This window comes from Corapipo altera, unplaced genomic scaffold (assembly GCF_003945725.1).
Source record: "Corapipo altera isolate COAL_440 unplaced genomic scaffold, ASM394572v1 112, whole genome shotgun sequence".
NCBI lineage: Eukaryota > Metazoa > Chordata > Aves > Passeriformes > Pipridae > Corapipo > Corapipo altera.
In genome coordinates, this window is record NW_020884899.1 from 2,773,040 (window position 1) to 3,016,392 (window position 243,353).

The 243,353-nt window shown below is 39.0% G+C and overlaps 1 protein-coding gene and 1 long non-coding RNA gene across 3 annotated transcripts; one reads left to right on the plus strand and one right to left on the minus strand.

Annotated features, from left to right (window-relative positions):
- Positions 1-10,690: 10,690 nt before the first annotated feature.
- Positions 10,691-224,342, minus strand: ST6GALNAC3 (ST6 N-acetylgalactosaminide alpha-2,6-sialyltransferase 3). 2 transcript variants are annotated; one of them, XM_027649218.1, is made up of 5 exons: positions 224,043-224,342; positions 126,749-126,943; positions 83,162-83,571; positions 16,575-16,682; positions 10,691-14,400 (listed from the first exon to the last, which is right to left on the minus strand). In XM_027649218.1, the coding sequence occupies exons 1-5, from the start codon at positions 224,058-224,060 to the stop codon at positions 14,214-14,216; spliced, it is 918 nt and encodes a 305-aa protein (XP_027505019.1). In that variant the 5' UTR covers positions 224,061-224,342; the 3' UTR covers positions 10,691-14,213. The 2 variants fall into 2 exon arrangements, with proteins under 2 accessions (XP_027505019.1, XP_027505020.1); XM_027649219.1 differs by lacking the exon at positions 224,043-224,342 and adding an exon at positions 128,633-128,643.
- Positions 223,348-226,871, plus strand: LOC113949990. The gene is made up of 3 exons (XR_003528632.1): positions 223,348-223,455; positions 225,921-226,086; positions 226,734-226,871. It is a non-coding gene; the product is annotated as an uncharacterized LOC113949990 (long non-coding RNA).
- Positions 226,872-243,353: the final 16,482 nt, after the last annotated feature.

A 243,353-nucleotide genomic window follows, 5' to 3' on the forward strand; every position in this document is an offset into this window, starting at 1 on the left:
GGGGGATTCCGTTGTGTTGCTGTTCCAACACAGAAATACACAAGATCATCAAATTCTGGGAATTTCTTTTTTAACTTCTGATTTTTTTTCATTTTTTTTTCATTTGTACTATCTCAGAAATCTTTAAAGTATCTCTAGGCCCAAGGAAATATTTGAGTCGATTAAATGCTTAAAAGGCAAAGCAGACACCCAAGTGCAAAGGTTTCATAGTTTGCCCTATTAAAATAAACAGGGGAAAAAAACCCTGTGAAATTTAAATGGGACAGTTTCCATATCAGGACTGCTGGCAAGGTCCCTGAGACAGGCCAAGGAGAGGCATCCCTCTTCTCCAGTGGCAGCCCAGCTGCTTCTGCCTCAGCCCTGTGGCAGGAATACACCTCACTGCTTCCAGCTTCCCTTCACGGAGTGGGATGAGGGAACTGAGATGGGCAAACTTCCCCCAAACAAGCCAAATGGAGCTGTTTTGATCAAAAACCTGTGGGAACAAACTGTGGGAACAATCTCATGGAAATCATGTAGCCTCTCTCCTACCTTATCATTCCAATTACATTCTCCTAATCTACAAAATTGAAAGGTAATGAGCAGTTTTTCCTTAAACCACATTAAATAACACTGTCAAAATGCAAATTTATTCATTAAGTATAAATGAGTGTGTTAAATATTCATGAATTGTTGCTTGCAGTATATAATTAATCCCATGGTCTGTGTGTCCAAAAGCATTTAGGAGATAGATTCGAGAAGATGGTGCTGTAGAATGATAACATTTAAAGCATGTTTTTAAAAGCAAAGGTCACCAGCCTTTTGGTACCTAAACTATTACCAGTGCTTATAATTCATTGTAATACCTCTTCAGCATGTACACATGCTTTCATGATTCAAGGTTTGTATCCCCAACCCTTGCTGTCTAATAATCTATTCAAGAAAAGAAATACTTGAGAGCAGAAGGTGCTGTTAAATTATCCCATTCAATGCCGATGCACTCAAATTAATACAGTGCTTTCCACATTTTAGAACTCCCAAGGATTGCAAAGCTGCCCTTGAAAAACGATGCAGTTTGACTCCCTGGCACTCCTTTTTCTGAAAAAAAAAAAAAAAAAAAAAAAAAAGAAAAAGTGCATTCTGACACTTGAACCATCACTAAAGCTGGCTGCCATTTCAAATATCATGAAAGATAAAACAAAGGCTTCACACCAGAAAAAGAACAGTCTCTTTTTCCCTGTGCTTTACAGTCACTTGTAGATATGAAGGAAAACCCCCAAATCCTGTACTAACCTTCAAGTGCTCCCGTTGATACCAGTAAGAAGTATAGCACATAAAGTGCTGGGATCTTATGTCTCAATGTCCTTAGCTTAAATATTCACTCTTTTCTCTGCCTTTCTTAAATTTTCACTGCTTCTTTTCATGTAATTGAAATCACTTTCAGAAACTCTTTGTTAGTCTGCTTCATGTTTTTTGGGGGAAGAATCTTTGAGGTACTGATGAAAATGACTGGTTTTTTTTCAAGATAGTATGAAGAAACAAGAAAAAATAAAATCATTATAGTGTTCATTGTAATTTCCTTCACAATCACTTGATCTCAAGGTGCTTGTTGTATACAGCCTTCAGCCAGCTGTGCAAGTATAAACCCCACCATCTCCCCTTCCTTCCTCAACACCTTCAGAAATAAAGTACATAACAGCGACTTGATCTGTGATGTTTTAGTGTGTGAGATTTTTACCGTGTCATTTTGTGTGTGAGTGAATGAATCAACACAACACCAAAAGTGATTCACAATTCCAAGTAACTCCACCTGCTGTTCACAGCACAGGCCATAGGAACCAGGAGCTGTGAGGCTGCGCTCTGACAAATTTTTTGCATATTTTTCCTTGCAAAAATGTAAAAAATGGTTTGCCATTTGTATGCAGACATGTTTCCTTCATTCAGAGCCAGCAAGCACATCTCTGCGTGGCATGGGGCTTGTACTGCACTGTGTGGATAAATCCTGGAAAATTAGGTGCTGAAGGATCCTCAGTTTCTATACAGTAGCTTCTGTCTTACGACAAAGAAAGGGCAATGTGAGACCAAATGGGTTTGATTAGCCTTATTTTAAGGCCTGTGCAGTGGGGCTTGATGAACTATAAGGCATTATAAGAACAGGCTGAAGGTGAAGTTGGTCATAGAATGCAGGATGATGTTTCATCATATCTATTAAACAGGTAAAGTCATCAAACCCCAGGGCCAGGCAGCTGCAATTCAAGCACTGTTGACACTCAGTTTACAAGACATTTGTGATAAGTGCTTTTGTTGTAATTAAAAAGCTGTGCAAGTCTACCCAGTTGTGTCGTAACCAGTATCTTATCTCCTGCACCAAAATGAGGACAGACCTCACCTGTCAAAGACAATTAATTTAGATAGCTCTCCTCTGGACAGGAGAGGAGTTAATCAGAAATTCTCTGGCAGAATGTTTTGCTTTTGCCAGTGAAGAGTGCTAGTGGATTGTAACTTAAAACTCCTACAGAAAGACGCAGATTTTGATCAATTTTATGACAAAACAAGCCAATTCTTAACATTTCATTTTTTGACAGTTCCTCTGCTCACTTTACATACTGTCTCAGAACCCAGATTCTGTAGTTCCCAAATTCTGCCAATCCTGAGCAGAGATGGGAGCTGCCATGGGACTGGGCAGCTCACAGAGGTCTGGTTATTTTGGGCAACAATAAACAGAGGGGCCCAAGCAGATGTGTTAAAAAAGCCTACCTTTTCATTTGCAAACAGACAGCTCTCCCCCATCTCCAATTCACTGCCACCCAAATTTCAGAATCCTGCAGAGGCAGAAGTGTTTTTCAAAAACAGACAGTCAGGGATCATGTGATCAGCCCAACCAATCTGGGGGAAAGGCTGGAGATAGAAAGACAATTGGAAAGACTGCATGCATCAGTGACTCTGCTTCACAGGGATTGCCTCACTGACCTCAGACAAGTTCAGGGAAGCCTGAACATTGCTTAAGAAGAAGAATGTCTGTGTGATCCTCCAGGATATTATCCTTGGTTGGTGAATGAAGGAAGACTGGAAAAAAAAACCATTCTGGATGTGGAGCATGTGTCTTTTGATGCAGGTGAAAGGATGGCACCGTTTAGGTAGTCTCCTGTTCTGTAAGAAAGGCAAACAGCTTGCTAGGGAAGGGGCTGAAAAAAAGTGCTAAGAGGGGAATCGATGGAAAAAACTCAAATACAACCAAAAAAACCCCAATCATTCAGCATGAAACCAAGATGGCAAAACCAAAATTAATGAAGGATGTAAAAGCAGCAGATTTTCTGTAAAAACAATACCAAATAGTTCGGGTAAAAAAATGAAAGGAATAGGAAATACATATTTATAAATTCAGTGTAGCTGGTATTACTGACAATAGATGGGAAGAACTGAATAACTGGAACATTAAAGTCAATGGTTATAACCTATTTTGGAAAGATCAAGCAGAGAGAAGAAGAAGAAGAGCGGCACTTCGGTAAAAGAGCCATAGTCTGTTTTCAGGGCACTGGCAGCTCAGAAGCAAATGATGTGAATGCAATGGATCAATACTCTATCAGATAAAACACTAGATGGGATAGCAGCTGCTGCCTGTAAATCACCAAATCATAGAAAAGACAATAGGATGACTGGATGCCTTTGCACCTTCTGTAATGTGCAGGAGCAAAAAAGCTTCACTATCATCTGAGACTTCAGTCTGCCTGACATATGCTGTTTTATGATGCTGGTACCTCTGCTGAATTTTTAACATTATATATGAGCATTTCTTAAACCAAAATGGAGAATTCTCCAAGAATGAGAACTTCATGTGAGATAGCATCTCAGAAAAAATGAAAAGAGATTTGAAATAGTTGGTAAGAGAAGTAAATTAATATTAGTGGCTATGATCATAGCTTGATTGCTCTTTAAGGTAAAATCAGAATGAAGCCCAAACAGTAATATGGATGGTATAGTCTTTTTACCAAACTGAAAATTATTGAAAAGGAGAATCAGCTACGAGAGAAAAGTGATCAATAACTGGAAAATACAAACATTTAAAAGCTGAAAAATCAGGAAAGAAAGTTGTATGTGTTTGGAAAATATTTAGCTCAAAGGGTTAATGAAAGCCTCTAGGTAATTGTAAATCAATGAAACGAAGAAAGAAAGTTGATAGCACTGGATATAGAGTAGAAGTAAGGCATCACATATATAATTCCTCCAATAAGTGTAGTCAAGTTGTAAGGAGAAATTTATGGCCAGAGAATTAAGGACAATATTTTTCAAATACATTAGGAACCCTGACAGGGGTACCGGTTCTTTATCAGATTGAAGCGGAAGATTTGTTAAGAGTAATGAAGACAAGAAAGAAGTGTTCAATAAGTCTTTGTGTTCAGTATTTAAGGAAAAGACAGACAACTGATGCTCTATGAGGATGATGAACTACCAGGAAACAACAACAACAAAAAACCCAAACCCTCAAAAAATTAAATAGAAGCTACTGAAGTAAGAAATATTTGTGTAGGAAACTTCAGATAACTTGTGTCAAGAGTTGTTCAAGAGCTGACTGAGGAATCTCTATTGTTATTACTGCTTTTTGCTAAGTCTGGGAACAATTGGGAAGGTTCCAGAAAGCTGGAAGAAAACGTATGTTGTGTTAATATTTAAGAAGGATAAACTTAACGACCTAGATAATTACAGTCCTGTCAGTCTAAAATTGATCTGGAGCAAAGTAATGGAATGGCTGACAGGGGACTCAATTACTAACTAATTAAAGAGGAGAAATATGCTAAATGCCAATCCAAGTGCAATATGGAAAACAGATACTGTCAAACACGTTTGCTGGCTTTTTTTTTCAATTGTGACTACAACTGAAAGACAACACTGCAGATACACTTTGATTCTATATGACATTTGATGTGGTATTCATGGCATTTGAGTTAAGAGAACATGATAATACAAAATTGACATCTCACATTAAATGAACGGAAAACTAGTTAACTGACATTTCAAAATGGGAATTTAAATGGGGAATGATCACAGAATGGGTATTCTGCTGGGACAGCTTCCTGGGCATACTCTAGTTAACAATTTTATCAACAATTTGGAAGAAAACCCAAAGGTTTGCAGAAGACTCAGTCATTAAGGAAGCAGTCAGTAATAAGAAAATATCACTGAGATTAGTTGGCAAGGATTACTTGGTGATTTGGTGCAAAGAAGTAAAAAAAGATACAAATGTAAAGCCACAGGAGCAAAAACTTCAGAGGAATCAATTCACTATCCTATGAGGGTTTTAAAAGCTCTAAGGGGGATAATTCTATAACTAAAATAATTTTTTTACCTGATTAGCTGGTTCTACCACAAATAAATAAATTCACATTCCATGTCACTACTACTAAGTATGGATTTACTTCAAGAGTAATATGTCCAACCATCCTGCATGGAAAAAGGATGAAATGAATCCTTGTTACATCATGCTACTAATATGCATCCAGAGCTCATTTTGTAATGGTTCTGAAGTGAACATTATGGTATATTCAGAGAGCATGCCTGAAAAAATAAACCACAAATTCTTAACAAGCCCCTTGGCTGTATATCAAATTTGAAGGACCCTCAAAACTGAGCACGTGAAAGGCATTTCTTCCCTTTATTTAGTCTGATCCCTACCACAGAAATTCTCCTTTCACTTCCCTCATTGTGGTGGCTGACAAAATAGCCTGGTTCTAAGTGCTATGTACCAGAATCTGGCCCAAAATTAGTCGGCAACAGTTGCTGCATTATATATAATATATGCCAGCGCTGACAAATACACCCAGAACCTCCAGTCCTTTCACAAACCCAGCTAGTCTGTATGTGGTTACTCCAGGACATACAGACCAAGTTAAAATTTACAGATGAAAGCCTGTTCTTGTTAATCACGTTCTTAGCTGGGCAATAAAACAGGAAAGTTAGAGACTAGTTAGAGGCCGAATGAATTCCAGCTCCTTTCCTCCCTCAGCACCACGGGGTCCACTGCACCGGGGAAGAAAAGTGACACGGGTCCTTCTCACACTCTTGTCAACGTTGGAGCTGCAAGCAGAGATTCACACCTTTGCATGAAACGTGATCTCTCTCACAGCCCTTCAGCCTTGCAGGGCTCTCTCAAGCATGTGCTGAATGTCCACTCCCAGGGCTTTCAGTGACCTGACCTTTGACACTGCTACGTTCTGAGACACTGCCTGAAGGATGTACCCTTTATGGATAGGATCCAGTGGACCTTTTCCACATATTTCCACTCCTGTGTTCATTTTGTGCATGCAAAGTGTTTGAACGCACAAACAAAATCATGAGTTATTCTAAGTGTAGGTTTTGTGGCTGAGTTTACATTACTGAATATGTTTAGGACAGATGCCTTAAAACGTCTTTAAAGTGTGTGCAGCTGATTTATAATATTTTTGAGAACAGAGATATTTGTTTCCTTGAGTTCAGTGAACTGTCAGGTATTATTACAGAAGCACATACATAAACAAGAATAAAAGTGTTTTGCACAAAATCATGCATAAATTATGTCAGACAATTGGAAAACCATATACATTTATTCATGTTTTAAAATTACCCAGGCACAATTTTGCAAATACATGGAAGCACATTCTCCAAATGAGAGCAAAAACTAAGTAACATATAGCAAGAAAAAACACATGGCAGAACATCTAAAATAAGTACAAATAGTATGAAAGTTTTCTAGGTCTACAGTGATATCTGCTATCAATACACTTGTCAGCATTACGAAAAGGCAACCAAAGAATACATGTAATAAATAGTGTAACATGAACTGCCTAAATAAGTTTATGTTAACAGCATATAGTAGGAACTGTCTAAGAACAGAAGAATGCTTGTGCACTGTATATATATGCACATATGCATGTATACACAGATACAACTGCAAGGCCGCAAGAAAAAAAATACCCTGGGAAAATGATGAAGGGAATTTTTATGTGTCCTGCACTACATAAAAACAATGCATGCATTAGCAAGCACCCAGCATGTTCAGGATAAAATTACATCCACAAGCAGAATCACATTAACTCTTCATCAAACAAAGCACTTTCCAAGCCGTACCAATGCTGGATCACTTTGTCGTATATCACACTCCTGACTTATGGAGCACATTTGGATGGTAATTTGAGGAAGAGTCAGGAGGCCTTGATTCCCATGACCTGACAGGAGGAATCAGATCTCAGATTTGAAAGAAAAGTACCCATGGAAAAAAACCAAAACAGGCAAAGCTTGAGCCCAAAAGGTAGTCTAGTGGGAATTTCACTTTCACATGGGAGAGTCCAGTACAGTGGCCTCAATAAAAGAGCTTTAGTTTGTGTGATGGAGTGTTCCTGAGGATGTGAAATAGATTCTTTTTGGATGGATCCAAAAGATGTGCTCCAATCACTAGTGGCATTCAGCCCATGGGACCAAACTAGGGACTGAGCACAGTGTGGACATCAGGTCCTTGGCACCAACAGTTTCAGGCTACAGATCCAATCCAGCTGAGCTAATTCTTTGCTAACACAGACACAGGGTTTGGAAATACACAGAATAAACATGAATCAACAAGCATTATAACCTGTATTTACCATGTAAATTGATCTTAGTTGTTCTTTCTTGCCACTACCTGGAAAAAAAGGACCTTCCCATATAGACACACACAGTGTTTGCACATGTGTGTGCGTGTGCCTGAGTATGAGGAGGGGACAGATGCTCAGCCAAAAGGGCAAGCAGCACACAATTTCTTTTTCCAGTGACCATCCCCAGAAATACTATTTTCAGCAGCAACAATGTGAAAAAATCTGCAGGCATCTTAGCCAATCTTCTACATGTTCAATTCCCGTTAAAAAGATACTGCCACAAATGTAAAAACTTTGGGATCATTGCCCCGCCAACATCCTGGCATTATCTGTGTCAATAAAGTCGTTCCTGGTGCTACACTCTGATGGGAGATTTCTTTAGAACAGAACATAAAATCGTGACTGTGAGTACCGGAGTAGGGTCACAAAAGCAAGTTGAACTATTTCTGATAATCCAGTGAAAAATGTCAAATTTAGTAAATATTTCCCGACTGGTTTCAACAATGTATTTGCTGGCAGCTGCTAATGGCACTTACAAGGCTCCAGCAAAGTGCTCTGGGCAACACATGATATGAGAGAAAGAAAAAGCACTACTTCCCCTGCCTGAACAAAGTTTACATAAAACTTACATTATTTATTATATTGGAGAATAAAATGTGTAACATGCTATCATGCATAATACATGACAAGAACATGCATTAATTCAAGTTTACAATCTTTTTATGGCCAGTAAATCAGAACAGCAGAGGCAGATGCTGATAGCTGCATATCTTGAGGAATTCCCAGAAATAGCAGCAAGCAATCAAAAAAAGATGTGAAATCAGCTGTTTAAGACACCCATAAAATAGTGACTCTTTGTGAGTTAATCACACAAACAATAACAAAACTCAGTGATATCTTTTCTGCTCCATTCAAAGGAAGTGAGTTCAGCACGTGAGGTGAGATTGTGCCCCAAGCAAACCATGCTGCTGACTGGAAAGAACATCCCTGCTCTGACACCCAGCACTCCTCATTCACCACATTCCCCACTCCTCTGGCCCCACAGAAAGGGAGGACAGGGAGGACTTTGTGCAGCTCACAGGCTGCATCAGTCAGCTGGAAAATGCACTTCTCCAATGGGGCTGGAAAGGGCCCAAATCTTCAGCTGGGTGGGGACCCACGAAAGCTGAGGGAGGAGGCCCAGCTGTGCCTCACACATTATTAGGGCTTCCACAGAAACCCTGTCTTTCAATGGAGAGAGATCTTTTCTTCCTCCTTCAGGCCCTTTTAGAGAGTTTGCCCATGAGACTCTAATCCAGAACAGACATGAGACTTCTGTAGCTTATGCTATACAAGGCTTCTCTGTCTTTAGCTATACATCACAGAAATAGCCAGAAAAACATATATGAATCTGGTGGCTGGCTATTTAACATACCCTTCTTCACTCCCCTACAGTTAAGACCCATTCTGTGCACCCTCTCAGGAAAGAAGGAACAGAATGAGACACATCTACTGAAAATGAAACACTTCCTCCTCAGGAAGGAAACACAGGAAACACAGGCCTTTTTTCAGTAAATACATGACTGCTGTACACAGGACATTGTAACACCCACAGACAGCTCCTGTGTGATCCTTTGGCACTAACACAGTTTCACTCCTGTGGTTACCCTAAGGTTCATCAGCAACAAGCCCGAGGCTTGCTTGAGTACAACTAACAACACACTATTTCTGAATACATGCAGAAAAGAATGCCAGCAAATTATAAGCATCAATATGTAAAGTGCTTCTGATTTTCTACTTACTAAGGGTACCATCCAGTTATAATTCATGAGAGATTACTTATTTCATTCTTACTTACCTGGACATGTCTTCTGGTTGGGCACCTGTGCTCTGCTGCCAGCTATCTGTGTTTGGGGTCCTATTTCTGTCCAGCCCACAAGCAGGTGAATAAAGAAAGGCCATCAGCATCGGCCCTCCAAGTGTTGGATGGGCTTCTCTTTAGTAACTCTGCTATGCATTATGTGCACGTGGTACTTCTCAGACAAAACACTGCTTACCTCAGTACCCAGGAGTGCAGAGATTTTAATGGGATAGGTGCTTTATTCATGAACTCGCCAAAGTGATTTCCATTAGTTATGAAATGAGTCCTCAGAGATTCCTAAATCAGTGAAAGTTCAGATAATTTGTGTCAGGCTGACACCTTCATCCCTGGTGTTGTTTATATAGAAATATTTAACAACACTGAATTTGCCTCTATTTCTTCCTTTAAAGGGTGTGCTTCCCCATTGCTGATAAATCCTACTAGAGAGAGTAGGACAATTATTCTACAGAGGAGCTGAAGGCATTTGAAGAAACCCAATACTTTAGTAAAGTATTTCCAGGAAAGATCAATGGGTACTCCTCGCCTGAAGTACTTTAGGGGCACTTTTTAGTAGTTGGAACACCATCTGCTCCTAAGTAGAACTCTTCATCAGTCCTTCCCACTTACTGATGTAACTGATAGGAGCAGTCTGCAGATGGAGCCTCCCAGCCCAGATGGAAAGGGAATTTGGCTGGATACATAGACTAATTTTTTGCTTTCTGAGAAGAGGCCTTGCTATAAGCAGAAGAATGTGATCTGGACATCTAATGGGGATGAAAAGATTGTTGTGGCAGTTTGGAAAGAAAAGTTTTTTATGTTCACAAAATCCCAGAATATGCTGAGTTGTAAGGGACCCACAAGGATCACTGAGTCCAACCCTTAGCCCTGCACAGGCCCATCCCCAAGAGTCACACCACAGGCCTGAGAGTATCATCCAAATGCTTCTTGAGCTTCACAGCTTGGTTCTGTGACCACTGCCCTAGGGAGCCTGTTCCAGTGCCTAAACCTCCCTGGACACAACTTCAGGCCATTCCCTTGGGTCCTGTCACTAATTACCCTTGAATTAGTAATTAGCCAGTCAAAAAGATAATTTTTTTCTTATGCAAGTTTCTGCTCCTATTTAAAAGTTTTTACTTTGAAAAAAAATCAATCAGAAGATAATGCCACATAAAACATAAAATATATTAAAATTTAAATGTTCAAACCAAATGTTAAAACCAAACCTACAGCACACCAAAGAATAAATGCTTTTCTTTTTTTTTTTTTTCAGAACTGTACTAAATTCCCCCAAATTGTAAAAGAAAACATTTGTTGACTACTTAGCTGACTGATGGCCAAAAAAGCCCAAATTATTTGTAAGTATTCCCCTATTAGCAGCAACGTGAAGATGCATTTTGAAAACCTCAGGTAAACTCCCTGCTTGTTTTATACACATGAGTAGTTGATTAAAATAGGGCTGCTTGAATGAATAAGCAATTAGGATCTGATTACATTCAGGTAAACTGTAGTAGGTTTTATCTTAAAGAATTAATAAATGATTCTCAGCTGATGTCTTAACTGCTCTCAGAAGGTGAATCATCAAGGTCCCTCACTACGCAGCCAAGTATCGAGATTCTTTCTTCAATACCACAGATTTTTAACAGATTTTGACCAAGCAATTTCTTTGCAGAATCATCTTTAACAGAGTGGTCACAGTTCCTTACTCATATAATAAAACTAATGTAAACATGCATTTCGTTTATGCTAAAGACAGCTTCATTTAAATAAGGGAAGTGATGTTCATTTACTCTCATGTGAATGAAGGCTGCTGCTACGTTTCTAAAGTGGATCTGCTCTTAGTGCAAATCCAGGCAGAGAGCAACATTTTACTTTGCTCTGTGACAACTGCACTCTAATGGTGTTCTCCATTATGTGTACATTTAGCTGCTCTTAGAGCTGTATTTTTCTTAGCTGGCCTTTGTGATATTGTTTCATGCAGCATGCAAGCACTCTTCAAGGAGCTTTGGGACGAAGCACATATTTTACAACAGTTTTACAGTTAATTGGTAAGTGTTAATTATCTGAAAACATTCTCAGGCTTAAAAAAACACCTGAACACATGAACACAAAGGAGGCAGAATCCTGATGCTCATTCAGGAGAAACAGTTCATGAAGAAACTTCCATGTAAGTCTGTCCAGCCCAACCACACATCCATGGGCAGCACTTTCATAGCAGTTTTCTATTAACCCAAGGACCTTCTAAATACAAGTTCAATTTGACTGATGTTCTCCCTTTCAGCTCCTCTTCCCTGAAGGGAGCTATAGGATTTCCCAGGCTGCCCTGTACAATATGTGTGGAACATTCTCCCTAGTTCTGCACATCCTGCATTCTTCAAATCCTGCATTACAATTATTTTATTAGCTTTCCACATATCCAGCCATCCATCTGAACTGAAAAGATGCATATGCAGATGGTGAGAGATTTAGACCACTGACTTTTGCTACTACAACTCTTCAACCATCCCTAGCCCTTTCCCCTTTTGATTTCATCCCATGCTATATTAGCTTACAACTGATATTTAACTCCAGAGACAATGAACAGCCACTTCAAATTATTTGCCTATTATACCACTGCCTGTAGTTTTCAGACATTTTGGGTACGTCTCTTGCAAGGCATTATACAAATAAAGTGAAAATAGGAATATTCATCTCAACGGCTTACAAGAAAGTCACACAAGAAAGGGAGTAGGAAAATACTATGGTTCTCCTTTTCCAAACAGGAAGGTGAGACATCAAATCATGCAAGAAGTCTGGGACAAAGCCTGTATTTAAATACAGATGTTTATCCAGGATCATAAGCGTGGCCCCAGCCTTTGTCTGACAGCCACCATGAATACTTAGAGTACACTAAAGTAAACAGTGAAAGCTGAGCTATATTAAAAAATAAAACCAGAAAGCTGCATTTAGAGTAGAAAACAGAAGGGGCAACAGAGATGATATCCTGGCATCACGTACCAACAGGAACAAGAAACCAACAGTCAGGAGGAGGAACAGTGGTGAAGAGATTTCCTCCCCATTCTAAGAGTTGCAGCTGTTGATGACAGAATATATATGCGATGAACATATAAAATATAGATTTATATATACAAATATACAATAGGAAATAGTCAGTATACAAATACTTACATGTAAAAATAGCTTTTTACTTTCCCCTTTTCATGATTTACAAAAGCGTACAAAGTTTCCTGTTGGTTAATGTTTAAGTAGTGTGAGTAAACCCTGTGTGAATTGTTCCACACGTAATTCCTTCAAGTGTTCACAGTATTGGCTATTACAGTGTTGAATCTGACATTCCAGATGTTCAAATATTCATAGGACACATTCTAAACTTAAAGCATTAGTTTAAATACAGTTTAAATAAAACTCACATGTGTAGCTGAATTATGGTCATATTACAATTGAGTTCGCTGCAGTTGAAAACTTTCCATGACAGTAAGCTTGGGAATACATATTTAAACTAGAGATGAGTATATTTTAAAATTCTTGAACTGCCTCTTGATGTGCAGCTAATGCTGTGAGGTGGGGAGTTCTTTCAACTTCATCTGAAGCAATGCAAGCTGAGACAACCCAGTATTACAAATTATCCTCAGTAGGAAAGCGGATGCACAGAACAATTCGCCATCAGATCCAGACATGCTGTCACTTTCTTCAAATACCCAACAGACAAGAATAAATGACAGGTACCATTGTTTTTGTGTTAAGAATAAATGATCTGTAGCATTCTTCATCAGGAAAGTGCTTTAAATTAAATTAAATTAGTCCTCACAACTCCCTTGTGAGGTAGATAGACACTATCCCTGTTTTTAAAGCTGGAGAAACTGGAGACCTAAAATAAATTATGATGGCTGCATGGGAAATACTGTCAAAATACTGTTATTTGGATGTTGGAGCAACTCAAAGGCATAACTAGAGTAAATGTCATGAGACACCTTTTCACTCATGGGTTTGGTACAGCAGACTTGGTACAACAGCCAAAGGTTCACCATGGGCTGCAAAACACAGTCTTTTCTGAGTGCCATGCTGCTGGAGCTAAACAGTGGGACAATGGCTTCAAAAAGTACAAACTGCGTTGCCCCAGGTGGTGCAGCTTGACCAAGGCAGAAGGAAGCTGCATTTCAGAACTTACGAATTAATCAGGAGCCTGGAGCAAGCAGCATCTTCTCATGCAAAAGTTGTGAACAGTTCAAGAACCATGTTTAGCTCATCTCTAATTTTACCATATATTCAAGTGCTCACATGTATCAACGTATTCAGCTGGTTTTGGTTGTTTGTTTTTTTTTTAATTTACTCACTTATGGACCTTGGAGGTCTATATTTTTCCTCATATTTCTCTTGTTGAAAATTTCTGCTAATACTAGAAAGGAAACTAGTGCTGCAGTACTGCCAATGAGCTATAAATACTAATTTTAAATATCTGAGATGATGGACAAGTTTCAAAGGATGACCACGTTCTCTGTGTGCACCTGTATATACAGGAAATCTCCTCTGTATTTAACTGATCCTGCCTTGAAGTAAAATCCAGTTAAAGTATAAAGTGCATAGTGTGGAGTAAAACCCTAAGAAATAACAAACAATGTGTCTACCTTCCACAGATGATTAATTTTGCTTAGCAGCTGAACCATCACCCTCTTTGCCTTCTGGTTTTTAGTTTAGTGTTACCCAGGCTGAGAAAGGCCAGCCAGATGTAAGCAAAACTACTGTAAACTGAGACATTTTTGTAATATCCTGTTAAGGGAGAGTTAAGAAAACCAGTATCAAGACACTGTCCAGTTGGGATGTGTAAATATTATTGTTTGCTTCTTGGCCCATTTAGCAAATACTTTCTTCTCCGTAATAAACCTATGGCCTCCATATGGAGCGTTTTCGTGGAGAAAGTATTCCTCACACTCATCTCTTCCTGGCTCGTAATAGTGGTAGGGAACTTTACGAAAGCCTTCTGACCTAGGGGAAAAAAAAAAAAGATATACTTAAGTATTATTTTCAAGAAATACATAAATATACACTGCACCTGAATAGAGGATACAAACATCCTGGATTGTATCAGCAGTAGGGTGGCCAACAGGACTAGGGAAGTGATGGTCTCCCTGCACTCAGGACTGGTGAGGCCACACCTCGAATCCTGTGTTCAGTTCTGGGCCCCTCACTACAAGAAAGACACTGAGGTGCTGGAGCTTGGCCAGGGAAGAGCAATGGAGCTGGGGCAGAGTCTGGAGCATGAGTCCAAAGAGGAGAGGCTGAGGGAGCTGGGGGTCCTCAGCCTGGAGAAAAGGAGGCTCAGGAGTGACTTTATCACTGCCTACAACTACCTGACAGGAGACTGTAGCAAGGTGGAGGTCAGGCTCTTCTCCCAAGTAACAAGACGAGAGGAAACGGCCTCATGTTTAGACTGGATATTTGGAAAAATTTCTTCACCAAAAAGGTTGTCAAGTGCTGGAAGAGCCTTCCCAGGGAAGTTTTTGGCTCCCCATACCTGGAGGTACTTAAAAGACACGTAGATATGGCACTTGGGACATGGTGTAGCACTGGACGTGGCAGTGCAGGGTTAACAACTGGACTCCATGATCTTAAAGGTCTCTTCCAGCCAAATGATTCTGTGATTCTATGACTTACCTGAAATCCTTTCCATACATCAGCACTTGAGTTCCTTTGCTAAACTGTGTATGGGCTTTCACGATTTCTATGAATTTTCCTATGGAAAATGTAGCTCAGTGTGTCTCTCAGCATGCACTGATCTCAACTGTCAGTAAGAAGCTGATGGGCTGGCTCTCATGGGTACTGCATATTTTGTTTAACCTGGGAGAACTGAGTCCACAAGTCTCCATCTCTAAGCAAAGTCTTCTCACTGGATAGTCCCAGCTGTTGAAACTGGTTCTCCAAATGGCTGCATAATCCATTATAAGTAGGTAATGCAGTCAGAATTTCAGCTTTAAGGAAAGCCATCCTTCCCTGCTGCCAACAGACTTAAGTGCTATCATGCTGTTGACTGGTTTTACATCAGGGCTATGCAATGCCAGCCTGGCTTGGCTCTGAGGACAACCCCAGTCCTGTCACCCCTCATCTCGGGGCGCCTACTGCGTTTTCATAAACAAAGAACAACATATGTTCACTCCATCTGGATGACTCCATCAGTGAGATCTGCGAGTTCTAAAAAGCCAGTCTCTAATGTTAAGATATCCTAATTAAACAGCTGTGACTCAAATTCCATTGTTTGTTTGTTTGTTTGTTTTAGGGTCTGCCAGGAATGAGCCTCCCACTGCAGTAACACGGAGCATGGAGTGAGGATCTGCACAAAGACTCGACTCGAGGAGCTGAGGACCCACTGGACTGGTTACATGCCATACTTGAACCAGCTTGGATACAGAAGAAGAGATGTGTATATACTAGTATCACCCATTATTCCTGCTTTACTGAACAAATGAGGAATAGTTTCATTTTATATTTTTCTACCATACACTGTAGATGAAAGCATTTAATGTGGACTTTTGAAAATTGCGTTTAGAGTTAGACTTCTGACGATGTGATTAATCCATTGTCACTGTAAGGTCACTAACGGGAGCTGGCTGGAATTTATGTCACTTTATGGTGATAAAGCTCACAGGACTTGTTTTATTATCTAATTAGAAACCTCTACTACTCAAAACAAGCCATATATAACCTAGAAAGTTCAAGTAAGTTGCTCCATGGTGGTGAAATGTAATTTCAGGTAAATATCCTGGGCTAATCGGGTTTTTTTCACTTCCAGGTGTATTTGGTATTCAGAAAATAATATATTAGTTTTGCCTCTATAGGTTTGTTTTAGCAGGGGAAGTAAGTACATTTTTCTCAGAAGAGTATGAGCATACTTTGTTTCCAGCTAATTCAGAAACTGCGAAAGATCTTTGATTAAAAATAGTTCCTCGTGACATCTGATGTTAGATTTTGTAAATGTTTTTATTTTATTAACAGTAAATGCCATATCAGGAGTGAATATGCTGACAATACTGTCACATCAATGCAAAACACTGGGAAATGACTGCCTGATCCATTTTTTGGATTTATGATATTAAAATCAATTGTGAAATTTTGACAAGACATCAGAATTGTAGATGCATGAAAATAATTTCCTGTGATCTTACTTGCAGTAGGTGTCATTTATCATCCCATAGACGTGAATTCCATAGCAGGCATCCATAGCCAAAATTAAGGTAAACCAACCCGTACTGAGATATGAACCTGACTGGACTCTGTAAAAATACAAATACACAAAACAAATTGCAATGAGAAATTATCAACACTTTATCAAAGCAATATAATCTATTGCCTGGGACAAAAGGCATTAAGCAATTTGACAATCTGTCAAAACCATACAATTACTTTGAATTATTTATAGATATGCTCTCATTCTTCCCAGCCTGGGGCCTCAAGCTACTGTCCACAGAAAAAATACCATGTTAAATATCCGGAGTCAAACGATGCATCTCCCCTAAGACAAAAAAAAAAAAATTATTTTCACATCTGAAAGACAGCAATTAGTAGGGTTTGTAAAATGACACAAAGTTCACCAAAATGCAAACTTACTGTCAGAATTTGTGCTGTGTGGATGTGGGTATGCACCATCCTCTTCTGCAAGCAAAATCTTAATTTGCAGTGGGCTATCCTCAACTTGACAATTCACACAGTAATGAAACTTTCATGGATATTTTGACAGAAAACCATCTAATACCAGGTTTTGAAAACCAAAATTCTGTGCACACCCCTTTACATAATTTTGCGTTGTCATTCTTTGAGATAACATAGCAGAGAGCAAAACACAAGAGGATAGTGCCCAGATTGATAGTCTTGGCTCAAATAACTCTTCATGTTAAATCAGTCCAAAAGTATTACCTGCATGAGTGAGAAAAATTACATGCGTAAGGTTTTGGCTCACAGATTGGCTATGTGAGCACTGTTAATCACAAACCAAATCCTGTTTGCTCTACTCAAGCAAATGATACCAATTACTGGGAGTCAGAGAGTCACCCATACAACCTGGGCATGCGAGACTCACTGCTTTAAAACCTCATGAACAGTAAGAACACAGTTAGCTCTCACTGCTTGCAACTTGGTTAAAGTCCAGCTTTGTGTATATATTGCTTTCAGTTTGACTCAAATCAATGGACATAATTATCTTAAAATTATAAAAAACTTGCCCGATTTCCAAAGAAAGATATAATGAAAACCATCTTAATAGAGTACCATCTTAATGGAGCTGGGTGTGAGTGAGAGGAGGGGATGTATCAGCTTTCTGCCACAACTGTAAGCCCTCAGCCTTTGGGCATGGTAGGGAGCAATCTGTTCTGCATCGTAAGTTAAAGTAGCCTAAGGTTTGCACACCATTAAGTTTTGCTGCCAAAGAACTCCCAAGTAGACCTGTGTGCTAATCAGTTATTCCCACCAACAAAATCTTCTGAAAACATTTCCATCTTGGGGTAGGAATAAAACTTTGATACAGGGGGAAAAAGAAAATCCTGTAGCAACTTATCCAGCCTATAAACCCCAACGTTCCTGTGAGAAAGATGAACAAACCTCAGGTGCTTCTTCCTGGTTCAGAGTAAGAACATGCTATGGTCTCCTGCCTCCCAGGTAAATATGCCAGTCAATGGCTTTTGGCTCAGATTCTGTGTTACTTCCTTGCTCAAGTTGAACTAAAGACTAATTAAGACGATGGGTGAAAAAGTAGTTGTACAACCTTTATGATGACATTTACCTGGCACATACAGGTCTGAGATTCAAATCCCATCTCTGATGAATACCTGTTATTATTGATAGTAGAAAAACTCCTAGAGCTTTACATTCCTAAAGAATCTCCAGTACGCTTCAGTTTAAATAAACCTCAGTTTTTTAAGTGAAAAACCATTACCTCAACTCCCAGCGCTGAGTACCCTGAAAGGAGTTAAAATATTCTTTTCCTTGCTCTTATCTGTTATCCTACATCAGTGAGCTGGTGTGAACTTCTATCCCTACCTTTCCCAAAACGTCCTTTTGCTCTGGGAACTACTTAAGTATGTTTAGCTGCTTTTGTAAAGGACCATAGTGGAAGCAATAAATAAAGGGTTAACTTAAACTGAAGAGTGACAAGGGGGAACCAAAGGCAGGGTGTCAAATCCCCATGTTTCCTTAAGTGGATACCAACTATAATTGTGCTTCTTTACTTGACACCTTTATAGCCATGAAACTGTACATCTGTTTATCTGCCCCACTAGGATCTTCATGTCTTTAACCAGAATGTTCTGCTACTGTCCAGCAAAGAGAATTCCCAACCCAATCCATGTTATATCAGAGTAACGTTCTGCCATGATAAAAGGCTGCACTGCTTCTAACTTGCTTTCTGCTCTTGCCCCAGGAAAGCACTAGTCTTGAGCTTTTAAAGCCTTTTAGAATCATAATAACCATTTATAAGAACACGATGAAGATCAGGACCCTTCCAATAATGGAGGTTTATTGGAGAGCACTGTATTGACAGTAGCATCTGAAATTTGCTATACTCAGGAGGAAAAAGGAATTTTAAAAAAGAATTAATCAATATTTCATGTCCTGTTTTAACACTATTGGACCTTAGTCCTCTCATCTATATACTGCACTGGCAGGATAAATAAAAACAGCAGAGTGAGTTCCCAGGTACCTTTCCTGGGAGATGAAGTACATGACAGAATACAGATTATATACTTTAAAACAAAGCACTTACATTCATCCCATTTTTTCCTCTGAAGACACACAGGGATACAAGGGAATATACTTGAGCAGTGGGGATTCTGGATGATTTGGTAACACCTTAGAATTCAATCTGATACCATAAACATACTTTCAAAAGCCTAATGAAAGCAGTATTAGAAATGTGAAAACAATTTTAGCTGTCCCTAAAAAGCCATAAATCTCTGAATACCTTTTAAAATATCATCCCATAAAACTGTAGTGCAAAGCAATGTCTCAGCCCTTGCTATTATGCTAACACTGCACTCAATTTCTCTCTCTACAGGAGAGTTTTACATGCTTTTTGGCCAGGGATTTTTGAGACTCATTAGAAAAGACTTCCTCTTGTTACTGTAATTGCATTCAAATTTCAAATTTTACACACTGAAAAGAAAAAAAATTCCTTTATTTATGTGTAGCATAAGGCTGTGTCACTGTACAAATCTGAGGGAAGGACAACATTAATCCCAAGACAGGGAAAACAGGATTTGGTTAAACATCATCTCTAGAACTACAACAGGCAGATCTATTGTGATATATGTGTGTGCAACAAATCCAAAATTGTTTCCTATTGCTCACTGTGACTTTTTTTTTTTAATAGTGTAAAATTAATGGGGCACCAAATCCAGGCAGGAAATTGTCTCAACCGCTCAGGAGAAAATAATGCACTATTTTTCAAGAAATGCATTTTAAAAGATGGCTTTGCTTTCAAGACATGATTTACAGCTGGGTGCAGCAATAAAAAGGCAATGCTCACAAAAAGTTACTTTGTTTATCTTAAAAATGAAAGCTTATTTTGCATACTTCCTACTTTATTAAGATTCTTAAAGAAATGTCAATTATTGGTTGTAATTCACTCTGCTATATACCATCTAGCATTTCAGAAAAGTACATAGGCATATGCTTAACATTAAACACATGAAAAGACCAGTGGAATCAACTCAGTGAAGATGCTTGAAACGAAGTATATGCTTGCTTATCTTGCTCTTAGTGAAGGTTTAAATGATTAAAATGTCATTATTTAATCCCAGAATATAAAAGTAAGCTCCAAGATTAACTTGAAACTGTTTCAAGTCTCAAAACACAGAATTTGCATTTTTAGTAATGCCTTCCATAAACTACAGCAGAAAGAACTCACTGCAGTTTCTCACAACATGTTAAAAAAAGAGAGTTGCCTTCTATATTTTAGAAGAAAAGGGTAAAAGGTGCTTTTAGGATGGCCACAGTCATAATGTGTGGCACATAAAGCTTTAATTAAAGATTAATTTTAAATAGAAGCAGTTAGACAGGGCTCTTCAGCTTTAAATTTCCAATACTCCACAAAAAGCAGAAGAAATTGATATAAAGGAGATGGAACAGAGAATGCCCCATAAAAACATTGGCAACCAAAATTCATCACCTTTGACATCTATAACCATGCTTTGATTTAGGCTAAATGAAGGAAAAACTGGTTCCTTCTGTCACCAGGGGCAAATGGAGGAACATAAAGTATTGTCTCAGTGATCAAGGCCAGGTGAGTTCAAATCAGGTAAAAATTTTGTTGTCACTCGTGTTTGGATTTCACCAGGAACTTCTATTCTTTGTTCAATTGTTCCAGGATTTTTTATGTGCACAATCAATTTTAGCTCTACGGTTCAATGGACTGTAATTTCCAGTGGGGACTTCAGTGGTAAAAGAATAAAAATGGAAAAAAAAAAAAAAGTTTGTGAAGGCAGAGAAGATCTGAAGACAAATAAATGCGTGTCAATCTGTTTGCAGAAAAGAATTTAGAAGTCTATTTTTTAATTCTTTCGGGAGAAACTACAGATCACAGAAGGTCAATTAAGACTGTTAATTAAGATAAAACCCGAGAAATTTAGTACTTCAAAAAGCTATTAATTAACAGAGAGCTCACCAAAAGCATTAGACAGACACTTTTCCTTTTTCACTTAATTTCAAAATATTGCAGTAAAGTAAAATTCAACAACGACAGATTGAAATGACAAAATTCTCCAGGCCAATTAATTGACAAAAAAATTTATCTTTTCATAAAGGCTGTTTATAGACTCTAATCCTCAGATGACTCTCCTACCAAACTACTGAATCAGCAGCAGCTTTATTTGCAGCAGCTTGTCAGGCCTCTTGATTAATAAATAAGTATAAATAAGAGTATTGGTCTAAACAAACTAAGATACCTGAGGAAGCATCTCTGAGTACAGCTGCTGAACAACTCTTCTGCTTTGCCAAATTAAACATCCACATTTCCCAAGTCTCAGTTTTGGTCTATGCCTTCCTCTTCAAATCAGAAGCAGATTTGTAGATGACGGATTAGAATGAGCTGACAGACAAATGCACCACCATGAAGAGAAGAGCAAGGCTCTCACCTCTCCTTTGAGGAGCACATACACTTGTCTCCAAGTGTAAAAATCCAGAAAGCTGGTTTTTGAGAGGAGAAAATGAAGTACATTTGGTAGAGAGGAAGGGTAAGACTCTAAATGCTGAAGAATATTGGCACTAGCCTAGATTTATTTCTGTTTTCTCTAAGACTCAGTGCTTTGTTGCTAATTATTTCATTACATACTTTCCGCAGGAAAAAACAGCACAAGAACAGCAATGAAAATGCAAGCACAGAGAATTGATTTCACCTGGTAAAAATGGTTGCTATTTCTGCCTTATAAAGATACCTGTTAGGCAGCTGTTTATCATCATTATTTTCCCTCCTTTGTACGTGTGTGTGTGTGTGTGTGTGTGTGTACACACATGTGCTTGCTTTGCATTCCACAATGATGCAGGACATCTAATAATGAACAGCCGTGCCCCTCTAGCACTGAGCAGCCTGTCTCACACATTCAAAAGCCCCCATCGTGCTTCAGGTCATTTCTGAAGAGTGAAACATTTATAAATGGGCAGATGTTTTATTATCCATCCTCTCCAGTTTTTTATGCAAAGCTTAAAACAAGTGGAAGGCATTACGAACAGCACAGACCACATTCCAGATTCAGAGACTGTGCCAGCAAGATGTACCTGGGCATGGAGCAGTGATGTACTCCTGCCAGCCCAGACTCATGGTACATCAACCCTACTATGAATCCTGAAAATAAACTGCAGTTGGGTGGCATGCTGTCCAATTAATCTCCAGAAATATTGGCTTTCTGTTTATATTAATGCTGCACCAATGGCACACAGGGTACAAGAGTTCATTTCAGTCCACTGAATTTGCTACAAACCCGTAGTAAAGGCCACAGACTAGCCCGTGACAACCTCCCTTCACAATCAGATTTAAAAACAGATGTAACAAGTAATAAATGGCACTGAAAACAAGACAGGAAGGACACTTCTGAATGATCACAAAAGGGAGCAGAGAAATGATGGCTTTGTATTTAACTGCATCTAATTAAAAAACCACCAAAATTATTTTACTTACTACTAACAATTTTTGGTAAGACAGACAGGCAAAAGCAACATTAGAAATAAGGAATAACCTGCTACTACAAGTACTGAAAGATCTGTGGCATCTGCTTGGGTGTTTAATTTATGCACATAGTTCCAATCTTTGTGTTGTGTACATTTTTTCTTTTATTATTTTTTTCCTCCCTTTTCAAAATAAGCATGGAAACCTGAAACAAGGGGGGGGGGGGGCATAGGAAGGCAGCAGCTTAAAAAAAATTACTTCTTCTGCCCAGGCTTCTGTAGCTTCCTTATTTCTGATTCCTCGACCTGACTTTGATGCATCTCAGCTCCTTTGTAAACTCAGGCAACCAGAGAAGGAAGTTATTTCACCCTGGCAGAGAGAGCTCCTTCAGATGCCTGTGCGCTGAGCACAGAGAAGAAAAGGGGAATTCCTGTTTATCAAGGGGGATCATGGAGATCCAGCTTGCTGCAAAGCCCACAGAAGAGAAACAAGAAGAAAGAATTATAATTGTAAACTCTGCCCTCCAGCCTGTATATTGCACTTACTTGTATTATTTTGAGGTGATTCTCATGCAGGAAAACCTGTGCTAATCTTTCCAAGATGAATGGCATTCCCAGTAGAGAACATGAGTTGGCAGCTAAATTTCTTACAGCTTCTACAGGTCACACTGACTCTTCAGACACAAATTGTGGTCCTGGTGCAAACTGTTTACAGAGCAGTAAATCCCAATTCCAATCTTTTTTTCTTCCCCACTCTCTTCCCTATTTTTACTCTTTCCAGAAATACACATTCTCTTGATTTCCCTTCAATCAAGAGTTCCTTATTTCCCTTTCTTAGGTACAAACTGTGGTCTGATATTGTGTGCACTCAAGTTATTAGAAAAAGATGCCTTTTGTGAGTGCCCAGGTTGCATTTGCTCCCTGGGATCTGAGGTCAAGCAGTTTATGCAGAATTACAAACAACCTCGACACACAGAGAAGTGTGTGGCTCCACACATTTACATTTGCACTGCATTTTGTTGATGGGCAAATGGGTGATTAAATCAGAAGAGGATCCACGGGAGTGTCGACCACTACAACCATGCAGTTATGTTTGGAGCGAAGGAAAACTAAATTCCCATCAGCAGATTTGAGGGCTAAGCTGTTGGCATCTTTTCACAGCCATTTTCTCTTCAAAAATCACCTCAGTAAAATTCACTCCACGCTTAGGAAGACTCCAATTATCACTAAATGCAACTCTTCTGGTCTGCATCCTGCACAGCACTCACTCCACAATGCAATTCTTTCTGCCTCCGGTGGTTGAAGCAAATGGAAGGTAATGCCAAAATTTCCCTGGGCACCACTCGAGCCTGCAAGTTAGTTATGGCATCGTGGTGTGCCTCTATCCCACTGTTCCCCACTTCCAATTGAACTAGGCTAGGCCAAAGATTTTCTGCAATCCCTGGTGGCTGTGACAAAGGGAGTGACACCTGAAATCTTGCCACAGGTTTCAGGGCTGGTGCCACGGTCTCCTGCAGGGCAGCTTTATGTGCTCTGCTCTTCCCCAGTAGCTGCATCCAGTTTGCTGAGTGCTGGTTCAATATTTTCACACAACAGGAAAGGGAGTAGCAAAGGATTTAGATTTTCATCCTTTGTAGCCAAAAGTGAATCAAAACTAAAAACTGAGCCAAGTGGAAGAAAAAAACCCAAAAAACGACAGTGCCTTTTTCCTGCATCGACATTTAAAACAATATTTGCTGTCTTGGGTCTGCAAATTTTCTGCAGGGAGGACATAAACTAAACAGAGCTGCAGTTAATCCAGGATCCCCAAAGAGATTTAATTAAGGAGGCTTTCCCACCCTTTTCTTCTGGTATTAAAGGGCACTCACTACTCCTGGCTGCATATTTTAGCGAAATGTATTGTAGGTGAATACAGAAGAAATTTCTTTATTAGCTCTTACCTTCTCAATACAAGATGCTGAAGGCAGTTCCTCTAACCTTGTCTGAAAGCAGCTTCAATTTTTCATAAAAACATTTTCTATTAGGTTGGGTCTTTTTTATGTTTAAATCAAAAAATATGACACAACTTTGTAAAGGTGCACATTGTATGTCTGTGACACTGCAGTGTGAGCAGAGGCTTTTATAGGGATATTTTGGTTTATTGCTACAGCAAAAATGAAAGAACACCTAGCACAAGATTGTACCCTAAGTCTGTTTATTGAAGTGGGAAGAACACTGGACCAGATACTCAGCTGACAGAAATCACACTGATGCACAGCAGCTGATACCCTTTTAAATTTTCCACATTCTGCAGTCCTTGTGGTAGCTCAAGCAACACCTCTTTGATGTCACCATGGAAGGGAGGGCGATGTTACATTGTTCTCCCTACATTTCCCATTTATCTGAGAACTTTGCTTTTCACCAGGATGAATGCCCATCCAAAAGAAAAAAAAAAAAGTTATGGAGGGCCAGAATATTAATGGGAAGTATCATTTCTGAACAGAAAATATTCACTAGAAAAAGAGAACTCAAGCTCTACAGATACAGCCTTCATCAGTGCATACTCCTCTATCAACAACTTGTCTCACCCCAACTATGGTATTCACCAAAGTGTTGACAGGTATCCTAAAACTAACTCCTAATTTGTTGCTAAATTACTGGTTTTTTACATTACAGCAGCACTGTGAATCCTCAGTCTGCAAGCACTACACACCCACACGTGACAGCCCCTGACCCAAAGAGCTTAACTGTCAAAGAACCAACAGAAACAGATTCCTTGGAGAATGTACAAATCCTTATCCCTAACACCACATCACATTATACAGCCACATTCTCTGAAATTGCATCTGGAGCCACTTGTCTCCACTGACTATTTGCACTAACTAAAAGTTCATTTTAGAGTACAGAACATCAATATTTTTAGCAAAAATGAAATCTTAAATCCAGACAAATTATTCTGATATGGAAAAAGGAGGTAAAAATAGAACTTGTGTGGGTCTGAATTTTAATCCAATTGCAAGAGGCCATAATGTAACCCATCAGTCAAGCTTTGAAGATGAACTGCTAATTAACACAGATGTTGCATTCCCTTTTACTACTGTAGCTTTCTCCAGATAAACTTTTCCTTAAAGTATAAAAGGAACAAAATATTTCTTTTTGTTTTCTTTTTTTTTAACATACATTTTAATGAAACACACACACATATAGGTATCATATTTCTGTTTAGTATCAATATTGCTTACTCTCTATATTCCATCCAAGTGGATCTAAACTTTCACTGCTTTCTTAATTAGCTAACCTCTGTCCAACTACTAAGGAAGAAGCAAATAATCCCAGCCTCTGAACAGTTCCTTCAACACTGGAAAATTTCAGAATATTTTATTCCAGTATTATATGGAATATATGGAATATTGCAGGAGGGTAATAGTACAAGTGGAAGCTTTGAGAAAAATCACCATATTTATTAGAATGGCAGTGAAATGCTCTAAAAGAGAATTTTTATGGCTCCTCTGCTATCAACTGAAGTAGCAAATAAGTTAATTTTCTGAGTCTTTCACAATCCAGCTCTTTGAGAATAGTAAATAGTAAACTCAAGAATTATCTGACTAATCATCTAGCCAGCTCACCATCAGTGTAAGCTACTGCCTGGTTATCAAAAGTGGTGAAGAACTCAGTTAGCATCAGGGATATGGTATTTCCAGTCAACCCAAATTACCAGAACACATTCATGAAGCAGGGGAGTGGTCCTTGGCTTCACAATTAAATGCCCTGATTTCTTTTCCATATATTATATTGCTCTTAGTGACATCATCTTTTTGGTGATCCCCCGTATCAGCTAGTTAAGACTTGGCTTTGTAGCCACTGAAATCTGCAGGCAAGTTGCTCTTTAGGAGGCCACACACCAGGCAGTGTCCATCAGAGGAGGCTGTTGCTGCTCCCCTGGCACCAAAGTTCAGGATTTCACAGTTAACTGAATTTTTCTCTACAAGATTTGCATAAGAAACATTAAACCAAGGTAATGGATTAAAACTAGAAATTACAGCCCATTTGCTACAACGTAGGTGGCTCAAGACTCCTGTAAAATTTAGAACTGACAAAAATTTGTTCCATAGTTGCATTACAGAGAACCCCAGGTTACGCTAGTACCTACACAGCTGGGAGGAATACCAGATTAAAAATTAAGAGTTAAATCACACACAATAGCAGAGATAGCGTCACAATTGGGTTTAAAAAACAACATCATTCTTTACAAAGCTTTTTCTTTGCCTCTTCATGCTATTTGCCTGATAAGCCCTTGCCAACAAAGACATTTTACTAATTACAATTAGTTATACAAAGTGTGGGACAACTGAAATGATTTATCGAATTTTTTTCTCACAAAATAAATGGTATTTTGAATTCCAAATATACAGTGAGAAAAATAAAATAGAAGGCACAGATGGCATGTTTAATCCAGACATGTATGAATGCGAATATTCTTATAGGGACACTCAATCCATTTAAAACTTTAATCTTACAGTAGTTGTCTAGAAAAATCAGCACAGAGTAGGTTTTATGCAATTAAATTAATTTTCCCCTGAGCAGAGACATTTAAGGTACAAAGCCAAGAACTGAGCTGTTCTCAAAAAAATTTAGAAATAAGAGGATCTTCCAACAATTTTTTTTTTAATGTCTCCAGGCCTACAAATAAAAGTATGCACATTTGTCATGTAATATTAATATGGCACTATGTTTGCATTTGATATAATCTATTATCTACATGCAATCTGAACACATAAAATACAAAGCTCTGTCAAATATCTTTCTGTGTTAACTATCAATCTGTGGTAAACACCACTTCATACCCAGGCTTGGAAATAACAAAGGAATCTTTTCGCTTCAGTTCTTTGGAAACTCTTCCTAAGATTTTCTATGAGACCCTCCTTTGTCCTCCACCTTGCAACATCATGAATGCTCCTCTAGTCATACTGAGAATGTGCTTATCCTGTGAATATTCTCAGTGTTCAAGTGTATTCCCATGAAGGATGTGCAGCACTGAGAGTCTGAGCAGAGCACAGCACGTGATCCCTCATGGGGACTCTCTCCTTGAATTCCTTTGAAGTTCCAAAAAAATAACTAGACTGGTTGAAAAACGAAGAGCTGATCCAGTTTGATGTTCTCCCAGTCCTTTTTACATGCCCCATCACTCAAGCACTTAGATATAAACCTTCTGTAATACAGACAATGAATATGTACAAGTAAACAGGCTGACATGCAACAGCCACCCTCATGAAGCAGCAGGTTTGCTCCCTGCTCTCTGCAGCACCTTTTGTCATTACACTAGCCATTTTGTCCTCAGTTTTGTCAAGGGAAGGCATAGCACTTAGGCAAAATACATTTCTTCTCTTTTTTTCTGGTCTGCGAGTCAGCATTATCAGATTAGGTCTGCTTCCCACAGCTTGTTCAGCCTCGCTTATCAGACACACTGGAAAATATTTCCAATAATAAGCCACCAGAAATCTGCCTTCATATCTGGTGTCAGGCTACATATAACAGAAATCTTTTCATTTTAGTTTTAAAGTATTGCTTCATTCAACAAGCCGACTGCTGGCTGACATACAATCTAACCTAAAGGCTATGGATCAGCAGGTAAATGCAGAAATTCTATTAGTTTTCAGACCTGAGGTTTACGCCTTTCATTTCAAATGAAATCAAAATCCTACACATGAATAGGTAAAGCACAGAGTAAAGATCCTTTCTTAAAACCATCCATTACATACTACATGAGTGCAAGGAAGAAAGCAGTTTCTGCATCTTGTAGATACTGCATTTCTTGTGCTCAATGACTCTGGCAAGGATGGTAAATAAAAGAGATCCATTTTGAGGAAAAATTAAAACCATGACGAACATTATATTAGGCAATGTGAAATCCTGCAAAGGTACAAAGACAGGCATATTCAGATATGCTTGGTATTAACAAAACCTCTCCAAGCTTGTATAAATTGGACTTCCTTACCTACATCCAATTTTAAAAGTCATAAGCAAACTCGTCTATGGCTTTAAAGGTTTTGGAAATCCTCATTTAGGACCAGAGGAAGGAAATAGTCCAAAAGTGTGTATTACAAAGTATCCAGAATGTTTATGGGAATATTTCTTCTTCCAAACTGAAAGAAACACCACCAACGAAGAAAGATTTCATTCCTTTGCTCTTTCTATAAGTGTACGTACATTTTATATGTAATCAGAGTTCCTACCCAGATTTATATACAAATACAAGAGATTTATGAATGATTGACACCTGATTTTGTTTTACTGTTTGCTCTAAAGAGATGTGTTCACTGGAAGTTCTCAGAGCACAGGCATCAGCATTTTGATGCAGTATACAGACTGAATCCGCAGACTAATAGCAGTGAGTATAATTCACTTCTGACATGGTTTTCCTTCACAACAGTGGATGACAACTGTCTTAGAACAGGAAAATTAATTGTGATTACCTAATTGCAATTATGATCACACTAATAATGTTTTGGGGTTTTTTTGCTGTATGCCTCATTCTGTGCAATCAGTTCAGAAAATTGTTCCATGGCTTTGCTATTTATTCAGGAAAAAATACAGAATAAAAATGTGACTTCTTGTTCTTTGAAAACTTAGCTGTAATATTTGTCTTTGGACTATGGCATTAAACAGTAAAGAAGCTTGCTGGGCTCCCCCTTTCTCATTATATAAACCTACTCACATCTTTCATTTGCACTTTGTGTTTATTTGTATGTAATCCACATTTTCCTCTGGCAATAGGTTTGATAGCCTTTTGTTTCATTCTGTGCTAATGCTATCTTATAGGTTGATGAGCACAAGTGAGTCAGTATTCTCTGTCACAGCTCTCAGCTATTATAATATACAGCTAATATAATATATCTCATGTATAGATATTCCATACATTTTCTCCAAGAGAGGTAGAATTGTAGGTGTTACACAAATATAAAGAAATGTTATATCAACTGGCTTAGAGTGAAAGTGAACAGAAACCTCAAGATGCAATGTCCAGTTTTCAGTTAAGTTCAATAAGCCATTTAAATCACAGCTTATAAAGGAATTTTTTTAAAAAAAAAGCTATGATAAATTCTGTTTTATCTCACAGATGGTAACGGAAATTCTGCTTTATCTTGTCCTTTTGACAGGCATATGCCAGCACTTCTCCTGATTCTGCACAAGTATTTTTGACAAGGAAACAGTGCCCTGTACACTTCAATCAAAGGCTGACCTAAATGGTGCTTCAAAATTAAAGTTCCGTTGGGATTTACTAAATCAGGGCTGTAGAAGGCTAATATAAAACATGAAATATAATATCTGAGCTGGCCCCATTGCTTACGTAGTACCTTTCATCACCAAAGGTTCTTGGTAGATTACATACACCCTGACAAATGGAGCCACTTGTACCTGGCATTGATAAAGGACAATTTAGGATGAGGATGAAGAACCATGTATCAACTGAACTCCCCAATAATAGGGGAGATCCCTGCTCGGTGCTGGCAAGAGAGGAATACTGATACAGAGCAGTCTCCTAATGCATTCTGGAATTACCTTGGAAATTTCTCACCTAGGTATTGACCGGATCTGAGTACATTTAACTTGTTTGATCTGATGAGATCAGGTTGTGTGGCTGCACACTTGTGATAAGAAGCCAGCATTGGAAATAAATCGTCGATCTCATAAAAGCAAAGCAAGAAAACCCACAACCCTAAATCATTCATATGGAAATTATTCAATATAAACAGGTAGTTCCTTCTTGAACTGCTCATATAATATTCTATATCCATCTATCATTCTGAAAACCACATGCATACACAGATTATTACCATATGAAACAACGAAGACATCTTACATCTCCTCACAGGTTTACCAGCATTGCTCAGGGCTTTGTTATTTGAGACTAATGCCATTATCCTTTATCTTCATGCTGTGTAGTATCACCCTCCATTGTGCAGTATTCATTATTACACACTTTGTCATGCACTGCCTCTGCAGATGTATACAATACACATGTATAACTGATTTACAGGTACCACAGGCATACACACTGCACTCAGATCTACCACGGGTATTCCTCACACTTACCAGGAAAAGCAGCAGAGTTACTTTTTATACCCTGGAGGATCATTCTTTGTAAATGTCGAATGATTTTAGTGGTGACACTATGACTTTGTTTTCCTTCAATTTGTTCGTAAGAGGATGTAAGAAATAAAAATTTACTGGTAGGGGGTAGGAATATAAATTAAACTATTTTATAGATCACAGCAATTGTTCAAGAGCTTGAGAACAACAATACAGGTGAAAGAAGAAGAAAGAATATCTTCAATTGAGATCATTCAAGTTTGCCATTTACTTGAACAAGCATAACCACAGAGCTGTTCTTCAAACAGGGAGCTGTCACTTCTCTGGTCTTGAGTGAAGCTTTGCTCTTTTTTACCTTTTTATTTTTATTTGGTTTCTCTGAGTGCAGGCAAAGGATTAGTTTGAAATGATGCTTTTTTATCCACACTGTGGAATGAGTTGCCCACCCCTAATTTGCATAATACAATGTAGACTAGGCAGACTCCGTAACATTTAAACAGAGTTTACAGAGGCTGTAAGAAGCAACTGGAGTGGAAGTATTTTGTACAAAGCAGTGTTTGAAAAGATGCTTGATATTATCTTCTTCAGTCCTCAAATACCACAGTAAATGAAGACATAAGTCAAACCTCATTTCTCCCAGCAACATTTTAAAAACTGTCTTTCCTGCAGATTTCTGGAGTTTCCCTTTAAGAAGAGAGTCTGGGATGAGGGCATTACAAATATAAAATTATCTCCTCTTGATAACTTATTTCACTAGTGCATAAATCATATGAAATGCGATTCTGTATGGCATGAATGCATGAAAATTAACCTTGGGGAAAACACACTGCAATCCAGAGCTAAAATATACATTGGCAACATGTTCCTTTTTAAGCAGTTTAATACTGCAAGTAAATGAGCCCTCACAGAGTTAGTAATTCAAGGTGTGTAGGGAAGGGACAAACATTATCAACAAGCAGAAAAGCTAAACCTGGGGTGGACAAATCCAGGTCTAGGCAGCTCAGCTCAATCTCCACTGAGCTCAGGTACCACCCTCACTCGTGCCCAGCAACCTGACCTGAATGGAGCTGTGTGGCACAGGATGTTACTGCTCCAGTTCTTTGCCACCACCACACAACTGGAGGTGGCTGATCCCCCGGCTCTGGCAGCACATGGAGCAGGTCTCCAACCTGCTGAGAGCAAAATAACCAGACTAGACTAAGTCATGGACATTGGAAGTACAACAGGCAGGCATTGCACTGCAGTTAGCAAGTGGCTGTGTCTCCAAGTGGTGCAGCCAGGAATGTGTATTTTGACCTTCTAGAAATGTGCATTCATGAGCCCTGGAAAAATCAGAATTTTTTCTGTTAACAGGAAATTGGGAAAAATAAATGTACCTGAGGAGAGCAAAATATCTGATCTTTACATTAAGGACAAGTAAATAGCTTCAAAAAGGCCCTGTGCCTGTAAAGACAACTATTGGAACCATGTCTTCTCCAAGCTTGAAGAATGGTTAATAGTCATGTAAAAAAATCATTGTTGTAATGGTAATTTCTGTGACGCTCCAGGAGCCTGAGTAGCAGACTCAGCTATGATTAAATATCATTCACTTCACCTCTTTGTATCTTTTACCTGGCACCACGAAGTTATTTACCTGAATAGTGGTTATGAACCCCCACAATTCAAACTGGCAACAGAATATTGCCAATTTGAGACAAGAGCACTAGTAAAGCACTTCTCCCTAAGCAAATAACGCTGGGAGCTTTTCAGTACATTGCCTTAGGTGCTTAATTTTGTTCAAAAATAATCATGAGAAGAGGTAGAAAAGATATTTGACAAAGTGGTTAGGTGGAGGCTTACATTAAGATGAATTTTCATTCAGTAGCAGCAGCAGGCACCTTCTAGAAAATCATATATTTTTTCTTTCCTCCTCTTTGGAAAAAAAAAAAGGTTGGTTTTTTTTTTTTTTTTAAATTGTTGGACCAATTAATTTGGTCCAAATTAATTTTTACCAAAATTCCATAAAATTGAAGGTTCAAAGTTTTATGTTCTTTGTGATCTCTTTTGGTTTTTGGTCTGACATTCCACTCTACTGTGCTTATATCCAGATGACTTTGTGGATAGAGACCCTCGACTGCCCAAGAAATAAGAATCTGAATTTGCATAAAGTCATACTGGATTATGAAGTTCCTTCACATTTTGGAGTGCTCCAAAATAAACAGCGATCTTTTGGGTTTTGTTCAAAGTACTCCCTCAAAACACAACTAATTTGACAAAGATAAATCTAATTCTCAGTCCATTGCACCGACAATGCACTGTAGACCACAGGACAATGGGAAGACAATGTGCTTGGCAAATGCAACCTACACACAAAAACTGGGGCACATTCTACACAGCACACACAGGCACTGGTAACACAAATACCTATAGAATTTGTCCTTGCAGTTCTTCCATGTCTCCCTTACAGGTGGGACCGTACCAGTAATATGCAAGTGTGATGGAAAAGCAAATCAAGGTCCATCTAAAAAGTGAAAATTACTGTCTGCTTCTGCTCCTGAATCTCAAGCAGATTTGATAAGCCTGATGTCTCCCTGTTAGGAAAAACATACCTCAAAAATTATCATAAACAATTAAGTGGGGTGTATGCTTAGTTTTTGTACGCAAAGAAAAACCTTCATCCTAGCCTGAACGGATGGAGAACTTTTCAAAGCACAGAATTTCAGACAAGATTAAATCCCAGTAAATCCTCTTTTGCTTTGCAGGTTGTCCTCTCCCTGAACACAGGTTTGAAATATGGGGAAAGCTGATTTCCCAGAGTGCCACCCTTCACTGGCTCAAATTCTCACAGAGGTCTGTTTTCTCAGCCAACTCTGCATATTCCTCCCACTAACAAGTACAACTGTACTACAAAACAGACAACTAAAGGACTGCCTGACATGGAATCCAGGCTCCTACAAACAGGGAATAGAAAAGAGATATTCTTCAACCACACGTCCTCAAATGGTGCAAAATTCCTATCAATAAATTGACCTGATGTTCCCGAGGGTTTTGCTTTTCTTGTTCTCCATCTTTTACAAAATGTTCTTTTCAATAAAGTTTGAATAGATTTTCAAACATGTAAATGAACAGCTCTGCAAGGGACAAGCAATCAACTTCGAAGGCAAAAGAAAATAACCATTTTTCATTACAGAATTTATATATAATTCAGAAACAATATCCTAATTTTAACATATATGGCACCCTCAGATGAGCTTGAGCCTCACCTGAAGTAGCAATATCTTGCTGAAAGAAAAAGAGTACTGATAGCCTTTTCCTAAATTCTAACAATAGAAGATAATTATTTAGAAGAAAAACAATGCAAGAATTGTAAATATTGCAAATATTTCTTTGGTATGAAGCAGAAATTATTTTATAGCTTTCCTGTGAGGAACTCTGAACCCCATTTTATTTTCCTGCAAAGAGAAGTAAAAGTATTCTGAAAACCTACAACTATGATGCTCTAAAATATGTATTAGGCACAGAGATAAACTCTCCTAAGAAAAAAACCTATTTGTGAAACTGCACATCATTGCCCTTCTGGTTTCTTCTGGAACAGAAATTAGTATTACAGCAATTAAAAGGATGAAACCCAGCAATTAATTAATTCATTTGTAAGGGTAGAGGAATAAAATCCCAGATGTATTCCCAAGGGGTTTTCTGAGCCATTTTACACCTTCTGAGTCATCTGCCAAGAAAAGGTCACTTGAACTAATCCATGCCTACACCTTGGCATCTCCATTGAAACATGTCATCTCTCCACTGTGGAGGTATTACTTGTTGCCTATGACACTAAGTCTCAGAAACAGGCTGGACTTGATCCTGAATGGAGGTGTGACTGATGTGTCTTTCATAAGCCAAAAAAATCTATACACTGGGTGTCTCGAGAGACTAATAGTCCAACTTCCTTTGGAGTATTTTCCTCTTCTGTCTGACTCTCAAAGCACTTCTTTTCCTGACACCATAACTACAGGGTGGGAGAAGAATCATCAATAAAAATTCAACATCAAACACCTAACTTTGTGGGACAAAACTCAAAGGATAATCATTTTCCTGAAAACCAGGGCCTAAACATTCACTACTAGTTGTGAATTCATCTTCTCTAACTGTGAAACCACAGTTTCCCTGGTTGGTCTCCAAGGCTTTTCCCACACAAAGCCATCTCTTCATAAATTGGGAATCTCAAAATCTCACAGTGAGCGCCTGGCAGCAAACAAACAAATGAAACAACACATCACAGAATAAAAGCAGCCATAAAAAAACCCTCATGTATAAAAATTAGCTGTCAGATAGCTGACAACTCCATTCTGTCTTCCTGGAGCTTGTAATACCCAGGAAACAACCCCTTCACATTTATCACTATTTACCAATACTACTCTCTCAGGTCTCAGAGCTTGGACCAGCTACAATTGCCACCCACTCCATATTCATGGAATTCATCTCCTTCTCACGCCATCTGTTCTTTGTCCTGGACTAATCATGATGTATAGGGCAAAATGACTGCTCCCTGCTCTGAGCACTGCTCCCAACATCTCACCACGGGTTTCAGCAGAATCACAACTGGGAGGCTGTGTGTGTCTCCTCCAAATGCTTGGTGTAAAACCACTGGAGCAGAGAGGTGAGATTCAGGTCTAGTATTACTTCAGATGCTTTATCACTCCCTGTTCAACGTTAGAGGATAGATTCTCCCTGATTTCTTACCACTGCTATGCTTCGAAGCCACATTTGGTGCAAACACATCTAGTTGGTAATGGCCTCTGATGGACAACACAAGATCACGTTTTGAATCTGGACTTTGAAAGGATTCTAAGATCTACCTCTGAAAATTAGGCTTTGATTGGTCTATCTGGGAGTCAATAAGTGTTATCAGTGATAACACACCTATTTAGACTCTTAAAGAAATCTGACAGGTGCCAGACATGGAAATTGTAATTTTCCTCTGTGAGTCTGGCTCCATTACACACATGCTCAGATCCCATTTTTTTTAAACCAAAGCCCTGCTTAAAAAATAATTTTACATGTTTTAAGACACCTGTAGTCATTTATTCGGAATTTTTCCTTTTTATTTCAGTCAGATATTGATAGAACAGCAAAGAAAAATCTTCCTGTGGTTTAAAAAACACATTTTTCTCTATATCTGTCTTTGCTTACATGTAAGGGGGGAAAAGGCTCTGATAATCTACAGTACAAGCAAGAAATGTGACAAGGGAAAACTTATCTTAAAATGCTTTCCCATTTTACTTCAGGTGAAGCAGGCAGTTAATATGCTAGAGACTGCTTTCTGGAACAGCAAAGAGAAGCAGCATGTTAAATATCACATACAGAGCCTGCCTCATAACACAGCAGCTTAGTAACTATTGGAAAATCTATGACAGCTTGAGAGGGATAGACAGAAGTAAAAGTTTAACCACTTTTAAAGTCAAAATTAAATACCAGTGAGACTATTTCTTACTATCTGCCCAATATTAAGAACATCAAATCACTTGAAAAACTACAGTGAGGGTAATATATGCAGCAAACCACACAAGACTTTACCTTGCAAACAAAGTTCGCGAGCACTTTTCCTCACAGGAAAAGCACCGAAGTTCGAATTTGTATGATAAGTAAATATTCCCACTTTTCTGCTGGTTTGGAAGAGAGGTTAACAGAGGTGAAACGTTCAACCAACAGCTCTAACACACACATTTTTCTGTGCAGGAAATCGTTATTATTCCTGCCTCATGATTTTATCAACCCGGATGTAAGATCTGCAAAAATGGAGAAAAGTTTACAAATGAAAAAGTTACTTTTAAAGCAAAACAGAATTATATATTTGTGTTTCTGGTCAGGAAGTAACCTAGGGCAGTAATTTCAATGAATAAGCAGAGAACAAGTCATCACCTCTCTCTTTGCTGTGGTCAAAGCTGGGATTTGCAGATCTCATCCACTGAGACTTGGATCTTCAGACCTATCAAGGGTGGTAAGATTCAATCCAAGCACTAGGAACACTTAAGTGGACTCTATTTCTGTTCAGCTTGAATTAACAGTCTGAAAGATTCATTACTTACATTGTTGGTACACAAATACAATCTGAACTTTACCAGTGACTCAGGTGGGTTTGATATGCACAAGACAAAAACCTCTATGGTACTTGAGGATGTTAGCACCTGATTTCCTTAATTCACTTTAATACCAAATGTATGGAACATTGTAGTTCAAAAAAAACCTTTGATGTTAATAGCACCAGTGATAAAATATGGGTCTAATCAAAATGACTCAGTATTGCACATTAAACCCTGCAGTACCCAATTACTCATTGCTGTTTCTGGTGAAAAATGCGATATTCAAGGGTATAACCTAACCTGCAGCCATAAATAACACATATATTAAAAAGAACAGGTTGATGGCAGGGCTTCTAAATGCTGTTCTTTTACTGTGTGATCTTAACTTTGAATCCTTTGGTAGCAGGAGCAGTACAGGAGTTACATGGTACAGTTGTATTCAAAGGCAATTAGGTCCACGGACTTAGCAAAATCATAAGGTGGGTTATGCTTTTCAGAACACAACATTAATAAGATTGGGCTTGTTATGGGGATGTTCTTCCTTTAAATTAAAAAAGCTAACATGTTTTGAACTTGTCATTTTGATTTGTCAGGGAGCCCCTTCTTGATTTTCCTTGTAAAACCTTACAAGGGACAGCAAGAAACTGGTTTGGGATGTTTTGTACAGGGGAAAAGGCTTTGTCTCACTTGTTATCCAGTTGCTAAATGAACAACCTGTAATGCTTGTATTCAATCAGGCCAAAGCTGAAATTCAGGCATTTTTTGTCTTGAAGCTATTGAGCTTGTTGTATGCAAACACAAAGCTGTCATAGAAAGGGAAAACAACTTAAAAAGAAAAAAAGAAAGAAGACAAAAAAACCGCCTGTCACATTCTTTGGGTTACTTTTTTCCCCTTTCAGTTCAAACAAGTGTCTGTTTTGTGCTGCTGAGATTGGTACAACACCCTCATCCATTTCAAATGAGAGACTGTTTTATGAACTCATGGAAAACTGTTATTTTATACAGCAACTTGCAGATATGATCCTCTGACAAGCAGCGCTCATTAAAAGAGCATCAGCTGGCTCAAGCAGTAGTCTTGGTCATTATTGAAGTAAGTCAGAACCTTGGGGATTTTAACACCATTTGTTCAACAAACACTCTCATTCTGCCCAGCTGTAAAAAAAAATTTCCAATTTAAAAATAAATCTTTTGTAATGGGCTCAAGGAAATGTATGGTATGGGAGGATTGAGAAGTTATCTATTATACAGGCATTCTGCTCACATCCAGGATGATTCTGCCTTGATAAACGAACAGTGACACTATTGGCAAACCTGGGATTTGAAGTAATGGTTCATTAATGCAACTGCACACTAAGTAATGTACTTGGGTGTCAGCATTCTGCTGGGTTTTCTTCCTCATTGTAATGCTCTTTTTCCTTCTGGATATGCTTAAAAAATATCCTGGCACTCCTGTCAATATATTAGTTTGAAAAATGTCACCATGGGCCTGGAACTGTGGTGTGTATATGTAACTGTGCATTGACACATATGTTGGCTTGATGCATTCTGGTGATGCGAGTTCAGTCTCCTGTAGAGATCCAAATTATGATACAATTGCACTGAGCTTACAGACTTCTCTCATGCTGGGATGGAGATGGTGTGAGGAACTAAATTCACAAAACAGAGCGACGTGCTTGTACTGCAGGGTTTGAACAGCTCTTCCAGCTGCACACAGGGCATATCTTGCTTTCATTGGAGGAGTGCAGAGACGAGACATGGCTGAGCTGGGGATGCGAGGTATTCAGTTCTTCCCCCTCACTAAGATAATCCTTCTCCTTCTGATCGGAGCTTCCACCATTCCTTCCTTCCTTCTTCTTTCCTTCAACACATGTTCAACAGTTCCCACGTCTGCCCGTCACAGAGCAAAGTTCTCATGTAATGGTTTGTATGGTCCATGCTCTGCTCCAACAGGGTGAGTGCTCAAAGGCCCTGGCAAGAATATTTTGATGTATCATTTAGGATTTAGGATCTATTTGAATAAAACAATTGGAATTGGTACTGTTAGTATGGCAAGGTTTTAGAGTGCACATAGATTAGCGAAGGCTTCAATATCAAGGGGAATGACATCCAAAAGAGACAAACTTAATTCCTTCCATCTGTCACCCATAGACAACAGAAAGTTGATTAAGCCATCTTTGTGTGATCAGAGGGGAAAAACACATTTTCAGCACAATTATGTAGCATCAAGTTTAACTATTATCATATTTGTCAGCCAGAATTGATAGCCTTTGAACGGTTTACATAAATTCATTGTGTGAAGAACTCAGAAAAGGTGTGTGTAATTGTTTCAAAGATGTTTCATTAGTTTTTAATTTGTAGGCTGATGGGACTGGTGTGCAATAAAGGGACCTCATGCTTCCTGCCCCAGGAAATTCTTGGAAATTAGATATTTCAACTCAGTGGGATTCACATTGCAATGTATTTTAAATTACAAGAACCGAGTCTTTTGCTTGCTTCTGTCCATCTGTGTTAGAATCTTTGATTTACTCCTATACACAGAATGTATAGATTGCTTCTTATCTACATAGCTTTACTGCAGCTTACACAGAAAAATCAGGAAGGAAATCTCAAAGGCAATTATGTTGGAATTAAACAGCTGCAAGGAATCGTCAAACGCATTCTGGCCAGACCCAGCGGGAGCGTCTGAAATACTTTGGGTTTATGCGAAAACTCACCTCACATGGACTTTCTGAAGGAAGACACAAGTCTCTGTTCAGGACTCTGTGAAATTTTACAGAATTGCTTAGTTTTCCCCAGTCCTATGAAGACATTACTGACAGTCAGCAGAGCTCTCCTTTGCTAGTGCCTACTGATTGTAACCCCCTTCCCCTGCTCCCACAGATAGGGAATGTGAACAAATATCCACTGTAGTTAATGGGATCATCTTAAATCCTTCAGAAGTGACTATCCCACTCCATTAACACACTGGGGACTTGCTGTAGCAGAGGCTGGAGTGTGTTTAGTTGCAAACCTATCTCAGCTCCTGCACTATTTCTTAGGGCACCATGGACCAATGCATCTGTGTACAGACGAGCCTGGATGCACTGAAACAACCAAGATGACCCACTGTTCAAGCTGTTAAGCACCCCAAGGAGCATTCCTAACTAATTCCATCACCAGGCTAGGATCATGCTGTATATTTGACACCTCTTTCCAGTCCTTCCAGTTTGCCCAGGGGAATCTCCATTCTCATCATTTTGGCTTTTGACCTGCAGCACCTTCAGAACAGAAATACTTAGCAAGTTGCAAACATTAAGGGTGCACTTGAAAACTTCTTGTTCCAAGCCCACATATCTGATACTGAAGGTGCCCGTTGGCACATTCCAAGCAGGAGCAATTTTAAAAACTAAACTAAACATACTATTATTGATCTGATTCTGTCTGCTGTGCAAGGTGCAGCCCTTCCCCCTGAGGTACCTTTGCAGTTCCACAGCTGAGGGCCACTGAACGAGAGCACAAGTTGATTGATTTCCTATTTGTGTCCAACAGCACTTTAGTGGCAATAGATATTATTTAATGGCACTGATTACATTACAATGAAACTACAAAAAAAATCTGAACCAAAAACAACAACAACCACCTCTCCCCTAACCAGTAGCACTGTTCTAGCTCTGAAGTAAGCACACTGTCTGGTTGTATTGCAGGGTCACATCTTGATTAAGCAGAGTGTCAAGAGTATTGATAGCATCTTTTCAGTATTCTGGGGAGCAGCCATCAACAAAACCCTAACAGAGTACAATGACTTCTACTCTCTTTTTATTAATCATGAAAATATATTTACCGTTGGAGCAGAAATGCATTGTACGGAAGCATCAGTCCTCTTTGCTCACATCCACACTGCAACCCCCTTTCATTTCACAGGAACTGATGTCTAAAATGGAAGTCAGTTCACATGAATCTTCCTGTTGCAAACAATTACTGTTAGCAGAAATCTTCAAGGAAAATCAAAACAAAGCTCACAGGCAAATAAAAATGACAAGTTCAAACCAAAAGCTCATTAAAGCTTAAAGATTAAAAAAAAAAAAAGACTTATTTATTTTACCAACTCCAACTTAATAAAAAAGAAGATTCTGACAAGCACAGTCCTGTTATATATAGAGATGCCCAAGTCCATACCCTGATTGTTTTATATGAGATGGTGTCAGGAAACTACCCCTTCAATAGTATTAAATGGGAAACGTATCAAGTGTATTTACTTTAAAATCAAATGCAGGTGAGCAGGACACTAATTTCTGTTTCTATGGTAAAATACCTCTCTCCTTTCTGGGCTGCAGCTGTCCATTCGTTTGCAGATTGTTTGACTTGTCCAGAGGATGCAGAACGTGGACAGAATCTCAAATTGCCAGGGCAGAGCAGAGAGGAGAGATTTTCTGCAGATCAGCAATATGTGGTGTGGGTCAGACAGGCAAGTTCACCTGTTCACAAAAACCATGCAAATAAAAATAGTTCCCCTCATAATACAGAGAAAAATCTTTCTGGAAAGAATTTACTGCAACCACTCACTGTCTGATCTCTGAGTTACTTGTTTTACCAATCCCAAGAGGTGTAAATCATCTCCTGGGATACTTCAAACCGCTCATGACTTGCTCGAGCATGTAGCTCCCCACGGGAGGTAGTCAGCATCTCATGTGATTTGGCCCTTTAACATACAGAGGCAAAAGAAGAAGAAGAAAACTAAAATACTTGCATGGTTCATGTCCATGAAAGCAGGAACACTGCAAGAGGGTGAGCACTGAGGTGAGGCTCTTACCTAGAAAGGGAAAAATGTTCTATTTCCTGTGTCAATCCCATGGCAAATATTTGCAAGGACTAAGCAAGCACGCTTAATTGGCTACTCTTTTTGTAAGCAGAAGCCACAGAAGATGTTTATCTTCAAATCTGATTTCATACCTTAGCTGTCACAGAGGAAATTAAACATTGAGCAAGTCACTTTCTCTGTCAAATGTGGAGGCAGTTGGCAAACGAGGCCATAAAGCCAGAGATTAATTACCAGTTGTATGAATTGTTGCTGTTTTCCTCTGTCAATTACGTCACTGTTAATCATGAGCAAAACTCCTGAGAGTTTTGCATCACCCCTCCCTGCCTTTTTCACAAATAAAAAGTAAACAAATGTAACCAGAGGTCAGCCTAAATCGTCTCCATTCACTGGCAGGAAAAAGTTCTGAGAGTTGCAGAACATCTTTCCATCAAGATTAATTTAAAAGTTTTAACTTCACAAGGTGATTTAAAACTAGCAGATCAAGACGTCATGATTTATGAATTCGAACAATATTTACGCACATATTTACATCTGGTAAAAGATTTTCTGGTTACTATTTTTAGGCATTTCTTGCCCTTTGGGGCTCAGAGTTGCTTACATCAGTCTACTTAAGATTTGTTATAAATGGTCTGGAGCAAAGAATGAAGTAAAAGAGAAGAATGGAAGGAATTTATATAAGGTAGGTCAGTCTCCTTAGTCATAATTACTGAGCTAAGCATTTCTCCATGTGAGGCCACCCTGGACTGCGTTTTCAGCAGAAGGACTATCTATACTAGATAGAAGCTAAATTTCATAAAAAGGTATAAATATTATTTACTATTAAAAAAAGGCAATATATCTCCCTACTTTGGGCAGCCTGCAGCATATCAGTACTCCCCTAACACTTTAGAAAAGACAAGCATCCCAGTTTCCTCCACAGTTTTTTTTTAGAAAATGAGTTATTACAGTTGAATTCATTAAATAAGCCTAGATATCAACATTAGCCCATATTCACAGTTACAATTTCCCAGAGGAGACTAGATGAAAAGAATATTGTAAAGATGTCATTAAGGTGGATTGGTGGATAGGTGAGGGAATGAAAACTACCCAAATATTAATGTAGGACACTATAGAGGTACAGTTGAGTAAGTTGCCTCAGAGTGCAAGGACAGTCAAATCCAATTCCCATATGAGTTAAGGAGTCTTATTCCATCAACTCTGATGCAGGACTAAAAACACCACAAGAAGATAGAGAAGGACACTATTCACACCTGCATCAGTTCATTCCTCCCTACAGATAGTTATGGCCACACTGTAATTAGCACAATGTCTATGAATAGTCATAAAAGGACTCTGCAAGAGAAGAGTTATTCTCACTTCTTCCTCACAGGACCATAAATACCTTTGCAGATGTATTTTCTTCCTTTAATTTGACACTAAGAAATACTAAGTTAACAAACCTGCTCTGGATCAAATGAGAACTCTTGCTGGCAGAACAAAAGAAAGACCTCAACAATTTTGATTTCAAACACGGGACAGTTCTATGTACTACACTTCACTTTAAAAATCATTAAGACTGAGCATTACCTAAGGAAAAAACATATGAACAACTGTATTTAATTACTTGACAAAATTATCTTTAAATGGGGAAGTTGGTTATGGTTTGCACTTGGCACTGCTCAGAGATACAGCATGGGTAGAAGAGAGTACTCTTCACACAGTTCTGTGTCAGAACAAGCCATTTGTATAATTTGAATAATTTCAATTGTCTAAGATAACAGTCTCAGTCTTAAGTCTTATACTGGAAAGACTGGCAATGTGTGAGATAAACAAGACATGCTGAGATAAAGAATAAAAACTAGCAATTATTGAGGGGGTATCATTAGAGTTTGCGAGACATAAAACTGATTAAGGGCAGCACCATCCATCTTTTCTGCATCGTAGGGCCTGCCTGGAGTAAGATGTCTCTTGTTTCTTGCCTACTGATCCAGGAATATTTTATTTCCAAACAGTTCATAAAATCATAGAAACACAAAATACGCTGAGTTGGAAGGGAGCCATCGGGATCATTTAATCCAACTCCTGGCCCTATGAAGGACACCCCAAGAGTCACACCGTGAGCCTGAGAGAGTTCTCCAAATGCTTCCTGAACTCAGACAAACTTGGTGCTGTGACCACTCCCCTGGGGAGCCCGTTCCAGTGCCCACCCACCCTCTGGGTGAAAAATTTATAGATATATACATCTTTAATTCTTCACTAGCATTACTAATAACTAAAAAAAAATTAATGGCTAATAGTGTGTTTGGAATAAAGAGGCTGTACTCCAGGCTGAGAGGGATATCCTGACATCTGGTCACTCCTGTGAAGTGCATTTCTCCAGGTTGGTGTGGCAGAAGGTGTGTGTCATTCAGGCTACAACCAAATGAAGAGTGGAGTATTCCTGTGCATGCTGTTATGACTGTAAAAATAATTAATTGCTCATTAACCTACAAAGGATTATCTTGAACCAATACAATTCTGCTAGTTGGACTTGAGCCATTTGATTACTTACTACTTCTGTTTACAGGGAATTGGGGACTACTGCTACTCACTCTATCAGTCATTATGAGAAAATTACTTTTTCCAATCAAGCTATTATGGTTACATGGTTTTAACTTTTCTACTTAGTGATTGTATGAATTACTACAACATTAACATAAAGAGAATACATTTTCTTGGTCTTATTATAACAACTGGTCAGCTTTCAGGTTTGGCCATGGGGCTCTTAAAATTAACTGCAATATAAAAATAGATGCCAAGGCATTTCATGAAAAGACCAAAGGAAAACCAAGTAATATTAAGTAATAAAGCTGAATTATTGCAGTGGTAAATTAATATAATGTACAATCTGAAAGCAATACCTCTCTGGTTACATTCCTGACAGGCTTATGCAGGGCAAATCTTTGGTCCATGGTGGAGAGAGGTACACTGATTGTTTCCACTTCATGTCAAATTCTCAACTAGATCCATGCAAATATTTGAAAACTGTGTCTGCAATAAGCTGATTGGTTCAGCATCTAATTTTTTTCTTAAAAAAAGGGGTGAAAAAAGAGAAAAAAAGCAAACAACATAGAAGTGAGAATTTTATGGGATTGCAAGCTTACTCAGCCATCACCAGGATGCCTGAAAGGCCAAGCTTTCCTTGGAACAGATTAATTAAATAGCTGTGACTCCTAGATCTCTATTTTTAAATAATGACTTGCATAAATCTCTGAAGACAAGAATTTAACACTGCTACATTACACACAACCACGAATGCAAGATACTACTATCACTGGAAATTCAAGTTTGCAGGAAACTGAGGTAATGTTTTTTGCATGAAGAGTAAGAAAATTAACCTTGACACTTACATAATTCCACTTGGGCTCACCTCGATTTCTGATAAAACACTACAGCAAATTGCACCCTCATATTTCTTACACAACCATGGAGTTAGTAATATGAGGAGATCTGGCAAGGTGCCTGTGTTTTAGCTGGAATTAATACTTGTGAAAAGGGAAACGTTTGGGAAGTGCTGCAGCAAGCAATGGCTGCTGCATTTGTTCCAAGGCTACGTTACAAACATTCACACATGGATACTTATACCTTCAATGAAGGTAAGCAGAACTATTTTGCCATTTTTCAGATTGTTTTTGTTTGCTTGTGCTTATTACCATGGGGCTCACAACTCTCTCTCATTCTTAGCAGATGCACTGGAGTGGGTTTAACTACCTGCAGGTTTCAGATAAGAGTTGTTCCTTTTTCCAAATCAGGTTTGAATTCCCTCAATTCATGTAAAATTTCTGTCTGCAGTCATGGTAAAGACAAAGTGCAAAATGAAAGGAGTAGCTGCCTGCAGAGTAATCCTCCATAACTGCATACCACAGGATATTGTCATCAGCTGGAACTGCATTCGGCATTCAGGTGTCACTCATAAACATGATTTTTAACAGAATGACAGTCAATAGAATTGCCATAACATGGCAGTGGGGAGAGGGAGGAGACGTAAAACACTCCAGAGCTGATCTATGCTGCAATATTAAGTGAATTACCAACACTTTCCTGTAGGTTTGTCTCAAGGAATACAAAAATAACTCAGCTTTGAAACATCCCAGTAGTTATTTAATAGGCGCAAAAGATCAACAGATAATGACAGTGTATTTTGGTAATTACAGTGGGCATGATTTATGGTGTATTTTAATTACCTCAGAGAGCCTAGCGTGAAGGATGAACACTTAAAAGTCAAGATAAATATATGAATACATCGCCTATAAAAATAAATTTATTAAGTAACACGTACTTCAATGATATTTGCAAGGAACTGCAAAGCTACATGAGAACAGCCCTTTTTCATTTTTTTATGTAAAGGGCCACTGAGGTACAAGACCATCTCTCATTATTTGCCAGCTTCAGTAAGACAAGTTATGTTCCCCATCATGAGCATATACCTTTAAGAAGTCCAAAGGAAACAAAACACCTAGTGCTTCAGTTTAAAGAGGTGACATCAAATGCTATTTTCTTAGCATTATTTCAGCCTTATGCTAATGAATTCCAACACTGCTGTAGGTGAGCCTCCCCTCAATTATGCAAACTTTGGTCTTCAGTATAGAGGTCATTATGTGACACACAAAATTCATACAGTAATGAGGTTATTCACATTCTATTACAGTGCACAAGAATCGAAAAACAAAAGTGAAATTAACTTGCTTTCTTGTCTTTTTTTGTCTTCCTAGATTTGGGCTAATAACGCAGTGGTGTGCTACGGCTGGGATACGAACATTTCAGAGCACAGCGTCGTACCAATATCACATGGTGGGGAGCACTGCATTAACGCCCCGCTCCCAAGCCCTAGGAAATGAATTTCATATGTCATGCAGCGTGATGTTTACCAGCTCATTACAATGACCTGGCCTGCTGCCTCCCTGGGAAACTGTGACAATGGAAATGTCACACCTATCTGCATTCCGGAGCTTCCCGAGTGTTCCTCACGCTGTCTAAACACAAGTCTGTGCTCTGCTGTCAGTTCGATGGCTCAGCTCCAACTCCACCTGAACTGCCCGTGGGGGGCATCAGGGGACCCTACCTGCTGGTAGCTCAAGGCATGAAAGACATGTGGCCCTTTGTTCCCTAAAGAAAGAGGAAAAACTACACTCAGCAAGACCCAGATCCCACAGGAGCTTCTGGAAGTTTTTGAAATATGAGCAAGGAGATGTGATAGAGGATGGCTGGTGTGGGAAGCTGGAACTACCTTGTGCATTAGAAAGGGATTTGAATTGGTGAGAAGAGGATTTCAAATGGGGAAGCTGCTTTAGTTCAAGGTGGTGCAGAATGCATCTTCAAGGATAAATTTGATATATGCATGGATAAGGACATCCACATGCAGGTATCTCAGCTTAAACTGCCTCTGTTTCTGCTCACTATGGTTTTGGATCTTTTATACTAAAAAATAACCTCATAAAATGTGTGTATAGCATACAGTCCCAGTGCCTTTAAAACACATTTTACGCTAGCTACCAGAGTAGCTGGATTAAGATTAAAAAAAAGTTTGCTTTTTTCCCTCCCCCAAATGTTCTTTAGGAATCTGATGAAATCTAAAAAGCCAAGCAGAGATAATAACTCTGTTTCAGAGTGACATTCCAGCCTGGACAAGGCAAACTGGCCAGCACTCTAATTTTGTGGAATATCAACAGTGATGTAGAACACTCAGTTCCCAGCAGAAAGAGAAGAGCTCTGGTCAGGCCAGTTTATATCACATGAGGTGACTTTCTGGGAGTGATGAGGATGTGCAGGAACAAAAAGGCAGGGCTAGAATGTGATTTCCATTTCATGGGAATTATTGACAGTCCAAAATTCAATTTCACTGCAAACTAATAAATATAATTTCCAAAGCTGAACTCTACAAGCTGTGTCATTGGCCATTTCTTAATCCTTAAATTTCAACTTAAAAATGAGGTTTTTATTTATTATTTTTCCAGCAGTAATCTCTGTTATGCACTATTTTGAGTGTACTGCAAACATGACCTATAAGAATCATGCTATATTCAGAAAACTGACATGGCTGATTAATGCTCAGTGTTCTTCTGCTTTTCTGAATTAGGGATACACCTGTGTAGCACAAAGCAGTGCAATGCAAAATATAGATATTTAACTTTAGCTAGAGGAGCGAAGGGCAAACAAGCTGCATGTCTCCTGTCTGCATAGTAATAAAACAATGCAAGAAATGTCTATCCAAATGGCCTGACCTTCTAAAGTAATGACTACCCAGCAGCTACCAGTGAAGTTGTTGTACCTCAGAACTAATTTAAACTAAAGCTATTTATTAAATGGGAAGATTTTCACAAGGAAAACATGCAGTTGTGGGAACAGAAATCCCAAGTCCATCTTGGGAAATCTCATCACTGTCAAACTTGGGAGTGAACAGCTAACTTTTGGTACCTAAGTATGTAAATCTTAGTTTTATTTTCAATGTGTTTTAAACACAATGGCCAACAACTGAAAAGTAATTATGATTTTGTGGTGACACTTAGTAACTCTTTTGGGCAATGCTAAAGTCAGAACTCCTAACCTCGCATTTATTCTCTCCCCACTTCTCCCTCTTTTACTCTTGTGGTCTTGCCAGTATGTACAGAAACCATCACGACATAATCGAGTTACATAAAGTGTTCTTTAAAAATTAGTTCTTCCAAAACAGTATCTTTTGTGACTTTCTGGGAGTCAGATGGGAAAGGATCCCATCATGTTTTAATGTACCTTGCAGAGTTTCTCAGCTTTTGGGAGATAATAGCTGTTCTCTGACTCCTTTGTGTGAAACGCCTACATATTTATGTTGAGATCCAGGGTCTGAGGTTGAAGCATTATTACAAAAGCAGCAAAGTAGCAACAAGTTCTAAATGCAATTTTCTGCCAGACAGAAGTACATTCTGTCCCACGTTTACATTCAGTGATCTTTACATGCTGAATGCAATACCATTATCACATCTATTTGAAATCTTTTTCTGCTATGGCACAAAAGAAATCATTCTTAATCACGCAGCCAACTTAGTCTTGCAAGTCATTAGGAGATCAAAGTTTCCCCAGGAGCTGAAAGGGCTGCATCAGGAGAGACGGGGATGTGAAGAAGATGTATTGTTTGGCTGCAGGACAAATCCTGTACTGCACACACTGCAGACTGGCAGAGTGTCCAGCTCTGCTCATGGGATCAGTTCAACCTGGAGGAATTACTCTGGATCCAGGAAAAGGAACTTCTTCTTAAGACTGTGCCTGTTGTTTAGCATCTTGCCAATGGTGGTGAATGTGCCACCAGTGAGTACTTGAAGCCTGCAGCAACAGTGTATGGATGAGGATACAAAATTTAGTTGTCTCACTTGACTACGTTCTTTACCTTTACTTGGCCCAGGCAGGGAATAGGAGGATTCTGCCTGTTGTATTTGCAAGAAAGCTTCAGATTCCATCAGGAAATAATGTCTGAGATTGGCAAGCCTGTTTAACCAAGCATGGGTGCAGCTGAAATTTGGAAATGAGAGAATGTTCTGTAATTACACCCAGCACTGAGGGTGGGTCTTCCAGGGAAGCCTCTGCCTGTGCTCCTTTTCCTAGGGTGGGAAGCAGCACTGAGATTCTCATCGCTCTCATCCCTGAGGACTCTCAGAAGGGACAGGATCTCTGTCCAGCACAGAGAAGCAAACACAGCTTCGCTGGGACAAGATTCTGGTACAAACATCCTCTGCTATAAAAAGTAACTTGGATCAGTGTGGCCTTTTGTATTGTCAGATACCAGCAATACTGCATTGCACCATTTTCTCTGGGTGATCCAACACAGGCCAGATACTATTCAGTACTACCAGTGGTAAAACTAAAGCTAAAGGGCCATACTGGTATTGTGGAGGGAGGTGAAATAGTGGGCACAGGGAGGTCCCATAATGAATGTCTTCACAGCTGCTGGATCTAAATGATCCTTTCCCTGAATCCATGAGACTGGGAGGTGCAAAACTCGTCCATTCAGAAATTAGGGTACCTTCCTCATCACAGAACTGACTTATTTATTTTCTGTTCGGTGACTTCTTGGCTGCCCTCCATCTAAGATACTTCCCATTCCCATCCTGTACCTAGAGCTAAATCTTCAGCCTTTATATCTTTTAATTACAGATTTGAGGTTAATAGCTCCTGAGCCTGAAAAATTCTTAGTTCAACTATGCCCCAAATTTTCCTAACCATTCACTTTCCCATTCAAATATATATATAAACATATATATGTAATTGAAAGCATTTCTTCTGTAAATGACTGTGATGTCATTTCCAGGATCTTCATCACAATTAAAAAAGCTTTAATTTGTTCCATCATATAGAAGGGAAAGACTCTGGACTCCAAACATGCATCTTCCTTTTTCCAGATCATGTTTGTGGGACAGTTTCAGTATGTGATTATTAAGAGTGAAATCTTGAGACCTCTGAGATGAACTCTTTCCCATCAATTCTGAATTCTACTCCACTAGTGGCATTAACATGCAAAAAATCTGCTGGAACATGCAATTTTTATCACAACTATTAATGAAATGCAACATCATAAACAATAAAGCTTAATTAGTAACTAAAGTGTCTATGGCAATTAAACAAGAAGGAAGCGTTCTGGAACACAGCAGGATGGATTATACTTTGAGTCATTTACATTGCAAATGGATTTTAAAGTTGTTATTGATGGAAGTTTGGGGGAAATTAAGATTTTTAGAAAATAAGACACTGACTCTATGACACTCAAATGTGTAACTTGGCTTAAAAGAACTTGGTAACTGCAGGTGGAATTAATGGGGGCAACCAGTAATGTGAAGTGCACTGAAGAAACATTAAAAAAAAGCTTAAGAGAACTTAGTGCAATGACATGACTCATTAGTGTCAGGCCAAAATAGCACTTAAAATGAAAGAATACCTGTTCAGTTATACAGTAAGGAAAAACTGTTTGTGCTTGATTATTTAAAACTGAACACACAGCTGCTTACTATATTATACAGTCATAACTTGAGCTGGAACACTGTAATCACTTAAGATACAGAGCAAAGGTCCTATTTCAAGGCAGTTTGTGAATAATTTAAGTGGACAAGTGGTGGAACACTGTCCACTTGTTTCAACTCACAGTTCATTCCCCCTGAATTATTCAACCTACAACAGCAAAGCTGGACAGTCATCAGGAGAAGGCTGGGGAAGAACAGAAATAAAGAAGAAAAGAGCCAGGCATTTGAGATTTGAGGCCAAGATTTCTCCTCTGCCACAGGAAGGTAAAGCATTAGTGTTTGCTCTTTATCAGAAAAAGTCAGCGAAGGCTATGCTACACGGGGAAAGAATCATCACTGGCTCATTCAGTGGGAAAGGGAGGTTTCAGTTTAGCACAGGCTGCTCTGAAAGCAAGGGGATCCTCCTGGGTTTGCAAAAGGACAGGTCACCTCCAGACCAGGCTTGTCCTCAAGCACTATGTCACCCAGTCTGCACCAAGGCTCACTGTGATGCCCTGGGTGTGCTGAAACATTGCTGGGCTTGGGACAGAGACTGTGACTGTGCAAACTGCACCAGAGAGCCTCACAGAGATGTCCACGAGGATATATTCAGGAAGAGGCAATTTGGGGTTCTTTACCTGCAGGGTACAGGAATTTGAATTGTTCCCACTGACAGTAGCTATAATATGCCCAGTTGAAGACTCATTTTTATGACAGAAAGAATGGAAGAACAATAGCATTTGATTCCTTCATTTCACAGGCTTCCGCGAACTTGAAGTGTTTTACTTTTCAGGCCAATCTAAAAATGAAAACACTGTCTGCCATCTCTAATTGGCCTTCAGGGCCCCTTCAGGGTTTGTTCTCTTGGTTTTTTTTTTCATGTCTCCCTCTCTATCCCATGCTCAGCATATCAATCTTAGTGATATTAAAAAAAAAACCAAAAAAACAACAAAAAACAAAATTCTGGGCTTTGGTATTGTATTAGAATTTCAGCTGTTTTCATAAAAATCCTTGGCATTATACACTTCTCCTTAAGGGAAGAGGTGAGTAAACAGAGCAAAAGGCATTTGTCAATAGCTTCATAAATAAAATCCCTTGACACGCCTGCTCCTCTCTCATCCCTCTTTGTTTGCGTATTTACAAACATCCCAGCATCAAAAGAAAGGATTTTCAAAAGCACTCAGGAGATTGTTTACTTTGCTGCTAGTGCAACAGGAGGTAAAAATGTCCCTTTACCTAGTGGGAGTCCTGTAAGTCTTTGCTGATAGTAAACCCCATCTCCAGGGTTTTTCTTCCTGGAATGTTTGTGGAATAAGCACCATAAGGAGCTGGTATCTCAGCCATGGGGTTGTCTGTTCTACAGGATAGTTTCTCCCTGGAATGTCTGCTGCTCTCCAGTGAGCCACAAAGGGGTTGTTACCACCACACAGCCTTGACAGGTGACAAACTTCTCTCTCTTTTGCTCCTCAGTACTATAAGGAGACACTGCCAGTACCTTTCTTCTGTTCTGAGGTACAGTGGGCAAAGGGAACAGCCACACGTACTTCTAAGAGTGCTTTGCACTCCAACGCTCACGTCTGCACAACATGAAAGCCGTGTAAAAGCACAAAAACAGTGAAGGCAAAAAAACCCGAATGTGTTATTTAAGGGCTTGAAGTTTCTGCTTTATGCTCTTCTAATAGCTCCGAAATGAAATGCCACTGTCTCCTTTTAACTGCGTGCAGAAAACCTGACCTTGCAAGAGCTGGCTGCTCCCATCCTGCTGCTGAGTGCTTCTCCCACTGCTTTAGAACTCTGGCACTCAAATGCATGTTCTTTATACCTGTGGGACCAATCTCATAGTTTATATTTTTACTATTGCAAGGTGAAAGAAAAAAAGACGCCCTCAGAGTTTGTATTGTTGAAGTGTGGAGTAGCCACTTTTTGGGGCAAAACTTAGAAACTGGAGGGATGTACAAATGTCTGCATACCAAGAGGCTGGGAGGTTGTTTTTCTGGACCTCAAACTTTAGTCAAATGACATGACATGACATATGGAAATGGCTACTTCAGGACTGGCTTATTAGTACTCTCAAGACCTCTGATTCACCTGCCATTTTAAATGCAAAAACTTCCACAAGTTTTGTAAATGTTAAACAAAATAATGCCATGCACACAACTGTATGGGCAGGTTTTCAGACAGCTTGGGAAGAAAAGCACTATGGGTTTGTTGCCACAAAAAAGCACCTTTTTTACCTCTGTGAATGTCAACTTTCATGGGTGGTGATGAATTCTGTCACTCAGAGACCAGTGTGTGCTTATTCAGCCCTACAGTGATGAGGAAAGACAGTAACATATGAGACCTAACCCAAGAAATGTTCACATTTTCCAAAGGGTCTTGGACCTTTAAAATGAGCCAAATCTAAACCCTAACTCTGAAAAATATTTACCTTTGAGACATTTGTTAAGGGATAGGCTTAGATTATGGATCTAGAGTTTGAATTTTTTGTTCCCTGATACCTGTGTTTCTTCCCTTGCACATTAGTGCAACAAACAGGGAATAAAGGCTGCCTTCTAATTATAGCACAAGACAGCATGGGGAGAGAGGATATTCACACAGCTTGAGACACTTTTCCCTTTCTAAGGCCACCAAAGAGAGACAGCTTCACAAGGCAACTCAGAGCCCCTAAGTTGGCCTCTGTGGTTAATCCTCTCCTTCTTGGATGACTCTCAGAAGGACTCCAACAGCTGGGGAAAGAGGCTTTCTCCCCAATGAATACAGAGAAAGCAAGAAAGCCAAGTGTCCTAATGCAAGTTTCTGACTAAGATTTTGAATCTCTTCCATTCTGTTTTTGCTTATTCCACAAGACTGTCTGTCTGACAAAATAAATAAACAAACAAATAGATAGCTAAATAAATAAACAAACAACCAAAAAAATTAAATAATTAAATAAATAAATAAATGAATGAATAATCAGGTGCCTCATCAGTTTCCTCATCTGCAAAATGGGAGAGCTGGTTCCCCTTTCACCAGCTCCAGGGTGTGAGCCTAATGTTGAAGCCTGTAAAGCACTGTGGCTGTGCAATGGGAGTACAAAAGGCAGAAGAGACAAGATGTGATGCTTTACATCCCAGCACACCAGATTCTGTCTTTAACAGCAGATCTCCACAGACAACATAACTAGAAGTAAGGCAGCACTACCAGTCATTAATTGCTGAGTACAAAAACTGGAATATGAAGAGAGATGCTGATACAAACGCTGTGCATTGTATCGAGAGGCAGTTTTCCCAACAGTACTGCTTATCCTGCATGTAGTGTACCTATTTCAAAATGTTTTATGATTTTAAAGCATCATAAAGGTCAAAGTTTAATAACTGTGCTGTATAATTCCCTCTGCCTTTTGCTCTACTTCTGGTGTTATTAACTTATCCACAGTCTAGACATTATATGCAGTGCAGCAGCTGGAGCAATGCTCTGCCAAACTGACAGGATCAGCTTCTCAAGGGATGTAAAGGGTAATTCACCCTCCAACTACACTGAATCCTCTTTGGACCAAAACCTGCTAGTTGAACAGAAGTTGCCACAGCACATGAGATGTGAAATGTGGCAAACATTTGTAACTGAAAACACACATTTGAGTGCAAGAGGAAGATGTATTTCAGAAAATGAACGAGATGGTTCCACGTGTATAAACAGCAGTTCTAACTAATGTTACACAGCTCATAAGAATAAAAGGCTTGCTTTTGCTTCCACTGGAAGCACATTCAGGCTCTAAATTGATTAGGGTGGCCACTTTCCTTGTATTACTGTGAGAGCAAAACACAGCACAAGTAACCATGTCACTATGGAGGAATCCACATTCTCACAGCATCAAAACAATCAGTCCCCCAAATTCAATTAAAATAACAATTTATGCAATTAGCTTAGTCTTTTTTCCTAGCTCTGTATTTTCTCAGCTGCATCCACGAGGAGACTGATCTAAAACACACTCAAGACAACAAATAACTATTGCTGGCTTCAATGGTTTTAGATCAGCATCTGTTTAAACCAACCTGGACAGTCTTTTGCTCTATGAATTGATCACAAATATTTAGTAATAAAAAGCCCAGCATTTTTAAGTCATTATGTAACAAAACCCCCATAATTTTTCACATAGGACAGAGAAACTTCTGTCTGGCCCACAACTGGGAGAGCAATAATAGGAATTTTTGCACATTCCAAATGAAAACTCTGCTCCTTCAAAAACTCATACATGAAATATGGAAATTTACTTTCTGCAAACATTTATACCAGATGTGATTACTTGACTGTTTGCAGAGTTAATGTGAGAGTGGGAAGTAAATTAATTTAAAAATTAAAATGAATATTTATAGACATTTTTAGTTCACATTATTCATCCAGCTTTTTTTAATCCAGAGGTCAAGGAACCAACGTGCATGGAGACAAGAACATGATACCAGTTTCTTTTGCCCCAGTCTTTTTACTTTCTGGGGATAGTCTGTTACCCCCCAGTTCTGGCAACCAGAACATCTCTGTCAAAAAAAAAGAAAAAAAAAAAAATCTTCATTTTGCTCATCCCAGGACACAAATGTGGAAAAAAAGTGGTATTTCTTAGCTGTAGAAACACTGCACTTAGGATAACCTCCCTCCCTGTGCTTGAGCCTATCTTCAGAATTAGTATTAATGCCGTGACACCATGCAACAGACATATGGAAGTGTTATTTGTTTCTCATTTACCAAACAGATAAGAATATGGAAATAGTTTCAGTCCATTTGTTTGATGAGCTTCCTAAGCCAGTAATAAACAAATCAATACAATTAGTTTTGGCTCATCATCATTAGAAACCTTCACTACTGGGATACAATTTAATTATACCTCTTGTTCCAGAGCAAAGAAAAGCCTTTGAAAATGGAGTACTTTGCCAACGATCGAACCAGGAGGGAGGAGCAAAAGGATACATCAGTGATGGAGGAGTTATTATCTAAGCAGGGTGTACAACATATAAAGCATATTGTGCAATACAATTTCCCTGATTGCAAGTCTAAAATATTCCTGCCATTAAGTGCTTATGAGCAATCCAATGTGAAATCCAGCTGTAAAATGACTGTGTATATGACATGCTCCATGTGAATGTTGCAATTAATATGGCATGCATCAATCACTCTTGGACTTGATTACAAACTGCACTAATCCTAATTGATTAATTAAGCTGCAAAGTTACATACAGTAATGTAGGTTAAAAAATCCTCACCATATGTGTGCTAATGTCCCAAAATACATTTTCATTGTGAAGATTAATGCTGCTACTTTGCTCTCAGCTGTGCATCTAGGGTCTAACAAGTAGGGCTGCACTAAACATGGATATTGCCCAAACTAGAGATTATTCAGCATAGGAAAGCAGCAAACTATAACAGCAGAAAGGGAAAGAAACCTTCACAGTCAGAAACCTTCACTCTCCAGAACACTTTTTTAAGGAAAGGGTTGAAATCTAGGCTTGACTTTGCTGTTGAACTCCTGAACCACAATTCTGCTGTGGCAAGGCCTGCTACAGAAGAGTCCTCCTCTCGGGAGGGATAAGCTCAAGTTTTAGGTGCACTGAATGCACACTGAGAGTGGCAACTCTCCAACATCTCCAGTCAATACCCCAAGGCTTTAAATGGTATTTGGACTCCATGTCTTTGCACCACGTTGTAGTCGCTCTTCTCTAAACCAGGTCTGACAGGCTTGAAAGTGAAGATCACCCCAGAGAGGAGGCACTTGGGTCAGAACTGTGCCAACAAACGTGGGGAGAGGGGCCCAGACAACCTGGAGATGAAAGAACTACATAAGAATAAATCCTCCAGCGACCTCCCCACTGTGTCACCTTATCAAAGGCCAGGTTTACCGAGCTTTTATTTGCCATGGTTTCAATCCTCCAGGGAAAATATCTTTGTGAAATCTAAGGTGACTTGATGCATAAATAATGCAATTGGGATCACTCAAAAAACATTACATTCACCACACATCCAGAGTAAAGCTCACTATTGTATTTATAACAATACATCTTTGGATGACACATTTTAGATTGACTTGTAGGAACTTTCTACACAATCAATAAATGTTATCTCCAAATTAATTGCTTGGATATTTAAGAGTGTATTTCTGCTCAGTACCCAGCACCAGGCACTGGCAATCAATGCACTCTCCTGTATAATTATTATCCTAATTTTCATCTTATTTTTGAGTGACAATAAAAGGAAAAAAATACCATGTTTTTAAAATACAGGAACTGCTGCATGTGTACTTTGAAAAACTGGGGTATATTTTAGGTTTCTACATGAAGACTTAAGGTGTCAACTTCAGACAGCCTTTTTGAGGTATCTTGCTGTTAACAGACACATAAAAATTACAGTAACTTGCCTTAGCTGAAATTCAAGTAAGCTTCATAAATGACAACAGGAGCCACTGAGATGTAGTCTTTAAAGTATGTGACATTGGTTTTCAATTTCAACTGGTCTCCAGTGTTATCAGAAAGGACCAATTCATCCTGGAAGGTAGGTATGAAAGGAAAATTACCCCAAGGTTCCCCAGTAATGCCAGAGTGGCAATGCCAATTCAGTATCTCAGCAGTACAGTCCCAGAGTAAGCATCTGAAGATTTCCAGAAAATAATAGGATTTTTTTTTAAAGCCTCTTATACAGACCTCTATGTTTTGCTTGGCAAAGTCTGTGAAAAATAATATGGTGTATTTCATGTTTGGTTATGGTTACTTTTGTCTTCAGGATGTGATGCAGTAATGTATTTTTGACTGCATACATGTATGCATTTGCCCTTCCTAAGGTTTAACACTTTAGTTTCTCTTTCATCAGGTGCCTGGATCATAATCCAAGAGGTAATGGTTTAGTATCACTTAAACTGTCATCTGAGAACACAACTTTTAAACGCAGCCGAGCTGATAAAAAGGAAAGCAGCCACTGCTGGTGAAATGTATTGATGGCTCAGTGCTGCAACAAATTTATCAGTCCCTTCTATAATGTATTATCACTAGTAACTGGTGTGGCAAAGTGGAGGGAGCACTGTCTTGAGGAGCTATTTAAAGTCCATTTTTTTCCAAGGGAGTTTTCCCCGTTTGGATTGAAATGTTCTGCTTTGCTGTAGTGTCTTTGTAACACCTTCCTCAGCCTTTACAGGACACGACACTGGCTGCAAACCAATAAAGCAAATCCTACAAGAGGCTGCAGTTGAGATGAAAGGGATGTGAGCTTGGGGGAGGAAATGCAAATTTATTTGCATAGTCATGCCTGAAGAGCAAGGAGAGCTGAACCTTTGCATCTGAGCTGAACCTTCAAGGATCTCTCAACAGGCCTGTGCCTGCCTCACTCATTGTCTCTGCCAGGAGTCCAGGGGAAAAGCCAGCAGTAACCTTGACTGAAATGACTCTACAGTGAAAAAAGGAAAGTTAATCAAATCTGGGCTGTTACATTAAAAGCTTAGTAAAACCATTTTCCAGGATGTCTTATCCTCTACAGCACTTCACACAAACACAGGAAAACTTCATCCAAACGCATCTTTTGTTCTAATGGCAAGACCCTAGGGCTATGAGGTTACAAAGTTTTATTGTAAATTCTCCAATATCTACCATTTTTTGTGGGATCAGTTGACTAGATGGGAGGTGCCACTTTTGCTGTAATGAAAAAAGTTTCCTAGCCATCACGATTTCAGAGAACAGTTGGAAAACAAACTCTGAAAGCCGAAGAAGAAGACAAATTAACAGAATTCCATTTTTATCCTTCTTAAATTTCACCATCTTGGAAAGCTCAGCTGCAGCCTGGGACACCTGGGCATGATGGCATTAAGACACCTCAAACAAGCTTCTTTTCCTGGCCAAGAATCTACACAAGGACTCAGAGGAGAAGGTCCCCAGCATGTGTCAGTGCAGATGTGATCACGAACTCTTGTGCAACTTCCCAAGAGACATCTTCTTGAAGCATCTGGTGGGTTTTTTTCCCCCCAACAGAACTGACTGCACCAAATAGCCAAAGTTCAAAAAGCAAGAAAACCAACACACTGTGAGACTTCAAGGTAAGACAGCTGACTGAAGCTGTGACCTCGTGGGCCAGTGAAAAAATGTCAGGCTTGTTACTACATGTCTAAAAACACCTTCTGAAAGGAAAACACAAGTGCATTTATATCAGTGGACATCCATTCAAAGGACTGCACATATTTTGTACTTTTATCTCAACATTTGATTATGTACATGCAAAAAAAAAAAAAAATTGATTCTGTCATCAAGAGGGCAGTTTTGTTGTTTTATTGTTTCCTTTAAAACAGATGCTAGCTGCAAACAGTGCAAAATCAGGCTAAAAGCTTTCAATGTACAAAAGCTTGCCCATGGTTTTTTTATGGTGTGACTGACAGCTCTTCACTGATGAGCCATTCAGATCCGTGGCTACAATGCCCGTAGGATCTTGTGGTGAATTCTACTACCTGATTGTTCTGACATTCCTAAGAGGATAAAGCCACGGTGGCCACATTCTCTATTTCTAGAATGCAGCTACAATAATAGGCCCAGAACTCCAGCAACCATTTAGCAATATTCAAGTGCTGTAAAACACCATAGCTGTGAAATCTAACTGTCATAACTTTGAGACCCCTCAAAATTGCTCTGCTTTCCAAGATTTAGTTAAGCCTATCTGGGAAATTTATGCCAAGGGGACTCATACACATTCATCTGCAGATGCTTGTTCAAAGGACATGTCTTGTGATTTCTTCCATTTTAATTGAACCCAGGATGTTGAAAGCATACTGTAAAACTCCTTTTCCAGTATCATAATTTCCTCCAGAACTGAGGTTTGAGTGCTGATTGTTATGGAAATGAGTGAAAAATGTCAAGAGATTCTGAATTTCAAGTGTTTTGCTTCTCATATCAGATCAGACTGTATTGTAATATGTAATTAATGGTGTATCTCTCTGGTCTACTCAATTACATTGCTTTTATAAACTGAAATAAATATTTCTTGTATGTATACACCCAGATGGCTAACTTGCATTAGATGTATGACCCATAGTTTTGAATATCTTTATATGCAGTTAAAATCTTAAGCATACTGTTCCATCACCATAGTTTCTTGAATTTAATATGATATTAATTCAGCAAGTCATTTAAAAAGCATTTGAGATGAGATAAAACAAATAGTAAGAATATCACCTAATCTAAAAAATCCAGTAACAAGGGAAAGCTGTGGTTTTATAATCTTGCCTCAGAAGAGTCTTTCACATAATCACTCAAAATTTTAATTTCTCTGCACAGAATGAAATTCCAAATGGTTTTTGACAGTCATAACTCTTATGCAAACCTATTTCATTTTAGTAGCTGAACATCAATTCATACTATAATGAAAAGCAAATCTTCAAAGTTCTCTCTCTCTCTCTTCCCTAGCATTTAATACAAATAGATGACACAACGTGACCACTATCACAAAATCTCTCCTTGCAGATTATTTTCTTAGTTAGCTTCATGCATTTAATTAATGATACTATGATACTAAAATCACTTTGCTGCCTTTTTTCAATTTATCAAGACTCTCCCTCCGACTTTCAGTCAGCCTGTAAGTTAGATATTACTGTTTGAACGCGGATTGATTTGAGGGCAGTAGTAACACATAAAAAAGCATATATTGTATTTAAATTTAGTGATCTAATTTAGGCAGAAGAACTGTTGAGTACGTGTATCACAGATGGTGCAGCAGTTTATGTTTCAACAGGTCTCCTGTAATAATCTGTAAACTTCACTCAAGAAGCCCAGTAAAACATTTTGTATATATAGACTGACTCCTAATTGTGTGCTGACGTTTGTAATAGTGCAGCAATGCCATGGATCTTTCTGTTTTGTTTGGCAAAGTGCTCTTTGCCGTATCATTCACCCTCTTTCCCTCTGGAGATAGATAAAGGTTTAACTGGAGCTCCAGGATACTCTGCACATGGTCAGAGAACTCATCAACAGCCAGCCAGTCTCTTTGTTATCCCTTCATTCTCTGGGCTTAGGGTGGTTAATTCAGTAAGCAGCACTCTCACCTCTGTCCCAGTGCTGCTGGTCCTGATTCCTCCTGCACTGTTCTAAGTCTGCAATAACTCCAGTGACATCATCAGTAAAACTGGTCTTTGTGGTAGGAAAATGAAGCTCTTTATCTTTCTGAGAGTAAGTGTTCTATTTTACTGTAAAGTAAGTGCTTTTTCTGCATTGAAGCTATTAAAAATGTCAGAGTGCATTTTGCAAGGCCAGAGTCATTTTACTTTTATGATCAAATTCCAGTTTGAATAATTACAAGAGCCAGTTAAAATATGTTTTCAACTAAAAGGGGCAACATTTTCATGAAACTGTTTTCCTTCCATGCTGCATTTTCCCCACTGTGTTAAATGCACATTTGTTCTTTCCTTTCACTCTTAAATATCTATATGCTCTTTAGCAGCCATTGCATTTCATCCTGGAGGTGACTGCATTTCACAGTGGATAAAAGAGACTCTTTTATAAATAGTAAAGTTAATTATTTCATCTTATTTCTTCATTTCCACCAAGATTAGCTGTTATAAATAAATACATTTACAGTCATCAAATACTACTGCCTAATTTCCCACTAGATTCATTCTCTCCATTTCTTTTTCATAAAATCAGACTCAGCTTTTTTATACAAAGAGGGCACATGATTTTTAATTCCACTAGGATTATGTCTTTGGGTCAAAGCATAATTGCCTTCAATAAATAGAAGCATAAAAGAGTGACTTGGAAATGGAGAGACAATATGCTGGACCCGTGTAAAAGACATCTGGTGCCCCAATTCACTGATAGCAATGCTGAAGGGCATTTGTTTTCCCCTGCTATGTGAAAATTCAATTTCCTTTGAACTAGGGGAAAATCATATTTCTATCGATTAAAGGGAAAGAAAAAAAGCAGACAGATACCAAATTTTGTGGGCATCACACAGAGCATCTCTGGCCTTGCATATGGTATACTACTGCTTTAACTAAAATACTGTTGGTCTTAATTTCTTTAGACAGTGGTCAGATCCAGGGAGCCAAGCGTGCATCTGTGGGAGGACCAGCAGAGAAACAATTCCAAACCTTTACATTTAGTTAGCCTCAGGCTCCAAATATTATTCAGTAGAGCAGCTTGGCAGGAAAGGTATATAATGTTTTGTAAGGTAAGAAAGGGTCTCCATTCCCCACCCTGGCACCAGATGGAACTAATGAACTACAATTAAAGTAACATTTGCTTCGTTCACAGATGAACTGACAGACTGAAAACTACAGGGGATGGATGTTCAGTATTGCTCTGGAAAGGAGGGGCAAAGAGAGCTTTTAAAATCCAAATAGTTGTGTGCTAAGTAACCTCTGCATCCTTTTTCACCAGCCCTAAATTCTCCTGAGCTGCTGCAGCCACCTGCCAGTTCCTAAAACATGACCAAGAAACTCTTCTCAGTGTCAGCCTCCTTTGCAGTGGCTCCCAGACACACATCTGGCACTGACTGTAGGTGCTTTGCACAATTGACTTTCTGATCCCTCAAGGTTATTCACATGAGAGCAGTAAATGCCCTTTCAATCAGCTGCAGAGCAGCTGTGAACAGCTGGAACAATGAAAGACAGCCTGTCAGAGCTGGATCCCCTCCATTCAACTGTCCTACCACTGTGGCAACACCTGAAGCTCCTTAAAGCATGGGAAGGTGATGGAGATTCAAGTATTCCCAAGCACTGTGGAGCAGCTGCCACTTGCTTGGCTCCTACAACCCAGCAATGTCTGTGTGTCCTGAGGGTTATGAGGATGAGGGGCCCAAGGCAGCAATGCCACAAGGAATTACTGCTTTTCCTGAGGCCCCAGCCTGGCCAGTGGGCACACTCTTGTTAACAGCAGCAGGAAACATTTGGAATAGTAACATCCAGAACTAAAATCTGCTCACGACTGATGGGAAAGTTAATTCGCTCCCGGCCGGCAGATGCCACAAAAGGTTAGTCCCAGAGACACAGGTCTGAACAGGCACTGTAAATACAATCGAGCATCAACTTAAGGTGTCTTACTCCTTTGCAAAAGGAGTTTATTTTCTATCACTCCCTCCAGTGGGTTCACTGCTCTGCCCTTTATCCCACATCCCACAGGGAAAACAGGTAACGACATTGTGTTAGGCAGAGTCACACAAGAGTCTATAGGCAAGTCTTACCCAGCTACAGCTCTGTAAGTCCCAGAGGGTAAGATTACAAGGTCAGGAGAGAACATGGTATACAGAAAGCAAGCTCTGTCTTCACTGGTGTTGCCAAATTACCAACCTATTGGTGTTCCAGAGGCTTAGAATGTGAGTTCCTGAACAAACACGCACCTCTCAGTGAAGATACTTCAGTCTACCTGTTAGTAAGAAAAGGCATTCCTCCAAACACAATTAGCTTTTCCCCCTTCTCTTAAAGAAGAAAATGCAAATTTTGGAAAAAGTAGTCTGTGTCCAAACAATGCCCTAAGAACTGAGAAGACCAAAATGTTAATGTGCCAATGGAAGGAATGAATTTCATAAGACAGGTAGCCAACTAAAACTGCCAACCATACTCACATACTTAAGTCAACAGTGCTGCTGTCTTGACTGTCCCATCTGAGTTTAGTCACTACAGAACTAGAACAAAGCAATTTCAGCCATTTCTATACCTAATTTTTGCACTGGAAGTATTCCAGATAACTTTGGACAGTAATCTCACTGCAGTGAGAGATGTCAAGACTTTTCTGTATCCAAGTGAACTCTAATACACCTAGGATGGTTGTAGGACTTCTGTAAAACAATTAAAAGCTTTGCAATATTGTTCACTATAACCACACCCATGGAAAAATACTTCACAGTTATTACTCCTACACTTGCTATCTGGCCAATCTTCTACCTTTTGTTTGGTACCTGTGTCACTCACTTTTCCATGTCACTTTTTTTTCCTCTGACCCAGAATGGAATCAAGTTTCAGACCCATTTTTTTGCTGCCAGAAACAAGTAATTCTTAATAACCAGGATGGCAACTAGACTGAAAAGAATACAATAAATAGAGCAGTTGAACTTTCTCCTGTGCTAAGAACAAACCACCTCTGTCACGCCTTTACCAAAACCTTGAACTAAGTACAACACCATGCTAAATAACTGCACATACCTGTTGGAAGATATAACACACAACCACTATTTACCTCACCTTCCTTTGCTAATCAAGGGCTAAGGTGTCTAGGTCAGTCATCTAGACTGTCTTTAGCCAACAAAAAAGGGGTAGAAAATTTGCTTCACCTATCTTTGGATAACTCTTTCAGAAAAATACTTTTCAAAGACACTTACTGACAACTGCCTGAAGGGAGGTGAGTGAAGTCTCTAAACCAAATGAGGTATGCTCCACACTGCCAAAGTCTACCTGCATTAGGGATTTTGCATCTCAGCCTTATGTCATTTCAATGAACTGCATATTTATATTTAATATGTTAAGAATACAAATTCAGTTAACTATGTTTAATGCAAGCCCCTGGTTTTCACCGGGTTGAAAGCTCTTGCCTGCAGTAGCTATCACCTTTTACATTAACATTCTGTGTCAAGAAGCTGCACCCTATGACATTAAGGGTCTAAAAGTTTTATGACAGTATTCTGTAGCGTTAAAATCAAAGAACCCAAATCAATGCTACAGATCACAGAATGCATCACTGGGAGTTCCTCACCATTAAAAAAACATGTCTTATGATCTATGTTGTAAATACATACCCAATCAATTTTTAAAACATATTTTACTCCGAGTGCATAGTGATGGTAATGGCAATGGCAAGAATGTCACTGAGATATTCCTGCCCAAATGTCTCCCCTGAGTGGAAGATGTTTTATTGAACTGATGTGTGATACTATCAAGGCAGTTGTTACAAATACAGACACACACAGTTTGTTAGTTACAGCCAGACTCTTTTGTAGCACTGATGACTAAATTTATCGCCACTAATAATGTTAAAAACTGATTCTGTAAGGCCAGTACTTCTATAATCTATAACAGTACAGATCACATGATGAGATTCAACTTATCTTCATATAAGCTTCTTCACAGTGGCTGATACATACATTTTCCTCTGATAGATAAGGTAATGCTTCAGCAGAATTCTAACTTTTTCCTGAAAATTTATTCAAACAATAATGAAAATCAGGCTGTTATATTAGCCCTGATATTACATGGGTGATTACAGGTGATTTTTTTAGAATCAGACAAGAACACAGAAAAGAAAACCCAGCCCATAAGCCAGTCTGAATGAAAGCAAACCATAGCATTTTGAATTTTCCTGCTCTGTTCCCATGCACAGGAATGCAAGAAATGAAAACATTTGTGAAGTAGGGTGGGAAAGGCTGCTGATCCAACTGCTTAGTATTCAAAGGGCATGAAACAAAGAAGTGAAAAGGGTCTAAACTTTCAGCTTGCATCTGTAGCCCACTTGGTACTGCTCAGTGCTAGGCTGATACAACTTCTTAAACTACAACATTTCAAGGTAATGTGGAGTTCAATTGTATTTTAAGTGGAGAGGACTCCTCCAGGAATTAGAAGAATCAATTACTGCAGATCAAGCACATCAGACATAACTTTTGTGTGAACCTTTAATTTGAAACCAATAGGTTTTGTCCTCAGTAGAAAAGCATTCACTTTGTAACTTTGACTTTAAACAGTATTTTCTCAGAAAGTTTTTCACTGAGATTCTCTATCCCATTGCCATCCTACCCTCTCTTTTCAATTCACTGCTTCTGCACATCAGAGTCTGAGTCATCCCTTGGAGTCTTTCACTTTTGAAGCAATGACTGAACTGTAGATATTGCTATTGCAGATTTCTTAAAAATGTTTAAGGATATTATTAAACAATAAACCTCTACATTGGTTAATTATTCCAGTTTTTCATCCCAGAGACATCCCACGGCAAATGTAGATTAGACAACCTCATAGTTTCACCAGTCCATGGCAGGGTTTCATGTGCACAGTAAAAATCCAATTTACATGAGTTGGACCAGCAGTCTTTGCTCAGGAGAGAGGCCAAGGCCTGGGACAGCAGTGTTACAGCAAACTCACAGAACTGGAGATGTTTTACCAGGTTCTGATGTATGACATTAGTCCATCACTTCTATGGGCACTCAAATTATTTAAGCTATTTACACATAAGCTAAAATTTTCAGAGGAGGAAGGACAGAAGTTGCCGAAGTACATTGGGAATCTAATCTCCATTTACAAGGACAGAAAGCCACTATTATTAGATGGCCAACTGCATGCAAGATGAATTGCTGTCTGTAGTTGCAGACAGCAGGAAATGTTCGTATCATAAATTTATCACACCTCCCAAAGTTCACTCTGAGATAGCCTGGAAAAGAATGAATGGGTGGAGAGACCAAGTTATTAGAAACAATGTTCTCTGCTTAAACTACATTATCTAGATATTTAAATGAATAGTTCTGTTGTGATATTGGAGTACATTACTTTTAGACATGGACAGGATACACTGCAAAACCTCAGTCTTCAGTACAAGCCCAGTACATTCTGTTCTGTTGCAGAACTTCATAATCATGTTCAGGAAAAAAAGTGGAAGAGATTTAGATGAATGTTACCAGAAACATTCTGCTTCTTCAACTCATGCAAACATCCTACAGTCGTGTTCTCAATTCTGCTTCCCAGGTAATTCATAGGAATTCCAGATACTTCAGTAGAAAAAAGAAAATTCAAGAGGCCTAAATTACTCAGGGAACTCTTCAATTTTCAGATGTAATTCAGGCTATTTGTTCAAGGAGCTGCTTTAGAAAATGTTTTTCCCTATATTTGTGCCATGTCCACTGATTATAAATAGTAGTTACTGACGATCAAGAAACATGAACAGGAATAAAACACTGGCAAAACTTAGCTGCCAGCTCTCAAATTTCCTAGAATTAATTGAAACATCTTCCTCTCTTAGAAGAGAGCTCCTGATGCAGCAACCCCATGTAGCAATCCCATCTGTGAACAAATGTGCAACACAATGTCTGACCTCTTGACTTTGGTGGGGGACGAGCACATTGAAAACCAGATTAACGATCTGCTGTTCAGACCAGGCTTGGATTTACAGGGATTTGATGGCTGTGAGAAGAGGGGAAGAAGATGGTAATGGCTGGCTGAGAAAGCTGCAACACTGTTCAATTCACAGTGCAGGTGAAGGGAAAGCTGCAGCACACAGCAAGAATGGCTTTTTCCACCTTTCCTGAAATGAAAGTTTGCATCAGGTTCTAGTAATGCCACCTGTAAGGCTCCTGAGCTTACAGTTTACTGTGCTGAGCAAGAAGAGTAGCAGCATGCTGTGGACTATTTGCATCTGGTTTTCTTCAGCGAATTTCCTTCCACTCATGCTATAAGATCACTCATAGTAGCTCAGAAATGTCTAATGAAAAGAGAAGTACTGCATCTGATTCCAGTCATGCTGTTCTAAGGGAACTAATCGGAGTCGTCATTACCTTAAACACTTCCATTCAGAGTGGGTTTTATGAAGAGCTCAAGAAAAGTAAATGCTGTTTCAAATAGGTAACTCTATATATTAAATCAAATAAATGAATGATAAAGTGCTGGCACTTTTTGGCTGTAATCCTGTTATTGCTTAGAGCCATTTCTAATGCAAATGAAGAATGATGTAGCAGAGCTATTTAGCAATTTTCTTTGATGGGCAATGATGACTGCTGGGAAGTGGCAGGAAAGCAACTGCTTGAATATGGAGTGCTCCAACATGTCTTGTAATATTCCTTCCCAAATCTAATGATCACCCCTCCCTCCTTCAAAGTGCTATATTTAAACAAGGCTTTGCTGAGTAATACAAGCCTATCTTTGCACAGAGGCCAAGACACAAGAGCTGGGTGGAGTCATACAGGATTTTAGGAAACATGCAATTTCTAGTGAATTCTTTTAAGAAATTCCACTTCTGTCTCCCTATAAAAATCCCAGGTGAGCATGAACTTGCACAAGTAAGAATACACACTTATGCCTTCTGAATGTCAGGGTAACACGTCAGGGACAATTCGGGAACCCTGACTGAAGGATATCTTCATAGCTCTGCCTCAGCCTTGCAGGATGATACCTGTGTACAACTTGACAAATGACTCCATGCATGAGTTTTACAATCAGGAAAACTGGGAAATTAAAGCTGGTTTAAAGTCCTGCAGTGCTTTAATATCTGTGGATTATATGCGTTATGAAATGCTAAATAATATGAATGAAATCTAACCAGTGAAAGAACACTGATTTCAATCTTGGAAGGACGAGCTTGAGAACTGTCCCTCTATTTAATAAAACATTACATAGGGTCAGTAGGAGGTTGTCATCAAGTAAGAGCATACATACAAAATGTGGTAAATTGTATGTCTACTGTAAATTCAACCACGGAAAACTTTTTCAGAGAATGCAAACTACCTCGACAATGTGAAATTGTGCATAAACATCAGCTTAAAAATGTAACAGTATGTTCACTCTTCAGGATATATATGGGGAATGAATAAGCCACATCTACCCCCAATTTCTTGGGCTTCTTTGATGTCTGTGCCTCACAAATGTGAGACATGGCACTGACTGGAAACCCCAAGCCACCAAGATGCAACACTGCTGGCTGCAGCCCAGATTCCAGATGTTCAGACCCAGTAATACAACATGAGAAGGGGCAAAGTGCTACAGACAGGTAGCAAGAAAGAAAGACCAGGCTCCCCCCATCTGCACAAGCCACCTCCAACACGGAGAAGAGCCAGCAGTGTCCCAGAGTAGGTGTATTCCTTCACAGAGAGTCCACCTGGGGACACTCAGAGAGACCCAAATGTAACTTCCCCAGCCCTTAGCACACGTTGCTACACACTTAAGGGGAGGAAAGCTATTTGTACTGCTGTGTCCTAGGTAAAAGTGAGACATTCTGAAGGGAAAAGAAACATCAATAAACTCACTTCCATGAGGATAACAGGTCTGGAAAACTTGGCAGATCTTACTGAAGAAAATGGCCAGAAAAAAAAAAATTGAAACAACAACTCAGAAAGAAGTTTTCCATTCAGACTGACCAGGTTTGAAGGATGCTAACCAGCATTTTTACAAGAGTATTACACTAGGTTTTTGCTCAGACTTTTCCATCTGAAGAATGACTTCGGAAATGGAGAAGCAGGGCTTGCTGAGATCCATATGTTGCGCTGAGAAGAGATGTAACTCTGAGCATTTTCCACAAGACTGGGCAGGGCAATCTGTCCTCAAAGGACATATTTACAGGAAATCATCAAAGATAAATTTGTGGTTTCCATGTTCCTGATTGGGGCAGATGATTGCTACTCCAGGTCCTCAGGTTTCCTGCTGTTTTCAATACTTTGCACTTTAAACTGTCTTACAAATGACTTTGGTCTTTTTTTATTTATTTATTAAAAAACACTTCCGTCCATTTAACTAGTTGATGCTTTCACAGTCCTTTGAAGTTGTAAAGTACTGCAAATTTAGAAACTGTTCTTAATAATCGTTTGGACAAATGGATCCAGAAAATTGCGTATTGATGGAAGGAGTTTATGTTCTTTGCAGTCAAATATTTCCTCACTCGTTTCATGCAAAATTGCTTGGCCAAACAGATTTTCCCAAGGCTCTCTCAATAATGAATGTAACTTTCTTTTGTTTCTGGCTCTTCTCCGAACCCATCAGGAAAGGGTAAAGCATAATGACATAGGTCTGTTGCCTCCTGTAACCCTCTGGGACTGTTTTCTCTAATGCGATTGTTTGAAAATCAGCAGTTTTCTGCCAGGAAATAAAATAAGCCATTTTCCTTCCAAGCAACACTGAAAAAATCTGAATGCCACGGAGCCTGCTCACTCATGCAACATTAATTTTTAAAAGAATCAATTTCGTAATCTTTCAATTATGTTTTATTATAATGATAATAATCACTGTGAAATAAGGGTTTTTTTCCACTGCCAGTGCTGGTGGCTGTCATCAAACCACTTTCAGCAATGCTGAAAACACCTGGACTAATAAACCAGGCATTATTTATTTATGCTTTAGTTTTACTTATTTAGAAATGTATTAAACATCAATTCCCCTAGCAGTTGGTGATGTTACAAAAACTAAAAGCAAACATATTATATCTGTAGCACATAAAGACCTAAAAATCACTGCCAGGCTGGTTATCTTGTACTGTTATAATTGAAAAGTGCTTACAAAAAACCCAGAAAAAAAACACATGGACCTCACACACACCTCACATATCCAGAGCTACATACCTGTGTGACAGGGAACACGCATTGTTCATACAGCAGGTCATGCCAGGGCTTAGCATTTAACAGCAGGAGCACAACGGGTTTATATTATGCTCACATTTTACAATAAAAAGTGTACAGAAAAATCACTTGGTTTCTGATCAAAATCTGAGCTCCCTGCTGTTTTAATTCCTGTAACCAACAATCATCAATAAATAATCATGCACAGCTTCTACGTCCCACTGTGATATTTTGTTTTTGTTTTAAGAACTGGATGTACTGAGCTGAGATCTGCAATTCCAGACCAGACTTTCAGGTGTTCTGCTCCAGGATTCAAGTGAATGAGGAAGCACAAGGGCAAGGGCAAGGGCACAGAGAGGAGAGCTGTTCTTCATCAGATAACTTGCAGGTTTGTGAGCTGTTTTAAAAGACGCTGTGCTGAAAACAGGATGTGTGTTGGAGGCAATATGTTTCATAATAAAAGGATAAAAGGCTGAAAGAAGAAAGTTACATAGATGACATAGTCACAATGAGGCAGGAAATAAAGGAGGAAAAAAATGTCCAAAATATGAGTAAAAAATGTCAGAGAAGGAAAAAAATATTTGAAGGAAAGCAAGAAACATGTAAAATGCAAACAAGTATCCCATCGGAAAGAGTGTGGCCAACAGGTCGAGAGAGGGGATCCTCCCCCTCTGCTTGGCCCTAGCAAGGCCACATCCAGAGCACAGTGAGTGTCCAGTTCTGGGCTCCTCAGTACAAGAAAGGCAAGGAACTACTGGAGAGGGTCCACAAAGATGGTGAGGGGTCTGGAGGACTTTTCTCATGAGGAGAGACTGTGGGAGCTGGGCCAGTTTAGTCTGGAGAAGAGAAGACTGAGAGGGGATCTCATTAATGCATATAAATATCTCAAAGGTGGATGTCAAGGGGATGGTACCAGACTCTTTTCAGTGGTGCCCAGTGACAGGACAAGGAGCAATGGCCATAAACTAAAACACAAGAAGTTTCACCTCAGCATGAGTGGAAGAACTCTTTACATCAAGGGTGGCAGAGCACAGGAACAGCTGCCCAAGGCAGGTATGGAGTCTCCCTCTCTGGAGACCTTCAAAACCCACCCAGACGAGTTCCTGTGTCACCTGCTCCAGGTGCCCCTGCCTTGGCAGGGGGGTTGGACTGGATGATCTCCAGTAGTCCCTAACAATTCTGTGACTGTGATTAAAGAAGAGCACAAATGAGGAAGAGTTTGTGACCAAAGCGCAGTGACAACATTACAGCCTGTGATTTGAGTTAGCTAATCCAAATGGGAGAGTCTGAGATAGGTGTAAGAGAAGGTAAAAAAGTTGAAATGCTTCCAGAATTGCTTGGGGCCAGGCTTCAAGACTCACAGACAGTGTATGCCTTTGTACTGAGCTTTCCTGGCACTCGAAGAGAGACTCAGATGGTAACCAGGCTCTGAACAACCTAAAACCATGTACACTGAGGCTCACAAATTCAACCCATCACTTAAGTCACTGGAACAGAAGATTAAACCCTACCTTTGCAAATACAAAAGATCTGTCATCTCAAAGGAGACAATCCAGCACCTGGATGTACCAACCAACTCAGCTGGCCTCCAGCTTCACCCTTTTCTACAGCACTCCCACACCCTGAGCCTGGAGATGCCTCAGCCTTCCCATCAGCTACAGGCAAAAGCAGCTGGGAATGTGGTAGGAAGGTGGAAGTCTACAATCTCCTCCCCTTGAGAGGAAAAGCTGCTGGTGAAGAGGTCAGGCTGCCGTGGTGTCCTGGCAGTGGTGAGGCTGTGCCTGTGGCTCTCCTCACCACCTTGACCTCCCAGCCTGGAGCACTCCCTGGCTGTCCAGGGACAGGACACTGGGCAGTGGAGGAATGGCAGAAGGCCAAGTCATTCATTCATTCATTCATTGAATAAAGAAGTCAAGTAATTTGTTTCTGAAATGCAGGCAATTAACATAAACTAATTAAATATCACACTATCAGACCAAAGACATTTTCTATTGATATAATTTGGTGTAATACCTAGAAAAATCAATGCAATTACATTTTTAATGCCTAATTCATTCGCAACTGCTTAATTCATATCTCTTAATTCTGTTCTGGAGTGAAACGGATTAGATTATATAATTCCCCCTTCCAAGAGTTTGACATTTAAAGGTAACACTCAACCAAATCATTATGTTTAGAAAATATGCAAACTATTAAAAACTGGAGAACAATCTTACTGGATCTTTAAAAATCAGTGTAGTCAGATCTGGATATAAACCCATCAAAATGTCTCAATTCTAATTAGTGTTCCTGCCATTAAGATAATTTGGGAGCTCTATCTATGCATTCCTGAACTAAACACTTTTAACTTAGAGCTCATATATCCCACCATACAAAAGGAGACATTTCTTTGTCAAAGCACTGTTTTTCTATTTGTTCTTGCATGTTCCACCTCTGGATACAACAGAAAAGGAATTTTCTCTTGTGCCTGACAACGCTGCTGGCTTGTAGACAACACTAACACAAAATTGCCACAGATGATAGATAATGTATACATTTGACATTTCTCATTCCCCTAAAGAGAGACAGTATCCCACTGACTGACTCAGTGTCAAGTTGCCTTCATTCTTCTAACACTTCAAATCTGAGAAACCTAAATTTGTTTTAAAATTTTTGTTCAATACAGTCGTGTTGCAAATTTGACTTGCTCTGAAAACTTAATTTCAAAAATGTTCTTTGTGAAGACTGCTTGTACCATTTGATAAAAAGGAACTTGTAACCAATGTTTTTAAAACAGTCATATTTTGAAGCAGACAGAGAGTAGATACAAACTTTACTGAAGCACACCAATCTACAATTCTGTTCAAAATGTTCTCTTTACAGGAAGTGCAAAAGGACTGTAAAATGTAGTTAGACATAACCTTCCCTTTTCACTACCTATTGACTTTATTCAGAGATAAACTAAAGCATAATGAGTCCTTTCATTACCATGTAATTATTATTTTAATGGTTACATTACAACAAACAGATTACTATACATACTTCCACCTCTCATATTAGTGGGCAATTATTTTGAAACTTTGTATTATAATCTACCGACAAAGACTGATGTATTAATGCCACCATTCTAGTATAATGATGACCATGGTTTTGAAATCAGTATGAAAGCCTCAGGGAAAAATGTAAAGTAATAATGAAGAAAATATTTATAATATATGCCACTCTCAGGCCTGGTACACAGACAGAAAAAGTTTAAGGAAAACATGTGGAGCTGCTCTTGCTACTGCTATCTTGAAACTGGCCAAATTTATATGACACCAGTGGTTATTATTTTAAAAAAAAGGAAAACTTTCAAGGGATACAAAATTAAAAGCTTGGAAGGGAAACTGGAACAAGCCTTCCTTCAATATATCGTCTTCAAGTACCATCCTAAACCATATCCAGTAATAGTGCCTGAAATACTCTTATTTCCCACTAATAAACACTGAACTGGCTTTAGTTACTCATCCATTCATCGCCCACCTTCTAACCAAGCAAACCAGTGTAGCTTGGCAGGAAGTGATTAGACAGATCTAAGCAGTACATGAAGCTTGAAGATATCCTGGGGACATCCAATATAAAGTTAAATGAAGTTTCATATCCTCAAGGCACTCCACGAGCAAGACTCAAAATACCCCTAAGGGTGAGAAGGCCCCAGGATGTCATTGCAACTGAGAATCCCTGGCACAATCCGTAGAGTGAGGCTGAAATCCAACTCTGTCAAACACTCTGCTTTCTTGGCAGAGGAGGTGAAGGCAATTTAAGACCCTGAAATAAGCCCCAAGGAGTTAAGGACCACTGCTTTCTTCTACTCCAAATACAAAACATATTTCAGCAGTGTCATCACTTATATAAAATCAGAGCAGCACAGAGAGAGAGAGAGAGAGAGAGCAAAAACCCACAGCCACCAAGCTCAGGCAAAGACACAATTCTCCCTTGATAAAAGAAAAAGCAACACATGACAAACACCAATCACATTTCTTAATGGACTAGAGGAAGGTGGGGAAAGAGTGCTAAAAGGGATGGACACATAGTAGGAAAACAAATAAAAATTGAGACTGAAATTCTTCTTTTAGAGGAATACTGCTTTGCAGATACTCTTCAGACTATTTTCTTTCCCTAATATTTTGGTTGATTGTAAAATTTCAAGAGACTACCGCTAATTTCACGTACAAGGAAATGTTAGAACATCACCACGTTTGGTTGAAAATAGGTTACAAAGCAGCAGAAATTTGTTCCATTTTGCAGTTCCAGACCACTCCACCCCAAAATTAGCACTGTGTGAAGCTGAAATGCCTTCATGGTGAACATACACCATCCAAAAAGCCCTATGGGCATGAATTTCTGCACAGCAATAGCTTCTGCTTTCCCCCAGCATCCTTTTCTCAGGGAAGGCAAGTTGTAAAAAGGGGATGAATATTCTCTGCCTCACAAAGGTATTTTGAGGCTTAAGTGATAACTGCCATATTTTCAGAAGTACTCTCATGGAAAATGTTTGGAACACTCTTTGGAGACAGGAGAACTAGCAACTCTAATGAATTTTCTTCACGAAAAATTCTGAAACAACATATGGAGAGCAAACTGAACACAGAGCACATATTTCTGACATTTATCTTTGTTTTTATTGTTAAGATAAAAGCATGCTGTTTGTTTTTCAGAATTTCATCTGTTGTTGCTTTCTCTCCTTTCTCTGACTTCTTCTACACTAGTGACATCATCTGCAGCAATTTTCAAATCTTTGCAGCAAATCCTGTGCTTTGAATGTTTTAATGAGTCATGTAGAGAATGTTATTATCTATGAAGTTTATGCCTCCCTTTTGTAATCAGTAGGACCAGAGCAGAGAGGATATGTGTGCTGGGATGACTTACTTTTGAAAACAAAAACAGAGAAAAAGAAGTCTCCAAAGATCAGGATGGGGTACTAACAACAAACTTGCAAAGAACAAACAGGGGCAGTAAGAAACCTTTTCTTCTCTTGCAATTTGCATGTTTACTGAATACTAACTGCTCAGGTTATGAGATGAGTGGTGTCTCTGGTTCACAGTCCCAACTGCACTGAATGCTACCACAATCAGGAATTGCTTACAAAGTCTTGAAAATAGAACAGCTGAATCTTTGAACACCTGCATGAAAAAAGTATTCCCCTTCACACCCAAACTAAGCCCCACGCTGGTAATATCTGAGATGTCACACAAACTGTTGGAAGACATAAGATTCAAGATTCATAATAAATCCCCACTGCTACGGTTATGTTTTTCCAGACTGTTACAACTTCCAAAACCCACTGAAGATGTGAATCTCTGAGAAAAATTGTACATGCTGCTCTTGTGCATGTTACTCTCTAAACACATGGCTGCCTCACAGTGAAGAGCTCAGAGAATCTGAGTGTCACAGGAGCTGCACAGGATGTAGTCAGGGATTGTTTTCTAAAGGCAGGTTGCAGCACATCCCAACAGCACACCATGTCCTCCAGGAAGCATGGCTGTGAATCCTGAGTTACCTTCAAAGACATGTGCTATAAATCCATGTGCACACACACACAGATAGATAGAGAGACAGATAGATAGATATATTTGTACAGTTTTGCTGTTCTGAAATTGCAGCCTGAATTCTTTATGTGGGATCCATGACAACAGACACAGAAATAAAACAATGTACAATATCTGCTTTGTCTTCACATGGGTAATAATAGATATTAAGGATGTCCACAAGCAAGCACCTACAGTGAGTTCCAAATCAATTCAGTGAGTCAAAAAGTTCACCATCATCCCCCCCCACCCCGGTTTTCCTCTCATCTATGTCTGTGAGGTCTCACATAGGCTTGATTAATGGAAAATTAAATTTTCCTTCCTGAATTTGTTTACTAATTTTTCTACAGTTTAAGGCAAAATACTCCTACATCAATTCAGGATAAACTTTTTGTACTTTCAAACAGTTATTGTTTTGCTGTGTTGCCTACTTGTAAAAAGCTTTGAGAAGACAATCTTTGCTAAGCATCTTTCAGTGAGATAGTTGAGACTAGTTCTCATATGCCTTTTCTTATAAAAGTATTTTCTCATAAGTTTGACTAATTAGCAGCTGGACAGATGTGTAGGAACTCATCTCTATCTGAAGCAAGAAATCACTGCAGTGGTTTATTCCCTGAAGTCTCCTATAGTTGCTATCCTCACCTGAGCAGCAACTCTATATCACAAACCTCCTGGTGCATCTAATGCAGTTTGACTGTAGTATTGTCTTTTGCTAAACACTGTAAATACAGTTCAGTGCAGTTCAGGGAGCTTCCATTAGAAACCCCACAGTTACCAGTAACCAACAGGTATCATACTAAAGCAATAGCAACATTATATTTATTTTCTAATCTATTTAATATATCTCACAGAAGCACTGCCGTGTCACAACTGGTAGTAAATATAAACTTCAATGGTAATCACTATGTGTTCTTCAAGACAACTGTTTCAGCTGGCAGCAAGGAAGAGTTAAAAAAAATAGATTAATTTCTTGATTTAAAAAAAAATTAGTTATATTCCTTCAAAATTTTAAGCTCCTTTAGGAAAATCAAGGTCTAGTTTACACAGTGATCTGAAAAATCAAAAACGTTGAACTACAGAAGATGATCCAGTAAAGGTCCTATGAACACCAAAGGTTTCATCCAAAATCTGTGCTTCTGCTAATTTTTCCCTCCAAGACTTTTGCCTTTGCAACCATGAAATATCCTCAGCAGCAAAACTGGAAGCACTGCAGTACACAGTGGGAGTCACTGACTGACATCACCCTTTCAAAAGGTGTATGTTCATGGGATGTGAGAAAATTCAAAGCAGAATCCCATCTACACAGTGCCAGTGCTCCTTCTGAGAGATATCAGCCACACTCTCAATCATGAAAGCTGCAGAATATTTAAAGGACAGGATGAAAAAGCTGTGCATGTAATTAGGACCGTGCCAAACATTGTATAAAGATTTAACATATGGCTTGTCAGGAGCAGAAAACAGATTCAGGGTCACTTAAAGAATACATGATAAATTAAAAGCAATAAATGTTGGATAAATTCAAAGAACACGTGAAAATGCTCAGTGATACGAGTAGGGCCTGATTATATATTTCTTGTCTTAAATCATTAAGTGAAAAGAAATAATTCTATGGCTAAAGTCAGCAACCACCAGAGAATCAATAGGTCTCTAAGCCCACACCAATCTATATGCAGCCACAGTTTTATTACAAAATAATAGCTAATATTGATATTTTTTAATAAAGTTTCACTTTACTACGTAATTAGTGTAATGTAGTAGGAGCTTCTTAACAGAATTCTTTATTTCTTAACAGAAGTGCTGTGCTTTGTGCAGCATTTGCTGGCCTGTTAATAAAGAAGAGACTTCTTCTATTGAGTTCCATCTGCCTAATAGAGAAAAACGTTCATCTTAATTAGGAAAATCTTCATAAAGAATATAAATGCAGTTACTAATGAGCTGCAGGGAATCAATGTAGGACGCTCAGGAACAACTGGTGTTTTACCAGGAAATGGAAGAGTGAATATAAACCCCAAAAGAGTTGTTGGCTGTCTGGTGATTGACCACATATAGCAATAGATGTTAGGCTTTTAAGTGTTTTATAATGAAAAATCTATTTATTTCATTAAGGTTTCATGCTTTAGACCCTTTTTTTTTCAGGTAATAAAGCAGTCTGTGACAATGAAACTATTTAAACCCTCTATGAATTAAGATCGACAAATTCATTAGCATTTTTTGAAGGAATTACTTTATAAAAAGAAAGAATGGAAGTGCCAAGCAATGGTTCAAGAAAGATCCATTATCAAGTACTTGAAAAATGGTCCCTATATGAAACACATATTTTTGGGTTTGCTGTGATGCTCAAGGACAGTTGAGAATATTTTGCTGACTTTATTGGTGCAGCAGTAGATACCACATCACCATGATAAAGACTATAGCAAAATGTAAACTACAATTCATTTTTGGCCTTAAAAATGTTTCAATGGTCATTATACATTTCCTCTGTCAGTCTGAAATTTCCTTCCAAGAGTTCCATCATTTAAAAACAACAATACTCCCTAGCTCTTTTACTCATCTCCCAGAAATTCTATTTTCCTTTTTGAAAAAGCACATTAATACAAAGCCCTGATGGGACGTACTTCTCAAGTGCCAAAATCTAACTCTGAGCCAGGCTCAGTGTCAATCTTCACAGCTTCCCAATTAAAAACTGCTTTCTGCAAATTTTAACTAACACTAGCCAAGATTTCGTATTTCCTCTGAATAGTTTTGACAGAGAAACCAATATGTATAAGTAAGAGTGCACAAGTGAAAATATCATTATTATAATATTTCATTCAACCCAACAACCAGAAAGATGGCATAAAACTCTGATCTTCTGGATACTGACAGCTTTACTACCTCAATTCACAGAGAATATCACCAAACAACAGAAGTTGCAGCTACTTGAGCCTCAGAGAATGTAATTTCATTTATTCATTTTACTGACATTTTTGCTAGACTATAGCTTCATGTAGATTAGTCAGACACATGAAAAACCACATATTAGCTAAGGTGAAACTGTGATGACTGCAGTTGTCTTCACAGTGTCAATCCAAAGTTTAGATTAATATAATTTGCTAGCTCTAAGTGACAGAGATAAAATATAGATCTCGTATATCACCAAAGTAATAAATAATTAGTGAGCAGAACTGAGTAAAACAGCAGGTTGAGCACACCCCCAAATTTTGAATCTTGACGCAGAAGTCAGCGATCAGAATGATCCATCTTTCTGCTTGAATGATAAAACAGCTTCCTCACAACCTAACACAACCCAGCACCATCTGGCATGAACAGAGGAAACTAAGAACAACCTGAAGAGAAGCACAAAAGCAATTTAGTTTCTTCAGAATTGTCCATGATATTTACAAAAGTCTTTCAGAAACAGCTATTTCACTGCAAATGTGGCTCGGTGAACCTGCCTCCTGTAGGCAGGCATGTGTACCCAATAATCTCAAAAAAACCATTGTTGAATTGAACTGAATTTTTTGGGTATGGGATGGGTGTTGTCAGAGTTGAGTGTGTGTGGAAAGCCAGCTGTCTACCAAACTGGCTGGTTTTCAGAACATTATCTCACATCTCCTAACAGGAATTTTAGGAGCTCGGAACACATCTCCTCAGCAGAGCTCAGCAAGCTGATGCCTTAAGGTCCATCTGTTTTTTTTGATTTTCCTAATTTTTACAAGCTTTATAAGTAGTTATTTAGTAGAAGTAGATTTAGAAGCAGCAGCATTTATTCCTTTACCCTTAGCATAGTAACTACACACATTCCCCAACCCTATCACCCCATTCCATGCTCCCCATATCAATTATCCCCTGAATTCCAGTAGAAATGTTTGGTCTGTTGTCAAGGTAGGCCTATTTTGTTTAGAGAACACTGGTACCTTGGCCTAAACTGCAAAAGTACAGTAAAGAACTGGGTGAATATATGCCCCCTGTACTCTGAAGAAGATGATGATTGATGAAAAGGGGGTCTCGAAAAGCCCCTGGCCCCAATTCCCAAGGGGTGGACCGAGGCTTGATCAGGGCAAAAGCCACAGGGTGGAAACATCTGGGATTGGACAGACAATATTATAAACTGTGACATCTGTACAGAGGGACATGTAATCTTTATACCTAAATTAAATTTAAAAACACAAATTAAAACCCCTTTCCTTATCTCACCTCCAAAACTAATTTGCCTCAGAGGTTTTTTTCTCCCTGAATTTTCTTTAGGCAACAAAGCTCTTTTTTTCTAGTTACCTACAAGAAGAGTGGCTACAAACACGGAGTTGAGCTGTGCTTTGAGCAGTATCAGAACACTCGGTACTGGCTGGGGTTTTTGGGGCTCAGTGTCCTCCACGTGCAGAGGGGCAGGAGTGGTCTGATCTCACCATTGGCCCTGAGAGGGGACGTGGAGCTGAGCCACCAGAGGCACTGCTCGGAGGCACAGGGCTGAGTGGTCAGCCTGAGATGTCTGTAGTATAAACACAAATGGAGTCTGCAGTCCAGATAACATTAGACTGCTTCACTGATATGAGCACAGATTTTTTTTAGCATTGCTTTTTGAAAGTGACTTTTAATGCAGACTGTTTTCTAAATGATCCTTAAAAGAAACTCCTTTCTTTCTCATCACCTTCACCTAAGGCAATAACATCCAGTAGCATTGATCTATTTGCTGCTAGTTTTCATTAATTTTACCCTCCCTAAGGGTGGTGCAGCTTTGGTGCCAGCTAATTAAAACCTATTTAGGGATGCGCAGTGCACTTTATCAGACCAGAATTAGCTTTGCTGTTTTAATGAAGACTACAGTTTTCTCTGTTATTACCAATTAAATGTTATTATACCATATTGAATTATATTTGTAATGCGTGGCAAAGATATAGATGGCTTTAGAACCACTTATCTCAATTGAGGTACATACAAAGGTGCCACATTTAGGAATGATCTAATATTTCTTTAAATCCTTTCACTTGAGTCAATACATATAATACAACAAAACATTTCTGAAGAACTGGAAGAAGCTGCCAGCTTTATGTTCCCTCTAGGGAAGTACAAAGTAAAATGCATTAATGAAAAATTTTGAATGTCTGGTAATGAATATTATTTATGTACAACAACTATTCAAAGTGGATGAGCATTCACCACCTTGAACTCAAATGCTTCACTAACAAAGACTCTCAGAAAGAACATGTGTCCCCCACATTTCTAATGTGCATGCAAGGTTAACTATCCAGCGTGGATAGCCCATATCAGAGGGTAATTTGTACTGCTGTAGAATTAAAAAAATGCTTTGTAACAAAATACACGACCTTGTTTGTTGGAAGTTATTTAGAGGCAATTCTTGTTTCTTCCATGCATCAGCAATAAACCATTGGTCAATACCAAAGCTGTGGGTTGTGAACCTGCACCCAGTGAAGTCAGGAATAAACCTCCCTCTGCAGGACCAGAGCTTTTCTGCAGCAGAGAAGTGCCTGCAGCACATACCTGTCAGCTGCTTCTCACAACACCCTTTAAAAACTTCAGCACTACAAGGATGAAACTACTGAAAAGACCCACTCATTACCTAAAAAGACTGTACTTCAAAGAATAGAAACAGAAAGCTCATTAAAGGCTCGACAGACTAGAAATCTGTTGCAATCTCAATATGCATTAGTACTATACACTGTATATAAAGACAGTATTTTAGGATTAAACTAAGATAGATGTGGTTGCAATCCACTCAGTACATTTTAAAATATGAGTTGAAATTGGCTTCCTTCCAGAATTTTTGCTGGGAACATGCTGAAACAGACCTCTGTTCAATCTAATATTCCAAACAAAGGTTGGTGTTTCTCTGAGGAGCCAAAGGAATATTTGGCTGAGGAACCTGAGTTTGCCTCAGCATCACAATAGTCTGGCACAACGCATGAAACTATTTTCATCGCCCACAAATCTCTTGTGTTCTCCGTTTACTGCTGCCACAAAGGCCACATCCGTCTAATAACCTCATGACCCTCCCTAGAAACAGCAGACAGGTCCTGCAAATTGAAGATGTTACAGAAAATGAAACAGTTTCCAAACTGAGGTCCCCGATTAGTAGGGAACTGCAGGATGTTTTCTCGAGATACAGAAGGTGTTGGCTGGTGACACACCAATCATTTCCCTTGTTTCTGGCTGACGAGAGTATTAAATGATGTTAAAGACATCACTAAGTATTTGATGTGGGAAAGCAGGGCTAAAAATGAAAGTTGCAAGTAGATACAAGGATTTTATCTGGTTGCCACTGTGAGAACTGGTGGGTTTTTCACAGTGCCAAAGGGATGCACACGCCATGTGATGTGGGCCATGAGGCAGGCTCGTAAAAATTTACCACTGTTCACAAGGTGAAGCTTAAGGAGAAAGAACACGGGCCACTTTGACTTTAGGCTGCTTAAGAACTTTGTTATAAGCACTGGGAGAAGTTCAATCTGCTTTTGACATGAAAAGAAGCATTTGTATTGTGTTAATTGCGTAACTATAAAGCTTGAGATGTGTTAATTTGTTGAAGAGGAGTGGATTAGGCTGGAGACGAGGATACTTTGACATTGAATGATGAGATTTTTTCAAAGGAAAAATAGGAGATTTTTGTCAAGGGCTGGTCTCACAATAAGGATTTTGATAAAGTATTGTAAAGTCACCGTGACCTGACTGACTCATAAATATAAACAAATTTATTTTTAGCAGTGCAGTAATGTGCCCATGATCATATTTATCTTGATTAATATGTAAACAGGATGACTTGGATTATTAAAGGTCAATTTTGAAGAATGGATCTTGTGTATTTCCTCTATTAGCCTCTTCATCAGTTTGTTCAATTAAACTAAAGAAGCCATGATAACCTTGTCAACTTTATGACATATATGAGCTCCCTCTGACTCCACAGCAGCAACATGTGCACATGGTGAAGAAGCTGAGGGACAGGCTCTTCCCTATGTTTCAAAGTTTAAAAAATAGCAAAAATCAACTGTAACCAAATTTTGACAGTTTAATAACAAACTGAAACAAGTTTGAGAGAACAACCTCTTCTACTTTAAAAGCTGCCAAAAGTTCAGACTGCATTTAACTGTTTGTGAATACCTATATTTTTAATTTGGTCAGAATAGCTGTAGTCCTTCACAACCTCAAATTCATGATGTGCAAATTCAAAAACTAATATTAAGACACAGCAGTGATCTGAAAACTCCTTCCCAGTTAACTCAAGTGTGTGTGTGTGACAGGTGTTCTTCCCTGCCAAAACACAAATGATCTGAATTTTTGCAGCTTGGTTGCAAATTCCTGCTCTTTGCGGTCTTAATTCCACAAATCCAATTTCTACCTTGACCATGCCAGCCAACACAGTGGCCCTCACACTTCCATCTCTTACAGCCTCCACTTGAGCAGCATATACGCAAATTCTTGGACGTGGAAAATAGAATTTCAGTATAATTCTGGTAAAAACCTAAATCTATTACAGTATCACTGATAATCCACTTTCACCAAGAAAGAGAAATAATGTATAACCCTGAGGTCAGCGTTTGAAGAAAAGTTACAGCGACTCTCAACTGAGAAGAAAATACAATACCCAGAATTATCCCAAGGTTGTGTATTTGGAAATGCTGTTTGTGTCGGATTATGCTCTTCAAATAAAATGTCAACTTAATCAATAGTAAATTGAGCTGAAAACAACACACAGCTTTGAAAACGTTTCAGGAAGATATCCAATATTTTTGGGACTCAAGCCAACAGAAATGGAATGAACAGAAGGTAGCGTAGGTGGGGTAAATGGGGCCTAGCTGCTGCCTCATCAAGTGCTTATAACAGTCAAAACCATATAACAATCCATTAAAAATGTATCTGGGGACTCACTTAGCTGGCATCCGGCATGGCCTTTTCTCATGTATCTTTTGTCAAACACTGTAACTGTTCTTCACACTGAGGACTTACCGGTCTTTCCCTGTCTCCCTCTTGAACACCGCGTCGCAGTAACTCATGCGCTTTTCCGTCGTCACGTAGATTTTGGCACTGGGGTAGCTGTCAACGGTTTTCTTCAGCATGTTGTACACGATGCCGTTCCCATCCTTCCTCATGTTTCGAAAAGGTCCCCAGATCACGTAAACGGTGCTGTTGGTTTCTTTGAAAAAGTACTCGGGGTTCTTGAGCAGGAGAGGCACGCTGGTGTGAGAGACCACTCTGATGGTTGTCCTTTTCCCAACGTCTTCCTCGTAGCCCTTCGTGGGAGCGTTGTTCATCCTCCATATGCAGGAGGACTTGTCTATCTCGGTCCCCACCTTCTGGCCAGCCATCTGTCCCGAGTTTGAAACAACGGCACAGAGGTCACAGTCAAGCTGTAGAGGCTGGAAGACAGGAAACAAAAATACATGGCAAGTTTTTCTCTGTGAAACATGAAGACTGAAAATTCAGTTAATAGAAAGGCAGGTACAGTACAACAAATTGATAGCAATGCTTCTCTTTCAAAGAAAAAAATACACCAAACCCACAATCCCCATGTGGTAGAGCTGCTAGAAAACTCTACCACTACAAAGCTCTGAATGCAAACCTTTCTAGTGAAATAGGCAGATCCAATCTTTGCCTTTGTTCTCCACCTTGAAAAGTCAACTATACAAATAATCATACCTTTTTCCCTCTAAATGTTACTCTTTCCACTAAAAAACCCGAGGAAATAAAGGAGCAGCAGAAAACAATACTTAGATCAATGTCTTGTCTTTTAACAAAATGTTGTCAACAACAGGAAAAGAAAACAACTGAAAAAGTAATGCTGGAAATTTAACTGTACACTGACTGTCTTTCTGTGCCTGAATGAATAGTTCCAAAATTTGTGACAGAAGTCAAAAGATTTAGATGTATATCTAAAAAGCAATCTTGTAGTATGGAAATCCTGCAGTTGGAAAGGACATGTAGACAGAGAAATATGCTGTTCTCTCCAGAGTGTGGTTATGACCCATGAAAAATGAGAGGCAGATGGAGTGGTGACACGTGAACTAGGAACTTAATCCTGGGAAAACTGAAGTCAAAGACAGTATTTCCTGACCATGTTCTAGGGTGCTATTTCTCCAGAACAAATTGAAAATAGGAAAAAATTATCTAACAGAGATATAGGGACTTATCTGATGTTCCATTTGTCAAAGCATAAAGAGAAATTTCTTTTTTTTTTTTTGGTTCTTTGGTACCAGTAGACTAAAAGGAAATGCCCTGTATTTAAATTGGATTGTATGAGAAGTTCAGTCAGAAATCTAAATCAAATGAAAACTAAATCCATCAAAAAAACCCACAGAAGATCATTCAGGCCAGAGATCACCTCCAATTTTTTGTATGGTCACAGACTTCATCCTCTGTCATACTCGCAGCTGGGAGTCAGTGAATTCAGTTTAATACTTTTTAGGAATAATTCCCTTCACGTTCTTCGAACATTTAGTCTGACAGAATCCTGGGTGATTTTCTGATCAGCCTTGTGGTTATTTCTCTTCACAATCACACCTCATTTAGCTGATGTGGATGAATATCCTGGCTACATTTGACCGCTATAACCTTAGGACGTGGTTGCTGACAAAACATCAAATTCTTTGATAAGGAGGCGTAATATAAGGACAGGAGATAAACACCTGAAGCGACTCAAACTGTAACAGCTAAAATATCTCATCTTTGGGTGACAAATATTGTGCTGAACTAAGATGCATCCTGCAAGACTTCTGCAATAAATCTCACAATTTCAAAGCTTTGATTTCCTTATTGTAATTGATTCAATTTCTCCATGTGAATGGTTCATGAAAACATTCTTTCCTCATTTCATCAATAGCTAAAGATTCCTGATAGCATGCAAAAGCATTGGCAATGTTTCCTTCACAGAACACCATGCAGGGTTTTTTAGCTGTTGAGGTTTTAGAGCGTTGTCCTGTACAGTTCTCTGACAGCAGGGATGAAATCCCAGGAGATGCAGCTGAACACAAGAGGCTTTCTGTTTACTGCTTAATTACAGACATTCTCTCTAAGATACATTATGAGGACATGGCTGGGTGACCTAAACAAATCCATGAGCATAACTCATATCCTAACATGAAGTGAATTGTTAAAGTCCCAGTAGATTAATTTATAGGTTTCAGGGTGAACTTTCAAACTAACAAATGCTGAATATGAAACTGCTAGATAGGAAAAACCAATTTGGTCAAGAATCTGGTTCCATTCAAATTTGTCTCAACCTCAGCACTGGTTTGCTTTTTTTTCCAAAAAAATTCTTCCTTCTCCGTTACAATGGAGCTGCTCTCTTAAATTTGGAATTATTTGATTTTCTGACCTTAGTTAGAAATGCACTGCACATTTTCTATTCACTGAGTGTAACTGTTCTGCTCGAATAAACTGAGTACACTCACTTCTGCAATTGTCTCCCCTGGTTTTCTAGCTCTTTTGTTGTGATTCATTTATCTTGTTCCAATTTATAAAGTGCTTTCATAATACTGAATGCCTGCACTAGGTCAACATACAATCTGTTCTTCTTCAAAAGAGGCAGAGGCTTACCCCCTCCCAGCCCTATCTCAGAATAAATATCTTTTACAATGTAGAAAGATTTTACATGTCTCAATATGCATATTTCCCAACAGACCCCTGAGAGAGTTAGGAGACTGACTGGCACCCGTGACAGATATTCCACTGACTCCAGAATCGTCCACTGACTTCATCATCTTTTTGCATCATCTTCCTCAACATATGAGAAAACACACACCAATATTCTTTCACTGAACTCCTTGTGGACACAGGTCAGCAGCTGGTGGCGTTGGTTTGAGTCTCATGGACAAAAGGGGCAGTTCCAGTAATCCACAAAAATCCACATACAAAAACTTTCTCATTTTCCTCATTTAACACAATATTCCTGTTTGTTACTACAACCCAGCTCAGTTATGGCTGTCATATCACCTTTAAGACTCAAAAAATTCTCAAATGTAGCTACGCTGTCAGGTGTCTCTCCCAGGAGCCATTCAGGCACAGGGATTTTGGTGCCTGAGGGGCTGGATAGGTGAAGACCCTGGGTAGGTGCTGATGCTGCTTCTGTTACTGAACTAGGACACACCTGACAGCTCCCTATGATCCTTGAGGAGCTGGAGTGATGTGCTATTGTTCCCCATCACCTCATACTCTGGAGTTCTACATACCTCACACCCTTTTCCCATATGTAAATTTTTGGCAGCCAGGTTGCCCATGATAGCCCTAACCTGCATGAAAAACTACCACTTTTCCATTTAACTTGCTGTATTTTTTGTATTAATGATGAACAGAAGCAGAGAGACGATTCTTACACAGAATGCAGAGAGAAGAAAACTGGAAAAAAGGAGAAAAAGTGCCTTCTTGGTGATCTGTTTTGCAATTAACAGCAACTGTTTAGAGGTGTCTGCATCACAAACACCAGGGTGGCAATTAAACACTAACTCAGCAGCAGTCTTATCAGATAAACCAAAAATGGGTCTGGCAGGCAGTCCAGGCTGCCCTCTCATCTGTAGAGATGGTTTGGCAGCAACAGGATTGATACAGGTTGGCAGGACCCTATGGAAACCTGTGCTGTTCTGTTTATGGTCTCTGCGCTGAGAACGTCAATTCAGGGCTTAACTTACACAAGATTTTTATTCACTTGCATCACAGATATATGAGTTAAAGAAAAAAAAAACGTAGAGAACCATTCACCTTTTGCTCTCTTTTCATGTACTTAGACATTATTTCACCTCTACACACCACAGAGCTATTATTGTTGCTGGAAAATTATTCATTCTGTTGCTGACCAGGAGGATGTAGAAGTCCTCAGTAGAGGAGCCGGGCATGATTCTGACAAATTGTCCCATCTTTTGCCTGAATGAGACATTGTAACTGTTGAGGAATGCTTATATTTTAATCAGTAAAGAAAATGAAATGTCTGACCTTTCCATTTCCTGTGCAAGCTTTTAGACAATAGAAAAGATAATTAAAACTGTGAATTAGAACTTGCAAAACAGTGCCATTTTTCTAGCAAAGAGAAATAGCTGTGTAATAAAGGTCACTTATCAAACAGTTCTAGTTATTAAATCTTTGCATTTAGCAATGAAGTGGCTTCACAGAATCAAAGGTCAAATCATTAAATAACAAAATCAGCCAGAATTAGAAAAGGTCACAAGCAAATCTAACTTAAGTAGGTCACAAAACACGATTCTCTTCTACGCAGGATTTCAATATTTGGAAAATTGCTTATTTGCCCAGTTTGAAACAACTCCCCCACCATTTCAAATGTCTCCACCAAGAGATCGAAATTCCAGCTACAGGACCATTTGTTTGTGTGGGTTTCCCCATGGAACAGATCCTGGATCACCAAGTTCCTCCACCACAGACCTGCAGGTCTGCTGAAATCCCACGCTGAGGTCCCTCAGGCCAGGTCTCTCAATCACTTGGCCAAGACTCCAGCTCAAGTCAGTGGAGTTCAATAAAACAGTGTCCTGACAGACCAGCTCCAGTCTCAGCAGAGACTGTCAGATTTACTCATCAGCTGGACCAAATCCAGCTCAGGACCTATGCAGATGGAGTTCCACTAATAAAAGTTTAATTTCTCCTGTGACTTCTTAGCACTGTAGGCCAGTGGTGCACTGGAGAGCTCACTCCAACCACCAGCTCTGTTTCATTCTGAATCCCACAACTAATCACACAGAGAGTTAGGAAACTCAGACTAAACTTTCCCAATTGTTACTTTACAATATCATTGTAATTCTGTAAATTGGACGCAATGCCCATTCACTACATAATGAGGCAATTATTAGCAGCTTGCCACATATTAATTTGCTCCTTTAATGTTGAAACAAATGAGATCTTTTCTTATAATCATCCTATTTGAGTGAATTCTAACAAAGCCGATTGAACAAAGCTCCAGAGAGACTTTCTTTATTTCAGTGCCATTTATTCTTCCACTCTTCTTGGATGTCTTTGGAGTTTTAGAGGATACAACATTTATAATGATGCCAATAGGGAATAGATTTTGCCTTTATTCTTCTTGATGTTCTTCTGAGGTCTTTGAAATGAAAGGTACAAGAGAGGCATTAACCGTCTGGCGTTGTTTTTATTGCTTTCCTCTACTTTACAAGCAAAAAATGTATTTTAATTTTTCCTGTGTTTCAGTGATTAAACAAGCTGGTTTTATCTACACTTACTCGCTTTCTTCAGACCCCTGACTGGGAGAAAAGACTTGCCAGGCTTCTCCAACACAAAATTCAGCACATTTAAAGAAAAGAAAGACAGTGCTTGTATGTTCACCCAGCAAGAGCTATCAATTTAATATGGCACTGTATATAAATCACCTTATATTACTAACATCAAGCAGTAAAAATAAAAATGATAAAAAAACACAGTCTTATTACCCTGAGTTTGTGGTTGTTCCCCTTTCCCTTCCATGGTAGTATTGTGGGGTTTTTTATCTTCAGCGGTTGATTTTGGTCCTAGCCCTCAGCTTCACATCCCAGCAAACATCTCTGTCTTCATAAAATTTAATGTTAAGATTTCATAAAGATTTTAACATTTTGACATTATTTTGAAATAAGCACTACATCAACATGCATCCCATTTCCAAATAAATAGAATATGATGCGTCTCTTCATAAGACTGTTCCTGAGACTCAAGCGCTTGGGATATTTTATTTAGATGAATGTCACTGATATGTACATGACTGCTGGCAGGAAGTTTTTATTTAAATTGAATGAATTGGAAGGGAATGCATAGGAGGCACTTAATGGGACTAATCCTACAGTAAGAGACTGAATAAACAACCATGGTTGAAATTCTTTCTATATACACTGATCCAATTGTTACAGAACTGCTGTTTGATTTGCAGCTCCTTAAAGGGGTTGTACCAGCCTTTTGCTTGAACAAGTATCTTATGGATTCCTGATGTCAGTGCTGAAGAGAAAGAAGAACAAAGGAAGCTCAGACTTTGGGCAGAGGTTGAAACTTGCATGCCAGAGTCGCCTACCCCATGTAAACTTTCAAGCAGCAAGTGTATTTCTAAAACAGTTTAGTTTTCCTTCTCATGGAAAAGAAAAAAAACCAACCCAAACCCCACAAACTCAAACCTTCCAAACACGAATCACAGTGCAAAGTGATGCAGTGTCATCTTTCTCACTCTTAAGACAGCTCCAGACAACTCCATGCCAGCTCCCACCTCTTTCCAGATACAGCAGAGTAAATGCTCACCAGAATGTTGGTGTTTTTGCTGCTGCTACTGGGGACAGTACAGGCAGCTTTGAAATAAAGCAAGAATCAAGTACACCTCATGCTATTGAGAGCTGAAAAACGAATGTCTCAAATATAAGTGAGAAAACTCTGAGTAGAAACAGAGTCAAATATATGACCTATAAAGAACAAACTCTTTTTATGTATTTTCTTCTATTCTAATATAAGGTAAAAATTGAAAAGTTAAAGATAACACCCCTCATGACAATCTCATAAAACAAAATTTGAGTAAAACCAGTTCCACCTTCATCAAAATATTTTAACTTTCTATTTTTCAAAAATAACATTTAAATAATTTTCTAAAATGGAATTAAAATGCTTCAATTGAACACTTTTCTGTATTATGAAAAGGTTAAAGAATAGTAGTTCACATTAATTTCCAGCTGAAACTTTACAAAAACTGACACCTTTCAAATAAGCCTACATCAGTATTTTCTTCTGGAATAATAAAATGCGGAAAGACTCCTGACAGCTCTATTGGTAAAAAAAAGAAAAAAAAAAAGACTCAAAAAATAGAAAGGTGGCAAGGAGTAAATAAAGAACAGGAGAAATTGCTCTGTCTCTGCATGGAGGGTTAATGGAGGAAGGGAGCTGCCAAACTCGGTGCTTCAAGTACAACAGAAGGACCCAGGCAAGGCAGAGCACTGGAGGAGGGATGGTCAACAGGGACTTTGGGCACTGAGAGAGCGGCAGGTGAAGAAAGTTTTGCCCTAAGGTATTTCCTGTCCTGTGTGTGCCCTCTCAGTCAATAGAAGATGCACTTATTAACAGGAATATGTCACAAAAGGAGGAGGAAATTAACTGAAACAGATTACCAAAAGAGAAGAGGGACAGAAAACACTTCAGAAAACCTATGAAAAGGTAGAATCCAGTTTAGCGTTTAAAAGAGACACGTGTAAGGGAAAAGAGGAGTTGAGAAAAAGTAAAATATTGATATATAGCCAGGAAGATAAACCAGGAGGCTTGGGAAAGAAATCTAGCAAAAGAGAAGAACCAAAACACCTAAACATGCTTGTTAAGTTACAACTGTTGTGAAGAAAGCTTCATCAGACATGTCAATCAGACAACTCAGGATTAGGCAGAGGGAATAGCTTTTTTCATTGACACTGCAACTACCCGAGCAGAAAACAGATGGAAATGGATACTTCACTCCTGGATTTAATACTATAGCTTGTAGGCAACCAGAAACCCTGACATCTGTAGGCACAGAGATGTCTACAGTTTCAGATCCACTGAATATTCTTTGGCACATAAAAGCCAAAGAATACTCTTTGGCATATAAAAAAAAACCCAGCATAAAAATACAAGTAGGCCCAGGAACATATGTGTAAATGCTCATATGAAACACTGTTGAGGATTGAATTGTTATGGAAGAGAGGCAAACCCCATCATGCACACCCCATACAGCAAGGTCACAAGGTAGGCACTAAAACAGCATTCAAACTGAAAAACAGTGTGTGAAAAAATTAATTTCACAGCTGTTCAAAATGGGAAATCAAACTAACTATACTAGTTCTAGAGTATTCCTAACTTCATCCCAGAGGTTTAGTTGACGACCATAAATAACCAGAGTGTTTCTGACACTTCATCTATTACCCATTTATAAATATACAAGCTTTAAATATCATGACTGTGTAATAGTTCAAAAGCTGGGAATTCTTCCAACCAAATACTGCTTACTGAATGCTCAATCCAATAAATCATTTATCTTGACATCCACCACATTGTTCACTTGCCCTCGTTACCACATGATGACTCTTCAATTTTGAGCACAAAAGTTACTGGAAAAACACAATATAAACCAGACACCGTCCATCAAACATCATAAACAACTCAGAGCACAACACAATCACCTGATGCTAACTATGGCACCCCTTCTAGCACTCCATTGCAAAACTGTATTTGCAAGAGTATATTTACCACCAGCAAAACACATCCCTTGATTCAGCAAATTATCGGTATCACAGTGTTTAGTTTTACTTTATCTTCTGCAATTCTCTGTTTATATTGCATTTCTTTTCTGGTTTTTGCATTTGGCAATAAGATAAAAATAGTTCCTTCTCTATACAGGCATATTTGCTCAGCAAACAATACGAAACACAAGGAGGTAAAATGTCACAACTCAAGGAGACATAAAAGGGAGGAATGTCCTGTTAACACATGGGTTGAATAGCCAATGAATCTCAGTACAAAAGGACAAAACCAATTTCTTACATCCAATAACGTGTGTGGCAGCAGAGCAGAGGTAACACGTAACACGTAATCCTTCCTTACAGAGTGGACTTCAGAGTGACATCCTTGAAAGCAATCAAGGCCAAAAGGCCTCTCTCCAGAAAGACTGCTTTTAATTTGCAAGTAATAACAAGTATCTGTGCAAAAAAAATTAACAAGAATTCTCCCTATGAAGCTGCCTACCATAACACTATGTCTAAAGAATTCTCTGTCACGTACGCACAACATCGACTACTCCAACCACTGACTTTAATTTGTATTTATTATAAATACCCACAGATGGCGGTAAAGTATATAATGTATACAGCAGATTTGTTCCAAGTTTGCTTTCTCTAATAACCTCCTATTATCAGAATTCACCATTAATCATGGATCATTATCTAGGAACTTATTGGCTGAATCACAGATGCAGGAATGCCTGTTAGGCCTCTAATCTAAAAATGTTTGAAAAAAATTGGACTCACAAATAAATTAAGGGACTTCTAGTATGAAGTGCATGTCTTATTTCAGGTCAATTTATTTGGGATTTGATATGGAGAAATTATATTAAGGTAAGTAGCAAAAACTGTCAGAAAAACTACCTTGTGTATCCCCCCTCTCTTTTTTTCCCATGAAAATCCACCTAACAGGCTGGAAGCTTAACCTCTAATTTATTTCAGTTCCGTGCTGTCTAGACCTATTATTTAATTTTGTCTCTCTTGGTGGTCTATCTGTCAAATTATTTGTATGCATGGAAGGAAAGTGATAAGCTAAAATGCTAATTATCCATTTTTCTGAAATTAAAAAAAAATAATATCCATGCCAGGAATAACAATAAGGTTTATTACAATAGCATTAAAAACAGTGGCATTTTTCATTTGGCAAAATAAGCCTTAAGAAGCTTTCTAAGTCCGGTGTTTTTAATTGCAGGATGCCTTATCTAAAAGAGAATACATACTTGCTTCTGGACACATTCATTTATTTTCCCCTCATTGGTACCTTGGGAATATTTGCTCTACCATTTTATGACTGTATAAATGCTTAAAATCTTCTGTAAAAATGTCATTTCAGGTTAAAACTTCACTTACAAGGCCCTAGTCCAAAAATTGAATTGTTTTAAATACCTTTTATTTCAAGATCATAAAATCATTTTTTGTTGCAGAAAGATACAAGGTTAAATCATAATTTTTTCAGATATCTGAAATTTCAAACACTATGGCACTGGGTACTAGGACAGAAATTTAAACTGGATTGGAGAGTTCTGCTTAAATAATTAGGGAGATTTATTTTACAGTCTCTTAAGTCATTAATGAAAGCTGTTGGAGTAGAGCTGCATATTTCAAGGCTTTGAAGTTAAAGGTCTGTTTCAAAAGTAAAAATTGCTGTACATATACTCCCTTCTGATTGCTTTTACATCATATCCTCAGTGCCTATGTCCACTAACCATATTTTAAGGAGTGCAGATTTCATGCAGACACTAGTTTGTATCATGGACTAACAACACCTGCGATAACTCAGTAAGCACCCTCAAGTGGAAACTACTGGGGTGAAACGATTTGTAAATAATTCAAAGATCATTCTGTATCAGTTCTTCTTACTCATGGAGCTTGACAGAGCAGCTTCTGCTACTGTCACATCCCACACCAGCCCCACTTCCCCCTCACTTCAAAACCTGGGCTGAAGAAAAGCCCCCGAGCACAGCGGCCTCTGCCAAATCTCACTGACGTCAACAGGGTCTTGTGCAGGTCTGTGCATCCTCATCACAGAGCTCAGAACTAGACCAAGGCCTGAGGTGTTGAATAACACACACACACACAAATGAGGTGGTAAGTTATGAGGTGAAACATGCTAGAAGCAATTGCAAAACAAAATCTTATTAAAAGATGAAAATAATAAACCCTATCAATCTTTTTCTCTGCTATAACTTGGCCTGACAATGACAGAGCTGTAAGATATAAACAACACTACCTCTAAAATGTTTACTTATAATCATACAGCTCTTCTACCTATAATTTAAATTTTTAAAAAGAAATTCATTTTCATACATCTTTAAGAGAAAAATACCACTGTCATGTACCTGACTTTCTCGGGAAATGTATGGCACATTGATTGCCTCCATTACAGTTAAAAGCAAAACTCCCACTGACATCACCAGAGACTTCACAAGACTTCACCTAATGTCTTGAATTTTGTGAAGAGGAATTTGGATTTGCAGTTCATAGATGGACAAGTTTTCTATCTGTAAACAGACTCAGCACACCAGCAAGAGAAACACCAAGGAAGCTTCTCATGCCACATGTCAAGCTTGGAGTGAGAATCTGTGCAGGACTGGGCTTAACAACACATACTCTACACCAAAGAATAAATTTAGACATGGGACCATAAAATGAAACAGCTCAAAAAAAATATTCGGTGCGATTACAAGATCATGGTGCTGCTCCTTTGCCTGGGCAGGAGCGGAGGCCCTTCAGCTTCAACCTGTGAAAAGGATGCAGGGTATTTTCTTGATGTAAGCTATCTACTCACAAAGCCAGAATATGGTGTTTCCTCTTTGCATGTGAGCACAAATACTGATGTTCTGTGCTGTATGGACTTTCCTGGTTACTACTAAAACTGTTTCCCACCTCAAGTCTATTTCTGGGATGGAAACCTAGGGGGGTATGTCAGCTTCCTGTTATTGCTGGCATCAAATGGGTTAAACCAGATTCTACATTTCCACCTGCTTGTGAGTGCACAGTTTGTGTAGGTTTTTTTGTTTCGTTTTGATTTTTTAAACTGTTGACTTTAATGCAGTTTGTGATTCCAAGGACTGTAATGACAGCAGGATCTTTGAAACTTGAAAAGCAATCTTAAAGGTCAACACCTAAGCTCATCAGTGGCTCTGTAACTCACACTGATACAGCAGTGACTACCACGGTTCTGACAAAACAGGTTCTTGAGGGCAGCAACGAGGGAGGGAAAATCAGTGCCCTCTGACAACATCTGCCTGCTGACAGCTGTGCCTTGCTGGCACGATGAATATGGCAAAATGCACGTCAACTGATGGCCTAGAAAGGGAAGAGACAATGGAAGACTGACAACTGCCTTCTAGAGCAAACAGGCTGTGCCTCTGCCTTCCTCCTCCTTCTGGAACAACGCAGCTCCAGGCTCCAGGCTCTGCTGCACCTCGAGCTATCAGCAGTTCACAACCACACATTGGGAACCAGAGAGGCTAAGTTCCACCTCACCACCACACAGATCCAAGGGACTAGAGCATGCAGTTAAGCCAAAAAAAATTCCACTGAAGTCAAATAATTATAAAATACTAATCCAAAGGAAATGTCCAGGTTACAGCTTATGCTGAGGGAAAAGCCAGGAGGACAGCAACGAACCTTGGCTCACATAGAAATAACATTTCTTCATTTCTACAGACAGTACAGGTTGGAAAACTTTTCCACAGTCACATTAGTTCTACGTTCCCTTGCCTGCTTAGTGACTTTAAAAAAAGCACATCTATGTACACACATACTAACAAAACTAAAAGCAGCAAGAGAGAGATGAAGGATTTAGATGATGTATTAACTTAATTCTGAGAAAATATTTACAAAGCAAATGTGAAAGTTTTGGCATCCCTCTCTCTGAGTCATACAACTGCAGAATTATAGATGCAGTCTGAAGAAGTGTGTGTGTGCGTGTTCAGCTACCCCACCATGCACAGTGTCAGACAGTCACGGTGTTCTGGTGGCTAAAAAAGACCAAGGCAGATGAGCTGAGGAGAAGATAATGATGGGCTATAGACATCCCATTAAAAAAAATCTCCTTTTTCAAGGAACACACCTTTGTAACCGAGGGCAATTAAGCTTTAGAACAGGTACCCAAAAGATTCTGTAATCTCTATCCCTAGAGATTTTCAAAGCTGGAAGAGGCACAGACCTGACCTAACCTTGATGTTAATCCTATTTATAGAGGATGTTGGACAAGATGGTCTCCAGAGGTTATTTCCAAAATACTTTTTTCAGTAATTCTACATCTCTACCACTTTGAGAACTAAAAGGAAATTACATGAATTTTAGTGAAAAAGACAGCACACATTTTTAATAGTGAGGACTATTCAACATGTCGGGGAACCCCCCAAAAATAAAAGAACCGAAAACCACAACAAAATATTGAAAATTGAATAATTAGTGAAAAATTATTCTTTTTTTCTTGTCTGTTCTTGTTTCTTTCTACTGCCTGCCACACACAATAGCATAGAAAATACAGGAGGAGAGAGAAACGTTCCTAAAATGAAAACAGGACGATAAGATTCGATCTGCATGTCATATGATAATCCTGCACAGAACCTACACCTAATAAATCTTATTCCAGATAAAACATTATTAGGCATGGTTACAAGACTGGAATCCAGAATGACCTGAGATCATCATCACAGGTTCGTTCCAGGCAGTGTGACACCGGGTATGGGCAGGCAACAGAGTACAATTTCCCTCCTGGCACGTGTGAACTAACTCCAGGACTGCTAAACTGGCTGTATCAAACAGTTCAGGCTCATTCCTTCGTGGGAGATTTGTAGACACTGGGAATTTTAGTTGAAGACACTTAGGTCTTCTTTCTAAGGCTGTTAGCAGTGAATACAAGATGATAAACAGTAAATTGTGCCCGGAGACCAATGCTGCGAGTTCTTGTTATTTTTAGCCCTACTAACAAGCAGTGGTGCCTTCACCAGTACAGGAACGTGGTCGAGATGCAGAAGTGGTAGCTTTAATGGACTCTGGGGCTGGACAAGGGATAAAAAGAAAGAAAAAACCCACTGATCCAGCATGAATAGGCCTTCTCCAGAACACAAATAAAGACCGCTGGCGTGTGCTAGTGTCCACTGAGCAGTAAACTGTGGCTTCACAGGCTGAGGCAGAGGAGAGGGAGGAGGAGAAGAGGTATGCTGCAAGAAATCAGTGCATTCCAGAAAACGGGAAAAACTGCCATACAATCAGACCTCCACAGCTCCGACTGTAACACAGCAGAATTATTGTGGCTACGAAATGCAGGATACTAAAAATCAATTCTGAAAAAGTGTATCATAAGTGAACACTATATTTGTCCCCTCCCCTTAGAATAACCCCACTGCAGCAGCAAAACAATTGCTGGTTCTGCCACAAGACCCTCGCAAAAATCCTGCAGACCCTGTTTGTCAAAAGAGCAATAATTAAAAAATAAAGTCCTGTGGTGCTTTTCCTCTCTCCGCCCTGTTTATGAATTCACAGCACAGCGTGAAGGTTATTAAAATCCCATATGTGAGAACCACGCACGGCACAAGGAGATATGAATTGGCATTCCACAGAGATAATGCTGTCTAATGGGCAAAACAAGAGCACGGCTTCCTTCCTCTGCAGAGTACATTTGGAAAGGGCAAAGCATCTGGCTGCTGCTCCTGGATAGCTGACCAGACACAAGCCGTTTCTTCTGCTTACCTGTTGATTAAGAAGTTCAATGTGAAGAGCATGGCTGTTATCTTGCTGAGCCTTGATGTTCCCAGGACACCCTTCTGCACACAAACCATTTGATGTGGGGTGGATTAAACACTATTTGGGTGACCCAGATACAGGGACTATTAAACACATTGCTGTTTACTTCCTCATAAGCACATTTCAAATCAAAATGTAATTAACTGTGGAGATAACCAATGCACCCCACAAATTAATTCCAGAGTCTTGCCTATCTGATAATATAATTATTTTCCAAAACTATTCATTTATTTTCCATTTTATTGTTGAAACAAACCACTTAATGCTGTGCTTTATTGTAATGCCAAAACTGTTTTGATCCCACACAGCACAGAGTTATTTTGAACATTATCAGCAGCTGGAAAAACTTCAGGAAAAAAACCAAAATAACTGTTAGAAAAAAGGTTTATAAAAAAAACAAACAAACAAAAAAAAAACAACCACCGAAACAAACTCAAACCAACAAAGTATAGACATGCACAAAAAATTTTCCCTAGTTTTGAAATACTCTGAAACCAAGAGAAAGCACTCCATGGTTCTAGAATCATTGAGTCAAATTTAATGCCTAAAACATACTCAACTTAAGGACAATGATCAAAGGTTTGTAAGGCTGTTTCTCTGTCTTGCCCCTGTGTGATCAATCTGCCAGTAGCAGTGAGACCACAGGTGTCTGATGTAGTCATCACTAATGCCAGAGGTGGAAAGCACTCCAAGACAGGAAAGGCAGGATTTGCTGTGAAGCAACACGAGACAAAACCATCTTCTGGCAGGGTTAAAATCCATGTGCTTGCTTGGTACTCTGCTATATTGCTGAGGAAGGGTTTCCTTCTCATTCGTGTGTCTCTGATCACACACTGCTGTTCAGTAACCCCCGTCTGAGTGATCATTGCTGAAATTCAGGACTTGTATGAGAGCTGTTTGCACGCAGATCTGAATTTTCTCTAATTTCAGGACTCAAGATTCTCATTTATACCAAATTATACACTCTTTCAGCTGCACCTTCCAATCTTGTCACTACGTGATAGGCCCCATCACAATATTACACTATCCATTTCAGCTGTTGGATACTACTTACATGCTGGATACTACTTACATCAACTGTCAGAAATTACAACCTCTATCAGTATTTTAGAGAGGCAAAGGAGGGAAGACAGTGAAAAGAAATTAAGTTTCATAACTAAAACGAAAAATCCTTTCCCCCTAATGACTCCTGCCTTCCAAACTGTCTGTTTTCATGCATGAGACAATTTGACTTGGGATTTGCTCCCTGACTAGGCTTAGCTACATACTTTGGAACAGAAGCTCCACAGTGAGAAATACATAAAACATAACAATAAATTTCTGCAGCATGCCATGCCAAATAGCGATGGTTATCCCTCCAATCACCCTCACTGCTAAAGCTACAGTCAGGTATTTAATACTGTTCCACAAGCAAGAGCTCTTTGGCTTGCATTCAGCATGTGAATATCAGACTACTGGCTAAATATTTCAGGGCCTTTGTCAGCAGCCAGTTCCTTCTGGGTTTGGGGGGGCTTTTTGGTTGTTTGGTTTTTATTTCTGGGTTTAGGTTTTGGTTTTTTGGTTTTGTTTTGGGGTTTTTTTTGGGGGGGTAGCTTTGTGTTGGTTTGGTTTGGTTTTGTGCTTTCGTTTATTTGTTGGTTTGGGGTTTGTTTGTTTTGTTCCAAAGAATGGGGAATAATAAATGGCAGGCAAGAGCTAGCTAACATTTTGGCTCACACTGGAACGCCAAGATGAGCCTTGTAGAGAGCTCCTTGATCTCATGAGCATTGTCTCATCATCCCACATATGCTGATCTACTCATGGCCAAATCTGAAAAGAAAGTCAGGTAATCTTTAGGTGACAAATCAAAGAATGCAAACCTTTCCCATCCCCACAATTTAACACACATTCAGCCTTCGACTTGCAAGGTGTCTTCCTTTTTAGTCTGAAATATTTCTTTGGTAGCTGAAGTTGCACAGAATGCCTATTCTAGGATCTTCCTGTGACACCAATCCAAAACCTCCATCCCACTGATATCCAGGAACGAGATTGTTGAAACAAAAAATTGAATCCAGCAGATTAGATCAGAGAAGAGTTGTCAGAGATCCTTTGGGATCTTATTTCTGCATTCCTGACACCAAGTAACAATTGACCATTTGTCCTTAGTTCTTATTTCCTATCACATTATCAGTTAACTTGCACGATAAACTTCTCTGTCATGCTGAGATGTTTCATCTTCTTCAGAAAATCTTTAGAATTCTTAAATGAAAAATCTTTTGATTGTGGTGAATATTTATTTTAAATTAATTTTAATCCGTTGGTTTGCTTTAAAAGCCTACTTTCCTTGGAGGGTTGGGGTTTTTTTTGATTGAAAAGATTATGACTATTCTGAGTCTCTGATGCAGGTACTGATTTGTACTTAGAGCACTGTCCAAAGTGTAACTCCTGCCATGTGCACACACAGGAGACCTGCTGATACTGGAGCTCAGGAACACAGTCCCATAGGCATTTCCAAGCCTTACAGAAATATTCAGGGTGCAAAGCAGATTCCTTGCCATATCACATGATAAAAGAGACATCCAGTTTGACCTTACTGCCAAAGGAAAACGTGGTTGCATCTGTAAATATGTCAACTCGAATTTCACTCTTGCTGCATTTTTAATGTGGACATCAGAACTTCCCTGCTCAACACAGAAACTTAGTACACACACCTTTAGGGCATACTTCTTTATTTCATTGCTTTTACTATTCCCACCTTCTAACAGCCTGCATGTCTTTCTTACCACGAAGTATTCTGTGGTTCTCCAGTGACAATTCATTGGCTAACCCCCATACAGGGGAATCCAGAACCCAAATTCCAGGGCTTTGTATTCTTACAAACTAATCAGGAACACAGAGCTAAATCTTCAACTGTCTTGAAGGAAGAAGCATAGATGGGAAACCAACTACTCCTAATCCTGGCTGCATCTGGAGAATGGTTTGGTTTCACCTGGAAATTCGAACAGCTCCAGAGAAGCTTAATTTCTGAAGATTTCTGGCAGAAAACCCAATTAGTGACGGCTGTCTGGAATGCCTGGCCTAGTAATATACCTGCAGTGCATCTATTCCATAGAGATGCCAAATTTTATTGCCTGAACATGAGGTAAAAGGCCTGGCAAGAGGTCAGATTCATGAAGGAATGATTTGTGGGTTTGAAAAGGTACAGCTACAGTGTAATTGTATTGTACAACAACAGTTGCTGCACTTTGGAGGAGCTGGAAGGTTAGGTCACCTTATAAAATAGTGCAAACAACCCTTTTTAAAGAAACAGATGAAGAAACATGTTCTTCGGGGTTGGGGATATTTTCTGTGTGCAGTTCAGGTCTGAGTTCAGCTCTGAGGATACTCTGTCTCTCCACAATACTTTTGGGTGATCCAATGGAAAGTCACGTCAGTTTAAGGTTCTGATGCTGCAAAATACTTAAGGTGAGCTATTCTTTTTCTTAGACTATTGGATTATTTTTGCTTTAATCACAAGCACAGAGTTTTGATCTATGCTAAAAATAAAAGCTCACACTTGTATCTTTTTCACTGCCACTACTGTTGCAAAACAGGAAGGAAATAATTCCATTTTACTTTTACCTTAGCTCCTCAAAAGAAGCCTTGCAGCATCTCTATCAAATCAGAACAAAACAAAACAATACAAAAAAAAAAAAAAAGAGAGAGGAGAAAACCTGACTTCTGCTTTCCTGACCTTGGGAAATAAAAATTCACGAGAGCTTCCCTTCATCTTCCCACTTCATTTCTGCCAAGTCACAGAACAAAATAAATATCCAACAGAGAAAAAAAAATCTTCTATCAGTCTTTTGAATACTTTTGGGACAGAAATCACTTAGAAGTGATGTGTCAGGGCACCTTGTCTGCTTCTTTCTTTCCCTTTCTCAGTTGAAGGATGGTATTGAAAAAGCAAAAGCACTTGTAAGTGCTGTTTGGGGCATAAAATCCCCTGCCATCCATCTCTCAGTTGGACAAATTTTGAAAAGAAAAGCACTTAGAAGTCTCTTTTTGTCTCCATCTACATTATTCCTTCTCTCAGATGTGTTTTGAAATAAAAATAGAAATGAAATGCTATTTTCACTGTTTTGAAGTTCAAATCAGGCATGTCTCCTCTAATTACTGCCTTTTGCATTTGCTCTGTAACCAATATCAGTTTTGGTGTATACTGCCTTCCATTTCTCTCTCTTTTTAATCTCAACATCCCCCTCCCAATTCAAGTAATGAGATTATGATGCTATAATCTTATTCTGAGCATGACCTTTGATTTCTATGGATTTCTATTCCAACAAAGATACATCCCTTCTGCTGGCCAGATGTCAGCAATATAAATGTTTAGCTAATTTAATTGATTAATTAACTTTCTAAAGTGGGGCAGCCTTCACTGACAATGGCAGCCACAAGTCCCAAATGTGTGTTCAGTGGCACCAAAATCATCAATACAGGTTTTAGTAACTAAAAAAGCAAACATAATCCTGAGACATACATAAAGGGTTTTGAAATGATCTTTTCACTCTATTCAGCAGCATTGATAGTAAATTCAGTCTGGGCATTTGACTTGAGCACAGATTTGGATCAGCTGCTGAAAGGCCAGAAAAAGCAAAAAGAATAATCCATGCCCTAGAAAACTTACCCAGCAATGGAAGAACTGGGTTAGTGCAGAGAAGAGAAGAGAAAATGGAGGAGATGTGATAAATGTTTCCAAATATGTAAAACATGCTGCAAAGGATTCTCCACGTCTGTTCTACATGAGCAGGGTGGTAGCAAGATAGATTTGGGTTAGACTTTAAGCAGCTTTCTCTGTGAAAACACAGTTATAAACAATCTTGCCAGGGGCACAATTACAAACTTGCTAACTCCCAAAGTCCTTTCTTATCCTGTTTTCTGTGATTCTCTGAATTTGAGTAGATTGATGTACACACAGTGCTTCCCAGCTCAGCCTTCTTGGGTGACGCTAAGGAAAGAATGTGCTGCTCTGTGCTGCAAAGTAACAGCCTCCAGCTCAGCACCGTGCTCCACACCACATGGAAAAGGAGATATCCAGGTATCCTTCACCAAAAAGGTAGCTGGGCAGATGTGTGTGCATGTGTGGAACTCATGTACTAGTAAAGCAACCTGCAAACTGACAAACCAGACAGAGAAATCAGTGAAATGAGAACAAATTGGGTTATCCATAAGGCAGTAGCAGCAATAATAACGACTTCCAACATTTTAGGAAGTCAAGAATATTTTTCTGATTATTAACGGTTGTTTTAAAACAGTGTCATCTGCTTCTGATTTTCAAGTTTGAGCTACAGCAAAATGAAACTGAAATGCAGGTATTTACTAGTCTTTTAAGATTTATGCTGAAATTCTGCTTAACTGCAATGGAAGAACTGCAGTCAACCTTTCTTTCCTGTAGAACTATTCAAATGTTACCCAAAGCATTCCTAGCAAACCCCTGCTTCTTGACAACAGTAGATATGAAGCTGTCTTTGAGTAAAAGCTGTATTTCTTCTTAGTTTATGATAGCTCCAGACTTGTCATCCTTTTTTTTTTCCCCAGTAGGAAGAATAGGAGTAATTGTGGGATAAAGTACCACTCACCATGAGTGAGGATGTCAAATTCTTTTCTATTGTAAGCTCTGTCAAATGATAAGCAATTAGAACCTGCTTTTAAGGTCGCTTAAATAAACAATATTTTGTATGAGTTACTTTAAAAAAGCTGCCTGATGTACATATCACAAGTGATATGTCTACACTGACTGCAGGTTTAATGTGTATTTCAAGAGTAAGAATTTCTATCTGTGCAAAAGAATGTTGTTTTTAAAGTCAGTCTGAGGGTGTGCATTTTCTCATGTTTCTGCTCCGCTCTTCACTGACACTTTTCCAAAATCTTTGCCATATTGTTAGCATCATCTTCATATAGAGCTGCCAGTGGAAAATGAATCAGATGCCACAAATTACTCAAGGGCAATGAAGCCCTGAAGGAACCTTCTGCAGAAAGTTTCTGCATACAGAGCCTAAGCCTGCAGTGTTCTCAAGTTCCTTAGTGGGATTCTCCTGTGAAGGCAAACATATGTTTGTTTACTGCAGAGGCAGTATATACATTCTATGGTAAAGAAATGTTATTTTGTGACTGCAAACTTTGATAATGTAGTCAATAAAAATGTACTTATGAGTGTTTTAAACTACTGTGAGGTGAATGAGCCTACCGGCCTAGAAAAAACCCCACAGATTAAATTTGCATTTCACGTGTTGTTTGGTTCCAAGCTCTTGCAAGTTTACATGCTAACCAAGTAACTGTATCACTTGTAAAAACAGATATGGGGTTCCAATGGCAATAACCCTTGATAAAACATAAGTGTGTTGTGTGGAATCTCTGATGCCCCCTGCATCACAGAGGTACTGTGAATCACTGATATTCAGTATATCACCAAAGAAACCCCAACACTTGTGGAAATGCACATGTAGAGATTCTGCTGCAGTAGATTCCCACATCCACCATTACAGCTGAACTTGTCCAGAGAACTGCAGACTGGCCTCAACATCTGCAAATGAGTTAAAGCACTGGAGGACTCTCCCTGACAGAGATCTGTCTGTCTACAACATTTGCAGTGTGGGAAGCAAATACTGCAATCACACAGAGCTCACTGGAAACAGAACCACGTTCACAGCTACACACCAAGGGCTCTGCTACAAATGGGAAGAAAAGGTTATAAGACAAAACAACAAGTACAGGCTTGAGAAAGACTGTAAGTGCTGATGTGCTTCAATTATTGGCAGCGGGATGTGAGAATCAGATTGCCAGGTTTTTTCTGTGTGATATCTTTGACTTTACACTTGTAAATATGAAATGTAATAGCACAACAAGGTCACTCTACTCTGCACAATGATGCTGAGATTTTCTCTAAGATGCAACCCTTAGACCATTATTTATTTATTTATTGCTTCAGCAGGATTACTCCTATGCCCAGAATTTATAACACAGTTAACTGAAAAATGAAAAAAATCCAAAACCCACACCCAACTTTGTATGAGTCTGCTTATGCACACAAAGGAAAAGGAACAGAGTACTTCATTCTCCTTTAATACTAACATAAACCTGAAGTCCTGGGTAAGCTATTTATGCCAGTGGCAGAAATAAGAAACCTGTGCTTTGAATTGCAAACCACTACAGAGAGATCTAAATAGGAAGGTAAGAGACTGCAGAAGTTTCTGCTGAAAACCTGCTGTGCTGAAGGAAGATACTGCTTCTGGTTTATAAAGGTACTTTTTACTTTTATCCTTGTTGCTGAGCACAAAAATACCAATTCTGTTCTCCAAAAGCATGATATAGGAGAAATAGTTTTAAATACAGATATCCTTCAAACCAAGATGGACTTTTAAAAGACCTCCATTATAAACAGGTGGTATTGTTAAAGGGGTATGCAAGAGTACAGACAAAGGGTAATGAAAGAAGCAGTAAACAGCACGGAGTGGAAAATGCTGAGTCTGTCTGTGGGTTCATTTTCAAATTTAGGAGTCTGAACTTTGGCAGCCATATCCATTTCCGAGCTGGTGGAGTTGCCATTGGGGTTACTTCTGATATCAAGTTATCAAGAAATATAAGTTATCAAAGAAACAAAAGGTGTCAAAGAAACATAAATTTTTCTAGTCTTGGAGCAAATGTATAACAAATGGCATATAACTCACACTCCCTTGGACTCTAAGCCCAATAGTTGTCACCTTAAGTAGCACTTCCTTCTGAATAGCCCTCTCACAATCAATAGCGTTATTCCTGCAGTGAGCTATTGCTTACGTTCACTAAATCCCAAAGTATTGCAGTTTGAGGAAACATTCCTTTTTGTGCAGTTTTATTTGTGCTGTGCAACATTTGCTCTCTCCTAAGGGAAGAGTCCCCAGACAGATGCAGGGAGGAAGAAATGAGAACAGAAGTTTAACAAGGCAGAAGGCAGGCACGGACGGCAGAGCCCATAAGGAGTCAAAGTCCAAAAGAAAGTTAGTAAATGTACCTCGTGGATCCTGGCTCAGGGCAGCAAATCTGAATTGACAGCATTTAATGGCAAGACAAAGACTTTGTCCTGTTCAAAGATCTGGTACAAATACCTGACTGGGGTGGGTGAGAGCTAAGAAGGTGGAAGGAAATTCTTCCCAGTGGTACCCAGTGACATGGAAAGAAACACAGGAAATTCCATTCAAACATACAAACCCCTTTTCTGTTGTGAGGGTGGCTGAACACTGGAACAGGTTGCCCAGAGATGCTGTGGAGATATTCAAAGGCAACTGGAGAGAGCCTTGAGCAGTCTGCTCTAGCTGACTCTGCTTTGGGGATGAAGGTTGCTCTAGATGATCTCCACAGTCCTCAAATATAATGATCAACCCCAGCTGAGCTCTGCTCACAAGAAAGATCAGTCATGAACACTTGTCTTTTTTTCTTTTTTTTTTAAAAAAAAAAAAAAAGGAAGACCACGTGTAAAAAAAACTTGCTTGAAATCCTCTCACCGTTCAGCAAAGAAAAAGGTGTAAGGCTAGACATATTTTTTCTGGATCTCAAAAACTGATTTGATACTGCTTCATCTAACAGATTGATTCCTAAAGTGGGAAAGCATGGCATTGAGAAAGACAGAAAACAGAGCTGGTTGTAAATCTTTCCACAGACAAGGAAGCAAGGATGTCTATAAAAAGAACATTTCAAGGTTTTATTGTAGAGTATGTGTAGTGCCATATGTGTACCTACTAGAACCACTTAAGCTTTTTTATACCATTTGTTGCCATTACAAAGAAAATGAATCGAGGTATCTAACAAAAGTCAAACATAAAAATAGAAAAGGATAGTAAAAATTTTCTGCTAAGGAGAAATAAATGAACTGCAACCCTCTATTCTAGCCAGTGGGCCTTCCTCAGACATAATGGGGTAAATTCCAGTCTAACATGTAGTTTCTGTCAATGATGGGCAATATCTATCTTAGATATGCAAATAGCACATAGATTTAAAAAACAAGCCTTCACTATTTTCATCTCTGCAAACTGTATCTTATTGGTTTTTATTGCTTGCATATTAAGCTGTATCTGCACAGAAAGTTGAAGAGGAAGACTCAGGTCCATGGGAGCTGATCTCAGTTGGCTGCTTTTAAATGCAAAACTGCTGCAAGTTGAAATCACAGTTTTGGGACAAAATATCAGCAAGCTCTATGCAATCACTACACAAGACTGGCAAAGTATTACAGTGCCAAAACACAAATAATATCATCTTCTTTCTATCCACAGTGCAGGTAATTACACCAGATTGCACCAAACCAGGAAAGAATGAAGGATAATAGTTCATACAGATCAACTTCTATTATTTTGGTTGGTTCGTTCGTTTTATTGGGGGTTTTTTTGTTAAATTTACAATTATGCATAAGTATCAGCCTAACCCAGGAATCAAAATTTATAAATACTGCACATATTCGGGTTCATTTTGAAAAATTAAACCCACATTTTACAAAGGGTTCAGAAAGAACAGTATGGAAAGAACAGTAAGGAAGGAATGAACAGTACAACACCGACACCTAGAAGGAAAGGATTTGAAGGTTATAATAAATTAAACAATAAGCCACCTGTAGAGTATATTTTCAATTGACATCACTTTCTGAAACCATCACAAAGTAGGACCATGTTAGAAATACTTTAGTGAGCATCCTGCTTTTGGAAAGAAGGAAGTTTACTGTGGATGAAAAATACAGCAGGAAATCAACCCAAATAATGGGTTTCTGTGGTAGAAGCAAACTGTTTAAAAAAAAAAAAAAAAGAATGAAAGAGAATTCAGGGAATCCTCATGCAGTATAAATGTCTCCTAGCTTCACTGCCTTCAGTGTACATGCATTGACTATCTCCCTTTAAAATTTTATCTATTACAAATTGGAGGTAATTCAGCCAATACAGAATTTAGCACGTGCTTAAATGCTTTGGGATCCATTCCAAAACACATGAAAAATCAATGTCTTTATCTGGTTTTGGATGAGGCCCCTGTTGAATATATCTGGGGCTAAGCATGAGCTGAAGTGTTTTGCTAAACAAGTATGAGAGAGAAAGAAGTAGCTCACAGAGGTCATTTCTGCCTGTATAAGCACTTAAATGCTACTAGTCTATCTGAGATAGCAAGTTTTAAACAATTTAAGGTGAAAGCACTTGGACACTTCAAGAACAGCTTCTTGAAGAAGCCCAAATGTAGCAGCAGATGATATTATGAGTTCTGGACAAGTTGCATGTCCTTTGGTTTGACCTGTCATCCTTCTTTGTTATCATCTGACTATGTATGTTCTCCGTGTTTCTGATTTTAATTCACAGGAACAGGGTGACAGAAAAAGGTGACTCTACAACTTCTTAACTAGAAAAGTGAAAAAATGGGTCACAAAATTCAGATTTTGAGCTCAAAATAACAAAGGTTCTGAAAAACTTCTGTAGTTTACATATATGCCAAGACTGTCAGAGCCTGTACTAAACCTGTCTTAAAAAAAATATTCCAAAAGACTTCACAATATGAGGCTATGCTATAACATAATTAATTGCCAAATTATTTCCATACAGTTTCTAAAAGAGAGAGATTTATAAGAATAGAAAGCTTTGTAAAAGTCTGGTAAAATTGATATGAAAACTGCAATAAAAGAGTTATTGAAAGGCTTTCACAGTCTTTGAATTGATAAATGCTAAACAACCAAAAGATGCAACTAAAGACAATATCACTGGAAAACTGAAATAAATATTAAGCACTAAGTGCAAGTAAAAGGTTACTTGCAGCTTATTTTCTGACATAAAAACAAAGTTATACTATGCCATGAGTCTACTAAAATTCATTTCCTCAAAGAAGAAAAAAAAAATTCCCTCATTCCTGTGAATCAATGTTTAATTACAGTACATCTCACTCTAAGTCCAAGAACTGGTTCTGGAAAAAGTACAAATAGTGCTTTAAAGATGATTTCTGCATGGCTTGATACATAATGCAGACACCTCCATCCATGGTTTCTTGTCACCATGATGACAGCTTTTCATGTCAGGTAAAATCTTAGGAAAGGGAAAGAAACTAATTGAGTTATGAGTATCTAGAGAGGGCAAGAGGAAAAAAGGATGAGCTTTTCTGGCTTTCTAGTTCTGAATCTATCACCTGGGTTTGCATTTTGATGCTATTACTGATGCTGATGATCACCAACACCACCAGTGGTCCCTTTGCACAAGGCCCTTGCTCAACCCTTGGCCAGAGTGGTATTCAAGTGAGGGCCTATTTCACAATATTGGAGTTCTACTTCCAGTAGACCACTTACAGTGCAATTGTAGTGGCACAGCTCAGGAGAGAAGCACCACTGAGGTATTGAAATAATTTATTTGCATGCACAACACAAAAAGTCTCAATAAAACTTATCTACTTTCCTGTCCCTCGTTCTTCTTTCCCAGTCTCTCAGTTTTTCCACTTTTATGTTTATTGTTCTTCACTGGTATTCCAAAAAGCTCCAAATCATGCAGCCAGTTAATTCCAACTAAAAAGCTGAACTTTAGAACCGAAGTATTAGCTGCAGATAATAAGTCTCCAAAAGGAGAAATGAGTGAAATAAAATTATTGTTTTAAATGAAGGCCATAACTAAAGACTGCTCACACTCAAGGGAGAAGAGTCTTAGAAACACAATTCTCATTAAAAGATGTTTCATCCACACCACCAGTCACGTAGAAGAACTAGAAATAATGCAATACAGCGAGTAAGAAAAGAGACTGCACTGAGAACATAACTAACTTCTTAAAAATAATTAACCAAAGAAGCCAAATTCATCACCACTGATGTAAACCCTTCAGAGCTCTGACAGCCTGCAGTTTCCTGCTCTGCAGCACGATATCCAAGGTTCATTGCAAACCCCTGTTTATCCAACTGCATTTCTCAGTAGTTCTACCTAATTAACAGTTTGGCAATGAAGGAGGCAATGGGGGAGCGTATATATGTAAATACACCAAAAATATGCTAGGGAACATTAAATGGGTAAAATCAAGCATTGAAAATTTAGGAAAGTGTCAGAATTAGGGTTGCTGCACAGCCCTAATTGGCCAACCTTGTGTGCATGCATTATGATATTGTCTTTAATTACCCGACCACCTACTATTTTCTCCACTGGACCCCTGCCTGCACTGACTGACATAATGAGCAGCTACTCAATGCCTTTGTTTTCTTGTTATTAGTCAATGTGTCCCCATGCCTCATTTATTGGGCACTATTCACACCCTGCTCTGAGACTTATTAATTCCTGCCTGGGATGTCATTCAGTACCTAGAATAGCTCCTCACTTCTCAAATACCATTCTAAAGAGAGACAGGAAAACATTGAATTAGTCCTCTTCAACAGAAGGGGTCTGAGAAATTTAGGTGAAAGTTATAAATTAAATTAAGAAGCATTTACTCACTGACACAGAGAACTTGGAGCAATTAGAATTCTTTGGTAATTTGTATATTCAAATAATTCTCATTGACTTGAGCTACCTCTGCAAAAGATCAGTGCTTCATAAATCAGACCCAAGGGTCTCAAACTAAGCATTCAGAAAGTAAACACACAATTAGTAAAAACATGGCTTGATTAGATTGGAATCACATGGAAGTTCTGTAACAGAGGCAAGAATAGAATCTATCAGCTAGCATTAATGCTGAACTGTCACAGCCCTGCCTTCCATTCCTGTAGTGTGAATCCCTCACACCTTTTCATTTCCTCAGTGAATAAGGCAGCAGTCCTAGCAACTTCTTTATACATCTCCACCTGGCACCAGAAATGGTCAAATCTGGACAATGGATACGTCACAGAGGTCTGAATCAAAAGTGGACAAGTGATTATATTTACGGCATTTCCCGCTTCCTGAGCCTTGACTCTGCAACCTTACTGGTACTGTGTCAGCTTCAAAGGTACATAAGCATATAAAAAAGCCAAGAAATCTGTCCACAGCATGAGAGTGACAGCTGTGCTGTCCATGGCAGGGTTAGAACCTTCCTGTCCCTCCACACTGATTTCAGTCAGTTGAACGAACATAGCAGTAATGGTGGCAGCAGAACACCCACTTTCTACTTCAGTAGCCACAGTATTTTTCTCTTTTAATTATAACATCATGATTTTTATTGGAAAAATCTTTTTCCAGCTAGCTCTAGGGAAAATAATATATTTCGCCCTGACCAACTAATATGTCATTAAGAAATAAAATATTCATACTAAAGAAGCATCCAAAATTTGGAGTCTAACAGATGGCCATGTTCCAAAATTCATTACGTAAACTAATTAAGTGATATTTATCAAGTCTATGTTCTAAATTGCTTTTTGTGCCTTCCACCCACCAGTTAGTTCTCCTTTTGGCAATAGAAATTATTCCCTGGACATACAGGCCCACTGGCCCACAAGAACAGTAAAAATCTGGAGTCTTGGACTCAGGAGGCCTGAGCTGTGGTCTGCCCTGCTACTGACCTGCTTTATGTCTCGGGTAAATGACAACCTCAAGGTCTCCATTTCCCAATCTGCAAAATGGGATTGATATCTGATATCAAAAAGAACTGCTCTGCCATATCAGCATTACTGAAAGAAAAACCTCTCAACCTCAAACCTCTCCACACGTAAAACTGTTTGTGAAAGTAAGGTATTTAGCAGGGTCCATTTAGTTAGAGAACTATCACACATCCTGCAAAAGCTCTGTTTGCCCCTTGAGCGTGGGGATCACTGGAACTACACCTCCAACCCTCCAGGTGTCACCCGACAGGGACTCGGTGACAGACAGGCAGGTCAGTTCCAGGGAAGCACAGTAGGGGAAATCTGAGGCACTGGCACACACTCCATCAGTCAAATTTAAAATTAATTAACATTTCTTTTTGCAAAGTCCTCTTAACCTGATGTGGATTTAGCTACCAGTCAGCTCTAGACACTGTGCAAGTAAATACAAGGTTCCTATAACAGCATGATGGATAATGCCTTTCTCAGGTGCTCACTTTCTGTGCACAGCAGGTGCTGAGAAATTAGAACTGAAAATTTAAAACGTTAAAATCTAAAAATCTATGCCAATATATGCTCTAGAGGAATGATTTCAACTCAGTATTCAAAAGTATAAAGAGGCCATCTCGCTGCTAGTAAAACATAATTAGCAGAGTGACGTAGCTTTTACTTATTAATTATATTTCTTTTGTACCAACACTACAGGAACTGTAGCAAAAAAAAAAAAAATTATAATCAGCAAAAATCTTTTCCGATGACAGTTTTTTTTTTCCTCCTATTAGCTCTGCAAAAGATATTAATCCTGAAAGAATGATACTTCCTTTCAGTTTTGCCTAGCAGTGTGCATAAAATAAAAACGTTAACTGCCAGGACATCATTTTCAGTATGCTCCTCTTACTTCAGATGTGTGTTTTCTGTTTGGAGCACAGCTGTTCATATTTCCCAACATGAGCATCAGTGCTGTAAATATCTTCTCTGTTGAGGGCTACATTCCCAAACTACTGCACAGGGGCCACATGCACAAACTGTGTTAGTGCTAACGCAAGCTGTGTGCATGCAAATCCATACACAGCACTTAGAAAATGCAGACCATGGACCTTGACCCCACCACTTTGCCACTGAACCAGAATTGCTCTATTTAAAGCTGTGACTGTGACATAAATCAGGTTTTTTTCAAAAGGCTTTTATCCAGCTAAAAGAACTCATTCTGGGATAAAATTTAAATAGATCACGCTGCATTAATGAAGCAAATTGCTCCCAGAAACCTGGAAAAGAAAATAATTTGGAAACCGAAGGTAAGATTGTCTGGGGTTTATTGCTGCATTTTTTCATCAGTAGAAGTCTGTGTTGTGTTTAGTTCAATTTCTTTACTTCTGGATTCCAAAAACAAGTCCTTTGCCTGTCAGCACAACACAGCTGGCAGCACCATTGCCTGTGCACTAGAAGGTCAGGGATGCACATCTCTGACTGAGACATGGGCTTGTGTCCAACGCTGACACTGCAGCTGAGCGTTTGGGGGATGCCATCACACAGTCAGAGCTGCCTGCATTCAGATGAGCCACTAAATCAAGGTCATTTCTGCCATCAGTGGGGACCACCTGGGTGAAAGGTAACAATCCCATGGCCATTTTCACAGCAGCAGGACAACATAAGCACAATAGTCTTAACAATATTTGCTCCTAACAAATAGTTTCGGGTATCTGAGACTCTTTGGAAGCAATTGTTAAGCAAAATAATAGAAATCCATGAGACTACCCAAACTATGTCAATGATATTTTCCTCCTTACTCTGCAAAGCTTTCTCTTGTTTAGGAGATAGGGTAGCCCACTCTTAAGCACAATGAGAATACAGAGTTCAAATGCACATAAATACATTTTGTACAGAGGTAGCATATACTCATACATTTTTAGAAACACGGATTCATGAGTTTCCAGTTTCCTGATGGAAAATTTGCAGTAATTACCAAATTAGGTATCATTCAGTCAGTCCTCTGCTTTGGGAAGATGGAGAAAATGCACAAAACATGAGCATGGGAAATAAAAGCTATTTCTGCATCATTCTTCTCTGAGCCCAGCAGTCAGGTTGATTCTAGGGCTGGTGACTAAAGTGGTGGTTGGTGGCCATCTCCATGCTTTGTGACTACAGGGACAGAATCTGATGAACAGACATGGGCATTTTTTATCTCATGGAGGATCAACCTATATTGTAAGATCAAGAGCAGAAAGAAGGAATGGTACAGCTGCTGATGGATGTAAGGCTGTTGCTCTGAAGGCAGTGAAATATCCCATGTTTTAATAAGAGCTAGAACAAAACAGAGATAACATAACAGTGGTAGGGAAGCGAGGTGTACTGCACTTGGGGAACTTGGGAGGTCACACTACTACAGCCAAGGATTTCACCTATTCTTCAAGGACTATAAACATGCAAGAAGATTTCTCTTTTTTGTTTGTTTTATTTCTAAACTAGACACTGTCTGAAACAAAAACGGTGGAATCGCAAGCCTATAAAGAAACCTTTGGATACAACAGGAGATTTGATTGAAAAAAATAACAACAACAAAAAAAAGGAATCTGAATTGATTTGCAGGCAAGAAATCATAAAACATGTTTTTCTTTCCAAGGAAGCCCTCACAAGGAAACTGAGAGGACTTGCAGCATTTCAGGTATTAATAAAAAAGAGCTCCTCATTGTGTTAATTTAAGAAATCTTAGGGAAGTCTCAAGAAAGGAAATATGTTGCTTTATTCATTCAGAATGAAAGAATATCAGATAAAAGCCAAATTGGACTAAAGTTTTATTTGACCACAACTGAAAATGAGAAGCAAAGCCTAATATATACATAGTGGATAGTGAAATAAAATTAAGCATACAAATAAAATTGCTGCTTCTATAAAAATAAGAAATACGCATATACTTAACATCCATCATGGGAAAAATTCCAGTGAAGATACAATTAGATTTTGAGAGTAATTTCAGCAGCAACCTATTTCATTCCTATACCACTGTAATGATTTCATCAGTAACAAATTCTCTAGATAGTATCACACAGGAAAGTTTAAGGATGGCACCATTAAATAGCATCCATAATTGTTACAATCAACTGCATATTACACAAAAGGGTGCATTTGCAGATGACTGTTAAATGTACCAATTTGCCAGATTAGCATTTTGCTGAAAGTAACACTGAGCCTTCAAGAACCTATTACCTATGGCCCAAAGCTCATGTCAAGTCCCTTTTCTGCTGCAAAATGAAACTTCAGACTGGAATTTATATTACAGCCACAAACACTCCTGATTACCATAAACTGTTCGGTTATGATGGGGCAAAACACGAGGGTTTTAAATGCCATTGAGCGCAAGGTTGGGTAAGCTAATAAGCTAAATATATCCAGATGTTTCCTCACCTTGTTTCAGTCTCCTTTGCTCTTAAACTACTGCAAGGAGCTGTGACCTATGACAGAATTTGGGCTGTGAACCTCACAAAACACCAGATGTATTTAACAGGAAGGGAGTCTTGCAGACTCACACAGAGGTTCCACAGAGCATGAGAACCTGAGGTTTTGCTTGAAGTGATACTGGGAGCAAATCTACACATGCAATCTAGAAGCATATCTGCCCTCCCAAATCACCTCAATCATTAAATTACAGAGCTACCTCTGTGTAGAACACTTTTTAAAGATTATTCTATCTCAAATACAAAACAGTAATAGAAATCTTGGACATCCTTAGGTAGACAAATACTTCATTGCATCCAGAAATAACTAATGGTTGGAGAGAGAGAGAGAGAGACTCATATTGGAAAGAAACGAAAATGAATCCTCTAGCAATTTAAAAAGCTCAACAGATTTTAAGATGCATTATACAATAATACCTACTCACTCACATCTAACATAGAAATGCCTGTTAGTGATATGTAGTAGCTAAAATCGTATTTATGTTTATAAAGATCTTGCTAGACAAACTAAATTTTTCAAAGAAAAATGACATGCTTAGTGAGTGAAAGGAAATTACTAGAGGCATTTTCAGGAATTCAGAATACAGTTTCCTAGATAGTTGGACAATTAATCTGAATGTACGAGAACTACAAATGTGTATACAAAGCAGGTGTTTTGAACATAAAACGAACCCCTAACTACTTAACAGATCCATTCTGTTAATCCATTATGAAAACTCTTCCTCTAATGAACAAGGACGTTTAAACTGCAAGAACGCTACTGCACACTGGGAAAAAACAATGGCTAAAAATCCTATTTTCGAGAATAACTCAAACCACTGTGAGATTTCTCACAGGGACTGAAACAAACAAAGAAAAATCCCAACAAACCACAAACCAACGAAAAAAAAATCGCTTTGCCTTTTAGTTCTAAACAGTTTTAACCGGCCTCATCTTTTCCTTGTTAAATTTGACTTATCTTTCCAAACAATTTTCAAGAGAAAATAAATGGTATTTGCAGCAAGAGTGCAAAAGCACCAGGAAAGTAACAAGCTGAGCACATCTTGGGAAACAAGGAAGTGATTCACTTCATCTCATGAACAAAGATCCAAGCCATGTCAGCAAAAAGAAATCCAAGGTAATTTGACGTCTAGAAGTAGAGGTCACATTTTATGTCATCTCCTCTCTTCCATTAGAGCTGAATCCCATACTGACTTCTAGGAAACTGAGGCAGCAAGAAGTGAGGAGCAAGTGGGTTCTTGCTGTGGATGAATTCGGAAAAATAAGGAAGGGTTTTGCTTGATAGCATGGTGATTAAGGTGAAACTGCAAGTGTCTGTGTACATTGGAAATAAAAAGAGAATAAGAAGTGGAAATATTTAGGATCTTTAAAGAAGAGGCAAATGAAGAGGTATAAATAGCTGTAATATTTCCCATATCTCAGTCTGAGGATCTACTCAAGTGGTGAACAATTAGTCTACTACACGATCTTCTGAGGGATGTGGGTAAAGGCCTGAGAATTGTAACTATAAAAACAGGGAGATTAAAACCTGAGTAAATGTGGAATATGGGTCAATCACATACTAGCAGGGAGATGAATAGCCAATTGGTTTTCTTCAGATCTAGATTTTATTTTTTGTATATGCAACTACTTGGCACACACTGAAACGACCAGAAAAATACATGCATTATTCATGCTATTTGTGGTAGACGTGCACTGTAGTTTCAGTGAACAGGACTGGAAGTAATACCAGAGCAAATAGAGGCCTTAAAGGAAGACTCTAATCTCAGAAAACTCAAGAGTGTCACTGTAATTTTTTTTTAAGGGTTCTGTTATGGTAATAGTTATGTTTGCAGAAAATTATTTCTGCACTATTCAGATAAACGACCTCACAGAGGGCCATTTCTTCCCCAGGAAATGAAGAGTGGATAACACCCACCGGAATGGGAGCAAGCCATTTAAGAGCAAGTGGAGGGAGCTCCACAGTGCTGGTTCCTATGTGATTATCAACAGCCTCTACATAGCAAATGATTTGGATTTCACGACAGAATTTACCTTACATTGCGGCCAGCAGAGGTGGCAACTCATTTGAAACAGGAAACAATATCACCCCCATCCATTGCTTGAAAATGACATCTCATCTACAATTATCTGTCAGCTTTGCTTTCTCATTTTCAGCTATCATCAGCCTCCATACCTACAAAAGTCCATTTCTCCTTGATGCTTGTGCTCAGCTCCAAAATAATTTATTAGGAGTTACACATGCTTATCAAAGACAGACAGAATTCATGCAGAAATTAATGGCATCTATTGAAGTTGCTATATATCATTATACAATACATGCCAACGCTGCTGTCACAGTACCTCGATTCCCTCATCCTTTGTCAATCAGAATAAAGCATTAGTGCAGTGCAAGGATTGGTTTTGCTGTTGTTCTGACAATAAAGTTCTGGCTGTAATACAATGGCAATAAGTGATAATCTATCCAGGATAGTAGATTCCCAATCATTTTATGACAGGCAATCATCCCCATTTTACTTTTTCAACATGGTCAGAAGCAACTTGATCAAAAAATGTTACTTGCTCTTTATAAACATGACTGCTTTACAAGCATGGTGATCCTGAAGCAGTGAAGAGTACTTTGGGCCATGTCAGCAGCAGGACAGAAACTGAGGCTAGCTCATAAGAGTTCCAGCCTGTTCCTCTGTCCACACTCCTCTAAGATCAACACTAATCATCATTATCTGCCTTACAATACTGTTATCAGCACCATCAGTTGTCACTGATACTGGAGATGACAAGGCACATTCAACACCAAGGACCAACTGGAGCAGAAATAAGTAGGATAGCTCCAGAGTGAACTCACCACCACAGAGGATCCCAGAGGACAATCCCTCTACCTCCAAGGCACTCTCCTATGGGACTCCTTGAAGGTCTGTCATGGAGTTGATTAATGAAGAAGCACCATCTGCTATGTGTTGGAGAAAATTGCATTTTTCTGGCTTCTAACTAGAGAGCTGGTTTAGCCTTGGAAACACTGAAAAGCGCCTGTAGTCAGCCTTTGGGAAACACCCACATGGCTTCAAATAAACTTTTTTGGGGCTCACTCCGTTTGAAAAAGAAGTTATGCTTGGAAAGACATCAGAAAGAAACTTTAAAAAGTACATGAGCTCTGACCTGAGACAATTTTGCCACAGGTTCTTCTGGTTTGAAGTCTACTTTGAGATGCTTTTACAAAGCCTGCCACCAGAAGACTGGGTCAATATAATGATTCATCTTGGGCCACACCTTGATTCCATTAGGAATCAAGCCTTGTGCAGAACGCAGCAATAGCCTGGCTTAAGAGCAGTTTCTTATCCTGAAAATCTCCAATCTATGCCTTCAAAGCTGTTCTAAGTAGCAGAATATTTGGGGGGAAGAGGTAATCAATCTTACGATCTAGTGAAAGAAATTTTGGGCAGTTAAGGGCAAGCCAAATCAGAGAGGAAGCTTAAGAAAAATCAGCAGTTTTGGACAATGCAGATTGGTTCTAAAAAGGAAGAACTGACAGGAGACAGGACAGACATAACAAAACTTTTACATGCTAGAAATAAAATTACAGGAGAAACTGTATTTTAAGCTGGAAAATGTTGATAAATCAATAAAATTAATTACACAAGAGACACCTGAGAACAAAACTGTCATTCACTGATCAATTCCATAATATACTGTAATGTGGTCAAATACAGGGTTATTGTTCTTACCTAAGGGTCCAACTTTATCCTTCACCTTGATACTTAATTTCCAGTGTAGGATGTTTGCCAGTGCTGACCTCAGCTTTCAGTGTACTGCCCTGGCACTTGTTTGGGGTGATTCCTGTGCATGCAGTCAGGCATTTCATAGGAGTCTGAAGGTATCTGAAGGAAAGCTTAGAAATATACTTTTTCAACTTGATGCCCTCTAGAAATTGTTTTTTTTTTTTTTTTCTTTACCAACATGAATCCTAGGCAACATCATTGAAAAAGGCAGAAGGGAGGGAGGGTGGTGGCATCACTGAACTAGAACCAGGGAAATCAACCCAAACCAACCTGCACTTTGGCTGGTGTAATATTAATACAAGACCCTTAAGGGCTATTTGCAGTCTCCAACTGGAGCAAAGCAGGTTCTGCCCCCTGGAGAAATATTGATCTAAGACTGGTGTCATTGTCATCAATTTCAAATCCAAAGCTCTGCGTCCTGACTATAAGAAACTCTTAAAGACAAATTCAAGAAGTTGTACTTCAAAAAATGATGCCATTACTCGCAGAAAAGGGGTCTTGACTGGTATGAGCAGGGTAAAGGTAGTAATGTTCATCCCTTGGGTTGGGGATAAAAATGGAGGATGAATCGTTGTTATTAAGAGGACAACCCCAAAATCACTCTAGTAATTTCTCTGCACTTGTTCTGAAATTTTCATTTGGCACTGTATTTAGTCATTGAATGGGCAGGACAACTGCTTTTCTAAGTGACAGGAAACAACAGATTACTGTAATCTCTGACTAGCTGAATATGGAAAATACATCAATTGGAGAGAAATAAAAATAAAGATGGAAGAAAAAAATATTGCAAGTAACACAGAATTTCATTTTTCTCTCTCCCGCCCCTACCCAGACTGAATTGGTTTTCATTTTAGGGTGCAGCCCCATGGACACAATTTACCATGAACTTTTTGGTGGCAATATCATTTACTGGTTTAGAGGCAATTCGAAAACAATTTATGATGAGTAGACAAAATTTACAGCTACACCCACAGAAAACGTAGCTCCTTGTAACAGATACTGTAGAAGTACTAAGTAGAGCTCTAAAATGCACACACTGCCAGCACAGTAATGCCAATAAGGGCATGAGATTTTTGACATGACAGTCATACAGGACTCTTACAGAGCAAAAAACACGTATTTGGTAGTATGGACTAATGCAGTCAGTCAGACAAGAGAGACTACCCCAAAAAAAGCAATTATTGCTGGTACAATCTGCATCTGCTCTAAGAGGGTCTCTAAGCTCATTTCTCTGTGCAGCACTTATACCAGTCCACCTGTTCCAGCCCGGTCTGAGAGCAGATAGCGCAGATTAACAGCTCAAATATGCATTTAAAGTTCACATTTTAATCTACCAAAGAGCCTAAGAGAAAAGGCTCCTGTGGTAGAAACTCCCTCCCCCCCCTCGGAGAACAATAAAAAAGACAAAACCGTGCAGTCAATCCACAGAGCCTCGCAGCAGAACCCGGAGGTGCCAAATGCAGGCTATGACAGATGGCCATGGGAGCAAACTTGGAAAGCAGAGGCTTTCAAGGAAGATGGCTGTGGCTTTGAAGCTAACTAGTAATTGGCATGACTGTCAGTGTGAGGAGTCTGTCCCTCGAGCGAGTTCCAGCTCTGTGTTTACATGTGCACCCACGCGCGTCCATGTGACTGCACGTGTGTGGCTGGAGCGCTGCTTCCCTGCAGGGAACTATTAATAGCCTTGGGTCAGCTCAGTGCTGTGCATCTCTGCCAGAACAGCTCTGCTGGGCAAGAGCTCAAAGAGCTGAACTCGCTGATTGCCACAGCCAGCAGAAAGGCCTTGCACAGAAACAATTACAGGAGCAAAATTCCATTTTCACCGGCTCTTTTTACTCTGTGGTGTATTTTACAGACCGGTGCAAAGGGTACCTTAGCTGCCATCACCACAGCCAAAACTAGCAACACCTTGCTGCAAAGGATACCTTGAGTCTCTGTGAGAAAAGGACTCCAGGTATAAGCTCAGGAGGGTGTCACTGGGCTTCTTTTGATGAAGGAATCTTAATTTTTAAACAGCAACAGTGGGAAGATATGTAAATGAGAGGGCACTGGTCTCCCAGTGGATGAACTGGAACACCAAGAAAACACCCTGCCTGCCACTAATACAAATCAGCCCATCCGTTATTTGGCAACTATTATTGACTAAAGCTGAAATAATGTCATGGTGACAGAATTCTCACTCTCATCTGCTCATTATAAGAGCGAGCCCATCTTTCCTATCCTCCTCAGTGGATTGGTATCACTCAAATGCCATTGCACCAAACTTCTCTGTTGTTTTCTTTACCAGTCCATTCACTTTTTCTGGTCCATCTGCCTTTTAACTAAAAGAAAATTTTACTGACAGAAGTTTTTCTATCAAGCTAGCTAACTGCAACACTCAGCTTTTCCTCTGTTTTCCAGGTGGTCTCCAGACAATTTTCCAGGTGGTGTGTCTCTCATTTGGAGAGGCATTGTTCACGTTTCTCACATGGAAAACACAGCAAGCACCTTCTCATAGGGAGGCTAACACCAACTGATGTAAACCTCCCTTCAGAAGCAGTAAAAAAATCCTCAAGAAGGTGGGAGAAATCTCTGCAAATTACCTATAACCAAGGTGGATGGCAAATCTTTGATACCAGGCACCTCTTGCAATATAACCTATAAGCTCCATTCAGCAGATCAATCCAGCCCATGACTGCATCGCAGACATTTATTTCTACCAACACAGATTCTTTAGGGATTGAGTTTTGATGGCACAGCTCACTGGCTGATAGTAATCTCTGCTCAAGTTCCTTAGTCTTTTTTTTTATTTTTTAAAAAAAGGCAGAGCTGCCACACAGGCAGCACTGCTTGACTCATCACATTGAGGCTCTGTGTGGAGCAGATTTAATTCCTCTGTATAGAATACTCGATATATTTATCCTGGCACTTGACTTTTTCCTCGTGAGATACCAGCAGAGTCGGGGCAGCTTTAAAAACCTAAGCTAATTCCATATATACAGAGGGAAAATGGCTGAGCTGGCAGGATTTACTCCACTAAGGACACACATCATCTGTGCTGCCTTCCCTCCTGTAGGTTCATAACAGCCTGAGTGGTTTCAAGTGGACCTTGCAGCTTTTTCTAAACATTCTCTCTTCTTCCAGGCAAAAAGGGGGCTGGAAAGAGGAAGAGAGCAGTGGGGACTCTGGTGATAATTTGTTTATTGAGATCTCTTTCTATAATATAAGATATGCTTCTGGAGTTGTTCATTTGGTGGTTAAAGTCTTTGGCAGGAATTCTATTTCCAAGTAGGTGCCTATGGCTCCCAGAGCCAGGAATGGGAGCTCTGGTACAGTTGGCAAACACAAAGGGGTGGGGGGACAGGAACCAACAACCCACCACATGGATGTCTCTCAGAATGTGATTGTCATTTAAAATGTTATGTAACCAACCCCTCTGCAATACCTACCAGGAGAGTTGCTCCTGAAAATTTAAAAAGCAGAAGCGGAAAAACATCCAGAAGAATATATGGCACGTTTAGTTGTCCTTTCATTATTATTACTGTTATTACGTGATTTCTAAGGCTGAAATGATGTAACTGTGCAACTGATATAAAACTGTGTCTCAGAAGAGATATAAATGATAAATCACTATGAAACAAATGACCTTTTCTTAAGAAAATATCCTATGAATTCTTAAGCTGTAACAACGAATAGGATCCCAAAGGAAAAGACAGGATAGAAGTCATCCATGTGTCAGAAATTAAATACTAAAGCAACCTTCTGTCACAGTGAGTTCATGCAGCTTTTTAGCCTCTCTAGGACCCAGTTTTTCCCAACAAGAGTATGAAACCAGCACCTCTGGAGTCAGTTGAACACACAGTGCAAGTTCACAGTCTGGTACCTTCTGTTCTGACATGAAGCCCAGAGCTGTTCTCCAAGTTTCTCTTCACAGTAAGTGTTGTTCTGATCCATTACTAACAGAGGCAAAAACTAAAACCTTCCCAGGATGATTGTAGCTTTATATATTTTTAGTATGTCACATAAAATTTCAGTCTTTTTTGAAATTTTTTCTTACTTCCCATATCTGGAAAGAAACTAATATTAAAACCTTCAGCACATTCTTCCCTTTCCTTATGCATTATTTAAGTTAATTGTTCAAGTTTTGTAAGAATGTGCTCTCTCATGGTTGGCATGGATCCATCCCATGATTACTTCCAACACATTGACAACTGTGCTTTTGCTAATGTTGAAATGGTATGTGCCTCATCCTACAGTCAGAGACACATCACATTTCTGCATGTTATGTTAGTTTTCCTCTAAACTTCAAGTGCTCTCATTTTTAAATGCATTTTATTCCGATGGAAAAAAAAATAATAAAAAGGACTGCACAAATATGTATAAGGCCTGCAGCCTTCTCCTATTTGTATTCATATCTGGGATATTTCATTTGTGGAAACCTCCATTCATTTCAGCCAAGTTCCACCACAGCACTTCTGGCAAAAAGGAAGAAAAAGGAACCAGATTTAGGTGGTCCATGTACACACACACACATGGCTGTGTGTGCCACAAGTGGTGAGAAATTAATGCTTGTATACAGGTCTGTTCAGGTTATGGGACAAAATGGTATGTGATCATATGATCCAAATTTATTTCTTCAACATTAATACAGTGTGTTGATGAGTTTTTCAGTTAGGACAGGGTTTTAAAAAATCTGAACTGCTACAAAGCATGTTCCTTTTATCTCATGCTCCTCACTGTACTGTGAGATTCTTCGATGTTCATGACACAAGGGCTCTTTGCTCCCTCAGAATTCATTTCAGATGAAGCCATTAGATCTCACAGCTGCAGTTTAATGTAGGGATTTTAGGTCATCTCAGAATTTACCCTTTTCCAAGAACGGTTTTAATCTTTGTTCAGCACTTGAATATACTTCTTATAATTATGTTTCAAGTGATATTTCAGCTATATTTCACATTTTACGTATGTAGGAAAATGCTATATTATTTTAATACTGATGGTAGAATAAAAATCTATTCAATATTCACCTTTCAGGAAGCACAATCAAATATCCAAGAACACTATTAGACTTGCCTAGCATAAAGTTTCAAACTGCTAATGGATTTTAAATTGATGCCATAATGCTGCAATTTAAATACATGATGTTCATTAATTTTGCCAGAACTCTTTGTAGAGTAGGAGTGGTATGAAAGGAGGAGGAAGGTTATATTTTCTCTCCCTGCTTCTTTTTATCTCCTTGCCCATTTTTGATACACAAAAAGAATCATTACATCAGCTTGCGGTGCGGGGTGAATTTTACTCAAATGGCAATAGGTTTCAATTAGGTAACCACTGTGGAGTTGTATCAAATTAATATTTTCTATGGAAAAAAAATACCAGGAATAGGATAAAAGTAACTAACACATGATGGGCATGACATTTCCTAAAGGTGGATTTCATGGGACCTATCACCAAAAATCCATGGGCACAGAGTGGAGGAAATAAGGGAGAGAAAGGTCATCTTGCTCACACACCTCCTTTTCACTGAAAGGTCAAAATTCCTGTATTGAGCAAAAGAGCAATACTGCAAAACAGGCAGTCATAGTCAACCACAAATCTCAAGGAAAAGAGGGCTACTGTGGGATCCTCTTCTGCTGAGGGGAGTGAGGGCAGGTCCTAGATGCAAACTTTCTAGGTGAAGAATCATCTATTTCAGAAATACCTCAAAAGTGAAACTAAGATTTGTCTAGACATAATGGCCCAGTATAGCACAACACTTCACATCTATTTATATTTCAAATATAGTATGTTTACTGTACATAAAGTCAGTTTTTCCAAAGCTGTTGCTATAGTTACAAATCAAGGAAACCATAGCAACAGCCCTGTATTATGTACAGTCTTAATTATGTCTCTCTTTGCATTTTATATTAAATACTCCCATACAATCTAGTTATAGGAACCTTGGAATTTTTTCAGACTTTTTAATAATAAAAATTCCCCAGTATTATACTGTCAAATCAAACATGAAACACCCTTGAAATATGTCTTTATAGCATTATTCTGATCACATCTAATAACAGCCACATCACTGTTTTTTACTTGAGATAAACACTAATGTTCATATCACCATTTACAAATGATTGATCACTTTAGCTTTAAACACCAATTAACCGATTTTCCATCATTTCATAAAGTTTTTCAAGTCTCATCCCATTCAGCCTTACCCCAAAAGAAACCAGCTCCTCCTAACTTCAACTTTTTTTCCTATGGAATAAACTTTTGGGTTTTTTTCTTTCCTTTGGTTTGGTTTTCCTTTTTCTTCAGAAAGTAAGTATACAATAGAGGGACAGGAAGGGCAGAGTAGTAGTTCATCTAGATTTTCTAACTTCTCTGTCACGTTGGATGACTGACTGGGTTGGTGGTACATTACCCTATTTACTCTGGTTGTTGACCTTTAATATGTAATATTTAAGTACAATCACAAGTTGAGATTACAGAGCCTTGGCATGCTGCTTCCAGCCAGACTTCAGACTGCAGACTTAGAGGAACAGGTAAAGGAGAACAGAGAACAAACATGAAGAAAAGAAGAAGGCTGTTGGACATGGTTGAGAAACAGGAGGAAGTGCTATCACACAGCAGAAGACATGCAGAACCTAGAGGGGTGACAGGATTCAAAGGACACTCCAGGAGAATATGAACACATTCAACAGGTGGAGAACGATTTTGCCATTAAAAGATAAAAGAAAATGCCAAAATTCATGTCTTTAAAAGCCTTCTCTCCTTATCTTCCATCACTTTATTTTCTGTAATGATTCATTACTGTATCATTTTCTCACCACTTGGTCCTTGCCCACTGACGGGATGGTATTTATCCTATTTTGCAAAAAACTTGGCCACATTTTTTTGGGGCATTAGCTGCACTCATGGAGTGGACCTTCTGTTATCTTACATACTATAGAAGCACAAAATCCCTAAAAATATCATCTTAATTCTATGAAATGAGCAGACATTCAACGCATTTGACACAAAAAAGAAATGAGAAACCTATGTTTTTAATCTCTATGAACAATTGATACTTGCTGGTCATTTTAATACAAATAATGCACAAATGCTTATTTTACAAAGCAATCTGTCTTTCAAAAATCATAGTCTGAGAAAGCCATGAGTGTGTGTTAGGAACATGAGCTCTGTACAGGGGCAGCACAACAAAACTTCCCTCACAAGGGGAATAATTAAGTCAGAAGTCAGTGCATTCACAATAAGCAAGCCATGTTCAGCTTCTTCATTATCATTTTAATTAGCAAATATTTAATGTAATCTACAAATACAAGAGGGAAAACAATTAAAATTACCAAGTTTAAGGAGTCCTTCATGACCTAAGCTAAATTGAGACAAATGTCTTACTAATCGATACCGGTCACCAACTTTCAGGACATTCATTTCCATTTACTGTTAGAACTTCCAAGCGTGTTATCAAATTTAAGAATGAATTAAGGCTCTCACAAGCTACTTCTAACCTCTGATGAAGGCAATGGTGGATAAAAATGGATTAGCATGCTCCTCTCCTCTCCAGTTATCAGTTCAGACCGATAGGGATCAAGTGACCGTGGCAGCTCTGCCTCATTCAGATTCCATGTGTGCACTGTGGCAACACCCCAGGGACATGCAGAACACACTGCCCTCTCATTTCTGCAGGGATGAAGATGCTGGATGAAGCCTTAGCCCTTCTGAACTCAACAGCACCTCCCATTCCTTTCCCTGGGACTACAGTTCACACCCAGACAGTTTTCCTTTCAGGTGCTTGTCCGTCTTCTTTGTAGATAATGTGCTTTGGCCTCCAATACTCAGTGTATTATATCTTACATGGACAACAATTGAAAGCTACAGAAGTTTAAAAGAAGCTGCCTCCTAAAAACTATACCTCCCTTTCATTCTGATTTTCGTATTTAACCCACTAAAGGTAGAATAATGACTAATTTCCCCAATACACCTACAGGACTAAATATCAGGAAGTGGTAAAGTATTTTAATTCTCTATAAAAGCTGTTGTGTGGATGAATTTCATTCATTAATAACTGCAATTTTATAAAGAAAAATAAATAGCAGTAAGTAGAATTCTGACAGTATTTCTCATGACTGATCAGGAATAACTTTTAGAAAGAGGTCACTCATTTATGTTACCCTATTTTGCAAGTTTCCACCTGTTATAAATATTAGACAGAGTGAGGAAGAGTCTGAGCAAAATGCACCACCATCACCAAAACCCAGTAGCGTTAGATATTTTGACAACTAAGACAGTTTAAAGCAGGAGTCCCTAGAAAAGCTAATTTCATCACACAATTATTTTTAACACAGAGTAAGTATTTTGCAAAGCAGATACAGGTCAATGCATTTTGAAGTACAGAATGGAAATAGATACCTGGCTCTGAAATAGCTACCATGTGTTAGTGCAATAGTTTCAGAAAAACCCAATAAGCTTCTAGCTTTATACATTTTGTACACTCACATATGTTCATTTCACAAATCCCTCCCTTTTCCTCTTCCATGCCCATACAAACACAAATAAACTACTTCTTCCTTGGGAACCCCAGGCAAAATTACAACTAACACAAGAAAAGCTTCTTTTGAGTTATATGGATTGAAATTGAAATTAATCTGAAAAATGTTTTTGCTTCTTTAAATATCAGTTTTCACTGCAACCAACTGTGACTTTGAGGCCAGTTCACTGCTCTCTCCACTGCAGACACTGTAGAAATTTAAAAAAAATTTCATTTAAGTGGTAGCACTCTGCTCAGAAACACTGCTGACTTCAGTTTTCACAATGGGCAGGATGGCAGGAAAGCATTATATGGGATCAGAGAAAAAAAGAAGTCCACTGGTCCATTTTGCTGTGCTCTTGATACCAGGTCTTACCTCTTGTGTTTTTACGTTTATATATCCATAGTGAGTTCTCACAGGATGCCTCTGGCCATTAGAAAATGGGATCCACTTGACACTGGTTTGTCCAAAGCAGTTTAGGATCAGAGGGAAAGTTACTTCATTTGTGAGACGGACGATGATCAGGCAGAGGAAAGCTGCAATGAAACTCACAGCAACAATGGACTTTCTCTGCAATGAAAAGAAGAAAGGAAATAAATTATTAAAATTAAGAGTCAGTTTTAATAAAAAAATACATCTCTTCTATTGTAAGATGAAGGAAAAACACTTGAGAAAACTTTATGTGAAATCATTCCTCTGGTAGTCACCTTGCTGCAGGAGCACAAGGACAGGTGACTGGACTGTTTTATTTCGATAAATTTGCATTTCAGAGGGTTTTGAGAGTTTATTTTAGAATTGGTTGAAAACGAGTCTGTTTTGCTCACCAAAAAAGAGAGGTTTTTTTAAGTTCCAGAAAACATATATCAACTTTAAATTTTATTTGTATTTGGAATTAAGATTTTACGTAAACATCCACACCAAACTCCCCATTCCAAATCATCAGTGTTCTAGACATGACAAATACACAAAAGGAAAATACCACCTACAGCACCAGCACACAAAGTTTATTGGGAAGACTATGATCATTGATTGTACTTATTATGCATTAATTTTAAATCATTCCATGCAACAGAACTCATACTCTAACTTTAAATATTTTAGAATAAATGGTTGGTGAAGTCAGCACCACATTCTGCCTCATTCCAGGTTCATGAATTTACAAAGTGGAGCATTATTATCTCGGACAAGATGAGCTCCATTGTTAATAATGTAACAGACCCAAAGCCTGTATCTATTTAGCCCTTGCCTTCTACCTCTAAACTATCCCCTTGGTTGGACCAGTGAATGTAACCACAGAATGATCACACCTTCTTCCTTGGGTAACTGCCCAGTCTGCAGGAAAAGAACTCATAAGAACTAGGATGTTCTCCTAATTTTTAGTTCTTTTTTAAAACACTGCGGTCATTTACTTCTAGACAAATTACTTAAGGACAAAACACGTTAGTTGTCATGTGTAAAGATTCTAGATACGACACTCCATGACAAAGATTATTTTTACATTTTCCCTGAGGGAATGAAACAATTTTCATTTACAGGTGTTTTTACTGTACTTTAATTACATTCCAGGTTTACCTAATTTGCCACAGTTTAATCACCCTACTGAATGTAATTCTATCCCTGCATACAGTAAAATATACAGAAAATAGAGGGGGAAATAATTATTTGCCTAAGGGCCTACATAAGTGTATAATAACACTCAGTGCTGGATGACAGAATCTGATCACCCAATGCCCACCTACAAATATCAGACTAAGCAGCACAGTGCACATTTAAGACCACTTTTTTTACATGACAGCAGACAAACTCTGACTGCAACCACGTAAGATGAATGTGTTCTTTGCCTGGAGGTTCATTTGACAGTCTGCAGACACTAAAATTCAAAATGCTGCACAGAAGAAATGACGATATTTACACAGAGGTCATATTGGGAAAGACAAAGTTTCACTGAACATGAGCACACAAGACCTGTGCCCACACACACAAGGCCTGTAGGCACTGCTGCCATGCTTTGGTTCTGTTTCTGGACACAGACAACAGTGAGAATCATAGAATCATAGAATGGATCATGTTGGAAAAGCCCTCCGAAATCATCAAGTCCAACCCTTGATCCAACCCCGCTGTGGTTCCCAGCCCATGGCACTGATGCCACATCCAGTCTCATCTTAAACACCTCCAGGGACAGTGAATCCACCACCTCCCTGGGCAGCCCATTCCAATGGCTGATCACTCTCTGTAAAAAATTTCTTCCTGATATTCAACCTAAACCTCCCCTGGCACAGCTGAAGACCGAGCCCTCTTGTCCTACTGCTGGTTCCTGAGAGCAGAACCCAATTCCCACCCGGCTCCCCCCTCCTGTCAGGGAGTTGCAGAGAGTGAGGAGGTCTCCCCTGAGCCTCCTCTTCTCCAGGCTAAACAGCCCCAGCTCCCTCAGCCTCTCCTCACACAACTTGTGCTCCAGTCCCTTCCCCAGCCTCGTTGCTCTTCTCTGGACCTGCTCCAGCCCCTCAATGTCCTTCCTGAACTGAGGGGCCCAGAGCTGGACACAGCACTCCAGGGGTGGCCTCACCAGTGCTGAGTCCAGGGCAAGAATCACTTCCCTGCTCCTGCTGCCACACTCTTCCTGAGCCAGGCCAGGATCCATTGGCCTTCTTGGCCACCTGGGCACACTGTGGCTTGTGTTCAGAATGACAAAGAACACACAGCGAATTTGAAGGGATGTTACTGTATTCCCCCATACAAGAGTTAACAAAATAGTCCATTACAGGGGTCAACTGCACAGCTCTTATTTTCAGTGTACTGGGAGGCTACAATTTATACGATAAAAGCAATGGGAGACTGGGATGAAAAACTTGGGTGAACGAGGTCACTGCGAGGAGAAAAGGAAGAGGAGAATGAAGAAGTATCGTGGCAACGTGATTCAGTGAGGAACCTCAGCCAGCTAATGGCTGTGCAATGTAAAATTAAACCCAGCAAATCTTCAGAGGGCAGCGCAGCAGCCACAACCCAATCGCAGCTTCCAGAATTCATGGAAGCCGCTGCACTTTTCATCATCTGCATTATAACAGATTTACATTAAATTGCAATAAACTGGCTGGGGAGCACTTCTGTGTCACTTCTCTTTGTACCAGATGGAGTCAGAAACATTTAGCTATATATCAGAGCCTTGTAAGTGCTAAGAGCAGCCAAGATGTGCAGCGCAAGTGATAATCATAAAGCAATGAGAAGAAGCACGGATTAGTCATATTATTTATTGCAAATCAGAATTAAAATATTGCAAGTATTTAAAGGGGGATCTAGAGTCTCATTCCACTACATGAGCATGTTTCAATCAAAACATCCACAGCAGGAAGCAGGATTACTGCCCTGCATGATGCTACTACCTCATTTCCACATATCCCATCTTCCTGGTTTATTGAATGCCACCTTTTACTTCCTTTATTTTGTGCAGATCTGTTCTGAACTTGAAAACACTGCAATCATCTTTATGTGCTTCTCAGAGGGAGCTGTTCTAAATAGCCTTTGCCCTGAGAAGAATTCAGATTGCGTAGCTAGATTTCCTGGTCTTCGTTAGGATGCCACTTGATTTTTATATTTCCTCTCTTTAAATACACTGTACTACCAGATGAAAGAAAAAAATGTGGCCTTTTTTTTTTTTATGTAAGAAAACATTGTTTGAAAAGGAAAACAGCAGAGATTTTTCTTTGTGTGTTGCTCAGCCAGAAAGAATCTGCACTAACGAGAACATTCCAATGAGAGAAACGAATTTTTACAACAGAAAGGAACTTCGGCATCTGTTAAAATTGTTTTGGAAAAATAAAAAATCTTGCCATATGCAAACACAATGATTATTTATCAACTTGTAAAAAGGAAGTTTGTGTTAAGTACCAAGTTCCCCTATAATTTTTGTTGAAGGCATGAGATCCAACAATATGCATTTTAAGTAGGAAAGATTACTGCAAATTGGCATTTCAGTGGCTCTATAAATTTCACTGTAAAAATATTGAAAAACACCAAAGCACATACTTTTCATAATTTTAGCCTTCCTAAGCATCAAGTAGGGCAGTCTGCTCAGTGGTCAAGAGGCACTTCTAAAAGTAATCTGTTTCCCTTAAGTTCTTCTCTCCTTTATCTGCTCATTTAAAAAAAACCCAACAAAACACAAAACAAACAAACCAAAAAACAACACACAAAACCAAAACCAGGTGCTATCTGTCTTTAGGTGCCTCTTTAAAATTTTCTTTTCTGCAGATAAATGGATTTTGTTATCGGTCCTCTGATAAAACCTAAAATTTAGTATTTGAGACTCCAGGAATTCTGCATGACATTAGGATATGACAAAGAAGTATGAAGCTGTATACAGTGATGAATAACAAACTATAATTTGTCTCAAAATTTGTCTGCATCAACATTTTAAATACTTACACATTGTACCATTTGGGAGAGCTAAACCAACACTCATTAGCAAGTCTGCACAGAAACAAGCCTTATTCCTTCTTAATTTTCAGTTCTCATGAATGCAAACAGTCTCTTAACAAAAGAACTGTTTCTCTAACATGGAAATACATAAAGCTCAATCGATCTTTATATTTTTCTGGCTAATTTAATGTAGATATTTTGATATTGACAACATTTACATAAAAAATACATATTCAGTTATAAACATCTTCTAAACATATTCAGTGAGGAGTGCACAATAAGACATATGTTAAAGAGTTTCTTAGCTGGATGACTTGCATGGTATATTAGCTTTTGTAACATTTTATTTCACTCGCTATAGCACATGGCAAGCCTAGATGACAGCAGCAAGAAAAAAATTACCATTCTTATGGATACAGGATCCTACAGCAGAAGAGTGAAAGAGTTGTGTTAATTAGACTAAGTACTAGCTCATTCATGGTTTAAAAAAAAGAAAAAAAGTTGGTAGAAGTGGACACACAAGATCAGAGTACATGTACTGCAATACCTGGGACCCCGCTGGGCCAAAGGTACACACTGGAACTAAACAGTTTCTTTTAACTCTTTTTACTCAATCCTCACAATAACATCAGCTCAGTTTTGCTTTCAGTTATTTCTCAGGCACCAAGCTCATTCTGTCTAGCATGTATATCAAAATCAATAAGCAGGAGAAATGGATTCACACTTCTAAGGCTTTAGTTTTATCTATGTTGTTAAAATAAGAACTGAAAAATAAAACCAGGAAGTTTCATATTACTAGGCTGGTTAGGATTTAATTAAAAACCTCATGAATATAAAACAATAACAGTACTTTTATGGGTATAAATATATATATTTGGCAACATGGTCCCTAATACTATTTATAACCTTCATATCATCTAGTTTTGGCTATTTACCAATGCAAGGGTGATTCATTAGCTTCAGTTTGGCAGGAACTTGACAGTCTGAACAAGTTTTAGTCATTTTTCTTTCATAATCTGTTAAGATCATTTTTTTATAGTTCAATAATGCCTGATAGAATAATACGATACAAACACTTCCTTGGTGTTGTATACAGATGTCTAGGAGGGAGGGAGGAAGGAAATTTTTTCAGCATAAGATAATTTCTTAAGTTGTAAATTTTACTCAGATCTAAGTATCTTTACTAAGCATCCTTATTCTACTTTCTAGCCCAACACCACACCCTGCCACTTGGAATGTATTATGTAGCAGAGACTGTCAAATCACTTCACAAGCAGGAACAAATGCCCATCCCAGTGAGTTTAACAGTAAAAACCCATTTCACAGATGCATAACTGAGGCTGAAAGCAACTTCCCCAAGATCACAAAGAACTCAACAGAAGCTACTCCTAAGCTTTTATCCTAGAACTATGGTTTTTTCACGGGTTTATTGTTTCTATTACCGCTGCCTGAATTTGTTAAACGACAAAGCTGAACATGACATTATGGAAGATTCCAGGCAAGAACCCTTGGAACCAGGGAAGTTCCATGCCTCAAACAGTAATTGCAAATGAACCTTTTTTTCAGAAATTGATTTCTTTACAGTATTCATTCTTTCTGTTATTTTTATAGACACGTGGCAACACCGCGCTCAGAAGGACAAATCAAAGGTAAAGACTTACACGAGGGCTCTGCGTCTCTTAGATGACACAATATGCAGCAATATTGTATTATTTTCACAATACCTACCTTTACGAGCACACTGAATAACTCAATCACTCTTTTAATATCTCAGCACATTATACTACTTTTATTGTAGGGCTGATGCAGGGTTTTGGGTTTTTACTCAATATAATACCAACTGGAAACAGTGATGGCTACACTCACTGAATTTGTTTCATTTTGTAGACCACTATATGTAAAAAATAGTTTTATTTAATTTTCTCTTTTATAGTCTTGAGCATCCCCCTTCAAATGCTGCTTTCTATTACAGCAGAGCATAAAATGAAATTCTTTCAGCACTCCAGTTCAGCATACCTTACCGATTTCACTGGTATTGGAAATAAATACGCCTTCCAGCTGTTTCTTTTGTCCTGAAACTCCCTTTAACAGGGCTCCTGGAGGGTTACTGAGGCAGGGGTCCTAGAAGTTTTCAAAGAGGGAGTAAGACTATATAGCAAAGATCCTTCTAGAAACAGCCATGTGTCGAACATCATTTGCATAAAATCGGTAGCTGAAGATTTACTTTCTTCTTCCCCAGAAGTGAAAGTTAACCCGAGTATGTTCAAAGGCTCCACAGGAGATGGCTGTCAGTGTTTCTGTCTCAGGAGAAGAGAACAAAGCAGGTAGGGGTGATATCAGAAGATCTGGTTCGGGTTCAAAAACCAGTAAAATTAAGATTGAAGCAAAATTTTTTATTTTTTTTTTCTGCAGAAGGACATCTTTGCTAAACTGGAATATAAGCAGCCAGGAAGCTGAGCAGTAAGAGCAAAAATAAAGTTCAGTGAGGAAGAAGGCAAGTAACTCAGCATACCTAAAAATAGATAGATGGGTTACAATGAAAGAAACATGAGTTTTATCCTGAAAAGTGTTTCTTCTAAGAATGTACCCTGAACGAGGACTGTGTTTGAGGACTACGATGTTTGAGTAGGCATGAATAGAAGACACATTACCTGCATGCCTTCTCTGCAGGGGCTCTGCCCTTTTTTATAGCTAAGGCAGCTGAAGGGCTCTCAAGAACACAGCTCGTTGTACTTCTTTTATTGCTGTCATTTGTTGAAAACTTATTACATAACTCAGTTTTCACCATGATTCACAATGCAGTGGTGGTGGGTCTACGTTCACAGCAGCTCAACGTAGCGTTTTGCACAGTAAAAGAAAACTTATTCAAACATGTCTTTCATTAAAGCCAAAAATTGCAGATTGTGCTCAGGCTTACTAGGGTAAGAGCTGAGCAATGAACAAAAACAGGAATCAGCACAGTAGTGTCCAAATAATTGCTGTGGCAGCAGCAGTCTATATTTAAAGCCTTATACAGGAGATAATCCTCCTATATGTAAAACATTACTAGTCTCAGGTAACTATATAACTTTATTACATAGAGCATTCTCATCAGAAACAGCACACATATTTAGGTAATAATACGAAATTATGTAAAATGAAGAACTTCCAAGTTTCAAGGAGTAACTGCTGAAGTATTTTGAAGGCCTCCCATATGCTATTGTGCATAAGAAGTTACTACATTTGAAAAGCCCCAGTGATTCTGAGCCCTTCAAGCTGCAAAGCGTTGCCAGATTTCAGGAATTATTCTGCATCACTATTCCCTCTCGCCCTAAACTCAAAGTCTGATAAGAAGGAGCACTTATTTGGCTGGAGATATTCTTATCCCTTCAGGCTTTCCAGCACTTTGAGCTCTCCATATCCTACACAGTGACTGCTTCTGCTATTCATTTCATGCTCACTCAAAGCTGAATTTGTACGTACTTCAGCAGTCTACTTCTGGCCTAGGGTTCCCCATGCAAACAGCCTCTACTCAACAAGGCACAAACACATCATCAGCACAGCTCCAATCTTCACAAACCACGGAGTCACAGCACCACCAAGGCAACCTCAGCTTCTGAGCAAGGCATGCCTTTGGCCAGTCTGCTACTTCATTTTACACTGCAGCTGAAAGCTGTCCAGTAATTTTAAAAGATCCCTGTAGCAGAAAGGCACACTTTAAATAAGTTTGTTGATTTTCCATTCTGTAAGATCTGTTAAGAATATTTAATCTAAAACTGCGGTTAGTGATTCACTGATGTCCTTCACAAATAGGGTGAACTTCAGCAGCAGCTGTAGATGCATATTATACAAACACTGCTGTAGTCTCTACATGATGAAGTAGTATTAAAAAGGAAAAAAAAAAAAAGCTCTGCAGTACAGCTCTCAAATGGTAATTTTTTTTTTCTTTTCTGGTGCTGGATTATTGCCCAGCTCTTCTTATCAATACCTTGGCAAGGTTTCAGACACACACACAGCCCGACGTCCGCTTCCCTATAATAGAACTGCTGGTACAAGAATTTGTGATCTTTCAACCTGGCAGTTGGTTGTTACTACTTATTGAAGTAGTACCTGATTGTAGCTATTTTTCACCTGCTGAGAAAAAGTTCAAAGGAAAAAAAACACCCTTATGTGAGTATTAACTCTTATCCTGCCAGCTAGAGCTCACTTAGATGATGTCTCTCTCTCCTCTACAGAAACGGATAAAGATTCACGATTGGCAACATCCTAAGACTGAATTTCTAATTGAGGGGATTTCACAAGCATTCTGGTAGACACTCTAGAGCTGCCAACATTTTCGTGAAAAATTCCTTTCAAAAAGTTGATTCTTTCAACCAGAAATTGACTTAAAATTCATAAACCAGTAGAACAGCAACAACAAAAGAATCTCCACAAATGTATCAAGAAATATTCTTACAAGACAATAAAATACCAGCAGACCTCTGGTCTGCAGATCACCATATTTTAAAAAAGATGTAATTATTACAAGCCTCTTGCATTTCTTTGCTATTTCAAATGAAATACCAGAAATACTCAATTTCTTGTTTCAAAAACTCACAGGAAAGAGAATGTGACAGCTTCTAAAGTAAAAGTGAGATAAATTCAATTTCTGCTGATGGCAGCAAAGCCATTAATGTGTTTGGTACACAACAGGAGGAATGGATGTTAATCACATACCTGTGTGTTTAGTAAATACTACACTGGGATGTAACCTCTGGAAGTACTAACTTCCAGATAAGAAAGAAAATAATAATCAGACAAATAAAATTAAACACATGACAGCAGCCTAAGGGCAGAAGAAATGAAAGTAAATAAAATGTCACAACAACCCCACATTCTCAGGCTGCACATCTGTGAAGAAAATGCCTTTTGCTGGAAACCTTCGCTTGCCTGCAGCTCACTTCTGCCTGCAGGGGGAAGTTTATGCCACAGAGCGAAAAACTGCATAACCAGAAATTCCCACAAATGGAAGCGTAATTGCCTACCACCATCTGGACAAACCCAAACTTTCTGCATTGAATTCTCTTCTGTCAAGATCCCTGACTGCCAGGCTGGCCTTGAAGGGAACAAACACTGACACCGTGCCGCAGTTTCCTCCTAAAGGCCATTCGACACTGCAGGACTAAAGAGATCTTGGCCAGTTCGTCACTTGGCAGGAATCTTGCTCTGGCTCTTCTCACCAGCTTCATCCCACACTTTGGGAGGACTGCACTTTTGGAAAGTTGCTCTGGATGCTCTCTGTCAGTGTGTGCAGCTCACCTGCTGCTTACAAGCACGGAAAGGAAAACAGAAGCAGGTGGTCACTACTGATTTTAGTCTTGTGTTAGGCACCCTCTGACAACCAGTGCACCCTAACATGGTGCAGATCAGTGCCTTTTACTCCAGAGGCAGAGATGCAAACACTGTTTGGTGTGAGGAGCCTCTTTCAAGGTCTGCCTGAATGGTTGGCTTTGCTCTTAAATATAAAAAGATACAGATCTCCCTCATGGCAAAGGTCCAAGTTCAGAGAGAAGAAAGACAAGTTTTTACAAACTGGTCTTCCTAAACAAAAAGGAGGGCCACCGTCAATTAGAAAAAAGCTGTTCTCCAGCAGAGATTATGCACTTCAGTCAGGCTGCAGGAGATCTTTCGCAGTTTCTTTCTTTTCTTTTTTTTTTCTTTTACACTTAACCAAGAGACTCTCCAACACAGCTGTAGGAATGTAGTCCTGGGTTGGCAGGAGACAAGAGCAGCCTCCATGGATGGCCTTTTACACAAAGCAAGTAAATCTGGTTCTAAGTCATTCTGGCAATTTGTCTGTTTTCCACCAGACATGGAAATCTCCCTGTTTACTTTGGATAAACCTGTTCTAGCCTACTTCATCCATACATAGCTGCCACATACGTCATCAGAAAAGCAAAATGTATTATTCAGTGCCTCCAAGCATTGTCTGCTTCTGGCACATTGAGTAACATTTCAATAGGCTTAATCATTTACAGCTGATAAAAAGCAAATTACAGAGAAGTCTAGGCTGAGACCAGCTATTTTGTAACGGGAATTTTAAATTTTCTGCCATATAGCTGGGAGCAAGCCACTTTTAGCGTGGAAAAAACACTTTCCCAATTCTATTCTTGTTTCTTTCTGTACACTGCTTTCTTTATTGGAAGCTTAGAAATAGGGGCTTTGGGGAAAGGAAATAAAAAAATAAGAGGACACCAGCATGGCAGCATCACCTCTGAAGATATCTTCAAAGCCAAGATTCAGATGCAGACTTTAAACTATTTCTGTGGCTTACAACCCTTCAGGGAGGCAAACCTTTGAGCGGATGGAGGCATGTAAAGGATGTGGGATTTGCTGGGATGGTCGTATCCAGGGTTCATTCTTCCTAACAAGTCCACCTTCCAGCCCAAGAGCAATGTGCCATCTGCAGGACATGCATTGAGCAGGGTGGGGGTTTGGGGGTGTGTTTGCATGAAGGCACACAGGACACAGCAAGGCACTCTTGTGGTAAACATTTAGAGTCAGATTATTATCACAGCACTACAGAACAGAGCTGTTCACCCAGGATGAAGATCAGCTGTGTTAAGCACTGCATGCTCATAGCAGCACATCCAACCATTTTATGATCCCAATGCAAAACAGAAGGCAGGCCTACATTTTAAATCTTAGTAGTAGGAGGGGCTGCACTGAGCAGTGCAGTGTCTGTACCAACAGAGAGGGACAAACAGCCTGTAAATTTTTGGCAGAGACTTTTCTTTCAAGTACTGGCATGATCTGACCCCGCTTTACTCACGTCTGCTTGTACAATCACAGGAAAGTGTTGTGAACCAGCAGGAACTTAAACGAAATTTCTTGCCCGTTCAGTACAATTGTATTGCTTCTACAGGTAAGAGTCTGTTCATTATTCACCCTTGGATAACATGTGCAAGAGGTTATCAGAAGTTGCCACAAGGGAGACTCTCCAGATAGAAAAGAATATGCAGCATTATAGTTACAAAACATAATGACTGCTCACACAAACTGCTCAAGCAGCTGATGACATATCCCTCAGTTGACTAGGGAGCTCCTTAAATCAGGGCACTGAAACTCAATAAAAGCACTGATCAAGGTAGTGGCCTCAATTTAATTATGAGCTTTATTGATCATGTCTTCTCTTTATAAAAAGAAGAAAAAAAAAAGAAGTGGGGCAGGGTAGGGGGGGAGGTATCCACAAAGCACTGAGCTCATGGAAAGGCCTGGTGGGAATCTGCAGAAAAGACTCCTTGGCTGTTCTGACAAATCCACAGTGGAAAAACTCTGCCTTTTGTGCTGGCCTCTCTCTTCTAGGAATTAGGAAAATAATTTTCTGTGAACTAGTTTTCATCGAAAGGAAACAAAATACCATTTCACCTTTACAACAAAATCCATGATCCGAGAGCTGTTTTGTGAATGCATGCAGTTGAATGGGATACCTGCAGTGGAACAGCACCCAAGAGCCACAATCAGGAGTGAATTTTCATTGTGATAAAAGCTGTAAATTCTTTGGATTCATTATTTCTGCAGAGCATCTCAATAGGAGCTAGAGGAAATCATAAAAAATTGATAGTTTTCCAAAAGAAATTCTTCCAAGCAGTAAAGTTTAATCTCTCACTGATCTGTTTTCCTGATAGAAGAGTAGAGGGACAGTAACATATATATCCTACCCAAACACACATTCTATCATCATACCATGCTCCTCTCACGCTGGGTGAGCTAACTGAATTGAACTTGACCTTCAAAGCCCTTGGAATGCAACAAAATATCTCTATTTTTTGACATTTATGGGTGGCTTTTCTGCATGGCCGCTTTTACTGCCTAGAAAATGATGGTGAGAGCTGTGTGTACAAACCTACTACAAACACTGACAAATCACATGAAAGGAAGACAGTTTTATTCAGTGTAGATTACTCTAGAGCAAATATAATCAAATTCAAGATTTACATTTTTAAAGCAGATCAAAAATTCATAGAGTTAGCATTTCAATACAATAGATATATATTAAAGCTTTATTTTAATCTGCAAGTGTAATTGAACTGATTTGGATTTTCTGTGCCTTTATTTTTGCTTAAAAAAGCTTTATGTATTTCATAATGAAAATGTATCCTTGAATGAGCATATGCACAAGAAAATTCCTATGAAAAATTCACACAGAAGATTATCAATCTCTGTCTAATAAAGCTTAGATGAAAACACATTTGGATATGAATCTATATTAAAAACTAAAAGTGCTAGATGTGGAATTGCAAATATATCCTATTTGTGGTTGTCTTAAACTTAAAAGAAACCACTCCTAGCTACTCTATCAGAGCTGATCCAGAACACTTTGATGGAAGAAATGTGACACACTTGTGAAACTACCACAGTTTTCCATCCTTTAGTCCATCAAATATAGAGAGATTGTCACATGTCAGAAATTATTCTAAACCTCTGCTTCCCTTCATACACATTTTACTGACTTGCATGCAAGAAACAAGCAAAAGTAGCATAAAACCCCAAAACATTCAAATCGAGTTTAATTTTTTTTGTTTAAGATATAACAAAGACATAATCTCCTGTCCAGGTACTTGGTTCTATGCCAGCATATCTACCTACCTGCACCAAACAAAACCAACTGTGGAATTCTGGTCCTCCTTCATATGAAGATAACTATAATTGATTTAAAGGAGAGCAAGAGAAAGCCAGAAGCACAATTAAATGTGAATGGGAACAGTAAGAAAAATATAAATATAATTTTAAAATTATTATTCCTTCCCAGGGCCTTTGTGTATCAGTTCCTCTATTTGCAAACTCAGGATCCTTCAACTTTTACTTGAGTCAAGTCTGGTGTCACCAAACTCAGCTTGTTAATGCTCTTGTTGATCTGTGTGGGACCAAATATTGCATCTTTGTAGCTGACAGCCATCAAGAAACTTCCTTAGGTGCCAGATGTGCAAGTCTTGAGCTGGATATGAAAATCATGTTCTCACCTTCAGTTTTGCTGTTGGTGCAGGGAAGCTGCCACTGAGATTAAATAATGCACCCCAAGACCCTTTAGAAGGACCAGGCAAAGCTGGGTTTTCCTAAAATTCATTTAGAACCAGAATCATACTCAGTTATTTCTAAAAATAGATCCTAGATGCTCCAACATTTATGATATTCAAAAAGTGTGTATAATGAGTATGGGAACATTACTCTTACTGTTTCATCTGGTTTTGGTATTTTCCACTATTTTTCTCAAAGGCTTTCATTTTTTGGTAGTAGTTATCAGCTTTTATCTCTACCCCAGTGCTGTTTAAACAGCAGTTACCCATACAAGAAGGAATCTGCACAGGACAGAGCACCCCACTGTCCTGTGCCCACGTTACCAACCACCTTTCATTGTGCCCACATTCTCCATCAGAATATTTGGGTCTGTAGTAGTTTGTATAGTCATTAAAAGTTATGAGAGTTTAGGACCTGTTCCAGCCACCATGAGTCATAAAAAATTATCCCAGTGCTCTGGAAAAAAGCAGCCTAAGATTTTCTCAGTGAACCTCAAAGTCTTTCAGCCATAAATCTCAACAAATAATGCTGTTTGTTTAAATTAACACCACTATACAGATTAATGAGACAAGTTGTCCACCAGTCAGGGGAGGAACACAAAGATGCATCCTAACTGATTTCATTTCCGGGTTTATTCATTTTAAGTGTTATATAATGTGACATTCACACATTACTGAAGAAGTTAAAGGAACAAAATGCACATCACTAATCAGCTGATCGTTTATCATTTGATTTTAGATGCCAAAATTAATGATGCCCTTCCTTTTTCATTAGATTTTTTTTTTTGGTAGTTTTTTCATTAAATCCAAAACGGAGTATGTGAGCAATCAGAATATTTATCTGCAATTTCCTTGCTTCTGCACATGTAACTAATCCCACAGTGCTGGAAAATAGATTTAATTGGTTTAAACCTTAGGTCTGTTGGGGCTCCCACAACTTTATGGTTAGAAAATCCAACTTCAGATATTAATGTTCCAAGACATTAAATCCTGATATTTTAAATTTCTCATTCTTAGTTATTCAGCATTCACCACAAATGTCACTGGTCAAGTTTCAGCCGGTATTACTGCATTTCCTTTTGTCTGAATGCTATTACCTCACTGAGTACCACATCTAATTTTACACCCTCTGACCATTCTTAGATACTCTAATCCTCTAAAAAGTCACACAGTACTCCCTATTTTGCTGTGCTGTATAGTGCTTCTCCTTCAGCAACTTCTTACTACTGAACAATACTGTTTTCAAATTCTCCTCTGCTATTTACCTTAAGGAATTGACCTCTTTAACTCTTTAATTCCCCCCCTTTCTTTTTTGCAGTTATGCCCCAACTTCCCATGTAAGTCAAACTTTGCTGTCAGTTTCTCCTTTCATAACTGTTTTTGAGAATCTTGTGCTTAACTATTCTTCATTGTCTAGCTGACTAATTCCATCCTAAATTCCCTCTGAGGACATCATCTTTTATCTCACATTAATTTTTCTTTTTATCCTATTAAGTAGCCTTCCTCTTTCTGGAAATGGAGTCACTCTCTCTCTGCAGAACAATACCTGTGCCTCTTTTTCCTGTAGCTGTTTGTCTTTTGTTTTTCTGCTCTGATACCACTCCTGTGGTTGTTGTAATGGTTGTGTGCTGCTGTATTTCAGCCCTGTTAATATTTTTAAGCCTTTGTTACCGAGATCCAAATGTTTTGATTGGTGCTGTATTAAGAAAAAGAAAGTACTGTTCCACTTAGACCCCTCAAAATGCCCTTTGTGACAAGAAGTACAGTTGGAAGTGTGTAACACTACAGTGAAACAAGGTGCTTTGGGGTTTTGCTGGAGGCATCACCTTTTCAGACATACATTTACTTAGAAAGTATTAATCTGAATGAAAGGTGAGCAGATTAGAAGCAGCTTTCCAAACAACAGACTGGATTTGACGGATCTAATTGGTCCTATCCTTTCTCAGAAACGGACCTTTGATGTATTTTCTCTAAACTAGATTTAGCAAGCAAACTGAACCAAATTCTTCTTCTGTCTTCCAACAAGCAGGTCCTCCATTGTCCTGACACACGAGCTTCTCAACCTCTGCTCTTCTGCTTCCAGGTCACCTTCCCTGACCATAGGTATTAAACTCAGTCTTTCAAAAGGGATCTCACCAGTGTGCATCTATCAGCTATAAAACTTCCCTGAATTAAGTTATTTCATGGTTCCATTTTATTTAGACTCTCTACCCTTTTTTTGAGTGATCAGCATACTCACTATGAGTCATTTGCCTCCAGCTGATGAGCTGCCAGCATATCAAGCACGTGGCTGTTTGATCCTTTGTTTTTCTAGGGCTTGTCTAATTGTGGGGGTTTGTGGGTTTTTTTCATGTTGCAGAACATTTATAGAGTCTTCTGTTACTCGAGATTTGGTATCAACTGTAGGAGACAAAGCTTTTACAAAACAAGTCTCAGAAATACTCAGGTCTCAGTAATGCCAAGCAGGACAGAAGAGGCTGCAGCAGCGGGAATTACAGGAGCTGTTGGGCTTAGGGTCAGATTTTTGGAAAGCACTCTCCCCTTTCTGACAGAGAAGTACAGAAATGGGTCTTGAAAACAGCATCTCAATCTATTTTTAAGTCTTTAGATACTACTTCAAAAACAGTTGGCAATGGTCAGCCTTAATTCAATTACTTAGGAAGTACCTCAAGGAAACACATTGTGCACAGGTTGTACCACGACAGAAAACCTGCCACAGTCTGGTCACTTTACATAGGAATATTCACTATATTTTTAAACAGAGTTAAGAGAAATTTTGACACTAAATGATTCAGCCTCTCAAATTTTGACCAAGATTGTACCAACCAGTTCACATGTTGTCCACTGAAGGGTAAAAGTGTCTGAAGCATTAGAGGGTGAAGTAAACTACTAGGGTTACAAACATTTTATTTCAGCCTTCTGCCTTTTTACACTAGAGCTGTCATCCCCTAAAAGCCTCATATTGTCACCTCGAAGAGACAGCAGCCGACACATCCCTTTAAAGTGAAAGGAAAAAGAGATTTTGTGATAGCATAAAACTAGAGATGGTAAAATCAGTTTAAATAAGTACAGAAAGATACTTGCTGCTCATCTTTCACTTCTGTCTCTTCTTGTTGTCATTGGATGCACAAAGAAATGGAGAATTAATGCAGCTTCTCTCGTACACCCAAAGTGTCTCCCCTTTGGTGATCCAAAGAATACTGAAATTCATAGGAAAGCTCTGCACTGGTTTAAGTTCTCAGAGTTTTCTCTGTCTTCCCTGACCACAGGGTAGATTGCCTATGTGATATTTATACAAAGAAAAATCATGGATAAATTACTGGACTATTTTACTGCACAGAGACCGAGGAGGAAGCAGAATCAGAGAGGTTTTGATAAATGAACTATGAAGCAAAAAAACCCCAAACCCAGTAATTAAACAACCAGTTGTGGTACACAAGCTCTGTTAGAGAATCAAGTCTGCACCATGAAGAAATTAAAGACCTTAAAAGACTCCCCTCTTTGCCACCTGCAGCAAAAGCAAGCCACAGCAGGCAGCACTGCTGACTCAGGAAAAATGTTGTTATTCTATTGTTTAGGGGTAAATGGTTTGCTCAATAAGCTGAACTAAAAGCTCATTAAAAATGGCATCAGAGGGAAAGAAATGATACAATAATAGTCCACTAAGGAAGAAATTCAAAATGCAAAGCAGTTCAAAATTTGTCAATTACTCTAACTGTGTAAGAATCAGACCAGGTAAGGTAATGACATTAATAAGAAAGTAAAATTTGATATTTTTTTTTTTAAATTATGCTGTTGTCTAATAATGAATAATTTAGGTTTTATTCACTCCTCCTATGCAGCACATTACAACAGCAGTGGAATGAGATTTTAAAAAATTACTATTTCATCCAAGGTTTTTAATACCCATCTATGATTTAATTTGATCACCTAATTTGATCTATAATGATATTAATAGATAGAAAAATCCATAGTAGAGTCCATTATTGTTGAACTTTATCATCTTTTTTGAAAGTACAATAGTAAAATTATCTATTAATTAGATTAATTTCAAGGAAGTGTAAATCATCCTGACCCATGATACTTGCTTGCAAAGCTATTGTGAGAGAATAATTAATAGGCAATAGTCCAGGAATATTATTCTGAGCAGATGCGAACCTTGAACTTCCAGTCACTAGACTTAAATTCTAACTAGGAATACATCATCTCATGGAAACTCCAATACCCTGGAGGGCTGTAAGAAGGAGGAGAAGAAAAAAAAAAATCAAAGTAGACTACTGTTACTATATATAGTCTGTATTATTGCTTAACATGGCCACAATTTAGAAGTAGATGTAAGTAAAAATTTCTTAATTTTTGAAGTTCAAGGTGAAAAGGACTGTACCACTCAAACAATGGAGTCTCATTTAAAGAACATATCTTACAAGTCATTTGATTTGTAACCTATTCTGCTGGAAAACTCTATAGCCTTGGGTAAATATTTAACCCTAAGAAGTAGCTAGCAGTAAATACATACACTAAGGAAGATTAATACAATACTTAAGCATAGATGTGCTATTTTTCCTCACTTTTCCATCATGTCAAATCAATTTCTACAGATTCTGGATTAGATCTCTTCCAAACATATATCTGATGGTCCTAGGTTTAAAAATTTAACTTTATGGCAGCAATAGCATCCACTAAACAATGAATGGGAAGTAATCAAGATTAGAATCTTGTATTCACATGTAAATTTTCAACAGATATTAGTCCCTGTGTTTTCTGATGAGCTGTATTTCACACTGCACTATCTATTTAATAACTGTAGAATGTTCTTCAGTGTGATAGATGGAGCTCTTATCTGTAAAACTTCTTTACAATATATTGAGAGGTTACCAAAATGGTCTGTTTCAAGAACTGAGGAGAGGACAGAATTGTTTTCCCGCACACACAGACTCCCAGGAACACCCTGTAAGCATGGTTGGATGGAATGTGCTGCTCTGGCTCTATGTGATGATTCCTGTACCGTGTTTTTTAACATCTAAGCTTTTAACACAGACATAATGCAGAACAAAAGCAGACCACCAAGTCAAAACACCTAAAACCATGCATCCCAAGACTTCAGGAAAGATCAAACTGACTAGGTGTATATTTATAATATTGTGACTAAACAAGGAAAGGGTGGAACAAAGGGAAAGAATTTTCTTCCCATTCCTTGAATCCCTAGGTAAAGTCCTATGTAGTACACACTGAGTAACAGGCCATGATGAATGCCATTGCTGCTTCAGCTGTAATTTTCTGACATCTTATAGCACCAAGCAAGAACACTGTTTCTTGGGGAAATTCTGTGTGTTTCTGACAGACTATTTAGCAGATGCTAAATGTGCTGAATTCAAATGCAGTGTGTGCACCAGAGGGTCAGAGGAAGAAGAACCTCACAGTATGGCCCTTGATCCCCAGTCAGACATATTTGGTGTGACATTCAGTAAGGCCTGGAGTTCTTTCAGAACAAAGTTTCGAGAATGAATTCCACCAATAACAGCACCTGTACTTCTGCCATCTCTCGGGGAAATCTAGCAAAGCAAAATTGATTTTCTTTTTTTATTAGTGAGGCTATTAAGCATGAGGCACCAAGAGATGAATGGAGACCAAGCCACATAAAGAGATAGAAGCACCTGAAAATGCCTTTTATTTGTTGCACAATTGCTTTTTTGAGAAGAAATACCTGCATGGGTGCAAGATCAGTCTCTGTCCAGGCTCGACTGGCAACACACACAGTGACTCCAGGAGCCTGCATGCATGCAGGAATCTGCTCCTGGATTTGTCAAAAGAGCTAGAAAATTTCTGCTAACTTCTGAGAGACATCTGAGCTCACTAGAGACTGCTCCAGTAAAAGTCATACGTTGCTGATAGCCCACTTTGACTTTTCAGTATAAAGGAATTTGAAACTGGGGCTTGCAGATGAGGTTAAGAAACTCATTATCCATACCTCCTCCTTTCCATTCTTTTATTTTAAACTCATGTCCTCACTGTTCTTTGTTTGATTTTTCTCCTGCTTTGATCATCCAGAGCTGACCATACGGATTTGTTCCCTAGGTCATTTTTCAACAGAAGCATAAGTGGTAGGAGAGCTGGAAACCAGACCTAAAAGGCATTGGAAAGCAGCACACTGCTGCTGTAAAACAACTGGCCTTATTCTGATCTTGTATCTTCCTGATGCACTGTTTCATGGCTGATCTTTTATAGATGGCGTGATAAAAATATTGTAGGCATAATGTTCCATTTTCTGGGAGTAGAACAGTTTGGCACAAAGCAATAAAGAGAACAAAGGAGGACACTCCCCACCCCCCAACACACGTGCACAGTTTACAATGCATTTATGGTCCTATGAGAGTGGAATGAATTCCTACAAGCAGAATTAATAGGATACCTTATTCTTTAACATCTGAAGGAGGCAGAAATAAAAGCAAAGTGAAACTTAAAGTGTCTTTTATTTCAAACAAAAGAAAGATATTTAAACAGGGGAGTCTCATGGGAAAGATTTCATATCACTACAAACAGTGCATTTGTCCAGAATATAACAGCAATGATAGCATTACTAATGGAAGCAAGACACCCTCTCAGTTTTCGTGGGGATTGTAAATTAAAGAAACAAGTACCAGAGCTGAGATACCCATGTATGCATGTGCATGTGAGTGCCCACATACACCACTCACCCTTTGCAGTTACTTAATTGTAATGTCAGATCAAAGATAGGGTACAGATGGATGATTTCTCGTATGCATCTGGCTGTGGACGTTCTGTTTGTCATTGGGCCTCAGTGAGGCAGCAATATTACAGCCATTAGTCCCTGGAGATTTCTGTAGTTTATGATCAAACAGAGATGAGTTTTCCATCTTCCCGTTGCTTGTATATCATTTAGCATTACAAGATGTTCCATGAATAATGGAAATAATGAAACTACAACCTCTAAGGCACTCTCCTCAGGCCAGAGACTGCATACACTGTAGTTATTAACAAATTATATATGCATTGATTAACTGGCAGCTGCTGCCAAGCAGAGTATGAATGACAGCTGAGCCTGCCTTTTCGTTTGCCTGGGATCTTGCTTTGGATCTTCCTCTTCTAAATGGTCACTAATGTTTACAAAACTTTTAGGAATGTAAGTAGCTCTGAGATGACTGGAAACTGCAGAAGTTATTCGGAGAAGAGGACTGCACAGACAGATTAACAGGGACATAAGCATCACGGCTGCACAAACTTAGTGACTGTTCTTCCAGTTAATTTCCTTGTGGTTTTGCACATCACAATTTAAAATAAGTGATAAGCAAACACAGACCAAACAACTTTTGAAGTATGGAGTTTTCTTACTTATCTACAAACTTGAGGACAAGAAAGAACATCACCTGTTCTTTACAAGCATTTATTGACAAGTTTTCATTTCATAGGAACAGTAAGATGGGTTCCAACTTTGAGTGCCAATTAATTTTTTGTAGCACTTAAATACAATGTAACAACAAAGGTCCACGGAGAATTACTTAATAAAGTAGGTTGAAATACTCTAATTCTGGATCCTGTTGGCTTTAGTAAATTCTCCAGCAAATCTAGGACCATGCAGGGATTCATAGTTGTAACGATAATGAGCAGCATGGCCAGCAAAACATTTTAAAGCAACTAAGACAGAATTTAATCTTTCCAAGTCAAAAAGGATTTTTCTTGAATTGTTGCCAAAAATGAGTGCATGTTACACAATTTTAATTTCATTTGTTGGAAGCATATAAGCATTAACTATTTCACTGCATATAAGCATTAACTAGTTCATCAAGTTAGATGAAAAGTAAGATCTTCGGGCAGTAAACATCTTTGGTGTAAGAACTTACTGCTGAAAATATGCTAACATTGGGGGTTTGGGGTGGTGGGATTTTTTGGTGGTGGTGCTGGTTTTGCACAGAGGAGGGGTTTTTTTTGTTGTAAGCTTAATGTGACTTATCTATGTCTGCTCTCCCTTCTTTCTGCCCCTAGTAACTTAGGCATGCATTTGCAAATTTTGACAAAATCACAAGGAGTGCTAGGCTGGTCTCTTATTTCAGAGGGAGCTGAATTCCCAAGAGAATGACACAGCAGGGCTCACAGTCGAGGTCAGACAGGCACAACTCAGCTATTCAACATTTCACTTGACATTTTGCAGCCTGGCCAGCACATGCACGTGGCTCCAGACTTGACAGATTGTTTGCCATCCTGCATGCTCAGAGTGCAGAAAAGGAGAGCAGGTGAGCAGGAGTGCACAGGGAGGATAAAGGGCACCTGAGATCGCCACTCATGGAGAAAAACTTGCTTACTCAAGTATCAGCAATATTCTAAAGACACTCTAAAACTCACTCAGTAGCTCATCAGATGTGATCAGCTAAAGTCAGAAAAGCCCTGCGTCCCATTATACATGTATACCTCAAATTTACTTTCAGAAGAAGTAACCAAACTGGAAAATGCAAATATCTGTTAAATCACATAAGAAAATAGTTCCACAACCACACTGCACTGACAGAGCCTGATTTTCTCTTCGTACACACCAGCACATACAGTGTACTATAATTCACATCAATTGAACTATTCCTGCTTTTCATCACTTTGAAAAGAATTCAGTTTAAGAAAAAGTTAAGTATTTTTAATCCCATGAACTAAATGAGAAGCTGAAAAAGGGGTACTCCAGAGTTTCAGTAAGTCACTGATCTTTTATTGGACTGAGGGTTTTTTTACATCAATGGTAAAACTTACGAACTGGTAACTAGACAAAAATATATTGTTAGAAAATCATGCTATTTTGGCATCTCACTATAGATGAAGAGCAAAATATGCTACATGAGGTTTGGGTGCATAGAAAGCTTATACAAAAATCCAGAGATGAGGTGGAAGTGAACAAAATAAACAGAAAAATAGTCCTGAAACTTGTGGAAGTACAACACATGTGGATAGAACTACACAGCTTCTATTCCCAGGGATGCGATTGAATACATGCTCCAGGCAGCAGTGGGATTACAATGAATTGATGCAATGAAATGTTCTGAGAATGGAGGCTGATCCAGTTCAAACAAGTGAGAAATGAGTATGCTACAATGTCGAATATTTAATTAACGAAAGAAAAACAGAGAAGATCCACTGGAGACAACTGTTCTGCATTCCCAGACATTGGTGAGCTGGCCTGAGAAACACTTCTGTTGTTAAACTCAATTTAAAGAAAGGAAAAGAGATAGAGGAATGCAAGGACCTGATATTGTTCAATTAACATTTTGGTTTAAAATTTTAATGATAGCATCTTGAAAAAAGCCCATTTAACGTGTAGGAAAAGCATCTGTTCCCGATTGGTTTGGGAGGTTCCAGAAATGCTGTCTGTTTGTAGCTCAGCCCAGAAGATTGAGAAAGCTGTCTTAAAGGATTACAGCCTACAGACTTACATTTCAGAGCTGTACAACTGCTGGAGGGCATCGCTGAGTGAAAGCATTTTCTGAGGGTATCCTACAGAATGTGCATCTCAAGTGTTTTACAGCAAACCTGCCTTCCTGGACAGCACTAAATCAAGCACCCAAGCATATTAGGAAGGAAAAGAGGAGAGCAATACATTATATAATTTTTCTCTATTTTGTCCTGTGAATACACTCTTCTGATAGTGTAGAGTGCAGAGGTCTGTTTGATAAAGCAGTTTGATTGATAACACATCCTCTGTGCCATTCCTCTGAAGAATCCACATGAGTATCACAGATGGTGAGATAACTTGCTGTAATTTTACCAGCAAAGAACAGTGAATCAGGCTTTCAGCCTACATAGCAGTCAATAATTTCCAGTAAAAATCACAAAAGGAGATTTTATTTTTTTTTTTTTAAATAGAGAAAGAATTTTGCATTTGCACTTCTTTAAATTTGATTATCCTGGCATCCATGTCTCTGCTGTGATGCTGGAATGTGTTCTACAATCAGCATGTTGAATATTTCTGCCCCGGTGATTCTGAGTGCACATGTAGGTTAACGTCAGATTTTGACAGTAACAAAGAAGTGAAAATATGGGAAAGCAAGAGGGGGAAAATCAGGCATAAATAATACTGAATTACAACTGACTTAACTGAGGTGCCTGGAATTCTATAGCACTGAGGGTATGGTCAATCACTCTGTACTATCTTTACATTATACTGTTCTAGCCAGGTAATGCAGTGTTCTTGTGTCCTGCTGCTCAGAGCCTAACTAGAATAACTGGACTCAATTACATTTACAATTGATTAGTGGGGAGAGGCATCTAAATCTACAAATAAGCAAATTGTATTTCACTATACTGAAGGCCTAAATATATTCGGGGGGGGGTATCAAGCACAGCATTTCTATGATCCAAGTTACTCAACTGCAGTTATCCCTTAATGTTTTGAAGAGTTTTTACCAAATACAGTGACCACAGAATGGACAAGCACAGAGAAGACCGACAGTTTGCAGGTGCAATGTGAAATGCAAGGATATAGAGGAGTGTCCCATAATATCTAACTAGAAACACTGCCAATAACAGGCCTACAAAACATGTACCACAGTGGATTTCAGACAGCCTTCTACAAACTGAATAAATAAGCCTTCTGCTTGAAGATTTTATTCCTGTTTCTCTAATAAGCAGTCCTTCCTTTTTCATCAGTAATATCCAATTTAATACAAGGTTATATCAAGACAACCTTCTTTTTCCAGTGACTCTTCTGTCAACAGGTGAAATCACTGTTTAGTCACTGACTCAAGAATCAGCACACCTGGGTTCTAACATATCCCTGGATTTCGGTACTTACTGCAGTGATTGAATGCTAAACCACCTTGGATAGCTCATCTGGGTTTGTTACATGGAAGGAAAACAAGAAAAATCTCCTGGTCCTTATCATAGAATCACAGAAATCAACCAGGTTGGAAAAGACCTCTGAGATCATCAAGTCATCAACCCTTGATCCAACCCCGCCGTGGTTCCCAGACCATGGCACTGATGCCACATCCAGTCTCATCTGAACTCAAATGCTGGAATAACTTTGCTCCCATGAATCTCGTCCTGAACAGCACAGAATGTGGAGGCTGCCCACCAGAGTTTTTCTTCCAAGTGTATCCTCTACTGCCTCTTCAGGTTTGCCACATGCTCCCTCTTCACACAGTACCCTTCACACAGTATTTCCACTGGCAGCATTCTTGGAATATGCACCAAACTAGCTGCTTATCTGCAAACCTCCTTCCTCTGCCACTGTGTCAGTGATCTGCACGAAAAGCCTGCTTTGATTCCAACTCACACCTTTCATTTTACTGGCATTTAGTTCCATTCTCAATGGCTTGCCTCTGGAGAGTTCTTTCCCTTGGGAAGAAATGCTGCAGCTTCATTGATCGGCCCATGCTCTGTGTACAGCAATTTCACAGGAGTAGACTATATTGCTTGAACTCTGTGGCACAATTTCCATTGTTCTGCAACAGCTCTGAGGCTCTCAAAATGATCTCATCATCAACACAATTACCTGTTTAAAAGGCTAGGCTGCTCCTCGAGTGCTGTCATTCAGTAATCCCACCTGCACTAGATGGAACAGCGTCCTTGTTTCAAGCCTAGATCATATTTGGAGTCTTGAAAAACAAACAGTGCTTCAACTCGAGCTCCAACTAAATCACCAAGGCATCTTTTTAGTCCTTGCTACTTTTGATTGTAGCTGATGAAATGCCAGCTACAGATTTTTCCCAGTAATACTGCCTGGGAATTTGCTTCTACATTGGCAAGTTCAATATAGTTTCTACTATGACAAACTCCTGCACAGAATCCTATTCGAATTAGGATTAATAGCTTTCTTGACTATTTCCTATGCAAATCTCACTTTCAATTTATGAACCAAATAAAAAAAAAAAAAGTGTTCTTTGTATAAGAAACTGTCAATCTATAATTTTAAAGTCCTTAAAGATTCTATTCCCAGGAATGGGAATATCCCATCTTTCACAGAAGCCTGGCATTTAATTTCCCTCCTGCTTTCCTGCAGTTTTATTTCAAACACCTTTTTCATAACACTGTTCCTGAATTGTCTGTTTTTTCCTTGTCACTTTAGCAGTCTTCTGCAAAACACACATTTTTAAACTCTAACAGTATCCAGTCTCCTCTCTTCTACCACTGAAAAAGAACTTTATTTCTTACACCTTTCTATAGACAAATAGTGTTTTGCTGTGAAGTATCTAGAATTTGTCCTGTCGCTTTTCTGCCATTATAATTCTTCAGACAGAAAAGAACTCCTTCCCTTGCCAAATGAAAGCCATTAGTCCTTTTACAGCCATAGCACTTGCAAAACTGAATCTTCCAAGGCAGTTGCAGTCAGCTATGGCCTATAGGTAGATTCTTGGAAAGGTCAGATCTTCACTTTTAGCCCTTTCTGCCTGTTGTTTTTTGCTTTGTGGTACATTGTGTTACAAGGGTTACACTCCAGTGCCAGGAAAGAAATATATTTAAGTTAGTATCTAAAATAACCAAACAGCAATAATAACTGTTTGCAAAGGAATGTTAAAGGTGAATGGCTCTTTATTTTAACAGAAACGACACTTACTAAGTTCACATTATCTAAATAAGCCACACACAGTGGGCCAATCCCAATATTTATGTTGTTTCAGTCATAAGAAATTTCAATGACAGAAAACAATGATTAACACTTCTGGAAAATTTGTCAGCTGTGCTTTGAACCCTTTCAGCAAATGAGAAGTTCAGAGCCTTTTTAGAAAGTCATGAACCAAGAGCTGAACTTTGACCTCTGGACATAGAATCACAGAATGGTTTGGGTTGGAAGGGACCTTAAAGATCATTTTGTTCCAATCCCCATGTTTTTTACACGCTTTCATAAAAAGAAAATACTCATTACAGTCGAGTGTTTTTGTTTGTAAGACAAAATATTTCCCGTAAGAGTTAACAAACAAAATGCTCTGGTACACTTGCAGCCCATCTATTTAAGTCCTGCACAAAAGGACAGAGGCTCACCCATGTGGTGAAAGAAAAAAGACCTTACACCCCCTGAGAAGGGCACTGACTAGACTTGGATGCTGGGGAAGGGATGTCTGGCTTCCACATTCCTGTGGCTGCCTGTCTCCTGATCTACTTTGTGATGGTGTTTCCTAAATCCTAGTCACCAGTTTTATCCCTACAGATATAAAGAGGTTCTTAAACGCAGTTATTAAAAAGACAGAAACTGTGCTACCAAAATCTGCCTGTGTGAGTAGGGAACACAGCCCATCGTGCAAGCTCAAGCTTTTCCCAGGTTACTCATTAGGAACGCAAAATAATTCTTTTTTGCGTTTCTACCCAGATGCTCCAGACTTTGAGCCTGGTTCTTGTTGCTGACAATAATGGCTGACAGGTAGAGGGAGGTTATAGTGGCCCCATTAGAAAGGAAATCCAAAAGAACACAGAGTTAAAGGTTTCACAGCTCACCAACTCTGTCACTGCTTGATGTTTCAGCTTTTGAATTCTTGTCTTTGCATCTTCCTTTTAACGCTTTTATACAACTTTCTAGCTGGACTATCTGTAAAAGCAGTTGTGTTATTTGGTGGATAAAAATCTAATAAACGAGCTGCCTCTTTAGAACAATTAAAACTAAATGCAACAAATGTGTAGTTCTACTCTTGGCTATTGATTTCAAATCCCAAAGGACTTTTGCTATTCTGTTGTCATTTACATGATAACTTGGGTAGAAATTGTTCAGTGAAATGCACAGACATTCACCTGGGACCTGACCCTGGTAAAGTTCCATCCTCCTGCATTTTCAATTTGCCTTCAAGTTGAGTATTCGTTTTTAAACTGCACCAAAGCGTACATACGGCTCATGATAAAATTCTCAAGAGGAGGCCCGCTAGTTTTAGGAACAACAGTGGAAAGAGCAGTGTGAAAAGAAATCTCAGCAAGGCTCTGCCTGATTGAAGCTTCTTCTGCATTCAATATTTGAATTTTCTGCATTATTTATTGCCACCATCAAGAGTTTAATCCTTAAGGCATCATTCTGCATGCAGTTTCCTTATAAGCACATGAAACCCTGGGTAGCTTAATTCCAATACAGTTATATAAGTTCTTAACTTCATCTCCAAATATAATGTGAATTTCATCTGAGAAATGAACTTTAGTGGGGAGACCAAATTTTCTTATATTGTTTTCAAGAGCTCTGTGAAACAATCTTTCACTTGAAGGCTACACTGCAGACAAGTGCCATCTTGTGAAACACAAGGAGAATCAAGAAAATATCTCCAAACCCAAACTTTTACCTATCAGAACCATACTTCAACCTGCACTTCCAAATTTTTCTCTCCAAATATTCTAAGAACTCCTGCCCAACCCCCACTCCTTTTCCCCAAACTCCAGGCAGATTAACCTACAATTGTGGCCAATTGTAAGGTACCCTGAGGTAACTTACTACTCTGGGTGCATCAAACCTGATAGCTTAGGACGTGACAAATCTCACAAGAGAAAACTCTGCAAGCACCACTTCTATTATTCATTCCTTACTGTCACCCTGAGTGCTCTCAGAAGAGTTCTCCAAATGTCACCTTCCCACTAACTTTCACATAGCTACATACATGTAGCTAGAAATACTGCTTCAAGTAGATCCCAGTCTAAGTGTTTCGTTTCCACAGACACAGAAAATGCATTAGTTTCTTCTGAAGGAAAAAAAAATATGGAAAAGAAGAAGAAAAAAAACAAAACAAAACAAACAAAAAAAAACAAGCGAAAACCCACAAGTTGCATCCACAGAGCTGGTATCTCCTTCTATGTTATCCTCAAAACTAAAAGTAGGTAGAATGAATTATTACTTTTAACATCACTAGAACACTAAAAAGCTTCCTCCAAGAGTCACTGAAGTACACAGGAAGGCATCATTTCCTTCTGAAGCAATTCTGACCTTGCATTGGCCATGACTGCCTGCTCAGTTTGCCTGTAATAGTGATTCAGTGGTTATTTCTGAGATTTCTATCCAAAATTAATATCTGAGAAATAGCAACACATTCTGAAAATATCTATATTCTTGCACATGAGGAAATATATATATATATTCTTTATTAAAATTAGTTTTTATTTCTACTTGAGAAATTTTAGACCTTTAACTGAGAGAAAGAAACAAGATAAAATAAGCAGTTGTCAAGTGGAATACTATACATCAAGCAAGGGACTGTTAAACTGAACTCCTGGTAAGCACCACCTGATAAATCAGCACAGACAAGAATTCACTGTTTGCCCCAAATGGGAAGAAAAAGCTTTGAATTTTGTACAAGTGAAAGAAAGTAACTGCAATGTTTAAGTATTTCCTGAAACCATCCTCAGATCTCTTAAGGGGAAAGAGAGAAAGCCTTCTAAGATTAAAGGATGAAAATGCTGATAACATCTCAGCTGAACCTGTTTTAGCATCTGATCCAAAGCACAGTAAGTAAAGGCATGATGAGCTTCCACAGGGCACTGAGCTGCTGTTCCCACAGGCAATCACCAATAACACTGCTGACAGCAAGCAAGGAGTGGCTGGGAAGGAGGCAGGACATACCTGGAAAGTGCACTGCCAATACGTGCATTTAGTTTTTTACTGTATAACACCCATTTGGACACAAGGAGTGTTAATTCCAACATTCTTATTTAATTTTAAGTGGACTTCTGGGTTTCTGGAGCTAGCCCATTAAATCAGTGTCTGTCTTTCGGTCTGAGATCCCTTGAAGCCAATGAGTTTATTCTGCCTGAGTAAAATTGTCCACGTTCTCCACCGATTTCATCTTTGTCTTCAAAAAAAAGCTTAGATTCTATCTGGAAAAAGTTAAAAAATGCTTCCCACAACCAAAACCTTTATGAACCTTTTTAATTCTATTCCATTCCAGTCTTAGTGGTGTGTGTATGTGTGTGTTTGTATTACAATCCGTATGTTGAAATGAGGGAAAATAAGGCAATGTAGGTAGGTTAAGGAATCCACATAAGGGTGGGTGACTGAGCACACCAGACTCGGCACACAAACCACAAGATGCATTACAATTTATTAGTTTAACCTTCTGTAGCCTTGGCTTCAAAACAGTCTTGTAAAGGTAATGCAAACCCCTCTGATTTTTCTCGAATAGTTTCTTATCAGAAAAAAAAAAAAAACAAACACTTTTTTCCTTAGAGCATAAAAGAAATGTACTTCTTCGAGTTTGCTTTTCATTAGAAATCAGGAGTAGCACCAACTTTTCTGCAAATTACCTTTGGAGGCCACATCTGGTTAGTTTAATTCTTTAAAGATTGCCTTGCTCCATCTCCTCGGCTCTTTTTTCTCTGTCATACATTGGCTCGGTTTTTATCTGACAGTTCTTTTATTACCAGATTTCATTTTGAATCCGATTTCCCCCCTGTCTCATTACTTCTGTCTTGCTCTCTGTTTGTTCCCTTTTTCCTTTTCCTGTCTGACAATTCTCTTATTAGTGCATTTAGCTTTGCTTTTGTTTCGTGCTTTCTGGGTTTATTCTCTTGTGTCTTATTTTTGCCTTTCTACTTATTTTTCTCCTGTCAAGGCCTCCTTTTCTTTCTGCCTATTCTCTCAAAAGGTATATACTTAGCTTTTGTTTAAGGTTATCGGATTTCAGCATGTTGTGGAGTTAGTTTATTGTTAGATATTGCCATGTAGAAGGAAACAGATTTAAATCTTAGTCCCCTCAGCTATTTGGTCTATGAGCACAGCCACTAACCTAAGTATTACCTTATTTATATAGCCACTAGCTCTGCTTCTCAGCTACTACAACACGCCTTAGACCTAAAATTACTGCGTTAAGAGCAAGCACAGTGCTTCAAAGCTCATTACTTTCTCCCAGCATTCTCCAAAAGCCACTAGGTTCCCTCCAGTTAGTACAGAGAAAAGGTAATACACAAGCTCTGCTCCCTGCAGGTTGTCCCAGCACGATCTCTCCAGTAAATGAAGACTCTTGTGATGCACCTTAACAGGCACAGCCAATGCTACTTGCATTTCCTGGAGTCTCAGCTCCTCCCCAGGGAATCATCTGTGTGTGCACACCATGAAAGACATTCCAGAGGGAAAATGAGAGCTTTGGTGTGCTCCACTGGGGACAAAGTGGAAATGCTGCTATGGATGATCTTCATCCAGCTGGACTCCTAAATCCTTTAAAGATATCCCTGTACCACCAGGATTCCATGTGTCCCAGGGGCCAGTGAGCACCCACTGGAGCACAGGGACCATTTACAAGCAGACAGACCCTGAGTGAACGCCCAAAAAAACCTCAGTTTCTTACCACTTGCACCAATCATGTTTCAAATGCCAGAACCTGAAGGAAGACCAAGAAAGCACTGCTGGAAAGCACAGGGGGTTGATCTGAAAGGAGATGTTTGGTCTACACTGCTGCTGCAATAGGATGTTTATTTCTATAGGAGTAGAAAAAACAATTGGGTGAACTTGCTGCCACTGACCGGAAGGAGGAGGGAGAATATTTTCTCACTGCCCCTTCATATTGTTGTTCAGGTGTTTTTTCAAATTAAAAGGGAAGCATTGCAGTCATAAATTTTCTCCACCATGTTTATGGATGGAGAATTTCTGCTTCCAAAGGCACCAAGGAAAGGAGCTTTACTAGATTTCTGGGTGAGAGCTCAAACTGATTTATTATTTGTCAAGAGACACATTAAATAAACTTGGCCTTTTTTGCTGTCATCAGCTGTCTGAAAGACAAGCTACAAGCATTAGAGTTTCTTTTAATGCCACAGCACTTAGGTTAGAGAAACCACAATTGAAGCACCTTATATTTGGAAGGAAGGTGGGATGTGAGGGATGAATATTGCTTGCTGGGGCTGTTTGTTCCTCAGTAGGGGACAAGTATTTCCTGTGTATGTTTCCACTGGAGATGAACAAAGTTGTAAATTATCTTTGGTAAATCAAAAGTTGGTGAATGACGAGGAGCATGAAGTGTCATGTCATTCTCACAACCTATAAAGAAGATCTCTATAAAGTGGCTCAGCATTTCTTTAAAGGTCATTACTGCCCAAGTGCAAGATACTTTCACAATGCAGCCTCTCTATTGCCACCAAAGCAATTTTCATGTCTGTTTTTTTCACCACAGAACTTTCTCACAGTTTCTGGTTCTGCAGTCTTAAAAATCAGCAGCAGTATTCTATACAAACAGCAGTGCAGACTAGTAAGGCAATGATTTCTTTTTAAGCTTCTGAAAACTAAAGAAAAAGCAAATATTGTGCCATGCACTGTGGGCTAGGCACACTGGCACCCTGTTCCAACTGCCAGTGAAAGCTAAGAAATCAAAAGCATTTAATCCATACAATTATATGGGGCAGTGCAACATAAAATGCATTTGCCGTATTTAAATCTCATGGACATACAAAAACTGTAGCTGTGTGAACCAGATACCAATCCCTCCTCACTGGGCACAAAATCTGTATTCTTGACCAGTACCAGATTCTCAGATTCACCAAACTGATGACGAAAAAGAAAGAAAATAAAGCAAATACTCAGAAACATACTGCGGGTGGGGCAGGCTTTTTTTTTTTTCTTCTCTTTAAACAGATGCATCTGCATGAATTTCTCCAGACTAAATGGTATTAATCTCATTACCACAGTAAGTCCCACAGCAAAGATGATTCCTCTGCTCTGCTGATAAGGAAGGCCATCTCCATTCCTGCAAGCCGTCCTCTTCTCCACATCACTTAGTTTCCCATCTTGTGATTTAAATAGAAATGGGACTAGACTGCACACCCTTGATACACGAGTCCCACTAACATTTCAATAACTGTTCACCATTACGCATAAAAGCTCTTATTAGTGGTCTTTGAGTGCTGCTGAACCTGACATAGCACTAAACTGCAGCAAGCAGGCTGGGATTAGAAATTTCAAAACCATTTAGATGCCTTAAAGATGCATTGTTGTAATCTGCCTTTGGGAATGATCTGCCCTCATAGCAAAACCTAGCATGTTAGCAATGTACTCCAACTCCCACAGTCTCTCCTGCAACCTAGTTATAGCTACTATAAGCCCTGTTTCAGCATTTTTCCACTGTTTATGTTAGATTTAATCACTATAAGCACCCCATGCACCCTTCCCAGAACAACCAGAGTCAGGTATTTGTAGACACATGCTACTTTCAAACTAAAACTATATGACTGTGCTTTCTTTTTTTTTTCCAGTATCTCAAAAATTGGAACACTCAAAGGACAAATAATAAATTCCCCAAAGTAAACCTGCACTCCATAGAAATTAGAGGAACTCTGTAGACCACCCTGTAACTCTACTGTACCTGTTAGCCCCGTTCTCCAAACTGAAACTGGCAAGGAACACCAATATTTGCCTCTGCACTGCAATTATTAGCAGAATCCAAACAATCCCAAATAAAAGATGTGTAAGGGATTCTGGGTCCTCAGTTTCTCATCTTTTGTGGCTTGAATTCAGACCAAAGCAGTGATTGTTTAGAATCTGAATGCTGATCTGGAGTCAGAAACTGCTCCTAAGTTTCCACTTGGAGCCCATCTAAACCACGTTCAGAACAACTGCACCTGCCAGAACCATCATGGACCCTGTACGCTTCTGCCAAAACTTCACTGCAATTTAATTTGGCCCAGAGTCTGAAATTACCTAACTCAAACATCATCTTGCTATAAATTTGCTGGGAACTATCCCTGAGTTGTTTATCAGCAGGACAACAAAAATTTATAACACGGTTTATATTTTCCAAGGCCAAGAATTTCTGGCTTTATAGTAACACTATTGACTGGTAAATAAATAGTAAAAAGGAGGGTAAAAATCTATCATGCAGGATAATATCACTTAGTGATAAATAGTAAATAAATAGTAAAAAGTAGGGTAAAAAAATCTATCATGTGGGATAATATCACTTTCATTAATACTTAGATTATATCTACCTAGCAAAGAGAGAGCAAGGCAGGCTCCTGAACCACTTAACACTTCAATTGTTCAGAGAAACCCTTGGATATTGTTAGTAGATAAAAGATAAGTTGTGAAATGAATACCCTTTCATTTCTCTTTCACGTAGTTCACATTACTTGAGATAAGAGTAAATTACCTCAAATGCACCCCTTATTGAAAAAGTAAGGATATGTTTCCACACCCTTCGAGACTGAGTTTACATTCCTTCCTTTCCACGTTTGTCAGAGATGCGCACAGTGCCAGTATTTTCCCTCCTGTATCCTATTCTCAAGAAAAGCCTATGATACACAGAAAGAAAGTGTCTAACAAGGACAATGTTTGGGCCAAATCTGCATCTTGATTTCTTACCATCCACTCAATCCTATTTTCTCCCAAGTCCCGAAATATTTAGATCCAAGCGTCAAGGTAATCCACATAAACAAAACAGTTCCAGCAAAAAGAAAACAACCTGTGCATAAAACACAATATTAAAATGTATTTCAGACCATCCCTCACTAAGGCTTGAATTTGCCAGCAAAAACAGCATCCATACTCCAAAAACAGCGGAGTAAACAAACTCCACTATTTCAGAAGCCAAAGACCAACTCACTGCCAACTCCGTCACCTTGTAACTCCCAACCAGGAACCCCCATGACTGAAATACTTTGTTAATTGGCAGTGAGTATTTTTCTAGTATAGAAGTACTTCATCTACACAAATGAAGTGAGCACAGCAGGCTGACTCTGAAGATGTCCCCCTGAAATGAGTTGACGCAGGGAGGTGTCCCCTCCAACTTCACGGCACCGCTTTTCATCACTGTTGTTTTAAAAGCTGCTCCAAAACTTCACTGGTTTGAAAATAAATACTAAAAGGCAAACTGCAGAGGAAGTTGGAAAGGCTACATTGTTCCTATAAAGCAAGATAAATTGAAGAAAACATTATCCTCTGACACTTTCTGATTTTATTACTAATTTCAGACAAAACCCTCAGTCTGTTGTGGAAGATAACTTCTGAGCAATTGGTTCTAATTGTTTCAAAACCAACCACTGAATTTTGCACAAAACACAGGACAATTGCCAGTGAAGTTTATGCCTCACCCCTAATAAGGCTGCTTTATGAGCTATCATATTCTGCAAATTTCATTTAAAACCAAGCTATGCCTCTAAACTCTTTAACAATTAGATGAAATGTTTTGCTACAATTTCACTGGAATTCAACTGAGATGAGACTTCAAGTGAAAGAAAACTTTGAAATGCCACTTGATTTATACCCATCCTTATATTGCTTAAAACACCCAAGACCACTTCCAGCAAAAAAATTCAATTGCTGCAAAAACTTAATGGGCCTTAACATTTCATATTTCACAGACCCAAACACGGACAGACAAACTGCAGGTTGATGTTGTTTAGAGCACTGTAGGACACCAAAAGAGAACTCCAGGGTAGAAAGCTCCCTGCTGCTAATGGTCTGTGTTTGAGCTGTGACACACACATAACACATACAGGGTGAGAGTTCCTGAGGGCAAAGTCATGACACCAACGAAGCAGCCCCTTCAGGAGGGGGAGGCACAGATTCACTGGTAGTGCCTGTTGTGAATTTGCACACGTACAGGCAAATAAAAGGTAAAAAGCAAACTAGGCTGAAAGTTAGCCTGAGGAACAAAGAAGCTGACACATGAATTTAGGATACCATGAGAAAACAGAGAAGGAAATACATGCATTCAGTGGGAATAAGGGAGGGATGCCCAAAAAGGACAACAGTTACCTGCCAGTTGGTGAACAGAACCATAGAATCATTAAGGTTGGAAAAGATCTTTAGGATCATCAGGTTCAACCATCAATTTAACACTGCCAAATTCACCACTAAACCATGCCCCAAGTGCCACATCCACATCTTTTAACAACCTCCAGGGATGGTGATTCCACCACTTCCCTGGGCAGCCTGTTCCAGTGCCTGATAACCGTGTTGGTGAAGAAATTTTTCCACATATCCAATCTAAACCTCCCCTGGTGCAACTTGAGGCCATTTCCTCTTAATACTTGCATGAAACAAATAGGAATTGATTGAGTCTGCACTAACATGTGAGACTGAGCTGAAGGGCCACTAGAAGTGGTGAGCAGCATTCCGATATTTTTCCAGCATCTTCTCTCTCGTTTGTTATTTTTAGCCTGCTGTTCTAACTCGTCAGAGATGTCTATAATGTGCCTGTCTATTCACCAAATTCAATAGCCAGATTTCCTTCCAAGTTAAAATCTTCTGAGGGTATATTCAAAAGTTACCTGCACTCACTGCACCTCTGGTCCATGCACACAGACTAGCCAGGTACCCAGGGCTCCTGTAGCTCAGGATCTCTCATAGCACTGATTTGAGAAAGTCCTGCTCCTAAGGAAAACAACTAGACAACACCAAGGAAAAAAGTCAAAGGTATGGCAATGAGATGCTATTTTCTAAAGGCAGTGAGGAAGCAGCCAGAAAAGCAAGAGATATTGTGAGGTGGAAGGAGGGAAGGAAGCATACCAGGACATAAGATTCCCATCCTGAGGCAACCAGCTTGTATGAATTCCACTACTGATGGAATTACTTTTTACTCATTAAGAAACTCACTTTAGACAATCTATTAGTGTCTGATCTTGTTGCTTTCAGAACAGAGAGATTCATTAGGAGGGTTAGACAGCGATATGTCCACAAGGCAAATGAGTCACTGTGAAGGTGTTTCTATGTCTGCATCAGGTCACAAGGAAAGTGCTCAGACTCCTGTCACTGGTGCAATATCTGTTCCACACTGGCCACCATAAAGCAAGTTCTGGTGGCACCATGTGCATACAGCCAGTGAGTCCAGGGCTTATCATGGGCCACCACAACTCAGAGGAGATCACTAGGGTATTTTACATAAATACATTACTTATTATCAGAAACCAAAATGCTTCAACGGGGAAAGATTTTTGTTTACAGCAACCATGATACATGATAGCAAATTAACTGTATCATGTTTCTGACAATCCTCTTTGACAGAATTCATTAGCCAACTCAGGAGTCCTGCAGCTTATTTTCATTAGGATGAGAAATTTATGATAGAAACAAGTGTCTCAAGCAATTCCATCCAAAAACACAGAAACCACAACAAAGAAGTAAAGAAAACCAACAACCCCTCCAATCAACCAAAAAAAATCCAAAACCCAAACAACCCAAAAAAACCCAAACACCACAACCCCAAACACCCGGATTTGCTTTGAATGCAACACAAATTAAAGTGAAAGGAGATATTTTCTTTACTCACACAGTATGAAACTTCTTTCAAGCTGACATTTAGTCCAGAAGGATTTTTTGGCTTTTCCTCTGAACTTGACTGCCAAGGATTTTGTGACTACACTCGATGCTTTAAATACAGCCCCCTCTCACTGCTCCAGTACTCCATCTACCTTCTCTTGCCTATATATCCAAAGCTTCATAAAATCACATGCAATGAAACCTTCTGCCCACATGCACCCCGTGCTTGCTCATGTTTGAAGTGGAAGCTGCTATCACCCTACCATCTGTTCCGTAAAAGAGCATCTCTGTTTCATAATGGTATTCCCAGATGAAGGGCAACTACTGCTTCCCCTTCGGCAGCAACAGTTTTAGTCCAATTCAGAACAATATCTATCAGCAAAAATACAGGGCGAAAATACTGCATTCCAAACTAAAAAGAAAAAAAAAATCTTTATTTAAAGTAGCCTGGAGAGCAACCCAAAAGGCTCTGAAGAAGCTAAGGAGAGACGGTAACATTACACACAAGTGTGTGTGTCTGCCCTGTTTTAAACCCTTTAAATGGAACCTTTTTGGTGCTAAAGAAAAGCAATAACATGAAAATGTTTATGGCAAAAGGCCAGCCTAAAATGTCCTTGGATCAAAGGCCATCCAGGGCCACCTGTCCTTGCCTTTTTAAACATAAATCTCCATTGTTCATTCGTTTCCTTTCAAAGCATAACTGAAAGTACAACTCAGTTATGAAAATCTAGGAATAAATTTAAGCTTAAGAAAATGTTTGAATTTTGAGTGTCTGATCCTACAACTTCAGGTCTATATCAAACAATCATTTAAAAAAGTTCTTTTTTTTTTTTTTTTCCAGGCAAAACTGCTCTTCAGTGCCGCGTTGTGGAGTTTCACACCCACATTTTTTCTCTCATGTTCAGGCCAATATCCCTGTTTAGTCTCAGTGGCTTCACTCTGTGACAATGAGCAGATACTATGGATTCCTAGCACTGTGTGTTTCTGTTCTTTGGTCCCTACCTACAGATATTGGATTTTTAAAATGTTCATTGAAAAAATTTTAAAATTTTTATTGATCATTGTTAAGATCAGGCTTCCAAAACCTGCACAACCTACCTGTGCTTGATACAGCTTGTTAAATATTTTATTTTGTTTGTGTTTTTATTAGGTGAATTCAGCCCTCTGGGGTATTTTTACAAAGGATGCTTTTGAAATGTAAATGTGATTGATTTGATATTACAGCTTATATTATTCTTACTTGCACAGTGCCTTTGGGAACAAGAGAATGGAGTTCTTGTTTTTACTGATGAAAAGGTCTATGGTAGGTAGAAAACATGGTAGGTTTTCTACACACAAACACAAACAGCCTACCAAATTTCTAAAACAAAAAGAAAGAAACAGCTAAGGGTCTTCTTATGGTCATGCTAACTAACTTTTAGTGCTTCTCCCATTTTCTGAACTGTTTCGGGTAACAAAACCAATCAAATTTGATACTCCTGCTTAAGACACAAGTTAAAATTTACACATGGTGCAGTTCCACCTTTAATACAGTGAACAGTGCAAACTGCACCACTAATGAGAAGTGCAAACAGCAGGACAGGTGGCGGAGAACGTGCTGCTGTGTTTGCCATCGCAAAGCAAAGGCGAAAGGGCATAAGAAAAGTTTGAAACACCCTCTTATAATTTACTCCTGTAGTGAGAATGATTTGACCACTTTTAAAAAGTAGTTTAATAGATGGCAAATCCTTTATGTAACGTGAAGTCCTTGAAGAAGAATGTATTCTGGAAAAATATTCAGACATCTGGAAATGATGGGCCATTTGAAACCCATGTGTTCCACTCTCCCCTGTCCCCAGGGGATTGGAGTGGACACAGCAAATACATTTCACAGTTCTGTCACGAAATTTCCTTCTTGTTTCAAAGGAAGGATATTTTTATGGCTTCTACAACCTATCAAATCCCAGCAATTTAGCAGAAATACTTCTGACTGTAATAAACAACGGAAACTGTTTCAAAATAGTGATGTACTGTCTGGGGAGATATTAAAAGTAAAGCGAGTAACTAAGAAGCGATCTGCGTTTCACACACACAGTATTAAAATACACCCGCAAGAACAAAATGCATTTGGGTAAAATTTAAGCAATATTAAGCGTGGAGTTTTTCCAGTGAATTGGTAAAGCTCAGAAGATGTAACTAATTAGAACAGAAGGCTGCAACAGTTAGACTCTTTCAGAAAGAATAGTTAAGGTAACGTTGCCATATGGTTCTGAAAACTCATTTAATGCAATCCAAATAGAAGAACATGTGCATATACCCCTGTGAGTTGCCCAAGCATTAATACTGCCTTTTAACTCAGCCATTTAGTGCAGGCACAACTGTTACTGAGCCACATGACTTCAGACAGTAAAGGTGAAATTAAATTGTGAAAATATTACAAAAGCTGTGAAAACAGCATAAACCAAAACAAATTAAATATTCACCTATGTGTTACATGACATATGATGTTCCATTTTGCTGAAACAGAAGCAATGTATAGCAACAAACTTTTTAACTTCAGACAAGCAACTGTATCCTTGCACAAACCCACACACTGGTTTAAGGACAGGGCGGTCACGCTGCAGATCCTGAGGTAAAGGACTTAATCTATATAATATCTAAATTGCAAAGCTACACGTTCAAAATACAGAAAGAGCCACAGCTATAAATCACTTATAGAAAAACCCTCATGTTTGACAGTATCAGGTGCCATCTGTTCCTATTCAAGTGTGCTCCGTGGAAAAAAATCAAGAAGAAAAAAATAAGAGTTTAAGAACGAAGTTGGCGTGACATTCATGGATCTAAGAAAGAGTTAGAACTGAGAAACTAACATTTAAGACCTTGACCAACAAAACTTGGCTGACATTCACTTCTGTGAAACCGCAAACTCGTTTTTACTAACGAAGAAGCAGCATTGTTGGAAGGTAGTCTTGCCTTTAACTGGGATGTTGTGCTACTGAGACTGATCCAAAAATAGCAGAAGCAGAACTTTGGCTCTTCCTCTGTCAAACTTTGAGAGAGTCTGGACCTCATTAAAATACCAAGGCTTAATTCACCGCCTAACATACAAACTGTTCATCCTACTACCCTGAAAAAAAAAAATTCATGCACCAATGAGTAGTTTGAAAACCTTATTCTCTGCTATTCTCTCTTCTGCTGGAGCTATTCTTACCTACTGTGTCAAGATCTGTCATCATTATAAAATCTTTGACTGCTAGTTATTTTTACCATTGCACATAGCATGTTTTGGGCATCAAATGATACACAAAATAATTCCTTTTATTGAATCCAGAGTAAGAATGGAAGACTATTTCTGCTATTGTTCAAGGAATAAAACTGTCTCATATCCATAATCCCAGGTTCATCCCTTAGGAGGCAGAATATAATAAATATAAATAAATATTTTTATAATAATTTTTATTTATAATAAAAATAAATAAATATAAACCCTAGAGGTTTCAGTAAAAATGGAACTGTGCTCCAGTTCTGTAACTGGTAATTTCTTCTCACAAGCTCTGTGTTCACACAGACACCACACAGAGGTTCTGCTCATGCCAGTGGTGATAGGAGAATGACCCTGTATTCCTACCTCTTCTAGTTCCTCAATCTTAATCACCTTGGGGCTGAAGACAATCCCTTAATTGTGTATATTTTACAGGCAGTCAATGCAAAATTAATTACTATCTCCTTCCAGTCCTCTAAAAGACATTTTAAAGGATTTACAGACGTATACATTTTTAAGAAGTGTTCTCCACTGATCTATATCTCTGCCATAGATCTGTGTGCTGCTTTCTGTTCTCTTCAATCTGAGTCTTGAAAACAAGGTACCTTTTCTGCATCCCAGTGCCTAAATGTATTCATTGACATTTAGCAATATGTTTTACTACTCTGGCCTTTCAGGATGTTGTATTGCAACTGCCTGGTCACCCCACAGTTTCCCCACGGGTCAACGACACTTCTAAGGAGGGAATAAGCAAAATGCTGCTTGAGCTGATGGTATCACTCCCTTATTGCAAAGCCTTTGAATTAAAGGTTGTGAATAACAGTAACAACACAAGGCAGCACATTGCTTTTGGTGTCAGATCCCTTCAGAAACTCCCTTATGGCTCCAAGTGAGGCCGCACTCGCAACAACGGGCCACAGGAAAAAACTCCGCTGCCATTGCTTTTAAGGAGACAGCAAGAGTTTGCAGAAGGTTAATTTGCAAAATAACGTGGGTGCAAACAAGATTTTTTGAAAGCTACAGTGCTTATTTAGAAGAAATTTCTGTAGTACAGAATGCAACAGGAAAACTGCAAAGAGCATTAGCTTAAGAGTTGTTCTTTTGTGTCACTTCCTCAATTGGTAACATTTAGCTAGTGTGGAAAATAGCTATTTAAAAACCTGTATTTAAATGCGTAAGATGGATATTCAGATATTTTCATAATCCTCACCACTGAAGATTCTCACTAGTAAAGCTTTGCATCATTGAGCAGTCTTCATAGAGAACAACATGAATAATATACATTAATTTATGATTTATTTATCTTTACCCCAACTGCTTCAGAGATTACATTCTTACAGTATATTGAAATCCAGCCACCTCTGGAACAGAGAAACTAGCCATTCAGTGCCCCAAACCAGCACACTTTGGGGAAAAAGCAGACCAAAAAGGTGCCAGAACAAATATTATCTGAAAAAAAGGTGTCATAGAGATGTCAGTTCTGTAAAGAGAAAGATATAAACGTCTCATGTGACAGCCTGCAGTTTTATGGGAACAGATGCAACAAAGATACCTTACGAGGGCACACAAGTTAGAGTAAGGGACAGACTTCTTCATTCTAGGCAGATAGTTTATATATAGGGATCAAAGCTTTCTTCCTTGAAATCAGAAAAACTCCTCCTGATTTCTATGCATTTTCCTTCCCATAGCTACGGAAACCTTAAGGAAAGGTGAACAAAAAGCTGCTTCTGTGAGGAAAATGCCTCTTTTGAAAACAATTATTAAAGGCCCTTCTTTGTTCTTGTACCCTTTTCTTTCCCACTCCACAGAAGACATCAAAATCTGTTTTTCGTCTTCTCAGATCAGCACTGCCTCTTGTTACAACCATACCAAGGCTGACTGATCAGCTTTGATTTTTCGGTCAGCTATTTTCCATTTGCAGTCTCTGTTCTGACAAATGCTCCAGACAAAACAGCTGAACATCAGCTACCTAAACACACATGTCCACCACCATTTTAAAGAAGGCTGTGTCATGCCCACCAGTGTGCATATGTCCTCCTGTCCCAGAACATGGGAAATGCCACCAGACACCTGGATTGCAGCAGATGAAGCAACTGTATCCCAGTGTTCAGTACAGACCTTCCCAAAGCAGAAATATTTTAGCAGTCTGATAAGATCTATTCCAAATTCAGCATCTGGATCAGGGCAGATGAAGAAGAACCTCAGAGCTTTAGGTACTTTTATACACACGATTTAATTCCACTATTGTGTTAAAGGACATATTCCCCAAAGACCATATCGAGCTTATGGATTTAAGATCCGTGTATTCTATAAATTCACTGTATAGTTCAGTTTACGTATTAGTCACTGCTATTTTGTAACAGTAGACTGTTAAAATAATAGTATTTCATGTTGCTTCACAGTTAGGGAAGATGGAATAATCATTTGGGAATCCACAGGGAGCCAGTGAAACCAAGTAAATGTTTTGCTATTCAAATTGTGGTGTGAAAGCAAAATTTTTCATCAAAACTGCTGGTATAGGTTTTTTAAAAACTCTTTAAAAACCTTTCCTACAAACTCTGTCATAATACACAGTAATGTTTTTTCCTGACTCCCAAACATGAAATTAATCATTGAATTACCTAATTATTTCTCAGACCTTTATGATTCTTAGAATATTCTTTCTGCACGATTTGACTGTTTTAGAAGTGATTGCAAGACAATACTTTAAAATATGTATTACTTAAGAAATCAGCTTTGATAAGAATAACAAGTGACTGCTATCTGCTAGCAGAAGAACACTGTAAGAAGTTACAATAGTTTGAATGCATGTTGCAGTGAGGTTTGGATTAATATGTGGTGAATTAAAAAGGAAGGGAACACTAAATGTCTGGGAAGAAATCAGTGAATGTCTTAATTTCCTGCTCAGAAGTAAGGTTGGCAGCTCCCTGAAATTTGAACAAATGTTTACGCTAAACACCACGTTGCAAAACTGTCACATGTATTTTAGGACCAAAAAAACTCCAACAAACTCTTCCAGAAGAGGAATATCTTAAATCATATTTCAAAATATTTCAAACCCTCTGTTGTTTTAGACCAGGAGACCCTGGTGCTTTGTGCTACTGGTTTCGGTGCAAGTGATTTACTTCCACAGAAATCATTCATCTATCAGCAGGGAAAACATAAATGTCAAAGCAACTATAATATATGTGCACCAATAAAGTCATCTGTTATGCCTTCTTTTCTTTTTTTTTTCTTTTTTTTTTTTTTTTGTTTGTTAGAGCCAGCAAATAGAAAAGGCTTTATTAACCTTCAGTAGAATTAAATGTGGTTTTTTTAAACAAAGGATCACTGGGTGACTTCCACCCAGGAGTCCTTCAGAAGGGACAATGAGCCCAAGTTGCAGACCAGTAACCAAAAACTGCCAATGCCAGTCTGTCCTTGGCAGCATCCTTTAAAACTTCCCTGCCTCAGTTTCTTAATGTGGGATCATAAATAACAGTGTCATAACACTAATGATCTCTGAGGCCAACTTATTCTAGTGGCTAATGCTGCCAGAAAATTTAACTATAAATTCAAAAGAAATCATATGTGTGAAAAAACACACATATCTTGGGAGAATAGATGAAAAAAGAAGCACAAGTCACTCACTTCCTCCATGTCTTCTAACAGCTCTCAAATCACTTTATTCAACTTATTCAGCCATCTCCAATCCATGTTCCCCTTTAGTTAGTCTGACTAGGTTAAAATAAATAAACAACCAAAAAAACCCCAACAAAATGCCACACACCACATAAAGACAACTCTGCTAAAAAAAAATAAAAATAGCAATAATAATAATAATTAAAAAAAAAACAAAAACAAACAAAAAACCCCAAACAAAGTAAAAAAGAACATGCCCCAAATAGTACAGCTCTGTGTGATGAGTTTCTCAAAGGAACTAGGAATATAGTTTCTGCTCTGGAATACCATACACCTGGTGCAACACACTATGGCTGTCTGGGATTAATGAAGTATCTGGGAGATTTTTTGTTCCTTTTGTTGTCCCATAGTAAACCCCACAAATGCTAGTAGGAGTAGTCTGTATTATGGACCTCTTTATTGCTGATAAAATAAAAAAGGTCCAACTTACTGTGATGTTCAACTTTCTTCATCCCTCCAAAGCCTGCATTAAACACCTTCCAAATGACTAAACAAGCAGGTAAAGTGAAAACAAAGAGAGACGTGAAAAATAGGGGTTCTTCCTTTAAAACATCTAGAACAAGAATTTCAATTTTGTATCTAATGTCTACACATCGTGGCTTACAGAAACATTAAAAATGTATAAACAGAATGTGAAATAGCTTGAAGAACCAGAGACCAGCACATCTGTTAAAACCAAATGGAAAGTATCTAAAAAATTAAAGAGGTTGTGGGAATTATTTGGTTTATTCTCTTGCATTGCACCCAACCACTATGTGTTCTTCTCTTCTAATTCAGTCCTCTAAGCTCTCAGAGATTAATAAACACAAGTGTCCAGCCATAATGTCTGTTTATATCAGTCTTTGATCAAGCCTAACTGCAACATATTGGGAAGAGTCTTTTAAGTAGTAATTAGTAATTAGTAGTAATTACGGAAGAGCAGCAAAATACTTGCACAATGTATGTATCTCAGACCAAAGCTACCAGCAGTAGTGAGGGAGGATAGTACTAAACTGCTTTTGAATACCTCAAAATATATGAGCATGAATTGTCTCGGCTAAGTCTCAGGATAAGAGAGGATACAACATGCTAAGGCTCACACTAAAATAAGGTATTTTTGAAGATTAAGGTGTTCTTCATCTAGTATTTTCCATCTATTGTGAAGAGGATGGACATGAGGTCAGCAAGAAAATAAGACTGAGTATAGCCACAGAAGGGGAATGTCTTCAGTAAAGTGGATTGCCTTTAATTTGGATTAATGACATGCATAACACTACTGTCCTGCCCTCTCAGGGGAAAAAAAAACAAACAAACAAAAAAACCCAAACCAAAACCCAAGCCCAACATACATTGCAAACCACATTTTACTGTTTTCATGGGCTCCGTTTCGAGGTTGTCAATACACTGAAAGAAAGTATGAGATAATTAATGAGATACAGCAAACCAATGAGAAAAGGGTATTTTTCTTCTGTGTCTTGTTCTACTTCATTAGCCAGCAGGAGTAAAGTCTTGGAGCGTGCAACTGAGCAATTTGTCTGTTGTCTCAGAAACATCCCAAACATATTTGATATGCTGGAGGAGAAAAAAAAAAATATCTCTCCTCGACTTCCTTATTATTATTAATCCTCATCTGAGAAGTCATGCAGTTTTCATGTATCTGCACCTGAATAGCCAACAAAAGTGAGAAAAGCAGATGTCTGTGTCCTTCGGTGACACAAGCCCTTCTTTTCATTATTAAAAAGGAGAGATTTTTTTTTTGGTTTTTTGTTGTTTTTTTAAAATCTAGAATCAGGGCCATGAATCAAGGAAAAGATAGCCAGTCTTTTCTCTAGCACATTACCATTTCCCAACTAAGACAGACACTACCACTCCATAAAAGAGCAGATAATTAATTTCACTACCACCAGAAAGGCTCATTCTAGAGAGATCTATTTTTACTTCTTCAATACCATTAAAATATGTCTACAGCCAATCCTTATTCAGAGCTAAAGGCAGTTTTTAAATTACCAGTTATGATGTTAATTCTTTGCTAACAAGATTTGTGATTTATATAGCAAGCACAGTTTAATACAACTATAATTTGCTCTCCTGCTGCTAATTGATGACAAAGCACTACATACTTTTTTTAAACTTTGAAGAAAATTTAAGCATTGTTTTCTAGGGCATTATTGACCTTTATTGTACACAAACTGGTTGAAATAATAAAGTTATTATGATCTACAAACCAGTTCTAGGATTACCTTTAGCTTCCATACCCTGAATACCTGTTACATACCACCAATGAATTAATATAATCTCTTTGTTTGTAATGGGAATAGTAGTAGAGGAAAATGGAAGGATAATAAAATGTACAACCAGAATAATGTGAGTGTGAACACAATTTTCAATTTTGCTATGTGTAATTTCAAAAAAAATGAAACTGCTATACAGGTACATATAATAATTATAAAACAAGTCTTATTTAAAAAAAAAAACAAACCAACATTGACATTTCCTTTTAGTTAGGTTACAGAGCTTTCCAATTCCATTAAAGCACTGCTTTTTATTTTAGCTAGCAGAAATTCTGGTAAAGGTAGCCAATGTTTGTTCCCTGACATTTCTGCTGAGAAGAAAAACAAGGATTTGCTCATCTTGCTCTCTGAATCCACGGTACATGTGTGAGAAATAATCAGCAGATCTTGGTTGATACTGCAGAATATTTCTGCAAACAGTCACTGCAGTTCTAATACTTGGGCCCACAGTCGGGGGGTCATCCTTGACTCTTCCCTCTCAAGAAGGAAAGCTTCGGTGTCCTGAAGCTACTTTCTATATAACATTTCCAAAGCACATTCTTGTGATGTGATCAGTACAAACTAATTTGGGCCTCTACTATTTCAGTTTTGATGACTTTTCCTTCACGCAGCTGCTAAAAATTTATTCATTTCGGATGCCCCCAAAGAGCTGCTGCCAAATTTATCTTCTCTTTTCCCCAATTTTAATTTACTTCCACCCAAGTGAAAAAGAAGCTACTGTTAGACCCTGCAGAACTCAGCTTCATCCTCTCCTTGCAATGTTCACCCCAGCTTTTCTTTTGGAAACCCCCTGGCAGGTAACTCCCTCTGTTACCACCTTCAGTTCATCTGAACATCTCTCCATTGCCTTCAAGACTCCACACAGCTTTCAGTCCCGCAAAGTCTTGTCTGACAGAAATGAAATAAAACATCTTCCTTTTCTTTCCAGCACTCCCCATTCTGCCATTCCTTGCTCTGCCTTTACACAGAGGTCAAATACCAAAAAATATCACCCTCTAATGACCGTTCCCCCACCAGCAATAATTAGGATGAGACAGAGCATTGCAGCTTCCAATTGTAGTAAGATGATTACAGCTACACTTGCCCTCCCTTTGGCTCTTCTTCTGTCGGAATTTCAGAGACTCTCTTTATTCACAGAAATTTTAACCAAAAAAAAAACCACCCAAAATGGCAGTTCTCAAGGTTGCATACAATGGCTTTTGTACAACCCCAAGTCTGCCTTTGCATGCATGCACTGGAATGTGACAGCATCTAACTTCTGACAACACAAGCAAGATGCAGATCAAATCTGAAAATAGTGTCTTCAATATTAAATGCTTGGACAGGTGAATAGGACTAAGTGATTCAGTCCAGGGGGTATCATTTAGTAGGCATAAAGTGATTTTTTTTCCTCTATCAACCAAAACCAAACCAAACCAAACCCAACTAACCAACCAACCAAAAAAAACCCCAAAAAACCATCAGCTCCTCCTCTTTGGAAAATATTTTTCATAGGAGCACAATGTTTATACAAATTCTGAAGAGAATTTTCTAAGACTTTACAGTTTAAATCCATTTTTTAATGGACTTATGCATATTAAGTTTGCTGTTAAGCTTCCTGAAGCAAATACTGCTCTCCTTGCTCTTTATTTGAAGACTAAGAGGTTCTTGTCCTTAATTAGCTTCTTAAGGTTCTAAGGTTTTTACCACCACCTCAGTTTAGATGGACAATGAAATTAGTAGAGAGCTTCACCTTATAAGTCAGAACATTACAATACCATCTTTAAAATACAATACTTCATGTAGTACATGTAGTGGGAGAAATCCAGTATTATGAATGATATTTACATGCTTGCACCTAAGTCTAAATTTTGCAGCCACAATCAGTAATGCTTTTTAGCTATGACATCTTTACAAAACACAGCTATTTACTTAAAAAGCTTAGGTTAAAGCAAGTATCTTCAGTGAGAAAGAAGACAATTTCAGTTTATTTCTAACTCACTACTGAAGATATTATTTAAAATTAGGGGGATACGTATCATGATACCTGGATCACTCATAGAATTCTGAAGAGACTTTTGTATAAACAGGTTCAGGTCAAAGATTCCTAGAGCTAGTGACAAGTGTAATTCTAACACAGAAGCTCATGTATATGCTCTAGGGAAGCACAGAGTTTAGACAAACTTGAGTTAAGGGAAAGTGCTCTCTTAAGATCAAAAAGAGGAACAACGAAATTTAATTTGCTTGATTAAAACAAATTTGATGTATTTCCAGAAGGGGAAAAAAAAACTTCATCTCTGATCAATTGAGATTCTTTGAGGATACTGCCAAGATGAAAATTACAGCATAATTCACCCGATTCTTTTTAACGAAAAAAGGAAACACATCTCTGAGGTGAGCTCTAAGGTGAGAGCTTAATTACAAGGATAGGAAATTATTTTTAGAAATGACTAACTAAAATTTCAAGAAAAGCCAAAGGTTACAAAGCAAGCTTTTAGTAAAAACAACATCTCTTCTGTTCCCATTTCTGCCTGTTACCACAAGTGGAGGAGGACCTGTACAGACTCAGCCCTCTCAGAGGGAAGCAACAGGAATCAGGCAGCAGGATTTCTCTTCCTAAGTTGTTACCTATATGTACATATATGTAAATAAACCTTTATAAATACTTTCCCCTTCCCCCAACACTGACTAGTTGTGTTTTGTCTGAAAACTCTCACACAACCGGAGTCTGTGTCAACACCGACGGTGCTAAATCCCTCCCAGCTCTCCACATGACAGTGAGGAGGATATCAAGCCCGTGCCATCACTTTTCCCTCTCACACTAAGACAAATTATGGGAGGGGAGGCTTAAACTTAGAAATTAGATTTCTGAGGGCTTCAAACCACCACAGGTTTAGTATAGAAAAGCAGAAATGCAGTGTCCTCTCCCCCCTGACTGCACTGTGATCAGGGTCTCTGCACATGGAACACACCCTTGGCACCACATCCTCCAGACAAAGCTGTCTGTTTTTTCCTGCAACCGCTGTGGAAGATGCCTTGCCCTCATTCAGCTGGGCACGAGGATCTTTAAAGAACAGCTTCTGTAATCCACAGGGTCGCCTCAGGAAGAGCTGAATCTGAAACTTGTGAGAGCTCTGGGTGGAGCACAGAGAAGGCACAGAGCCTGGGAACTACTGAAAAAAACAGGGAACAGACGGAAGAGCAAGGACAGGACCCTGCCTGGGACCCTGCAGACACAGACACTGGAACAGCCTCCAACTTCACACTCAGGTGAATTGCTGGGGAAACCTTGGACCTTCCTGGAGATTAGCATATGCACAATATGATCCAATATACAATATGAGTTCTGTGGAATTCGGATCAATATTTTCGAGTTCGTATATCAGTATTAGATCGATAAGTGAAAGAGCAGCAGAAGATTTCACTCCTAAAATACTCAATGGTCATAAATAAGTGAGCACTGCAAATTATACCAAATGCAAAAGAAGGCAGATCATTCAAGAGCAGGTGCAAGGCTAACAGACAGTAAAGGAGTTCAATAAGCTTCAACCAATACATCTTACAGCAAAAGGAGAGGAAATTCTAAAATTCTTGCAAAATCTGTCCATCAACAGATAATAAAGAGGCAGGAATGTATCTCCAACACCCCAAAGCCAATGAGGGTGTATGCTGGGGATTACAAGGGAGTGCTGGAGCTATTGGAACAGAGTGATGGGCTACAAAGACAATTGATCTAACCAAGCAAGGTGTTTATGTTCTTTCAAAAAATGCATCTGTTGATACTACTGAGTACAGAGAAGAAAGTGCTCCAGTACAGGGCAGGAGGGGAAACCACTCAATGTGCAGCTGCAACAATAAAGCTGAGTGTGAACCAAGATGGCCATCACTACCATCAATTTTGCAGTTCAATCAAGTTTTTCATTCACAAGCCTCTGAGGATTATACAAATGTTCGTTAATTAGGTAACCAGTGTCTGTCCAACTCATTTCAGATGAGTTAACTAAAAAAAAAACAACCCCCCAAAAAACCCAAACAAACAAAACCTGCCAAACCCAACAGAAAAGATAATAATTTCCCAAGCCTGCTGTTTTACGATTATACTGCTACCCAAGAGGTGATTTTATGGCGTATTTACATGTGAGGTAACATCTAGAAAACTCTGCATTTTAAAAGTGCTTGCTGAGATGGGAAAACACAAACAGAAAAGCAAAAAAGCTCAAGTTGGACTCCTTGGCTCCATCCCCATTTATTCTCCTTCAGTGAACTTGGTGAAAGAAAGGAATTAGCTCCTTCAGATACCTGATATCAGAAGCTAAGAATACTGAATCTCCCTCCTGCACCCACACACAAAGAAAAAACTGATCATGAAAATGGACCAGAGTCCTGCCCCTGAGCAGACAGACATGAAAAGAATTTAGTTAGAAATTGGAAACCCTTCTGATCACAATGAAAAATTGCAGTGAAGTCAGACAGAGAGAACTCGAATAGGAGCAGTCACATTATCATCTGTAATGGGCAACCACTGCCACAGGCTACAAACAGCATTTGGATTTTTCAGCATAAACCAGGAGGACCTATACAGAATTCTAGAAGCGTTTTCAATCCACAATTTCCATCATATACCAACAAAGCATGATAATGGATTTGAAGAAAAAGCAGATTGTTCAGTTGCCAAGCTGTGTGAAATGGCCAAGTCCTGCTATTACGAAATCTTAAAAAGATAAACTAAAGTGCAATTGATTAATAAGGGGAAATGCAAATATAGGAAACATATAAGAAGGCTCAGGAACTCTATTAATACAGATACATGCAAAACTAGTGAGCAAGATCACATCCAGAGATGATGTGTGGTACAGGCTTAGAGGCCATTCATCCAATATCTCAGAAAGTAAAAAAGCAAGCAAAAAACAAATGCACAAGTAGAAAACACAGATGAACTTAATACAAAGGTGTGTGGGAATCAGGAAATAAAATACCCAAGGTAGTAAAGCAATGGTTAGTATTAAGGGTCATTTGCACTAACTGTGGTAAAGGAAATAATGCACCATTTTGAAGCAGAGAGCAACAGGGATCAGTGGCTACAAGACAACATTTTGCATGAATAACATTAATGCAGTACCTTGTTTGCAAAGCAAAGACAATACTAGGTATAGTGAAGGAGACACAAGTACACAAATTTTAAACAATTAAATGCAATATGAACCTTTGTCCATGTACTACACCATGCAAATTTCCTCAGAACTACCCAAGAAAATAATGCAAAGCTGCTGTCAGACAAACTGAATTAAACAGTTGTGAAACTGAAGTACACAGATTATAATTATATACAAAAATCATCAAAGAATAAATACACACAGGGAAGTTCCAGGAAGTACAGTCAACAAAATCTCTGCCTTCAGTTAAAACAAGTGGATGAGTGCTCCTAGCAATGCTAAAACAAGCAAAGTGTTCTTATGAGAGATGCAGCTCATGCAAAACAAAGATGCAGCCTGACTGCATCTCTTTCAACTCGATACAGCCATCAGAGGTAGCATGAAGCTTATTGCAACCATCCACCTTGAAGCACTGTGTGAATGAAAAGGCAATCACATAACGTGAGGTCAGCGAGATGGGGCTTGAAGGATCATTCCTATAAAAGGGACAGTCAATACCTTGTGTGTGAAGGTCACTATCACCAGAGTTAAAATACACACCTGATTGAAAAGAAATGTCTTGCAGTAGTGTTTGCATGTGAAAAGTTTGGTCCAAGGACAGGAAACCACTCTAGGGAAAACATCATAAATCACCAGAGAGCTGCTTAAAAAAAAAAAAATTGATGACAAGGAAAAAAGACTGATATATACATAACTTCCCATCCAGTACAACCTTGCAGCATCAAAATATGGCAGCTCAACAGCAATATTAACTCTTCAGCTTGACAGACTCAGCTGAAACAGTTTTATACCCATATCAGCTTCAGACTTGTTAATAAATAAATAAATAAATAAATAAATGTTGGGTCACTAGAAGTTCCTAACACAAACTGTGAAAGAGTCACACATTCGAAATCAGATAGGTTTTCTGCCATTAAAGCCCCAATTGCTTTCGCCTTTCCTTGACCCGCACTCGTTATATAAATACACAGACAAATTTTTAAAAGCTTAATTAAGACAAAACAAATGGTGCATTTTTTTCAGCACTGCCTCTTCCAGGGGGAACGGAAGAGCAAGACCTGTTCCCAAGAAGGACAGTATGACTGCGTTCATGGAACGGGACAGGGATCCATCTCCAGACAGGGCTCAGTGGAAAAGGTCTTGCCCGTCAGGGTGTCACCCCCATGGGCTGTGCCACCACCCGTGTCCCCGCAGCAGCAGCCTCACACGTGCAGCTCCACCCTCTGCTGCTGGCAGGAGTCAGTGATAACAGCTCACTACTGCCAGAGGAACTTCTCTCTTCCCTGAATCACACAGATGATGCTTTTGTGTGCCTGAGGTCCCATTCCAGTCCCTGCTGACTCAGGTGTCTTTTCTTTAAGCAGCTACAGTTTATTACTCATCAGTCAGCACAGTTCTGTTCACATTTCTGGCTAACTATTAAAGCACACTAATACAGAAGATTTACAAGAAAATGGACTTCAATGCCTTGGATAAAACCAGTATTAATCATGCAAAGATGTCCTCTGTGCATTTGTAAATGTAGTGGAGAAACCAAGAAGTCTGGCTGTGTCCCAAGAATGTGCTCATAGCACTAGAGCTATCCAGTGTAAAATATAATTTTCTAAATACCAGATTAAATAAATACTTCATCCCACAAGTGGAGAAATCTAGAGTCTTTTCCAAAGCTCTTTTGTAATATTAAAATATCATTTTTTGTGCAAGAAACCTTGAATCTGGGAAAGTCAGGTAAAGGAAAAGAACTCCCTTGCCACACATCCAAAATGAACCCAAACAAACTGTTTTACGGAGAAGCATGAGTTTAAGCAGAGTAGATTCCAACAAGTTCTTCAGATCCTGCCTATGGCACAACTGCAAGGGATGACTAGGTCTGAGAGCTTTAACATAGCAGAACTTGCAACTATCATGTTTCCTATCCCTTTAATATTATTACAGTGTTAAAGGATCCTCCTCCTTTGGAAGCAACTTGGTTCTTATCCATTCAAAATTGATTCTGCAGTATAGAAGAAAGAAAAGTCCAACTTCAGAAGCAACGTGAAATGAGTAAGGCAGATATTTTTGGTTAAGTTGCTGGAAGAGTTGTTCTGCTTTACAGTCGGGGGAAAAAACAATAATTCTTTGAAGACATCTCAGTCTGGAGAACAGGCAAAACATTAACTTTATCCTTGGAATCAATATAAGGATTGGGCAAAAAGGGACCATTTGAGAGAGACTAATCCTGATTTCATCTACCTGAACTGAACTCTGCAACTGGGAGTCAGACTAGTAAAATGTTAAATTCTTTCTGCATAGCAAGGGACACATCCTTTCTGCCCTTTGATACAGTTTGACCTCTGTGTCATACACAGCCATGTCTCACCCAAATAACCTGCATCAGGCTGAAATACTTGAGTTATGTATTTCAACTTAGCCTACTGTAACTACAGAACAGAAAAAGCCAAAGCACCAACATGACACAAAGCCTTTGCAATGGCCAGGACCTAATGAGCAGAGGGAAGCCCAGATGGTTCCAGAAGCCAAAACCACACCTCTGCAGCACAAAACTGAAACACTCCCAGAGTTCCTGCCAGGCTAAACCAGAGGAAAAACCTGAATGATCACAGGTCTGCAAGCAAATCACTGCTGAGAGAGGCAAGGGAATTCTCTGCACCAGCTTCCTGGAGATTACGCTGACCTGACCTACTTCTTATCCAGATGTCAGCTACGACCTGGTTTTGATGCTCCCAAGGAACCCTGATTTCACCAAAGTCAAAATACATAAGGGGAACAGGCAGAGTGCAGAAAAACAATTCATTCCTGGCAGGCAGTTAGCAGAAACCCTGATGTATGCAATATAATCATCATATTAATGCAGAGCCCTATGTAATAAAAGCTAATTTGTTTCAGGGTTCACTGAAGGAAAGAAACAGGCCAAGGAACCTTTAATTGCACACCTCTAGTACAAACAGATTAAAGAACATCCCCCAGAAACGGAGTAAAATAGATATCTCCAGAGAAGCAGACAATTTCTCCTTAAATACTCACAGTGATACAAGGCCATTGTCTCCTAAGGCACTGTTCCAACCCTCCATCCCTTGAGTGCCATGAAAACTAACAAGAGTCACTAATGACATGTCTCCTACAAAGGGCAGGCCTGTTGATAATATTACTAGACTCATTAGCAGCATTTGTTCCTGTGCAGTAGATCCTGCAACACCCCTGAGTAGTGGTGATCAGTGACACGCAGATAGTTCTTTTCAGACTTGGCTGCAATTCTTGCTTTCATTCTCTCACTTTGCTGGGTTTATGCACATATAACTTGCTTCTCCCCACATTGATTTTAAGGCTTCAGGGCAGGAAATACTTCTTTTATGACTTTTATTTGTTCTACATGAATTCATAAATATTCTTGTAAAATGCAAGTGAGATTAACACATAAGCACATTATCTAGTAAACTATGTGAGTCCTGGCAAACTCTGAGCAACCCAGCTGAAAGGTGGCAGCTCTGGCAAGTATCACACACGTGACACAACTTTCCCAAAGTCATGTCTCATTTAGTTTTCCATCTCTGCTTCCCTACTTTTATTCTGCCACTACGTTGCCTCACTTCAACTCCCACTCCCAAATCCTCTAGCTTGTTCTCCTCCTCTCTCAGATTCAACCAAAAGGCCACCTACCTAACTCATGTAGTGGGCTCACAGCCTTATATTGCTTTTCGTGGTTCTGCTGCATCAGTTATCACTTGATCTCTGCAAGGATGAACAGTGCCAAAAGCACAACTGTGAAGCAACTAAAGTGAGAAAACGGAGGACACACACAAAAAAGAAAACAGGGAAAAAAAAAAAGAAAAAAAAGGAAAATAGCCCCTGTTTTCATGCAAAACATAAGGCAGCTAAACTCAGCAGTGTGACGTAAAATAGTACTGACATCTGCACTTTCAGAGCGTGTGGTCTAATCTCTGCTGGAATCCCTAGTGCTTAATCTGTCAGTCACCACACACAGATTTAGTATTTACTGCCAGGTATTAACCTGCAACCGTTTCAAGCATAAAAATCATCAGGACTGGACAATACAGTTAAGAAAAATGTGGGGGTTTTATCAACTCTCTTCACAGAGATGTCCTGGTTTTTGATTAATTAAAAAAACTCCACCCTACTGATTCAGAATTTAATCTTAAACTAAGTATTTTGCCAGTATGACCGCAGAAGTATCTCTGAACCAGACTAAAATGTGAGGATAAATTCTCATTGAGAAAAAAGCCAATCGCACAGTGGCAGATTAGAACTAAATTTCCTTTACTTTAAGTGGCAGAGGACTGTGGCAGAGAAATTTCTGGGAAGGTTTTTTCCCCTCTGGACCACACCATCTTCTCCAGTCCCAAAAAGCCTTGAATTTTTACCCCCAGGGTTCCTTTGACTAATCTGGATGTAGATCATGAGTTTTAACAAGAGAGAGCTCTCCTCAGCCATGTCAGGCAGGTTTCCACTCACCCCAAGTATTAAAAAAGCAAAGAGTTAATTAAAACAGATGGCTGTACAAAGGAGAAAACGGAGAAATATATTTTTTCCTTTAGGAAGGGCAGGAAACTGATCTGAAACAAATGTAAATAATTACCTTCAGTCTCTAGTTCCTACAAGTAAGATCCAAACTGCACACAGTTCAAAGGGTTTATTTACACCTCTGTTACTAGTGTCATGCAAATATTGGGCCAGATGCCCCATTGCTCAACTGTACTAATGAAGCGTCTACTAAATTGAGAATGTGCTGCACTAAGCAGAGCCCACGGGAGCCCATTGGCAAGAAGACAAGATGAAGAGAGCAACACTTTGGTAAAAATACTGGCAGCCCATGATTGTGTGATTGATAGTGAGAGAAAAACTCTCAGGTCCCTCACTACAGTTGAATCTCCTGATTTCCAGGATGACTTTCCTTAATATTGTCCTGGACTTTCCTTAATATTGTCCTGGACTATTCATAGCATATTTTGAAAATGCTACATTGTCTACACTATACTGGCATTTCAGGACAAGGGTTTTGGAGCTTCCATAGAGTAACTCGTAAGAGTAACTTCATTTTATGGCTGCATCCCTCATTAGACAATTTCTCATTAATTGCCATTGGTCATGAAATTTCTTCTCCCTTCATTCACATTTTCAAGGCAGAGATCACAAAGAATTACATGCCAGAATATGGCAGTTCCTTCACTGGCTGAGTGTCTTACATATTTTATTCTACTAAAGTCAAAATTCTTCTCTGCCTTCTCATTTCAAAAGGTACAACCAGACGACAAGCATTTTTCAGCCAGTTCTTGGCAGAGCTCCTTTAAACACTACAAAGTCATTCTGCTTGCCAACTCATCTACCAAATACGTTCCTTTGAATTGGAATGACCCTCACTGCAGTAAATTTCAAAATGTAAATGTAGTTGATGGACTACCTGTATTTGCCAAACTAAGAGTTATACATTTATGAACACTTATTTCCGTTCAAGTAAGAAGAGGATGCAAGACTATGTGTTTATTTTCATTGATGATCACGTTTCTGTCTGATGGAAGGCTAAAAGCTTAATAAAAAGCCTCCTTGAATTGAAGGTCATTGGAATCAGATACATAGAACTCAAGGTTTAATTCACCATATGAAGGTTACTGAAGGAAATCATCAGAGACAACTTTGCACAATATGAGTAATGCACAAAGACAAGCATACAAATTGAAGCAACAGGTTTCTATATAGGGTGGTTGAAACATTTAGAATGTCAACAGAGGATCAATTTAACTGTCCAGCATCCAAACAAGTGTAAAGAGCAACCCTGAGCAAGACTGCTCACTAATTGTGAGCTACCACAGAACCTCAGCACTGGACCCAGGCAAACTGATCTTTATTACTTCTAGAAAAACTAGTGGGAGTGTCATTACTGACTGAGGAAATACCTTCCTTGTGCTAGGCTGGTATTTAAAAGCAAATGCATTTTTAAAAAATATAAAACACAAATCAAATGCCTGTGTAACAACCACAGGCACGAGCTCACTAAACACTGTACTCAAAGGTTTCCTTCAAACACCCCTCACTTTCAAATCAAATTTAGAAGTTACTTGTTTAATTCTGCTCTGAAAATATTCCAAAATCATTATCAACTGTATGCAAGCCCGATTTTCACAAAGTCAGGCTAGTGCTGTACATAACCAGTGGACTTCTGCCTGGAATAGCAAAGATAAATAACAAAGCTGTGCTTCAAGATGTCCCAGGACTTAGTTACAAATTAAATAATACATCACCTTCTTCAAGGAGAAATCATGTAACTAGAACTCCATGAAATGTTTGATCTAGCTACAGGCTAACTGCAGACAGACATCTCTACAGTGTTATTGTTATTGACAAAACTTCCACAACAGGGACACAACCTAATAAACAAGAAGGATCAATTATTTCTGCACTACATTCGTTACCATCTCGGTTCTCCAAGCCCTCTAAGTAATTTCCTCAGGAGTAATTCAAAGCAATGGCAAAGAGTCCTTGGAAAAGTGTTTGACTTTATCTGACTTCTGGAAACTTTTGTGAGCAAAGATCTGGCATTTATCAGTATATTCTGCAGTCGGTACAGGACATGCTTACATTAAGTACCAGTTTCTTTTCTCGGCGATACTTCTACGAAAACATTTTTCTTCTGATGACATGGGGTCATTTCAGCATCCCAGGAGAACAGCATCCCCTTCTCCCCCACATCCTCCCCATTCTCACATCCCCAGAAGCTGGATCCAGCAGGAACACGTCGAGGGTAGGAACAAGAGGTCCCAGGTTCAACTGCTTCAGACAGCACTGTGCCTGCCTGTGTGTGTGGATGCATTACCTCACTGAGTGCTCCTTCAAAAGGAAAGCACTGATAAAGTAAAATAAACACCAGCAGTATGTCATTGAATATTTGTCTTCACAAAGCTATCTGATCCCTCATATATAAAATTCTGACATTTTGCCACAGCAAGTACTGGTTACTCTAAACACTTCATTAGAAATGTGAAGATATTTGAAAAAACTTCATTTCCAAATCCTTTATTTCACAGTTGCCAATTCAGATCACAGTTCTTTTAAAGATCATTTTTTATCAGTGCACTAACTTTATGCCTTTTTTTAAACAAACAAAATCTAAAAGCTGCCCAGACACCATTTCTTTACTGGCTCTCTCAGAAGACAGTAAGGCATGCAAAATTTTCTGGTTTATTTGCAGTTGAATATAATTTCACACTCCTCAAATTACAAGCTTAGATCCTATCAATAATCCAGTAAATATGTTCAACTTCTCAAAATTTACCACAAGAAATCTTTCCATAGAATCAAAACAATAAGTAACAAAGTATCTTTGCCAAATTGTACCCAGCTTAAACCACCATTCTACCCACGCTGATACATAAATGAAATAATCGATCATCTTCCTAACAATGCCCAAGATTTATATTGATTGTGCCATTTAAAGAGAGGAAAAAAATGCCATCTTAATCCTTACAGTGAACATAAAGAAAGAGTAATTACAGAACTACTGGATGGAAAACAATCACAGTATTTTAGTTAAAGAAGCTGAGAATAAGTAGTATAATGTACTCATCTGTTGTCTGTCATAATGAAGGCAGTAATTTGTTCCAATACCATTTAAGTATCTTAAATCATTTGGAATGCATGGTAAACTTCACAACAGCATGGCAAACATTTAAAAAGCTATAATTTTGTTAGGAATATGAGTTCAGGATTGGATGGCAACAACAGGGTGTGATTAAAGTGAGACACTTCACTTACAAAATTTCCAGGAGGGGTCCAGGGGCAGGAGAGGGGAGGATGTTTCCTTGGAAACTAGTCTACATGTATAGTTGCACTGTTTAATATGGATTAGATGGCACAGTTACTACAAAGCAAATATAATTATTATTCTTTAAACTGAACAAATCTAGAATACAAACATTTACAATCTCTAAGAAACATAAAAGGATACTCAATAGGAAGGCTCAAAGAGCAAGAGTGCACAACCAGAGTAGGAGAGAACAGTCACCAGTGTCCAGGTTGGGAAACTAATAACAAGAATAAATTCCATGTGTGTCCTCCTGTGTGATGAATGACTGCCACAAGCACAGTTCAATCCTTCCTTTGCTTGGTCTCCCCTACAGTCATAATTAGTAGGATGTGTTTCAGTTGGCAGAGGGCTTGGAAACAGGCTGCCTTTTCAGGAGAGCAAATTTAAAGCCATTTCTGTGAACAAATACATCTCTCGTAAGGGCCACACACAAGATATTCACAAAGAAGCAAAAACTGTAAGGGGGAAGGAAATGTCTATAAATATTGGCCAATCATCACATTTTAAGTGGACACATTTGAGCCCCCCAGAAACATCTGCTCCCGACCTGGAACACACTTCTGAATGCCCTTGATTTTATGATTACTGGAGGTCTCTAATGTCACTGCAGAAGTCACTTGCCCTGCAGACATCCATGCACATGGTTAAGTCTTTGAATATGCACTCAAACACAACCTCCACAAAGAACAAGAGTGGAAATCAGCTGAAACTAAAGGCTATGGCTAAAGGCAAAAAAAAAAAATCTCATACAGTTTACACTGAAGTCAACCATTAAAAAATAAAAAAGTCTGCACAGTTCTCATCATTTCACCTGCACTGTTGAATTACAGGAACCAACAGAAAAGGTTAGGAGAAAGAGAATATTTAAATCACTGTGGGTTTTTTAAGCACTTGAAGTTATTACACATTTGTGAAATAAAATGATAGAAAGATAAAGCTGTTTGGTTTTTAAGTCAGAGGCAGATCAAAGCTGTAAGTCTATTTAAATCAGTTTTTGATACAATAAATTAAATTTTCAGATAGAGAACACAAAAACCAACAAAGAATTGATCTACAAAACCAGATCTGGTACATGAAACATTCCCTGATTATGAGCCACCTAAATAGCTGTCAGCTCTCCTAACAACTCCATGTTAAAAGACATGGACTTTGTGACAGAACAAAACCACCACCATCACATTAAATCCAACTTACAGGCCTACATGCAATTAGTGCCTGTCATTCCCTTTAAGACACAGTTATTTAGTATAAGGCATTCGATAAGGAAACACTGAATAAGTACCACAAATAAATAAGTGGTAAGAGTTTGCTCACATTTAAAAGTGAATTTATATTTTCTTGTGGGATGGGATTTTTTTATTTCACTGATCAGCAAAGTATTTTTGTGCACTATATTTATAGTGCCAAATCTCATTAGATTGTGAAATTCAAAACCAGTCTCTTCTTATGTAAGAAACTCCATGAAAGAACATAAGCAGTATACCTCATTATTTGGAAAATTTTCTCAACAGTTCAAGAAAATGTGAAGTTTCCTATGACAAGGTTAAAAAAAAAAAAAAAAAAAAAAAAGAAAAACAAGACCAAACTACCACCTTTATTAAAAAGGTGTGTCAAGAGAATAATAAATTACTAATTTAAAATTAGTTATCTGTAATCACAGGATTTGTCAGTAGGTATTTATATATGCTTTTAAAAATTACTAGCTTTTAAGCATATTAAATACTAAAATCTAAATATAGCCAGGTAAATGTTACAGACTTGCACAATACCTGGCATCATTTAAAGCAGCTGTCTGGGAGTAGGGGTACATCAATAGGAAAACTATTTTAAGCACAATCTAGGTAGGGTTATTGTCCAGTTTATTTATTACTGCTACTATGATATATAGTATTGTGATGATTGCCCTAGTCACAGTGGAGTATGACAATGGAGTGCCAAACTACTGAAAGAAAACAGAACTTATGGTAACTACACATTTCTCATTCTAGCAGTGACCTAGGACAAAGTCTTACCAGAGGATAATTCTTGCAAAACACAGTACTGCTGATGTCAAAATCTAATACAAAAATTTCCAGTGATTTAAACAACACAGTTTTAGATGGCATTGAGTAAAGAGCTCTAAATCAACTGAACACTCCTCTGAGATATCTGTCATTTAAAGAACAAGATCACAAAGAGGAGGGAAGCCCCCAAGATTTATCAAAGGTAAATGAGTTTCAGATAGCTTCAATACTGTTTGTGATAGAAAGATACCACCGAGATGGAGATGTCATATATAAAAACAGAGTTATCATTCATATTTGCTACATCTCTAAATTTAATGCTCAGCCCTCCAATGCAGAGTTGCCACTTTCCCTCTTGTATGGAGACTAAAAAGGATAAAAAATGAACCTGCACTGAACATGTGCCTTTCCAGTTCCTTTGACATGCATGCCCATGCCCACTGGTTAAATCCTCTACCACCAAGGCAACAGCTGACATCTCTGCTGCTGGAATAGCAGCTGCACTTAAACAGCAATTTATTCCCTAAATAGATCATCTACTTATCTCTCAGGATAATTAGCAAAATTCAAGAATTTCAAAATTTTTAAAATAAAGTCACAAATCTGGTAAGCCTGAGTAAGGCATTATCTGCTCACAATGACATAGTAAATTAGTAGAAAAACAATATTTCTGGCAATAAATGGCAAAGCTCTTCAAAAGGGTCATATAAGCTCAACCTTCCTCTCTTATTTTTTCTTAGAGCATTTCTGTTTTCTGAGAACAAAGTGTCATTAAGCTTCTATATTTTAAAAATATGTAGATATAAAAAGAAAAAAAATCAAGCCTAATAAATTTTTCTGTCTTATGTTTCAAAAATTCTAAAAGTATCTCTTACTATTTTGGTTTAGCATCTTACCACACACCTCTTAACATGTATCAGTCTGCAACTAAGTTGTTCTGCTGACTGAAATGTGGTAGTAGTAAAACTGTGCAAGTAGTATACTAAATTAAAGCAATATTAAAAATAAAGGTAACTAAACCAGCATAATTTATAGGTACACACTAAATAGAGAGTAATTTACTACCTGCAAAAAACCCAAACAAACCAACTAATCTGTCAGTCAATAGCAATCAATCAGGTCTGCTCTCTGGGGTTTTTGGTACTGTCAAAAGCACTTAGGAATAACTCCAGTGATGAAACCAGAGGAAACCCTTCCAGCTTGTCTGTCTAGTGAACACATCTCAAGTAGCACCAACCAACGTCTTACACAGACAGTTTATTTTGAGTTCAAAAAGCACATAAAAGTACTAGTCAAACAGTGGACAGAGAGGGACAGCAAACAGAACAACAATCACCCGATGACATTCTTTCTACCTTACTAACTCCTGATGACATGCACAGGTTTTTCTGGCTGCTGGAAGCAGGACATCCAGAACCAGAAGACCCCTAAATAAAGCCTAAGAGAGATGGAAAACACATTTCTTTGTTTGTTCGCAACTTTATGTTTTCTTAAGATATCTTGTCTCTAGATAACTTTAATTAAGAAGAAATTCTTGTAAAATTTTACATTTGTGGGTATTTTCTGATGTCATCTCCCCTCCTACTCCCCACTTCATCATCCCATATCCATTTGGGAAAACACATACAAGCTCATGAGTTATTTCACTGTCATTAAATCTGCAGATTTCAGTTCAAAGTCAGTTTTCAGCAAACACGTTCCCTGAAGTGAGCTACAATGGCAGAGAGCTCCAGATAAGCAGAGAAATCCCTGTTCTTCCAATCTTTGTCTGTAAGTGAAACAGGCTCCTCACTGGTGCCAGGGAATACAAAATGCTCCCCCTTATGATACCTGGAGTAATATTTGAAGTCGTGCCTTTGCTTATGCCTCTGCCTCTCTCCACTGTTCTTACTCCAGCAAACCTCCCACTGGAGGCAATTAGAATTTTGCTTGAGTAAGCACTGCAGGGTCTGGCCTGTTGGCATTAAATAAGTCATCATTTTTAATTGGCATTTTAAGTTCCGTCAAACTACAGACCATACCTCACACTGCTTTAGTAAATGTTTGCACAGGGTAACAATTTGGATCATGTTAATATTCACAAGTGATCCAAACATACACTGTACAAATACTGAGGTTAGGCAAGTTACTTCAGGACAAAAGGTATCTAGATCTGTTCTTCTTAAATTAGTATGTATTTTGAAAGTCATAAGACAACCTAAAGTTATTTATCTTAAGGCATTCACATATTTCTTTTAGATCATTTGGTCCAGTGCCAGCAAGTGTTGTATATCCTGAAGACCTTATAAAAGCTTGCTTTATCACTAAATTCATCCTAAGCCTCTTTTTAAGTGTAACATTATTCATCTTGAAAAGGCTGTAACAGCATTCTCACCACTTTCCATGATTACACTAGCTGCTATCAAAACACCCCAAAAGATCTCATTATTGGGATCTTCTCACCAACATCACTCCTCCTCCCCCTTCAAAAGGGGTATTAAAACAATTTGGCTTGTGTTAGCTGTGTTACACACTCAAGATGTCTATTCTTTCAGGCTCTTGGGACTAGAATTTGCACGACCCTCAACAGATGTTGCAGAACAGAAGATCAGACTTTTTTCATTTATGTTTTTTTTAGGATCCTAAAACACTTAGCATAGTATTCACTCTGGATGTGTATCATTCTGGATATGTGAAGGACAAACTTCACACTGATGAACAGCCTATCTTGCCATTTCTACTCACACATGTGCTTCTGTGGAAATACATGAAGGACCCTAAGTTACTCTAGCATTCCTAGTTTTTCCCCCACTTTCTTCAAAAAAAGAGACACAGAGTGAGTTTTCCAACACATATTTCAATTCAGAAAGTGCCTTTTTTTTTCCTTTCAGCCCTTTTGCAAGCCTAAAAGATACTTCTTCCTTTCCACCGCCCCAAAGGAATTCCCCATTTCTTGAAGCACCCACCTATTTCAAACATCCTCATGCTCAATTCCTGATGCATCTTCAGGATTAATGACAGCTAAAACACAGAAAATATTGAGCTTGTGTAAGATTAAGTCATGCTTTCAGAGAATGGGTAGCCAGAAACTTAAAGGAACACGTGAGCTTATGCATATACAATGCTCATGTACAGGCAGAAAAAAACGTGAAGGGAAAACAATTTTAGACCCAAATCAATAGGATTGTTTCTGTAGCTTTCTAAAGTTAAAAGGCAAAGTACAATCAGTCCCTTAGTAAAACTGAATTTGACACCTCTCTTCTATTGAGATCAGGAATAATCATCTTGCAAACCTGCACTTTGAAGCATCAGTGTCAACCTGTCTGGAATGCAATTTAGATTTTTCAGTAACATGAAGTGCCTACTCTTCCATAGTCATTAGTAGCTGGAATAAACAGTGTGACAGTATTATAAGTGAAGGACCTGACAGTTTGCAACGCTAATCCAGTATTTTGCCAGTAACTCCAGAGCTATATGAGAGGGGGAAAAGAAACACATCTCCCTAATCAGAACCCTTTATTTTTTTTTTTTTAAATTTTTGTACTGATGGTTTGAAAGTCTTTTTGTGGGACCAACCTGATTTCTGGTGAACAGAAAACACACAGTGAAGTTAAGAATCACAAACGCTTCTGCCCATGCTTAATTCTCTTATAATAAAAAAAGATGAGCTAATATAGGTTAGCAGCTATTTCTTAGAGATTAATCTAAAACCAATGAGAGAAAAAAAATGTTTCTTTTGAAATGGAAACAGTCTGGGATCTCTCCTTCCCTCTAGTGGCCACTGGAGCTCAGACACGGGATTCAGAAGTGTATGTGAACTGCATCCTTTCATTTGATATATGGAACTAGACTGAGCTCTGCCGTGATGTCGCATTTTAAGTGGAACTCCCTGAAGAAATCAATGGGGAATTCTGCTTAAAAAACAGTGGCATATTATAGCCTACAGTTGCCTAAGGAAGATTTCTTCCCTGCAGGGACAAAAATGAAGGTCATTCTCTAGGAAGAGAGAGCACAAGGGCTGGACTTAAAGCAATTTAAAATTACATTAACATTTTGATTGTTTCTCATATGTTGTGCTTGCCTGGGCCTCAGATCAGAAAATATAAAGATTTAGGAAATGTGAATCAAAAGAGAACTGGTGCAATTCATGGTGAAAAGCAGGTAATGTAAAACAAACAGGAAAAGGCAAGCTGCTTTTTAACAAACCCACTTCGATCTGACAGATCAAGAAGCTGGAAAACCTTCAAGCTCCTTCTCCTCAGGAAAAAAAAAATCTATATTTTGTGCTTACTGCTATGTTCAAAAGTCCACTGAAAAGGAGTCTAAGTAAAGAATAGAGCAGCAACATGTGAATATAACACCTAATCATTTAGGTTAAGGAAAGAAGATGATCAGATACTACAGACATTTTAATCATGAACTCAATTCTACCCCATCAGGATGAAGGGAAACTTTAAGGAGTGCAATATATACAGAAAAGAGTAATTCAAACCTTTTAATGCTAGTTTCCAGGTTAACTACGAGCACTGAGGGAAAAAACAAAACAAACCACAACGAAACAAAATCCTGGATTTTACAGTTCCTGTTCACAGTGGATTAATGATTAAAGATAAATAAAGTGATCAATTTATACTGTGAAGGAGTGGCTTGTACTGAAAGTATAAAGACACTATTAAACTGACAGCAAATGGTAGAAAGTCAGTTGTGATATCCCTATTTTAGAACACACAGAAAAAACTGTATTTCTATGACAGGAGCACATGTAACCAATTGCAAAATTTGCTTATGAAGGAAACACAAGACTGGATTTATCAGACTGGCAGTTCGATTAAGAGCATGAAAATAGCAAAACTGAAACATACTTCTATTAGAGATCCAAAGAGCAATTTGGAATTTCAAGTGCCTCTGTTTGCCTTGGGGAAAAGAAAAAGGAAAAAAAAGTAAACATCATGTAGCATCTCTATACAGAAGCATCTGCAAAATACTTTTGTTCTACTGCAAGCTTGTAAAATACCCGTTAAAATATCATTCTCACTTCTGAGCATCAGACATCAAAAAAAGGGAAGTGAAATGGGGAATCCAGAGAATGATCAGACCAGAGATTTTTTTTTAAAAAAAAAAAAAAAAAATATGAGGAAAGGCTAGGGTAAATACTTCGATTAATTCAAAGGAGAGATGACAACGTGATACGCTTCAAATACATAAAAGTACAAGTAGTAAAGGGATTAAGTTTCAGCAAGACCGATAAGGACAACATTTTCAGACTGTAATGAAATACAGCAGTTCAGCCTGCAAGGTCTGGCTTATTGAAAGTGTTAAGAACTAGTTAGAAAATCACCGGCCCAAAGGACCAACAGAGCTGATCCTGCCTTCGGGCAAGATCACAGGGCTGATCACAGAGGTCCTTTCCAGACCTGTAAGCCTATGAACAGGTGAAGAACAAGGCCAGTCACTGAATCTGAAAGACAGAAGATAAGCAAGACAAGTGAGTTAACAACAAGTACTCTTCAACACATTAGCTTACCAGGCCACAGAACTCATTACCAGGGAAAAATAGAGGTTGAATGTTAAATGCCTTACTAAAAGCAATCATTCATTTTTATAGACACTGAAAAATATCCTCAAACTTACCAGGACTGTGCAGCTACAGCACTAGTATTGTGATTATTTATGGCTGTTTAGATGTTAATTTTGCAAAACAAGTAACAATTCACCTCGAAGGTAAGTGAGGATGAGACTGATTGCCTCCACAATCTCCTGTCCTGAAAGACAGGGCACTAATCTTCACGCTCAGACATTAAGAGAAAAACATTGCCTGTCTCAATACTCACAAGAGGCCCAGAAGAATATTGCATCACACAACTAATGCATTAACATCCGTGTTACTGTGGTTTGTGCTCTGCGAAGCAAGTGTTTCACCTTTAAAAACAGTGTAGGTAGGAGGTAACAAACTCATGAGAAAGGGTTTGCATTTCCAGAGAATTGGAAGAACTGGCTCCCATAAGCTCAAAAAAACCCCAGAACTAGATTTAACACATTTGTCTTCCCAGAAAGTCTTCCCAGGAAGTGTTCTCTCACCAACATTTAACATTTCTTATCATGGAAGCTGATAAGAAATGGGTGAATACTAATTGACCTACACAGCCTTTCAGCTTCAGGTTTGCATTCTAAACAGGCTACTGAGCATTCAAATGGCATCATACCTAAGTGACAGAGGACACAAGCTCAGCAAGAAATGGAATTTCCACCTTTCACAAATGGATCACCACACTTCATTATTGCCAAGTTCTTCACAAACAGGCCAGATCTTCTACCCTGTTCTGACTGTACCCAAGACAGTGACCTCCGCTGAACACATTTCTTCAATGTGCAAAACAAAACCAACAATAACAACAAAAATAAACGACCCCCACAATAACAAACAAACAAAAATCCTTACAGAACCACCCTCCTGCTGTCATTTTCTGTGGTGATTCTGGTTTCTCAGTATGTTTCTTTTTCTGCATTAGCCTAAAAGCAGATGCTTTTCTCCAGGTACTAGAATGCAATAATACTTTCCCAATACAAAGATTTGCTTTGAGAGAAAACAAAAACCAGGTCCTATTTCTGACTGGCATTACTCGAATATTACATCTTAAGTGTGATCACCCACTATTTACATCACTGTTTTCAAAATCTGCATGGTTGTGTTGTTCAGACTCTCTGCCAATCTACTTTTCATCAAGTGGATTTAGTGGTTAAAAGTTGTAATACAAATAATTATTTGTAATGATCGTTGCGAGGGTAAACACAGAAGGGAGACACCACTTTCTACGGCTCTGAGACAGTAAAGCACGACAGCTTTGAAAACGGCATATTAAAATACACACACATGTGGAAAAGGTCCTAATAGAGCCTAATATTTCTTTTAAAATTCCAGGAGCGCCCTCTTGTGTGAGAACTGCCTGACACCTCCCTGTGTGCAATGGTGAAACACGACGCTGTTTTAAAAGTCTGCAACAACATAATTACATTCCCTCTTATCACCTCATACCTTTGCCTATTTCTGACAGGCAATTTTTTTTGTCCCCCCCAACCTGTTTCACTGGATTTCTATTCTCATGGACACATGAGCAGCCAAAGTCAAAGCCAAATCAGTGCAAAATAATCTATTCCTTATCTTGTCTCATAAATACAGTTTCCTCCAGTGTTTCCCTGCTCAGCTCTGCAGGAGTGATACTTCCTCCAGGCTGCAGCACTGGCACATACCAGACTCTAACAAAAATAATAAGAAAATATCAGCCAACACTTTCAAGCTGATAGGAGAAAACTGAAAAAATGTAATTAGAACTGTGAGAGGCGAGCAAGCAGGGGGACTCAGCTTGCTTTTCACTGCCCATCTTCAAATCAGACAGTCTGCAATTGGAAATTTCCAGAAAATAATGGCCTATTTACACTGGAACCTCGGTAGGAAAAGCATCATTTGGCACAGAGGAAGATGAAAACTGAAAGGCATCTCAGACACTTGCCCGGAGGTAACACATTGAGTAATGCCACAGATTGCAAATTGGCAGGTGCTCATTAAAAGCCCCAAACGCGAGCAGCCAGAGCAAAGCCAGGTTTCCTCAGAGAAACGCACGTGTTGCCTGTTAAAGCTGCCATCGTTTCCTAAAGTAGAGCAGCCTCAGAGCTACTGAGCAAGGGAGGGTGAGAGCAGACAGGGAGGGAGGCAGATGGAAAGACCTGAAGTGAAGGTAGAAAGATAAAAGAAGAAAGGGAGAGGAGTTTACAAGCTGAATCCACATAGAACATGAAAACCTCATCACTTGCCTTACCCATTCCTTTAATTTTGTGCTTGCCTTCCCCCAGCAATTAAACTGAATGTCCTTGACAGCCTGTCTTCTTTAGCAGCACAGAACTGAAACTAGACGTCAGCTTCAGCCCTTTATGGTCCCCATAGTATTTTAATTTTCTAAATTGGAGATTTATGGAAATGCTGACATTCATCTCTCTGTTAAAATGCTATCATGTTGCTTATAAACACAGATTTTTTTTTTTCTCCTTTTAGCTAGAAGGTTGACAAGAAAGGCTTAGCTGCTTTCTAATCATTATCCTGCACATGATGGGCTGTGAATTTTGTGAGCTTTATCATCTTAATGCTTACATCTCTAAAAGCATCTGGTCACAGACATGGTTTTGCTCTCTGTATTCTTTAAACAACATCCGTAATAATTAGCAACTGTGAGCAGCCTGATTATCATATGAATGGAGAAACAATTGAAAATGCAGCCAAATTAGGACCCAGCAAACATTTAAGTCTTCCAAATCACAGAATCTTTAGCAACAGATGTCATTCAAAAGTCTACCTGCCACCATACCATTAGATTAAATACTATTAACAGTAGGCTTTAAATTGCAACACAAGACTCCAGGTTTCATTGAAGACACTTCATGTACCATGAAGGCACTTTGCAGGCACTTAATAAGGGGACCTGAAGTCAGGTTAGCGTGCTTCCAGCACTCTTATTTATTGTTATTCTTAAAAATAAATGCTTTTTGTCTCTCATTCGTCTCTTCTCAGATATCAAAAAGTAAATCTTGACATAATTAGTTCTGCACATATGTTGACAAAACTACTAAAAAAAAAACCTTGATGTGATTGAGACTCTATTAGAAATGTTACCGTCCATCAAAAGTGAAGTGGGAGTGAGCGATGAACAATCATTCCTCATACCCTAAAGAAAAATCTTAAGACACACCGACTAGAATGCTAGAGCTGTCATACTGAATGGCAACCACCTTTATTTCTGCCTCGTGCTTCAAGGGGCTTCTCCAGGACAAAGCTTTTACAGAGGCAAAACTGGTCATAAAAACAAATATGAAACATCAGTATTTCTGACTCTGCACTAATTCTCCTCAAGGGAATTAAATGGGATGTCATGCTGCAGAGCACTGGTGAAGGGTTAAAAGAATATTCAAGTTCTGTGATCGTTGACATTCATCTTTGTAAAAGGGCAATGAAACCAGAGCAAGAAACAAAATTACTGCAGACACTCTTGCATGCAAGAGGCTAACCAGGAAAATTAGATGGAAGACAACTGCAACTCAGTATGGGCTCTTCCACATCAGACTGAACATGCAGAATAATGATCAGCTACAGCCAACAGGGACTGGATCTAATGAAAGGTAATGCACAAGTACCCCAGAATGCTGGGATATGGGCGTGTCTGTCACCAATGGGATTCCCAGAGAGAAAATACTACACATAAACAGCAAGGCATGTTAAGAGCTATTGATAATAAAAGGTGTTATTTATTTTACAAGTGTCTCCATATGCCAGACCAACTCACTGCCTTTCCAGAGCCCTACTTTAATAACACAAAACTTCATTAAATCTTCCAATAACCGCTGGCCACAAGCCAAGACACTAAGACATTCCTCTCATCCCACAAAGGAATGAATCCTAGTGGAACATATATGTGTGCAATTGTTAACCCTCAATAGTCTTTCCTCTGTACCCACATCCTCAGTGTTGTAAGTAAGCCAGAAGTGGGCTGGAATCAATCCAAATATTTACCTACCTTTCTCTCATATACATATCATTCCTTTGTTACTATAGATTCTCTTCCAGACCATGGAAATATTTACACTTAGCATTCCCTGTGTTAACACTGAGAGGCAGATAACAGCATATGTAAATTATTTCTGACAGAAAAGTGAAACTTCAGTTTTTATTGCTGAATTTATAGTCTTGCTTTTTTTCCAATCCATTTACCAAACTGTAAATCGTGCCCTCAGAACTCTCAGATTTTATTTGTAGAGGTATTTAGTCATCTGAGAGCCACAGCAATATTTTGATATACCTCTACAATGCCTTCCTGTTTCTGCTTCCAGCGTGGGACAAAACACCAGGGGAAAAAAAGAACAAAGGAAGAACAAAACCCTCCCCCTCACCCCCCCCCCCCCAAAAAAAAAATTCCCCTCACAGATTCAGCAATAGAAAATGGAGGGGAGGGGGAAGTAAAGAAAATAGGAGAAAAATCCAACACACAACACTTCAAGACTGTCTCCAAATACACAGTAACATTCTTCCAGGACTTCAGGGACTGACAGGCAGCACATTGAGAGCAGCACCCACCACTGTTTTCCTCTAACATTTTTAAAGCCCAGCAGCATCACTGTCACCTGTTAACATCCCAATTGCCTGAAGAACAATTTCCCTGGCTTTGGGAAGGCACAGAGCTGTCACATCTCTTGTAGGTCTGCTGCCTCAGCAAATCCGGTTTGCACATTTATTTGTTTCTTCTCTAAGCAAAACCCAAGCTGGATCACCTCCCCAGGAACAAAAACTGCAGTTAAAAAAACATTTGAATTTGTTTCTCCTGAAAATACTCTGAACAAGGAGCTAAGAAACAGTTTTCACTTGATAAAAAGGAGAGAATTTAAGGCTTTAGTAGACAGCAGCTTAGATCATCCCAGCAATCAATCCCAACCAGCAAAATGTAGGTCAGTGAAACTGTGTGGAAGTCAGAGGGCTTCAAAGAACGAAACATTCAGTTGTTAAGAATTACGGAAAAAGCTTAAGATTTGGTTAGGACAAAGGTCATATTAAAGCTGCCAAGTGGAAATACAAGAGTTATCAGGAAAATAATCTTCCAAATCCTACATGCAGCAAACTACTTTGAGAATTTGTCTTGAAACGACAAAAAAAAAAAAAAAAAAGACTTGGCAGGCAAAATAAATAAAAACATAAATGCTGCCATCTTGGAGGGGTAAGTAAATATTTATTGCAGTGATCACAGGCTTCACCAAAACCACCTCTGACATAATATCAAGATTAATAGAATTAGATCCAGTATTTTACAGCGTTATGAACTTTCCACTAGGACAGAAAATAGCTGCTGTTACAGACAGGTCTCCCCTGGCCTTACAAATGTCTAGAAGCAATGTGAGACTCAGAAGTTAAGACACATTACAATAAATGAAGGTAATATGCATTACTTAATTTTCCTTCCTGCTTCAGCAGGAACATAAAACCTTCCAATTCCATTTCACACCAAGGATTAGACACCACTCTGTGGAGCTGCTCTGAACAGGTTCTGCTCAACTTCTCTGAACACAAAGCTCAAGCTGACCTACAAATCCACATGGATATTGTATACTCCACACTGATCACACCTTCAGAAATCAGAGCTGCAATGTAGGACTGTTGACAGACATCAAGCTACTGGAATTCTGTTAGTGCTCTGAGTACCTTTAAGGATTCCCTGTCCTGCCAGGAGAACAGAAGAAGGTAATTGAAAATCCCAATTATTCACAAGTGTCCTAATTGCTTCCTACAGCCCTTTAACAATTCTTAAGCACAAGATGGAAACAATGCCATGCCCACCATGCCCCACCTCCCAATTAAACCTACAAGTTACAGTTAATTGCTTATGTGTGCCTAGAGGGGGGGAGAGGGCAGCCTCCTACAGTTATTAAAGTTCTTCTGCTGGAAAAACACTACCTCAAAACCCTCTCCCTGCAAGAGGAACAAAGAAAAGCTCTGAGCTCCAAGCCCAACCTGTACAAAGGCTCCTGGATTGTCAGCACAGAGTTTGTTCTGCTCACCATGTGAAAGCAAAACAACGGAACCCGTTGTGCTCCTTGTGCTTCTTTAGAGCACGAAACACAATCCTGATGATCATTCCTCGCCAGACAGCCTGGGACACCTCCAGAACTCCTCCAAAAGGAATCTGCAATGCAAGGCTACAGGACAGGTTTTCTTGAACCCTCATTTTATGTGGTACAGAGAAAAGTTTTGCTGTAGGCAAGAAGTGAAGAATCTAGGTCACATTTTGCAAGGAAAAGCTCAGACATTTAAGTGATAGAAAGACTTCGATGTGTCCCATCTATTTTAAACCATGTCATTCCATATGGACTCGTACGGAAAATATCCTCAACCTGCTCACAAGCAAGAGGTAAAGAGGCAATTACTTTACACTGATATTCTGCTGTTCTCTCAAAATTTCTCAGACACTAGTTTGGGGTTTTATCTTGTTAATGGTGTTTGGGGTTTTTTTCCAGGTTTTGTGGGTGTTTTTCCCCCGCTCATCATTGTCCTCCAGTAAGGACAGAAGATAAAAATTTTGAGAACAAGAAAGGTCAAGTCACTTGAGCCCATCCACAGAAATGGGAATTGGAGGATGCCACTCCTTGGTCTAGAGTTACATTTTAACAAACCTAAACTTGCCATGGCACTAAAATAAATGCACAGCTATATAATGTTATCAAATTGGAATGGAGAACGTTTTTTGTGGACAAGGGACCTTCAAAATGCATATAGATGGATCTGTTAACTACAGACCTTCTTCATCATCTTGAAGACATTACCATCATTCTTGTTTCTGGACTGTATTTTTCATCCACAAAACACTTCTACCAGGGACGTGATCTAATAGTAGTGGGTATAGTAATAAAAAGGGATTTCACAGCAGAGTTTGATTTTCCTTATATGTCCAATAATGTCTATGTGCTGTCTGGAAAGCTTAAGCTTTCGGAATACTTGGAAAAAGATCAGAAAGTCAGACTTTAAGGGGTGATACAATATAAACATATTTTCTAGACAATAGGAGGCTATGAACCACTGCTTGCAAGTAATAGATATTGATGTTTATCTCTTTATTTATCATGCCCAGCACTGAAGCATTTATATCCATTAGATGCCACGATTTCATTTTCCTAACCAAAATGGGACTTGAGAAGACAGCTTGAAGGTTACAGACACTACTTGCAAAAGTATTCAACAGAATAATAACTTCTAAAATATTCTCTAATATTTAAACTGCCTTTGCTGTGTCCTACTATTTACTACAAGGTCTTCTTAAAGCAGACACACATCCAAATAGTTTAACATCAGCATTATCAAAAGTACTAATACTTAAAAATAAACCAAAAACATCAGCAACAGCAAAATGACTTAAGGAATACTCTTACATGTTTAAAAAAAGCTGGCTCGATTCTTATGATAAAAGAAAATACTATTCTTTAAACTGTTTTTTTTTTTAAGGGAGAAAAGTAAATACAAGCACATTGTCTCACATTTAAGAAAACAACCTGAATAAGGATTAAAATGCAGGAATTCCCACCTCCCAGCCTAAGAATCAGCACACAGGTTACTAATGCAGCAACAAACTTCCCATCTCTAATGGCCACATTTGTGGTTTTAAAGTGCAACAACCTCTTGAATCATAACAGATCTACGTAATATCTAGAGGTGTTGTGCCACCTGGAATGCTACAGCACTATTTTCCACACTCAAAAAGTTTCCAAACAACTGTTGTTCACCGAGAGCTGAGCTTCTCTTCAGGTAATGGGAGACTTCTCTAGAGCGCACTGAGAAACTATGCTGAGTATCTTCCTTCCCCAGGTAGCAGGGGAAATAGTATTTGGAGTGGTAAGGAAAGGCTAAGGAGGGGTAGTTTATCAGTGCCCATTTAAAGAACAGAAATAGGGTGCATCACGTGAATTTAGGTGTTTCCTGTCCATGTGGTTTATTTAAGCTGTGGCAGTCCTTGCCACAGGACACAGTAAAACTCTGGGTTCATGAGAAGACTGCACAAGATCATGAAATAAGTTCATTAAGGGTTAAGGAGCAAACAGAAACCACTGCTGGCTCAGAAGCTTGCCCTCCCAAACTGTTGGGAGCTGGAAGAAAGCAGGGCAAGAGCTGTCTGATGCTTACTTTGGTCTTTTATTTCTGCCAAGTAGGCCTTTGGTGTCACCTTTCACAGCCAGGCTTATATGTGCATTAATGTAATTTCCATCCTTATTATTACAATGATATTCTAAAATTCTCATGAGGATCAGTCTGGATGAGCACAGGACTGGAGCTGCTTAGGACACTGGTGGTAGCCCTAAAGCACCTGCACAGAGGTGGGAATGGGAGGACTCAGATTCACACATCTCACTGCTCAGAGCACCCCACACAGCAGCTCTTAAATGCTCAGTCATATCTACAAGCACCTGTTCAAAACTATCTCCTTCAAAATAAACACCACTCCAGGTAAGATACTTGAAAAGCAACTCAGAGGACTTGCAAGCCTTAAAAATAACACACAGGCTCCTACGACCTAAATTCTCATCGGTATCAAAAGAAACAGAAATCAGGCACCAAGTATATTTCTTATTGTGTGCCCAAATGCTTTAAACTGCCTTTCAAAAACCGAGACCGAGTCCCAGAAATCCTGCCAAATTTTTTCAAATACCGAGCATGACACGCTTTTGAAATGTTACCCTTTGGGTCAACATGATGCCATCTCCAATATTTTGTGCCCAGCCTTATCAGTCCTGGCAGGGCCCCGGCTTCACAGCTTGAAAATCTGTGCAGAGAAAAACATCTGGCAGCAGTCTGAATGTGGCTGCTCTTCAGCTGCCTGATTAACAGCACACGCTGAGTTCGGATACCCACTGTCTCAGACATCTCCTTATGACTCTCACCAGGCTCCCTGGGGAAGGACAGTGATAAATCACAAAAAAATTCCCCATATTCATGGAGCAGTCTCTGGAACTGATTACCATTTTTGGTCAATATTCTTAATTTCTAAAGGTCAGAACCTGGATTCCAGCTCTTCTGACCACAATAGATGTGTGACTGGCAGAAGTAGGTTCACAAAGAAGGGAAAAAAGAAAAAAGAAAAAAAATTTCTTCCCCCCACTCTCCCCACTATGAAATGTGTCCTACCTACACCACTCAGAACCATCTTCTGGGCCATTCCATAGCAGATGGAAAGCTGCTGTGACACAGATACACATCTACCAGAGACTGGAAAGAGAGGAACAACGCAGATTTTCCCATTACAGCGTATGCAGTGGTACCCAAGAGCTGTCACACGATGGATATCACCATGGTACTGTGTGGTCTCTGCCATTAGGAATCAAAGCATTTTTCTCCAGTTCATCACCAGCCTTCTTAATTCCCACATTGTAAAAAATAAATAAATAAAAAAAAAAAGAAGGATTCTGGTTTTGATAGAAATGTAGTGAGTAATAGACAAACCAGATCCAAGGAAAGAGCAGGGTGACTAGAAAGTCAAACAGAAAGTGAGAACAGCTGCAAGACAGATAGGTCTGTAGCAAATGAGATTCTTACTGTAATATCTGTCCATGCTACACCATCTTAAAAAGGGCAGGAGCATAAAATGAGGATCAGAGGCTTCTGAGATGGATGCAAAGAAATGTATAAGGCAAGGTGAAATCTAACCCAAATAACGTCAATGCCTTGAGAAGAATGGCGTACACACAGTCGTGCTCACACAGCTGATAAGCTGACAAATCTCCTAATATATTAGGCACAAATATTTTTCCATGCAATATCAGACATGCATGACTTCTTATCCCACTGAACTCACTTCCTTTTCTGCTAGCAAGAGGATTGAGTTAAGATCCAATCCAGTCAATGAGCTTCTTTCCACTGACTTCAGTGAGCTCTGGGCTCAAGCCCTTACTTGTCGTGGCCAACACATGTTTTGCAGTATTTGTCTTGTCACTGTCCAAAATTATTTCGGTGTTTTGCATATCCATTTGCTGAATCAGAAAGAAAGCAGATTTTGCTAACAGCAGTAGAAAATAACTGGGAGGAGAAGAGACAGAATTAATTTTGGACCTTAACAAGCCAAATTACTGAGCTATTCAGTCAGTAATTGACACACTAAAATATAATAAGGAGTCCTAAAGACTCTGAATGCACTGGAGTCACCTACACAGCCCCTACATTCCAGTGGGAAGGGCAGGGGAAAGGGAGTTGGGACAGAACAAGCCAGCCTTGCACATGTACAAGCAGACTCGGTATCAGTCTGTAAAGCTGGGCATTTTGTTTTAGTGTACAAAGAGTTGAACAGGATGTCATGGCTTAATTAAAATTATTACTAATACAAATGACAACAGGTCTAATAATTTCCTGCGTGTTTACAATGATAGCATCATAGTACAGTTATTCAGACCCTTCAATTCTAGTTTAAAACAGTGTATTTCTCCTCCATGCTTGAGGTAACTCATTAACTTAGAAGAAGAATCCAGTCTTTTACAGTGTTATTGTACTTGAAGCATTTTTCTGTATGAAGATTTCAGGATGACGCAGTCTAGTGATTAGTTTAACAAAGGGAGCAGAAAATTTGTACTATCAACACTGTACAGTAACTACTTGTGGGAAACACAAAAAAGAAAGAAAACTGTAAGGAGAGCAAAATTTACAGAAAAAGATCCTATGAACACACAGTGATTAGTTAATGCAGTTATATAAGGATGCATTGTTTGGTTTTGGAGCTTTTCAAGAAACCACAGGACAGAGGCAAAAATCTCTAATAACTCATCACTCAGCTTAAATTTATGGGCCGTAGACCACTTTTTGAGCACCAAATGGTGTGCAGAAATGGATTAATCCTGTCCACCTGTGCTCTGAATTCAAACATAACCTGCCAGTACAAGTATCTTCACTTTTATCTGAAGGAGTGAATAACCTCCTGCACTTCCATGACCTTTCTCATTAATACAATAGCAATACATGATGCTTCCAACACTATCACTGGCTGCTGCCTCTGCTTCCAAGGCACAGTTATAGAAAAAATGTTTTTCATGTTTACTCTTATTTCTTCTGTCATGTACACGGTATAGCACCTTACACTTACAATTTTGTGTGCTCTCTCCAAATATAATCCTTGAGAAAACATTTTGACATTTGTTTCTGTTTCCATACTACAGCTCCAAATTCATTTTCATCATATATTGTTTAGGAAAACAAAACAACAACAACAACAACTAAACAACCAGGGGAACAATCCCCATGAAGCTGCACATTCTGAAGGTACTTTCAGCTAAGCTTTTAAATTATAAATTATTCATGTGTGATATACGCCATTTTGCAGAACAGCAATCAAAATAAAGTGTCATTTCTATCTTGTAGGCTGCATATAAATATCCATACTCAGCTCTGCAGTCCCATATCCTTGCCTCAGACAAAAGCATTTCAGTGGGTTTTAGGATGTCAGCAAAAATACTTTTTGCATCCAAGGTATGCTTCAAAAGCTCTGTTTCAGATGCCAGCCCCACATACAAAATCCCATCCACGGAGCTCTAATCAGCCTCCACAGCGAGATGAGGGCACACTGGCAGGGCGATGGGACCAGCTGGCTGAGGACCAAAGTAGTTTGAGGGTCAGCCAAGGAATATAAAAATTAAATATGTTAATTCGTGACACTGCTGGAAAAGAAAACAAAAAGACATGAGTGCTAGAATGGGATAAGGACCTTGGGCCAAAGCAGGGACCACAGAGCTCCCAGTCCCACTTTCTCCGTGGGTCTCTGACTGCCTGTAGGTAGTGTTTCTGCTCCAAGTTCTTATTTCCTCCACCAGTGTGACTCTGCCAGACAAACCAGTTCTTGTGGATATTCACAGCCCAGCTGCCAGTAATATTAGCCACAACCGTGAAGACCAGCTTGAATATGAGAATATGCCCTATTTATTCTCTCTCTGACTGAAGACTGCTTCAGTCACTGAAGCAGAGAAACTGTCTTCTTAGCTGACAGGTATGCTATATAAAAAAAGAAAAGGGAATGATTCTCAGAGAAAGGAAACAACTCATCTCCAAATATCAGTCTTAAAAAATATCCATCAACTCATCTTCAGCTGGAAAATAAGGCAGGATAACTTTCAAAATGTCATAGTGCCACATGCATTGTTCTCCTAGATGGATGGTTCCTGTGAAGCAGGTTTTGCTGTCATCTTTTCCATATGCAATGTTGAATTTATTTTTGCTTCCTAGGAAAACAAGACTACAGTATATGGGACAAATCCCCACAAACTGCTTTTACCAGTAAGTGTGAACTACAGAAAGCACCAGACTCTACAGACTGAATGTAATGTTTTAAATATCATTTCCAATGACTTCTAAGGAACTGTGATAAACAAGCATTTTCTGATGATGTTTTAGTAACTTATAAATACTGTTCACACAAAGTGTTAGCAATACCAAGCCCTACTAGTGATGCATTCATTTTAAGAGACAGAACATAGCTCACTAAACTGGTTTACATACATTCAATAAATCTTTTATAATGAACTGTGAAACCCTTCGGAAAAAATAAATACAATAAATTAAGTTCATTTGGTAAGTGCAGCTATTGACTAGCTATTTAATAAAGCACTCATAACAGACCATATGAAGCATTTGTTTATAGCACCACATGCTTAGCACTCACCACTGAAATGGGCAACCTTCAATAAAACCCCACTAAATTTAATTCTAAAGATTATTGACCTGCTCCAGTTGTTAAATACATCATTCATAACACACTTAATGAAACATTTATTCAGAGTTATGGAGCCCTCAAAACAAACACATTTTCACAGCAGTTGAAATAGCAACAGTCCTCTCTGTAGTAACTACTTCAGAGCTCATGATGAATGTATTAACAATTTATAGGCTACCCTGACTGCCAGACAGAAAACAGCAGAGAGGACAGTCACTTGGATACCTAGCAGAGCTGAACAGCAGGGGCAGAGAAACACCACAGGAGCACTGGACCCTTGGGGACTTCCCTGCTTTCTTTGGTCCTGGAAGGATCCTCTAAAATAGGGGGCTGGTTCTTACAGGTCTTTGAAATTTTGCAACTACCTTAGGACCTGCTATCTGCAGTTTCATTTGCAGATTTTCAAAGCCTACATTCTGTTTCTACAGTATTTATACCTTAGCAGTGTTTTGGACTCGGTGTGAAAAAGGGAGTTTGTGCAGTACCTTTTATACGACACAGTTAAACAGTCAAGAGCCCAGCACTTTCAAGCAGCTTAAAACGTTAGCGAGAAATAAATATTTTCTCCATCAAGTAAGCCAGTATTAGACACCTTCTTTCTGTTTTGTTAAATTATGATTTGCATGTAGTAACTTGGTTCTTCATTACTCAACTATCAGACGTGTCCCCAAATAAGACACATGGGTGTGACCACTGTGACATTTCCTCACTAAGGACACCCACCCACCTTGGCCTTGGGACACAGCTTTGTCACCACATCTGATCTCAGTTAAGCTATGCTTTTTTTCCTTGGAAATGCTGTGCAGAGCATTAGCTTGTTACTTTGTAGCCTCAATAAGAGTAGAAGCCCTGCGGAATTCAATTCTGTTTGTTCTTACTCCAGCGAAGCCTTGAACATCCAAAGAAGTTCATGAACTTGTGCCACTTTACCCAGAAATCTGGTTACTGGTAGCAGATAAAAATATGTGAAGCAATAATCTTCTACATTTTTATGGAGCTCTGTGCTGCATCTCTTATACTATGGAAATGTGTTCTGACTTACAGAAGCATGCAAGCCTGTTGTCAACACCTCTGTAGAGTGACTCAGTACTGCCCAAAATACTTGCCATATTTATTTCTCTGTCCCAGCATGATTCTCTCCCTGTTCTTTTCCTATTGCAAAAAAATTTTTTCACTCTGTCCTCTGGAGAAGACAGTTTGCTTCAAAAGCAACAAAATAATATAAAATGGCTTCAAACTCCTGAATGGCTAATAAAATGCTTAAAATGCTTATAGCAAACACAATTCCCTATGTCAGGACAGCCAGCAGTCTCATTACTGAAACTAAAGAATCCTTCATGTCTCTGTCCTGAAAGTTATTGCTACAGTAAGATGATCCTGAGGATCCTACAAATTTGAATAGATTAGAGCAAAAAGTTGTTTGTTTGTTTTTTTTAACTTACAATACTGCTCTGTTAAGCAGTGCTTAAGAAAGCAGTGAGATCCTTTCTTCTGGCAGCACAGGTCAAGCTTCACAGAAAGCAGGCTAATTAATCCCATTTGAGTACAGTCAGAGCTGACCTTGCACAAGTTTCATAGAAATATGCAAAAGCCTGAACAAGAGAAACTCAAATTAAGAGACTAAAACTTCAAACTCCTGTAGAGGATCAGAAATTTCTGTTGTTAAATCATTTGCAGTGAAAAAAAACCTTGCTCCATTAGAAAACACACATGTAGATAAAGTATCTGCAGTTTCCTATTTTCCTAGATCCTAAATTTAACTAGATGGCTCAGAAAGCAGCAGATTATTCAAGAAGACCCTTCTGGAATACTGTCCTTGACAGCCAAGTTAGACTTGCACTTAATGCAACCACTTGGCAAACTGCACCAAACCATTGTTTTGCTTAGACAAAAACCAAACAGGAGACAATAAACTGGATTTAAGACAGGACATTATTCTGACTTAAGTCCAGTCTCTGCTTAGTTTTTTGGGGTTTTGTTTTGTTTTGTTTATTTTTAAGGAATTATTCCTTAAAATACCAGAGGGTGCTGAAGGAGACAACAGTATTGTTCAGTCCAGGTGTCAGTATAGGCAATAGTTTCACATCTCCTTTAGCTTATATCCTTTACTAAAAGGAGATACTGAAAGATTCTGGAGAGAGGAAAAGTCAGCACCAAAATCTCTGGCTATAGCTCCAGAGGAGAGAACCTAACTGGGAGTTTTGCCTTAAGCCAGAGTGGAAAAAATTCTGATCCACTTAGCACAGAACAGCAACTAAACCAACAAACTGACAGAAAGAAGTGTTTATTTGCAGCTTCTGTAAGGTGGAATGCAGACCTTTCAGTTGGAAAATCTGGTACATTTTGTTGCTCTTGAATATCTGAACTGCTAAAAATGAGGCTTTATTCTAGCCAAGTGTAATAATCCACTTATGGCCTCCAGTCTACCAAACTCGGAAAATATTAAAAATATTGTGTACATATCAGACAATGTCCAAGGAATAAAAATTTAGGAACTGGGAAAAGTATTGAAAAGCCAGAAGCTAAATCCAGAAAGACAGAGGATATAGGGACACAGTCAGAAGTGACATTTGCCCTTATCATCTGTCCACCAGAAGAATGTGGATGTGCATGCAAACACATGCATTCTAAGCCAGTCTTACAAACAGCAATCTAATTAAAATATTCACTATTTGCCACTGAATGTGGGTCTGCAAAACACTATTCCCTGTAATAAAATTGATTCTGCAGCTGTGGGGTGCTTGTAATAAATTCTAGAACTTGTGTGTTTGTTTTCTGTCTTTGAGCCAAAGCAAAAATAAGTAATTTACCTCCAGAGTCAGGGGGATGCAAAGCATACAACTCCCTCCATTTACATGGGAGGACTAAGTTTAGCCTTGTATCCAAAAAATGAAACATGGTCACGTCTTAGCCAGAAGATGGTCATTTGAACCTTTCCAGATGACAAATAAGAACTGCGAGCAGGAGAGCCAAAGCATTAAAGCAAAGACTTGTGACCACAATGTTAGAATGAATTCACTTTTCAGACACCACTGGATTGGCCTTTGTTTCCTACAAACATTCTACAACTTTACCAGTAAGCATTTCAGTAGACAGTTGATTTTAAGCTATGGTGAACAAGTGGTTAATAAGGAAAAAAAAACCAAACAAAGAAGCTTGACAATGCATTTGTACTGTAATCCTCAAGAAAAATGTAAGATGAGAACACAACAAAGCATTTCTCTAACTTCTCTGAAACCTGTAAGACTAGGTTTGGCCACATCCAGCAGTCATTGTCCATGAAAAACATTTACATTCTACCATTCCAGTAAAAATAACGTTGTGAAATTCAAATAGCACAAGTCTTGCCATGCACAGCCTGGGTTAGCAGAACTCAAAGTTTCCTGTGCCTGCACTACAACCTTTGAGAAACAAGGAAAGGTGTGGATTTCAGCAGAAACAGACAGCTGGAATAAATCACTCCTGTTTATCATACTCAGATCTATTAAAGGCATATATATCGAGCATTCCCTCACTTAACCTTAACACCTGAAAAACCCCTACAGAATTTCCATACCACTAGTAAGCTGTAAGCCTCATTGCAGGTAGCCTCTCTTGCATAATTACATAAAGCTTAACTTTCTTGGTGAAAATTGAATAACCCTAGATATAGGTTTTAAATAGGGCTCTTTGGGAAAAACAGGGCAGGATGAGTCAATGAACTGCAGAAAGAAAAGCTGAAAAGAGATAGGACTGAGCTGGCACTTGCTCTCTCACAAACCATCAAATTACTAGAAGCTTCTCAGTTTAGCTAGATTTTCCTGTCTCGTTGAACACACGCAGAAAGAGTTACACTCACCACTTCAGAAAATTCTCAACTGAGTGCATTATGCATGAACAAATTAAATTTAGGCTCTAGGACAAAAAAAAAAAACCAAACAACCCATGTCACATTAAAGTCTTCTGCCAAATACAACCCTTTAAGCATTCTTAAGAGTATTGCAAACCATAATTCCTTTCAAGAGAAGCTTGCAATTAATTGTAGGGCCTTAGAAAAGGATCAAGAATGTCACAGTCATGATAGCCAGTCAGTAATTTACTCGTGCCCTAAGCCAGTTGGTAAATGGCTCCTCTACTTCATGGCTGAAGGGCCACTGTTTCCAGCTCTTCAATCTACCCCTCTCTACACATAAATTAAACTTCCAATGTTTTTACCTTCTGGAGGTAACACTATGCTAACTCAGCAAGATTAATGAAAGAACCCAAAATTCTTAGCCTGCCCTCGGGTGAGGATGATTCTGTTAACACAGCTATTAGACATGTTTCAATAAACCTGCTACATATGGTACACTACAATTAACATTACAAATAGCAGCAGCAGCACTGAAGAAAGCATAAAATCGTGTAATAATCGACACTGGGAGACCTCTAGAGATCACCTTGTCAAACCCTCTGCCTAAAGTAGGCTTAATTTCAAAGTCACATCAGATTGCTCAGGGCCTTGCCGTGTTGAGTCTTGAGTATTCCAAGGCTGTTTATGCCAGGCCCCTGTGCCAATAATATTCAAGTCTTACTGCATACTTCTTCTCCTTATATCCAATGGGAATTTTCCTCGTTGCAGCTCGTGACTCTTCCCACTGTGGTCCTCTGAAAAAAGCCTGCCTCCATCTTCTCTAATCCTAGATTGCTAGAAGCTACTCCCTAGGTCTTTGTTTTTCCAGGTTAGGCAAAACCAGTTCCCTGAGACTTATAAGACTTTTATTTTCTAACAACTAGGACATTAGTGGGTGGTTATCTGTCTCCCACTATCCTTTGCAAAGGAGAAACATCAGACTTTGGGATTTTTCACTTCTAATTTTAGTTCCTATAGAAAGAAAGCACACACCCCCCAACTTCCCATAGATACATTTGCTATTTGTTCTAGGGAATGAGGATGGGGGACAAACTCGCCTGGAATCCAGCAAGTCTGTTCCATCTGCTTTGCCACACTTCAGAATTATTCTTGGCCCGTGGCAGAAAAGGAACAGGGGCAAGCCCTGATCTCCACTGGGTACCTACATTTACCAGGGAAGAGACAAGCTCTAAAAATCCATAAAGTAGTTAAAGACCTCTCTTTTGAAAAGAGGCCTTAATTAAGCCAGGTGACAGGCTGTCATTACAAGAAATGCCCTCGGGCACCTCATTTATTCAGCCAGCCCAGGTGCCATCCACTGTGGAGAGGCAGCAACACCCCCACAGCCCCACGCCCCTGGCAAAGGAACCTCAGGCACACACAGCCTGGGAGGCAATCCCTTCACACCACACAACCAGCCCTCCCACAGCTGGCTTTCATGGAACAATGTTTCTCTCAGCAGAACAAGAAACAGAAGGGAAAAAAAAAAAAGTGTTTGGATCTGTATTTTGTCAAGCAGCACACATAAAACAAACACTGTTGTAACACAGAAAGGAGAAGCCAACTTTTCCTTCCTCTCACAGGGAAAAGACTTCAGAAACCCCTGGTGAGGCAGCCTATTGCATGATGCATAAAAAACCCCACCTGTGCCACGAGTTACCAACAGTCTAAGATACAAATTAACCCCAAGAAAACATTCACAATGCAGTCCCTCTCACAGTTCTGCAGCAAATCTCGCTCTACTTGCCCACACTTGTTTAGTGCTTCAGTAGCAACAATGAAACTAAACCAGAAAAAAGCCCAGACTACCACTCTGTTATTTCTTCCTAATGGTAGACAACTTCCAGTCTGCACATGGCTAATCTCATTTATCCACTTCAGCACTGGAAAAGCCTATTTCCCCATCCATATGCAGCCAGGGACTGCCCTTGCTTTTGTCTCAGTTCCTACCACCCCACTCAGCCCATCAGCCCAATTTAGGGGATGGTTGTCATTCACAGCTCTCACTCCTATATTTCCCCCCCCCCATCGTGGGTGTGGGGAGAAAAGGATGTACTCACACCTAGCTACTCTGGAGTTTGACAGAGCAGTCAGTCAGTTGAGATATTCAACATCTTTTTTTGTTTGTTTTGGTTTTTACTTAGAATCATTGTGCAGGTGGAAAGAAATTACCAGTTCTGAAGCTCTAAAGAGTAAGAAAACAAAATTTCAGATTTATGTTTCATGTTCTCCTGTTTGCATCCATTCTACAAAGAAATAAAACGTGCTGTAAAAGCTAATTTTATCTTACCTGGGTTTTTTTTAATGCAACTTTCATATTCAGTCCCCGATGCAAGAGCAATCCATATGTTTTCCTTTTTATTGCACAAATAAGCCTGATTTAAGCTCCTAATGTAAAACCAACTGGACATTTGAAATCCACAGGAACATTACAGTACAAAGATACAAGAAAACTTCTGATTTCTCAGGTAACATTTCTAAATACAATGTAGTTTTATCTCAGAGTCATTAATGTATTTTTTTCCTATAATTTCCAGCCGAGAACTTGTCACAGCTGATGATTAAGTTACCATCAGAAAAAACCCTCAGGGATAGCCCAGGCTAATTCCCAGTTCTATTACAGTTGTTTGATAAGATGCACACAGCATTTCTGAGATTTCATTTCTGACTGGCAGAGTGTAAGAAATTAGGAAACACAAGTGACATCCCTTATCAAACCTTAGCCCAACTGTCTATTTTTAGACCTGATCCCCAGACTCAGATTTCAGAAGACACTTTCATATAAGTTTATTTAACTAACAGTAATACTTATCTATTTGCAGGCTAGCAATTCAAAGCATTCATTGCCTTAATCTGCTTTGAATTAGTCCTTTGCATCTGCTATTATACTTCAAAGAAATTACTTCAATTAAGTTTAATTACTTCTTTCCACAGCTTTGGATACAGCCCTTATTATCTATCATTACCTTTCCTCATGGACTGCACGACAAATAGATGACTAATAGAAGTACAAAACCAAGGAAACTATTAAGCAAGTATATTACATATACATAACAATACTGTACATGTATCACACTAATTAAGTTATTATCATAGTCTGCAATCATATAAATGGAATATTAGGAAGGAACTTTTCACAGAAAATCAGCAAAACCTGACTCGTTCTTTCAAGTCTTTAATACCTTTCTTACTGAATTTATAAGTAGTTTTAAACTTCTGAAAGGAAACAAGCTTATTAAAGCACTAAAATAATTTATGCTTTTTACTCAAGAGTATATTAAAGAACATCATCCAGACAGTGAGTTGGTTACCAATTACATTCCTCTGTACTCTGCTTGTCTAGCAGCTACAGAAGTATGCAAAATAGCTCTCATCTTTCCACTCATCTGGAATACCATACCCATGATTCAATACAGATCCTATAATTTCACTTTTTTTTCCCCCAACTGCAGATGGTAGGAAAGATGAAGTCAAGCAGTGGTAGTGCTACAAAAGTAAAGCAATTCTTCCCATTTCATTTGGATGAGAGGTCACAAGTGTTGACTTGAAAAACAAAGCATAACTCGTTTATATAAGATGATTAATGACTATTTTGAACCAAAACAATCCTGTGCCCACTAAATGGAAATATATCAGATCAATGTTAACATAACATTTTTGGTCCAAGCAATGAGATAACCTTTAGAAGTCCCTTCCAACCCAAACCATTCTATGATTTGATGAAAACAGCAGTTTTCTTGTTGTTAATCATAAAATACTGATAAACAATAAAAGTAACAACTAATAAAGTGCATGGCTATTTTCAGAACTCTTTAGTGACTGAAGAAACATATGACTAGTCATCACACATCTCAGGGTGCTAGAGACCTAGACCTTGAAGACTGAACAACAATTTCAAAACTTATTTTCATTTGAGACAAGAAAATAAATGTTTCCTCACATTAAATAATTTTTCAATCAATTGAATGTTCAGGGTTTTGTTATATTTTATTTCTACCCAGACACTCCCCAGGTAGACTTCCCACTGATGAGTTTTCCACTTCCCTTCTTTCAAGAATGTTTATTTCCAAAAATGGATGACATTTTTCCATAGATTGCTTTGGAGCACTTTCATGTAATGCTTCACAAGACAATTTACAAACACCACAACAGTGGGTTAGTGGTGCCATTAGCAAAGCCATGACAAGCCATGGGACCTTGACTTGAGGCCCAGAAGCAAATTCAACTCTCTGGCCTTTTTCATGAGGGGCTTAGGACTTCACTTTGAACGCAGGATTGGGCAAACAGAGAAAAAACAAACTTAAAAAAAGCAACACTGTCAAACTGCATTTTCTTTTCAGTGTCACTGATAATGCTTCCCTGGGGATTTTGAGGCTAAAACCAAACTACAATCCATTTCCACATATCTGTGACCTCCACAATATCTGCCTTTTGGGGGACGTGCTTTTTGCTGTACAGTTGTTCCGCACTGCAGAGGCCTCAGGCAGATTTGAAGCTGATGATCTGAGGTAAAAGGTAAAATAGAGGAGCTCCAGCAGCCCTTGCAGTTTGCATTCAGAACAAGTACACCAAAGTCAGCTTCTCCCCCTGGAATCAATGAGTGGTGAGCATAATAAGGCCTCACGCAAGATTTCAGTGGGCAGAAAAGCACATCCTGTTAATTCATTAACTGCCATCAACTGTAACATTAGTTTTAGCAAATACTGAAAGCTGAGTTTTCAGAAATGCTCATTTTTCAACCCTCACCTGACATACCACACCAAGTCACAGACGAGGTGACCAAGTCCCCATATTTAGGATTCTCATGAGGAAGTGTGGTTACAACAGGGGAAGCCTCTATGACATTTCCAAGTCCTCAGCTCTCTGTTTTCACCCCAAGTGACCTGGTAAAACCACTAAGATACCTTAATTGGTTTAATGAAATGAGTGGGCAAATGACAGCAAACACAAAGTAAAAACACAGTATAAACTGCATTTCATAATAAGGGTTGTGAACTGCAGAGACAGAATTCCAGGCCCCTGTAACAGCTACAGATTATTTATTGCTGGCTGAGAGAACACGGACCCTGAAGTAAGGATGCCGTTCAAGAAGTGTTCCCAAAAGGTGCCATTTGTTTTCTCTTGTTTGGAATGTTCAGTGTCTCTTTTCTCTTCACACTTCCCTCCTCAAGAAAAACATTTAGTAGGGTAAAACTCATTTTTTTCTGTAAAACATTTTTATGCCCTGTGGAAGAAAATGAAGAAGAGACAGAAAAGTGATAGAGAGGCACAGAGACAGCTGCCTGAAATTCTCTAAGTAATAATATGGAAAAAAAAGTTACAAAAGTTTTTCTTTTGGCAAAATTTCCATACCCCGATTACCAAAGATGTGTCTTCAACTAGTTTTTTCCCCACATTACACATTCCACAGCTCCTAAGGATCCCACTGAATGAGTCAGTCTCCATTCCATTTTTTAAAATGCTACTTTTGTCTCCACATGCATGAGAAGCACTAATAGAAAGCTCTCTTCTGTTAACAGCTCGTTTTTACCTGACTAGCTTGTCACAGTTGAATGCAAACGCAGAAGAATTACAATAGATGACCCAACATACAGTAACTTGTAAACAACTTACCCACTTGGCAGGGAGGACTGAGCTAGAAAAGTTTAGTAAAAGTATAAGGAATTTCAATAATCAGATAGGCCCCAGTGTGGACACATGTAATCTGGAATTATTTCCCTGACAAATCAAAACAAACAAAATCATAGAGGAATTTTATTCTAGTTTAACTGCATCCCACAGCAGAACACAGCACATGAAAACATGAAAGCCTTCTAGCCTTTCTCAATTAATCCAAAAGATAAAGTGATTTCCAGTTATGAAGAAGGGCCAGATCATAGGAATTTTGAGGAGTACATACATAAAACAAAGCACATAATTTCATAATCTAATGTAAAATAATGTAATAATAATTATTCAAAATACACCAAGCAGTACCTTACTGGCCTCAATGATAGCAGTAGTAATACCACTATTTAATATATATATTAAAGAGTTAATAGATACATATTGTTATTTCTTAAATGTAATGTCATCTCATCATTCCAAGAAAATAATTCTGTTTCAATCTGGCTTAAACAATAGATTTAGAGGAAACTAAAAGCTGATGACTAACCAAGGGTTGTGAAACTTTCCAGAGAAAAGAAATGAATTGGCATTTGGTTTCTGGCTTTTCCTATTTAGAATTAAATCACCAAGTCTCATGTTGTTACATGCTCAGGAGGACATTCCCTTTGCCAGCCCCTGGCAAACTTTTCCTAGTAGTGAGATTAGATATAATTTCAAGGCAAAGAATTTTAGAAAGAGACATAAAATACCCAATCTTTCACCAAACCGACATGCAAGGCACACATTGTCAGAAGAGACAGGAACTATAAATAATTCATTCTGCACATCTTCTGTACAAAGTGCTGCTCCCATGAAATAAACATGCTTTTCTGATTGCTTCCAACTGCTCCACACCTGCCACCTTACCTGCCTGGGCTGGCATTCCACTGCCTATTGTTAATGCAAATTGCTGAATAATGTACCTTTGCTAAGAAGCTACTGCTTCATTTAATTATTAGAAAACGTGGTGCTCCCATGTTAATTTTAAAGTGTCACATGCTATGCAGGTAGACAAGAACTGCTTTTAGATAACACAAGCCACTGCTCCTGAATAGCATCACTTAAAAGATCTCATGTCCTAAACCCTTTCATTTCAGTTCCTGCCTCACCTTTGTTCTTCTCAATAGTAAAGATGAAAAAAAATACCCAGCGTGGTATTTGATCCACTTTCAAATACATAAACCAAAAATTGTCACGTTTTTCAGGTGCTTCTGCTAAAATGATCAGAAGCAAAATAACTTATTATTTTAAATACAAATCCCATTTATATACATTTTCTACTGATAATATAATTGTAGTTGGTTAACTGATTTAAAAAAAAATAAATAAATAAAAAACCCCAACCTGTACAGCTCCTGGAAAGCATATGATTGTGCCAGTATAAGGATATCTTACTCGATATAACTTGTGACTACTCTCAGAAGCATCTATTTAACCATGCAAAGGCAATATTTGTATAACCACAGGGTGTTCCTGAAGGGGCAGGGGGGAAGTACAGAGAATGGCCAGCTCAATATTTGCTATTTTCTGAGTTGACATACAGCAATTCACACCTCATCCAGCCACGTTTTATTGTGTCCTCAGACACAGGAACACAACGTGCATTACAGTCACATTGTCTCTTTATGGTCCATGTTCCCATTCCGTAGAAATGAAGCCACTGGAAAAGCAGTGGTTTTTCTCACCTCAGCAATCCACAGGTTATTTACAAGAACCACCACACAAAACGCAGCGAATGCAGGGGTTTTTTTGCAACAGCAAATTCATCCCATGTGACTATTTGATGCTGACAACAGCAGGGCAACTGCTCGCTCAGCTTTAAGAGATGACAAGGCCCAAGGCAGAGTTTTGCCTTATTTATTGGGAATACATCCAATAACAGCTGCCTTTACCCACCTTGTTCACAGATCCCCACAAAGATCAATTCTTCCTAGCTCCTGGACAGAGATCTCAGAGAGAGGTCTCAAACACTAGCAAGATAAAATACACCTCCATCCCTTCTTTGTTGTGCGTGTGCACACTTCCAACCTTCTGTGCTATGAGTCAGACCATTGATGGAGAGCAGTTGACAGGCAGAAGAAAGTATTGGGAAAGTGTCATGGATAACGACCACAAAATAAATTATTTAATATCTGAAAATAAAACTAAAAATCTAAAACAAATTTACAATCAATAGTTTGATTTTTCTTTCACAAAACAGCTCTTTCTTCTATGATAGAAGCTGCCCTGGGGAGGAGATTGGCCCAAAAATTAAATTCAGCCAACAGCCGCCGAGAAGATAAAGAAATTCAATTTCCATTTCATGTGTGACTATTTGACCTTTTCCTTTCCTAAAAAATACACAGAAAACTTTTTTTCCCCCCCTTTAAACAACATCCCCCCCAAAAAAAATTCCTCTTAAAAAAAAAAAACAAAACCAAAAAAAACCCCAAAAAAAAAAAAAAATCAATCTGCTGCTTAGATACTGCTTCCCTGGGAAAAGGTGAAAGAACAAACCCTGGACAAATCATGATGTCCAGTGCTACACTTCTGGAAGGCACGTAGATACTACTGGAATGAAACATGGCAAAGGAACAGAAAAAAAAAACAAAACAACAAAACAAAAAAAACCCAAACAAAAAAAAAAAAAAAAAATGCTAAAAGCTCTGCCTTTTTAAATTAAATGCACAGATGTTGTGATAGTTGTGATTAAAACCTAAAAAGTGAGAACTTTTAAGCTGCATTTTGGACTCCTTTAAATTAATCACGAATGTTTGGCTATTGTCAAAAAACAAGGTATGCTTTTCTTTTGGCTGCCACCTCACTCGAAATAAGTAAGAGCACATCTGTCCTAAACCTCAAGGGTTTTGACACATTATGTCAAAGTACAGGAATTTGCTGCTTCCTGAGGTGGTTTCTGTCATACTATGACGTGCCAAGTTATCTGGCATTTGTGACTTCAAAATGAAAATTGAGAAAGATGAACAAGATCTGAACCACTGAAGCTCACGCACAGGTCTGCAAAGAGGCTGAATCTCGAATACGTGATTCCATGACCGGTGATAATCATGCAATCACCGAATGGGTTGGGTTGGAAGGGCCTTAAAGACCATCTAGTTCCAAACCCATGGGCAGGGACACCTGCCCAGGCTGCTCAAACAGCACACAAGGACAGTGAATCCCCGGGAAGAGGGAGGAAGCCTTAAACATCTGGATGACAGATGCTTCCCTGCTTAAAGATGAACTGCACAGCAAAAACCTTCCCCCATCACTACTTTATCACACAGCTACTTAAATACATGAGATACTTCATAATTTTGTGCTGGTTTTGTGGTTTTAGTTTTCACACCTCTAAGTCAGACACAAACCCACCAGTTTTAAACCAGCTGAAGCATTCTTACACTGGAGATTTCCTTCGTTTAGCTACATGGGCATCAAATTCAGGCAACCAAAGCAAGTTCTCTTGTAGGACTAGACTGACTAGAGTGCTGTCCCTTTCTGGGAGGGGGGTAATATATTATCCCTGAAGTATAATTAGTTTAAGGTCATTGCAAGCGAGAGTGAAAAGTGGTTTTACACTTCTTAGAATTTAATTTTCCTTAAGTTTTCAAGAAGCCAACATAATAAAAAAACCCACATGACAAAATTCCACGTACCACACTCCATAAAATCTTACATAGTAATTAAGCACCACTGGACCACGATACAGCAAATCCTAGCCCTGCACATTGCCAGGTTCATTAATCAGCTTCATTTACTTTGGAGCAATTTAGAGGTGAACAATGTAGAGCAACAACAACAACAACAAAAAAAGGTATTTAAAATAGAAATATCCAGTGTAGAAGGAGCATTAGAAAGAATTAAAAATGGAGTTTTGCCAGTTCTGTTTGGGGAGGGGGAGGAGAATGGGAAAAATTACCTTTAGCAAATAAGGATGGAGTGATCCACAAGAAACCTGGTTGCTACCAGAAATTCCAGTTTTTCTCTGTAACCCCTCATTGCATCCACCAGGTACTTTCCATCTCATTTGTGAATACCTCATAAGGGGCACCTTTGCATATTTACACCTTCCCTCTCTAGAGATACAACCACATTCTCCTAGGAATGATTCCAGTCACAACAGAAGCACTGCAGCCCACAAAACTGTTGATGGCCAGATTAAGACAGGCTCAGAAAAGAGCTCACTTTACAGCAAACCTGCAGCAAATTCAGTCAGTACTGGGAAATGAACCACCAGAGCAGCATCCTCCCACAAGGAGGGGAGGTCACCTTTGTTCCCTTCCCTAGGATCTCTCCATCTCTTGTCATGTCAGAGGACAAAGCACAGCACAAGAATCAAACAGGATCCAAGTACAACTCTCAGCACAGGAAAACGGGTGGATGCCATGCATAAACACTGCTGCAGTCAATTTAACAGTCAAGGCAGAATGTGAATTATCTTGGACCTGATTCAAGCACGGTATAGAGGTCATCTCCATGGAAGAGTCTGCATCCTGCAAATCCCTGGTAGTGAATGGAGTTATGGCGAGACTCACTGCCTGCTCTGCACACAGAGCACACTGAAACAGGGAATGTGCTTTTGATGATGTAGAAATTTGGAAGGAAACATTCACAATCTTTGTCATGTACAAATCAAATTAAAAACTAAATATCCAGGATTACAAGCGTCCAAACACCAGGATCAGATGCTTTCAGATCTTCTGCTTCTCCCCTTTGAACAGCCACTTGCCAGGGTGGAAAATTTAATGTAATGAGATCAGCTTTGCTATTTTAGTCTCAAAAGTGCAGATGGAGCATATGCCTGTAGATAGTAATGTTATCTGTATTACTGCAGTGTCTGAAGACCCCAATCAGACACAGGCCACTGAACACTCAGAGAAAACTCTCGAAGACAATTCCTGCCAAAAGCAGTTCACCATGTGAGCTAAGGGGAAAATGCAACCTGTGACTTTAATTAAACCACGGAGAGGAAACAAGCAAAAGGATCATAGATGGACACACAGTCACGGTCAACTTTGACAGCATCCTCCAGAAAACAGTTATAAGTATGTTCTTGAAGGGTTTTGTTTATTTGTAACCTGTAAGTTATGTTTTCCAAAATAGTTCTTTCAATCTTTGAATTACACTTAAAAAATACCAAAGAAGCTGCGGATTTGAGCTGGTCACTTGCTTACTTTGAGAGAACTCTCAATCAGCTGTAGTAATAAGAACATTGCACCACATTATACAAATACTATTTAGACCACAGAGTTTCACTGAAGGTTTCAACTCACTTGTGATCTCTGCTGGCACAAGGTCACATCCAGCCTCTAGGCATATGAAAACTCTGTTGTACACTGCACAGTAAATACACAGCACATAAACCAGAAGGAAACATCTTTCAAGATTTCATGCTTAGTCCTCCCTGGACATGATTTTTTTTTTTTTTAATTATATTCTACCACTTTAAGCCTGCAGAGTTAAAAATTGTACTATGATGACAATATAATCAACCTCCATTATCTTCTTCAAAACCTCTATTTTAAAAAGAAGACTTTGGAAATAGGGTAAGACATAATCCCCTGTGAAGTTCTGCACGTGCAAACTAAGTTACCTGATCTATTTGCTTTAAAATATCACGGTCCAGTCCTCAGTGGGGGATATCAAGATTTTACAGAATCCCATTATCATTTATGCTGTATTTTTTGTAAGATGACAGGTGCTTTGAAATATCATTTTTTCAATTATGCAAAAAGTGGAGTTTGAAGTAATTTACTGAGTAACATCTGTCATCGTTTTCAAGAGTCAGTGGCTGATACAGCAGAACTTAGGGACTGATATCGTTAGGGATAATAGTGACTGCATAACTAGTAATCACTGCTAATCTAGTAATTGGCAAGGTGACATGCAGCTACCATAGTAACAAGCATAAGATCAACTGTTTGCTTCCAAGAAATGCCTACACTTCACTCAGCTATTCTGCCACACTTTTTAAATTCATGACAGAGAAAATAACAAACACATCAGGCATTTTGGAACTTGCCTCTGATTCGAAGAAATCCTTAAACAATATATATATATATAAAGCACACTTTTATTACAGCTGGGGAAATGCCAGGGGATTTTGTCCCCCCATGCGTGTCCGCTGAGGAAAGAAACACAACAGCTTTTTATACAGTGAGTTTCAAAATTATCTACACTCTTTATGAAGTCTGCCTTATCTAAATAGACATTTGGTTGCCTACCTCCTATTCTTACTCTTATAGAGTAGTTACATAAAGTTTTATCATTTCAAAGAGCTTAGGTTCCCCCCACCCCTCCTTCTATCTCCCTTGCAATGTTAAGTGCTAAAAGTCTTTCCTGCTTTCCTGACAGTTCTTTTGTTTAGTAAGCTAGCTTTATCTTAATTGCCCACAATTTTAAGCTGCAACCTTCTTTCAAGCAGTTACAATTTGCAGAGTCACATTAACATAGTTAAATTTACTAACATAGCCAAACTTTTATTTTATTTTGTCTTGTCTTTATTTCACCTCTTTCTCTGCTTTTCTTTTACAGAAGAGAGAATTCCTCAGAAGAAGAGTTTCACTGGTTTTGCCAAGATGGTCCCATTTCTGAAGAGGAAGCAAAGTTTCTGGAGCCACGATCAGGGACAGCTCCATCAATCTTAGGCAGGGAGAGTGCACAACAAACACCAGAGGGACAGTAGGTACCCTAGGAAGAATCAACTTCCCAGGCATTTCTGCACACAGATTATTTCATTTCATGCAGTGGTCATACTAAAAGGAAATCTTGATATCTAAAGGTCACACAACTCTTCTAATATGCTCTTAACCACTCTAAGTAACTCCAGTAAATTCTTAAGAGCCACCTCTGTACTTCTCACTTTACAGACACCTCTATCCAATCTCATTTACATTAAACTCTCACTCATACAGAACTCCAACATTCAACCAGTCTCAATATCTTTGGCAGGGGGTTAAAAATCTAGGAACAGAAGAGGGAAAGCCATGAGGCAGAGCCACAGAGACACTCAGGGATGAAGTGGCAAGGACACCCAGTTGTTCTGGCTTCCCATCCAATGTGCCAACACCTAGTTCAAATTTATACCTATAGATATTTATTTTTTACTTTTTCTTCCTGTTTTCACACAAACTACTGACTGAATAAACAGGAGAGCCACGACAAACCTAAGGGAAAGGAGAAGGGTGTTGTTGACAGGTTTATGTTTTCATGAAGGAATTAGCCTGGTGTAACAAGAAAATATATTTACTATTCTGAATTTCCTTGTTAGGGAAAAAGCTTGGGGAGTACCTGTAGACATTACATTAAAAACTTAAACACCATTAAGTATCTTAATTTAGACATTTAAATTACTCCTATGGGATGCCTGAGAAAATCCAGCCCGCCTTATGGCAAAGCTAATCTTCTCATCATATCTGTTTCACTTTTTATCCTTGTACCTGCCTGCATTAACAAGATTAAGAATTAACCTGGAAGAGGGTTGTCTGACAAGGAATACCAATTAATCTATTGATTTAATCATCAGAATAACCCTAATGGAGCTTCAGGTCTGAGCAAAATGAAGATGTTTATTGTATTATAATTCAAACTCTAGGGCATGTTTGTGGCAGGCTGTGTCACCAGACTGTGCAGAGGAAACAACTGAGAGGGCGGGAAAAGAGACTGGAGTTTTCTTTTAAAAGAACATTCTTATTTAACTGTTACAGCCAGAGGGAAGATTTTGCATGTGATTTCTCCACATAGTAAAAAAAGTTAGAAATTCTGGATTATTTGCAGATCCAAGCTAAGTCATTCGGGGAGCATTTAAAAAGGAGTGCACACACTCATCTTTGTGAAACCAGGCTCCCTCCATTCACAGAGCTTCATCCCAAGTCACAACTCTAAATTACATCACTGCTGTCTGATTAAAGGAGTTTATTACTACCTATCTCCAAGCAGAACACGCTAGTTCACAGAAGTTTCTGCACTTGCAGCAGACTTTGCCTTTTTTATTAATATAAGCTGCCACAACACACATGCTCAAGACAGAAAACTCAAAAAACATCCGTGTGCCACTGACCCGCTAGTGGGAATGAATGAATGAATGAAAAGGGGAAAACAGCGCAGCAAAATAAGTTGTTCGGGATTGGATTCATGGAGACACAGGAACACTTATTATCTGGAAACTGTTCTGAAGCTTTGCAACTTATCCCGCTTTGTTGATACGCTGAAGGCAACTGCTGTGAGAGGCCATCTCAAAGTTAGGGATAATCGACTCTTTGCTAGAAGATCAGATTGCAAATAACAAAGAACTCACAGACCAGTTTCATCTACCAAAAAAAAAAAAAAGAAAGAAAAAAAAAAAAAAGGTGCAAATATACTCAAAACATCCCCAGAGAGCAGCAGCAAGGCAGGCAGCGAATGGATCAAGCCGGGCACAGGAGAGCGGCTCCCGGCAAGTGACAGCCCTGCAAGGGAACAAACGCCGTGTGTTCCCAACTGACCGCACTTCCGCCTCCTCCCCTTCCATTCAACACTCCCTGCTAGGGATGCTCCCTCCATGTACATGACGTGCGGGTTGCAAATACTTTTGTCTCGGTGAGGAAAAGCAGGCTGGAGAAAACGTGTGGCCCCACGGTAAGTTCACGCTTATATTTGCTGGCACGGAGGGGGAAAAGCCCCTATCAAATAGGCTGCTCGATTAGAAAAATGCAGGTAAATATCGAGTATAATTGTGTGGAGCATGTGGATCTTGAGTAGATTCAGCAGGGGAGTGTGTGCTTAAGGAGCAACTGGGACAGCTGTGTACATCTGCAACCTTTGCTTTAAAAGCAGCAAATGCTGCAAGGTTAGAAAAAGAAAGTAACTTCCCCATTTTGCCCTTTGTACTGGAAGTCTGCTGCCCAAAGGCTATTGTTCCTGAATGAATTCAGCGTAGATAAAGTCAGCTGAGATAAACCAGAGCCCCTCTCCCCCCTCCTATTATTCAGTACACACTTCCCTTCCCACTAGCTCACAGTTCTGACAATGCAGGGAAAGAGGAAAAGAATGGCAGAGGGAAGCAGAGCACAGCTGTAAGTTGCAGAATCTCTCCATATTCATTTGCCAAACAAAGCCAGTATTCAAAAAGACAAACGAAGATGCAATAGGATCACACCGAATCCGTGCCTCTGAGCAGCGAGGGGCTCTCTAACAATGCATTCAAGCAACAGATAGAGATTTACCTTCAAAATGCAGGCCATGTTCTTTCTCTATCCTTCCTGCCACAGAGCAGCAGGATTCTACTTTGTGAGCAGCAGTTCCAGTGTCAGGCAAAGGGCTGGTAGAGCTGCAGAACTGCTAGAGCCCACATTCCTGTAGATCCAAATAGAGGTACCACGCATCCAGGATCCGTTAGTCATATTAGTCTTTTTATGCCCCGTTTGTTCCACCCATCAGCTCCTACCACTGGCTGGGAGCCAGCCCAGCACCTCCCCTCCGTCACATGACGGAGTTTGATTCATGGCTCCAGCGTGTATTTTCGTAAGCTCCAGGACGCTCTCGCGCAGCGCTGTACGTGCCAGTGGCAGTCGGTACCTTGCAGATGTTGTTGCAATGGCTGCAAATCAAGCTGCGTGTTTATAATTAATCCCTCTGCAGCTCTCTAAATGTCCTGGGAAGGCAGTTGCTGCCAGTTGGGCAGGAAAGTCCATAGTCTCTCTGCGTTATTAGGGCTCTAAAAATCCTTATGCTGCTTGTTAGAGTGCAGTAGTGTTTTATGTTCAGCCCTTTTCACCGTACAGCAGCCTTCTCTTTTTCTGAACTGCTGCCTTATGAGAAATAATCATTATCTGCAACCAACACGAATATCCCACCAGAGGTGCTTGTGTTGTGCTGTGCACACCTTTCTGTGTAAAGGATTGGCATCCATCACAGGCAGTGCAAAGCATGGGTTAGTTTGTGAGGATTTTTACATGTGCAAGTTGATAAAGACTCTCTGAACTTTCTTTGGACTTTCTTGTGCTGCAGTGGGACTAAGTGCAGATTAATAAATTCAGCTGTTGAAGAAATCTTTCACTTTACATAATCTCACCAAATTCAAATTCTCCCCTTATATACTATATATATCATAAAGGTTTCACTTCATATTTGTCACTTCTCTAGCTGTCTCTTTCTCCCCCTTTTTCTCAGTGCCTCTCATTACTACATCTTGGAACCCTTTGCATTTTTTTGTACTTGGCACCTTCCCTGTATTCTTTTCGTGCCACACTGCTTCACTCCTGCTGCTTTAATACACACCAGAGCTCTCCCTCTCCCTTAATAAATTCCTTGTAGTGGGAATGTTCATCCTCTCTGCAGCAACTCAGGGTTCTGTTTACATGCAGCCAATACACTCCGTTCACTTAATGAAACCTCTTACTACGGAGCTCCTCAATATGTGGAGGCCAGAAGGAGTTAGTGCTGCACTGCATATTTAATAACCAACACTCTTCCCTGCCTGGCAAGCCTCCCCTATCCAGGTGCAATACCTCAAGACAGTAAGTAGGTTGAACCTAAAAGAACTAGCTGTCCTCGTTTCTGTGCGGGGGTAAATCATCCCCAAGAGCAGAACAGAAAGGGGAGGGGGGAGGGTTCCTGCAGCTCACACTCCTTGGCTGCCTTCCTGTGCCTTTCCAAAGAAGAGGTCACGGTGTTTTTGGCCTTTGCACCACACCTCCAGAGTGCTGTAATTATATATACACATGTCCTGTAAACTTCTTGGCATCTCTCACCACTGGAAGTCCATCTCTTTGCTCAATTACAGCCATAAGCCAAAGCTGTTTAGCTGAAAATTGTGGTGGTGTTGGGGAGCCTAATGAAAAAAAACTTAATTGAGGTTTCTAAGTTGACTAACATAAGGAAATATCTAAAGCACAAATTAGTGGAAGAAGGTTGTAAGGGAGGGACCTTGTTTTTATTGGAAGCTACTACCAATTGGTGTTACATCGTGCTGGATAGCAGTTTATGCCTCTCTAAGTACTAGTTATAAGGAGCTCAGCAACAAAGCTCTTGTTTTTAATAAATAAGATAAATTATTCATTTTTTTCCTGATTAAAAAAAAAATTGTTTATTTTTCTCTCCAGTGGTCAAGAACCTAGTTTTTCTGGGACTGAGAATATTCCTTTCACCTGTGTGAGAAGTTTTCATCTGAGACAAATGAAAAATATTCCATCCCCTTCCCACTCCCCATTTTACCAACTCTGTCAAGAACAAGAGGAATGAGACTTGGAGAGAAACTGTCCCAAAAAGGTCAACCATTTCAACATGTGCAAAGCATTGAGCAATTTCCAGTGAATTATATTCCTTAAGGAAAGGCAGAGATGTGGGTAGGTGTCCTGTTTTAAGCATCTCTGAAATGCTTTGATTCTACACATCACATCAGACAAAATGTGGTGACCTTTAACTTTCAGACCTTTTGTAAATGGACATTTATCTTAAAGATACTTCATCATTACTTCACACCAGCAACAGCCATCCTTGCCTCCCTCCCTCTGTGACTCACCACAGTCCAAACACTTCATATTCACCTGTCTGCCTTTTTAAGGGCATAAAAAAAAAGTCATTTCTTAGATTGTATGACAGGTAACTACAGGTCCTCTAAATTCTCTTAGTGTGGTGAAAGACAGTCAAACAGATTTTCTGGAATATTAAGAGTGTTCTAAGTGGCCATTCCCAGCCAACAGGGATCCCTGGAGCAGCAGCAGCTGTTGTTTCAGAAAATGTTCTGATGATGGTGAGCCTTGTGAAACACTGTATTTGTTCTCTGCAAATGCAGGAGAAACTTTGGGGTTTTTTTCTTCCAGAAGTTAATTTAGAGAAAACCTAAAGCCCTGCCTTTCAGACAGATACACTTTTCTTTCAGGAGGGATATGAGATTTCTCTTTATTTTCTCCCAGGGACAAGAACTGAAGGTGTGACTCTAGCTGAGGTCACCACAAGCAGCAACAGCTGTCCAGGCTGAGCAAATTCCACCTGAGCGAAACTACACAAGAAAATGCATGCACCAAATGATAACAGCAAACAGCCATTGTAAGCACATCTTTTCCATGAGCCTCATAAAGTGCTTTACCTGAACTTATAACACTCTTGAAATCAGCTTTAGGTCAAACATAGCTCATGCAAATTTCAGCCTGCAACTTTCTGTCCAAAATTAACACAGTTCTTGTTGCCTGGTAGGGATGTTAAAGATGGTGTGAATCTACCTTTCAAGTCTGAGTCAATGTGACAAACCACACAAAGTCACTGCTTCTAGTTCTGAGGACAAAGACCTTGCATATTTGCCATCTAGTTCAAACCTTTCCAATACATTCCTACGGAGATGCTACCTTAGGGAAAACATGGTTGGGCATATTTGTTGTTTGGGCAGCAACCCCTTTCAATTCTCGGTCTTAAAAACTAGTTCTGTCATGATAAATCGATCCTTTGTGGAGAAGGCTGATTAAGCCTTAATTTGCAAAGATTAATGCAGCCACACAATACCAGCATTCAAGAAAGAGTTTTTCTGTCCTGCAAACGGGGGTAGTTCTGCTGGGCTGGGCTGTGCCATGAATGTTGCTCATCTGTTTTGTTTGGTGAATGGACACCACATCACTGATGAAGCTGCACTTTCACCTGTGATAAGAACCTCAAAGCCAAACTCTCACAAATAGGTAGCAGAATTAAATATTAAGTTAATTTGTTAGTCTCACACTCTGTATTTTAAAAGTGCACACTTGGAGAAAGTCTGGAAGCTGTCGTCTTCTCACTAATCATTGAAATGAGACACTGCTTCATGTAGTGAAAACATGCCAAAATGGAAGAATCTGTTTTAATATTTGCTGCTACTATGAAGTTTCATCAGACAGGTGAAGACAGGTAATATAAGCTACCCAGCAGCCCAGTGTAGAGGTAGAAGATGAGATGATAAAAAGACAGCAGGGTGCAATTTAAATGGGAAATCTTATCAGGTGATCTATCCAATTGTTACACGGAATTTTAATTTAAAACTCACAGTGATCCTGACTTTTCAGGAAGGAAAAAAGGCTGGAGTGCTTCATTTTCGAGGTGAAATCCTGCTACACCCGGGAGTCCAAAAGCTGAGGAGAACGTGTGGGACTTGATACAACCTGATTTTTACTGTTACATTTCAGAAAATCCTTACAGCTTAAAAAAAGCATGCCACATACACAGTAGTGAAAAAGCCAGTATATATTGCCCTGCCCAGCTTTCTGCCCAGCACTATTCATCTGCACCTTACTCAGCTGCACGACAACCACCATGCATTAAAAGAACCACAAACAAACTAACAAACAAGGTTTATTCATGGAATACTTCTGCATATTTTACTGGCAGGAGACAAGGATTGCTGGGCACCATTAGTGCCATTAGAAATTCAGCTCATCACCTCACTATTATTCAGTGTCATGGTAACAATTTAGCACAGCCACACAGCACTTGCAGACCTTGCATGTTCTGGAGTTTCCCCAGCCCCTTTCTAATGCACACATACAAAAACACTCAAATCCAGGCCTCCCACCTTTCCTTCAACTAAACATACCCAAAAAAAAAAAAAAAAATAATAAAATCAAGTGTTGGCTACACATGACCATTTTAGGAAAAAAAAAATTTCCTTTATTCTCCAACACAAGGCAAATCTTTGAAAAAGTAAATGCTGCACTATTTTATATCTATAGGATATAAAGGATATCATGTATCACATTTGCAATATTTAACTTGTACTGGAAGCACACAATACTGTCAACAAATATTTATCATTTAAAAGAAAATAAAAAATCCACAATATTTTTAAATGCCTGAATGCTCAGAGACAAACATCTGTAGAAGTCCCTGGAAGCAGAAAAAAGCAAACCCCTACAAATCAGAAATCCTTTCAGACTGTTGTGATTTTATTTTGAATGCATGCTCATCTGAGAAATTCAGGTTTCTGTTTTCAAAGCTGCTTATTAAACAATGATCATTTTACACTGAAATACAGATTGTGGGGCTTTTATATTAAGAAAAAACTGTATGTCATCTGTTATTTGTAATTTTTAAAAAATTAAATACAAATGTTTTAACAGGAAAAAATGGATTTTTTTTTTTTTTAATGTAGGAAAAAGCCCCAGAAACCATGCTTAGAGAAGAACATTGTCTGTTCCAGGCAGCTTTCCTCTAATTAAAACCAACTAAGCAACTCTGAAGAGTGCTGTGTCTGCTTATGGCACCAGATGTTTTGCCTGCATAAAAATAGTAAGATAAACAAACGTATAACTTGCTGTAGTCTTCAGGAGGATAAAACCTACCAGTAATATTCTGAAGGGCATTCAAAAGCTAAATGGTGTGTTTGAAAATGCACTGTCATTCGAAGGTAACTTTGCTGACTAGAGAATATGGTTGGTTCTTAGGTATTTCTTGCAAGTCCGGCAGTCAAGGACGTGTTTCGTTTTTCCACTATTGAGTTTTTGCATTCTCTGCTCAGTTACCAATGCCTTACACTCCCACTGTTTTTATGACATATAACCAACATCACAAAAACATTAACACCGTTTCACATTGAGACAAGTCTGTGTCAGTTTATCCTCGGATGGGGTTTTATCCTGGAGAATACAGCTGTGCACATCAAAGGAGCTCAGGGAAAGGAACCAGGACAACATCAATCAGCCTATTGAAGGCCCTAAATTGGAGGAGAAAATTTAAATCCAGCATTTCAGCTTAGGAGAATACCTTCTCCTGAACTAAAGGAGCAGAGATGTTCCCTGCTGTGCTTCCTCCACAGATCCAGCCAGCTCCTGTTCCTATGGGCTGAGCTCCATCATTATCCAAACTGCTTCTCTTCTACAAAAAAACACCCATCCCTATCCCTTCCCAAGGCTTTATCTAGTGTTTCTTTGCACTTGAAAGGGAAACCTTAAAAGCACAGCAGTAAAGACAAATTTGTTTAATTCAGGAGTGAATTAATTGGTGAGGGGGAAGGGTGGATTTTTTTTGACCCCTCTCAAGTAACATATCTAGAGGGTCTGACAGTGCTGGCACTGTCAGGTCTGAGCCCTCTTGTTCACCGTCCTGCTACACATCACACCATCACAAAACTCTGAATCCCAAAGCCCTGTCTTGGTGTTGGATGAAGAAATTGTCCTCCAGGGCAAATAAGTAAGTAAATAAATAAATATTTATTCTGGGAATGGGATGGGAACTCAAGAATCCTGTTTTTGCCAGGAAGGTTGTGAAGAACAGGAACCCATCTCTATTTCACAGGCTGGAAAATAGGGGAAAGACAGCCCCTGGCACTCACCTACTCAGTGTCCCATAAATTATCCTTTTAGGAACTGTGCAGACCCCATCGCTGTCAGCATCCCCTGAGGGTTCCTGGAGACCTTCCCCTGCTCTGGCTGGCAGAAACAGGGCTCTGAGCAGCAGCCACTGCTCTGCCATGAACAGAAAGCCAGAGGAATGTGCCATGGCACCAGGGACAAGAGATTCTCTGCCCTACATTGTCTTAGGAGACAGAGGGAGCAGCATGACAGCCGGGATAGACCAGCAGAGAGGCTGCGCACGGCTGGGGTACAGAAAAATAGGATCCTATTTTTTTTGCAGATTTCGCCTATGGTCCAGAACTTTCTAGTTAAAACCAGCACAACAGCATGACAAAAGAATTTTTTTCTAACCTCAGTCTCAGGTTTTAGAGTTCTTTGCAGCTACAGGCTCTTGTCAGAAAACCAGACACGTGTAACCAGAAATGCGTCCAATTCTGCAACAATTTATCACCTGCGTGGGCTCTGCCAAACTGAGAAGCACGCAAAGGGTATAAACCAGCACCAAGTGTAACTTGTGGTCGTGTTTCATTGAGAGTTATGAATTAGTGTTATTTTAGCATGCTATAAGTGGATCTGTGACATGATTACAGTAATTTTAGGAATACAAAAGTGTTTCACGGGGATTTTTTCTGTCTTGGATATATTTTATGCAGTTATGGCCCCAATGTTTAGACATGCAGAAAAAAATTCGTATATATATATATATATACACTACAAAATTAACAGGGGTGTCATATGGAGAGATTCACAGGAGATAGTCAGACAGTCCCTAGAACCCACCTATTCCTGTTTTTAAATCTCATTCTGTACTTGATTCCTGAGTTATGAAACCAGTCAAACTATACTGAAATCCAACTCTACTCCGTCCATTAAAATTCTCTCAATGAAATTCTGTTCTTGGCATATTCAAAGCCTTACCTAGCCACAGCACGAGAAACAATAAAAGCTGATTACAGATCTGGAATCACGAGCTTTACTCCTCTGAGTCCAAATAACCTGCTACCCTACTGCCCTGTTAAATCCACACTCTCCTTGGAGCTTTAAGAGGCACTTAACCAGCCATCACTCTGTGTCCTAATGCCAACAGACTTTGTTCCACTGGATACAAAGAGAAGAAAATATCTACCTTGTTATTAAAATTGCTTATACCCATGAAAGTTGCCAGTAGCAAAACTTTGCTGGGCTTTGAAGAGCCCATCTCAAACTGCGAACACATGTGCTCAAGAAAAATACCCTTCCATCTTCTGAAACATCTGACAGCTATCACACAAATTTTTAACAAGATCTACTCCCTGCAGTGCTTTGAATTAATAATTTTACAAGTTTGTAACTCACAACAGTCTTGCCTCTGACAGTTTTCTACACTGCTGTGTAACAGTGAACCAGAAGATAAAAAGATGCAGTTGTAAAGGGATTTAAGGTGTTCAATGAGTTAGAGAACTTGTGATTATTGCTTTATTAAAACAACCATTAACCTTGAAATTAAAGTGGTAGCATTGAACACAAGACTAAAGAAATGCAGGAATTCAGCCTGGATATACAGATCTCAGAATTTTTAAGTTACATGATCAGACCATTCTTTCCCCAGAGGAAGTTTTGAAGTTGTGGGCTGTTGTTTGCTTTGTTTTGTTTTTTAATTGGGGTGGGATTTCTTTTGGTTTTTTGTTTTTTGGGGGTTTTTTGTTTTGTTTTGCGTTTGTTTTTTTTTATTTGTTCTCCATCTTTTAGTTCAAAAGATGAAACTTCCAAAAGATGAGTGTAAATCAGCATTATATGAATATGTTGTTTCCTATAGGATCACTGCTTCATCTACTGGAAAAAATTATACAGTGAATGAGAAATGGTTTTAAGGAAAAAACTGCAGAAGTCTGATGATTCCAGTCACTGAAAATAGCTGTGAAGAAAAGGATTCTGAACTTGTCTCTAACAGAAATCCACTGCAATGTTCTCTGATTTAATAGCTGGGCACTAGTATTATTTTCCCCTCATTTTCTGGACTCGCAATTTGAAATCATAAGGGCTTATTCACCAATGCACTTGGTACCTGCAGCTGCAGTCAAAGGTAATAGGATGTCTATTTTGAAAATATTAATTGATAGATAATGCTAAGTACTCCAAAGTTTAAAAAAAAAAAAAAAAAAAAAAGAAGCCTTAGGCAGCCTATAATGGACAGCAGCAAAAAGGACACTTTATTTTTCCTGTGACTCACTTTCTTTCCTATAAAACAGTAATAATTTTTAACGTGGATGTGTCACATTACAGTGAATGGCATAAGGGTGTCCATTAGGAAATTAGGCAACCTGTCTTCAGGAAATGCTTTCAACTGTCGTGAAGTAACATGTGGCACAGAGCCACACTTGGGCATGGTGGAGCAAAAGAATATTAAATAGCTGCTCTCCACCTGCATCTGGCCAGCCCATACATATAAACAAGTCAGGAGCATTAGAACAAAAAGCATGTTATTAATCGTGTAATTTAAAACTATGTTTAGGAGACAATGTGACCAATAATTGTTATTTATTTATTATTTAAAATCTTAATTAAGACTGCAGAGGTAATCACTGTGGCATTTTAAAATTCAAATGCTTAGGTTTCTTATTTAATATTATTTTTATTTCTGTATAACAGAAGTCAGAGGCACAGATTCCACCTCCTGCTATTACTGGCAGCCCTGTTGTGGGCCACGGTAAAGTTTTCTAACTTCCAGGACCATCCAGGACTCCACTCCTCAGAAACCCAACTCAGACAGAAGCAGCTACTTCTGGACCCAAAGTATAAGACACACCCTTTCCCTGCTGGGTGGTAGAGCAAAGAAAGGCAAACTCCAATCTAGTTTATCCTGACTGCTGGATCCACCAGCTCTGCCACTGAACAGGATACAACTGGAGTTGTCCCTACCACTGGATCCTTTCCCAATGAGAAAATAGAGAAAGAATGTATGCCATTGCTATGCTGATTTTGAGAAGAAAAAAAAACCCAAACCACCTAAAAGCTCTGTGTTATTTTAAGAGTCCAAATAACTTAAGAAGTCTCAGAGTAAGTCCATTTAATGGTCCAAATAAAGTCCATACAGTGGTCCTTCGACCATTAGGAAAGTGATGTGTTTGTTAATTCTGATGTTTTATGACTTCTGGTGACCCTGATGTTTTGTTCAAAGTCATTTTTGAATTTTCAAAAAGTCCTAAAGCCCTCTGTTAACAGTTTCTCCAAACAGATTGTTTACCATTATAGTGGTAAAACACAAAGATTTGGTGGCCTGACTATTTTTAAAAAGACATTTTTCTGAGCAGTTCAGTCCTGCCATATATCACTCTAAGCCAGTAAGGGACTTTATTGACACAGTAGTCTTTGGTGGAAAATACCAGATTTTGCAGAGATAATTCAATTTGCAAAGTTTTCACTGGAAGTAAGTTCTGTACCTCCAGGATAAATTTATTAATATTGCCAGATAGATACAGCCTACATCTCAGTAGCAGAGGAATTAGAACTTGGAGCCAGCCACATTTGAGAACATCTAAGCGAAGTACATTCATAATGCAGATTTTTCAAATTTATGTGCATGACAAGTAAAGAGCTTCTTTCCTGCCCCTATATTTTCAAGATGGTTATCAGCATAACATTTTTCTATGTCTGTTCTTATTATAGAGAGTGTAGCCATCAGTTTGCAAATCATGTAACACCTTGTTTCTTTTCCAGCAAAGGTGTAAGTAATGTTGCTTGTCAACACCAAGGAGAGGATAAAATAAGTATAGGGAGATATATTTTACATAGAAAACATTTGGGAAAGAAAATCATTTTAGTCATCCTCAGGTGGGTAACAGTCCTCATTTCATTTTCCCCCAGAGATTTATTACTAGAATTAGTGTTAATCTCAGTAAAACTACAGTATTTCTGCTAATCCACCAGAAAATATCAAAGTTAAAATATCTTATGATTTATCATGCACAACATAATACAGTTTTATAACATTTTTAGTATTTTCAAAGCCTTCTAGGATTTTCCTTATCAAGATGTGACATAATTCTTCCTATAGCTCAGTTGTCTTGTTATAGTGCTGCAGTACATGATAAACAAAATAGTTTATAGTTGGAGATAAACTTACTCTGTCTGGTTTTCCATTTTAATAAAATTTACAACAGCGTTTGGAGAAACTGCAGTGTCAGATTTCATCAACTCTGGAAAAAATATATACTAGTAGCTAAGATTGACTTTATGCCCATTTAGGTGCTTTGTATAGCAGTCATGGAAGCAGGCTGTCAGGACAAGATAAATTAGGGATTTTAAGGACTGGTTCAATTTAAATTCAGGAGCCCACAGGCAAACAGGATGGCTGCTAACACCAGAAAGTGTCAGAGCACATGGACTGCCTGGATTTTTTTCTGTGAGGCTAAATGAAGCACTCATCTAAAACCACAGGGTTCCTCCATTTTATTAATCGAAAATAGTTATCTCTTGCAGTTAAAGGCTCCTAAAGTAGAAGTATGTAGCTCTGGAGTTGGGGTAGAGGGAGTTGTTATTATATTGGTCTAATCCTATCCTTTAATTCCCTTCATGAAGTATAATTCCCAAAGTGGATGCTACAGGAGAAATGGCCAGATCCACTGGACTTTGTCCAAGACCATATTTATGTCCTTCTTGGTATAAATCACAATCCTTTGAGAGTTTTCCTTAGAAGGAAGATTCACTTCAGGTGAAGTCATGAACAGCTGAGAGGGAACTGGTTCAGAAGTGCCAGGAGGGGCAGCTTTTTAAGTCATAGCTCTGTCATAGGGGTTGTATCCTCAGACAATTTGCTTTGCAAGTTAACATTTATGTTCCTTCTCCTGATAAGAATAAAGAGAACTGCACACTGCTGTGGTCCTGTAAAACTCTTAGTCTAATATATTAGCAACCAGTAAAGAGTTCTCCTTTGGAAAAATCAAGAAGGAGAACAGGCTTTGCAGTCCCACTCTCCTGCGAGCCATGCATTTTGCTGTTGCTGTAGTCTAAGGACTGCTGCATTAGTAAGGTTTCAGTCAGGACTAAAGGTCTTGAAGTAATTAATACAAGGTGGGGAGATAAAGAAAAACAGCAGTCAGACAGAAAATTACCCCTATTGCAACTTAGAGAGCATTTCCTTCCTTCCTTTCCCTGGTTACTATTTTTAAACCCCACAAAGTGAAGCATCAGCAATTCCTCCAAGGTGACAGCAGCTCTGTATTGGAGGGGTAAAGGCACGAGGCCTCTGACTGGCACAGTTAAACAGACTGGCATCAGGGCTGGGTAAAGAGCTGGCAGGTTTGTGTTCAACTCTGTTTCCACAAAAAGAAACGAGGACTGTTTCTCTAAAGCGAAAATCCCTTCCTTTAACAGATTCCCAAACAGAAGCCCCAGCTAAGTGAGAGCAAAGTTATGAATTTTCAAAGCAGTATCTTAAACCCACTGGAGATTTTAGTGACATTTACATTTCTGCAGCATGCCCAGTTTATTTCTATCTGGGTTTCAGAAGAAGGCCATTATTTGCATCGCTGGAAGCTTTTCTTTTGCACAGTCAAAACATACACAGTTACACAAAGTAAGTTCGCTGGAGGGGCAGGAGAATTTAGGCTTGAATATATTTCAGACAGTAGCTCTGCTTTGAACAAAGCTTTTGGAGTTTTAACATGTTATTCTGTCTCTCCTTGAGAATAGCTGCAGAGAGATATGTGGGATTCTCCCCAATCCCTCATCTGTCCCCTCTCACTCTCCTTCATCCTTAATTCCCTCTCTCCAAACCAGCTCAGAGCAGTAACAAGGATGCTGACCACAGCCAAACTAGAACAGCATTAGAGATTGCTCCTGTAGTATCATATTCATGTACTCAGGTAAACAAGTGCTAGAAAAATGTAATTTCCATACAGCAAGGGGAGAGGGGTAGTTAGAGCAAATTATATCAGGTGGGGAGCAAGCAACAATCAACAAAAGCCAACATTTCTGCTTTACTGTTGGCTTGCTGCAGTTAAAAAAAATAGTGAATAAACTTCCAAAAGCCTAAACAAAACCAGATCAGGACTTTGCAAGTCTGAGAGGAAGAACCTGTGAGAGAGAAGACTAAGAGACTAGGTTGTTAACACTTGTATCTCACCATTACACAGATGGAGATTTAAAGTATTAAATATTTTAATTTATTTTCTATATTAATTTATTTTTTATTTCCAGGAGGAATTAGCTCAAGTGTTTAGCACACAATTGAAGTTTGTTAAAAATTCTTGTGTAGTTTTAGAAACAATGTGTGAGAATCACTGAAAAATATTCTCAAACAAAACATAAATCTACTTACAGGAACAGTCTAAATCCATCTGTTACAAGATTAGTCAGAAAGTTTCCTAATTGTGGCTGAAATGCAAGTAAACACTATTATGATTTAGTCCACTGAGAAATAAAACACCAAGAACTTCCTTAGGAAGTTGTTAAAAGTACCATAATGTGATGTGACTACTCAGAGAAATCAGAATCTGCTCTCAAACAGTTTAGGAACTTATGACACTGCATATGACGAAACTAAAAAAATATAAAAAAATAAAAAAAAAAATAAAAAAACACACAAAAGAAACAAAAAAAACCCCCACAAACAAATTCCCCAAAAACCAAAACACACAAACAAAAAACATACAAAAAAGACAAACAAACAAAAAACAAAACAAAAAAACTCAACAAAAAAACTCACCCACACAAAAAAAGGACAAAAAAACCCAAAAACCAAACAAAACCAAAAAAAACCCACATCCCAACCCACATCTCTTTGAGCCCAGGTTTATAGTGGTGCTTTCAGTTCTCACTTCAGCCTGAAGTATCACTATTAGAACACCTTATTCCAAAAGTAAATTATTTACACACTAAAAAAAAAATAAGCCCCACTATGTGGTCATGTCACTCACCCCTTTCACAGTAAGCACGTGAATTTTTAGTGAGGTAAATGACAAATGAATCTAGCAGTTTGGACTGCTGGAACAGAATTCTCTCGTAAGAAAAACTTATTTAACCATCTTCTAAAGCAAACCTGTGCTGTTGCCTGTCACTTGTGACTGACTGTTCAAGACGTGGCTGAAAAGCAGCACTGACTGGGCTGCAAACTGGTTCCCTGCACAGCATCATAAAGCAGTTCAAGCAATGGTGGCTACTGCTTTCACAGGCATAAAAGTATACTTTGTGTAAGGGCCAGTAGTTTCACTAAGTATATAGTTGGCAGGATTGCTTGTTACAAAAAGCTCCTAATTATATTATCATCAGGAGAGCCACTTGTCTTCAGCAGCAAATACCCCCATTAACAGATTATATTCTACTTCAGCCTCAAGTGTACTCTAGTTTTCATGCAGTACTCTTTGGGATTATCCATGATACCCAGACATAACAGGACCCTTGTTTCTTGCACATAGTAATACCAACAACTAGCTATAAACAGAACTACTAATTTTAAAGAAAAAATGAGGTATTTTCCAAAACAAACAAACAACACATGGGAAAACCTGCAGCTGATCCAAGCCACCTCTACTTGTTATTACACAAAAAAAATGCACCTCTGGTGATACCATCCATAAGAGCTCAGTTGTTTGGGTGGCATTTGTGCTGTACCGTGTGGTTCAGTAACCTCAGCACTGAAACATGGAAATCAGCCCATGGACAGTGCTTGGAGCAAACTCTCCTCTGTTTTCAAACACTGCCAGAAGGGAACTGTTCCTTTATGCATGCAAAAGCAGAAATTTAGGATTTATTTTTTTAATTGAAAACAACAGGTATGCATTAAGAGTCCTGTTCCAGGCCAGTGGTCACAAAAGAGGTGCTGGAAAGCCCCTGGAAATTAATGTAAAGAACAGAGAACAGCAGAAGGGAAAGATACCTTGCAACATGTACCAAGTTTGGCACATTTGAACAGAACAGGAAGACCTCTGTGGAAAACAAAAAAAAATAAAATTAAAAGCTCAATTTTCTACCCAGAAGTTATATTTACTGTAAATTGCTCTGATTAATCACAGAGACAGTAGAGTGGCAACTGTGTGTAACTGCCTTCCCATACATACAAGATGAACCAACTTCATTACAGGTTTTTACAGGAAAAAATTTTCCTCTGTTACAGTTTGAATTAGGCTAAAAACTCTTTTGTCTTCAAGATTAATTTTCAGCGAGATCAAATTTTGGCTTATGTATTTAAGAGAACAATAAAGACACTGTAACACACACACAGCTAAAATCCCATCTGTCATCTGGAAAGAGCTAGGAAAAGAATTGTAAAATAAAACTGAAGTGGCATTACAATGGGTTTTTGATCTGTTACAAAATAGTTGGGGCACAGTGCCGGGATTTCTGACCAGAGGCTGACCAGGCTGCAGTGTCTGTGTGGTGCAACACAGTACCCAGAGGACACGCTAAACAAAGCTCTAAAAGCACAACATCTGCATTTACACAACACTGCAACCAGTGTTGTCCTGCAGACACTAAGAGAACTACGGAAGACAAGATGCTATAAACCTTTTATTCTTTTTAATTAAAAATATCTTGGCGTTTGAAATACAGATGAGAACCACGTAACAGAAATATTTCTATCTGCATGGCACAACAAGCCAAAAGGGTTTTCTTTCTCCACCTTGGACTGGCAAATTTCACATCAGACATTCCTACACAGGCAGTGCAACCCAAGAGAGGAGAAAGGTCCAAAAGAGTTGAGCTTCTTAAATGAGCTACAACGTAATTAGTGTGGGTACATGTATGTGTGCCTGTGTTTGCACACACATGTATGTCTGTGGGTGTATGTATATGAAGTCCTCATGTTATTGGCTTCTTTTCTGTGGCTGTGAACACATTTCAAATTCCTCACATTAGCCCTCAAAATTATCTTACGGTATTTGTCTCACAGACTTTAACGTCTTAGTTACCTAATGAAGTAAGAATTTATATGGTGAACACTCAGGTTTGTTTGTTTTGGGAAGTAAGAGAGAAGAAACCTGCCCAAAAGTATAATAAACAGAACTTTTAGTTGAAGAGCACTCTAGCAACAACAGAGTACAAGAGCAACACTACAGTCTGGCATTAACGACACCCAAGGCAGATTGTTTGTGATGGGGTTGTGCTGTGCTTTTAGACAGAGTGCTCAAACCCAAATTCCTACAGCCACAGCCTTCCTCCTGGGGGTTCAAAGGCAAATCACTGCCACTGAAAACAAAACATAGTACATTTTGGTCAAGATTTCAGCAAAGGCAATGAAACATGAAATAACACTGCAGAATAAACTTGTTAGCATCAAGCCCTCCAATTCTCACTGAAGGCTTTGGCTCGGGAGCGTGCATGCAGCAGCGTTCAGGGAATGTACACTTCAAAGTGACAAATTCAAAAGGCACCCAAGCACATACACTGACCTCCATTCCCCTTCATGGTATTTGGTTGGGTACAACAGCTCACTACAGTTCTTAAATGTCATTCAGAACTACCCACAGAGCAATTCATGGCTTGTACTTAACAGTGACTCTCCAGGTGAGAAGATTGAATTACTTTTCCGAGTCAGAGCTTTCTGACTTGCCCTCTGTAACCTTGCTGCTCTCCTTTCCTTTCCCCTGGTCTCAAGTGCAGCATTCTGATAGCACAGAACACCTCAACTCAGCCCAATTTAACCCAACATTATGTATTTTTAGATTTTCCAATAGTTCCACAAATCTAGATAATAAATTGAATCAGGCATTGGATTTGTGTTCCTGGGCTACCCATGGCCCAACTGATTTCTTTTTATTTTAAAAAACCATAAAATAATAATTAAAAAATAGTGACATTCAGTGGTATGGACCACATCATGCTATACAGTTAGAAGATCACAAAGCAAAAACTGTTTGGGACACACTGAGGTGAGCAGGATTGCTGGGCCTGTCTTATCTTACTTTGAAATTAGTCTCAAGAGGAAGAAGAAGAAAGGAATAATGGATATTGGGCATCCTAGAGCAAATCCTAGAGCATGTTGAATATGGACCAAAAGCCAATCTAGTATTTCTTGCTGGAGTTAAGTAATAAAAGTTGGCTTGTCTGTCTGAATTTCCCAGTAGAAACAGATGATATTTTCCACTAAAGTATTCACAGTTATTAGGAGATAAACCACAGAAAAATGCATGTCCTTAAGATAAATAAGCTTTCAATGATCAGAGTCATGCTTTTGGATCCTTCAGTTTCTGAAGAATGACTGCCTTTTCTGCAGAACTGTGGGATACAAATCATGGCAATACTATTGCCTGTGACCAGCCAAACATGATGCAAGATGAGCAAGAGGGAGGTACCACCCCTTTATAGTGCTCTAGTCTGGCTCCTCACACTAAGGAGACATTCATATTGTCTCCATATGTTTTCCATTTAATTTTTCAAGATTCCACTGAGTTGATCTATTGTGCAATTTGGACTTTATACCCAATATCACTCACAATCCTGCTGTGGTAGCAGTTCATAACGTACCTATAGGTAATCCCTTGGAGAAGAGGGAATTACCTCACTGGAATTGTTGTTCTTTGGAACTAATTATCTTTTTGTCATCCTCCCTGGGAAGGATTTTGAGAAAAATACCCTCTCTCTCTTTCCCCCATTGCTGTTCCTCACACACCCTGAGGAGTCAAACTTTGAATCAGTTCAAGATTCCTGTCGCCTCAAGGAACAGATCAGAAATAGGCTGTCACTGATGAGCATTTTCAGATCCATGATTTGTGTCTTCCCTTGCTTGCCAGGGACCCTCCACGTGATTGTTCTCTGGAGCTATGAGTTCACAGGTGACCCTTACAAGCTGCCAAAAGCAAAACAAACAAAAAAAGCCTTGAAGCCATTCTGGATTGACTCCAGCTATAGTATACTCCCTGCAGGAAAAGAATAGTCACGTAGGCTTATATAACCAATTGAGTTAATTCCAGATTTCCTTTCCCCAAGCTTAACGCTCAGAACCTCATAGGGAGGCTTTCACAGAATTTATTTCTTTGGGAAGATGACTGCCTTCACCTATTATAGCTCTTACACTTCTCAGTAATCAAGTGAACCTTACCCAAAAGCAAAGCCTCAGACAGAATCCTAACACTTTCTCTTCTCCTGCTACCGAATTTCACGATATTTTATATCAGTTACTTGTTTCCCTGTTATTATGAGAGGTTGAGCAGCCTTGAATTGACTGATGTTAATCTTCTGAATGAAGGTGGAAGGGGACAATTATTATTGCATAAATTAACATGCCTCTGTTGTACTTACTCCCCTCATCCTTAGCTGAAACAATGCCTTTAGCTTGCTACAAACCTTCATAAGCCATGTCTGTGGAGATCCTATACCAGCACTTTCTGACAAGGGTAGATACCCATAACCCTTTTTGTAAAAATTTGTCTCGTTAAAAACATGGGAAAAGAGAGATATTGCTGCCTACTCCCTGCACAATGGCCAGCTCCAGTACTTCTGCTAGGGAAAAGGATTCAAACCTTTAAAGAGAGGACGTGAAAAACCCTTGCCCTAGGACATTCTTACATGTGGGCATTTTCCATTTCACATGCTGAACTTGCCCACATCTGGCAGGGATACCAGTGGAGACCAGTAAAGGTAACCATCTGTTGGTGAGGGTTCCCTGAGGCCAATATATTTATAACAGCTATTGCCAACTTGATTTGACTTCCACCTTAACACCTTCTTTTTAGCTTAGGACCATCCATCACTAAAGCAATTTATAGAGTACTTCACACCCAGGATTACAAACAATTGCATTGCATTCCACATGGAAGTACACCTGTAACATCTGCCTGTATAGTCAGGTCTCTCACTTGAAAATCAAACAAGGCTGGCTCCTGACTGCCCCTATTAAACAGTTTCTTCTTCCCTGTACAGTCTAGGAGATTTTTTATTTTTGTGAAACCCTTTCTCAGTCTTGTCATAAAATAACATACATTTAACTCTCAAGGTCATTCACCCCAGGAGTCTCAACGTGTTATTTTTTTTCACATGTACTAGAACACAAATATTTGTACAAATAAGTCTACAAACTGTGCTGTCACTGCATACGTGGCTAAGTCTTACCTAAATATACTAATGTGAACACAGACAGCAAAAATTCTCCTGCACAAATTTAATGGCACAATGCTGCTCATCACACTGGTGCTGGAAAGTAAATAAAAATGGCTTGTATCAGAATAAGCAAAGGAATAGCAGAAATCAAAATTCACACCCTCTTCTCATCTACTGTGCTTCTTTGTACCACATTAAGGTGGGCAGGTGTTTCTGCAGACTTCTTTGAATTAACAAGCAAGGTTGAGGATTAACTGCTTTACTCTGGAAAGCTAAACTAGGATGGGTGTAAAAGTCACCCACGTGCATCAGGGAGGCTTCAACAGTGTTGTTCTCCTCCTCCAGTTCTTTCCAATAGGAGCTTTTATTGTTGGCTCCAGCTGGCAAAGCAATGCATGTCGCATACTAGTCACTTAATATTTGAGAAGCACTCAAATCCTAAGGTAATCACTGCCAAGCAAGACCCTGGGGAAAAAAAAACAAAACAAACCAAACCCCACAATTACACTGCTGCCCATCTCCCATGATGGGACCTTCCTGCCACTGCTGCAGGCCACAGACCAATCTGTTCCACCAGTATCTGAAAAGGCTTCTTGGCCATACATAAAAAGGACTTCCAACCTTGACCACCTTTTCCAGACTAAAGGAGGTCATGCTAAAGCCTCATGAAGGGTGCACCTGCCCCCCAGATGCAGGGCACAGCCAGTCAGCTCACCTGTGTTGACTCGTAACTTCAAACACACTTTGCAGGGAGATCCAAGGGGAGTCTGAACCCTCTATTTGTAGGGAAAATATCCGACATACCAAAAAGACCCAAGATTAGCTTACCAAGTGCACAATATTTACATGCTGTATAAGGTTGTCCTGGCTTTGCCAGCCAGCACAATGCTCTCTACCCACTGTTAGCCATCTCTGGATGTTCTCATGCAGCAATACTCTTTCTGCAGTTACAAGTTCTCCAAACCCAGCACACTCTCACATGATGCATCTGTTTCTCTAGCTAATCAGCAAAAATAGTGCTTAAATTATGCCTAGGCCTGCACTGAATCAAGAATTTAGATTTTTCACTCCATTTCATGATTTAGGGAGCCCTCCAGAATAGAAAATACATCTTAATATTGATATTTTCTGCACCATTTTTGGCAGGGTACAGGCGTTCTGTGCTTCACAGTGCTGATAACTGTATTCTGTGAAATATATTTGTAAAAT

Bases quoted from the DNA above. Each gene is read 5' to 3' on its own strand.
- ST6GALNAC3 (XM_027649218.1), bottom strand. The intron at 83,572-126,748 runs GTAAGACCTGGT...CCTGTCTTCCAG, and splicing joins TAAACGTAAAAACACAAGAG to CCTCTACAGCTTGACTGTGA. The intron at 14,401-16,574 runs GTAAGATCACAG...TTTTTCCCCTAG, and splicing joins ATAAATGACACCTACTGCAA to GTCAGAAGGCTTTCGTAAAG.